This window comes from Dermacentor andersoni, chromosome 3, assembly GCF_023375885.2.
Source record: "Dermacentor andersoni chromosome 3, qqDerAnde1_hic_scaffold, whole genome shotgun sequence".
In the NCBI taxonomy this organism is placed as follows: domain Eukaryota; kingdom Metazoa; phylum Arthropoda; class Arachnida; order Ixodida; family Ixodidae; genus Dermacentor; species Dermacentor andersoni.
The window spans coordinates 71,462,033-71,728,940 of record NC_092816.1 but is presented as its reverse complement, the minus strand read 5'-3'; the positions used below and the strand labels follow the sequence as shown (position 1 = coordinate 71,728,940).

At 47.9% G+C, this 266,908-nt stretch overlaps 2 protein-coding genes across 2 annotated transcripts; one reads left to right on the top strand and one right to left on the bottom strand.

Moving 5' to 3' along the window:
* Positions 1 to 42,781: 42,781 nt before the first annotated feature.
* Positions 42,782 to 235,144, bottom strand: futsch. Its single transcript, XM_055062076.2, has 5 exons — positions 234,818 to 235,144; positions 96,051 to 96,146; positions 83,291 to 83,520; positions 70,643 to 80,669; positions 42,782 to 51,831 (listed from the first exon to the last, which is right to left on the bottom strand). The coding sequence occupies exons 1-5, from the start codon at positions 234,906 to 234,908 to the stop codon at positions 46,283 to 46,285; spliced, it is 15,993 nt and encodes a 5,330-aa protein (XP_054918051.1). The 5' UTR covers positions 234,909 to 235,144; the 3' UTR covers positions 42,782 to 46,282.
* On the top strand, positions 86,999 to 90,735 carry LOC126545547 (beta-1,3-galactosyltransferase 5-like). Its single transcript, XM_055062081.2, has one exon. The coding sequence runs from the start codon at positions 87,554 to 87,556 to the stop codon at positions 88,721 to 88,723; it is 1,170 nt and encodes a 389-aa protein (XP_054918056.1). The 5' UTR covers positions 86,999 to 87,553; the 3' UTR covers positions 88,724 to 90,735.
* Positions 235,145 to 266,908: the final 31,764 nt, after the last annotated feature.

Below are 266,908 nucleotides of genomic sequence, written 5' to 3'. Positions count from 1 at the left end.
TGCACCGGACACTTCAGAGCTTGCTGTTACACACCCAGAGTGACGGCGCCCTGCGCTGTTGAAGGGAAAAAAGTGGAGCAAAACGACGTGGATAAGTACAACAAACTACCTCAAAACAGGGGTATCGTTGCACTGCTGTGTGATCACGGGTAAGGTGCCTCAAGAATAGTGAACCCTCCTTGATTGAAACCACGGTGTAATTGAAACCGGGCGAGCCAGGAGCACAGAAAAGGCCGCCCCGCTGTCATATTAGACGGAAACGCCCCGTGACGAAAAGCACGACGAAGTTTTGAAACAGACACGGCGGATACTGATACCGCACGTTTTGCCTGGCAAGCGTCTGCGGCGACTTGCCGTATCTGTCTTACATAGCAGCGGAGCAGCTCGGTTTGGATATTGCCTTAACGGAGCGCTGAGATTCGGTGGTGGACATCTCAACTAATTTGCGCGCGATTTTCAAGAATATGAAAAGAGGGTGCATTAAAATGTGACCGCCTCAAAATGCGCCATTTCGAGAACTGCCCCCAAGATTCTAATGAAAGCGTAAATTAGCGAATTTTTTCTTATTGAGTTTTCAGAAACTCGCGTTATTAACGGAAGCCATGTCCGCCTCGCCTATGGAGTCATCTGCAAAAACGAAACGTTCGCGACGCCGATTAAAAAAAAAAAAAAAAAAAAAGAGAATGGTGGGACTTGCGTGTTCTCACGTATCTAAATGGATTAGAAAAGGGCATGGCCACTGATCTCTACTATAGGGGGCCAAAACTACAGTAGATATCAGTGGGCATAACTAATAACGGACGGACTAACTCACTCATAACCGGCAAAAAAAAAAAAAAGCCTATTTATTTATTAAAGCATACCTTACATGCCCAACGAGGGACCGTAGGTAGGGGCCTCAAAACATTTTTTGTTTCACTACACAAGGATTATAACGTTATATAGTAGACACGATTCAAAGTATAGGGTGTTCTGTTATACAATTTCTAGCGAAAATGCACATTAGAGGAGCAGGGGGGGGGGGGGGAAATATCAGAATGAATACACATAGACGAATATGACACGGAAAGAGCAAATATCGATAATTACGAAATACGGTTAGTTCGCTGTTCGCGCCGAAAAGGATGGGCGAGGGAAAGGGCGCCGTCGCTTTCAAAGAAGCAGGCACGTGTGCGGCCTCCTCCATACGCCGCGCAGGCCCGAACAGGTTCTCGATCACGGCTGCTGGGGGAAAAAGAAAGAAAGAATGAAATGAAAGGATAAGAAAAAAAGAAACGCTGTACTGGCCGGTCTTGCGGCACAGTGGAAAACACGTAACCATTAGTCGCCCCCCAAAAGACGTGGCATGAGCAAAAACGCGAGAAACGCTTCATAATATTTTTTTATACGAGACCAAACATGCCACAACTGGCGCGCTCGTGGTTACAAAAAATCAGCGCGATTTCCCGAGCAGCTCGCCCAAGTGTCATTGTTCAATACAGATGACCAAAATCAGGAAAAAATAAACAGAAAGCTACACGTATTACATTGTATGACATGCGCTCACCATTTGTTTCGTTTTTTTTTTGAGCAACACTGATGTAAATTTGAAGGTTATCAGAGGATATTGATGACATTGAATGTCACTGAAGAAATTAACTTTCAAGGTATGCCCTTATGCCGACATAAAAAAGAAAATTAAATTATGGGGTTTTACGTGCCAAAACCACTTTCTGATTATGAGACACGCCGTAGTGGAGGACTCCGGAAATTTAGACCACCTGGGGTTCTTTAACGTGCACCTAAATATAAGTACACTGGTGTTTTCGCATTTCGCCCCCATCGAAATGCGGCCACCGTGGCCGGGATTCGATCCCGCGACCTCGTGCTCAGCAGCCCAACACCATAGCCACTGAGCAACCACGGCGGGTATCAAAAAGAAGCAGCTAGAACATCAAGCAACTTGGAAGCACTAAAGAAAAATAAAAGTCTGGAAGCTCTCAAAAGGCCTATAAGTGACAAAAGGGTTATAGTGACATTAGATAGTCCGTGAAGACTGTCCGTGATAAGAAAAAAACATAGTACGAGAGAGGCTTTGGGACAACGGCGCTTATAGACGTCCAAAAAAGCGGAAATAAAAGCAAACGCTGACAGTTTTGTTACACATTCACTTCCTCGACTTATTTTTTCTTGTAGTCCGTTTAATTTCCATTATAACTGAATAAGTGAATATGTCAGTTTTCTGTATGTTGAATCTGATTCACACCACTCTAAAGCATCTGCGGCGGATCAAAGTTAGCTTCATTATGAAAAAAAAAAGAAAAAAGAAGAAGGTGAGGCGTGCAGACAGGACACAAGAGAAGTGGACAACACATGTTGTCCACTTCACTTCTTATGTCCTGTCTGCACGCCTCACCTTCTTTTTTTTTTTGCATAATGAATCCTTACCAACTAGCTCAACTTTCTCTCGTTTTAAAGTTAGCTTACTGCTTTGACGCGGCTTTGGGGAATATTGGGGTGGGGGCTCTTGGGTCGCGTTAATTTTGCCCTTTTGGCCAGGTGAAATTGATTCGCCCGATTGTGCTTGTTTCTGTTGCGCAGATTACAATACGTCCCCTTGTCTACGTGTACGCAAGCGCTAGTCCATAGCACGCACATTGGCGTGCTGTAGACTGCGGACAGTGACAGACGGTCGCTACGAACATATGCAGTTAAAACTCGATCTAACAGAACCCGATTTTACGAAGCGCCCGATTTAACGAAGATGGACTTAATGAGTGCGCGCTTCGATATTTCTCACAGAACGGAGTTTCTGCGAAATGCATAACACGACTTCACCACTAACCTTGGTGTGCGAATCTCGCAAGTGCAACAGTTTGCGCCGTTTTAAGTGTCTCATAGAGATGAAACTGCGGAACGTCGGCATCTTACAGAGGGCTACGCGTAATTCCTTATCCGAATTTTCTTGTCTTTTTTTTTTCAAGTTTTGTGCCAGCTATCATTAATTCTCGCTTCAACCAATGATCTCCCCGAAGCGAAAGGTGCGCCCTGCTGTAGTTTGCCCAGAGCAGCAAAGGAACTTACGCCAGCCACATGTAATGAATTCAAATATACGCGGGTAACATTTTCACCTCACACGAACTGGCATAGAGAGACTTCACTTCGTAGAAGGCATTCCGGATACTGGCATATTTAAAATGCGCGTTACAGTATTCCACGAACAAATGTAAAATACCGGCCTACAAAGCGCTAATCGGCCCAATACCACGCAATGCGTCTCGGTTAACTGGCTGATTTCTGCAATTTCATGCGACGCTTGAAAAGATGATGACGTTGCCACCTGATCAGAGGGACAGAAATCTATATATCCGCCGTCCAATAAAGATATCATGACGGCAAGTTTAAAACTGAAACCCTTTCGACAAAACTTGCCGTACGAAGAGCGCAAGTCGCTGGATTCGCTGAGCCGCGGATCAGATCTGGTGATTACACCTGCAGACAAGGGTTGCGCAACAATAATATTGGATGAGGTCGACTACACCTGAAAGAAGGATATCGGCAATTTGAAAATAAGAACTTCTGTGCGGAATTCGCAGGGGACCCCGCTAAATTGTTTCAATCGTAAACAGGCCGCGAATTAAATTCATTGCATAAGGAGGGGAAAATATCTGGCGAGGTGCTTCAATCAATGCAGCCGATCCAGCCAGCGCGAGGTCGTTTTCATTTGCTTCCTAAAATCCACAAGACTAACCACCCCGGTCGCCCCGTTGTCTCAAAAAACGGCGCAGTAACCGAAATAATTTTAAGTGTCTCGGATTTCATAATTAAGGACATAGTTTCAACTATTCCATCTTGTGTTCAGGACACCAACCAATTTCTCCGCATGATAAACGGACTCGAGATCCCCGGAGAGCTTCGTAGTTACAATGGTTACAAACATACCACAAGCAGATGGCATTGGCGCGTCAGTCGAGGCTTAGATGAGGGCAAATTTAGACGACGACACACTTCAACACCACTGCCGTTAGTACAAGGGTACAATAACTGCGAATTTGGCGAGTAACACCTTCTCCAGATAAGCGGAATGGCAATGGCCACAAAGATGGTTCCTAATTATGCGAATATTTTTATGGCATCGCTTGAAGAACCCTTTCTTGCGGCCTGACCTTTCAAGCCGCTCATCTACAAAAGGTTCTTAGACGATATATCCTTCATTTGGCACCACGACGAAGAAAGTCTCCTTATATTTGTAGCAGATTTTGATTCAGTTCACCCATCAATATCTTTCTCATACAGCTATTCTAAATCAGCTGTAAACTTTCTTGATGTCACTGTACAAATTAAGGACAGTCGCACATTCACAACCTTATATATATATATATATAAAAAAAAAACCGCCACCAATATCTCTATTTCGAAAATAGCCATCAACATCATTGTAAGAAAACCATCCCACATTCACAAGCCCGCCGATACCGCGGCAACTGCTCTGACTAGACACATTTCAAAAGTCACGCTAATGAACTCAAAACGGCCCTCGTGGAGAAGGACTGCACGAAAAGCATTGTTGGTGATGCTTTGAACCCAGCACAAGCCTTAGACAGAAATGATATTGTAAAGGGCTCGAAGCCGCGCTATCCTAAAAAAACAACCTTGTCCTCACTTACTCGTCTACATCACCGCACGTCAACAAAACCCTGGCTAAATACTTTAATAATATTCAGCAGAGGACACAATGGGCCTCAATTTTTAGAGGATCACCCCGAGTTGTCCATCGCCGGGGAAGGAACCTAAGAGATATCCTCGTAAGAGCTAGAACGACCCGCGGTTCACAAGATGAAATCAGACTGAAAACCTTGTGGTGAACAACGCTGAAAGATCTGCAAGCATATGAATTCAGCCAGCCTTGCTAACACAGGTTGAAATCATACGCTTCCTCTGATTTTACGTTCAAATTTAAGGAAGCTTTAGATTGCGACATTAGCAATGTTGTCTACATTCTACATTGTGACGTCTGCGACAAACAGTATACGGACCAGACTGGGACCGCCTTCAGATTTCGTCTAGATAACCATAGAACACACGCCCGCGCGCTACCACATCAACCATTTTCAAAGCATCTCAGTCTGCCAGAGCATTCATTTGACAAAATGCGGGTCACCCTTCTACAGTTAGGCTTCCGCTCTTCTCGTGAACGGGAACAAAGAGAGTCATATTTTATCACAAATTTAGAACAGTCATGCACGGCATAAATGAGAACATGGGAAACTTCTTGTTTGTAAGCCCATAAGTTACAATCACTAACTAATAACTCAGTCACCGCATATGCAACCCGCATACGTGGGTGAGGCTGAAAGGATGCGCCCTACTCCACTGGGGGAGCGGTCAGACACGTACACATTACAGGGCCTTGTTTATCTTTCTTTTTTTTTGTACATGATTTTTATAGCGTATTCCTTGTTTTTCCCTTTTTTATTTTCTGCCAGCACTCCTCGGAACTGACTCTAATTCCTGCATCCTCCTTTCTTTATGGTTTCGTAATATTTTATTATACAATTTTATTATTTTTACTGAGAGAAAATGAAGATTGTATTTCTCATTATTGTTCTTTTACTCATTCTACTCCCTTTGCAACGCCTTTGTTCGATCAGGACACCAGAAAATGGCTTGCGCGTTCGTCTACCATGTAAAAGCACGCGTAACGAATTCACTTTCTGACGACTCTCAACCCCTGACCCCTTGACACCCGTCCTTACGAATGGGTCGAATACCTGAACACTATACACAATGATGAGTGTTGTGACCTCAGGAACTCACTGTGAATAAACCCGTTACCAACGAGTAAGCTCTTTAACCCTCGGATTTTTTCGCTTTCTTTTGGCACATTCTATTCAATTTGATTAGGACAACACAGAATGTGCTAGGACAGCACAGCACAGGCATGTTCGTCGATAATGTAAACGCACGCGTAACGGAGACCGTCTCAATGACCTGTGCACTACCAATGATGAGGGTAGTGATGAATCCGCCGTGCATAACCCTGTTACCAGCGAGTAATCTCTTTGGCCCTCGACGCTCTCCCTCATGCCTTTTACATATTTTTCTGCCTTTTCTTGCCTCTCTCCCGCTTCTTATCTTTATCTTCGCTCCATTTGCGAGCTTTTTTCTTTTTCTACATAAATATATAAGGAGACTGTTGCGAGAATGTACAGTATCCCTTGAAACTGGTCGGTCCACCGACTGAAACTGTTGGGTAAATAAAGCGAAGACAACCGCGAAGTTGTGCTTCTCACCTTTCTTTATACAGGGTGTCACACGCAAGTTAAGCTAAACATTAAAATATGCAAACTACACGTAGCTGGACAGAACAATGGTAATGTTGTCTGCCATCGCTTGGTGATACTTAAATTATCTTTTCATACCGCCTAATTAGCTAACTAGCCTTATTTAATTAATCAACTTCTGAAATATTATAATTAGATGAAAAGTGTAAATGAGAACATTGCGGAGCGACGTGAGAAACTCCCGATACGGCTTTCTGTTGCTTAATACGTGTTGCATAAAAATGTTTTAGCGTGAAAGAAGCCCACAAATGAGAGCAAAATTACCGCGCGACTGGCCTCTCGAGGCGCTTTGCATGTATTCGCTGGTTTCTTTCACGCTCGGAAAAACACCTTTAGGTAGCCCGTATTGAGGAACAGAAAGCTGTATCGGGAGTTTTTCATGTTGCTCTACAATTTTCTTACTGACGCTTTTCATCTAACTATAATAGTTGAGAAGTTGAATAATTGATTAAGACTAATTATCGAATTAGGCTGAATGAAAAAAAAATAGTTCGAGTATCTCCAAGCGACGGCAAACATTAGACAAGATTTTCCAAGGAGGTTGCGCTCAAGCGAACGCATTGCAATCCATTGAGTCTCCGTAGTGATGGTGGTTAGCGACCATTGTTTCTTTTAATCGTCTGCTAGCCAGAAAGCGGCGTCCAAAGCTCTGCCAGGCAAAAATCCACTCGGCCAGACAAAATCGAATGTGCACCGAAGTGCGCCGCGTGGTAGTCGGGGCCACACGAGAAAAACGCACGCGTCCTCTATAGCTGGCTCTGGCAGCCCGCGGGTAGCGAGAACAACAAGATTGAAGAGACTGAATGTGTCCTCGTGCATAAATATCAAAGTAGACAAATAAATAAGAACCTAGTTGCTATTGCTGCCTTTAGTGTCTTGACATGAATGCTTTGGCGCAGGCGAGAAAAAAAATGTTGATATTCTTTTCTGTGACATGATGGGCACAAATGAACCACCATAACGCTTCGTCTCGTCGGGCCTCGCTGCGTGCTTTGTCAGCTTGTCTGATAGCGTGTTCATTTGGCTTGTCTCGTTGTATAGTCCGATGTACGACTTTAGAAAAGTTAATTAAGGCACCTCTGGCGTCAAATGTTTATAAGAACAATAAACCTACAAAGTTCCGGAACTGAAAATCTAAAGCAATACTTCATAAATGCTATTGTACTTTTCGTATCATAAGTTTATGAGAACTTTATAAATATAGAGTTTCGGAATTGAAATCCATGCGCTCTGTAGATTACGCGGCCTCCGCGAGATGTCGCGACGAGCCCGCTCGCCCTCAAGAGATAGAGAGAGAGAGGGAGAGAGAAAAGGATGCATAGAAAGGCAGGGAGGTTAACCAATGGCAGTTCCGGTTGGCTACCCTGCACAGGGGGAAGCGTGAAGTGGGATAAAAAGAGAAAGAGACCGGAAGGGAGAGAGAGAGAAATAGAGACGAGCACGAACAAACCGCGTACACTACAGAGCGGATAGGGGGCGGCGTTCTTACATTCTATCGTGAAGCCACGCAGACCACAGGAATCTTGGTAACGTCAGTAAGGCCTTTAGCGTGGATGTTCTGTGGGAGCACTGAAACTAAAGCTTTGAGTTATGATAGTGGGCGATTGTTCAACTGGTCCAGTACTCTGCACAGCACTTGTCTCTGGGCACTATATCGCGGGTAGACACAGATAATATGTGCGAGCGTCTCATCGATGTTGCATGTGGCGCACGTGGGGCTGTTGGCCATTGCAATAAGGAAAGCATACGAGTTAGTAAATGCAAAGCCTAGCCACAGACCGTACAGCATGGTCTGTTCACGTCGTGGTACCCCAGGCGGTGAGTGCATCCGTATGTCCGGAGACAACGAACGCAAACGACTCATGGTGAAAGTGTTCGAGTCCCACAGAGGCAAGGTACATTCACGGGACATCAGTCGCAGCCCAGTCGCAGCGTCTGTTCGCGAAAGTGGAATCAATACACATTGGACACTTTCATGTGCAGATCGGGCGGCTTCGACGGCGTGGTCATTTCCGCTGATGCTGCAATGTCCTGGAAGCCATTGAAAGATTATGTTTTGTCCCTTGTCTTGGCTGCGATGATACATGGGTCGAATTTCTGAGGCCAGTTGTCCATTGGGTCCGTGGCGCATTGGGCTTTGTATGCACTGAAGGGCTGCCTTGGAGTCACTAAAGACTGTCCATTGTTGCGGCGGTTCCTGATTCATGAAATCAAGTGCAGCATGGAGTGCCGCAAGTTCATCACACGTCGATGTGGTCAAACATGAAGCTTTTAATTTGATTTCTTCAGATTTTGCCGGGATGATGACTGCAGCAGCTCAGCTGTTGAGTTTTACCGAACCATCTGTGTAGACATGTTGCTGGAATCTGTGTACGTTGTGAATGTGTTCCAAAGTTGCTTGTTTCAAATCAAAACACCTTTGAAACTTTGTGCTCTGATGGGGCTCCTTGCGTTATCTGACTCGCGGTGCATGGGTGTTGCCGCGAAATCCAGCCCGCGTTTGCAATGTTCGCGCTGAAAGGTTTTTTCGAGCGTGAAAAAGACATTCTATATATAGACAAAATCCAGAATGATTTCCGGCGCCGGGGGTTGTTTTGGTCGGCGGTGCATATGACAGCACGAAAACATTTCGGGAAGGAACAGAAGCCCCATATGACAGATGTCAGTGACACTACGCTGTTCATACACGGGAGCACGGCATTCGAGGTTTTAACCAGATCTTAATTACCAGCTCTGGGCTAGTGTGTTGAGTCAAAACCGAACAATGTACGTGACTGTGCACAGTGACGGTGCATGAGCGATGCGTGACGGGGATGATGATGTTGTCAAGGGGCGAAAAAGAATAATAAATATATTTGCCAACTATATGTTCAGCGACTTCAGCGGCAAGTGAGATAAATGGCGTGCGGACTTTGTAAAATACGCCAACGTCATCGTACTCGGCAGCCTTCAGAATTTCGTTCGTCATCACTGTGGGTAATTTATTCTCACTCAACGCACTGAAAACAAGCGTTTTTTACATAGGCAACAATAAGGTATGGCGAGAAGGCGAAAATTAAAATTAATAATCTTGGAGTAAAATTTAGGGGCGAGCGAATATCTAATGTTTCTTATGCAAATCGTACTTTACACACTGAGCACAAGTTCATTTTCGTATTTGGAAATGAACTATTCGGTATTTTCGAATCTACCAAGCTAACCAAATATTTAGCAAAAACAGACTGTTAAAGTCTGGTTGCTATGCTCCATCTGCTAAACGAATTACCAAAGTTAGACAAGTCCGAAGACTTAACGCGATAGCGCTAAGGGCCCTGTGTCCAGCCTCCCGCGTCGCCCGTCGTTTCGGGAAACATCATTCCGAACGATGCATACCCAACCACGCAGGCCATTTACGTATCGCAAAGAAGTTACTGATCGAATTGAATTTCTCAAAGTAAAATACGTCAGAAAAATCGTAAAGTACGACTTACACGCAACCTACAGATAGCGTCTGAAGGTAATTTGAATACACGAGAAAACATAATTCTATTACGCGGAAACTCAAACACAAACCCCTTTTCCAGCGTCTGTACCATTCATATACCGCCCACAGCGTCCGAGATATGCACGCGCTGGTGCGCGCAAATCTCAGAGGCCATCAAGCGGTGCGCCCGGTTCCTTGCAATACCTCCAGATGGCGCTCGCCTACGCCACATCGCGGCCCACACACGAGGTTGCGTTGCTACCAGAAAGCTCACCTTGTGCATAGCGTTCGGTGCCATCGTTCCCCGTTAGGCATTACGGTTACATAGGCTGCAATTGCCGGGAAGCGTGATAATCAATCAGGGATGTTTGAATGTTATCGGCGTTCCGCTCTTAAAGGCGATACTTGAGCGTCCTCCACATTTTTTTGGAGAGCATGCGGAAGCGAAATGGATACGTAATGCGTTTTGCTTTCGGTTTCACGGCGGAAACATATGCGTGACAACCTTCGAATTTTGCTTCTAGACTAATCTAACCTTCTGGGCAGTCTAGTAAAGCAGCATTTTTATCTTTGACGCTACGTCTATGCAGTGATGTTTTTCTTGCAAGGGGTCCTGTTACGTGTGTTTACGACACAAAGCAGCACTTATTTTGCTTTTCCCACAGCTTCTGAGTGGCTTTCGGCGCTCGTTTGTTTATGCGGATTGTAAAGATCCATTACATAGAACAGTAATTCATTATCAGAAAGTTCGTTAGCAACGAGGCTCTGAAGACGTTAGGAGCCTACTCGTGCGCTTTGAGTATTTTCTAACGTATTTGACTGTTAAAACTTCAATACGCAACTCGTGCTAGGTGAAAGGCCTGGAAAAAGGAGCAGCCCACTGCACTTCCATGCGTGCCAGTGCATGCGCGAGTGTGCGCGCAAAGTGTGTCTGTGCGTGCTAATTTATTGGCTACTGTCAGCCCAAATTTCGGGTTTTTACAGGTTGAATATATGGTTTTCAACAACACTTATACACAATACATCATGATGCGCAGAAATTCGCTAGTTCACAATGAGCACTCAAAAAGAAAAGGTTCTGAAAAAACAACAACAAATATGTATCTGATCTTGCGATGTGGGCGTGAAGCTCGTAGATACAGCACCCGCGGCGAACTCTATATCGAGTGTCCAGCGACACAGGATATGCGAAATATTGGAAGTAGGCTTTTCCACATTTTCAAGTTGACCTACACAAGATGGCCGTCCTTCTACTCACGGTAGTATTAAGCCAAGGGTAGAGTTGCAAAGAGTGAGGAAATGGTATGAAAGAGTTGATGGCAAGTATATCAGCACCAGCTCACGTGCCCCTGCTTTGTATTTACTTAGACCATCCGCTCACGGTAGCATTAAATTGAGTACCTCGCCGACAAAGACACACAGGTGGGCGTTTTTCGCTAGTTCTATATAGCGCATTCCCATCTGGACAGGTTTTAATGCGAGAACATCACTTGTCTCATTGTGCGACCCCGCCATCATTAGAAAGCCGTGGCAGAAACACGGCGCACAAATTACGTCATCTTCGTCTAACTAAAAAAAAAAAAAGTGGCTACTGTGAGGATTCGATCCTCAGCTCCACCGCCATCGCTCCGTATACATAATAGCCGAACGCATTTACCATTACGCCATCGTTGGTCTTTTTTTTTTCTTCTTGACATGGTATTTAATGCATCATGCATAGGCGACAAACGTACAATACGCGGGAAACGTGCAAGCGCTAGCGGACACATTTCGTATTCATGCCTAGAAAGGACCTATAGATCACGCTGAGTGCGCCGTCCACCACACAAGAGCCCCAAGTAGTTTTGAACTTGAAAACGTGGTAACGACAAGCCACTTATCGAGAGATGGCACCAGTCCAGTTGAAATTCTCTTAAGTCGTACATGTCCTTCGAGTGACCAATCTTTTGAGCCATACGCACAAACTGTGAAACGCCGCGGCGGTGGCACCGGCAGGGATGGATGGATGGAAGGTAGGAGCGTCCCCTTTGAAACGGGTTGATGGCAGTTGCCACCATGCTCACCTTTTTATTTTTGCTTAACTGTGTTGCAAGTTATTAAAATTCCCCATTTTCTTTAAATATGTTTTCCTACACTTTTAACCTTATGTCACCTCTCTGCTTTTGAGCCACCAATCTTCCAATCGCTTTTTGCTAATTTCCACCTCATATTTATTTACATGACTATTGCTATCATGACTATTGTTTACATGACTATTGTTAGGGATGCGTGGAGGTGAGCGCCATCTGGGGGTGTTGCAAGAAACCCCGCGGCGCGTGCGAGCTAGAGCACGGCAGCAGCAGCAGCAGTGCCCGGAAAGTCGGGAGAGGAGGCAAAGAAAGCTTCGCTTTAACGCATGGCCAGGGGGGAGGGTAACTTGCAATCATCCGTAGGAACGCTTCACTCAAATTGTAGCGCGAATCTTTTGCTGTAGCTGTACTCTATACGCGTCCACAAAATTCTTTCGAACCGCTTCAGGGACCCTTTAACTCAAGCCTGAATAAGAAAACAGACAGGATAAACAACATGCGATGGCATGAAGTGACGGTATCCATTCAAAAGCTTTATTTTTTTCGTGCAACCTAGCTACTGAATGACAGGTGTATTTGTCCTTTTGTTTGTAAACGTGCCAAAGCTTTATTTTCATGCATGTTGTCAGGCCATCGTTTCTGGCTACAACAAATTTAATGGAACACAAAAACACAGACACATTTTCCGCAGCGCGTCGCGATGTGTGGATGCAGGAACGTTCCCAGGGAGGAGGGTGGGGGTGGAGAGGGGTATCTCACAGGCGTTCCTGTGAGATACACCTTATTTCATTTCTCTTTTGCAGGTTTACGCGTCGAATGCTGAGCATTACCCACATTTGTACTTGTAAAGGTACCTCCCCCTTCATTTGCATAGAAACGTTACCTTAAGTTGGGCCCCCCTCCCTCCCGAAAGAAAATTTCTGGGTACGTGCCTGTGTGGATGAGGATTGTTGCGCGTAGACAACTGGTTTCCCCCAGTCTCAGATGAATACAATGTCTCTCTGCACGATGTAGGCACGACTATATGGCAATGGTAGATTGCACACGACGCCCGTGGCACAGTGCACCGCCTGAGAATTGTGCCGCACACGACAAGGAGACTTACTTCGTTTTCCTGGCTTCCACCGTTTGAGTCACATCAACATAATTTCCTCCTAACATGTCTAAACAGAAAAAAAAATCTGTTTAGCCCGACGCGACCTGCTATAGTTATTGGCCATGAAAAAGCGCACGAGCATAATAAATAACCGCGACTCCCTTTTTTCTTCTCTATTCTAGTTCGTCATATCCAGTTTTCATGCCTTGTTTAATCGCGCCAATAATTTTTATTACGATATATTGCGAGTTTACTGCCGTTGGCGTCACGACGATGTTCATATAAAGTCCGAAGGCGATAACATCATCGCCGCGCGCCGTATGTGTGTATGTGCGAGTGAAAGCGTGTGAGGGTGAGCCGACGATGGTGGCTCAGTATTGCGCAAGCAAGGGAGGAAAGAGTGGAGGAAGCGCGCCGTCTTCCGTCGTGCGCCAGGCACCCGGGGTGGGGGGGGGGGGGGGGGGGGGGCGTTCTAATCCGGCGGCGGTTGCGTATGACGCAGCCGCGCGGGCTCCATATTGAAAGCGACCTGCGATGGGGACAGAGTTCGCCGAGGGCTGATGGCTTCGCGCACGTGCGCTGTGTTCTCGCCGCTTCGTTCACATTAAAACGAGAGGCAGCACGAAGGTCAGTTCGCTCGTTGCTGCCGCCGCGCTTCCTTACTTCCTCCTCTTTTCCTCTTTTTATTCCCTCCTCCTGAAAGAGTAGGCAGGCGTTATGCCCCTCTCCATGGCAGTTGTCAGCTTGCGCTCTCCGTGTTTCCTTTGTGAGCTTGTATGTTTCCGTATCTAATAATAATAATAATAATAATAATAATAATAATAATAATAATAATAATAATAATAATAATAATAATAATAATAATAATAATAATAATAATAATATAATAATAATAATAATAATGATAATAATAATAATAATAATTGACAGCGTGTGCGCGCGATTATCTTGTGAGACGAGTTCACGTTTGCTTGAGCGCGCGTGGCACCATACTTGTTAATTTAATTAGTAAGTGAATGTTTACAAGTTTATACGGCCGATAAAATTAATATCCTTACTTTGTTATAATTGTCTACTAATTTGCTATCGCAATCAGTGCTTCGCCCTTCGGAAAAACTGCGATTTATATTAAAGGCCATTGTTAAGACGGTTTTCTAGGCAAAAGTGCTTTTCCGAGCGTGAAAGAAGCCCGCGAATAGTGGTCCTGTATATGCTCCCGCGGGGAGCAGAGTTGCGCATAACTTTTCCGGCGCCGCTCGCACCGCTGTTCGCCGAGTGTTATCACGTGGCGCAGAATCACGTCAAATGTGGAACTGTGCCGCTGCGAAGCCAACTTTACGGGCGCAGCGAAGACTCGTTTCCGGACCGTCGAGCGTGCGTTGTACCAATCGGCCCCGGGTTGCAGGTACGGTATTCGACGATATTAAGTTAATGACTTTAGTGACGTGGTACGAAACACATCATTTTGACACTTGCATTTCAATATGACGGGGTGCAGCGCACCAAGCAACACGGAAGGTGGCAAAGCTTTTCGCATGGTGCCGTGCGGACGGACGAGACCGGCCGGCTCCGAAAGGGACCAGGATATGCGAGGTGCGTTCGCCTTGTTTACAGAGGTGAGTTCGGCTTGTTTACACTAAAGCAGCATTTATCTCGAGTAGCCCTCCTGTACACGCTGAGATGCGCATGCCTGGCATGAGAGGCTGAGAGGCTGGCATGATAGGCAATGAGGCCAAGCAGGATTCACTCGAAATCAGAATCAAGAGCAGTCATGCGCAGGAGTGCTTCTACTCGGACTCACAGAAAAAGACAAAAAAAAAAAGACACAGAGAGAGGTTGCAGTTTGGCCGGAAAAGCGAAGCAGTATTAGTGATAGCGAAGTATACGACATTTACGCGAAGGTAGATTACACCACCGAGAGGCGACAGATTCTTGGTGGTGGAAGAGGACTCAGGCTGTGAAACTGAACTGTCTCCTACTATGAGGTCTTGTAAATTACGTCGTCACTTCAGTGAACGATTCTTTGAGGACACACGAAGTTTCTTCAAATGCAAGAAATATGTTTCTTGCATTTGTCGTTTTCTTGCAGTTTTCTTGCAGAAATACTGTTTCAATTGATTGATGCATTGTATTACTGCTGTGTCTTACCACCCTGCTTGATTGATTGATGCATTGTATTGCTGTTGTGTTTTACCACCCTGCTTAGACCTGAACTAGGTCTGCAGTATGAAATAAAGAAAAGAAATATACACGGGGTTCAGAAAGCTGGTCGGGCCTCCCATCCCCCCCCCCCCCCCTCCCCGGAAAAAAGAAAACTTTCCGCCTATGGCACGAACACTTACTGAAACATGGCTGAAGCTGGTTAGGCCATTCCCTTCAATAGGTTTCCATTGCAGTCCCACCAGACGAAACGGCGTAAAGACTAGATACGCGCGGTCTGTAGGCAACACTGCGTACCACAGTGCTCCGCAGTAGAAGCGCGATACTCCAAGCGCATGGTCGCCGGCGCTTTTTGCACCGACTGTAAGCGCTGGGCACACCGAGCTGATGCATCGTGGTATACAGTGAGAGCGAGAACCCTTGTGACGAATTGTGACTACACTTGGTGCCACGGCGATCATGTACAGCTCACATGCGGCGCAAAAAGAAGAAAGAAAGAAAAAGACGGTGGCATCCGCGCACTCCTAGTATTGCGTTTCAATCGCTGAGCACTGTACATTTCCGACGCTGCTTTGTTATGGTCTAGTAGTTCTAACATTATTGAAGGAACCGTTATTACGCAAGAGTTTCGTGTCATGGGAATTGCCTCCGCAGCTGTAACGGCTCCGGACTTTGGGCTACGAAAGCGAACGCTCAGATTTGTAGTCGCGATTTTGCCGTCTTATCAGAGCACCAGTCTTCGTTCTAGGGCATATTTTCCTTCCTCACGCTTCCCAACTCTAGTTGCATGCGGCACATGACTGTTTGCTGTGCATCGACGGTGAACGCAAACGCACCGGCGTGTTCGCACTTGCCGCCACCAGCGGCTCTCGTCGCGCTAAGCTGTGTGAAATGGACCATGACTGAATATTGGGCTATATTCTAATACATTAAGAATGGCGAATCATTGCAAATATAAAAATAATTGCAATCGGCAGAGAACGAGAACATACCGACAGATGTGCGATCAGTGAAGCAGCTCAAGAAGGGAGACGTACGTCTCCTTTTTTGTCCATAATTTTAGAACGCAGCTCTTAGCTAGGCGTCCGTTCCTTCATTGATCATCGGCGTAACCAAGTGAACGAGCACAACGAAGGATGAAAGAACGAACGCGGAGCGCAGCGGGGGATGAAAGAGGGCCATATAAAAGATAGCGCGAAGAGGAAAGCGGAGGAGGAGGTTAGGGTGAAAACGTGAGAAGAAAAGCATAGTGCCCCGTAAGACGGGCTCTGCGGCGACGACGGCCACGAGATGGCGCTAGAGTAGTGCGCTGTCGTCTGTTCACCGATGGCATGTGGAGAGCGCGTCGACGGATACCATATATGGAAATGAAGCGCTGCATGAGCGGAGGTCTGTCTGTGGCGGCTGCTGTGAATCGCGCCCGTCGCCTCACCAGCGCGCTTCCTCTAGCGATCTCTCGATTGGCGAGGCAGTCGTGCCACACTTCGCTGCGTTTGCAATGGACAGCACGAGACACAATGTTTGCGCCAGCTAATAAATCACGAAATGAAAACGGGTATAGATTTCGCACACTAGGGAGCATCGTAATCATCGTCGAATTTTTTACTCCAGGAAGAAACGCTACAACCTGGGCCGAACCCGACGGTGGTACAATGTCTCGCAGCATCTTCGTAGCGTTCAGCTACGGGGAAAGGACTGGGGAATGAGAGCCGACCCCGAAGGCGGGGGTGCAATTTAACACGGTGTCCCAAAGTGTTAGGTGCCACGAGGCGAGACGCTCCCGATCGTGACGCAAGGAAGAAAGTCATTATACTCGCGGACAACTTTCTGTGGATGTATGAAGGGAAAGCTACGGGCGCGTGGCTGCTGCACATATGTTGCCGCGCCAAGTAGACCGACAGCGTTTGACAGTGCTTTTGTTTGCTCGGAACAGACTCTGAATAGACGCAGCTCCCACGTGCGACGGTTTCGCGTTTTCCCAGACGCGGAAGGGAAAAGCAGTAAAAATACGTGAACCTTTACACTCAGTGGTGTGTTCTTTCTTATTTACCTGTTGCTAATAAGGTCTTCATGTTTTGTCTGCCCCAGCCTAGACTAATTTGAATTAAAATGCGGGACTATTTTCAGAAACGCTCTCACTTGCGCGCGCTTTGCCTCCGCAGCTTTCCCTTCATAGCCACAGAAAGTTGTCCGCGAGTATAATTGTAGTGGCCGAATGGACGATAGAGCGCACACAAGCGCTATATGCTCGTGCCATGCGGGACTCGACGTATAGGGCCAGTCGTGTCAAAGTAGCGTAATGCAACCGAACGCCTTTATGACAAAGTGCTTGGGGCGTCCGAAATCATTAGTTTACAGGTCTTTTCATTATAAAGATCGCGTAGCGCACAGCTCACACAGGAACAGGGACGGGATCATTCCATTCGTTAAAGTGGTGCTCAAGTATAGCTGGCGTCGGCATGAGAGATACATGCGTACAGTTTGAACTTCGTACGGTTGTAGTGTGTATTCTGTCGGAGTTCAATCCCATCGCGTAAATTTCGGCACCTTCCTCTACGAACTTCATGTACTCGTGTATGTCATTGGAGCCAAGGAGCGCACGTACGAGCCTACGTGTTATCGCTCATAACCACTGCAGTCACTCTGGCAAACTTTGTAGTCTTTTGACAAATACTTGGTCACTGTATGAATCACGAGAAAATTAGAACAGTCTTCGTATACCGCTTCGGTAGCAGCGTAAACCTTTTGGGTCAATATCTCCCTCGCAAAGCCGTTAAAGAGCACAAACGCGATGTTGAAGGTCATATCTGGCAAAAACGCGCCTTACGAGTGTAGAAAAAGAACAATCCACAATGTTGACGCTGACCCTGATTTGCAAGAAAAATTGCTTTACGTGAACGCCACTACGTAGTAGGTGTGATGTTGTGACACTTGCAGTGACCCAAGTTAACGTCAAAAAAGATTTACTGAAGAACGGCAGATGCCCCTTGCCTCCTGGGGCTCATACCCAGCGTTACAGACCTAGCGGCATCATGGGTACGTACCCAGTGATATGTATTTTATACATTTTTCATACATCGTCAGTGCTTTTTTTTTGCGATATCCATATTTGCATGATGAGGTACGCGACAATGTTAACGTGCGCAGCAAAACAAGATGTAGAATATAAATGCTGGTGCTCCACGTCTTAGCTTACTGGTGCTGAGCTCTGCTGGCAGGGTGCAACTGCATCGCAATTCGCCCTAATTTTCTACGTTATATATGTTACCTGGTGCCATGAATCTTGCCTGCCTCGTACAAGAGGCAACCTTTCTCAAAAGCAGACACACAAGAATTCGTTCTTCGGTATGTCAGGCCTCAAAATCAGCAGTGCGAAATCACAGGAAGCAACGTGAGCGTCTTCGTCCCGTCGTCTGCTTCACATGCCAGTGCTCTGACTTCTGCCGTTCGCGGCGCTGTTCGCCAGCACGAGGCATTAGTAAGATACGATTGGAGGATTGGTGGAAGAATAGTATGGAAGCGACAAAAAACGGAGACGTACAAAAGCACAGTTCGCAATAGGGGATCAGAAAATTTGGGTGTGGTAGTTCATAGTGTTTTTTTCCCTTTTTTATTGGTTAACCTAGGTAGGACATTAGGCAGTAAGCAAGAGCTTGGTGGCGCAACCCACCACCGCGTTCCAAAGGGGACGCTCATAACATCCATCCATCCATCCATCCATCCATCCATCCATCCATCCATCCAACCATCCATCCATCCATCCATCCAACCATCCATCCATCGACATGTCGCTGGCGCGCCGCTGGCGTCTTATACGATGGCCGCCCGGTGCCTATTGAACAATAGAAAGCTTTATCGGGATTTTTTTTATGTTGCCGTACAAATTTCTCATTGACACTTTTCATCCAATTATGATATTTTAGAACTTGATTAATTAAGACGAATTATATTGTCACGTAGTAGTGACGGTGAATAATACTGCGCCAAATCTGTAAATGACGGAACTAACTTTTTTGGGGCGAACTTGTGCCCTTGTGCCCACGAAAGCAAATTACACTCAAAGTACAGCGATAGCGGCGAACACGGTCGGCGATCGTCTAAATCTGATTTGCTGGTCAAGCGCACGGCTTTTATACATGAACCATCGAAGGTTCCAGAGTAATCGCTGGTGCCCGCGTGTCTCCCAGAAAGTTCTACGGAATTCGCATCGCGCATACAATCAGATCACACAAGCTTCGGTGACAACAGACAGCAGAAAGAACCATCAGTAACATTCAAGAAACTTCCAACACATGCGGGCGCGTCCCACGCTGAGCTATAACCTTTGCCAGACGGTGAAAAGCGGTCAACAGAAAAAGATAAACAAGTACACGTCTCAATGTAATTAGTTGAAATTAAATAAAATAATCTGCGTATCTGCAAGCGCCAGGAAACATGACCTTGGTTCTGTCCAGCTACCTGGCGTTTTCATATTTTAAAATTTTGGTGCGTGATAGATGGGACACCCTGTATAGTATTGCCTGTTTCTTGACCTTAATGTTTTAGTTGAGAGCCGGTGCTTGCATAGTGCGTTACATATAATTTCTTCGTTTACTTCCTGTGATGCCATTACAACAGAATTAGTATAACCAAATGGTCGCTCACTGCCTTTGCCACGTTATAATGGTGCTCGCAAAGCCTCTCGAACGTATATAAATAAGCAGCAGGAGCTTGATGTGGGCGAGGTGGTGTAACAACTTTTAGTCCTCGTCTTTTTAGCGCGGTTTTTTCTTCAAGGGTATAAATAAGCTCTTCTACATATGCCCTTCTAGAGAGAGAGAGAGAGAGAGAGAGAGAGAGAGAGAAAAGCAAAGAGTTCGGCATGTATCAAAGTTTTTACTTGCTACGGACAGGGGAAGGGAGACGGTAGTAAAAAAAGAGAGAGGGACAGAGGTGTTGATAATGAGGGCGAAGATGGCGGAAAGTGGACATGAGCAGCAAACGCTCTTGAAAGTCTCAAATCTAGACGGCTCTCGTGCAAGAATTCGATTAAAGCTTTTTCCAACATCACGTCGACAAGAATCCGGCGATGGTCTTAATAGGACATGTTCAGACAAAGGTTGACTGCCATACTTGAGCAAATTTTTTACTCATGATTGTGTTTGCACAGCATATCGCGGGCAAATGCCCAAGACATGTTCAATTGTTTCGGGCTTCTCGCACTTCTCGCAGTCTAGACTATCTGCACGGCCAGTAAGGTGTAGATATCGCCGAATGAATGCCGCACCTAGTCGTAACCTGTGAAGCAAGGTTGCATAACTTTTGATCTTCGGCGGTAATTTCATTGGTATGTTTGGGTCGAGTCCATCAAGGCGTCGATGACGGTGAGTCGGCAGCGCCCAGTATGTTCTATTGTTTTCATACAACAGTGTACACACTGGAGCATCTATGTCCGGTTAAAAAAACGGGATGAACACTTGCGTGGCATTATTGTGGGCCATCTTTGCTTTTTCATCGGCCAGCTCATTTCCATATAAACCACAATGCCCTGGAATCCACTGAAACGCTATAAAATGGCCAGTTCTCAGGACGAACTCGTGTAATTCCAGTACATATTGAGCAAGGCGATAATAAGGTCATTGTTTAAGGACAGAAACAATCCCTTGCTGCCCTGGTTTCGTGTCACAAAAAATAGTCCATACTTGAGGCGGTTGATTCGATATAGAACGGACTGCTTCACGGATGGCTACAATCTCTGCGATCATTGATTTAGTTTGGCGATTGAGACGGAAGCGCTTACAGATCGTCAAATTCGGTATTCCGAATGCCGATGTTGAAGTAGTTGGAGACACTAATCCGTCAGTATATACATGCATAGAGGCGGCATATTCTGTAGAAATATGGAATAGGGCAAATTGCTTAAGACCACATGAGAGCATACGTGACAGTTTAGCAACTCCCGGAATATAGAGGTGCATCACAGGTGTTCATAAAGCCTGTGTTACTTACTTACACTTACTAATTTGACCGGAGCAAAAGCTGCTGAAATAGCGCTCTCATAGTGTAAGAGCACAGAGATTGATAAACATAGCTCTCTGGGGGGGGGGGGGGGGACGTGAAATGTGAATCGTCGAAAGCGGTTGACGTTGTGGTGGGTCAACAATAGAAGATACGCCCTTAGAGGTTCACAAGAGCGGTAAACATCTACTGGGCAGACGCGTGCATCAGCAATTGGGCCTTTGGTTGAGGTGCAGCATGACAGACCTAGACATATTCGCAATGCTTGAGATTGTTAGCTTTCGAATATACGTAGGCAGGAAGGGGAAAATATTTGTCACGATTGGTAAGCTGTATCGTAGGGTAGCCTACGAAAAGTACCTCGTATACAACTGGAGCAATGATTTCTTTGATGGATCCCGCTTCATTCCTGCAATAACGTATGTACGAAGTTATCTAGCTTAGACTTGAGCATTGTTACATGCTTATACCAGGATAGGTTTCAGTCAAAAATGATACCTAAGAAACTGTGATGCATTACATATATGGTATATAGATGTTCCGTCAATCGTAATCTGATATCGGTACTCCGCTTTGCGCGTAAACGCAAGCGCTGCACACTTCGCAGTCGCCATTTACAGACCTCGCAGTCGCAAGAACGTTGCTGTTTTGGACGAGTTGTGGTCGGGAAGCACCTGAAGGCCATATGCAGATATCGTCAGCGTATAGGCTCATTCTGACAGTTTCTGGTACCATATAAGCAAGTCCAATGAGGGTTATATTGAAAAGCGTGGGACTGAGTACGCCTCCTTGAGGAAGGCCGCCGCCGACTTGATGGTGACTGGTCTCCCCATTCATCGTCGTCGTAAAGATGGCACGGCCTGTAAGGTGACCCACTGAAACATTCTACCTCCAATGTCTAGCTCACCAAGTGCATCGAGAATGGCGTCATGTAACACGTTGTCATATGCGCCTTCAACGTCCAAAAAGAGTGCTCCTGACAAGCGCCGACGTTTATTTTCCTGTTCGACGGTGAAAGCCAAATCAATTACGTTGTCAACGGAGGATCTTCCTTTGCAAAATCCTGCCATAATGTCTGGGTAGAAGTCACACTTCTCAAGAAACCATTTCAATCTCGTCAACACCATTCTATGATCTCACCCACACAGCTTGCTCGGGCTGATATGGCATGGGTAGACTTGCCAGGCTTTAGAAGCGTCACGATTCGACTGTTTATCCACTTGTCTGGCACGGTACGTTACTGACACGAGGCGTCAACTAGAGAGAGAAGGACCTTACGCGCTTCTTCAACAAGAAAACGGATCGCGATGCACGTGAAGCCGTATGGTCCGGCTGCCGAAGAATGTCTAGAAGTAGCAAGTGCGGCGTCTAGTTCTTGCATCATGAATATTACATCGAGGTGGTCATCGAAAGCTAGTGGTGCTTATTCAAGGAGTGTCGATGGGCCAAAAGTAGCGGCCACAATAATTTAGCAGTAATCCTGTGCGACCTCTACCTCACTTCTACATTGCACGATTGCCACAGCGCGGAATGGGCATTTTCTTGTGGAGGAAACCGTAAGCAGTGCATTACCAGCCATATTTTGCAAAGTGGCTCGCGAGGATCTAGGGAAGTACGAAATCCCCTTAAGTGCTTAGTTTCGCAGTTTGTTAAGGTGTCCACGCACGTGCCGTTGAGCTCGACCACGATGATCATTTGCACACTGTGGCACATACCCACAAAGGGGGATTCGCCAACAAGCGGGCGGTATGCATCTTGCCAACGACAAGTAGATTTTTGAGATGATCGCCGTGTGTTGATGATTATGATTTACATACAATGACGCCTATCCACAACGGGGAATAGGCCAGGAAACGTGTCTGCCTGTTGATTACGACGATGATGTCTATGCTATGGCACGTACCCCCAACGGGACATTGGTGAAGAAGCGGGTGGGCCCACTCGAAAGCCCGGGACGGGCAAGATAACGCAATTTGCTTTTCAGCCTGAGCCGGGCTTTGGCTTGAAGCGCCGGGCCTGAGCAAGGACCGGGCCTCTTCACGTAGGTCGGGCCTTCGAACACACACGGGCGCTCTGCATTGATCCAAGGCATTCTGTGGGAAGCTCAAGGGTGGTAAGAATGGGCACCTCACCAAAATTATCTGGATGAAATGCACCCACGTAGGTACAACCAATTCGGCGTTGCGGTCCATCATTCGTGCTTTCCACAAACTGTGCATCAACTTTCGGCATGTTTTGCTCCCACTAGTCCACAATCGCACGAATAGCTCTCTCGTTCCAAAGGCAGCCAGCTCTGTGAAACACTCGACGCGTACGCCACGTGCCACATTTTCTTTTTCTTTCTTTGTGACAGCTCGCGCTTTGAGGCGCCGTGTTACACTGCTGTTGTGCTGAGGGAACAGGGTTCGAAACCAACCATTGGACTAGCTTGGGTCACTAAGTAACTGGTTATATCTACATACGGGCCACTCTTCAGCGACCCTCTTTCATGCCAATATGGGTTGCTGTAGATGCGGCACTGGGTAGGTACCGCTGTTCGAAGAAACCTTTTGACGCCACTGGGAGCGCTGGGTCTGGGCTTGTCTTCATTAAGCTCCTTTCATGCTAACTTGGATCACAGGATATGTGCCTATAGTTGTGTGCCGCTCTAAATCTACAAACAGATCCTTTAACTTTCTCCCATGCTGAGCGGAATCGAGCGTACGTCACAAGGGTTTTTCGAGGACAGCAACCCGACGCGTTTGCCGGCTGCACCACAAATGCACTGGGTAGTTGCCGCTTTTCCATTAATGCCTTTCACGCCAACGCTTTAGCGAGCTGCTCCACGAATGCATTGCCTATGTGCTGCTCTTTAGTGAACGCCTCGCCAACATGGGCCACTGAGTATGTGCCGCTGAGTGTTTGGCAAGCGACGAAACAATTCTCAGCACTGCGGGCCATGCTTCTGGTCTCAGAGGCCACGCTCAACCTCGGCAGTGCCGCTAGATGACACAGCGTGCCCAGAAAGAAGCGCGACAGAGGAGCCCGATCGCCGCCTGACGCGTTTCTCAGCGTTCGCACACAGCAGCGCACCATGCATTACGGACGCACTGCGCAGGCCTCACCGCGGCGGCGCTAGATGGCGCCACGTATTAGGAAAGCGCAAAAGAGGAGTCCCGATGCAGTACATGCCTCATACATGACGCGTTTCGACGGTGGCAATACGTTGTGTCGCTGTATTGATTCAATGCTAACGCTTTACCGTCGACAGCCAACGTGAGATGGGTTCTGCCAAATTGCCCATGTAATTACCCATAAATTAAACATGCAAGCGCTCCGGAGCTGTTTGAGTTTGTCTTGCAAGCGGCACAGAATTTAGCACGTTGCCCTGTCAGTGTAACAAATGCAGCCAATATCCCATTTAGCGAAAGCACGGGGGAATCCACGTTCAGTCTTTGTTTGAATTTTAATGCATGTAGATAAATACAGCCATTGCAAAAGTTTTCGTAAAGAGGGTCATAAGGACGCTGCCAGCCATGCTTGGCAATGTCCTTAGATAACTCTAGATTAACCCAGCGTGGTGGCGTACTGGCTTTGGCGTTGCACTGCTAAACCCTATGGCGCCGGATCCAAACGCGGTCACGGCTGCCGCATTTCGATGGGGGCGAAATGCAGAAACGCCCGTGTACCGTTCATTGCGTGCACGTTAAAGAAACACACGTGGTATATATACCGGAGTCTCCCAATAAGGCGTGCCTCATAATCATGTCGTGGTTCTGGCGCGCGTGAAACCTCAGTATTTACGAACTCTACGTTACAGCAAGTTTGTATTTCGGAGAAGTGGGTGTCATGTTGCGTACAATGTGAACGGACACGTCAATGTTGTTGGCTTGATTGGAAGCGTTGTAAGTAATTATTGAAACCTTGTTTTGCTTTTTGTCCCATTTTATGTATTATACGACGTTCGTAGTTGGTTTATGCGGAGTCCTCGGTGAACTACACAAGGTACTTTGTTTAAATTTAGCGAAAATAATAAGTACGCTTGAGTAATGTGTAGGCAAAGTTCGAAGTGTGCGTGTTAATCGCAGTCCTTTCCATGAATTACGTATACACGCAAGAGCTCCCGAGCGTTATGAATATGTTTTACGAGTGGCGCAAGATTAGACTGTGCTGGCATAACTACAACTGTCACCAAAATCAAACTTACCGAACTGGGACTTATCACTATGGCAAATTTGTGCGTGCAGGTAAAGACTTGTGAATCAAATACAGCTTTTGCACAAAAATTTCTTAAGCGAGTGTTCGAAAGTGACACGTGGCCGTTATTAGCTATACGGTGAGAGAGAGAGAGAGAGAGAGAGAGAGAGAGAGAGATAAGGGGAGGAAAGACAGAGAGGTTAGCCAGTGTAAGTACCGGCTGGCTACCCTGTGCTGGGGAAAGGAGTAAAGAGAATACAAGGTGAAAGAAGAATTTTCAAATACCCCGATGGAACTCTGCGTTTAAGCAAAATTTATGTTTAGTAGAAATGAGTGCCATTTTAAGTCTAATGTGTCACGAAATTTTAACGTTTCTGGCTCAATTAAGAGCATTAGAAATACTTCTTGAACCCTCTTTTTTTAGTTTCTTTATGCGTCATGTGAGCTTCTCCCGGTGTTCTCGATGAACTAAACGAGGCAACCTGTTTATGATTGGTGAAAGTAAGGATCGAGTAATGGGTAATGCGTAAGCGAAGTTCAAAATGGTTGCGCTAATTGCGTCCGTTGCAATAAATAACTATGCAAGCGTTCCGGCGCGGCATTACGAGTGTGTCTTACAAGTGGCGCAGTAGTTAGCTGCGCCTAGGGCTAGTTGCCCCATCAGAACTAGCCCTGGCAATGGACAATGTTCTGGCGAAACAAAATGCGTCTGGATGAAGTGTAGCGTTTGTGAAAATTCCTTGACAAATTAAATGCCCCGGCGTGTTATATGGTTTCAAACAGGCCAGTCATACAGAAGCAACGCATTAAAATATGTTACTTAAATACCTGCAACTGAATTTTTATTGCAATTGCTCGAAAGACCCAGCTTCGCTGAAAACTGGGCTCTAATTTTGCGAAGTCACACAAGTCTGCTCTTTCTTTCTTTCCTTCTTTCTTTCTTTCTTTCTTTCTTTCTTTTATTTCTTTTCCTTTCTTTATTTCTTTCTCTCTCTCTTTCTTTCTTTCTTTCTTTCTTTCTTTCTACAGTGTGACCCAGGGCCGCCGTCGCGGCTCTTGCAGCGAACGCTTACTTTCTTCCGCGTACATAACGATCAGTTTTCCGAGCCCCCCCCCCCCCCCCCCCCTTCCTCCGTCCTTTCCGGGGATGAACCTGAGACGCACATTACTCGCGCCTCCGCGCGCGGGACACGCCATGACTACTGCGCCGGTGGCGTCGAGCGCGCGCCATCGCTTACTATTAAGGCTGTCAAGTTGTCAAACAGCTCAGAAAATGCGCGATTAAGTTTAACGGCTGATTATAAGCGTGGATGGACTCTCCGAAGGCTTCGGTGCACGATTTCGACGAAGAATGGTGATCCGTGTGTTTACAGCGACAATATCGGGGAATTTATGGCTCAAGGGATCGCATTGCAGGTTTCGACGTGACATTGTAAAACGCTTACGTGTGCCAGAATGTACCCACAACTCTGAAATTTCTCTAGCATGTTCTTCCCAGCGTATAATTTGTTGCCGTAATGTGCCGTTTTGATATACCTTACAGAAGCAGGCAAGTGGGGGCAAATTCTTTAGTTCCTCAGCAAACATTGAGAATGAGCTGCAATGAGAATACATTTTGTAATTAACAGCTGTAATCCCTTAATTTCTGTGATCCCCTATATAGATTACAACAATTGTTTTCACTACGTTGAGTGAGAATACATTTGCCACAGCGCTAATGAACGAAATGTTGAAGTTGAACAGTGGGCCGAGTACGATGATGTTGAAGAACCTAACAAAGTGCACTCGCCACATTGCCTGCCATTGAAGTCGTTGCATGCACATAGTTTGCAAATATATTTAATTCTTTCATTGTTCGCCCGCTTACGATGCGTATTATTCGTCATCATCATCGTCACCCGTCGCTTATACACCGCCACTGTGAATGATTACGTTGTTCGGTTTTGATTCAGCAGACTAGCATTGAGCTGGTACGCTCTTGTGAAAAGCGCGGGTACCTGACCCTCCAATGCGTGCATGGAAGAAGCATTGAAGCTATTAAACTGGGAAGGCTTAGCAGTAAGGATCGACGGTGAATATCTCAGCATTCTTCGGTTTGCAGGGGACATTGTTCTATTCAGCAACACTGCAGACGATTTACAACAAATGATTGAGGACATTAAAAGAGAGAGTGTAAGAGCGGGGTTGAAGATTAATATGCAGAAGGCAAAGATAACATCAATAGCCGGGCAAGAGAACAAGAGTTTAGGATCCCCAGTCAGCCTCTAGAGTCTGTGAAGGAGCCCGTTTACCTAGGTCAATTACTCACAGGGGACACTGATCATGAGAAGAAAATTTACAGAAGAGTAAAAATGGGTTAGAGACCATTTGGCAGACATTGTCAGCTCCTGACTGGAAGCTTATCATTGTCATTGGAAAGGAAGGTGTACAACCAGTGCATTTTACCGGTGCTGACATGTGGGGCAGAGACTTGGAGACTGACAAAGAAGCTTGAGAACAAGTTAAGGACCACGCAAAGAGCGATGGAACGAAGAATGCTAGGCATAACGTCAAGAGACAGAAAGAGAGTGGTTTGGATCATAGAGCAAATGGGTATAGCCGATATTCTAATTGACATGAAGAGAAAAAAAAAAAAAGAAACGGAGCTGGGCAGGTCATGTAATGCTCAGGGTACATAACCGGTGGACCATTAGGGTTACAGATGGGTGTCAAGAGAAGGGAAGCGTAGTCGAGGACGGCCGAAGACTAGGTGGGGCGATGGAATTAGGAAATTTGCGGGCGCTAGTTGGAATCGGTTGGCGCAGGACAGGCGTAATTTGAGATCGCAGGGAGAGGCCTTCCTCCTGCAGTGGACATAAAATAAGCTGCTGCTGATGTAGGCATCGAAGCCTGTCATCGCGATAGGTATGTAGGAGCATGTAGGTATGTATCGTATGTAGGAATATAGGGCACGCTACGGATACGATGAGCGCATACGTTATTATTCGATTCCGAATCTTGGGGCATTTCATATTTCAGAGTTCGCTCCAATTTGAGACGCTGGAAGCCATGCGAAGTTCTCACAATTTGCTTTATTATTGGCAAGGATCTTCAGTATATTCCGTGTAAGTCACTGCTGGTAGAACCTATGTACAGCACTGTTTGCTGTAGTTTCCTTGAAAGAATGGCATATGCATTGCCTCACGCGCAAAACCACGGTCTGTTAACGAGAACACACGTTGCCTGGTGGCGTCTGCATGCGGGAAGATTATATTCTGTGTTCTTTGTGCGCAGAGTACGTAATGAAGCGAGGCACACAGAGACGCTTAGTCTGGTGTGAAGAAAAACTTGCGCAGCTGGAGCGAGCACAGCGGCAGCTGCTCGCAACATGAGAGTCCGTGAATGGCGTTCACAGCGCGTCAAAGCCTGTTCCTCGCACTGCTGTGCCCAGATCAATCCCTCTCTTTTTACCAGGTTGTCGGACACACTTCAAGCGCTTCTCTTTCTTGCTAAGAGACATCTTCACATGTTTTTTGTGCGTTACTGGGAGGACAATGTGAAGGATAGGCTACGCCACACATAGAGTTTAACGAAGTAGCGAACAAACGGCGTTACTTCTGTGCCCCAGTCACGTCTGCCGCTTACAAGCCCGGACGACAGCAGATTCTCCACGAGCTAGTTTAAAGTCAAAGTTCATTGTATTTCCTCTGCATAATGGACTGTTGGAAGCAGCAGGCGAAGACTGTTCCTTCGGCGACATCATGGTTAGCAAGCACTTATAACGGCGCACGCTTCTGACAACTGATGGTGATCGTTCGGGAGCTTTGCACGTTGCTGTAGGCGAGGACATTCATGATGATGCGAGAATTCTCTGTACCATTTATAACAAATTCCTCGGATTTTAAACACTTATTGTATCCCTGAAGAAGCACTCTGTGCCAATCGAGAAATATTGAAGTAACTGCTAGTAGGCTTTGCTGTCGCATACCTTCTTTAAATTTTTATACAGGACTGGCCTGGCACCTTCACTGATTTGTTATGTGTGTAGGGAAGATGAACATTTGTTTTAATTTCTTGTCAACTATTTATTAGCTTAAGAAGATGAACCATAGAAACACCACTCCGCCGTCTTCAATTAGATTCAACTGTTCAACATGTGCTTTCTTTAGGTGCCGCTACACTTGGGCACAGCGACGGGAAGTTTAGCATTGCCATGCAAGGTTTTTTTTTAGGAGCAATGAGATTTAAACTCTGAATACGAGATTTTGAGCCTCGTTTTCTTTCGCGAGAATTGAACTTCCATTGTTTTTACTTTATGGCCATGGTAGAATCTTCAGTTTCATGAAATCATGCAGGCTCTACAATCTCTATCTTTCGGTTATAGCTTACGTATTATAAATTTTTGACTTATTTTACACTTTGCTATAACCTACCCGGTTCTTGGCCAATCCTCCAGAGTGGGTAAGTGCCAGCAGATCCCAAGGGTTTACATCCATGACTGCACGGTGCCAGGCAGCTGCCTGGTTCTTCAGTAGCACGCGGGACTGCAGAACGCCGCGAATTGGTGCGTCTCCTCGATATAGCCAGCGTTCATCTTGCGCACAGGGACTGGCTGAAATGCCTTTACTGGTACGCTTTGCAGTGGAATACATGTGCAGGCGCACTGTCCGTGCCGACCATGGACAGCACTAGTCACAAAAAGTGCGCTCATGTACACGGTGTCCCAACTATCATGCGCCAAGATTGAAATATATCCCCTTCAGTCATGGCGTACACATTTGTGGGCGTGACTTATTTTTGCCATTTCTGTGCAGTGGTTGCAAGAAATAGACAACGAACATTAACCTTTGAGTAAATTGAAATTCTGCTTTCCTAAAGTACAAGGATTGCACTTCCGAGTGAAATGTACCGCTTCAGACGACCGCTTTGGAGAAGGCACTGCCGCGTTTGACGGGAAGTTTGTAGTGTGGCGTTTTGGTAGTAACTGCGAGAGATTTTTTTTCTTCCTCGTTGTAATGCTTGCACCCAATAATTAATCGGTGTATGTAATTCAAGCGGGTGATTCAATATTCTTAATCAAGAATTGTAGCATGACTGACTGTGCAATAAATGAATATTTAATTACTATGTAATTATCATGGGTCAATATATAAGATGCACAGACTTTTTCTCCCACCTTGACTTACTTTCTATGGAGTCTCCAGCACCTTGGCATAAAATTGTGTAAGTTTCACACATTTATCGACACTCGATCACAATTCATGACTGAAGGGCATATGCAAATGAAAGTGGACAGAACCGAAGTCATACGGTTTGCCGTCGGTTGGAGATACTCAGATTATATTTTGCATCCCGTCTAATTACACTGGTCTTAATTAATTAGTCACCTTCTCAAATATTACAATTACGTGAAAAAGTGTCAACGAGAAAATTGCAGAGCAACATGAAAAACTCCCGATAAAGCTTTCTGTATCCCAATACGTGCTACATAAAAGTGTTTTTCTGAGCGTGAAAGAAGCCAACGAATACACGAAAAATTGCCGCGCGACTGGCCACTCGAGCACTTTGCGTGTATTCGTAGGCTACTTTCACACTCGGAAAAACTTTTATGTAGCACTTTTTTAGCAACAGAAAGGTTTAGCTGGAGTTTTTCATGCTGCGCTACAATTTTGTCATTGACACTTTTCCATCTAATTATAATATGATAGAAGTTAATTAATTAAGACTAATTATGTAATTAGGCGGAATATGCAAAAATAATCTGAGTATCTCTAAGCGAAGGCAAATAATTAACTTAGTTATGTCCAGCTACGTGGCATTTGCATATTTTAAATCTTGGTGCGTGATAGTCTGGACACCCTGTATTCAAGCACGGCTGAAAGCATTGGCAAACTGTTGAGTCACACAGCGAAGCGTTTTGAACCTCTCAAACCGAGCTAGTTACAAAGTATATAGTTAGCCACAACTCGCTGAACGATGAGAGTTGCGGAATTTACAGCTAGAAACTCGACTATACGGTAACAAATTTTATTGTAACATAATCAAGCGGTTTATATACAGTTAACGCGATGCATCCGATGAGGTTCCTGTGATTCTGTAGAAAAATGTGCTACGCAGCGAAGTGTAATTAAGGCGCAGCGAAACAGTAATAAAAGCGATTATTTTGTAGTACTCTGATGATCAGTCTCTAATTAGAGCTAGTAAGGCCTAAAACGTCAGCCGATCAATTGATGACTGGCAATGACTTCGGTGGTTCATTATTTCTTCTCTCACCCCCTGTTCTTCTTCATCCCACTGACTATTTCACATCTCCAACATATCATTAAAGTATTATCTCTCTCTCTCTCTCTCTCACCATGCGAAGCGCGGTATTTTATCTTTTAAAGGGGTGCTTAAGGCAGTCATGAAATCAAGTTAAAGTAATAGGTTGCCCTGAAAATCTCAATGGCCTGAAAATGTCAAAAACATCCCTCCGAAACTGAGTTTGCACAATGCAGATGAAGACGTAAAAGTAGAACAGGCCATTTCCCGATGAGGTTATCTATTTAGATTCTTTAAAACAGGGTCTATGACAGATGCCACCACGTCCGTGTACTATATTAAAATGGTATGGCCAATTCTCTTGCCCGAGCGTCGCTCATTGGCCTTTCAGCCTCTGTTATGCCGGTTACGACTCCATTATGCCGACTTCCGTTATCGCCTTTTCGTACTCTTCCTTCGAACATCTGCAATTCCCTTTGAATTCTCAGTAAGTACTGCACGTCGATAAGGATTTATATATGCAGGATTGCGATTTTTATTTTCGTACGTCTGCTCCTGTTATCATTCTCAGTATTTTCTCAGTCACTCCTCAGCAGTATTCTTTTTTTTTCGTTATTCCACCTGCTACTTGGCCAATCCCCGATACTGGCTACCTAACTGAGTGTGGCGCAAACAGGGATGCAAAGCGCTAAAATGAGGGAACCGACACAAGCGCCAACTTTCAACCTAAATGTTTAGTGCACCGCCGGCCGGACGTTCATTAGATGGACAGCTACTGCGGGTATACGTGGCAATATTTGATGAACCGTACTTTTAGTTGTAGGTTTCGGGGGAATGGATTGCCCGACTCTCACGCGTGGCCTTAAACGCCTTAAAGCGGCCGGCGTGTCATCGCCAAAATACACACTTGTGGGACGGAAGCGTGAGCCTCGGCGCAAGTTTACTGAATGCGTATACTTCGAGCGACCGTTGTGGCATTGGGACTTCGTAAACTTAGCAGCAAAATTGCGAATACAGTTGACTCCCGATCTAACAAAACTGAATTTTACAAATTTCTCAATTTTACGAAGGATTCGAATTCCCCAGACGTTTTCTCTTGGGTATAATGCACCTACCAATGTGATCTCACGAAGACAAATTGACCATCACTCCCGATTTTGCGAAGCCGCCCCGATGAAAAGAGGTGGCAAAAACAACGAAAAATGAGAATTTTCTAGAAATTTCGACAACCTATGCCCCTGAGGACGTGTAGGACGTTGTCGAGAGCGGCCTTCTTTGTAAAATGCGATCGAATAAGACGCTCGCCTGTAAAAGAGAACGCTGTCACGGTGAGAAAGGCAGTGAGCGAAATCTCAAGCTCCTGCTGTGCGTCAATACGGACGCTGTCCACCAGACGTCGACTTCATCGACTACGCAAGCGCTGATGCAAGGGTCGACATGAACGCGACATAAAATTTGTACAACGGAGACCTTGCGAAGCCTGTTGCCGACGCAGACCAAGTGCCAACAGATGACGATGCGGACGCAAACGTAGACCGTGTGCCGACAGCTAGCGAAGTCGTGAACGACGTGGACCTCCTCAGGCCGGGGCTCAAGAAGGCAGCGAACAGGCAGGCTCTCGTCACTTTTCCTAGCTACAAGAGCAGCGTGAAGCCCACACTGAAAAATCGTAGACGAGCCGAAAATAACCGGCTTTCGTCCGAAAAATAAATTGGTCGTTTAACGTTGGCGCTCTCGGATTTTTCGGGTTTACGAAATTCCCGATTTTACCAAGGTTTGACCAATAGCGGTTCAAGTGTATTCATCCGTCGCATAGCCCCTATCGCGAATACAGCCACGCGCATGAAACGCTGGGAAACACATTATTAGGGCTGTCCGAATGTTCGAAATGTTATCGAATGTTATCGAATATTCGAACGGTACTTGTCGAATAGCCTTCGCTATTCGGTTCGTATTCAATTCTAGAATTCACTATTCGAAGTAGCCGTATACTTGCTCCGTTCGAATACTACGAGCGACTTTAATAGTCGTTGCCGTCTATATGGAGAAAGGTCGAGACAACTGGAGACCCTTTCGAATGAGTCGGCCGTAAGAGAGCCGCAGTCTGCGCAGACAAACAAGGGCAAACTCTTGGAGGACATACCTCTACGTAGTAGTTTTGTGTCGTTCAATAAATGTGTCTCGCCTTAGGCAGCCTGCGATATTGTTGTCTTAATTAAAGCAAAACAATTTATTATTAGGTCACTCTCACCATGTTTTGATTCCTTTCAAATTATGTGTGTTTCTGCAGTATTGCACTCAGCGCCTCCAGCATACTCTACATTCTATCACGTGCCGCTGATAGTTCCCTTTCCCTTACTCTCGCGTTAATAGTGCTTCAGATACGATCCCATTTCCCGCGCTTCTTATTTAGAAACTTCTCAGGTGGTACGACATCCAGTTGTTAAAGCCGTTAGGTGCATGAAATAATGCAAGTGAGCCTGATGTTGCCCAAACCGACTCGGCGCCGCCTTTATTTCGCTGCTTGTTTAGAAAGTTAAAATATTCGGTATTCTAGTCGACGTTCTAAGGTCGCCTTTGCCTAATTTTCGCATTAGACTGGAGGGTTTAGCTATTCGAACGCACCTACACATCAGGCGACCGCCCGGCACTTGTGCCGGATAGGAGGACGCTGGACGGGTTCATAACCAGGGTCGGCCGACAACCCCGTTCAGAGGGCCTTGCTCTCGGCCCATGGCCTGACCCTACAGCTACGAGACAGATGACGATTGTTGGTGTTGCTGCGTAACACAAGACTGTACGTGAGTGACCTTAGTAGGGTTGTTGTGTAACTTAGGTATGCATCCAGCCTTTCACTTCCCTTTACCATCATTCATTAGAATACTTTCGCTCCATTTTCCTCTCCCCCAGTGCAGAGAAGAGCGCACCAGCCGAGTCTAACCTCTCTACCTTTCCTGTAAATAAAATATCTCTTTCTCTCTCTTTTTATCTGCTAGCGATGTTAATCGTCCTATTAAAAGTACATTGCCGGTCATTTCCGTGCCCTGAGGCTAAACCAAGCGAAGAGTGGATATTCAATATGCACAGTGATCTGACAACACCGGGTCCGTCCACCATCTTTCTTACCATCTTTAGTTGCGAATCGGCTGTACGTTGGAAGCTCGACGATCGTTGCCGTGCCGCCATTCAGAGCTCTAAAATGCACCAACCGCGTTCTCCGTCCAGCGATTAATGAACGCTGAGCTTCAGTGTGCTGCCACAAATAAACGAAGTCCTTGCACCCTTGGATACCATCCAAGTGGCATTCCTTGGTTTTTGCACGCTCGAACATCCGTACAGACGGCGTTCTCGACAGGCCGTACTTCACTTTGAAACAGGAACCTACGCCAGGACTCTTTTCGTAGCGATGCCTGCTTCGAACTTGAGATACGAGCCCTCTAAGCTAAAATTTGCTATAGAATATTCGCATAAACTTTTCTAAAAGCAAGCGACAGTTTGGTTCCGCCCGTATTCATAATCATCGCCAATTATTAAATTTCTAACTCAATATTTTGTTGAAAATGATCAATTTGCAAACTCAGAAACCAGTGTGAATCCTAAAGAACGAAGTTTAGGCAAATCCATGCCATTATCATCATAATTACCATGCTGGCTGAGCCACCATACTCATAGCTCCGTAGGCACTAGCGGCGGAGTTCCTTCTCGTCATTTTTGTGGTAAGTCGATGCTCAAAGAGGGGCGCATTTTTTTCTTTTGTAGTAAAAGTATAAGTGGTGGTGCTGAGGGCACTGGATGTTGAGAAGTTCTGTCATGTTGCTTTATTCACTAATTTGTTAGCTGTGATAGGCTGAAATTGCGGCTACGCCCTCTCTGGTTGGCTCAAAGCGCTAACATGGTGCAATTGTTCAATATCATGGAATCTGAAGGTTTTCAAATAGTCCTCGTACGTTCTAAACATCCTTATCATTTTCCGTTGAATATAATGTCAATTTTCTTGGATTTACCTCTTCGGTATTCTGCCACTGCGTGTGCGCATATTCTTGGCCAATCCTCCAGAATGTACGTGTGCCAGTGTGACGCAAAAGGTACAGAATACTTAAATGTAGTTATAGATATGCGCCGTTCTTCTCTGTCGGCATACCTGCCACTGCCATTCTTCCCTTGACAACCCACACACATAGCCTTCGTCCTCGTGATATCATTACGTAGGCGTCTCACACTGTGCATCCGCTTGAATTGGTGCTTGCATTTTGGCACAGCTTGCGAGTGCTTTAGTTCATAAACGTTGATCGATTCATTCGTGGAGTTTATTCACCTAAAGCAATGCTGGGTCTATGAGAGACACCGCAGTGGAAGGCTTCAGATTAATTTTGACCACCTGGGGTTCTTTGACCTGCACCTAAATCAATGTGCACGAGTGTTTATGCATTTTGCCTCCATTCAAACCCGGCACTCGATCTCAGCAGCTGAGTGCCTTCGGTATTGCGTAAGAGAAGCGAGGGTTCATTGACAAAAAATGCATGCAGTTCCACTCAACGTGAAAGCTGTCGGAAGTGCGGAGCAGTGATTCGCCAGTGTTTCCCTTGTGTTATTGTTGTGAGTACCTTTTGTTTATCTTCTGTTTATTTGTGTTTTGCTTTTGTTTTTCAATGTTTAGATTTTCCTTTTCTGTGTTTTGCTTTTGTTTATCTTTTCTTTTCTTATGTTCGTCCATTGTTTCTTTTCCTTTGTTACTTGAGGTTGACTTTAGATCTGATTTTTTTTTTATAACGACAGTAGACATTGTTTAACCTTTCTACATAAGTACGCAAACTAACTTCTGGGGGTGTCTTTTGTTGTACTCGTAAACTACAGAGCGGTAGGTGGCTCCTTGGGATTTATGAACGGTGAAAGTACTAGCTTGAACTAAGGGGAACTGTCTTCCGTGAGCAATGCCCGTCTTGCGTTTTAAAGAAATGGTTGCGATGCGAGGCTCAATGGGGAATCCAGTCAGCTGAGTTTCATGGCCATGTTGTCGAGCATCGCTAACCATATGTTTAGAAAGAAGTCGAGTGGGCTTTCCAGTGGTAGCCAATCAAATTCTAACCACAAACGTGTAGGAAAATTATCGACGGGATATTCACACAATTTCAGCACTCTGACAGGTACCGTTCACTGAACCATCGATTACATTAATGCTTGCCGTGATCATGTAGGGCTTTCCAATTACAAGCAGGATTTCATGGGGTAAATTTGCCATTTCGGTGTGCGACACTTGAGCAACCTTTTCATGAACAGAGTCTATGCATGGATGGATGGATGGAAAGTAGGAGCGTCCCCTTTGAAACGGGATAATGGCAGTTGCTACCATGCTCAGCTTTTTATTTTTGTTTAACTGTGTTGTAAGTTATTAAAATTTGTCATTTTCTTTAAATACTTCCTCCTACACTTTTAACCTTATGTCACCTCTGCTTTTGAGCCACCAATCTTCCAATCCACCGCATACTTATTTACATGACTATTGTTATCTCTAAACCCTAGGGCCTCAGCAAGCGTGACTTTGCCCGCATCGGCATCGGGATGGATACCATCACATTTTAGTATGAGGTGTTCTATTGTTTCTACAGATTTACCACACACAGTACATGTGCCTTCTTCTTCGTTAAATTTCTTTTTATAGCTGCGCGTTCTAAGACATCCTGACATAGCTTCAAAGAGTAGGGCACTGCCTCTTGGGTTATCATAAAAAGCTTCCTTCCTGATCTGCTGTTTCCAGTATCGATATAGTTCAACACTATGCTTCTTTTTCACTGAATTTATCCAATTTTCACCTTCCGCGTTTTCAACCTGTCGTTTAATGCTCTGTCTTTCTCCATCCTCGTGGCTGGCATACTTACTGGTCAGCTTCCTAGTTCTTTTCCGCCATTGTGAGTCAATGCTCTTTCTGTATAGGTATTTAAAAACCTTAGCTGCCGATCTGTTATCGTCCAATTTCCTCAGGCGTTTTTCGCGTAGGATTTTACTCTGAGCTTCCCGTGCTTCGAACGTTGCCCCGCCCATATCCCCCTGTACTGCCTCGTTTGTGGTTTTCCCGTGGGCACCTAGAGCTAATCTTCCAGCACTCTAATTTACTTCTAGTCTCGACTGAACTTCTGCCCTTAAGCACAAGACCGCATTCCCGAAAGTAAGCCCCGGCACCATTATTCCTTTCAAAATACCTCTCAGTACTTCATCCTGTTCTACCCCCACAATGCCCTATGTTTCATTATCCCGGCATCTCTTCGCCCTTTTGCTATGAGAGACTGTTTGTGCTTTTCCGTGTACATCTGCCCTTTGTTTATCCATACCTCGAGATATTTGTATTCGGCCACTCGGAGTATTTCATCGCCTTGTATTGTAAGCTCCTGATCAGTTGTATCGTTGAAAAACATCCCACCGGACTTAGCTGCGCTGAAACTGAAACTTATACTCTATTCAGAGAGGCTATGGCGCCCTCTCTTGACTAGTTTCGGTATCAGCCTAAGTGCGTGACACCCAACGACATTGGACGGACGCTATCCCGGGCCCCTAAAGTGTTCCGCACTTAAAATTCCAACAGCCGCTACCCCAGTTGAGTGCGAGGTGATGAGAAGCATTTTTGTTTGGTTCGAAAGATTTTTCAAGAATAATGTTAATCGTCCTGGGCGAAACAGCGCCACAGTTGTAATGTGTATGTGAACTTGTGGCATGTGCAACGCAATGACACAGTGGTTGTTGAAGAGGTCATGTTTTATTACATTGAAGGAACTGCGTTTGGGCGGCGTGGCGTTCACGTTTGGACAACCGTTTTCATTCCAGTCGGGCAGCGTGGGCGTCAGTCGCCTAAGACGCATGACGACAGGTGGCCTCGGCGCGCTTCCGCTTCCGTTCTTCGAACTCGGTCGCGATGAGGAGCTTCTTGGGGTGAGACATTTCGGCAGGAAACGGTCATGCAGAGCGGCGTGGAGACGCCACGCAGTTCCCAAGGAGCACTGGAGCAGGGAGGAGCGAGCCTCTTTTATAGGGAGTTGTGACGTCACTTACACGCGCCTAGCGCCAAGCGTCACTCGAGTCATTAGGCCCGTGAGGCTAACGTCAAAGCCAACAATCGCCACTTGCGGAAAAACTCAGGTTTGCTTTTACGAGAAGCCGAGAGTGGATGTGTCAAATACAACTGATCGCGCACTGCTTCGTCGGCAATCATGCACTATCTAGGCGCTTGATAACTCTAGCTACTTCACGAAAACGGTCAGACAGATGGCAGAAAGAAAAACCGGACTACACTCGAGAAGAACGCTTCGCATTAAAATTGCGTGCGATTAAGGTTGTTGCCTTTGTACTGGATAAGCTTACACACTGCGTGAGATCACACGCTTCGTATGATGCAGGTAAACACGCATCGCCGTCAGTGATATATCAATTAGCAACCCACTTCAATAAAACTTCGCTTCCCGTAGATTCAAACATGTGCTTTGGATCTCTATATTTTCTTCTTTCTTCACTGACATGAACGGCTTACAAATGGTCTTGCAAACTTGTACTTCTTCCAGAGGCGCGATTTGAGGATTTACACTTGCAAACGCTTTAAAGTAAATCAGCGTGCTTCGTTAGTTTTTCCTGTGACGGTTCCTGTCGGCAAAATTTCCTAAGAAGTATACAACTGAATGCCCTCAGTGTATATCAAGGTGCCAGAATGGCTCTATTGGAAGGGAAATGCGGTCGAGAACGGTAGAGAGTCACGCGGTTTGATAAAATTAGGAAATTTGCAGGCATAGGACTGGGGTCAGCTGACGCGGGCAAGTGGTAATTGGAAATCTCTGGGACAGGCCTTCGTACCACAGCGGATAGAAATTAGGTTGACGATGGTGACTATGATAATAATGATGCTTCGTTGGACCCACCATATTGCATTTAGGGAGACATGTATGTGACAAAAGGCTTTGCACTACTATGCGCCGGCAGTGCAACCAGCGATCGGGACTCCGGACAGATGCTCTTGCGATGATTTATCTAATGTACAGTCTTGGTCGAAAGTTTTCAGGCCGCAGTGACTGCTCCCGGAGCAGCCGCGCTCCGCTATCGCTGTCCTGCCATCAACGGCGCTCGCCGGTTGCGTGGATAAAAGCGAGCGAGAAGGAATATCGCTCTCGCATGATCGTTGCGGCCTGGGAACTTTTAATCGAGACTGTACATAGTAAGTACAATTTTGGAGTTTGGATGCGTGTTGCTTTCTTTCTGGATCACCATTCTGCTATAGCCGCCATGGTCGGCATTGCGATCAGCAAGAGCGCTGAGGCTATGTGTTGGGTTTCCCGGCTGTGTAGCCAACGTGTATTGTACTTGGAAGCCTGTACACACCCGATCGTCTTCACGAGAGGAAGGGGGCATGGGCTTTCACAATGACTGAAGTATCAGCTGTTGACACGCCGCGCAGCGGGCTGATACTGTGCAGACGCGAGCGTCACCGTGTGATCTGCCGTGGCACCGCGATTGTCTGTTTGAAACGCCTAAACCTAAAAAGTCCTTTAAAAGCGAACTGATGAGGTACCTGCGCCTTACCTCCCGACAAGTGTTCATCTTCCGGCCCACCTCGGTTTACTTTTGGACTTACAAAGATGACCGTCGCAATTCGTGGTCCGGTGCCGATTCCTGTATACACGTGGTTGTGGTCTTCCTACACATTTCCCGCACATTTCCAGCTGGTTCGCGTATTGACCAATCATCTCAAGCGCGACCACTATAATCACGCAACAAGGCGTTCGCGAGTGCCCAACACGGCGGGAACCGTATAGCAGGACACAGCGCCAGCTTGATGGAGAAAATCTAAACAAAATGGAAAATCATTGAAGGAATTGTGTATGGCCGGCTGCTGACAGTAAAAAGGAATAAACGTACGTGCCAAAGAAACAGCGTGCCGATTCGTTACGACTGTTTTGAACGTTGGAAGCACGGCGCTACTGCACTAAGGAAGAGCCCCGAAGTGTCGTCGCACTTTTGACAATGTTGAAGGTTAGAAGTACGCGAACATAGCTGACTGCCGGCGGCAGCGCTTTCGACGCCAGCCCTGCTTGAGGTGACCGGTATATGCGCTCACCGTTCACGACGCGTGCATTCAGCCTTCGCCAAAAGTTTCGAAGCGACTCGACGATAGAGGTTCCGGCTTTCTGACTCTTCTATGCTGCAAAGCTCTGTAGGCATTTCACGGGAGCCCTGCAGCAGAATTCGGCGATTTATCGAGTCACTCGTGGAGTGGCTTCGAAACTTTTCGCATCGGCTGCAAGGCGCATGCGTGCGCTTGCGCCCCTCTAATTAAGAGGCGTCACACGGACTCACAAACTCACGCAGAGAACAGAGGTAAGTGCTGCACAGCTTTATTAGCCATAAGTAGCGCCGGTTAACCGGTCACAAGCGACCTTGCCGGGCGGCCGCCAGAGGGGAGGGCGATCGGTGGCCGCCACGGCAGTTTTTACATACACACATTTTACACGCACACGCACGGATTGGCAAGTATACATGGTGAACGCAAACAAGCGCCGCCTCAACAACACAGCAGCTGCAACGATAGCGACAATCATAAGGAGCGTGCACTACAAAACACAATGCGCACCGTACAAAAACAAGACGCTGTCCATGCTTTTCACACTCTCTACCTCTACACTCACTCACTCGCGCTTCCCATGGCTTCACCACCCTTTTCTTTGGTTTGGTGTGTGTGCTTTTTCATTAGCCTCCGGTGCATGTTTTACGCACCTTGTACAAAAACAAACAGGAACGACATTGTTGTCGATGGTTTCAACATAAAGCGCGAAGAGGCGGCAAGAGATACAGTTGTGCGAGCCTCGCCCGTGGAAAGAAGAAGCGCAACCGCAATCAGCTGTAATCGATGACCTCCCCTCCCCCATAGTTACAGCATATAAAAACATAACGACAATAATAAGCGTCACTTGCCTAGAAAACAACCTCGCTGTCACACACACGCTCTATTCCACTTGCACACACGCGATGCGATGAGACTGTCGCTCAAAACGCTATACAACTTCGCCACTATAGTTCGTCGCGTAGGTGGACGCCATCGAAGAAAATGTGAAGTGGAACGTTACGAAGAAAGAATGTTGGCTACATATTTCTTTTTGCAAGTTATCGTTTTTATCTTTTGTGCGCCCCAGGGCCCGAAGGCCGACGCGAACATGGAAATTTCTACAGCCGCTAACAGGGAACATTAGAACAGGCAGGAGCGCGGACAATTACACAACAAAAACAAAAGGACATAGTGAAATAAAAGAAGTTAGATAGGAACCAGTAGGTGTGCGAAAAGCAATTCGAACCGAACAACTGCTCATAATCAGCAAAAGTTCCAGTGCAGATGAGCTTAAGTAAGCACAAGCTTGCTTTCAGAAACTTCACTGATTTCACAAACTATACGGTTTGAAATTCTTCCATGGCTGAAGGCAAGGGTATCGAGCAAACGCTCTGTTCGAAGCACTATTCGCATACCACCAAGTGCATTTAGCTCTTGCGTGACTGGACAGTTTCTCAACTCGACGAGCTTGAGACACACTAGACGAGTCGCCACAAGCGTGAGGTCGAGCTTGCATCATCCGCCAATGTCAGAGAAGTTAACGTTGTTATGCACGAGGCGTTTGGCACCCAATTCTATTTCTTCAGATTATCTCCGAGTGTCGACAACGTCAATTGCACGGGCCAAGAGAAGAAATGTTTTTTTTTATTTACTGACGACTGCTGCAATAAATTTTGTTTGAAGGACGTCAGAACTGTTAAGTTTTGTTATTACCGCTATCGTGCATGTAGCTGGCACCTTCTCAAGTTAGTGAACTTGAATATTGCGTCCCAGATTCTGCATTTAGCAAACGTTGTTAATGGTTTTGGTCAAGCCAGCTTATACTTGAAATGACGTTTCGACCATTATGAAGGTTCACTTCGTGGATGGAAAATCAGGGTCACAAATCGCGGTTTCGTCAAATTCCTCTCATCTCTCCCGAGCTCATTTAGGGGATGGAAGCTTAATCGATGAAACTTCCGGCATAGTGCTTTGAATAATAATAATAAAAGAAACAGGCATAAAAGGAAGACCAACTGACTTTCGAGGAATAAATGTCCCTGAGAAGTTTGCGAGCATGCCGGGAAAATGAATTGGCCAGAACGGCTTGAGATAGCTGTCTGCGATGAAGCACGTCATTGCCTCAAATACGCGGAGTGACGACTCATTCTGTGCGGTTTGATAGTGCAACATTCGTAACGAGGTTCACCAATGCTCACTGTCGATCACGTCACAGCGTAGATACACTTGGCGCCTCCACAGGTTCATAAGAGGAACACGCTAGTGGTGCGCATAGAGAGTTCATCAGGGCCGAATCAATGACACACAAATCAGCTAATACGCAGGTCCGCGCGAATTTCGCGGGTACTTTAAACGCTTGCTTTAGATGTTAAGGGGTCGACCCTTTTAGCAGGCTACATAAAGAACACCAAACACGACGCCTTCAAAGCGAAAGACCCTGCTTTTACCGGAAAGAAGAAACAAAACACTTTATACTGGCACAAAATGCGCAAGCAAATGACTAGACGACGTTTATCTGCAAAACAAGAGCAATACGCAATGAAAAAGAAACGCACGAGAAAGAATAAAAGAAAAACAAGAAAACAAACGTGAAGTATTCCGTCACTGGCTCAGATGCTGCTGCATGATTTTTCCAAAGGTCCCCGCCCTACGCGTCATACACGACTTCGCTCATCCCTTTTCAGTGACAACTTTTTTTCCGTTTCTCGCTCCGTCTAAGCTGCACCACTATTTATTTATAATTTAAATAACCACATACACACACAGTACACTACACGACCACTGCTAGGTCACCAAGAACGATGTTACGGTGAAGCGCTGTAAGCGGTGCTCGGAAACTGCCAAGCGGTGAAGCTGATGACACATCAGATTTCAATAGTTGTAGGGCAAATAGAGCTTGCGCGGAGCGGACCTATATCGGTCCACAGCAACATTGAAAAGAAAGGAGCTCCTGCGCCCTACATGTCTCGTAAGTTTGTGTATATCATAAAAAGAAAATTATGAAACAAACAAGAAAGGTTTTGCGCCGGTAAGAGTACCAAAAGTTACCTGCAGGTAAAACTAAATACGCTACTTCTTGAGGCCAGCTGCACCGCGCGCTTCATGGGAAAATTTAGTAGGTAAGATGTCTGCGTGTACGAGCTGAACTTTGTACGCTTGGAGCTACGCAAGAAAAAAAAAAGTGCAAAATATAGTAAGTACCCTGAAAAATTAATAAGCCACTCAAACAACGAGGCACTGAGGAGCGAAGTTACACGTACAAAACGAAACCGAAACTATGCTAGTACAGCTTCACAGATTTAAAAAGAAACGAAACAACAAGCGAGAACTAAATGGCCGTTCCACATGTAAGCCCGTGCCCTCCTATTAACCGCAACCACCCTGCCCACTATCTCGAAGGAACATCGGTGCCGTAATTATCACATTTTCCGCTTCTTCAACGAACAGCGCCAATGCCAACAGCACTACGTGCACCGAGACCACGACCGTGCGCGATAACATCCACCTTCTCTATTTTGATAAGCTCATATCACTGGAATGCTCATGACAAGGAACGTCGTGCCACTGCCTTTCGTGGATCACAAAGGCGCGCTCTTCCTTACTCGTATGCGCTGGTTGTCCACGGCGACTGTGAGTCTGCAAAACTGTGGCGGTTACATACAATTATGTGGACATAACTTCAGCAGCTCTATTTCGATGCGCAATCTCAGGCGCAAAGCGAAAGGCCGCACAGGGCTACGACAGGTCGAGGGATCGAGTCGTCCCACAACATCCACCACTTTGCGTATACAAGGACCCTACCGAAACAGCAGAACTCGAAATAAAAGAGAGGATAATGAGCCTTTTGCGTTACCCTGCCTCAAATTCTCTCACTCTATCTCTCTCTCGCTCTTACTTACAAACCATTTCTTCGCACCTTTACATAAGGACCGTGAAAAAACTCGCGAAAGAATCACGACCACCTCTCATACTTTGCAAGAAGACAAACAGAATAAAGTGTTGGCTCCATCAGTTTATATTCAACTTCGCCTTACACACTCTATTATCTCTTGCAACAATTCGTATAGCTTTTATTTCTTCCTATTTTTATTTTTTGTGACTTTTAGTAGTATACACAGTGGTTCTTTTGTGCAAGCACTCGAGATAATCACAAATGTGCGTGTGTGTGTGTATTGCACGTATCGAACAGACAGACTCTCCCTATATATATATATATATATATATATTATGTGTATAACTGTGTTTGTGTACTTGAATGCAAATAACCTCGTACGCTCATGGAAGCCTCATTGACACGCCACCATGTCCCTGTTGGCTCAACAAAAGGGACGACACACTATTAAGCGCAAGCTTTAATTGTTATGGAAACGCCGCAGCAATGGCGACAATAGCGGGGGTCTTCGCCTACTCCGAGGTGTCCGAGAGAGATCCAAGTTACGCTGTACAGCGTTCGAAGTACTATATAACATCCGTGCGAGGCTAATACGGTAAGTGAAAAACTAAATAAATAAAACGGACAACGAGGCTCTTTCCTAAAATTTCTTCAGTATAGGGTTGAAAAAAGCTACGTTGACTCCTACGGTTGACAATCGCTATGATAGGTACCGTACGCGATCAAACTCGAAACAATACATATACGATTTATTCAAGTGACAATAAATAAAATTAGGGCTGAAGCAAAGGCAAAAAAGATATATATGTGTAAATAAGCCTATCTGGTAGCAGTAGGAATATTTAAAAGGGTTCAAGCGTAGCAGATGTATCACAGAAAACAAGAATATTAATAGGGGATTAGAAAGGGATTACGCAGCACGACTGCCCAAAGGGCGCTCTGAATGCGTGCCGCGCGCGAGCGTCAGGGAAAATTGCTATAGACGGGGTCTAAGTTATTAGAGATGTGTTTAGGCCTATAGGGATTAGATGTTGTAATACACAATGCCGAAGTTGTAGCGCCTTTAACCTCTAAATGGACTCTCCGCATTAGGGAAGAAAAATGAGAAAACGCTACTAGAAATCACTCTTTGCTTTCAGGCAAGGAGAAAAGCATCCAAAAGGCAAAGTAACGTTTCTAACTAAAAAGAAAGAGACGTGAGCGAGAAGATGAATCAGAATCAACAAAATAATCTCGCGAGAGACCGCACGCTGAATTGAGAGCGCATAAATGCACTATGCATAACCTCGCGTATCGTGCGCTCGCGGTCGTGTTGTTCAACTTCAATGTCTAGCATGAAAACGAACATGACGAAAACAAATCATGTGAACAGTTCGAAGCTAAAAGAGAGAGAGGCAACAATGACGATTCCAGTCGTTGGGCAGAAGTAAACCTCTTTTCCTCCTACACGACAAAACAGTCTCAGTCCATGGATCACATCACAAATACGACGCTCATAACATTCAGAGATCTTGTGCTTCGAAAGCTCGTGGCCGAAAGGGGCAGAGGACCTTTAGCGCTCCTGCCCGACGATTGAAAACCGTCACCACGAATACGTCACCACGACCGGACAATAAAATAAAGGAAACAGGCAAAAGAAGGTTCTGACAGGCGTTAGCGTGATTGGACAGAGACTCTCCTACTACCACATAGCAGTAGGGCAGGGGGCCCGGTGCTGCCATCCAGCAGAAAGCCGGACGTAACAGCGAATACTTTGGATGCAAAGTGTGTAAAAAGACGGCTCCTATCGTTCAGAACTCGAGTCGATATGCGGCGCAGGACGACTCGTGGTCCTGGAGGTTGATGGTGCAGCGCGAAGCCGAGGGAGCCACGTCAATGTGGTGCTCTTCGAGGGCCTTCTGATTGTGTGCAATCCAGTAGCAAAGCGCGTCGGTCTCGTAGGTCGGAATGACGGTGACCGGGGCGTCCGGCTCTCCCCAGCCGCGCTTGGCTTCGAGCAGGGCGTCCAGCACCTGCTGGCTGGGGTTGGTGCCGCTCAGCACGTAATAGCGTGCTCGCACTCGGCTGAAGAATTCTGCGTCGCAGTAGCCCGGGTCGCCGTGGTGGGGGACGTAGGTCAGGTCGACGTACACGACATCGGCGGCGTCACGTGGCGTCGCTGCCGCACCTGCCTTCTTGCCGCCGGTTTTGGACGACTTGGACGACGGGTCGGGCGGAACGGGAAGGCCCAGTGGTTTGCCCCAGTCCCGAATGTCGAACGGCGCGGCGGCGTCACCATCTCGCCGGCCGTTCGCTTGCCCCTCGGCAGAGGTGGTCTGAAGCTCTCTGACGGTATCGCGTGGTGCTTCAGTCCCACTTGCACCCTCTGCGTCGGACCACAACTGTTCGTGTTGCACCGCTGCCATTGATGCCTTCAGAGAGCCTCGTTGGACAGCGCCAGCAGCCGCGCCGAGGTCGCGTTCCAGGTGATGGAGCGTCGTGAAGCGGACGGCATCGCCACCAGTAGAGGCAGGAGAAGACGCGGTACCAGCAGACGTCGACTCTTCCCGGGTGAGTACCTCATGCTGGAACATGGACGACTGCGATATGACGTGCGACGCCGCGCCGCGGCCGCTTTCTAGCACCCACTCTTCCCGCACGACAGTAGTGGGTTCCTCGACGTAGCTGACGACCCGACGCGCCTCGCTCCCACCCGCCATTGTGGACGTAGGCTCCGTCTCCTCGACGACCACCATTCGCTGGACGGAAGAGGTGCCGGAGGGCTCCCCGTTGTGCCTGACTCGCGTGTCTTGCGCAGCGGAGTGCGGACTCGGCGGTTCCGACGGCGTGTTTCCGGCCGACAATTCGACGAGTTCAGGGTAGTCCGGTTGCAGGGTCTTTCCAAACACGGGCTCCTCCACCAAGGGGCTGGCGTCGCTCAGCGAACTCTGCTCCTGGGCGGCCTCTTCGTCTTCCTCGTACAGCGGCTGCTCCTCTAGCATCTCCTTAGCCGCCTGCTTCGTCTGAGCTGCCATGAACTCCAAGATTGTCTTTGGGTCGCTACCTTCCGGGGGAAGACATGTTTCCTCTGCAGACGGTCCCAGTGCGAAGCGAAATTCGGCACTGCTGCCAGGATGGTAGACAATCTGCCGAGTCTCTGTCACGTGCGTGGCGTGTCCGTTTCTTCTCTCCACCAGCTCCGCAGGACGGGTCAGCTCCAGCGGACGTTGCGAAGAAGAGTCAGCCGAGCGGTGGACAACCGTCCAGCCGTTTGGTGACTGGGATACTGCAGCGGCGGCCATTTCAGTTATGCGAGCTACTTCGTCCATCGCGATACTGTGGATAGAGGAATCCGGATGATGTAGGGTTTCTGTGTCGTCAGTATGACGGATAAACGTTTCTGGAGCACTGTGGTCAGACGAAACGGTGTAGACGTAGCTCCTGGACGAAGTTCCAGTGACGTGATCACCTTCGTCATGTATATCTTCCTCTCGAGGATGCCTTTCGGCAGTTGAGCGCAGAATGTCAAATGGAAGACCATCTTCTCCTCGACTAGAAGGCAGAGTACCAGAAGAAAGCGTTGGGTCGCCTTTATCATCACCTTCTCCAGAAGTGTAAGTCCTATAGACGTATGTTACGGTTGTACGTCTAGAGTCGTCTTCTGTGTCGTGTTGAGGTGGCTCCGAAAAAGTCGATGTGTCCCAGGTGTCCGGGAGACCATCATGCTGGTAAACAACTCGCCGAGAAGTGACGGTCGTGATTACCTCACGCTGAACCGGTATCTGACCCATGCGATGCGGCACAGCCGAATCAGCCGCACCTTGCCCGACGCTCTCAGTGTCGGTGTCCGAGCATGGTTTCTCACCTGTATGCTCAGTTAGTTCCTCGTAAATAGAAGCTGTCATCTCCGGAGGTATGGGTTCGACGCGGGAACCTCGTGCTGGCGGCCACCTTGATTCTGAAGCATCAATGCAAAGCTCTTCAGCCGATTGTGGCATGCATACTAGCTCCGTGGCAAGTCCAGCTGCAAGGCCAGCAACGAGACCGACGCTTGGTGGCGAGTGCGACGTGCCGTTCAAGTGAAGCTCGTCAAAACCTTTACTAGGTTTTCGCTCAGGAGTCGGCATCCCGTGCTGCGAAGTTGAAACTATTTCGGACGGAGGGCTGGCGCGTTGCTGCTTGTCTGTGAAGTGGCCGCTGTCACTGAGTCGCCGCTCTATGTACGCTTGCATCGCGACACCGTCATCCTCCTCTGCGTAGTCAGCTTTCTTCTCTATAACGTGATGAATAGCTTCCTCTTCTGCGCGCTTTATCTCGGAGCAGAGCTCTCTGGACTCAACCATGCACACCAACTCGACGGGCAGACCCGACGCGAGTCCAGCGGCCACAGCGGCTGGTTCATCCTGCTTTACGGCGTCCAGCGGAGAAGTTGGAGGAGGTGATACGCGTTCTTGCGAGTCGGCACATTTGGTGATAAGGGTAATGTCTTTTGATAAATCGACAGACGACTGTGCCATGCACACGAGTTCAGTTGGAAGTCCGGAGGAAAGACCGGACGCCAGTGTGACACCGTCGTCGGTAACGTCGTCTTTCGGTTCGGCGACCTTACGGCCATTTTCTTGATGCGAGGAACTTGTAATTGATGTAGTAGATGGCTTCACAGATGCACGCGACGACTCCTCCTCTTCATCTGTTGCCATGGTTTCGAGAAATTCGGCCTCAAGAAATTTCTCTAAGCGAACTTTTCTTTCAAAAACTTCTTTTGATAGACCATGATCAGCATCGAACGACGTGCAGGATGCTGAGGTATCCGTGTGGTCGGCAAGTGGTTCTATGAAAGAGTCGTCTCCTAGTTGAAACCTGAGAGCCTTAACAGGAGTAACCTCCCCAGAAACTTTGCGCCCCGGAAGCGCTTCGTCGTCTCCAGAAACAGAACAAGTTTCTTTGGATTCTTTATCTGGTGTTATACCTGAAGTATGAAGTGCAGTTCCTATTTTGCAATCGTCCGAGCGTGCTTGATCTGTCGGTGCTTCTCGTTCAGTTTCAGGAATCTTGATTTCACTTGAGTCAAGCTCACGATGCCCTTGCGAAAACTTCGATGAGGTGTCGAAAACGCCCTGATCAGAAAGACCCTGAGCATCCTTGCCCGTTTGGACTAAGACAGTGTCCATAGAAGGTGAGTCTATAACGCACAGCTCTGTTTTTAGGGCGGCAAACAGACCTGAAGCTATACCATGCCCATGCGCTACAACGGTAACTGGTTGTCGGGCTTCCATCATAGGAATTTTGGCTGCAGACGAGATGTGCCCATCTGGTTCTCTCGTAACAGTTTCTTCACAGAGGGGAACTTCTACATCGCTCTCCATTTCTTCAGAGGTGACAGTTGAAGTTGGAAGCGCGTCAGACTGTTGCTCCATCTTGGCGACTTGGGTGGGACTCTCGTGCTTTACAGGAGGTAATGCGTCGGCACTGGAGCTCAATTCGACTTGTTCTGTGCTGATGTGCGGTGCTATAGACTTTTGGTGATCGAGACTGCTGAAAGGCTCGATGGTAGAGTCACTGTATAAGCTCCCAGACCCAGAAGATTGGTCAGGATGATCTCTTACTGTGCTGGAAAAGCTCTCGCGGCTGTCGTCTTTTTGGTAAGGCTTCTCGAGTTCTGTGTAACTTCGTTCTTCCGACGTCACACTGCACGTGGAGTCAACACTAAACCGGGCGCTAGGTGAGGTTTCCAAGTGTCTGGTGTATTCACGCATCAAATCACTATCTTTAGACCCCGTAAGAGACCTACGACCAGACCCTGCGTCATCACTAGATGAAGTCGTTTCACTCTCAATTGAAGATCTCTTCAATTGGCTGCTATATGTCTCATCAAGGTGGGAGCCCGTCTCACCTGACATTTTTGCTTTCTCTGGCTCAAGTAGTGATGGCGGTACTTGTACATCATGCTCACTGGGTTTTGTAGAGGACGACGAGTCCGCCACATGCTGTGAAGCTAACTCAGGAGCTTCTGAACCTTTGCCATTCTTCTTAGCTTCATCGGAGCTTTCAGCGATGGGCAGATAATCTTCTGACGGTGTTCGCTTATGCGCGAAGTACAAGCCTTCGGTCTTGTCAGAAAAATGAGGAAGGCTGTCAGGCTGCATTTCAAGTGGAGGATGACGAGAACCACTGTAAGCTGCGCCTCGTGGTAACACACAGTATTCGTCACCCTCAAGCGGTTTGTCTTTTAGAGGATGAAGACCCGCTTGCGGGGAACTGTGCGCTGACTGTGGGCTTTCTTTGGGCTGTTCTGCACCATAACTTGGGGCATCCGTGTAAGAAGGAGCAATGACTTTGCGTGCGCTGTCCTCGTCTTCACTGGATATGTCGGCTTCTGAGGACCCCTGTGTAGCAATAGGGTGCTTGGACTCTGACGTGGTGCGAGCTCTTTTAGACGTGCGTGGATGCTCTGCGGCTATCCTTTTAACTGGGGACTTGGGCGGACTTTCTGGACTGGATGGACGAGACGCGTCATTTACGCCCTTGGAGCATTCAGCTGTCTTTGAATCATCGTGCCAAGAGCCTTCGGATGCTACCGATCTGAAGGTCTTGGCATCAATCGCGAACTCAATATCAGAAACGGAAGTTATTGAGCTTTCGTACTCGACAGACATCCTCTGTTGCATGTGCGCAAGCTCTGGCGCATCAAGAGAGGTAGGGCACGTCGCTCTAGGATCCTTCATCGGTTGATCTGAAATTTCCAGCGATGGAACATCCTGAGAGCCGCGGTGGTGTATCCATGGTGCCTCTGGCTCATAAGAGTCTTGCTCTTGATGGATGAGTGGCGGTGAACCACTGGTAGCTGTTTGTTTCTCACCAGTTTCACCGTATGATGCTTCATCACGTACTTTTGTTCCTTCTGGTTCAGAAGAAAGACGTGCATCGCAGACATCGCTCTTTTCCGACATCATTTCGAGGTCAGCGGAAGGAATTTCAGTTGCGCTTTCAGGTTCTTTGTCGCTCATTGTCCGCAAGTCTGGGTGACCTGCACTCTTTTTCAGCGCGACAGGAGAAGAACTCAGGTCCGTTGCGGAGCTTGCGTCCAAGTCCAAGGGGAAGTGGTGCACCTTTTCCTCAGAAAGATTTACTGAGCTTTCGTCGGCAGGGAACGACTGCGAAATATTTGAATCAGGCAGGGCGCTTCCATCGTCACGTGTTTTCGAGAGGTCGCGTGTAATCGAACCGCTGCCTGTAGAGAGCGATGTTTCCGGCGTGACCTCTTCGAAAACTTCAATGTGCGCTGACGGACTCGCTGGTTTCTGCTCTGTAGTCGCCAGCTCCCTGGAGGCGGGAACACTCTTTTCTTGTTCAGGCGGTCCTGAAAATATATCGCAAACAGTAAGTCTGGTTGAAAAGGTAACAACACGTTTCATTCTGCTCATATAGGTACACAATACTTGCAAAGGTCGTAATTTGCTCACAGAAAACTGTCGGCTGATTTTATTTATAGCTGCGTGTCGTAAAGCACCTGGCTATTCCTCATCTCACAAGACTGCTTGTATCATTTTTTTTTTTGCAGCAAGAACTATTTTGTGTCCGCTTGAAACATGGCGTTTGAAAGGCCGGTCAATATGGATGCAGATTCTTCCACACGAAGCCGAACTGTCTTTTTAACAGCGATGCTGTTTAAGCTGGTGGTTAGGCCGGACGAGAATAGTTCAAGCTGTAAAACTTCAAAGGATACACAGGTGCACGGCACACTTCATTAAAAAAAATTAAGCTGATGCAGCACCCACGTTTGAATCTATGTGAAGCGATGCTTTAATAAAGTGGTTGATTAAATAAATGCATTACAACTAATCGCAATGCGCACGCTACTGTTTGCTTTCATTCTGTGCAATAAGTAATCTCATGGAATGCTTTGCTTATCCACCACAAAGGTCACAACCTTATTGCCAAGCAATTTTTATGTTTGCGCACTGCGTCGTTCACAAGCTATGCCGAAACGCAAACTCTAACGGGCGTATTGTACTGTATGAAACGTACACGCGGAGATGTCACAATGACGAATGGGATGTATGAGGCATGTTGAGGGAAGAATGGCAATGACAGCAATCTTCCAGGCACAGAATGGTACGACACGTATCAAGCAACATTTAGAAATTCTGTACCACTTGCGCCACAGCGGGCCATACCCATTCTAGAGGATTGGCCAAGCACGGACACATTGCCAGTGCCACATGCTGAATGGCTAAATAAAAAAAAGCGTAAATAAAGGAATCCACGAAATATAATTGACCATTCTAATAACATTCTATTCGAGTATATCACAAGGCTGACATGAAATTTTCATGCAGCAACTGTCGCACAAGCCCGTTCTGGAAAACTTCCCAAGAACGGGCATACGCACATATTTAATGACACACACACACACACACACACACACACACACACACACACACACACACACACACACACACACACACACACACACACACACACACACACACACACACACACACACACACACACACACACACACACACACACACACACACACACACACACACACACACACACACACACACATATATATATATATATATATATATATATATATATATATATATATATATATATATATATGCATATATATATAACGTTGCATATCTATTAATCAGGCTCCTGTAAACATGTGAGCCAAATATTACAGCACTGAATGCAGCAGGGAATTCACAATCCCGTGTTGAAAGCAGTGAACAGACGCTTGCTCTCGCATGCGCAATGTCGTCATTGCAAGCAGTTGGCCCACAAAAGCTATTGACTGATTTCGTGATTGCGAGAACATTCTCAATAATACGCAATAGCAACTTTTGAGTCAAATAAATGACAAATGTATAAGCCTGCGATCTCAAAAAGTCGGAAAAATAATGCAATCTTCGCATAGCGCGTAGCGGCATCTCTTGCGCCTGGTCCCCGAGATGGCAGCCGCGTGCTGCGTAGCGCAGTGTACACCGTCCATCACGGGGTTACGCGACGAGCCATTTCGCAATCACGCGACGAGCCCTTTCGCCACCGCGACGAGCCCTTTCGCCACCGCGACACTCAAACTTTTGGCCGGGGCTTTGCCTCTTGGCTTGTCCGCTGTGTAGCTTCCAGCGAGCTAGCGGAGACGAAAAAGAGAGAGAAAGCCCAGTATCGGTGGGATAACTCCAATTAAAATCGAAGGATTCCGAAAACTTTGCGCCATGGTATCCGTGGGAAGACGTACTTTCAAAGTGAGGCCATTCTACGATTAGTTAGAAAAGTGTTTAGATGCCTCTTCATATAAAATAGTTTGCCTTGCACTCTATAAATGAGCTATGATCGCACTACGTTTCAATCATTGCCCAAACCTAGCGACATATTTTCATATTTAAGTGAAAACTTTCTTTGCGAACCCTTTCAGACTTTCCTGACCATGGCTTGCCGAATATATTTGAGAATATATATATATATATATATATATATATTGTGACGCTCTTACTTGCATAGTGGGTTCGCGCCTCAACAAACAGTATGCGGGGGAACCGAAGAGGGGTGAACGAAGAAGACGACGTGTGGCTGGCTGGCTGAATCTCGACAGGCGCTCAGCTGATCAAGGCCATCGCATCTAACTCTACCCGGCTGATGAGGAAATTGTATACATCTTCTGCAATTCCTTTGAGGAGATGTCCGACTCGGTCTTCCCCGGACATCTGCGAATTTACGATTTTGCACAGCTTGAGGATTTCTTCTATGTATATAGTGCATGTTTCTCCAGGAGCTTGAGCTCTTTGAGCAAGTGTTCTCTCGGCGCGTTTCTGTTTGGCGTGGGTGTCGCCAAAACACTTCTTAATTTCCTCGACAAAGCGCTCCCACGTTGTTATGGAGTCTTCGTGGTTTTGATACCACATCAGCGCTGTCTCACTCAGGAAGAGTGCGACATATTCAAGCTGAGTGACAGAATCCCAACGGTTGTAGCGGCTCACCCTTGCGTAGTGCGTCAGCCACTCGTCGACGTCTTCGCCCACTTTTCCCGCGATCGAGCGTGGTTTCATGTAGTGCTGCAAAGGTCCAACTGGCGCTGACCTTTGAGAAGGTGAAACTAGAGCTGGCATTTGTCCACCTCCGTCCTGAGCCATGGGGAAGGTCGTTGGTAAGAGACCGGCAAGACGACGGCTCCGGCGAAGTTCTAGATGTTGCGACTCCGTGGTACGTTCTGTCGTACCCCGCACCTCTCGCGCATGCCGCTTCCAACGACGGACTGCAACGCGGACAACTTCGACTGCTATATCGCATCACTGGAGCCGGGATTTCCTGATATATATACCGTCAAGGTCGAGCAACAAAAAGACAGAACTTTAGAACCACTGCTCATTACTGCAAGGCAATCAGCACCATCCACTCGTTTCTGCGTTCGTGATGGGGTTCTTTACAAAAAGAACTATTCTACTACAGGCCCACGATATCTTCTGGTGGTCCCGGAGAGTCTCCGTGTCTCCGTCTTGCGCGCTATGCATGACGATCCAACATCTGGTCATTTGGGTTCTGCGCGAACTCTCTACCGCCTTCAAGAAAGGTTCTACTGGCCTAAAATGCGCCAGACGACCGCCCAGTATGTGTCCAGCTGCAGCGAGTGTCAACGTTACAAGCGTCCGACGAGTGCTCCTCCTGGTCAACTCCATCCAGTGCCACCCCCCCAGCACTCCCTTAGAGCAAGTTGGCATCGACCTCCTCGGTCCTTTCCCGCGTTCATCCGATGGGAATCACTGGATTATCGTGTGTGCCGATCATTTGATACGCTACTGTGAGACAGCTGCAATACCATCGGCTACTGCAACCGAAGTGTGTATTTTTCTGCTGCATTTTGTCATTCTCCGACATGGACCTCCCAGAGCCATCATCAGCGATCGTGGGCGGCAGTTCACTGCAGACGTGGTCGAAGAGATGCTTCGTCTATGTGCTTCAAGGTTTCGACATTCCACCCCGTATCATCCCCAAACAAATGGCCTTACGGAACACACGAACAGAACTCTTACTAACATGCTGTCCATGTATGTCGCGTCAGATCATAAGAACTGGGACAGCGTGCTACCTTTCATTACGTACGCATTTAACACCTCAAAGCATGAAGTTACGGGCTACAGTCCCTTCTTTCTTCTTTACGCTCGTCCGCCTCGTTATACACTAGACACTATCTTCCCGTTTTCGAGCCACGATAATCTTTGTATATCAGAGACAGTCTGTCTTGCTGAAGAAGCCCGACGACTTGCTTCTTTACGCACTCTTGTTTCACAAGACCGCTCGAAGGCACGCTGCGACCGCCGACGCCGACACGTGATATATGACCCTGGTGATTTAGTGTTGCTCTGGAAACCAACCAGGAAACGTGGATTGTGTGAAAAACTGCTGGCGCACTATGTTGGACCCTATGTTATTACGGAGCGTATCAGCGAATTAACCTACCACATAGCACATCTCACATCAAATGGCCGACGGTCAGCAAAGACTGAACTTTCGCATGTCGCCCGTTTAAAGCCCTTTATTTCTCGACAGCCTGTTTGACTTGCCCGGCGGGCTTCGTCTGCGCGCAGGGAAATGTGACGCCCTTACGTGCATAGTGGGTTCACGCCTCAACAAACAGTATGCGGGGGCACCGAAGAGGGGTGAACGGAGAAGACGACGTGTGGCTAGCTGGCTGAATCTCGACAGGCGCTCAGCTGATCAAGGCCATCGCATCTAACTCTACCCGGCTTCAAAGTAACGCCTTTTGTGGGCGTAACAATATATATATATATATATATATATATATATATATATATATATATATATATATATATATATATCAAAGGAATTGCAGAAGATGTATACAATTTCCTCATCAGCCGGGTAGAGTTAGATGCGATGGCCTTGATCAGCCGAGCGCCTGTCGAGATTCAGCCAGCGGCCAGCTGGTTGATGAACTCAGCATCGTTCTCCTCTTCTTTTCCCAACTCGGGACCGTAAGCACGTTCACCGGTCTTCGTTTTCTTCATGCGTAACATTCCTCTCGTCGCAGACGAAGCCCGCCGGGCGAGTCAATCCATTTGTTTTGACGTGAACAATTTCAAGCGGGCGATATGGACCACTTGGGTCTTGGCAGCTCTTCTACCCCTCGCCGTGAGGCGAGCTATGTTATAGCTGACTTCCGTGAGTCTGTTAATAATAACAATCGGTCCATCGTAGGTGGCCAAAAGCTTTTGGCTTAACCCGTGTTTCTGGACTGGAGTCTAGAGCCAGACTAAATCACCAGGGCGATAGGTTACCGGATGGTGGCGAATGTCGTAGCGTGCTTTCGATCTGTCCTGCGACGCCAAAGTGTGAAAACCAGCAATACGACGAACTTCTTCGGCAAGGCAGAGAGTCTCGGCGACAGTGGGATTTTCGTGACTACAGCAAGAGAAAACAGTGTCGATTGTGTACCGGGGTGGCCGTGCGTACAGCAGGAAGTAAGGGCTATAGCGGGTAGTCTCGTGCTTGGCAGTGTTGAACGCGTACGTGATAAAAGGCAGTACGTTATTCTAATTATTGCGGTCGGATGAAACATACATAGATAGCATGTTTACAATTGTTCGGTTGGTGCGTTGCGTAAGCCCATTCATTTGTGGATGGTATGGTGTCGAGTGTCGCAAGTGAGTTTCACACAAACGAAGCAGATGCTCTGCGACATCCGCTGTGAATTGTCGTCCACAGTCGCTGATGATCACGCGAGGCGGACCATGTCGCAGGATGACATATTGCAACAGGAATATTGAAACGTCAGTGGCAGTTGCGGAGGGCACGGCCGCCGTCTCGCTGTAGCGAGTGAGGTAGTCGACGCAAACGAGTATCCAACGATTTACCTTGGCTCATTTTGGAAAAGGGCCCACGAAGTCAATGCCCACTTGTTGGAACGGCGTGCGATCGGCTGCAGGAGACCATGTGGAGCCGTAGATGGCCGTTTGTGGCGCTGACACTGCATGCAGCTGGCCACATACGTCTCAACAGACTGTCGCATTCCAGGACAATAAAAGCGCTCCTGAATCCGGTAGAGCGTCCTCGCCGAACCTAAATGGCCAGAAGTAGGGTCGTCGTGCATAGCACTCAGAATCGCTGTGCGAAGGCTCTCCGGTACTACTAGGAGAAAACGTGCGCCCAGTGCTGGAAAAATTCTTCTTATACAGGAGTCCATCACGTACACAGAAATGGTTTGCTGTCGTCGAGGCGGTCGTAGCGGTGAAGAGCGGTGTTAATTTCGCGTATTTTCGCTTTCGGCTTTGAAACAGTCGAAGTTTGGAAAACGCGGCGACACAGAAGCCACGAGGTGATCGAAGTCGTCGGCGTCACAGCCCGTAGTGCTAAGTGGCATACGCGAGAGGCAGTCTGCATCAGCGTGTCGTCGACCGCTCTTATATAAGATGGCGAAGTTGTATTCTTGCAGTCGAAGCGCCCAGCGCGCAAGGCGGCCTCAAGGGTCACGAAGATACACAAGCCAACACAATGAATGGTGGTCGGTGACCACCGTAAAGGGGCGTCCATACAGGTAAGAAGGAAACCGCTGAACCGCAAATATTACGGCGAGGCATTCTTGTTCCGTGACAGTGTAATTCTGCTCGGGCCTACTTAATGAGCGGCTTGCATATGCAATCACGCGTTCGCGGTCACCGTAGCGTTGAACTAGGACGACACCAATACCTGTGCCACTGGCATCCGTATGGAGTTCCACGGAGCTGAAGGACTGATGTGTTGAAGAACCGGTCGTGACGTAAGCAGAGACTTCAACTGACGAAAAGAAGAGTCGCACTCCGGAGTCCACTCAATTTCGTAGCAGGCATCTCAGCAGATACGCGACGTTGGCGAATTTAGGAATAAAGTGGCGGAAATAGGACCAAAGCTCCAGAAAACTACGGAGCTCCTTGCCAGAGCGCGGTGCACTGAACGCTTCAACGGCTGCTGTTTTCTGGGGATCAGGGCGGATGCCATCCTTATCGGCAAGGTGCCCAAGCACAAAGGTTTGGCGGTCTCCGAAGCGGCATTTCTTGGAGTTTAAAACTAGGCCAGCGTTTTTAATGCAGTTCAGGACAATATCCAGACGCGAGTTGTGTTCGCTGAAGGTGCGGCCAAAGATGACGACGTCGTCGAGGTAGCACATGCAGATGTTCCACTTCAAGCCGCGCAGAACAGTGTCCATAAATCTCTCGAAAGTTGCCATAGCGTTGCACAGTCCAAATTGCATCACAATAAATTTGAAGAGCCCGTCAGGGGTTACAAAGGCAGTCTTCGCCTTGTCGTCAGGATGCATCGGATTTTGCCAAAAGCCGGATCGTAAATCTACTGAGAAAACGTAAGAGGCGGAATGAAGGCAGTCTATTGCGTCATCAATGCTAGGGAGTGGGTACACGTCCTTTTTTGTTACAGCAATCAAACGGCGATAGTCGACGCAAAATCTCCAAGATCTATCTTTTTTTAAACAAGAATCACTGGAGCTGCCCAGGGACTCGATTACTCTTGTGCGACTCCATTTTTCATCATTTCGTGCACTTGTTCGTTGATAATCTGGCGCTCTGATGGTGAAACACGATATGGCTTCTGTCTAATCGGATTTGCTGAACCCATGCTGATGGTATAACGTGTTCGAGACGCGGGGATTGCAAGTATTTTGTCCTGCGCAAAGTCGGATACCGAAACGTGCTTGGAAAGCACACCCACTAACGTTCGGCGTTCACTCGTGCTGAGCGATTTATTTACCACTGACAAAAGGGCCGTTTCCGAACTGTGGCCATCAAGTCCTTCCGGCACATCTGTAAGTTCAGCCATTGATAATGACGCGTGTTCCCTGGCGAAGGCTAATTTCATGCCGTGTGGTAGTATAACGGGCCACTTAGAACAGTTTACGGTCCACAAGCCAGTGCGTCTGCCTTTGATCGACACCACACAATGTGGCACCAACACATTCTTCTTCACACAGTTAATGTGCATCGGTTCTACGGTAGCATCGAAGCTGTCGGAATCGGCACCGCAACAGACAGCGGGAACACAAACGGCAGATGATGCAGGTACGACCGTATCACCACAAACACACAGTGTAGTTTCGTGATCTACAGGGTTCTCCAGGAGTCCTGACGGAATCCTACCACTTATGAATACCTCCCCTGTGCGGAAGTCGACAGTAGCACCACACTTCCGCAAGGAGTCCATGCCGAGAAGAACATCATGGATCGACCGAGGAATAATTACATACTCTGTCGTAATAATATGGCCTCCCAAAAATACGCCAGCACTACACATCCCAATAGGTCGCAACGGCTCGCCACTCACTCCACAGAACTTTGAATCTTCGTCCCACTTAAATAAAGCCTTTCGCCCTAACACGTGTTTAAAAGAGGCACTCATGGCCGAAATTGTTGCGCCTGTGTCCACCAGAGCCATCACAGGTACATTATCTACAAGAACGCGCACTTCGTTTCAAGCATCAGCACAGGAGGTATTTTTGTCAGTAGCACGTCTCCAGCGACCTCACCTCCATCAGCCGCGCTAGCTAGTTTTCCGGTGACGAAGGGGACGTGGTGCGACGCAGCGGTGAGGGAGAACGGGGAGCACGACGTTGCGGTGGGAATGTCAAACTCCTGTCAGATGCCGGGGAGCGATTCCGGGAGCTTCTCGGCCAATACTCGTCGCCAGATGATACGTGTGCTGGCCACGGGGCACCATGTGGCCGTTCAGAGGGCCGAGAAAACTCTTGAGGGCTGGTCATACCACGTGGTCATACGCTGGTTGCAAAACCGCGATATATGACCCTGGACACCGCAGGAATAACACACCGGGAGAGGTCGAAACCTTGGTTGTTCGTCGATGAAGCGGATATTATCATTTTCGCTCGTGTAGTGGGTTGGTTCGTGGCGTATGTCACGACGATACATCGGGCGTCGAGAAGGCGTGCGCTGAGCGCGTTGGTCATAGCGCGGAGTCGGAGGGCATGTTGTCATCCTTGACTGTGGGGCTGCGTTGTACTCTACGGCCGCTGCGGTAACCATCGGTTGCCAAGGGGCCGAATGTGGCGCCATCATAGCCTCACATGACATGTACACGCCATGGTGGTCAGCAGTTGAATGTAACATCTCTTCGCGGTGGGAAAGTACCTCGCGGGCAATCTGTCGGATGGTCGAAGGAAGGTCGAGGCAAGGGCTCGTGTCCACACTGGCAACCGTCGTAACGTTTGCCAACCGACCAAACTTTGGCGCAATCCGACGCATCTTGAGCGTTTCAAAAGTTCTCCAATGCCGAATGACGTCGGACACAGAACTGAGGCTTTCCTTTCCAATTAGAAAATTGTACACATCCTCAGCCACTCCTTTTAGCAAATGTCCAACTTTATCTTCTTCCGACATGCGAGCACTGACCACCTTGCACAGCTTTAACACTTCTTCAATATATGTTGTGCGTGTCTCACCTCGTAGCTGTGCCCGTTGCGACAGCGTCTGCTCCACACGCTTCTTTTTATTTATTTTTTAGTTATTCAATAGTGCCGGCCGCCTTTTGGTAGCCAGGGCAGGAGTGGGTACATGACGTTTTACATATTAATATTTTACATCTTACGTTTTACATATTAATGTTTTTTGGTTTTTGGCGACCGAGTCCCCAAAACACGCCTTTAACTCGTCAACAAAATGTTCCCATGTCGTAAGCGCGTCCTAGTGGTTCTCGTACCACACGAGGGCGGTATCGGTCAGGGAGAACACCACATTGGTGAGCTGAGCGGTTGCATCCCACCCGTTGGACTTGCTCACTCATTTGTAGTGGACGAGGCACTCGTCGGCACCTTCCCCCGCTTTGCCTCCGAAGCTGGGTGGAACTCGGTAGTATGGCAGTGGACTGCTAGGCGCTGTTCTCGGAGTGGCTCCTTCTTCTGGCATGTCGCAGACGCTCAAGGCTGATGGCGGGAGGCCGGCAAGTCGACGACTTCGATGAAGCTGCGGCAGTGACGGTTCCGTTGTTGTGAGCGCTACCCCGCACCTCCACCACTTTGTTACACGCGGAGACCGTTTATCACCCTTACGGATGAATGGGGCTGTTTACTTTAGGTCGCGAAGATGAACCCAAGAGCGGCCAGCTGGTTGATGAACTCAGCGTCGTTCTCCTCTTCTTTTCCCCACTTGCGACCGCATGCACGTTCACCGGTCGTCGTTTTCTTCGTGCGTAACCTCCCATATATATATATACAAGGGTTACACCAAGAAAACCATGACGTGGCTCATATAAACCTTGTATGCTCACCACGTATTTCCTGCTCTGCTCTGCGTAACAACAAAAAATTAGCGGCGCTTTAGCGGTGAATGCGAGAGAAATGCGTTAGCATTACGTCGCACTTCTTTCAGGTACCAGATCTATGCTTTAAAACACATTAACCACATTGCATGCAAAGGGCTGTTCAGGAGCTCACTCGTCACACGTCCTTCCTCCTCGAGGAATGAAATGCACCTGACGGCGGTAGTGGCAGACCACCAACAGTAGCGCTCTCTCTCTCTCTCTCTCTCTCTCTCTCTCTCTCTCTCTCTCTATATATATATATATATATATATATATATATATATATATATATATATATATATATATATGGTTAGTGTCTGCTCACAGGCATATATAAAGGACACCGATCTGTTAATGAAATGTTGACTTAATTTTAACAGATTGTATGATTTAGCCATTCTTTATGTGTCACTGGGGGTGTGCCCGTTCTTCGGCATGTGTTCCACTGTGACACAAGAGGCACAGAATCCCTAACTGTTGCTCGATACGTCTGGTACTTTTCTTTGCATACACCTGGCATCACCAAATTGCAAGCATGTCCGTTAGCTGAAAAGCATTCAATAAATCGCTTTCCTGAAGCCTCGCTTCGCATAGATCACAACATGTGCGTTGGATCGGCATGATTTTTGTTTCCACATTTTATTGCTTCGCTCCTGCTATACACCCTCATGTACGTTTTTTTAAACTACAGTAAGTTATCACGTGTCATATAATGGGATTTTTCATGAATCACTGATTGCCTTTCTTCTCGCTCCAAGCACATCGCCTGAGTGCATTTGGTTTTCTGGTTTGTGTGACTTGCACAAACGGCAGTGCCTGTGCTATGTCGATGATGCATGTTTTAAAAAGTAAATTACATTCTGTAGGAACAAGTAATCAGGAGCATACTTTTTCAAGCAGATTTCTTTTACTTTAATTGTGTATGACCTCCCCATCTGTCGATGTATTCCATGTGTCTTAAGCAAAATATTAAAGTAGGGCTGGGTCCCCAGCACTATTTCTTGCCCTACTAAAGAACTATTCATAGTGTGCACGAAAAAATTATTTACCTTTCATAAGCAAATGCCCAGAACTAGAGGGTTCACGTTGATCCTCGGAGCCCAGAGATACATCTTCCTGGGAATCAAATTTTGTCGTACTGTCCTCTGACAAGCTGGAGGGCACCTCAGCCGCATCCTTTGAAACTTGCATTTTTTCAGGTTCAGTGCGAGTCGCTCCATCCCAATCGTCCTTGGTAATTTGGTCTAGAATGATCGCAAGTGCTTCATCACGTTTCCTAGTTGAGTCTGGAGACTTCTCCAAGCCTGCATCACTGGTTTCTGCGTGTGAAGTGCTGGGCAGGTGTTTTGAGGAATCAGCTGGTGGTATATCTCTTCCCGCCCCTGGCGGGTCCTGTTCTTTTGAGGCAGCCACAAAATCTGCGGACTCGTCCCGGACTAACTGACTTTTTATAATTTCGAGCAGCTGTCTTCCTTCTTCGTCTTGCGACGGCGACTGCAGAACCGTGGTTTTGTCCCACTCCCTGGCAAGTGTATGCGACGTTTCTTCAAGAAAGCCTCTTCTAAGAACCTCTGAAGGCGATCTAAAGTCATAACCAGTCGTAACACCGCTTTGCGAGACAATGTCTTCGTCACACGTTCTATCGGTGCACCGCTCTTCTGTAATAAGGACATCTCTTCCGTCATCCTTTTGTACGACACTGCGAAAGGAATCTTCACTAACGGAGCTTTTCGGGCTGCTCGTTGATATCGCACCTCCAGGACTAGTAGAATCTGTGGCACTCACACACTCTTCCAACAATTCTTTCGCTTTACCGTACACACTTGTGGCTATGCCGAGAGCCGGACTGAGAGACAGGTGTAGTTCCTGCTTCGTTGTATCGATTTCCCCTCCTTTTGTAGAGCAAGGCTGAGGTGAAACACTCTCGTCCAAGGCATGAGCAATCGGCAGTGTATGGTCTGTATCTGTTGGCATCCCCTTGTATACTCGGTCTTCGTCGAGATGTGACGGTGTTGCGTGTATCTTTCGATCGTCCTCCGGTGACTCCGGCAGCATAAATGACTCTGACATGGGATCGCTTTCACCGTGCAATATCGGTTCTTCGAGTGCCATCAAAAGGTCAGCTTGATCTCCACTTATTAGTGGTGAAGTTTGTGCTACCTCATGGCTGCATAGTTCGCTGTCTTGTGAAACTGGAGATGATTGTTTGATGTCTTTTGTTTCAGGCACTTTGTCGCGGACATCTAGCAAATTTCCTTCGCTGATACCAGCGACAGTTTCTCTTTCTTTCTGACTGAGTTCATCGCCTTTCGATAAACGCTGGGGCTCAATCACTTTATCGAATGGCAAATCTACTTTTGCTGCCGACGACGGTGTGCTTTCTGAGATATCTGGTTTACAATCAAGTGGTTGGCCCAGAGATTTATACTCCGGTAACTTCGAATCTCTCGCTTCAGTTTGGAGCGTTTCAGGCACTGGAAGGACCTCTTTCTGCTCAACTATTGATAGCACATCAGCGCCTGTCTTTAGTTCGCGTCCGTCTTCAGGGGCGAGTGAGTAAGATGGGAGAGTAGCCGTCTTGTGAAGTGCTGCTTCATGCACACTGCAAACGTCTTCAGTGCGGCCAACACATTTTCTGCCGTCAGAATCAAGTATCTCGCGATCGACGCCTGTCGGAGTTGAGGGGTCGTAATCCTGTGGTATAAGTGGGTCTGTTTCTTTGCAGTGTTCTTGAACATACCGTTGTGACGTCTCCTTAGAGACCTTACATGTGTCTTCGGACAGCTCAGAAACTACTGGGGCATCATCTTTTTCAAAAAATTCTGTCTGTACATATTCTTGTTCAGGTACACATTCACAACATTCTTCGAAGTCGGGCAGCCTACCCACATGTGGTGGAACGCCATTCTTTTCAATGGTTGATTGAACTTCCTTTGAGCTTGCTCGAGAAAAACTTGATGGCACGCCGTCTTCTTCATCTTCAAGCTGTTTCTGAGCTTGTTCTTTGGCAGCAATAAGGTCTTCAGCAATGGTACCATCTACTTCCGGAATCATAGCAGTGGAGGGAGGCACTTCATATTCTTCCGAAAGGTAGCCTGACTGATGTACATCAGATAGTTCTGGAAATGCGGCGCCGGATGAGCTGGTATCGCTGAACAGGAACGATTGTGGAGGAGCACTTGCCTGTTTTCCAAGGTCTTCTTTATCATCTTGCTGGTGTTCTTCGTGCTCCTCATCCACTTTTTGCACTTGATCTACCGCCTTTGAAGAGGACGGCTCGTGTTTCTCAGCAAGCTCGACTTCTTCTCTCTCATCTGGGACAAGGACCTCAACCTGCAGTTCTTGTAACCCATGCTCACCACTAACCGCATCTTGTGGTTGTATTTGGCCTAAAACACTGCCTGATGGCTCCTCTTCTGACCTGCGCACGTGCTCTTTTTGATAACCATCGTGAAGCTCGGTAATGCTCACACCATCTAATTTCTTGTCTACAGAACCTACAGGAAAGTGCTGTGAATCATCAGTAAGAGAGTGCAATGGTGAGGTTACTACTCCTTCAACTTCCGCCTCATCAACTCTGGATTCAAAATACTCAATTTCATGAACTTCCACCGTGCCTTTATGCATTTCCTCATCACCTCGAACACTCGTATAAACGCCTTCATCAGGGGTTTCCTCACCAGGGGACGTTACAATTCCTTCTTTGTCAAGTGAGCTTTGCTCGGACAACTTTCCCTTTTGGTCCGCATCTGTTCGTTGCAGTATAGTTTCCTCAGCTTTTGTCGGTGAGGTACCAGCATCCACTATGGCTTTTGTGGGGACAGCCTTCTCAGGTTCCTGGTGCTTGAGCGAAGCAACAAGTTCGTCGGTCTCTGGCATAGTGCTGTCAGAAGCCTGCATTCCTGGCTTCCTACGATCGCCAGTCTCGAGGGCCTTCTGTTCTGCGAACTCCGGCCCAACGTTAACAGGACATTCAACCTCTTTATGGAAGGCAAGAACTGTAGGCCCGGCGCGGGTTTCCTGAGTTTCTCCCGGTTTGGCAACAGTCGACGACAGGTCGTGGCCTTGCTCCGCCCCCTTGTAAAGCTTGATATGCATTTTATCCAGGACCTCTGGCATAATGCTTAATTGCGCCTTTTCTGTAGGCTTCTCACACTCCAGTGCACCTTTTTCAATATATTCAGGCTGAGAGGGCTTTTCGTCTGTCAGCTCTGGCACAGCACTTGCCTGAAGCTGTTCCCCTTGCTTGTAAATTTGCGGTTTCTCCTTTACAGGGTCTTCAGGCTTCGTGACGTCATGGCCTGATAACACTCCTAGCGGTGGTTCTTCCTTTTCAATATACTCAGGTTCCGCGGCCTTTTCCTGCACTATCTCCGAAAAAGGACTTATAGGAGATTTGTCTGAGGATTTATCAATGCGCATTTCTTTATCTTCAAGATCTGCGAGCTCTGAAGTCTTTTTGTCCGTGGCGGTACTCACTGGAGGCTCCAGTACCGGCTCCTCGCTACACGGTTTTTTGATATCGATATCTTCAGGCTTGGTGAGCTTTCTCTCGGCGATATCTACGAAGGTACTACCAGGAACCCTTTCTTCTGGCTCCTCAAGGTGGACTTCTCCCTCTTCATGCTCAGGTAGCTTTTCTAGGTTCTCTATGTCTTCAAAACTGGGAGGAGTAATAATTGAGGCTGAACTTGCTGGCGCCCATTCCTCAGGAAACGGCACCTTTTCAAGGTGATGTTTCTTTTCTTCAAGGTCTTCAGGGTGGGCAGCATATATATCAGCAAAACTTGCCACATCATTAAGTTCTTGCTTATAGATTTCAGGCTCTGTGCGAACAGGAGTCTTTTCTGCTACATCCTCCATCTGCGGCTCCACCATGTGGACACCTTCTGAGCAAGCTGGCTTTTTCTCCACAACCTCAGGCACTGCACTCCTAGAAATATCCAGTGCTGGTTCTTCAATGTCTGGTTCCACCTTTTCGATAACCGTCACCTCAGCAGATTTTTTGTCCGCCACCTCAGGCACTGCCGTCAAAGGAGTCTCCTCAACTGCCCTCGCAATCCCGGTTTCCAAATTTTGGATATAGTCAGATTCTGGCCCTGCTCTCACAGGAGGCTCATCTGCTGGCGTCTCAGCCTTCAACTCCTGTTTATCAATCTTATGATCGGAAGCTCTTTCTTTTGCAACCTCAGGCACTGCGCTGACAGGAGACACCTCAGATAGTCTTTCAATATCCGATTCTATCTTCGGGGCACTCTCAGGCTCGGCAGTTTTCTTCTTTGCGCCGTCAGGCATGGCGCTGCCAGGAGTCTGCTCATCTGGTCTGTCAATCGCCGGCTCGGCGTTTTGGAAACCTTCAGGCTTGATGGGTTTCTGCTCTGCGTCTTCAGGCACTGCACTCACAGGAGTCTCCTCAGCTGGTCTCTCAATCTCCGGTTTCCCCTTTTGGACATCATCAGGTCCGGCACGCTTCTTCCCCGCGAACTCAGGTACAGCACTGACAGGAGTCTGCTCAGTTGGTCTCTCGATCAAAGGTTCCACCTTTCGGACGCCCTCAGGCATGGCAGGTTTCTTCTCTGCGACCTCAGTTACTACACTCACAGGAGCCTTCTCAGCTTGTATGCCAAACTCCGGGTCGGATTTTTCGATAACTTCGGGCTCGGTAGGCATTTCGTGCCTGACCTCTGGTACTGCGCTGACAGGAGTCTCCTGAGCTAGTCTCTCAATCCCTGGCTCCACCTCTTGGACGCCGTCAGGCTTGGCACGCTTCTCTGTAATTCCAGGCATTGCACTCACAGAAGTCTCCTCAGATGGTCTCTCAATCTCCCATTCCCCCTTCGCGACACTCTCAGGTACGGTAGCTGTCTTCTCCGCGACCTCTGGTACTGCATCGACAGGCAGCTCCTCAGATGTTATCTCGATGTCGGGTTTCTCCTTTTCGACACTTTCAGGTTCGGTAGGTTTCTTCTCCGCGAACTCGGGTACTGCACTTATAGGAGCCTCTTCAACTGCGCTCCTCATCTCAGGCTCCACATCTCGAACGCTCTCAGGCGCGGCATGTTTCTTCTCTGGAGCCTCCGGCATAATGCTCAAAGGAATCTTCGCAGGTGGTATCTCAATCTCCGGTTCCGTCTTTTCAACAATTTCAGGTTCAGTAGGTTTCTCCTCCACGTCCTCCGGTACTGCGCTGACAGAAGCCGCCTCAGCTGGTTTCTCAATCAGTGGTTTCCCCTTTTCGACTTCCTCAGGTTTGGTAGGTTTCTTCTCCGCGAACTCGGGTACTGCACTTATAGGAGCCTCTTCAACTGCGCTCCTCATCTCAGGCTCCACATCTCGAACGCTCTCAGGCGCGGCATGTTTTTTCTCTGGAGCCTCCGACATAATGCTCAAAGGAGTCTTCGCAGGTGGTATCTCAATCTCGGGTTCCGTCTTTTCAACAATTTCAGGTTCAGTAGGTTTCTCCTCCACGTCCTCTGGTACTGCGCTGACAGAAGCCGCCTCAGCTGGTTTCTCAATCAGTGGTTTCCCCTTTTCGACTTCCTCAGGTTTGGTAGGTTTCTTTTCTGCGAACTCTGGTACTGCGCTGACAGAAGTGGGATCAGCTGGTCTCTCAATCAGGGATTCCACCTTTCGGACGCCTTCAGGCTCGATAGGTCTCTTCTCTGCGATCTCAGGCATTGCTCTCACAGATATCTCATCAATTTGCCTCTCAATCTCCGGTTCAGCCTTTCCAACGCCCTCAGCTTCAGTTAGTTTCTTTTCCGCGACCTCTGGTACTGCGCAGATAGTAGTCTCCTGAGATGGTCCCTCAATCTCCGGTTTTTCTTTGCCGATACTGTCAGGTTCGGTAGGTTTCTTCTCTGCGACCTCAGGTATTGGACTCACAGGAGTCTCTTCAACTGATCTATCAATCTCACGTTCCGCCTTTTTCAGAGCTTCATCCTCGGCAGGTTTCATTCCCGCCACCTCTGGCACTACAACAAAAGTCTCCTCAGTTGGTCGCTCAATCTCCGGTCCTATCGTATCAACGCTATCAGGCTCGCCAGGTTCCTTCTCTGCGACCTCAGGCACTGCAGTCACAAAAGCTGCTCTTTCCAGTTCTATCTTTCCGACACTTTCAGGTACGGTAGGTTTCTCATCCGCTACCTCATGATGTTGGCTGATAGAGGCCTCCTCGGCTGGTCCCTCAAACTTCGGCTCAACCTTGTGGACACCCTCGGGCTCGGCAGGTTTCTTCTCTGTGACCTCAGGCACTGCACTTAAAACGGTCTCTTCAGCCAGTGTCTCAATCTCCAGTTTCCCCTTTTGAACATCATCACGATCGGTAGGCTTCGTCTCCGCGACCTCTGGTGCAGCTCTCATGGGAGTCATCTCAGCTGGTTTCTCAATCTCTGGCTGGACTTCCTGCAAACCTTCAGGCTCGGCAGGTGTTTTTTCTGCGACCGCAGGCTCCAGACTCAAAGGAGTCTCTTCAGCTGGTCTTTCAATTCCCAGTTCCACTTTTCCAGCACTTTCAGGCTCGCTAGGTTCCTTCTCGACGGCTTCTGGTACTGAACTGACAGGAGTCTCCTCAGCTGATCCCTCAATCTCTGCCTCGACCTTCTGTAAACCCTCAGGCTCGGCAGGTTGCTTCTCTGCGACCTCAGGCACCGCACACACAGGACTCTCCTCAGGTGTTCCCTCAATTTCAGGTACCACCTTTATAGCACTTTCGCGTTCCGTAGGTTTCTTATGCGCTTTCTCTGGTACTGTGCTGACTGCAGTCTCCTCAGCTGATCTCTCAATCTTCGGCTCGACCTTTTGAACACCCTCAGGCTCGGCAGGTTTCGTCTCTGTGACCTCAGGCATTACGCTTACAGCAGACTCTTCAGCCAGTCGCTCAATTTCAGCTTTCCCCTTTTGAAAATCATCACGTTCACTAGGCTTCTCCGCGACCTGTGGTGCAGCTCTCATGAGAGTCTTCTCAGCCTCTGGCTCGAATTCCTGCAAACCCTCAGCCACGGCAGGTGCTTTTTCTGCGACCGCAGGCTCCACACTCACAGGAGTCTTCTCAGCTGGTCTTTCAATCTCTGGCTCGTGCTTCTGTAAACCCTCAAGCTCGGCAGGTTGCTTCACTGCGACCTCAGGCACCGCACTTACGGGACTCTCCTCAGCTGGTCCTTCAATTTCAGGTTCCCCCTTTATGGGACTTTCACGCTCCATAAGTTTCTTATCCACCACCTCTGGTACTGGGCTGACAGGAGTCTCCTCAGCTGGTTTGTCAATCTTCGGCTTGACCTTCTGGAGATCCTCGGGCTCGGCAGCTTTCTTCTCTGCGACCTCAGGCAGTGCGCTCGCAGCAGTCTCTTCAGCCAGACTCTCAATCTCCAGTTTCCCCTTTTGAGCATCATCATGTTCAGTAGGTTTCTTCTCCGCAACCTCTGGTACAGCGCTCGTAGGGGTCTTCTCAGCTGACTTTTCGATCTCATGTTCGACTTCCTGTAAGCCCTCAGGTTCGGCAGGTGTTCTTTCTGCGACCACAGGCACCCCACTCACAGAAGTCTCCTGAGCTGGTCTTCCAATCTCCGGTTCCACTTCTTCGGCAGTTTCAGGCTCGGCAAGTTTCTTCTCTAAGGCCTCTGGTACGGAACTGACGGGAGTCTCCTCAGCTGGGCTCTCAATCTCTGGATCGACCTTCTGTAAACCCTCAGGCTCGGCAGGCTGCTTCTCTGCGACTTCAGGCACCGCACTCACGCGACTCTCCTCAGCTGGTCCTTCAATTTCTGAATCCACTTTTACGATACTTTCACGCTCGGCATGTTTTTTATCTGCTGCCTCTGGCACTGGGCTGATAAAAGTCTCACCTGATCCCTCAATCTTCGGTTCGACCTCGTGGACCTCATCAGGCTTGGTAGGTTTCCTCCCCACGACCTCTGGTACTGGGCTGACAGGAGTCTCCTCAGCCGGTTCCTCAATCTTCGTCTCGATCTTCTCGACACCCTCGGGCTCTGCAGGTTTCTCCTCTGCGACCTCAGGTACTGCGCTCGCAGCAGTCTCTTCAGCAAGGCTCTCAATCTCCGGTTTATCCTTTTGAGCATGATCACGTTCGGTAGGTTTCTTCTCCGCGACCTCTGGTACAACGCTCGTAGGAGACTTCTCAGCTGGCTTTTCAATATCCGGTTCAACTTCCTGTAAGCCTTCAGGCTCGGCAGGTGTTTTTTCTGCGACCGCAGGCACCACACCCACAGTAGTCTCCTCAGCTGGTCTTTCAATCTCCGGTTCCACTTTTCCGGCAGTTTCAGGCTCGGTAGGTTTCTTCTCCACGGCCTCCGGTACGGAACTGACTGGAGTCCCCTCAGCTGGTCTCTCAAAATCTGGCTCGACATTCTGTAAACCCTCAGGCTCGGCAGCTTGCTTCTCTGCGACCTCAGGCACTGCACTCACGGGACTCTCCTCAACTGGTCCCTCAATTTCGGGCTCCACCTTTATGGCACTTTCACGCTCCGTAGGTTTCTTATCCACCACCTCTGGTACTGGGCTGACAGGAGTCGCCTCAGCCGGTTTCTCAATCTTCGGCTCGAACTTCGTGACACCCTCGGGCTCTGTAGGTTCCTTCTCAGTGACCTCGGGCATTGCGCTCGCAGCAGTCTCTTCAGCCAGTCTCTCAAAATCCGGTTTCCCCTTTTGATCATAATCATGTTCGGTAGGTTTCTTCTCCGCAACCTCTGGTACAGCGCTCGTAGGAGACTTCTCAGCTGACTTTTCAATCTCCAGTTCGACTTCCTGTAAGCCCTCAGGCTCGGCAAGAGTTATTTCTGCGACCGCGGGTACCCCACTCACAGGAGTCTCCTCAGCTGGTCTTTGAATCTCCGGTTCCACTTTTCCGGCAGTTTGAGGCTCGGTAGGTTTCTTCTCCACGGCCTCTGGTACTGAACTGACAGGAGTCTCATCAGCTGGTTTCTCAATCTCTGGCTTGACCTTCTGCAAAACGCCAGGCTCGGCAGCTTGCTTCTCTGCGACCTCAGGCACTGCACTCACGGGACTCTCCTCAACTGGTCCCTCAATTTCGGGCTCCACCTTTATGGCACTTTCACGCTCCGTAGGTTTCTTATCCACCACCTCTGGTACTGGGCTGACAGGAGTCGCCTCAGCCGGTTTCTCAATCTTCGGCTCGAACTTCGTGACACCCTCGGGCTCTGTAGGTTCCTTCTCAGTGACCTCGGGCATTGCGCTCGCAGCAGTCTCTTCAGCCAGTCTCTCAAAATCCGGTTTCCCCTTTTGATCATAATCATGTTCGGTAGGTTTCTTCTCCGCAACCTCTGGTACAGCGCTCGTAGGAGACTTCTCAGCTGACTTTTCAATCTCCAGTTCGACTTCCTGTAAGCCCTCAGGCTCGGCAAGAGTTATTTCTGCGACCGCGGGTACCCCACTCACAGGAGTCTCCTCAGCTGGTCTTTGAACCTCCGGTTCCACTTTTCCGGCAGTTTGAGGCTCGGTAGGTTTCTTCTCCACGGCCTCTGGTACTGAACTGACAGGAGTCTCATCAGCTGGTTTCTCAATCTCTGGCTTGACCTTCTGCAAAACGCCAGGCTCGGCAGCTTGCTTCTCTGCGACCTCAGGCACTGCACTCACGGGACTCTCCTCAACTGGTCCCTCAATTTCGGGCTCCACCTTTATGGCACTTTCACGCTCCGTAGGTTTCTTATCCACCACCTCTGGTACTGGGCTGACAGGAGTCGCCTCAGCCGGTTTCTCAATCTTCGGCTCGAACTTCGTGACACCCTCGGGCTCTGTAGGTTCCTTCTCAGTGACCTCGGGCATTGCGCTCGCAGCAGTCTCTTCAGCCAGTCTCTCAAAATCCGGTTTCCCCTTTTGATCATAATCATGTTCGGTAGGTTTCTTCTCCGCAACCTCTGGTACAGCGCTCGTAGGAGACTTCTCAGCTGACTTTTCAATCTCCAGTTCGACTTCCTGTAAGCCCTCAGGCTCGGCAAGAGTTATTTCTGCGACCGCGGGTACCCCACTCACAGGAGTCTCCTCAGCTGGTCTTTCAATCTCCGGTTCCACTTTTCCGGCACTTTGAGGCTCGGTAGGTTTCTTCTCCACGGCCTCTGGTACTGAACTGACAGGAGTCTCATCAGCTGGTCTCTCAATCTCTGGCTTGACCTTCTGCAAAACGCCAGGCTCGGCAGCTTGCTTCTCTGCGACCTGAGGCACTGCACTCACGGGACTCTCCTCAACTGGTCCCTCAATTTCGGGCTCCACCTTTATGGCACTTTCACGCTCCGTAGGTTTCTTATCCACCACCTCTGGTACTGGGCTGACAGGAGTCGCCTCAGCCGGTTTCTCAATCTTCGGCTCGATCTTCTGGACACCCTCTGGCTCGGCAGGTTTCTTCTCTGCGACCTCAGGCACTGCACTCGCAGCAGTATCTTCAGCAAGTCTCTCAATCTCCATTTTCCCCTTTTGAGCATCATCATGTTTGGTAGGTTTCTTCTCCGCAACCTCTGGTACAGCGCTCGTAGGAGACTTCTCAGCTGACTTTTCAATCTCCAGTTCGACTTCCTGTAAGCCCTCAGGCTCGGCAAGAGTTATTTCTGCGACCGCGGGTACCCCACTCACAGGAGTCTCCTCAGCTGGTCTTTCAATCTCCGGTTCCACTTTTCCGGCACTTTGAGGCTCGGTAGGTTTCTTCTCCACGGCCTCTGGTACTGAACTGACAGGAGTCTCATCAGCTGGTCTCTCAATCTCTGGCTTGACCTTCTGCAAAACGCCAGGCTCGGCAGCTTGCTTCTCTGCGACCTGAGGCACTGCACTCACGGGACTCTCCTCAACTGGTCCCTCAATTTCGGGCTCCACCTTTATGGCACTTTCACGCTCCGTAGGTTTCTTATCCACCACCTCTGGTACTGGGCTGACAGGAGTCGCCTCAGCCGGTTTCTCAATCTTCGGCTCGATCTTCTGGACACCCTCTGGCTCGGCAGGTTTCTTCTCTGCGACCTCAGGCACTGCACTCGCAGCAGTATCTTCAGCAAGTCTCTCAATCTCCATTTTCCCCTTTTGAGCATCATCATGTTTGGTAGGTTTCTTCTCCGCAACCTCTGGTACAGCGCTCGTAGGAGACTTCTCAGCTGACTTTTCAATCTCCGGTTCGACTTCTTGTAAGCCCTCAGGCACGGTAGGTGTTCTTCCTGCGACCGCGGGCACCCCACTCACAGGAGTCTCCTCAGCTGGCCTTTCAACCCTCGGTTCCACTTTCTCGGTAGTTTCAGACTCGGTAGGTATCTTCTCCACTGCCTCTGGTATGGAACTGACAGGAGTCTCCTCAGCTGGTTTCTCAAAATATGGCTCAAATTTCTGTAAACCCTCAGGCTCGGCAGGTTGCTTCTCTGCGACCTCAGGTACTGCACTCACAGGGCTCTCCTCAGCTGGCCCCTCAATTTCAGGTTCCACTTTTAGGACACTTTCACGCTCGGCAGGTTTCTTATCCGCTGCCTTTGGTACTGGGCTGACAGGAGCCTCGTCATCTGGTTTCTCAATCTTCGGCTCTACCTTCTGGACACCGTCGGGCTCGGCAGGCTTCTTCTCTGCTACCTCAGGCATTGCGCTCGCAGCAGTCTCTTCCGCCAGTCCCTTAATCTCTGGTTTCCCCTTTTGAGCCTCATCATGTTCGGTAGGTTTCTTCTCCCCAACCTCTGGTACAGCGCTCCTAGGAGACTTCTCAGCTGACTTTTCAATCTCCGGTTCGACTTCTTGTAAGCCCTCAGGCACGGCAGGTGTTCTTTCTGCGACCGCGCGCACCCCACTCACAGGAGTCTCCTCAGTCGGTCTTTCAAACTCCGGTTCCATTTTTCCGAAAGTTTCAGGCTCGGTAGGTTTCTTCTCCACAGCCTCTGGTACAAAACTGACAGGAGTCTCCTCAGCTGGTCTCTCAAAATCTGTCTCGACATTCTGTAAACCTTCAGGTTCGGCAGGTTGCTTCTCTGCGACCTCAGGCACTGCACTCACGGGACTCTCCTCAACTGGTCCCTCAATTTCGGGCTCCACCTTTATGGCACTTTCACGCTCCGTAGGTTTCTTATCCACCACCTCTGGTACTGGGCTGACAGGAGTCGCCTCAGCCGGTTTCTCAATCTTCGGCTCGATCTTCTGGACACCCTCTGGCTCGGCAGCTTCCTTCTCTGCGACCTCAGGCACTGCACTCGCAGCAGTTTCTTCAGCAAGTCTCTCAATCTCCGGTTTATCCTTTTGTGCATCACCATGTTCGGTAGGTTTCTTTGCGACCTCTGGTACAACGCTCGTAGGAGACTTCTCAGCTGGCTTTTCAATATCTGGTTCGACTTCCTGGAAGCCCTCAAGCTCGGCAGGCGTTCTTTCTGCGACCGCAAGCTCCACACTCACAGGAGTTTGCTCAGCTGGTCTTTCAATCTCTGGCTCGTCCTTCTGTAAATCCTCAAGCTCGGAAGGCTGCTTCACTTGCACCGCAGGCAGCGCGCTCATGGGAGTCTCCTCGACTGGCCTTTGAATTTCAGGCTCCGCCTTTATGGGACTCTGACGCTCCGTAGGTTTTTTATCCGCTTCCCCTGGCACTGGGCTGACAGGAGTTTCCTCATCGTGCCTCTCAGTCTTCGGCTCGACCTTCCGGGCATCATCCGGTTCCGTAGGTGTCTTCTCAGTTACCTCTTGTAGTACGCTCATAGGAGTCTTCTCAGCTGGTTTTTCAATCTCCGGTTCAACTTCCTGCAAATCTTCACGTATGGGAGGTTTTCTTTCAGCGACCTCAGGCACCGCACCTACAGAAGTCTTATCAGCTGGTCTTTCAATGTCTGCTTCCACCTTTCCGGCACTGTCACGCTCAGGAGGTTTCTTTTCCACGACCTCTGGTACTGCACTGATGGGAGTCTCCTGAGATGGTTTCTCAACCTCCTGCTCCACCTTTATGACGCCGTCAGTCTCGACAGGTTTTTTCTCTATGACTTCGAACACTCCACTGATAGCAGTCTCGTCAGGTAGCCTTTCAATTTCCAATTCCACCTCATGGTCATCCTCAGTCTCGGCAGGTTTGATATCCGCGACCTCAAAATCTGAGCTCACAGGAGCCTCCTCTGCGTGTCTCTCAGGCAGTGGTTCCATTTGCTCGACGCCATCACGCTCGACAGGTTTTTTCTCTGTGGCATCAAGAGCTTTGCTGACAGAAGTCTCCTCAGCGGATATCTCAATCTCCGGTTCTATCTCTTGGACACCGTCAGCTTCGCTAGGTTTCTTCTTGGCTACCTCCATTACAGAGCTCTCTGGAGTTTTCTCTGCTGGTCTCTCAGTTGCCGGTTCCACCTTTTGGACACCATCCGGCTCGAAAGGAGTTTCCACATCAGGTTGCACAAGCTCCGTGTCCACCGTTTGGAAGCCCTCTGGCTGGGCAGGTTTTTTTGGGACCTGTGAAACTGCCCTCACAGGAGTCTCCTCAGCTAATCTCTCAGTCACCGGTTCTATCTTTTCGACACTCTCAGGCTCTGTTGGTTTCTCTTCTGTGACCTCAGGCATTTCACTCATAGAAGGCTCCTCAGCTAGTCTCCCAACTTCCGGCTCCACCTTGAGGTCACCCTCAGACTCGGCAGCTTTCTCTGCGACCTCAGGCTCTCCACTCAAAGGTGTCTCCTGAGGTGGTCTCTCAATCTTCTGTTTTTCTTTATCGATACTCTCAGGCTCGGCAGGTTTCTTCTCTTCAACCGCATGCACTGTAGCCCCAGAAGTATCCTCAGATGGTCTTTCAGTCTCTGGTTCTACCATTATGATGCTCTCAGGCTCGGCAAGTTTCTTCTCCGTGGCCTCCGGTACTGTACTGACAGGAGCCTCTTCAGCTGGGATTTTAATCTCTGGTTTCACCTTTTCGATACTCTCAGGCTCTGTAGGCTTCTGTACGGCCTCTGCTAATGACCTTGCAGGAGTCTCCTCAGTTGGTCTCTGAATCGCCGGCTCCCCCTTCTGGAAGCCCTCAGACTCAACAGCTTTCTTTTCTGTGACGTCAGGTACTGCACTCACAGGGGTGTCCTCGGCTGGCTTCGCAATCTCCGGCTCCACCATTTGGATGGACTCGGGTTCGGTAGGTTGCTTCTCCAGAAACACAGGCACTACACTCACAAAAGTATCCTGGCCTGTAGTCCCAATGTCAGGTTCCCCCTTTTCAACACTCTCAGGCTCAGCAGGTTTCTCGGCGACGTCAGGCACTGCTCTGAGAGGAGACCCCTCGGCTGGTCTTTCAATATCCGGCTCCTCCTTCTGGACACCTTCAGGCTCGGCAGGTTTCTTCGCTGCGACGTCAGGCACGGCACTGATAGTAGTCTCCTCATCTGGTATATCAATTCCCGGCTCAGCCTTTTGGACACCCTCAGGCTTGGCAGGTTTCTTTTCTGCGAATTCAGGGACTGCACTCACCGGAGTTTTCTCAGCTTGTCTCTCAAATTCCGGCTCCGCCTTTTCAATACCATCGGGCTCAGCAGACTTCTCCCTAACCTCAGGCACAGAGCTGACGCGACTCTCGTCAGTTAGCCTCTCAATGTCCTGTTCCACCTTTTGCATAATTTCAGACTCACCAAGTAGCTTCTCTGTGACCTCAAACACTGCTGTTTTTGTGGTCTCCTCCGTTGGTTTCTCAATTGCCGGTTCTAGCTTTTCGATACTCTCAGGTCCGGCAGGTTTTGTTTTCATGACCTCAGGCACTTCGCTCGCCGGAATCTCCTGTTTTGTTCTCTCAAATTCCAGTTTTATTTTATCGGTAGCATCAAGCTTAGCAGGCTTTTCCTCTGCGTCCTCAGACACCTTGCTCTCAGGAGTCTTTTGTGATGGGCTCTCAATCACTTGTTCAACCGTTTCGATAACCGAAGGTTCAGAAGGTTTCTCTGTCATTTCATGTAAATCGGCCTGTTTAGTATCATCTGTTGGCGTCTCAGGTTCGATACCCGAAGGCTCTGATGGTTTCTTGTCTGAGGTCTCAGGAACAGTGCTCAGAACACTTTCCTCTTTAAGTTGCTTGGTCATTGGTTCTGCTTCTGTTGTACCTGTAAGTTCAGGTGGTTCCTTCTGCGCGATATCCTTCGCTGCGCTGACAGAAATCTCCGGCGCTGATGTCTCAATCTGCGGTTCTGCCTTTGCAATAATTTCAGCGTCACAAATCTTCTTGTCTGCAGTATCAAGCATACCAACTGCTGAAGGTTTTTCTTTGGCGGTATCGAGCACAACGCCTTCAGATTTTTCGACCATAGCTGGTTCAGCACATGGCTCTTCAGGGCTTCTCTTGCTTGGTTCGTCTGTAGCGTGCTCAATATCGTGTGATGGAAGGTCTGCAGCATGTTGCGTTGGCTGTTGGAATTTCTGTTTGAGCTCTGCCTGGTCGTCAGGTTCGGGTAATTCTTGCCCAACATGTGCGGAAATGGGGACTCCTGCTGTTTTCTTGTCGGCTTCCTGAGATGGATGTACGATTTCCTCATCTTCCATGGGAATTTCGCCTTCAATGGAGTCGACAGAGTCCCTCCTCTTGATTTCGAGAACCTGCTCTCTGGAAACGAGCTGATGTTTTTCCATGGCTTCGAGTATCTCGTCTCTAGAGGATGGCGCAGTGCCGTCTCCGACTTCGCGGGGCGTGTCAAGAGAATCCGGTGTTCGCTGTCCACTGGAGAGAGCTCGGACCCTACTAAGTTCCGGCTCAGTAATCTGTCTGGCGACGGAGGAATCGGCTTTTAGAGAGACGTCAATCACTTCGTCAATAAGCGATGGTACACCTTCCGATGACGCAGATACAGTAGGCTCCGGAGACAGCGCGTGCTCAGGGGTTTCGGCTACCTCTTTGGCATCGCCTTCTGCAGGCCACGTTTTGGCGTCGGCAATATCTTTCTCGAGGGGCTTCGTTGGCACCGCTTGGAAATCTGTTGTTGGCGCGGCATGCGCAGTGCCTAGAAGCACCGCTTTGATGGGAGCTTCATCGACAGTCACAGGGGACTTCTGTTTCGGAATATCTTTCTTGCTTTCGTCGCTGCTAGAAGGCTCAATAAAAGGTTTGTCTTCCTTCGTAGCTTCAGTTGCTGCTTTTTCCTCGATGGCTTCTTTCGACCCAGAACTTTCATCACCCGACTGTGTCACAACCTCAATTCTTTTATCGGGTTTTACTTGGGCTGTGGGCTTCTCTATCAATACAGGTTTCTCACCTTCAGGGAGTTTCACCGTTTCTGCAGCAGGAGCCTTCGCGTTCCGTACTCCTCCCCTTACTGACCTTACTGGTCGCTCGGTCGTAGGCTTAGGAGGGGTGCGCTTCGGTGAACTGGATGCAGAACTAGACGGCGACTTCGACTTAGAGTCTCGAACCATAGGTCGCGTAAGAGGGGCAACAAGTGGACGCGGCTTCACCTTTGCTGGCTCGGCAGTCTTACGTGCGGTGGTTTTGCTTTCGACTGCCATCTTGTTCGTGACGTCTTTCGCTCCTTTGCTCTTAGCCGGTGGCCTAGTAGGCGTAGCTTTCTTGAGTTCGCGTTTCGCGGCTACCTTTTCTTCGACTTTAGCAACAATTTCTTCTTGTGCTTTCGTGTCTATTTTTTCGATCTCGATTGGAAGCTTCTTCAGCGGCTTGTCGCTAATAATTTTGCTGATATCCTTTTCTTCGACGTTATCTAATTCATTTTCACCAAGTTTCTCCACAATTTTTTCCTTGCCGGGTATTGTTTCAGATACTTTTGCTGGAACTTTGGCGGTGATCTTGGGAGCTTTTTCGTCCTTAGCGTCTGCTTTTTCGACGGCTGATTTCTTCGGCTCCTTCTTGGCACCTGTTTTAGAAGGCTTTTTAACATCATCTTGCTTTTTGGGCAGCGACTCAATGGACTTGTTCGTTTGTTTCACCGGCGCTCTGACCTTTTCAGCAGGTGGAGGTGTTGGCGATGGTGACGGAGACTCGACTTTTGCTGCCGCCCTCTTGGCAACGCTTGGTCTGGGAGGCACTGAGGTTGCTCGAAGCGGTTTGTCTTGAACCTTTGACTTTTTCAATCCTAGCCGCGCTTCTGCAGTCACCGCACGACTCTTGAGAACGGCTAAGTGGCCCAGTTTACTGAGCCCCTCGAATATGACGTTTTGAGAGGCACTGCCGGGCAGAAGTATGCGCGTGACGGGTTCCGACACCTTAGCAGGGCGCCACACGAGAAGCGCGCACACGGAAGCGTCCTCTTCCGTTGAGCGGCCAGGGCTGAGTACGAACATCTCTAGCGTGCCGTGGCCCACCTTATGGTATAGTGTAAGCGGCCGGGCGTCCCTCTGACAGGCCTGCGGCGACAGTCCCATCTCGCGCACTCCCTGGAGAAACTCCAGTCCTTGAGCCACCACACTGACGACGAGCTGGTCGCGGTCCTTTTGCAGTTCCTCGTCGGACGGCGACCGGACGGCGTTGCAGAAGACGTGGCCGACCTGCGGGTATACACGCTCGAGTGCCTTACGTTGCGCCAGCGCCGTGAGTCCGCACGAGTTGAACTGGTTGAAGCGAGTGACGAGAAGCGAGTCCAATCGGTCCAGATGCCGAACAAACTCCCAGAAGCACGGCTTCCGGGCAAAGCCACCGTCCACGAGCAGCGTGAAGCCGGTGACACCGAACAGGGCACAATCGCCCTGGCCGCCCGGAAACACGTACATGGTCGGCCTTCGGAAACGGATGTTGCCTACCACGCTGGATGAGGGCAGCAGGCTCGTTAGGGGAGGGCTCGTCAGTACGGCGTCCAGGCAGCCCAGCAGGTGCACCGAGCCGGCCAGGCTGTCCGCGATGTCCGGAGGGTTGAGGCTGACGCCCACCGGAGGCTGTGCCCAGCTTCCCTCAGCTGAACAGTGAACGTGTAATGTGTGGAACTTCTGGCGCCGTAGTACCTGGAAATGTTGCAAGTCAAATGATTAGCATAATTTTTTGAAAGTGATTATTGATGTTATAATGCGATTAGCGTGCTTCAGAAACTTCAAGCAGTTTTTAGCACGGAGGTATCTGTCAAACGAAAAGTGGAGGCAGGTTTCGAAGTTCGTGCAGTCTAAAAATATGGCCTTATCCTGTTTCACAATGCTGTTCAATAAAAAAAAACAACCCTTAATGTTTATTTGGTGTTAGGCTTAATCGAACGCACCTCACACAGGTTCTTCAAGCCCATCAGCCCGACGATCTAGCAACGATCGCGGAAAGGGAGGGATTATTTTTCAGTTTTCGCACGCACCGGCACGCTGCGTATCTCAGAAGCCATGTGTTAACCTCGCGGGAGTGGTGCTAGATGGCGCAGTGTGTCCAGATAGAACTGCGAGAGAGGAGCCCGGCTGCAGCACATAGGTCATCGCACCGACGCCCCACTGATGCACTCTCGGAGGCCACGCATTGTTGAAGTACACGCAAATAACTTCACGCGGACTTCGCGGTGGCACAGCTAGAAGGCGTAGCATGTCTAGATGGAAGCGCGTGAGAGGAGGCCGGCTGCAGTACCCGCCTCTTACAAGACGTGTTTCGGTTGCCGTAATACGATGTGTCGCTACGTTGTTTCACGGCTAATCGCATTAACGTCAACATTCATCGTCGAATGGATTCTGCCGGATAATTTAGCTTCTGTGCTGTTATACCGGTTGTCTAGTCAAGTAGTTTCAATAAGCTCACTGTGTAGTGTTACTGGTGTTTAGTGCTGATAGGTTAGCATACGCATGCACTATTCAAAGAACAATTCGCAGTTCCACCCGAAAGGTGAAGCACCGATTGTGACAGCAAATTAGTAGAGAGACGATAGTAGCTTTATCGGCCGTATGAACTTGCAAACATTCGCTTACTAACTAAATCAACGATGATAGAATATGTAAGCGTGACTCAACGAGGACGTAAAAAGAAACAGACACACAGAGACGGCGCTGTCTTTGAGTGTCTGCTTCTTTATATGTCCTTGTTCAGTCGCGCTTACACACTCTATCATGGATTCAAAGCAACTAGCCCGTCAACGTGTTGTAACTAAATTAACCAGCACGGTGTCTCGCGCGCACAGGTAAACATGAACACATCTCGCTCGATGAACGCGGAAACTCGCTGTGAAAATTCTGGAGTGAGGAATCGCGACAGCAGCAAGCGAATTGACCTTCATGCATGTCTCGCTTCAGCGCGAACGAAACGTCCAAAGCAAAGCGCATACGAAGCTACCGGCACTATGCGCCCGCTGAAAACATCGCAAATGGCTTTGAAGGCTAGGCCCGCGCATACGTGCACTTATGCTGGGACCTTACATGGCCTCCGCCAAGGGCGTCTACTACGATGCCCGCCATTCGCGTGCCCAACGCCGTAGTAGACGCCGCGGTTGTTTCCACTCTGTATGGAGCGGCGGGCGAGGAGGACAACGAGTCACCGTAGTAGCTGCCCGAGAAGAACGACCCTCGTCACTCCCCTCATCCCCCTGCCTCACGCACCACAGGAGAGGGCACGCATCCGGGCCGCGTTCCTCGCTCGCGCACGCGAGATTGAACCGCGTTCGCCGGCTCCCCTTCACACAATTTCTTACACGGAACCTCACGGCGACGGCAGAAATGCGCCCGGAGTGTCCATGTAATTGCTATCGCAATACAATGTTTTAGTTTGGTTTTGACGCACAGCTTTTGGGCACCCGTTTCAGTGTTTGGCGTCGGTGACCGTGGGTGTAACCGAGCGAACGAGCACATCGAAGGGTGAAAGGCGGCGATAGCGAAGAGAGCACGAGGAGGAAAGCGGAGGAGTAGAGTGCAGCGAGACCATGAGGCGGAAGAGGAGGGTATGGCGAAAGCGTGACAAGTAAAGCGTAGTGCTGCGCAAGACGGTCTCTGCGGCGACGACCACTATAAAGTGGCGCCGGTGTAGCGGGGCCTCATCTGTTCACCGATGGCATGCGGCGAGCGCGTTCACTGATACTATATATATGGTAACAAAGCGCTGCATGAGCGGAAGTACATTTGCGGCGGCTGCAGTGAATTGCGCCACGCATCACCTATGCGCTGTCTCTCGCGATCTCCCGATGAGCTACTCAGTCGCGCCACACTTCACTCCGTTAGCAATGTGCCATACGAGAATGACTGTCCGCGCGAGTCAATATATGGCGAAACGAAAACACGTATAGAGCTGCGCTCGAATTTCGCATTAGGGAGTATCGTAATCGTCGGTGTACTTTTTTTAGACGTAGTTCAGTATTTTCAAGCAGGTGCTAATGCTTGTATTAAATGCATTATTGAAGAATATTTTGTTAGAACAGACTAAACGTACTTATTACTACAGTCGCGTGTCGATGTGTTATGTGTACATCGTTCAGCGATGTATACATGTATGCAGTATGCTATATTTAAGGAGCCTGTTGATATGTTCCAAATGTTCTGCATAGCTACATTTGCTTCAACATATCAGCATGTACAGATCACGCGCGTAAGCTTCTTCGAAACGCCCATCACGGGACCCTTCATCGAAACGCACATGCGTATTAAATATTCAAGAAGACGAAGTTTGAAGGCACCTCCTGAACGTCGGCGTCGTGCAACAGCGCCTCCACATCGCGGGCGCTGAAGACGCCATCCTGGAGTATCCAGTCACCGGAGCCGGCAAATGCGTAGCCGGCGTGAATGACGTGCTTGTGCGTTGTGCCGGAGACCATCATGTTCTTGAAGCACTGGCGCAGCGTGGATACCTCCGGGTTCAGCAGAACCTCCAGGGCCAGGCTCTCCGTCGAGTGCTGGATAAGCAGCTCTGCACGAGAAAACCAGAAATGAGAGAATTTACCTTCAACTTCAAAAAAATTACGAGTGAGTCCACCGCAACTGCGTCCCCTCTCGTCCAACTCAAGGCAAAGGAAATACTTTTCTGGGACACCTCAGCGTCCCTCGTAATGCAGTGGCACCCCTAAGGCGCTTTCTTTTGAACCATTCTACAATAGTATGTAGTAAGAAACGCTACTCACAATGAGCGGTTCGCGTGAGCTAGACGTATTACATAGTGCATGAACTACATGACCGCACGAGGAGGAGGAATTAACCTTATTTGTAAAAATGAGCTGGCGTTGGAGTCATCCGAGGTGGGCGGCGTCCCTGATTCAGGACGCCGTGGGCCTGAGCCGATAGCTTGGCCCTCCTCACCAGACAATGCTGGCCTTCAGGGCTAGGGTTTGTCCGCTGGGCCTCCCACTGCTCGACGGTTGGTCCGGTTACGTGTGGTGTCGATGGGCTGTGCCCGCACTCTCATACCATGTGGCAGAGCGTATTGGGCGCGCAGAGCAGAAGGCGCACTTGTAAGTGTAGCTCGCAGGATGCATGGCGTGCAGCAGGGTGCCGTGCGGGAACGTGCCGATCTGTCGTTTGCGGAATATCACCGCCTCTTCTCTAGCCAGCTTGGGATGCGGTGGTGGACCGCACGAGAAAGCGAATTTCTTATAGAACACTTATTTCTTTGTATGAGTCAATAAATGAGAGCCCTACGGATGCCTGCCTTGGATTCTCAGTTTTGTCCTGCAAGAAACGCCAATAAAAGGAAAGCTGAAGGGAGTGCCACAAGTCGTACACGAAAAATACAGACAATTGATACAGAGAATTGACTTTTTAGCTCAATAGTCTACTTATATACTAAAGTGGGAGAAGGAACTGCCCTTCCTTTGACGATCAAAGGCTTCTTGTCAGCGGCGTCATAGGTTGGTTAGATGGAAGACTGCAGTTAGTAAGCAAAGCAGCCTTGGGACGACGAGCTTACACGTCAGCGATGTAGGGAGCCCACAGAACACGGGCGCGATTCTCAAGCAAACCACCCGGGCAGGCGGTGCCGCTGACTGAGTAGTGATACCTCTATTGCAGGGCCACACAACTCACAGCTATAGCGAGGGCCAAAACCAACTTCTCTAGCAGCCACCCGAGCCACACTTTACTGAGAAACGTTGCATACTTTGTTCGCGGAAAGGCAGTCCGTTTATGGTATCGTCGCATTTGTTGCTGTTGAAATGTCACGTCTGTCACTGTAGACGGAAGCCGGTTCATGTTCAGAAGCATCAAACAGAACGTCTGTTCCCAGATGTAGGTGCTTCCAGAGAAAGAGGCCAGTTTCAGGGCCTCTCTCTTGTTAAAGAAGTGAATGAGGGGCTGCGTCTGATTCATGCCTTTTATGGATTCTGCAAAGACAACAAGTCGATGCACTCGAGCTGCACTGTGGCGTGGCAATATCCCGGCCCTGTCGAAAAAAAGATCGAGAAACATGTGGTCGCCCTTTCTCTCTTACTATATTTACTTGAGATGCTGTGCCTGCTGTGCCAAAAAGTTCTCGATATGTTTTGAAGATAAAACTTTGTTTTCCCTGTGCATGAATGTTTCTCCGTAAATTAAAAAAAAAAACGCTTTCTTACACCCTGTATTATATGACTCACGTGGATTGGGTCAATTTTCCGGGAATAATTTATAATAACTGCCGTAACTGTCACCCGCTTGCTGAGTAAGAGAACAAGTGTGACTTGGTGCGCGCCTTTTACGTACATTTCATTCTCTAGTACGTCTCACTTAAGAATAACTGGGCTGATCTGGGTGTCTGGGCATAAAGGATTAGCTATGAATGAAATAGCAGAAAACCTAGCGAAAGCAGCCTTTAGTGGTCTTTTTGTCTCTGCAATTCCAGCATCAGCTTACATGACTGCTTCTAGCTTCAGAAGGCGTGCAATTTTGTTAGACTCGTTTAAGCTATCTTTAACAAGTTCGTCTAAGGATACTTCTTATTCTACTGGCGAGAAAATTTCTACCATACTCACACATTTCAAGTTTTTTAGACTAAACTGCGCTGTAGAGACCCTGTTTAAAAAACATGTCTTCTAAAACACGCAATCTGCCGCCCTCCCTCGATGCCCAAAATGTGATAATGGAACCGTATACAATATTTAATTATCCAGCGACTTGTTGTGGTTACGAAAAAAAAAAAAAAAGAGCTTTAGCAGTAGCGTTTCGCCGCAATGAATCTTCATTCCTAATATTCTGTCATTGAGAGCCTCCTCTATGGACCATTGTCATAGGGATGTCAGCGCAGCAGTTGAGAAATCTTGGTTCAATTCAACACGATTTCCTTGTTAAATTCTTAAGGCATTATGTTATTTATTTTTTTATTTGACCTAAAAATCATGTTTTTTTAGGCTTGACTGTTAATCGTTTCAATACCGCTCAACCCTTAGCCAATCCTTCGTAGTGGGTATGAACCACACTTAAGGGACATTGATTGATTGATTGAAAACCTTATTATTCCACCGAGCTGGGGTGCCCGCCTCTTAATCTACACGTAGGTAGTGGGGAAGGACGAAGCAGTCCCCGCACGTTGAGGACGGTGAGTCTTCACGGCCTCAACGGCCAGGCGGATTGCTCGACGCTGGTCGTATTCAGCCTCGCTCTGGAGCAAGGCCTCCCAGGCTTCTCTACTGTCAATGTTTTTCTTGGCCCCTGGGGGCTAGCACACTCCCATATTATATGGTTTAGCGTACCTTTTTGCTTACAAATTTTGCAGAGGGGGTCGTTATAGTCCCTCGTCTGTGTTAAGTAGAGCCAATGTGGTGATGTATAATTGTTTCCCTGGAGGCGTCGCCAAATGCGAGCGTCCTCCAGAGAGAGAGACCGATGCGGAGGCGGAAAGATTCTTCTTTCGGCTTTGTAACGATCGACAACTTGAAGAACCCTGGCGGCAAGCGCGAAAGCAACTCTAACATCCACAACAACACGGCAGTGCGTGGATGGCATTTAAGGCACTTCTTCTTCGCACTTCTGCGCCCAGATCAATCACTCCTTTTTTTTTCAGCGGTTTGACGATGATAATGACGTTCATGATGCTCCGCTGTGTTTCGCGCGTGCCCACTAAGAGGTACAGGCCATGAATCGCGTGGCAGAAGGTAGCTTTAAAAAATTATTATTTGAAGAGTAGAATAAAAAAAGAATATACCTGAAAAATTGGAATAGTATGCAAGTTAGCAGTCAGGCGAACTGAAAGAAAATAATGAGAGATGTAATAATGAAGGAGAGAATAAAGACAACGTTCATAAACGATGGTCAGTACATGGAGGAGAATGATCTCTGGCCGCATGAAATGATATCAACCATTTAAGGGACAGCGACAGAAGACCACGTCATCACATCGTTTATGAACGTTGTCTTTATTCTCTCCTTCATTATTACATCTTTTATTATTTTCTTTCAGTTCGCCTGACTGCTAACTTGCATACTATTCCAATTTTTCAGGTATGTTCTTTTTTTATTCTACTCTTCAAATAAGAATTTTTTAAAGCTACCTTCTGCCACGCGATTCATGGCCTGTACCTCTTAGTGGGCACGCGTGAAAAACAGCGGAGCATCATGAACGTCATTATCATCGTCAACCCGCTGAAAAAAAAAAAAAAAGGAGTGATTGATCTGAGCGCAGAAGTGTGAAGAAGAAGTGCCTTAAATGCCATCCACGCACTGCCGTGTTCTTGTGAACGTCAGAGTTGCTTTCGCTCTTGCCGCCTGGGTTCTTCACAACAGACTGACCTTTCTAGTGTGCCTCATGCCATTCCCTACTCCGCGCTGAAAGGACACGAAACAAAACCTCTCCGGATGAAGACGCTACCAGAGAATGTGTGGCCTGTGAAGAGATCGTGATTCTGAAAGTAAGGCAACGGATTTAATTATTTCCATTTATTACAGCAAATGGTGCTGTTAGTGTGACCACCAGCATCGACTCGAACTAAGTGGATTAAAGATCCCTGCCGAAAATCGAGAAAAGCCTGAGAAATCTTATGGCTTCCCGCATGTTTAGTTGGATCGAGTTCAGAAGACCGAAATGCGCCAAGATACTGAACAGAACAATCGCGTGCGCACTCATCGTATCCCTAGCGTGCCTCATGCTCCTACCGACGACGTATCGCGGGGCTTCCCTCGGCTATCTCCGTGAAGCTGTAGCCACTGGGTCTCCTAATAACGTGAAGCCTTCAACAGATGAGCCCGCTTCTGCGGAGCCGATGTCTGAGGAATCCGCGCCAGTCGAGCCAAATGCCTCTAGGTCATTCTCCGTTCAGGTAACTTCGGTTAAGCCAGTACAAGTCGCGAACTCCTCTTATGGCGCGATTGCGGAGAATGCCACAAGCACACCTGGCTGGAAAGTGCTAAACGCCTGCGGTACGGCCCTTCGGGTCCTCTATTACGTACACACCGCTCCGGACCATTTCGACCGGCGTCGCCTGCTGCGAAGTACCATAGGCAACCCCGCAGTCGCCGCGTTCCTCAACTCCTCCGTGGTCTTCTTCGTCGGCCAGACCACCGACGCGGAACTGAGCGCTGAGGTGCGTGCGGAGGCCGCGTGCGAAGGCGACGTGGTGCTGCTGGAACACGTGGACACCTACCGGAACCTGACCTACAAGTTCATCGGCGCTACAAAGTGGCTCACTGCTAACGGCTGCCTCGGTCCGTCGACAGATGTGGTTGTCAAACTAGACGACGACGTCATTGTCAACGTGTTCCTTCTGGCGTCTTACGTAAAGCGCCATTTGGCCGCCGGCACTCGTGATTCCAGGAGAGTTCACTGCGCTACCATGCCGGTCCTGAAGCCTATCCGCGAGAAAAAATTTAAATGGTTCGTCACAAAGGAAGAGTACGCCAACGACACGTATCCTCCTTACTGCTGCGGCGCAGCCTACCTTATGAGGGCGTCTGTACTGGCTTTATTGGTCGAGGCGACTTCGAGCGTGCCGTTCTTTTGGGTGGACGACGTCTACGCCACAGGACTGCTGACGAGGGCAGCCAACGTGAGTCTGGTCGACATACGGAAAAAATACGTGATCTTCACATCGAAGAATACGACGGCGGTGAGCAACAGTACGCTGTTCTTACACTGGGGTATGACACCCACGCTTTTCACCAGAACCTACCGGTTCTGGGCTAATGTGTTGGGACAGAACCGGACAGAGTGATCATGTACAATGGTGTGGCGGTGCATGAGCGACGGGTGACGGTGTTGATGACGTACCAAGTGAAATTGAACATGACTTTCGAAATCAATGTGCGCCGATCTAATAGAACACCTTTATGTGAAGCCAAACTGCGTGAAATTAACTAGCATCTTAGTTGACAGAAATGCCGATATTTCATTAAGTTTAGAAAGAAATACAGAGCCATTTGAATAAGCTTAGAAAGGTGCGACAATCTAAGAGCAGCAGAAAAAGATGACAATGCCAATTTTTTTTTCGCACTGTGAGGCATCAATCATAACGACAATATTTATCGCTAGAGTCTTTATAATCTTTTAAAATCCCATTTAATGTACTATTGTAGCAGCGATGTTTCGCCTTGAGTAGACATTCCGTAGGTGTCGTCCCACATGATAAGTGGTACCTCCCAAACGAGCGCATTTTAGGGACCAATCCAAGTTTGCACTATGACTTTTTGAGGCATATGTAACTAAGGCCTGCGAACTGGCAAAAATACGGCAGGCTGGGAAATAAATAAGGCTTTAGTAATCTTTTCGGGCCTTCATATTTAGGAATGTTTAAGCAGTAAGTAAACAAAAGCTGCACATAATAGAGGGCAAACGGCCTTTCCGATGGAACACATTATTGGCAACCAATTTTACCAAGCCAAAGCGCAGGCGCAGGTACTCCCGCTCTAGTAGAACAAGATGATGGAACTTGAAAGCTCGTGAACCTGAATATGAGACATGCAAATTCTAAAACCTGGTGTGCATGAAGTTTCATAGGTCATGGAAATATGGAGTCTACGCACCCACGGCTGACTGTTGCGTTGCTTACGTAGCCTGTCGTCTGCTCGTTCCGCTCTTTATTATTTACGCGGTTAATTTGCCTAGGCCTGCTAGGGGACTCGCCACAATTTAGACGCGGATGCTTGACTGAGTTCGCATCAGTTATATTCTGGTCACAGTATCAAAACGATGTGTTTACACGTTTACTAAGAGGAAAAATTAAAATTGAGTGCTGTCTAATTTTAAGCGTGAGGCGTATGTTGCCTAACCTGGTTTCAATGACGTACAGCTATGCTAGATTATAGCGAGCTACTTCCGATATAGGGAGCGAATGTCGCAGTCTGGAGCGAAGAACGCGATATTACCTGCGTATGCATATGTGCGTAACTTACGATGACGTTGAATGGAACTCGGTAAGATATTGAATAATTAAGGCGACTTCGGAACACCTCGAGTATCCCCATAAGCTGGCAGTGTATATTTGAAGGGGAGGCTCTTAAATAACGGAAGAATTCCCTCCTTGTTAAAGATTCCCATAACCATGGGACAAGGTAGTTGTAAGTTCAAGGTTTGTAGCCGATCCACTAAACTTTCGTGCTCTGCACTATAGTAGGCTTTGAAAATGTCTAGTCGCAAGAGCAGCGACCTGTTTCTGACCTCGTGTTAATTTTATTGCGCTTTCTAGGTCAATGTGAACATGTCAGATGGAACATTTTGGGCTGAAGTTCATTTCGCTGATCTCAAGAATTTCTTGTTCTGCACACATTTCGTACGACCGTTATACGAAACTATTTCACTTAACCAGCAATTGGTCGAATATGATCAATTGTGTGTACTTCCACATGACTTTTAAGAATCTAAAATATTTTAGTAATTTTTCATGCGCATATAATTTCACGAAAATTTAGCTGACTAGCCTATCGTAGCTAAAAAAGTCATCATCAGACTTGTTAAATATATATTACGAATATAACAGAGATTCCGCCGCCTGAACCTGGAGATGAAGCTAGCAGATGCTTTATAGCCTCAGGCAATTCGATAACCTACAAATTTCACCAAAATAATCAGACAGAATTCCTAACATGGAAGGAATTGACAAGAGAAAAAAAGAATACTATCACCTCGAGCAATCCTTACAGATGGTTAACCAGCGAAGCTGAAACGTGCGGCCCCGGTGTTTATCACTGGATAAATCCCGACGCTTCATTAAAGTCTTTCTCAATTATTGGTTACGTCTTTGTGTTTCTTTGTTAAATGTTTGAGATTACAAGCAATTAAATAACTGACTAATTATATAATTAATAATTATTGAAAGAAGACGACGACGCTGGAGCCATTGCTGATTATGATCGCTTTTTTCTATACGCAGGCACGATAATGGGGCTTTTAACAGCTTCGCTGTAAACAATCGCACTTCTAGTCTCTTCGTACTTATTTTTCTAACAACGTGTTTATTTATTCCAAGGCAAAACCAACGACTCGGTATTAGTTAATCGCGGAAGCGATTTTTATACTGCAACGAAAACTGAGTTACCCATGTTTGTTTTTAGAATTTCACTGGAAATCAATATGCTTACAATATATTCGTATCTTGCATGGAAAATTATGCGTTCAGACAAGCTATTAAAAAATTTGAAATCGCTCCAAGTTTTGGGATAATGGTTATTTAATAAGTTTTTCCGAACGGCTTCTTTCTTTTTCTTTAATCACGAGAGCAGGCGGCATTCTACCAGCCCTATAGCAATTCCTTTTATCTAATCGAACCAAAAAATCTATTGCTTCTTGCGGAAGCTATGCACAGCGGCACAGATAATCGCGGTTTCTTGCTCACTACACGCGTCAGACGAGACGACGTAGGAGGGGTTTGTAACAATTTTAATAAATACATTATTTAACGAATGTTCGCGGCTGACCACTGTGAAGCGTAATCAGTAGTCGACCAAGAAAGTCCAAATAGACTACGGCTCACGGTCGTGTCTATTTTCTTCTTCGAAAGGCAGGCGTGCAAACACGAACACTAGAAGGAAGGCGGATAACTTCACAAACGCCGACTGTTAATTAAAGGTCGCACAACGGCGATAAAGAAGACACAAATTTTATCTGCGCATGGTGGATGAATGAATGCTATGAGCATCCCTTTTGAAACGAGGCGGTGGGTGAGGAGACGCAGGCTATCAAAGACCAGTCAAAAATTGAGATCAAGATTCCTCCTGGTGCCGCAATATGCTCCTAGACTTCTCAACGGCGCTCCATCAAGTTTACCATGCTAAGCTCGTTTATATGGTGTTGAGAAACTTGGAGATGGCCAAATACCCACTATGATTGATGACTCTTTTTCATTCGTTATCAGTTGGCTGAATAGAACGAATACACTTTCAGCACTACTGAGGTCCTGTCGGGCGCTTGGCACGGTTTCCTGTCGGCTCCACACCTGTTTCTGCTATATGTAATTGATATCGGGGAAAATTAAGCTGTGAGTTGGTGACTGCATGGCCTAACGATCGCTTTCAATCCCGTCTTGCTGTCGCTGGGTTAGCGACGCTTTTTGCCATTCCTTGCACAATGAAAGCAGAGGTGATTTCTGTCAACAAATAAACACTAACGTCGTCAAATCAATAATAGGCGGTCCTGCCAGCAGCACCGCAAGTGCTTGTTGGTTCTTATGCAATTTATTTTCATATGCAGCAGCTCAAGTAATAGTAGCAGTATACCATCACTCGAAACACGTGACACTCACGGTTCAAATGACCAAAGTGTCGTATCTGAAGATGTTCTCGGTATTAAGTGCATGCGCAGCAAATGCAGCTTCCGTTTCACCTACCTTATTCTCGTAAAAGCAATGAAAGAAGGCATACTCAGTCGCGTGTCGTAACATTTCTGATTCAATAACGACAAAAAAAGTGAGACATGTGAAAGCGGCCACCGCGAAAGCACAGCAAAAACTAACTCAGCCAGATACTCGACTTCTTTAAAGGGACTGAAAACCATGGTTCATGGTGCATGTCTCTTTTTTTTTATCTTTCTCTTTCTTTTTATTTTGCTGCAGAAAGCCCGTCCAATCATACAGTGGTAACGCGGAAAGCACCATGGGACGCCTTTTATCAGCATTTATCGATCTGCAGCAAGGAGTATTCGTAGTGTGGAAACATGCTGGAAACAGTGATAGGTGAGCGCGGTGGCAGTTATACGCCGGCATTGGTGGAAAGCAAACGACAAGTGCGGTTCTAGCTGTAAGAAATTAATGTTTTATATATCAGGCCCGTGTTCTTGCGGCTCATGTTTTCTGAAGTGTTGAATTATGTCCACAATAATAGCCACGTGCTTTCGTGGTTTCCTGTGCAACTTCTTTATTCTTATACAAGCCAAATCTTTCTTTTTTTCCTCAGGCAAGCCAATTGAGCGAGTGAGTAAAAAGTTTATTGAAAAAAAAAAGAAATATGGCACGATCGTTGGGGCCTCAATTCCAGGGCCCCCACTTGTATGAGCGGCTCGCTGCAGGCTTGGTCCAGCCAAGCCAAGCTAAGTGGTAGTATATGCCAATAGTGCTATTATTAATTTCTATTTGATTCAACCGCGTCTTTATACTATTATTATTTGCACCTTCCGCATCAATGCTGCATCTAGGCCTTCGATTGTGCGACGTACAGTGGCGCACTCCTGCACCCACGCATTCGACTGCACGGGGTGCAAGGCAAGGTGTAGTGCAGTGCACGAGTGGGTGCACTCCGCGGCGCACACACAACCTGAGCCACCGGTAGCTTTTCGTTTGCGGTGTCCCACACTTGTCTTTTCTGAATCTAACAAATTTATTGTAGTGTTGCTGGCGCCCATCTACGGCTCAATTAGTTCAATGACATGTTGTATCACGTAGGAAGACCGCGTAACTCGGGGAACTCACTCGCAAACAACTCACGCGCGTACAAAAAGCATTCCTTTGCGCCGCCATGCAATAACTGCCGCGACAGCTCAGCTGCTCCACCCGTTGCCGCGAAGACAGCATCGCTCGTTCTTTTTTTTTGCTTCGTAATACGTATAGACTAAAAGCGGAAACGCCAAATATAAGAACAGATTTTTTTTTTAAATCGAGAAGTATGCGGTGCTTAATAACAGCTGACTTACATAGAGTAATCTCATTTGCTACTACTGAAGTATCAAGGTGTCACCGACAGTTCGCGCCTCATACTGTTATTGGCGACTTTCTGTGCCAATTAAATATTATTATCTCTACTTAAATTGCCAACCGTATGGTCGAATCTATCATTACAAGTTATGCTCTTTTCGTTTCCACCAACATCTCACAACACGTTCTAGGCGGTTGTCCGTCCCTTGAAACTCTGGAGTTTAACATCCTGAAATGAGTTATGAGAGACACCGTGTAGCGAAAAGCTCCGGAATAATTTTAACCGCCTCTGGATTTTAACGTGCACCTAAAATCGAAGTACACGAGTGTTTGTTCCTCTTTCTTCTTCTTTTCTTTTTCTTTTTTTGCATTCGAAGTACTTTTGCATTCGAAGCAAATCGAAGTACTTGCCGCTTTATAAATAAAGAAAGAAGAAAAAGCAGATAAAGATAGAAAAGAAAACGATAAAAAAGGCGAGCGGCGGTGGCACTACGCAGTTTGCTACATTTGCAGTTGCCGACACCTAATCGGGAACTCGCGAGTTGACGGTGCGTGCACCTGCTGGGGGTGCGATCTTGTACGCGTTCCAAAATAGAACGGAGGCGGTTCGCTCCACCGAGCCAAATACGATTCGTCAATTTGAGCCGTGGCGAACGCCATGACGTCAATTGTGACGTGATATCTGCTGTCAATCATTCCGTGTCGTCTGCTATCGGACGAACGGAACGGAACATACCGCCTATTTCGTGACGTAAAGAACGAACCGCCTCCGTTCTATTTTGGAACGCGTACAAGATGGCAGAGGTCCGTATACTTGCAGGTGCTTTGCAGTTGCGCCCGAGCTATGTGTCACCCGCGGCTTTGCGCTCTGTCGACACGCTTATGCGCGCTTCGTGCCTGCTCAGTTTGGTTGAGATAAGCTGCTATAGGCTGAACCGGCAGCAGCACACGAGGTGGAGAAGTTTAGGTTCACGAGCGTAGAAGCCGAGCGTTCTGTGCGCCGCCCGCGTGCGTAACACTTGTAGTTTCGCGTATATGCTAATGGTTGAGCGTGGAAGTCAAGCAAACATAGAGCGTTACTTTCGGCCTTTCTATGTAAACCCTCTGCCACACACGTGAATGCTAATGCAGTGACGTTTGCCCAAAACGAGGCCTCGTGCTAATGCTGCCTGTTCATCTCGCGCAACCAAGGCACTTAAAGGGACAATAAAGAGAAAAGCTACGTTGAGCCGCATTACTAAATTACATTTGTGCAATACCGGAAAAGCCACTCTTACAGCGAGCCGACTTTTGGTAAGCCAGAAAAAAATCAAGTTCCCGCGCCATTACGGCGTGACTAAATGAATGGCGACGGCGTCTGCTGAGGCCTAGCTAGCTTGTTATCGTTAAACACGTCCTACATTGTATTCTGAAACGGCCAAACGCGTACTGAACTCAGCAAATTTGAAGACCCTTTACTTAGGCGGCAACGGGGGGCCCACATATGAGAAGGTCGTTTAATATCCGCGTCGTCACACTGGCGTACCGACGCGGGGGTTTCTGCGGGAAATAAAACAAATGGAACTATAATCTTCATTTTATCTTGTAGTAATCAATTCCTTAGCGAGAAATCAAGGAGGCTAGAGTTTTGAAATGTAGTGGGTTCGTCTCCGTTCATCTCCTTCTTAGGAATACAACAATTAACCATATATTTCGTATTTATTTACACATTACAATTTCCAAAGGAAACAGTTAATTTTCCTTACGCTTTCGCGCTCCTAAAGAAGACAAGCGCAGTATGCTTTCTATGTGTGCAAGCATAAGATGTCTACAAATGGCGTGAGATGGCGCTGATTCTTTAACGCCTTACAACACCCGAACTAACCTGTTTAAGTTTTCCTTCTTCCCTCGCACTGTAACAGATTGGAACAGCCTGCCATTATCACAATTGATAAACACCGATTCTATTGACCGCTTGTGTCTTTGATACTGGGGGTATTGCCATATCGGCAAGCCTTGTTACTGTTTCCTTTTTCTTTTTTTACACGTGAATATTGTATAATACTTTCCACATCATCCTTATTCTGTTATTTTCAGTATTTTGCAATGAGCGCTCGTTCAACTTTTGGTACTTGTTTTTTCCCCTCTCTCGATAGTGGTCGCCAGTGCTCATATATGCGTGTGATACTGTTTTAATGTTTGTCAAGTTGCCTTCCTTCAGTGTACCTTCTCTTAATCTTATTAGTCGTCGCTTTCATTTCTTGTTTTCTTAAGATATTTACATATGTTGCATTGCTTTTGTGTTTTCTTTTCATGTATGTATGTATATATACGTGCATACGTAAATACTTATGTATTCTGCCCCTCCTGCTTGGGCACTCATTTGGGCCTGCAGTATTGTATAAATAAATAAATAAATAAATAAATAAATAAATAGACTCACCGTTGTGTGGGCCCGCGCTGACCTTGACGGACAGGCAGGCCTTTTCGGCTGAGGCCAGGTCTGTGCCGGTGGCCTTGACGTCCCATGATAGCAGTCCTGCAGAGAGAAATGAACGAAATTAAAAGCGTGAATCGCAGGCACTGTACAAGCATATTGGAGGAGGAGGAAAGAATAGAGAAGGCAGGGATGTTAATCAGAAATGGATCTGGTTGGTTAGCCTACACTGGGGAACGGGAAAGGGAGAATAGAGAAGAGAGTGTAGACCCATCAGAGTACTACTACATGCCCTCAACCAAAACAAACGAGGCTTGCGTCTAGCGCGACGGCTGCGTCTTTCCGTAATTGATGCGGCTATCAAAGCGACCGTACGGACTCCTTTTCTTATCTTGTTTTTAAGTGATACGATTGCGAACGGGTTAAATTAGTAAAGGCGAAGATTGGGCTAGTTGAATTACTCAGTTCACGAGTGATCGAACGTGCGGCAAGTCGCATTGTTTTTTCATTGACGCAGCAGCAGCCGCCCCGACGCAACACAAACACAAGCGTACGCAGTATAGAGGAAAGGCGGGTCGAGACATACAGGGATTAACCACGGCAAGATGTAAACGAAAGGGAACGATAAAATGGCACGACTGGCCAGGACAATCACAGGGGAGCATCTAAAGAGACTTATTTCATTTTACTACGCTTATTTCGCTTGACCAAGTCAAGGAGGATGTCCTTGCGCAGGAAGCGTCTGCGCCCGGCCCATATAAACGCGGCGCGGTCAACGAAAGGCCAGCCTATGGGCAGCGACATTAATCGAGAGCACCCTGATTAAGCCAAGCCGAGACTTCGCAGTGGTGCGCAAGAGAGTGTATGGCTTATAGCTGTAAGCAGTGGGCGCAACGGGCAGGAAGAAGTGTGTGGTGCAATATTTCGGGCTCTCGCACTACATAGTGGGAGCAGGGTTGCCGGCCATTCGCGCGACGCCAGATCACCGCGCACAAAGGGGGTAGACGCTGTATCGCAAGATGGCGCGCGACCGCAGCATTTGCACTTAAGTGCGAGTAGCGCGCCAGCGCCGCTGGACAGCTGGCTGCCTGTGCCCCGTCTCGACAATTGAGTGCAGTACGTGCTTTCTGACGATTCGTCCCCGACACGTACGTGAAGTTGCGCTGCAAGACAGGACGCACGCGAAAAAGAATCACGATCACAAGCTCACGTATTCTTCGTGTTTGTCCTGTCAAGCCGCGGAACTTCGCATCCCTGATCAAGAACTAACTAGCCCACGCACGCTACCGTTCGTTCGCGACACTCACAAAACAGAACTCCAAAGGTAGGCGCACCCGTTAGCGAGTGTATGCCGATTCACGCTCATTCCAGACCCGTACGTGTGGATGGGAGTGAGTGGCGGTCGTGTTCACCTAATGCGGGTGAGTGTGATCGAGTGCTGGCGAGTGCGAGACGCGTGCGCGCACGTAGATGCGACCGAATGCTCGCAGTGTCGGAAGGGTCGCTGCAATGCGTGTTCCGAGGTTGTAGGTGCCGTGCACTTGCGTCACAGGCGCGTCACACGCTTACTGCACACGCCTCGTGCTGACGACTAGAGAGACATCGGTGCGGAGGCGCGCGTAGGAACCAAGCCTGGCCTCAGCTAAGGCGTTCATTTTGTGCACCAGTAGGTGCAGCAATGCACCGAACTTGTCAGCTTCGTAGTACGCACAGTCGACAGAGCTGGCTGCTGCTGCTGCTGCTGTCGTAGCGGCACCCGCGAAGGCGATTACTGGGCAACGCAATGACAAGTCGATATGGTGGGCAGCGGCTGCAAGCGCGATATCGCAGTTGCGCCCCGTCCGATGCAGTTACAGGAGTCAGTCTGAAGGGCACCGGAGCGAAACAGGAAACACATGCTACGCTGCGACTGCTAATTGTCAGAGAGTCAAGGACATGGATATGGTATGAATTGAAAACTCGCAAATGATTTAGCAAATGATTTAGCGCGTAAAAACTTCTACTAATACTGTTCAGGTGCGTTTGCCGGAATGTCGGCAGGGCACCCAGCCATCATCATCATCATCATCATCATCATCATCATCATCATCATCATCAGCCTGGTTATGCCCACCGCAGGGCAAAGGCCTCTCCCATACTTCTCCAACTACCCCGGTCATGTACTAATTGTGGCCATGTTGTTCCTGCAAACTTCTTAATCTCATCCGCCCACCTAACTTTCTGCCGCCCTCTGCTACGCTTTCCTTCCCTTGGAATCCATTCCGTAACTCTTAATGACCATACCCAGCCATATGTATATTTTACGATAAAAACCAAACGCCCCTAGAGGTCTACAGCAGCTGACGAAAACACCAAGGCAAAGTGAAGACACCAAATTCGAGGATTGCGCGAGGCGTGACGTAAAAGATGTGGCGGCGATATATGCAGCAAATGTAAAGAAAATATATTAAAAATACTAACGCTAAGCTAAATATTGCGAATGGTACAATAAAGTCCGGTCGTTCTCACTTCACCAACGAGAGGTGAAACCCAATTTTCGTTGACTATGCTCGCTTCTTCTTTATATGCTCCTTGCTGAGTAAGATACGTGCCACCTACTCACCCAAGTTCGGGCCGCAATACCACAAAGCAGTCTCTCGGTTGAAACAAAGAAGTAAAAGTACATAGGTGTGCTTTAACGCTTGCCCCAGCCTTCAACCGTGCTCTCCCCCGACGCCCCACAGGCGCGCAACGCTTTCCCGACCCAGTGACAAATTATTCAAATGATTTAACGGCCTGGCGTTCCCCGCTTACCTTCGACCGTCCCCACACGACTTGCTCGCTCTGTAATGTTATTCCCAGGCATTTCGGCTCGTGAGCTTCCCTGACAGAATAGGGAGAAGGAGGCGGAGGGAACGACGCGGGTAGAAGTTGGCTCCCCTCTCAGGAATCATCTACAGCAGCAACAACAATAAAACAAGCAACAGTACTTCCACCGTCACGTCCTTCTTCTCTACCATTCAACTACAATGACCGTTCTATATAGGCTGCTTCTGCGAAGCTTCTTATTGCTGCTGGACATCAATTCAATTTTACTTCCTCCCCTGCCCGACTAGGCGCCTTTAATAATAAAGAGTTTTTCGGCTCCCTTCTCCTTAATGACATGCCTTCTTGCTGTCTCTCTTTTTGGTTGTGAACGAGCAGCGAAAGCAACGGCACATACCGCACTCTTCCAAAGCGAACAACCAAGAACACGTTAACGAGTGCTACAGACAAGCTCCCTTTCTCCCCTTTTTGCCGTTTGGAGTCGTAAGAGCAACACCACTTCCCACCCCATGCCACTTCGCCTTCTCTATGGCTTCCCCGTATACCTTAGCTCCTGTGCTTCTCCTTCATCTCTCTTTTTTTATCTGCTTTGGGTTGCTTTCGATCGCGTGTCGGTACCATCTGACGAGAAGACGCGTGCACCGTGATCCCGCCTAGGAAAGCTCCTCTTCCCTCCCTCTTTACCCCTTGGCGTCGTCGTCGTCTGGCAGATGCGTGCGCCCATACGTGGATCGATGGCGGCGAGACGGCGCTGCCGACGCCAGACAACTCCGCGGCTGAAGTTAGGCCTATTCTGAAGAGAGGGGCGGAAAGAAGGAGAGAACAAGGACGCGCTCATCCCTCTCTTTCTAGCCTCTACTGCTGCTGCTGCCGCTGTTTGCCTGTCCGACTACTGTTTGCCTGTCCGCCTACTGTCGGTCACACCGTGCAGAACTGTGTAGCGTATTCAGACGTTTACATAGGTCAGGACTAGCTTACCGGGCGGCTCTCTCTTGCACTCTTATCAAGGTAGCTTTTTCAAAGCTGCCCGCTTTCATATACTGCTCGAGTAACATTAAAACAAAAGTTACAGCGCTGTAGCTCCCGTTGGATCTAAGTATTTCTAAAAAAGTACAAGAACAATCCGAGATTTGCCATTGCCTGGGCATTGTAGAGCACAGCGTTTCTCAAATCGCAATACCGCGGAACCAATAGAGTTTCACGGCAAGGTTTTAAAGCCGACTAGCCCGCTTGACGCACCCACCAGCCGCTTCTTTACACAGTCTCGGTGCTAGACGAGAAATGCGAGATTTACCCACTGGACTGAGTTATGCCACGTAGTGAGAAGAGACGAACTGTGTGTGGGCATGAAAGCAATGACAATTGGCCTTTGCGTCTGACACTGAAAATACAGCTTATTCCGTCAGTGGCGGCTCTTTATTCCAAGTTCTACGGAGAGCTTTCCCTGGCTACAGCATTCGACAATCTTCCGTCATGGTGCTACACTATGCTATAACCACCAATAAAGCCGCAAAACATCAGCAACGTAATAAACTTCCCATAGCACCGTCCCTCGTGGACACTGTGCAGTGAGCACAGACGCGGCTACTTACTCCCAGAGACCGAGTCGCTTTCGTCAGTCTATCGTGCACCCTGATCTTCAAGTTACTTGATGCTAAACAACGCAGACGCCTCACTATTTGATGTACAGGCCGTGCATGACGCAATCAAAACCACCAAAACACCGAAGAGCATTCGTTTGGTCGAAATGTAAACTGCCTCTATCAGCGTTTTACCGCACCCAATCCGAGCTTTTCAAGTCGCCATCAAATCCGAGAAGAGATACGACATCTTCGAGGTCATCCTCATCTATCGTCAATGTACACTGGGTACGGGGACATTCACTTGATACCCTTCCTTCAGACCGCAGGCCTGTCTTTTTAGCCCAGAAATTCCTTCTTCACCGGGACACGCACGCCTTAAACCCTCCGTTATTTAGGGCGGCCCGCAGCGTCGCCCTAAGGGGCGGCGCTTCTCAGGATGCTTTTAATGAAGTTCTTCGTATCCGTATCTACCTTTTCCCCCTAATATTTCTCGAGTGGAGAACCTCTCTTCGAAGAGTACGGGCTGGGGCTGCCTTTACACCTTACGTCACCTGGGCCTGGGGCCCACCACCTGTAGGCCCAATGAACTGGCCAAAGTGGGCTGCAGCGTCTACGACAGAGGACATTCACAACCTGTGGTGGCTCTGCCCTGGAACGAGAGCTACTCGACTCGTGAAACAAGACTTGCCACGCTATAAACTTTTCAGACAGGCAGTTATAGGCATTGGTGGCGCATCGACGATAAGTTCGCTAGGCCACTACTGCAATTATTACGTGAATAATGTGTCCCTGGATTTTATTTCAGTATACCTATATACGCCGCAGGGCAAGCTTCGCACGAAAAAGAATTAGGCTCGGACTGCATTAAAAAGAAGTACCGAATTCTGTGCGCGAAAGAAAATGGAGGCTAACAGATAACAAACTGATCGCAAAACAGCGGCCCCATATTGATATGCAACACAGCTCGACAAAGTGCAAGAAAAAAAAAATGTTACTGCTGCCTTTCCCTTTCGGGTTAAAGATAAGGTCTACTACCACCGGAATGTCCGCAACGCGACGGTGCTGTGCTGGATGCGATTCCTGGCCTCGCACTAGTAAGGGCGGAATGCAAGACACCGGTCTCGTATCACGCTTTGTTCGCACTTTAAAACAACGCAGGCGAAGCAAATATTTTCCTCGGTTTTCCATTATCTATATGCTATTTCTGTAAAATGTAAAGAACGAACGAAGGAGAACCCCCCCTCGTGTTCACTGCAGAGTGCAACGATAACATTGTATAACCATAAGGAGTTACGAAAAAAAAAAAAGGCTTAAGAAAGAGAGACAGAGAAGCAAACTGAATGGCTCGATTTTCCTGGAGCGCAAGCGTTCTTTGCTTTCTTGCTGTCGTCACTCGCTAGAAGGCGCTCATCTCGGGTCACAGCATCCGCTAAACGCTTTTTCTTTTTCCCCATACTTTTGTTCCCTTCTCGTAGGAACTTATATACTATCAGAATTGTCCCGAAGGTTTCGGGCTAGTTCCAAGTACAGAAGAGAGAGAGAAAGAGAGAGAGGGAGAGAGAGACTTCGAAATGCTTCGCGTATCGACTTTAGCCGCAGGTGTTGTCGTGCGGCGCCGTAAGCCGTTTCCAGGCCGCTGGCTGAGAGACCAGACGGACGCGCGAAGTTTTAGTAGCCGGCCAGCTTTCGCACGATTCGCTCGTCGGAATCGGGCGCACCGGTACCGACAGGATTTTATTTCGTGGTTCCAGAGAAACTTAACACAGAGCTCGATCTAAAAGAGCATCGTGTTTCCAAATGCCGCGGGCAAGACTCAACGACGAAGAGTTAAAAAAGAAAAGAAAGGAATGATACGGTTTTGATATGATGGCAGTCGTGCTTTTCGAGTAATATTTTTTTCTTTCCCGCGTCAAGATAGGCCCCTGGGGAATACATAAGGCTGTGACGATCATGCGAGAGCATAAAGATACCTATATGAACAGGAGCACCAGATAAAGGTTAGCACCATGAGGAAGCAGCACTGGTTCGGACAGCGTTGTCAATATTTGCTTCTGTTTGTGTGTTTCTAGGGTCTTAAAGTGATCATCCGCCATTTTGATCGTCGAACATTTCTTGATTCTAAGCACATCGTTTCACGAACGTCGTCTGCAACAAACGGCCGGTATCTTTTTTGGGTGCTAACGAAGCGAGCATATATTTAGAACGCGCTGTAAATTATCGATTACAAAGCTTAAAGCAACTAGAATCAATAGACTCGTTTTTAAGTCATAAGCGGTTACTGTCTCTATAATTGATCGCAGGCGAGCTTGCGTAAAAATCGCAATTGTTTACTTATATTATTAAAAATTTATTTATATAGAGATTTCCAACGAGAGCTCAATGGACGCCACGAAAGTTACCTCTGGACTGTTGTAAACACGCGCGAGCACCACTTGAGGACACTGCAGAAGCTACAGCACGTGCCTTTGTGCTCACACGCGACATTCCAGTGGAAAGGTGCTCTCTCCCTCGATGGAAAGGTTTATAAAAAAAATCTGCGAACGTTTTCATGCAAAGTTTGTACATCGCCTGCAGAGAGCCTGCGAACTTATGGCCTCACACTTTCTGCAAACTAAAGTCTATTGAAACCGTGCAAAGAAATAACTGTTATCTTTCCGAAAGTCTGCGGACTACGCTAGGACTACGAAGGAATGAGACTCGTTAACGCTCGTATATGGAGTGTATGCAGATTTTACATATTAGGGACCAAGTCTCTAAATAGGTGAAATATTCAACAGGAAGTGTACAGAGTCTATATAGACTGTCGAAATTTAGCGGAAAAAATATCTATATGGAGAAGGAAATGAGGTGAGAAATAGGCGACTGGCGCGAAAACGTCCGCATATTGAGAGCCACTATGCAACGTCTCGAGTGGGTACCTGCGTCAGCGCTTTATGAATGTGCAGGGCATTTGCATTACCTTGTGCGCTTCAAATAAAGCTTCTGCACGTAGGTAGTATGAAGCTCACAAGTATTAATTCTGAAGTAACCGGTTTTATGTCCCTGATGAAGTCAGGGCACTCATAAAGATCCCATACTTTGAGGAAGCCGATGACATGGGAACGAGTGCTTTAAGAGACAATTTTTTTTTTCGCGAAGGAATAGCCTACGTAACATTCGCGAGAATTAGGCACCGCGAACAATGTGTGCTTAATTCACACACAGACAGTCCCTTTCAGGTCAGACAATCAACTATTTCTCAGAGCGAAAGGTTAAGAAAACGCACATATCGATCTGCGTGTGCGAAAAGAAGCTACGAAGGAAGTGCTGAAGTTCCTAAATTGGACTGTGCGGCGCACTTCATACATTTATAACGCAATATGTCGTCGGATAAAATCTATTCGCAAATTCGCGAAGCCGTTTGAAGCCAAAAGCATGAAGTTTAGGCACATCCATGTACTGCGCATCGTGCCCATGCTGGCTGAACGACTATACTTGCCGCTCCCATAGACGCCAGCGCCAGAGCTCCCGCTAGAGTGATTTCTGCAGAAAACTCTGCTCTTCCACCCAGCGTCCGAGACTTCGCCATTAAGTTGGACTTGCACAACGGCTCACAAGTGCAGCGCAGAGTGCGTATCCTTCCTATCCCCCCCCCCCCCCCCCCTCCTCGCGTCTCCTCGATCGTTGCGTTTTCCGCTCTACAAAGGCGGGCATGCAGGGCGCATACATTCTCCTTTGTTCACGAACACCGCCACGCTCGGTAATCTGGCCGCTTATTTCGCCGCCCGGGTTCCTTCAAATCAGGCGTAAGACCATCGCGCGGCCGGTCTTGTACGCTGGAGGAAAGCGCGAGAGCAAGCAGAGTGTGTCTCTCTCGTGTTCCGGCAAGGGAGCTCGCCAAAGCGGGAGGATGCGTCGATGGGGCCAGAGGTGCTGACACCACGGCGGGAACGCCGGCGGAAAACGGCGTTTTAATCCTGCACCCCTGGCCTGAACTTGGGCTGTAGGGGAGCGCCACGCTGGAGTGCGCTGACCCCCCCCCCCCCCCCCCCGCCCCCTGCTGCAGCCGACAGCAGATGCGCCTCCGTGCGCAGACGGCGCATCAGACGCCCTTCCACGTTTTCCTGCCGCCACTATCGCTCTTCTGCATTTTGCATTGTTTCCATCGCTCAGTCGTTGATGCACGCATGCCCTAACGGGCATTTTCGCTCCTCTGGTGCGAACAAAGTGTGATGCCGGGGCTTTATATAATATGCACCCCCGTGGCACCAGCTGCTAGACCATCGACAAAAAAGAAGAAGTCTGGCTGGAATGTTACGCATTTGCGTCGCTTTTAAAGCAGGCAGAGAGAAAGAGAAGAAATGAAGAAAGGAAAAGGGAAGACACACAGCGGGAGCTACTCTCCATTCATAAACGTCGTTTCGTATCCCACAAACGATGGAAGACGCTGTGTGTTCAACTTAGTACCTAACGCTAAGTGAGGTACAGACTGAAAATGTGAAGCATGCACAAGAGGCAGAAGAAGAAGAAGAAGAAGAAGAAGAAGAAGAAGAAGAAAAGAAAAAAAAAAAACTCGCACCTAAATTATAATACGCAGGGATACGAAGGTTTTGAAGGCCGCATACTTAACCGAAAGTAATTAGTTTGCTCTATAGGCTACGCCTAAACTAATTAGTTCGAGCTTTGCAACCATGCGTCGGCGCAATGCGCTAGAAGTAGGTGTAGGCGTGAGAATGCCCCGAGACTTCCTTATCAGCTGCCTTTCTTTGGCTGGGGTACGTGCGAGGTAATTCGCTTTGTGGCGGTCTCATTGTTAGGGCGCCTACCCGTGCGAGTCAGTGGTGAAGAAACGGACGATTCATTGTCTGCTGCCCCGCTTGTGCCATTAGTTTAAGTGAAAACTCAAGGAAAGTTTCAAAAAAAGAAAAGTATTGATGTTCTAAGCCTAACCACAGTACCCCGTGCATTAGTACGTAGCCAATGGACAACCAGGCACACGGTCAACAAACTTAAATTTAGGAAGGGTATACATTTTGCGTCACCGTCGCTGTCTCCGCTGAGGCCATTACCGTTTGGGAGGCGATTTATCAGCGTTAAAAGGACGACCGTCGGGTTCGCTGAGCTCGGTGTCCTCGCCTTGGTGGCCTCGAAAAAAATATTTCTAATACCATTAGAGGCTTTGTCTATTGGCCTCAAGGCACTGGACGGCGGTATCTCAACGAAGCAGCCATTGACAAGGTTGTGCTGCTGCAATGTTTGTGCTGTTGGTACTGGAGAGACAGATATATGGAAGTCATTGCAACTTTTGCGGGCCTTAAAGAAAATTGAGTCTTTTTCTTTATAATCGTGCGGGGGGGGGGGGGGGGGGGATGTTGCGCTTCATTTTCATCCACGGTTACGCCAGCGCCTTTTATGGTGAAATCCAACGATCATAACGCAGCGACTTTCTTACTAAAGGACACGTTTTTGCCGCAAGTTAAAACACACACAAAAGGAAGACACATAAACACGACATACACATACACGCATGCACAGGCTGTTCACAAATCTACGTTATCCAGCGGTTAAACAATCTTGTTCAAGCACCAACTAGGCCAACAAGCAGTTCTGTTGCGACTTTCGTACTACTGACAATTTGCTACATGCGAGGTCACCGATGTACGCCTTACCCAGTGCTCTGTAGGATTACTCGGGCGCTTTACATACGCGGTTAGTGGCTGGAGTGAGACGTGACATTGGACTTTACGATTACTCGTGAGTGCAGATGTCTTTGTTCCAAGATTTCATACATCGCTCGAAAAGTGTTTGTACAGCTGCTAGGCAACCGGAAGTAAAGCCTGCCACGTGCGTTTCAGAAGTTGGCTTAACAGACCGGGTTGTTAAGAATCGGTAGGCGTGTTTTTAATGCGTGAGCATTAAGAGCGCAGTAATGCGTCGGCTGTCGCTCGGTGACGCAACGAATGGCGCTGAAGCACACAACTATTGAAAACGCAAATTTTTCCTTAAAGAAATGATGATCCGCACGGGAAGCCGTAGAACGTGCCTCTCTACATTCGTGCTAAATGTCAGCTTGAATTTTCGGGCGTGTCTCCAGACAACGCCGCTTGTGAAGAGCTCGCCGCTCTCACGTCGCACGCTCGAGCGACAATTGGAAAGATCCGCCTTACTCGTGTTCCTCCTTGCCCACGGAAAGATCTGTATACCTTCTCCGAGCTAATAAATCCAGCTTTTGAGTGAGTGAGTGAGTGAGTGAGTGAGTGAGTGAGTGAGTGAGTGAGTGAGTGAGTGAGTGAGTGAGTGAGTGAGTGAGTGAGTGAGTGAGTGAGTGAGTGAATAAACTTTATTGTAGGTCAGGCGAGGACGCGAACTCGTCGCGCACCCGGCTAGTCCCACGTGGGACCGGCAGGTCTAGCCCACCGGGCCGGTCGCGGGCACGCCGGACGGCCAGCTTTTAGGCCAGCGAGGACTTGTTTTCTGAAGAGCACTGGGGACTCGAAGTTTTCATTAAACCAGCTCGTCAAGTGATTAGCCTATTTCATGTGTCCTGATTGCCACATATCACGTTCATTTAGTCCCCACTTTTCTATCTTCCTGTTGCTTCCCTTTCCCTCAGCGCGGAGAGGCTATATCCTACAGGAACGCACCTAAGGCCGACCCCTCCACTCTTTCTCATCAATACCTTCTCTTTCAGAGCAGAGGTTGCAACGGTTAAAAAAAAAGAAATATATATATATATATATATATATATATATATATATATATATATATATATATATAGTGCGCAAACATTGGTGAATAAAGGTCGAGCGTACAACTGTCAATCGCCTTTCCCGGTTCATCTCCTTCGCAAGAGCACGTCAGTGTTCAGGTCCAACGAGACAGATAGACCTACTTATTCAGTGCCCAATGCTCACAACATATACACACAGGCGCAAAAGTGAAGTGTCACGGCAGTGGAAGGAAGGTTCGACGTATACACGAGAAAGTGTCCGTATTGACGCAAGTATACAAGCACTGCGCAAGCACGCAGCTATATGGTCACTGACAAATGAGCAAGAAGCAAGTGGAAACGTCCGCGCTTGACTTCCGAGCAACTCGGAGAAAGAAGCCGCCGCACTTTCTCCGAGATCGGGCAGTGAATGGACAGTCGCCTGTTTTTTCGTAGTACTTTTCTTCTCACATTCTTGCAGCCGTCACTATAGTAACTCGTGGTCTGGACCCGCTTTATCCAGCAGTCTACAAAGTCAACTCTGGACGTTCCCACCCTTTCACTTCTCATGTCCGTCCGGAATGCTTTTCTTTTGGTCTGTGCTTCGCTTGCGCATTTGTTTATCTTGGCCGAGAAGAGTGTCCTCTTTGCCACTCCATGGCGCCACCTTCCTCCGCAGTGTTTTTCCCGCTTCTCTCTATAGATGGGCCGCGTTCGTTCATCCGTCTCTCGGACACGTTTCTCTACTCACGCTGTGTGCTCTCCCGCAAATATCTTCATTCCGTGCGCGATAGAAACAAGATCGTTCCGATCTCAGAATGTCCTCCCCAATTTGGTTGCGTCATTCTTGCAGCCATTCGAGGGACGAAAGGTGAAGAAAAAGGGCTTGCCAGTTTTTCACGCTACTGGCTGCGATCTTGGAGGTCGCTGGTTAAAAGAACGTCGGTTCGCCCGTAGTCCTTTTTCGACCGGAAGGCGTAGATCGGGCTCCGCAATTAAGACATCTCAAGATTGATAGCGGCGGTGTCTGTGAAAAGGAACCATCGATCGCTTTGCAACTGCTTGCTCAAGAAGAGTGACGTCTGAAAGGCAGAAGGAGAAAGAAATGTGCCTCGGTTCTCCCGGCCCTTTGCACACCGTGAGCTGCCATGTCCGAAGGAAAGATACTTCTGGGAACTATACAGACGGTTTCACGAACGCAGTGGCAATGCAGCGAGCTTGTGCCCTCCCCCTTCCCCGCCCCCCCAAAAAAAGACGTTCCAGTCATAAGTCCTGTTAGTCCGCTAGGCTCAAAAGAAAACCCTTTTCAAATTGATTCAACGTATACGGGTGACGTGTTCTTAATTTACAAATGAAAGTAATGTGCCACATGTTTCCTAAGGTGCCACAAAGTGACTTAAGGTAGATTGATGTTGGTACAAATTAGGGCAAAGTTGATTAAGGTGGAGATTTAATTTAAGGTGATAACTTAGACATGTCCTAATCTTTCGCGTTCCAATCATGTAAGGATACTTTTAGTGAATGTCAATTTTTTAGGTATATGTACGCTGTATGCCATGCCATGCCATGCTGTATGATTATGTCATGGTGTACCTATAGGGGTGATGTTGCTACATTACCCAGCCACTAAAGTTGTTCGCACCAGGTCTTACGTTCTTGACTAAATTATTCCTGATAATTTTGACAGTGGCAGTCTGCAAACAAATGTTATGAGACATAACATTCACAGCACATTCCTTTTATCTTAAATTTTCTCAGCCTGTTAAAAATAACAAGTGCAAAACAATATCAGTGCTCAAACCGAAAACTTCGCCATCGCAGTCGGCGCTTTTCCCTTTGGGCGAAACTGCCTTTTTTAAGCATGAAATGCCTTTAGGTCCTGTTGTCGGCGACCTTCAAGCGACCTTGAGCCAAAAGCCAGAGCCGTTATCCGGGGACTGAAACTAGAACATCCAGGCAAGCAGTAAAGGCTTTAAAGGAACACTAAAGGCAAATATTAAGTCAAGCTAAACTGATAGATTAGTGGTTGAGAACGTCTAAGGCCTCAATATTGTCGCGAACAGAATCCTAATAATCGAGAAATTTAGTTAAATGCAGCACATGATTAGAGATTCTCCCGGGACATTCAAGCACTTGCCCGATGACGAAAGCACTCCTCAGATAAATTCTGTCACTGGTACTAAACCACTCGTTGCACAAATCATCCTTGTATTGCATTATAAGACGAAATAAAATGCTGCTTGTCCAGTTACCTTTCCCTTTAAAAAAAAAGAACTCATTGAAATAACCCTGAAAACGACGCGAGCAGTCGAAAGCTTTCGTTTTCGCTCGACTCCGCGCCCCCCAACACTTTCGCGTTTCAGTAGCTACCGCGTAGTGCCGCGCTGGTTTTGCTGGCTCGCGAAACTCGCCCAAACTGCAAGTAGCAGAGAATTCAACCTTCGTGTGATGTCACAGGATGCCCGAACGGTCTGCGCCACTTGACCAAAAAGGGGCTGCAGCGGCGAATCCGCCGCTCTGTCTTGGCTAGGTACCGCCGTCTGTCGGGCGCCGTTTTACTCACCGAAGGCTGCAAAGGTAAGTGTTGGCGTATGGAATGTCACCACTCCCCCGGTTGGGTGGCAGGAGATTTGAAGCCTAACAGCGAGTCGGCCTAGTTGGAACAGATTCATCTCAAAACTTTTTGTGCGCAAACAAACAGGGACAAAGAATAGGGGCAACACAAGGACGAGCGCTCGTCCTTGTGTTGCCCCTATTCTTTGTCCCTGTTTGTTTGCGCACAAAAAGTTTTAAGGAGATTTGAGTTTTGATAAAGGTATTCGGGCCCTACAGATGCAATTTTCTCGTAAACTAAGCATTTACTTGGCACGAAACAAGCGTTGCGAGGTTTCTGGAATGGTATTTAAACAGTCCACATCGACTTAGTAATTGCCTTCAGTGTCCCTTTAAAAATGCGGTCTCTGGCCCCCAACCCTTTGTACAGGACCACATTACATACGCTAGTTACTGCCCAAGCAAATTACAAAAAAAAATATTGTATCCGAGTTCTTCGTAATGTTTGTTCACAATACCACTCAAGCTGTAACTTCCGGCACGCTGAACATTTATTTGTGGTTTCCAATAGCGACGTTCAAAATGCAGATGCAGAGCACCACACACTTCATTGCACTTGCGGCGTTTTGACAGGGTTGCCTTTGTGAACGCCAGCGGTCCGTGAGTTCCGCGGCGACGGTTTTGCGTCACGTCGAGAGATGGCGCCCACTGCGTGGAACCTCCTTGAGACAATTTTCTTCTAGCTTGACAGTGCGCTCTGTATCCCTGGCGTCTTTGGCTGCTTGTCGTGCCGACGTCAGCCAGCTTTCTTCTAGCTGGGCAAAGTCGGTGTGGGCCAGTGCACAGCACGGCGTGTTGCGGTGTGGTGTGGTGGCGTGTGCCGTTGCGAACATGCACTACACCCATTTCAGCAAAATTATGGCTCGTATCATCTCCAACCAGTATGCTTTGCCGGTTGCCATTTCATGCTTACATCTACTCTCGGTTACGAGAGAGCCAGAATTTTTTCTTCTGTAAGCGTTCCGTCATCCAGTTGGCTTAAAGCGGCACGCAATGTCCGTCTTCCACTGTCAAAAGAGAGACAGTATAATCGACTATGTCGTACCGTTTCGTCGCAGTCACAAATGCTGCACGAGACACTGTCTGTCAAGCCGATATGGAAACAGTATGGGTTAGTAAAGGCGAGACGCCCAATCACAAGTGACACAGTAAAGTTGCGTCGCATCGAGATAGACCAGGTGGTATTCGAAGCAGCAATAGAGGGTCAAGAAAGTGCAGTCGTGAGTTAGCCCATCCCGGTGAATTCCAATGTTCTAAACTACTTCGAAGAGCAAGTAGGCGAAGTTTAAAGGCTGCACCATGCCTTGACAATGGCGCAGAGACAAGTTTGATTTGCTCACAGGCGGAACGTGCTGCTTCGTCTTTTGTTGCCAATGATGTCACAACGACTCGGCAGCCACTGAAACTTGATTGTATGTCCATGTTCAACAGCGTGGTGATAAGATTTTCTTATCTTGGATACCAGTTGCTCATGAGGACCGTGAAGTATCCATTATCCATCGACTCAAAACTAAACACGAGTACAGTTGTTTAGCTTAAACTAAATACATATAATAAATAAGAAACGAGGATACCAGCGACGGTTCGCCAATCTAATAGCCGTACGTGCCTTCGTATGCACCATGCTTTGCTTTCAGCAAAATTTTTTGTTGGAGTGGGTCTCTGGACAGGTGCGCGCTGCCACCGCCGTGCATTCTCTTTCCATTTATGCGTGTTATTATTGCGAGCAACCGAAAACATTATGACAATTGCATTCGAAATTATCGCAGCGCCCACTTGTTTCAAAGGGTGAGGGGTGAACTGAGCCACAAAAAGGAAGCCAGAAGATGAGATAGATAGATAGATAGATAGATAGATAGATAGATAGATAGACAGACAGACAGACAGACAGACAGACAGACAGACAGACAGACATACATACATACATACATACATACATACAGACAGACAGACAAACAGACAGATAGACAGATAGATAGACAGATAGATAGATAGATAGATAGATAGATAGATAGATAGATAGATAGATAGATAGATAGATAGATAGATAGATAGATAGATAGATAGATAGATAGATAGATAGATAGATAGATAGATAGATAGATAGATCAGTCAAACTCCCTTGTGGGGTATCGTGCACTCACGATATCGCACATCAAGACGCTTCAGACCGTTCAAGCGCAACACCGAAATCAAAGCATCAGCTTACATGTGAAATTTCGTTCGCTTCTTTGCACTGCACATCTTCATTTTCTACCCATAACGCTACCTAAGTGCATAGGTTTCGCAAACGCACTGACAGGAGACAGCTTTAGTCATGGCGTTGAGTGTGTACAAACGCCCAGCAGGCCGCACAATAAATCTTTTCGCAAGGCAGAGAGAGAAACGGCGGCAGGCCGAGTATTACTGCGTTATTCGTGCAGCTAATACAGAAAATACGACACTGCTCGAACGGCTACTGCTTCGTGAAAACAGCTTTTCTTGGCCCTGCTTTTGTTTTGGCTTCCCCAGTAAGGCCAGATGTGCGCTCACCCCAGATACCTCTGGTATTATGCAGCAAAAGCGTGCAGACGTGTGCTATGTTCGCATCATTGCCCGTGTCTGGATTGAGCCTATTGTTTCCTCTTTGTCATTCATAGATACGGTTTGCCGAGACAGACCTGACATTTAATTAAGTCGCGATACCCGAAGACGGCTATCGTCCGGATTCGAAGTCTTACGTTGTTTTTCTTTCATTCAACCTTTCCTTGTCAGGGCCGTCTTCACAGGTCCTTGTATAGTGATCCTCAAATCGAGCGGTAACTCTGCAGACGGCTTGCGAATATCTAATTATCAGCGATTGAATTACCGTAACGACGTTAGTGGGAGGAGCTACGTTAGTGCGTATACGCTGCGTGTACGTGCGAGTTTGTGTGCCAGTATCCGTGAGCCAGAACGGGTGTATAGTACGCAGGAATTCTGGCGTATTTGGGGCTCTCGGTTCTAATTCATTGCTCTCGTGATTCACTCCAAACGACGTAGCTAGTTCGCCTGGTCTTCCACTCACTCCCCCCTCCCCTCTTTTTTTTTGTGCGTGTGGCTCACGTGCTCAGCAACGATCTAAGGATTTTGGTTCACGCATGTTGTGGTGCTGTCTCTCTGTAGCGCACCGTATGACATTGGGTGATCAATGAAAATGGGGTAAAGCAGCAGAGTAACTAGACGCGAAAGACCCCAAACCCATGTTCGCATGGTTATTGCGTTGCAGCATCCTTCCTGGTTTACAGCTAGTAGCAGAATAGTTTAGCCTCGTATCTTAAATCCAGAGTGTTCCGTTTCAATGCCCATAACTTCATTTGACGAACACATTTTAGTGAAAACTATCTTTGGAAAACAACGTAACTACATTTTCTACAGAAATTTTATTGGGAACTGTCTTTACAAAACGTAACACGAATTTCTAAAGAATTATTTAGAAAGCATTTTTGTAAAATTACGTAGACTTTCTTCTGAAATTTTATGAATAAGTGTTACTAGATTGTAAACAGGGTAGCGGTAACATTATAGGAAGCCGGTAAAAATTCGAAAGAAAGTTAATCGGCGTGTTTGCAAGGAATGGACGCTCCAGTTGCTTATTGTATTTTGCATATGCGCGAATCCGCACAGACTCGCAGGTCTAATGGAATGCATGATTACCTAACGTGCAAGTCGGACGGATAACACATTCTCCGGTCAAGACGATGGGACATCTCACTTGCGTACAACGGGATCGGGCGAAAGACGTACAGCGGGCGGCACTTGGTGGAAAGAAAGGTATTAGTCGTTAGTCATTGGTCTTGGGCTGCAGACCACGAGGTCGCGGGATCGAATCCCGGCCATGGCGGCCGCATTTAGATGGAGGCGAAACGCCAAAACACCCGTGTACTTAGGTTTAGGTGCACGTTAAAGAATCCAAGGTGGTCAAAATTTCCGCAGTCCTCCACTACGGCGTGCCTCATAATCAGAAAGTGGTTTTGGCACGTAAAACCCCATAATTTTTTTTAGTCGTTTGTCACGAGATTAGTAATGCTATAGTGATGCGCTGTGCCCGATCTTGTTTTCGCTGGCACCTTTGAGTTTGGACGGTCTTGGAAGTTGGGACGGAGTCGGACGGACTCGCGCCGCTCGACTGCTGCACAAACGTACCGAGATCATCATGTAGCAGCGCAAAGAACTGACACTGAGAAGGAACTACACTAGTGGTGCCTTTCATCAGCCGGTTTAAATTAAACGCGTGACAAACATGCACAAAGTGGAATGGATTACGTAATTAGTAATTAAGTAATGGATTACCAACTTGCCCGGAATGCTGCTCTCATTAACTTGCCCGGAATGCTGCTCTTATTATTATTATTATTTTTATTGTTGTTGTTGTTGTTGTGGTAAACAAATAACACTGCACAGAGAGAAAGAAAGAAAAAATGGGCTAGCAGTTGTCTCCTGAAAGGGACAGGACGCCCTACCCTTGAAGAAGAGAGAAGAGGGGGGGGGGGGGGGGAACGAGAAAAGAGTAGAGGAAGGCCTGCCATATCAGACACACGTAGAGTATGAGCATTAAGACGAGTGTCTATTCCCGTGGTTGAAAAGAATTCCAGTACAGCCTTGCGAGGCTCACGATAAGTTGAAGCCCTATCTTTCTTAAACAAGAATTTAGAAATCATCGAGCGCAGTTCGAGCAAGATTAATTTGCCGAGGCGTGCTCAGCATCACACAGCGACAACTGCGGAAAGCGGGGCACTCTATGAGCAAATGCTCAATTGTTTCGCTGCAGTGTCCGCAAGCCCAGCACGAAGGACTCGGCGCGCGTCCTGGTCGGTGAAAGCGACGTGTGACATTAACCGGCCCGATGCGTAACTAGAGCAGGAGCCCTATTGCGGCGAGCTAAAGCACAGCCAGGTATTGGTGTGGAGTACCGATCCGCAGGCTACCCGTTCACGGAAGGAAAACACCTATCTTTTTGGCGCGTTCCTGGTTGAACACATTTGTCGTGGCATGTGCCTTAAAGCAACAGTCACTGAAAGACAGGATTTGTGTCGTCCCTTGTCCGTGTCCGTTCTTCGTGCTGTTTACGTAATAAACGTAATCTAACTCGCCCAGTTCTCTACTCTCGTGCAGAAACGTACTGAGAGTTATAATTGTAGTACCAAAATATAGGCATACAAAAAAAAGATCGAAAAAGAAAGCACGGTTGGAAGGGAAGGAAAACAGATGCGTGCTTGCACGTCCCTCCGTGTGTGAATGCGTTTTATTGCAGTCATTTTTCCCACCAAATATGTCGCATACTATAGCCTAAGAAAAATTGGTGCCGAGAGAATCGTTCTCTCAAGAAGCGTTGAGTTGCGGGCAACTTACTGGAGAAAACTGGGACGCCTTGAATGACAACACGGACAGAACAATGCGGTGTACACACGCAACGAGCGCTTCCTGATTCTTATGATTCTGTTCTCGGTCGGCGCAGATTTTATACGACGTGCAACGCACGTAATGAAATAACAGGCTCACGAAAGTCCCAAAATTTCGGGAGAGTGCATAACTCATCACCGCTCATACACTGAATACAGCAGGATGGCAAGGTGGGCGAGTTGCTTAGGATTCATCGTACTTTTGGTAACAGCACAAAAAGCAACACGGACAAAAAGGAAGAAAAACAAACGTGTTCCCCCGTTGTCGTGTTTTTATTCCTTTTTGTCCGTGTTCCCTTTGCGCTGTCTCCAAAAGTTCGATTCACTGTATAGTACTGTATACTGTATATACTGCATACTGTATATACTGTATACTGTATATACTGTATACTGTATATACTGTATACTGTATATACTGTATATATATACTGTATACTGTATACTGTAGTACTGTATTCACTGTATAGTATTCGAGCTAAAGTTTACACAGTGTCGTGCTCGTGCAGGCTTTCTAGAAGGTTCCCAGACAAAACTATAACATGCTGTTTCATAGTGCGGGAGGCTTCGTATGCCAGTTTTACTAATCGGCCTTCGGACAAGTCACCGCAACAACGAAGGCACGTGACCCTCCCAAAGCCTGCTGTTCTTGTGCAGCGGTCTCTGGCAACCTTCTCGAGGAACAACTTTGTTCCAAATATTTTGTGCGTCTAGAAAGTATAAATCGCAGTGTAGGAGAAATTAAAAGCCGCCAGCTATAGCCCCACTTCGCCTGTTTAGTTCGTCCACAATCTTAGATGGACACTATAAGCGCAAATATCAAGTCGAGCTAGATCGAAAGATACTGGAAGTGGTAAGGGAATACATATATTTAGGACAGGTAGTGACCGCGGATCCGGATCATGAGGCTGAAATAATCAGAAGAATAAGAATGGACTGGGGTGCATTTGGCAGACATTCTCAGATCATGAACAGCAGGTTGCCATTATACCTCAAGAGAAAAGTGTATAACAGCTGTGTCTTACCAGTACTCACGTACGGGGCAGAAACCTGGAGGCTTACGAAAAGGGTTCTACTTAAATTGAGGACGACGCAACGAGTTACGCAAAGAAGAATGATGGGTGTAACGTTAAGGGATAAGAAGAGAGCACATTGGGTTAGGGAGCAAACGCGAGGTAATGACATCTTAGTTGAAATGGGCATGGGCAGGACATGTAATGAGTAGGGAAGATAACCGATGGTCATTAAGGGTTACGGACTTGATTCCAAGGGAAAAGAAGCGTAGCAGGGGGCGGCAGAAAGTTAAGTGGGCGAATGAAATTAAGAAGTTGGCAGGGACAACATGGCCACAATTAGTACAGGACCGGGGTAGTTGGAGAAGTATGGGAGAGACCTTTGCCCTGCAGTGGGCGTAACCAGGCTGATGATGATTATGATGATGAGATGGAAAGATTATGCTTCTGTTATAACTAATTCTGCATTCGTAATGAAAACAGAGCTTTCGTAAGCGAGAAAATGACAAAAATAGAAAATCAGAGTGGCGACATCTGTTGTCGACTATGGTACCTCATGTGTGACGTCAGCACCTCTGATTTACAGAGAGCGGCCGCGACCCGCCACTGCGAACGGCATCGCTTTTCTCTGTTTACAACGACCGAGGCGACAACGTGTGGCAAAGGACCGCCCTGCCGGCTCCGGCAGCGGAGGGTCACGTGACGGTAACTGGTAACCTGAACCCAAGCAGAGCCACAGAGTGACTCACGCAAGCTGCACACCTACACCCACCACGCAGTACGCTTCGTACATGGAGCTAAATAAAGAATCTACCAAAGCCATAACAACGACATAGAGGGCCGTCGCGTGGAGATGACGTCAAGTCCTCCGCTTTGGCCCGGGCGGTTCAAATTGAGATGCAGCAACGGGACATTCCACGGCGATTTCCTAGGCATGAAATTGATATACTGACATGCGGAAAAAGATTAGAGCAGCTCTGTCGATCTAGCTCGACTTAACAGTTTTCTTTAGTGTCCCTTCAAGATTCGCTGGCGGCAGTTTTCACGTAAATTGGCGACGGCCCATCCAACAGCAGGAAGCGTTGCAGCGTTAGAAGCTTCGACCGGAGTCCATCCAGCCGTAGAGCGCTGGCACTGGCGTTTTACACACAGGAAAGTGTGTTCAAAGGAAAGGTGAAACGACGCTTAGCCCTAATACCCGACGGACCCGGGTTGCATTTACGAGACCTGGGCGCAAGTTGCAGGCGTTAAAATGAGGACGCCACAGCGAGCGAGCAGTGGACCATAAGGAGCTGGTTTCACAAGCGCAGCGCACCCGCACTGAACTGACCTTTAGAATGTGCCTGCATTTAACGACCCAGTCTAGTTTAACTCTACATACTTTGTTCTTCTCAGTAAATTTCAAGTGAACTTCCTTCCACCGTGCCTGTGCAAGAGAGAACGTTCATCGTGTGCTTTATACTTGGCGGCTGAGGTATAGCAGTTATCTACTTCTGTTCCTTTCTCCTGTTCTAAGGTTTACACGGTGCCGGCAATTTTGTTGTCTACCGACGAGTGCAGTCATATTGAAGAAAAAAGAAAAATGCTCAAGGTCAGCACGTTGTCGACGTCGTCGAGTAAATGCATTTAAGCATGCCTATCTGTGTTCCTTCATATTTATTTATTTTCACCGAGTTTATAGAGCCACCGCGTACCGCTGGATTGACATTCACGATTCTCGTGTGATCTATTCTTCCGGTGCAACGCGGCACCATTCCGCATAGCAAGCTCTCGATGTTCGCAAACTGACCATGAAAACCGTGCGTACTACATACTTTAGGCTATAGCTTTGCTAAGCTTCTGCGTTATCAGTCCGCCGTGGCGCCACCCAAGAGATGCATTAAAAAAAAAAAGTGAGCCGTGCCTTTACGGCCTTGCATATTTCATTTACCGTCTTCCCTTTTGCCCTCGTTTCGGGGACCAAGGCAAAAGACGAGTGAGCGTGTTTCGCCATGCACTGCCCCTCGCCGCCAACTCCACGTTTCCAACGCGTAGAAAACCGCCTCCGCCAGGGGGCGCTCTCAATGACTCCTCTACAGCGCTGTTCTCTAGCTCTACTCGCCAAGCGCAAGCATCTGTCTGCATTAACCTTCGCCGCACGACAACGTCGGTCCACGCCCCGCCACTTTCTTGCACCGAAGTACCCGCTATGCTCTTCGCATAGTCTCCTCCTTTCTCTGCTTTTACTTCCTGTGCTTCTCCGCTAAGAGGCGTCGCGACGATCATTTGTCTTTGCTTCAGCCCCTCCGGCACTGTTCTTCTCTTTCCAATCCCGCCCTGCGGGGCGAAGGACAGAGCTAAACTTCCGAAAGATCCGGAAGCAAGAGGGTCAAAAAAGAAAATAATAATAAAAAGGAAGTTCGCTGAAGACGAACCTTGTCTCTGTTTTTGGGGCTACCGCACGCGACACGAAGGAAACTAAAGAACACGCGCTTATCACTTTCTCCGACCATGGCTTTGTCTCTCTGTGCTTTGCCGCCCATGGCCCTCGCTCTTTCTCGTTAAAGCGGGAAGAAGCGACGGTGGCCCACGCTGCGTGCAGCCTCCAACTCAATCCCGAAGTTGTAAACTGGGCGCTCTATATATTTAAGGGCGTGTCGACAAAGGAGTGTGTGTTAAAAAAAAAAAAAAATATGTCTAGAGTTTGGATGAAGCACAGGGCTTTGTGAATTGAAAACGAAGCTCAAGGGAAGTGTTCCCCGACGGAGGCGCTCTTCCGGTTTGTAATGCCTTGTCCATATATCCTGATCCTGTAAGTCTGTGCTCCTTAGTAGAACACTAGCTAGGCCTGTCTAGAAAAAAAGAAAAAAAGACCGTTCGCCTGCCTCTTTGAGCAATCTGATACAATGGACTTATTTGTACTCTTCTGGGATGACAACGAAGTCGCAGAGCGATATGACGGTAGACTTAGAGAACAAGGAAGCGTTAACCACTGGTTTTGCAAAAGAGACCGCTTGTAACGTTTATAATATTATTTTAGAAAGAGAGAGAGAGATCAGCTATATTTACGAATGGCTCTTTGTCCAAGCCGTTGGCGCTCCATTCTCGAGAGTTGTCCTGCACGCAATTCAACAACGTCTGCTCAGCTTTTGCCACAACTTGAGTGAACCTGCTCCATTGGGCACTAAGAGAACTCCCGCAAACGGGAGTGCTACCAACATTACTCGCGCATAAGACTGTCATCACCACTGCGCTGTATATTTTTTTTTTAGAGTGGAGGTCGTAAATCACTAGTTAGCCTTGTTTACGCAAGTGCATCACTTGCAACGCCTCAACCGGTGCGTATAGCGTTTCTCTCTCTCTCTCTCTTTTGTGGCAGCCAGTTCAGGCACGGTATGTTGGAGCCTGGTGCAAAATGTTTGTAGGATAATAATAATATTTGGGGTTTTACGTGCCAAAACCACTTTCTGATTATGAGGCACGCCGTAGTGGAGGACTCCGGAAATTTTGACCACCTGGGGTTCTTTAACGTGCACCTAAATCTAAGCACACGGGTGTTTTCGCATTTCGCCCCCATCGAAATGTGGCCGCCGTGGGTTTGTAGGATAGGCGAAGCTCGACGTATATTGCTTTGAATACAACGTGAGTTTCCTGCAACAGCGTAAATGAGTGCATCGGGTGGTCATTTTGGCGATCATTTTAATAAAAAGAGAGAACCGCTGCAAGGGCTCGTCTGTTGCCTTACGCCCTCCCTGACTACGCCAGAACTACAGTGTACCGGAACTATCACGTTCATCTCTGCTTCTAGAACGCACGGGGCCAGCACGCACACACAAGCACACGCAGCAGAGGCAGGCAGACAAGCGTAGACACGAATGTTTGTTCTCTGTTCCTGACCGACGAGTGCGTTACTAGAGCGAATTCGGGAATGAAAACGAAAAGACCGCGAGCACTCACTATCGACAGTAACTATCAGCGGCGTGTCCGCGTCTATTTCTGGCCCAATAGAGGTACTCGGCAGAGGTCGCAATGTCAACACCACAAAAATACGCGAATATACTGATGTGATCTGGCGCTTGTTCGACACGTGCTCGGGTATATAGAGAGGTGTGTCTGTTCCGCTTTCGGCGGTGTCTCAGGTGCGGCAAACAGCCAACGCGATTACACGCGACTACACGAACAATCCTACCATGAACCACTAGCGGATAAGCAAAAAAAAAAAAAAAAGGAGCTGTGCGGCAGGGTGTAACGTACAGAAAGGGACTGGCGCCCACACACGCACAACTATAGAACAAATGTGAAAGCGTTGCGAGCCGTACTGCGCAGTTTCCCAGCTTCTCGTGGAAATCAATTTAGACGACACAGGGGAGCAGTAGGGGGAGGAGAAGGGGGAGGGTGACCGGCAGTATAGGGGAAGTTGGGAGAGGTCGAAAAGGACGAGTGGGCGTGCCGGCAAAAAGCGCGACGTCGATGGAGTCAAACGGAAGACAGAACAAGCGAAGACGAAAAGAGGCAGAGAGCCTCCCAAGTTCTGACGGCGCGCGCAAGTATATAGGAAATTAGAAGACAAAGAAAGAGAGAGATTGAAGTCGGGAGATAAGAAAGACGTGGTTCAACGGCGATTAATAGTGTCTCGGGAGAGTAACAGGTGAAAAATAGAGCGCGATCGAGTGACGAAGTGCCCCGCAGGGCACCGCTTCGCTGCTGTCGCTATCCGCGCAGTTCCGCGACGTAGTGGGCCATTGTTCTTTCCAAACCAACTGGCTTCGGCACTTCGCCGATCCTCTATCTCGGTGCCGACTGGAACCTTTTCTGACATGCATCGGAAAAAGGAAGGAACGATGATGAAGCCGTCGGCTCGCAGTAAACGCGACGGAACTATGCGACAGAGCACCCACGAGTATGCACACCCGCAGCAGGAGCGAGCGTAGAACAGTGGCTGACGTGCTCAAGAGACGGCCTATAGATGAGCACGAAAGTTCCTCCTCTGCTTCCATCCCCCCTATCATGCATACACACACACACGCGCGCGCGCGAGCGTACAAACACAAATGCGCGCTGGTATATATACGCAGATGATCCTATGTATCTTCTTTCTAGGCCGGATGATCACGACGGATAAACATCGATATACATGTCAGAGCAGCAGCATCGAAGGCTCCCTTGCGATATTTCGAACGGATCACAAATATTTAATCTTGATCCAATGGCGCAAAAAAGAAGACGAGGACACGAAGACACGAAATGTACACCGCAAGCACCTTGTGTCTTCGTGGCAGCGTCTTTGTTGCGCCATTGAAGCAATAATAACTATGTACCGACTAGCCCAATCATCAGTAATACCACAAAAGTTTGTACGCAGCTAGATTTTATGTAATAGATGTGCCAATGTTCACTACTCTGTCCGTTTGCTCTGCACTGAACAGGCAGAATGAATCAATGAATCGATCGATCAATCGGATGATCAATAAACTTTCTAGTCAGCCAGTTCCGCAAAATTTTTCGAATGTGCACACATGCACACTTTACACTCGCGACCTTGAACGTCTTTAGACTACACTCGGCCATGGCGTCACTGGTTGGTCGTTGCAGATAACTCCAACGACGACCCGAGAATCCAGCGGATCAGAGTAATGAGGAACGGAATCGAGCGGCGGGAAATCTGCACTAAATTCCGAGCGCTATTAAGACCGAGCAGGCATCAAATTTGCGAAGGCGCTCTTGTCCCTGTACAGAAGCAGCGGCGAACGCGCTTCGAAAAAAAAAAAAAGAAAAAAAACATGGCGCGAAGAGCGCAGGTACAGCTTGGCGAGGAAATAATTAAGGACCGCTCGCACGAGGAATCGGAAGTTTCACAGTTTCGAATTCGGCCGGCATAGCGCGCACCACAACGAGGGTGCGCGGCCGGCCCCAATCCGCGTGCGGATTAGCGCAGGCCGCGTCGCTGGTTGCGTATACAGTGAAAGCCAGCGCGCGCTTTCGAGAGATCTCGCTGAATAAATTAGACCCGACTGCTGCAATCTAGGAAGCTGTACTCTGCGCAGTAAAGCGCCAGTGCGCAATAAACGCGCAGACTTATCGCGCAGGTGCACCAGAATGAGAAAGAGAAAAGAAAAAGATGGGAGAGAGAGAGAGTGAAAAGGATGCATAGAAAGGCAGGGAGGTTAACCAGACGCAGTTCCGGTTGACTACCCTGCAAGGAGAAAGAAAATGTTTCATGATCATCATATACTGCTGTCTTCACGCTTTCCGCCCTGTGTCTATTCTGTGAGAACAGTAAGACGAATGATCGTTTTCTTCTTTTCTGATTCTATAGCCCTTTCTCGTCGTTCGGAAATATAATTTAAACTGTCATTTGAACAATATATGTTGATTTCTTTTACCATTCCTGAGATTCTTTCTCTTGGATCGACACTGTTACGGGGATGCTTGTTCAGCTGTCGAACAAGTGCAACTTCTTTCCAAGGCGATTTTTCTAGCCGAAGTCTAAAACCATCAAGTTAGTTGTCATTTCTTCGCTTATTACTTGAACGTTCTCATTGTTTTTAAATCAGATCTAAACTTGTTTATTCTAGTTCCACCCATTGTTGACCAATCTGCCATAGTGGGTAAATTTAAGCTAACGCAATCGAGACCAAACCAAAAGCAGAGTAATGGCGTAGCACCGCAAGTGGCACGGCTGCATGCATCTGAAAGACAATTAAGCAACTACGGACCTCGGAAATCACGAAAGAATAGTGCTACAGAGTTGACACATCGTGATTCACGATTCTAAGCGTGCTTGTTTTACAAGCGCCTTGGGTTTGCAGGTTTGGGACTACGTTATTTGATGATCGATATTACCAGAAATCGCAGAGGAAACCGTTCTAATGAGAAACCGAAGAAACCAGGACTAGCGCTGAATGAAGCTCATTAGTGTAATTAACTGTGCAGAAAACGTCGGTGCACAGGGACTCAGGTTGACTGTGCGCCTGTGTCCGCCATCCGGAAGTCAGGATTTTGTCAATCATCTTTTTGTGGCTGATGGACGGCTTGAACCCACGGAATAATTAAAGCTTAGGCATCCGTAGGCAACTATTTCGTTGCAATGATACTTTCATTTCTTCAGAGAGTAAAAAAGAACTGTTCACTTCGTCAGCGATAAAAGGTGATGTCACGCAGCTCCTTCTTATTTTTATTGGAATATGTATAACACTAATTTTATAAATCGACATGGGCGAAATGCAAAAAAATAAAATAAAGAAAAGGTCGTGTATATGGATTTAGGTGCACGTTAAAGAAACTCAAGCGGCCAAAATTAATCCGGAGCTCCCTCACCTATACGGCGTTCCTCACAATAAGATTCTGCTTTTGGCAAGTAAAACTGCGAACTTAATTTGATTCTGCGAACAAAGCTTGCGTTGATCTGGTGGAATTGCTGGCGAGCATGGCGTCCTTTCCGTTAATTTCCTAGTTCTCTGTTGCATGATTTCTTTAAAATAAAGAAAATGGTCTCCTTTCATTACTGAAAGATAAGGTTAGTAATGGAAAAGCGAGAATAAGTGATCACACGACTGTCGTTCTTGAAAGCGTTATTTTCTTCATCGCAATCCCGAAGCGAAACGTCACAACAGAATAATACCTCGAAAGGCCGCGAACAAACTTTACTTTTCCGGACTGCATCTTACATACGCCGCCAGAGCGACGTGTGTCTGCATGTATTTCCATACTTGAGAAATGTACTACGCAAGAAAAGAAAAAAAGAAAGAAAGAAAAACAGAAAGAAAAAAAATGTTCCAGCTTCTAAGAACGTAAAACTGTACAAGAGAAATGTTATGCATCCCGTAAAGGACAACAACAAAGTCGAGACAACAATAAGACTTCAAGCGTTTGCGAATACATTTTCACGCTCCAAATATACTTGGGATGCGATTGGGATGCAGTTCTACAGAGTATGCACTTAGGAATTAGGCGAGCTCAAAGGCAATCAGTTGGCAAAACGTGGTCCTCCCGGGCACCACTTAAGCTACATTGTAGGAGGAGATAATAATTTCGACAGAGAAATAAAAAGAAGGGGAAAGAGAGAGAAGTGTTCATCTAAAGAACGGGAGCGAAAATTCGTGAAGAGAATAGAACTGTTCAAGAGCGAGGGTATTCTTCGAAGCACTACAATTAAGAGTTAATGAAGGCAAGGAAAGAAACGGACGAAAATAAAGAAAGAAAAGCAAGAGACAACGAATTTAAGCGCAGTATACGAATAAATTCGGTGAATCATTCAGCGGTGATTTTTGCTTTTCCCGCTTAAAGAATACGGCCCTTTGAGAGCACTGTTCTCGACGCGGGTGTCGGTTAATATTCAGAGCAGCTTTTAGAGAAACGATGAGGAGCTCGGCCTTCTGCGCGCTCTGTACGCGGAGGCGCGTGTAGATGTATGTATACGCACGCGTAAGTTTGCGAGCGCCAACTTGCTACCAATGCGCGCGCGTGTTTATGCATGCGTGTGTTAACCAGCCTCCTCCCTTCTAAGTTGACCCTGTCACCCGCTCTTCTCCTTACTGCCTCACCCCCTCTCTCTCTCTCATAGCTTTAATTCTGCGGTGTGCCACTGCGTGTGCCATGAAGGGAGATGAAGAAGTGGATGTGTGCGGCTACACACGACGTGCCGGTTGTATAAGTGCCGCTTAATTAATACAGCGACGCAGCCGCACGGGTTCCGTTTGGGGAAACAAATTACGCCGTACATGTTTACTCAGGTTGCCCAAGGTGTAAAAGGAGCATCGGCGAAGCTGGGGAGGGAGAGAGAGAGAGAGAGGGGACCGTGCGTCGGAGCCTGTATCTCGTTTCTGTGAGAACAAAATTGCTTCCGCCTCAGTCGTATAACGCTGCTTCCTGCGAGGCAACGCGTCGTTTTTGCGGTTCCCATTGTGTGCTTCTTGGGAAACTGCGGTTCAAGCATTTAATGTCAACAGGCCGAATATGATTTGACTACAGCGTGCTTGTGGCAGCTCACTTGGGATTTTCGCGAAGCAGCGCGAAAGGTCCAGCTTAACTTGGAATTTTAGCGCGTTTTGTGCGCGCGATCGCGAAATGTGAGCAGATATATAACCGAGAAAATGTGGACATTGCAAAAGAGAGAGAGAGAAAGACAGACGCCATAAGGGAAAAAGCAGGGAGGTTAATCAGGCTGAGCCCGGTAGGCTCAGCCTGGTTAACCGGGGAAGGAGAAAAGGGAATTGAAAGAGGAGAAGGAAGGAAGACGTTCACTGTTTGCACTTTTACACAAACAAGCATTCATCGCTGAGTCAGCCAGAGGCGGTAATACAGGCTGGTGCATTTCAAGAAACGCACCAGCGCATTTGTGGCCTTGCACATAGCAGACGCACGAGGCCAGGGGCCCAAGATCGTCTTCTCTGTCAAAGGTCTGTCGTCTAAATGCCCTAAAGCTCTCCGAAGGGCACTCCTCTCATCTTCGTATGTTGGGCAGTCACACAGCAGATGTTTGGTGATTTCTTCGACACCACATGTGCTGCAATTGGGACTGCCGGCTATTCCAAGTAGGAATGAGTAGGTGTTTGTGAAAGAAACTCCTACTCGCAAGCGGCACAGTAGCGCTTCTTCCCGTCGGTTAAAACGAGGTAAAAGTTGCAATGTCATATGCGGGTTCATGGCATGTAGGCGCCGGTTGGTGAACTCTGGTGTGTTTCATTTCGTTAGAGTAAGAATATGGGCAATAACCGCTGAGGTACCGCGCTGGATCCGCTCTCGACAATGGTGTCGAGGTGCTTTCACATTCACCATGTGCCTTACGGGCAGCTTTGTCGGAACTTTCATTGCCGGTGATGTTGCAGTGCCCAGGTAGTCACTGAAATACATTGTCGTGACCTCTGTCCACCGCTTGATGGTAGCGTAATCGTATCTCTGCTACCAACTGTTCATGTGGATTGCGACGCAGAGCTGATAAGAGTGATTGCAGGGCAGCCTTTGGGTCACAGAATATAGCCCAGTGACTTGGTGACTGTTGCTGCACATATAGCACTGCGCTACGGAGGGTGGAAAGTGCGCAGTGCAAGCTTCCAGATTCAATCATATAGAAGAACAGACTATACAAGTAGTCGTCAAAATGTAGGCAGTATTCAGCCATATATATCATATCTGCGGCTCTGAGGTCACTTACTGCGAAAAAAGCAGGCTAGCACGACGCATACTGCCATTTTCCCAAGAACAACTCTTTTATTTTTTAGTGTGTGTGATGCACACAGCGTCACCTTTCTCCGCTGCAGCACTGTCTTTGTAACCTCAGTAATACATGCACAGGCGCCACCAACGTCTGTGGAACGCGAAACCAACCAGAAGCTATAAAGTACCATAGCAGTACGATAGCACAATGGATTTTTAGTGCGTCGAGATCGTAACTGCAGGTTATCGCCGGGTACGACAGTTCGAAACCCAGTGTCAGTGGTGTGCAAAAGGTTTGTTTTTCTTCGTCTCGTGGGGAGGGTGATATTGAGAGTGAGTAGGCGTCCTGCTGAAGGCGACGGCCGCGTCGTCGGCGTATCGGAAAGGGCAGACACAGCAAAGAGCCTCTAACTGTTGTCGCACAACAATAAAAACGTAAATAAAAAAAAACCTAACGAACGCATTTTCAAAGGAAAAATCAAGGATGGCGTTAAGCGCTTGCATAACACTGGGTGGTTTGGCCTACCATAAGTTAAGAGTCGTCCGCACGCAGAAACGGCTAGAAAGCACTGACGGTTAAGACGTGAGGTTGATCCGAGAGAGCTCGTTGGAAAGCCGTGGGAATAAATGACCATGGAGTGCGGAGCGAAGCGGGTGGCCACGATGACCATCGTTACATTCTATACCGGCCATTGCAGTTAGCAGGCTTGTCATGCGCAAAAACTCTCTAACTGCTGATTACCGACAGCGGATACGTGGGGTGTGTGCTAAAGCAGCCAAGGGAAAACATTAGATGCACGCATAACTCGAGTAATGCCTGCCGAGTAACAGTATCTGTGCAGCGGAAGGCTATGGCGTCCTCGCGTGAGTTTCCTCACACCGGACACGGGTTAGGATAGGTCGCTCGGAAGCGTTGCCACTGTACACTTTCGGGGACGTTTCAATGTGTGTCCTGCGATTACTTACGCTCCCTGCGTGTTTGCTGTGTGTATGCGTTTCCTATGTGTCTGTTAGCACTCGCCTGACGATGGTCCCTTGGCGGAGGTGTACTGCACGCCACTTGTGCGGAGGTTATGCGCCTTTACTGTACTGCGTGTCGTCGCACTCCTTTTTATTTCCGTTTACAGCTTCTTTCTCTTTGCAACTAGTTGCGCAGTGTTGCAACAACGCTCTAATCGAAGGTTATGAAAGACACGTCGTGCGCCCGCAAAATAATTCTCGATAAAGGCCATCGCCCGGACGAAACGTCGAAACAAAGCGATGTTTTCCAACGCGCGGACTTGTTCACATACCGATACGGTTGCCAGCAACGTACGCTTGGGATGGGAACGGTATTTTGGTAGGGTAGAAGTACAAAACAGAAGAGCTGGTGCTGCGAACAAAAACTGGAACACATAAACACGAGCATGGGGCTGTTCGTCCTTTTCAAATGTGCATCGCGAGCACAAGACAAGGCAAACGAATGCGAACGAGAGTTTCATTATTTGGCTTCGCGTCAAGGCCTGCTTTGCGCATCGGCGAATGCGGGCTACTTTGAGAAGGCGGCAGTTCTTTTCCTTTCGCAGAAATAAGGCAGAGGAACTGTTACCTCGGTCACTTATTCATGAGAGAACACGGACATGCAGTTCGACATTAGGAGATAAGCTTTTTCTTATTGTATCATTGGTGCTGTTCCTTACGGCGTTCGCCCACGTGCGTAGTTCGCGAGGCAAGAGTGAAATCCTCTGCGTGACTTCGAGACATTTATCATTCCCCAGAGTGCCACGAATAAAGAAAGAAAGAAAGAAAGAAAGAAATAAAGAAAGAAAGGAAGGAGCGCTCTTGATTTATTTATTACTCCCTTAGTTTTCGCTGCTCACCGCGTAAGCTGGCCCCAAATGGCAGCCTCTTTTCCAATGATCGCTCGTGGCTCTTCCCGCGGATATGGCGCCGCCTTCTCAGCACGCGAGCCCCTTTTCATGGCATCGTTTGACTCGACCCATAACGAAAATGCGTTTTTGACACACGAAACGCGCGCCCGCTCGGATGGCTCGAAACCCAAGATCCCGGACTGAAATGTTTATGCGACGACGGCGCGCATATCCGGCGAGATTCCGGGCAGAACGAATAGGAAAGACAGTAGGCGGAATAAAATGCACGGGGTCGCGCTTCCTTGCTGCCCTTCTTTCTCGGTACTTTGGTTATTTCTTATTTATTTGTAACCTCGTGGTATGTGTGCAAAACTGCGTTACGATCGCTTACGTGGGGAAAAAAAAGTAAAGGCTCGGCGCGCACGAAACAACTGTGCGCGCGAGCAACCCGTGAATTTTGAAAAAGCGAGGTCGCCTTGATCGATGGCAACCGGAATGCGCGATGCCGAAATTGGCTTGTTGCCCTTCGTTGTTGTCTCTTCCTATAAAACTTTGCTGAAGCTTTTTTTTTCTCTAGAGAATGCTTATTTGTCTCCCGTAACTCCCATCCCCCCCCCCCCCCCACCTCAACATAAAAAAAAGCACCACAAACCTTACGCTCAAACTATTTCTTACGCCTCCGTCTCTCCCCCTCCGCACTCTCTCTCTATTTTTCTATTTATAGTTTTATGCACAAGGATTTATGCTTCAGCAGTTGAGCTCGTCACGTCGGACGTGGTAACGATCGATAACGGGATACATCCCTGGCAGATGTATTGTGCAACATCCGGAAATTCGGTCCTTTGCGAAAAACAGGAAGAAATAAAGGGGCATTGCCGGAAGGCTCGCAAAAAGATCTAGTATACATATGTGGCCACATTCGCGACGCTCCTTAGTGATTCAAGCTGCCTTTTGCCTGCTTCTACGTACGTGCCATAGCCGGTCCTCCTCTCTCGATCACCCTTAATACACACATGCTTGCCGGCAAATTCAAGTGCTTACTCAAAAGAGCTTTCGTATTTATGTAATTATATATATAGAGATAGAAGGAACCTCTGGCCAGAAAGCAAATTCACACGAAGACATAGCGAAGCGCCGTGGGCGCGGTAAGAACTACACATAAATAAATAAACATTTATTTGAAACATTCAGCGCGTTATCAAGAAACGTTAGGCATATTACGTGGCTTACAAACAAGAAGACAGATCGAGATGGGAGAACCCCTCTCTCGAGTTTTTCTACACCGCCTTGCTGTCAGCGCAGTGGTGTTGGGCTGCTAAGCACGAGGTCGCGGGATCGAATCCCGCCCACGGCGGCCGCATTTCGATGGGGGCGTAATGAGAAAACACCCTTGTACTTAGACTTAGGTGCACGTAAAAAAATCCAGGTGGCCCTAATTTCTGGAGTTCCCTTCTACGACGTGTCTCATAACGAAATCGTGGTTTGGGCACAAAAAACCCCGTATCTTTTATTTCTTTAATTTTGTCAGCGCAGTGTCTTTACGCTTCCTTAATGGTACCGCTCTACTGGATCAATAACGCACGTCAACTGTACAAAAACCGCCGGCAGCTCCGTTTCGAGGGCTCCCGCCAGCTATGTCCAGGCCTTATACATACACTGCTACACTTGAGAACACTTGTGTGCGCTCTGTACGCAGGAATACGCGTCAAACGCCAATAGCGTCCCACTCTGTGTCGCTTTCTCGATATCCGTGGCGCGTGCTATATACACGAGTGACACGGTTTATTCGTTGACGCTCCGCAGCCATTGAAGTTGCACACGCAGCAGGGTTACACTGAACTCTAGCGGGGTCGAAGGTCATTAAATACGGTCTCCGTCTATACGGGGCGAGTGCGTGCGTTATGCATAATCTCAATCTGAGTCTGAATGAGCCCCGCCGGCAGTTTTGCTGAAGACTTGCAAACGAGTGCACCTTTAAAGTACGAAACGATTTATTTTTACAGTGCTTATTAGTGTTTTACGCGTGCAGCCTAGAAGATGAGGTCAGAATGCGTATTTCCTTGTAAACAGCGCTTACCGAACGGCGTGGACCACCTACACAACTGCAAACATGTTTCTTCGAGGAGTGCGGCAGCAAACATGCCTATTAGCGAAAACTGTAGTGGACACGTGACAGCCAAAAAAAAAAAGAAGTTATCAAAGCACTCAACTTCCGCTTCCCTTCCCCTCCCCCCTTCACAGACACATGCATAAAAAATTAACGCAAAAGAAACAATCAAATCATATATGGCGCTCCGTCATCAGTCCTCCAGTGCATTACAAGCCAGAGTAAAACGCGAAAACAATGTAGTAAGAAAAACAAATGGACAACTCAGTGGTATCAGATTTCATATGCCGTGTATCAGGAGAGTGCTCGTAGAGAGCAGCATTCCGGGCAAGTTGGTAATCCATTGCTTAAATGATATTGCGCGACATAAAAACGACACGGACGTGAGAGAAGACGACACACCAAGCGAAAACTGAGTTGAAATTTTGCGCTTGGTGTGTCGTCTTCTCTCACGTCCGTGTCGTTTTTATGTCGCGCAATATCATTTATGCTCGTAGAGATACGTGAGATACGTGAGATCGCAGATACTTGAGATACGGAAAGCGTGGATAGAGTATCTCGCGCCAAGCTCGCCATATGAAATAAATAAAGGCCGACACAATAGCAACGACGCACTCGGTCCTGCCGTATCATATGCCCGAAAACTATATACCATCACCCGGACCTGGCGAAAGAAAAGAAAGAGCCGGGCTGCCGGTATCTCAAGGCAACGGCGATAGAATATAAAGTAACGACATGAATTATGACTGACAGTAAACTAAAGAGCTGATAGTAACCCCCCCCCCCCCCTCGTCACATAAATTAATAAGTCGGGGGTGGTAGGGGGTCGGCCTTTCCCTCCCTGGTGATCCGCAATACATGCACACGTACGCACCCTTCTCTCCCCGACACACACATACAAGTACAAGTAGTACTCTGCATGTACAAGTAGCCCATGCAGAGTCCCCGCTCGAGCAATGGGAGACTTTAGGCACTGGTACTGGGCGAAGTAGTACTGCATATAAAGATACATTCGAACAAGTGCATTCAAACCACAGTACTAAGTGACTCAAACAACTCATTTGCGATGTAACAGTTCTTTTCTCATTAATCAACAAGTGACCGGCGTCGACGAGGCATTGATACAACCCATGACGACACGGCGATACTGCTGCTGGAATTTCAATATGGCGTCCCCAAACGCACTTCGCTTTGACACGTCGTCTTCTGGCATACGAGGACGCCGCGTTCGGTAAAAGTACCTCATTTTGCATTCTAGGGTTGTCACTCACTGATCAAGCTTATAGCTTGACGTTTTTCGCATTGGCCCTTTAACACCGACACTTCTGCGGAGCGCCGTCGACGTACGTCGCTACGCTGTGTGCGAAGCCGGAGCCCCCTGTAATCAATCGTTCCCAGGGATACCGGGGACAGGGGGTTCGCGGACAAACCTGGGGGACGCTCTAGATTCGCTCCCTCCCTTCCGCCAACATCTGGGCGATGCTGCCGGTTCCGCACCAAAATCCTCTTCTCTCCTCCTTCTCCTTCTCTACCCTTCTCCTCTCCACCTTTCCGACGTCGGCTACAAGCGCGCCTCGACAGTGAGCGATGGGACGCAGCGGCGTGCTTCGGCAGTCGCCACCACCGCTAACACCTCTGTTAGCTTGCACCGAGGCCCCCGCGCAGTTTGCATTTGTGTCCGCCTCTTTCCCCCTTATATGCGGGCAGCACTGCGAGCACAGCGGTGTAAAGGAGAAGAACAACGTTCAGGCGCGTTTTTATATATAGATTCATTCTTGCAGGACGCGGGACATGTAAACAACCATGCCCAAGCCCGGCTTATGTTATTCGCAGAGTTTTTCCCTGCACATTTATTATTATGTTCTTCCTTTTCCCACTTCGGTCTACACTGCGTTCTTAAAGGAGCCACGATTCGCGAAGGCCGCGACCTAGGTCAATTGGCAAACTACTACTACTATCGCAAGGTTATCTATTAGAGCAGTTATGACAGAGTAAGTCATCGATTCCTGAAAATGTAACAGTTGCTAATTCTTAAGCTCCCCACCACCTCAGCAAGTATTTCTGGCTCTCTGCTTTGCGCAGCGAATTCAAGTTTCGAAGCGGGATTTGTGCACCTCCTCTTGTAAATTCGCGATGCACAGGGTCTTCCACACTCTCATTGTGACGCGTTCGCCCTCAAACGGCCTTGCATCGCACTTGCGAGTGCGAGTTTCAAGTATATAGCTAGATCTTACTTCGCGATCTCGCGCACTAATTGGATGTAGACATCACTCCACGGTAAGCACATGAAAGTGTGATTTGATGGACACATGGCTGGATCCATAAAGGACGGGTGTACAGCTCAACGACCCCTAGATGGCGAAGACAAATACGTCAGATAGATGGGGAAGACAAAAAAAAGATGCACGCAGAAACTACTCTGGGAATTGTCTAAGTATGCGTAATTAGCATTGTGCCACTTACTCATCTCCACGTAGCCCGGTGTCATTATCAATGTTATGAAACTTGATCAGGCCAGTACCAACGATGGCGCTGCGGCGACACGAACTGGTGCAGGCGGCGGCGCAAAGTGTACTGATAACGCAAACATAGTACTGCAGGTGGCGGCGCCAGGTGCGCTGACGACGTCCCTATCATTATAAGCAGTTATCGCTCTTTAGTACCTTATCCATCGGCGTCGAACCATTATGATCGTGATCAAACGTACTCCGGCGCAGGCAGCGTATGGCACGGCCGCGCGGACCGTATCTTCAAAGCGATCTGTGATGCGGGCAGAGTGGCGACTGCTGATAGCTTCGCGCGCTGTGCTTTCGCCGCTTCGCGTTGAAGAGAGACGCGCGGGCCCATATCTTGAAAGCAATCTGTGAAAAAGCCGGGTTCAGCGTGTGTTGAGAGCTTTGTGAGCACTGTGTTCTCGCTGTTCTCGCTGCTTCGCTCGCGATGAAGCGACAGGCAGCACGAAGGTAAAGTCGCTTGCTGCTGCGGCGGGCTCCATATTGAAAGCGATTGTCATGCGTGACGGCCGGTCGGAGGGACGGCCGGACGGTTTTTCTCGTTGGGTAAGCAAATAAATGCTTACGCACTTAAAAAGCAAAGTTGAATATGACAAGTTACCTTCTTTCTTTATTTGCATCGTGGGAATGACACTGTACGCGATGTCATTTCCATTTTTTTCTGTAGCCAAGAGAAGCCTAAATATTGGAGCATATCGGTATAACCAGAGGAAAGAGCCTTGGCGGACGAGATTCACGTTAAAGCAATCCATAAAGTATGCTGATAAACGCAGGCGACCACGTTTGATAAATGACCTGTAATTGCAGACTCACGTTTACAAAGGCGCACGCTTGGCCGATTTTCGAGATTAATTGCGCGGCAGTATAATAGCGATTTCATTTATTTACCTAGATAACCGCAAGGCTCCATTGCCCGTCTGAGGAGCCGAGAAGCTCATCAAAGAGAAAAAAGAAGTCCTTGGCGTGTCGCGTACGTTTTAATTAGTGAAGAATCCGGCCTTAACGACTATACGTGAAAAATCGGCGCAACGGTGAAGTACGGGAACACGAAAGCTGGGCTTTGTTTCCATCGCTTCGACCGCGAAGAAAGGCTGAGCAGCGCTAAAGTATACGTGCGCACCGAAATAATTAAGCAACGAAGTGATCCGCCATGATGAATATAAAGCAAAGAAACCAACATATGTGTTACCGCGCTATACATTACGGAGTAATTCAGGTTATTCACCCGCCGTGGTTGCTCAGCGGCTATGGTGTTGGGCTGCTGAGCACGAGGTCGCGCGATTGAATCCCAGCCACGTCGGCCGCATTTTGATATTGGCGAAATGCGAAAACACCCGTGTGCTTAGATTTAGGCGCACGTTAAAGAACCCCAGGTGGCCGAATTTTCCGGAGCCCTCCACTACGGCCTGCCTCATAATGAGATAGTGGTTTTGGCACGCAAAACCCTATAATTTTTTAGGTTATTCGGTGAGTTGTCAGTTCAATCAATCAATCAATCAATCAATCAATCAATCAATCAATCAATCAATCAATCAATCAATCTCAGCTGACACTATTTCTAAAAGGCATTATTCAGCAGAATTTCCAGCAGGGCACTCAGGGTGGGAGCTAACTAAAGAAAGACTGAAAGATACGAACCCCGACATCTGTCACAGTTGCCTAGGGGTGGCGGAGCGACCTAACTGCATACGTCCCTAACACACACGCATATTACACACACACATATGGCATCTACAAGACGACATTACGCTGTCTCGATCCCTGCGGCCGTGCAAGTTCAGTGAGAGGTTACGACTCTGCATTTACTGATGAACGTGGGCCGTGGGCAACCCACACGAACGGCCGGAGTTCACGCATTCTGCGAAATGCTCACAACTCAACATTCAGCTTGCCAACGCAGTGCAGACCTCTGATGTTTTTCGCCGCGTTTTGTTAATGCGCGCTTATGCCTATTCTGTGACGGCATCCACCATGTTTTGTGTTACTGTAGGAACGGGACACTGAAGGCACTATTTCAATTTTTTCCCCTTCTAGTCTCCCGTCGCTTTCTATCCTTTTGCCTTCCTTCCTCTTTCCCACTAAGCACGGGAATAAAAAAAAATGTAACCTCAAAGTTCTGACTTAAGCCCAACTTTATGTATTAACTATACTGGCCACTAAAGGATTGCAAAGTCGCACGAAAGTACCTAGCGGTGTGAACGGCTGCCTCTTCGGAACGCGAAGGGCTCTAGCATGCGTACACGAGCACGCATGTCTGTCCTGAACGTCACGCATGCACTGCAGGGACTACAGTGCGGCGTGTCCTCAGTCGAGACGTATAAAACGAGCGAGAGCGCAGAGAATATGCGACACGTCATGCGGAAAAGCCGACGGCATGAAATGTGGAATGGCTAACGCTCAGAGTTCTCAGCGGGCACCGCGTCAGGACAATCAATTGAGGCTGACGACTATGTGAGCCTACGACTTTATGACTTCAACAGTGTTAGCATGTTTCCCGCATGGAGGAGCTGAGAATCACGCTGAAGGAAGTGCTGGACACTTGCAACACCCTTCAAGTATTCACTCTTTTTGAAGCCGTCATTCGCCCTAGGACAGCGTTGAAGTGTGAGCCCCTTATCTTCCACGAAATAACATGGATTGTTCCAGGATAACAAAGTAGATGAAAAAAAAGCAAAGTTAAATAAAGCAGAGAGAGAGAGAGAGAGATGAAAAAGAAAACGATCGCATCATTTAGATAGAGAATATGAATGAATTGTAAGACTAATACAATTTGACAAAAAAGCCGGAGTTCCTTCACAGATTTGATAAAAGAAATAAAGAAACAGAGATGAAAAAAAGAAGGGAAAGAATAAAAGAACGCATAGCCTAGGAAAGTCATTCGGAAGATGGACATTATTCACTCGGGTTGCGGAAAGGTTTCTGACGCATTCGGCAGTTGCGTTTATTGAGACAGAGAGAAAGAAGGTTGCTTTCTTCTTTTGTGTATACTCTACAACAGGCAATAGGTTTCTTGATGTGCATATTCCAATACGAAAGTTGCTCCACATATCACTACCTCGTGCGCCTGCGTCTATTACATAACTTGCGAGCAGAAGTTACGTCAAACGGGGATCACCATCAGCGCGCTATTGTGGACTGACGTTGCTCTCCTCGCCCGCCAAATTTAGCGGACAATTCCACAACGTCGAACCGGATGTCTTCCGAAGCCCTTCTTTTGCAACGTTGCAAGCAGCGAAAACAGACGTAACCGTTGCAGACATGTGGAGCACGCATATGGTTATTTCCGGTGCGACCACGAAAGCTTCCTCGCACACGCCTAACACCCGATTGAAAACAGATCGTTTCGCGGAAGGAATGTCCCGGATACACGGAGACTGTCCAATCGTCTCTAATCAGGCCAGCCGCAAGCAGCTGCATTGCGCTACCGACCGGACGCCATCGCGTCGCGACTGTAATGAGCTCGCGCATTAAGCTCGGCCGGTCCACGCGACCGCATCGGCGAAGCATCTAATGCTCGTGGGAACGCTGTTTTTAATAGCTGCCAAACTGCGCGACGCCCCCCCTTCCCCCCTTCCCCACACACACACTGCGTTGGTCCTCTGTACCGCAGTCACAAGCATTCTGCACATGCCATGTTATATATGCCACGTTGAAATACGGGAACGGTCGATACGAACCAGACCGATGAATGCTACACACACACACACACACATATATATATATATATATATATATATATATATATATATATATATATATATATATATATATATATATATATATATATATATATATGCTTGCCTATCCGGGAGTTGGCGCCGCAGTTTTATGAGATGACGCATGATGCTGCTCATGATTGCGCGTATTAAAAAAACATGCTTGCGCTAGCAGTGTTCATGTAAGAGCAAATATCAACCGATTGTGATGCTGGACGCGCTATTAGCGAAGTCGGCCGGCCAAGGACAAACGGAGCATAGACAAACGAAAAGCTTTGTGAATTCGACTCCAGGCTCGTCCCTCGAGTTCTCGCGTGGGAGGAATCGAACAACTTTAGCACAACGCGCATTAAGAGCGAACACAGCGACAGGGCCACGTACGTTTTCCTCCCGCTGACGCACATTTACGAGTGAAATGATTGGGACGCACGAATTCTCGCGGCCGCATGATAAAAGAACTTGCGCACCTCCCGAATATTTCTGTGAAACTTGGAAGTGCGTGGAGTAAATTTTCAGTTGATTTTCAGCATTTTCCCCTGTGCCTCTGCACTGAAAGTACAACGCACTTTGAAACAGCGCAACTAGCAAGCCAGTCTCGTCTCTTTTAATCCGGTTGAGAGCTTACGCGCCGTTTTTGAAACGACGCTCGTAAAAAAAAATAATGTAGAATGGGGTGTACAGCAAAACCTGCAGGTGACGTAACCTTGTCCGAAATACAGCGGCGCGCCTCTGGGCCAGGTTCAGGCATACGAGAGGGCCAGACGAAGGCCAAATCAAGGGCGACGTCGTCGCGACCGCTCACGCTTCTCCACCGTCGCGCACAAAGCGCTCGACGCATGCCCTACAGGGGCAGTGAGACGCCGGGGCGCACGCAGACGCATAACAGGCCGTTACCGGTCAGAGCACGCGCGCAGTTCTCTCCACAAAAAAACGCGTACCCGCGTGTCACTCTGGTCAGCGTCAAACTCGCCGCAGCAACCAGCTCGCCAGAAAGATGTATAGGCACGGTAAAGATAGGGCGGTCTACACTATATAGTCCGGTACCCGGCTGCGTACAAATGACGCCATCGCTCCAAATGAGCTCCGACGCGTGGGCCGTGGAAATCGCGCGGGCATTTGATGGCGGGAAGTGGAGTCGGTAGTGGAACGGTGCCGGCGAGACCGTGCACAGTCGACCTCGGGCAGTAATATTGCTCAGTGCTTCTGCGCGAGCCAGACCTCCGCGGGATTATCCAATCAGGCCGAACAACATCTCCGAGCAATGCGCAATTTCGCTGTGCCTGGAGCCTTTTGTGATATAATCCCCCCCTTCTAGACGACGGCGGAGGTGGCGTATAGACGAGCGACCTTTGCATCCGCCGCAGCGCCTAACATGCGTTGCTCGAGAGAACCGGAAAACAACTGCGGCCTTATTTTGTAACAATTCGTTTCTTTCGTCTTTGCGCTTACGTCATCTGCTGCGCCGAGTAGCCGGTGCAAACGACAATGGCGGCGCGTGGGAGGGCACGACGAAGGGTGAAGGGAGAGCGTAGGGAGAAAATGTTTTCACTATCCGAGCACGTAAAGCGCTTTAGCGCGACGTCGATGTACGAGAGCGAGGGAACTCTTGCAGTCACGTTTTAGATTACGGGGAGTTCGATTTAGTCGCGAGAAATGCTGTGCGTGCCAGATCAATTAGACGATAGGTAAGAAACTGATTGATTGGTGCATAAATGTAATCGGACGCGATGAGCAGTCATTCTTTCAGAACGCTTCATTCCTTTTTCATTTCTTTTTCCTTCCAGACTACCGCGACTTTCTGCCATTTATCTCGCTTCGTGCGTCTCCTTCGCGGCTGCGCGAGAAGCTTATCATCACCGAGAAAAAGAGAGAAGCGCGCGAATTTCACAAGTACACAGCGCGCATGTATTAATGAGGAAACACTGCATTCCGTTCAGGATTAGCACCTATATAATCTCTATCACGCACACTTTCGATCACACCGTACAACTCAGCGAAACAATTGTTTTTTTCGTTCCTCCGACCGTTATCGACTACACTGCGTTTCCGCAGAACTCGTCTACGTGGCTCGCGTGCGCTCCGAGTCGACGCCTACCTCATCAGCCATGGGGGCGCTGGACGTTTGTAATCCCTCTCGGGGGAACGGAACGAAATTTTGATCGCCCTTCTTTCTTCTTCTTGTAAATCTGCTATGGAGAAGTGAAGCTTTTATTTTTCATTTCCCTCTAATTTCCTCTCGTGTATTTTTTTCTACCCCACCCTCCCCCACCGAAGCGATAACTCGTTTCGACGTCTTGTAGCACGACGAAGTCGAGTGATGTGTGATGGATCACCTCTGATGAAACGCGGTCGAAGTTGCCAGGGAACATGTACAGAGGGGAGTTCAGACTAAATGAAAAGTGAGATGAAAGAAAAAAAAAGTAATGTAGAGCAAGGAATACAGAGCATATAAAAGAGCGAAATTCCAAAACAGAAAGAAGAAGAAACAAGAATATTAAAGTGGGGGAGAATGTAGATGGAGCAGCAATACTGAAGCCAGAAGTCAGTATAGAGGGGCATGCTCCGTCGGATGATCTTTCATATTTCTCCGTTTCCGGAATTCGCGTAGTTGGCGGAAGATTCGTGTAAGGCGAGGCAGCCAATAGCGAGAAAAAGAAAAGAGAGAAAAAGAAACGAAAGAAAAAAATGAAAAAGAAATACAACGCACTGGTAAAAAAGCCTCGCGCGTGAGCGACGACAAGGTCTCCCCCCGCCATACTTTCTTTTCTTTAATTCGCACCTCGCTAGCAAGATGAAAAAAGTATGCCCGCTATAAGTTTTCCTTTACATATACCGGTCTCGAATCTGGGGCTTTGGGTTAGGCGCGGAGCACGGAGTGCTGACTATAACACCTAGAAACGAGTCCCTAGAAGCTCACTATAAAAAGAAAAGAGAAGGAAGAAAATTTAAAAAAGAAAGGAAGACAACACGCGGAGTCCATAAATATCGCAGCTATTTCTCGCGTTTCTTTCCTAAACCGATTGCCAGCCTTCGTTTTATATTGGTGCACCTCTTTATCCTTTAACCATCGCGGTGAAGTGGTCACGCCGAGACGGCTGAAGTGCGTGGATGCAGCAGCCGCATCGCCTGCAAATGGTCAAGCGAGGTTTTTTTTTTCTTTTTTTCTCCCCGTATTGCGCTCTATTTAAAGAAAAATGCGTCAATAGAGCGGGTAGAGAAATACATATATAAAGTGAGAAGGCGCGGAAAATAAAGGTTAGATATAAAGAGGAAAGGCGTTAAAGAAATGATAACATGAAATACATCTGAGAAATCGCTGCTGCCGGACGGATGTGACAAACAACCTCGTTTTAAGCGCTTGCGGGTTTCCCTATACGCAGCTGCGCCTCCTTTCTTTCCTTTTTTTTCTTCACTTCCTTTGACTATACTGTGTTTTTATTCTCACTTAAGGATATATCTGCGCCGTCCTTTACCTGAAACGCTCAGAAGAGGGACATATGAAAAAGCAAGAGAAGGGAAAGTAGTAAGCGAAGAAAAAGAAAAAGCGGCGTGAAGCGGCAGAGTATAAATTTTTATGCAGCTCAATTTCTCACTCGTAAATGCCTTCTTTTTTCTCCTTGCTGTCTCTGGCGTCTCTGCCTCCTTTCGAAGGCACTTTTCTTAGACGAGCGCTCGAGCGCAGAATTGAGAACAAAGAACCGCAGATCGCGCAAAGCGCAAAAGGAAATGAGCGCAAGAAAAGAAAGACGAATGAAGAGAATTCGTGAGGCTTTGTGTGCTGCGCTTGTTTAATGGCAGGATAGTGGCTTCGATATGGAGGTAACGTAAAGCGTATGCACTTGACTAAACGAAAAAGTGACGTTGACGAGGAATAAAGCGCGGGAAGGGAATAAGCATTATAGCTGGGAAAGACCTTATTTGCAGCGCATTCGAAAAGAAATTTGTAACAGCTGAAAAGAAATTCGTAACGTAGAAAATGTTTCCCATATGTTTCCCAGGGAGAAAATGTTTCCCAGGGAGAACATAATGATCATGTGATTAGGGGTGCAGGCAAAATGTAGCGGTGACCTACTTGAGACTGTTCCACTCTGTGAACTAACTGACTAACTCACTAACTAGCTAACTACTTATATTATATAAATAATTAAATGATTAATTGACTAGATGGTCTACTAACTAGCTGACTAATTAACTAACCGACTAACTTAGTAACCAACTGATCCACTAACTAACTAGCCGACCGGTCGACCAACCTAATAAAAGAATGAGAAATGAAATAATACCAGAAAATAAAAACGTGTGCAAGAAGGATTGAAGAATGACGCTGCTATATATCGCTCGAGTGCTCACTGAAATGTTAGCTGAAATTCTGCGCATATCGGTGAGAAGCGCATCTTGCCAGGAGACAGCAGGCGCCACGGTGATTTGTCCGATTATAATAAATTATGTTGCTCTCATATTTTTTTCTTGCTTTTCGTCTTTTCGGGCATGACTTGAACGGTTTTCTTATCAATAGTTCGCTTTATCGAGTTTGTCGTGTCATTATACGTGACTATCAAAACAAGGCATAAGAATCAATTGAATCGTGGTTTCAATAATAATAATAATAATAATAATAATAATAATAATAATAATAATAATAATAATAATAATAATAATAATAATAATAATAATAATAATAATAATAATAATAATAATAATAAACATATTAATAATAATAATAATAATAATAATAATAATAATAATAATAATAATAAATCCAGTTGCAAGTTGGCGCTCTTTCTGTCCCTTCTTCTTTTCACTTAGTTTGCGCCAGAACCATAAAAAAAATTTAATTATGGGGTTTTACGTGCCAAAACCACTTTCTGATTACGAGGCACGCCGTAGTGGAGGACTCCGGAAATTTCGACCACCTGGGGTTCTTTAACGTGCACCTAAATCTAAGCACCACGGGTGTTTTGGCATTTCGCCCCCATCGCGCCAGAACCCTTGATTTCTCTAGAGGGCTCTATTGTAATATTGTAATGATGTCCCCTCGAGATGCAGTGACCTCGAGAAAGAGAGAGAGAAAAAAAAACACACAAAGGGAAATCGCTGCACAACAACTGTGTCAGATCCTTCGATGTGTCTCAGCGTGCACACCACGTGACAACCGCAGTGGAGAGAAGTGTCCAAGCCACCCCGACGCCTCCGAATGGCGTCATTCAGTGGTTACGCAATTACGCTTTCCTTGCGTCGTACAGACAGCATGAACTGAAGGGCGAAGTATTGATAACGGCTGTTTGCGCAAAGAATACAAAGGAAACGAAGGAAAAATGAATATTCGGGCAGTTTCACCCAAAGTTCGAAGCAGTGACAGCGATAGATTAACTCGGTCAAATCTGTGCTTCGCAAGGTTCCTCTATTTTTTCTTTCCACTCTTCTTTCATTCCTTGCATCAAAAGCGTCCTGTTTTCTTATTTCCGTACATATGTATAGCGCACTGTCTTCCTCCGGGATGCCACAAATGTGTGCCAGAGCGTTTTTAACCGCCCTCCGTGCACGCGATTTCCACTCCAAAAATACCCATCCTCCGAAATCGGCGTACTCGTGCTTTCATGTGCATTGCCTCTTGAAGCTACACACTCACAGTGCTACCGAGGGAATGGGCGAATCATGCTGCTGCCGCGTTACTTTCGCCATAGCCTCCGAGATCGCGCGGGCACGCGCTGCCCGATCTTGTCGGCTGTATTAGTGCTCGAGAACCATGTGCTGATTAGAGCACACACATCCTTGAGAGAGGAGGGAGGAGGAAATAACAAAGAGAGAAGGCAGGTATGTTAACCAGAAATGCGCCTGGTTGGCTACCCTACTCTGGGGGACGGGAAAGAGGGAATAGAAAGATAAGATAGAGAGAGGGAGGGAGGAGAGGGTAGAAAAGCCGCGGTGAGCTCGCTCACGCACGCGGAGGGCCCGAGCGAGTTAAAGACGTTCACATAGGCCAGTCGTACTCAAGAAAGACAAAAGTGCCTTCACAGGTTTGTCCTTGAATCCTTGGATAACCAAGGTGAGGGGAGGGAGGCAGCGGAGAGGGGAGGCGCGCGTACATTGTAAAGATACGCGCGGGGAAGCCACTGTAGCGCACATAAGACATGCACAAAGAACAGAAGACAGCCTGTATCTGTCGTGACCAGTGGCGTAGCTAGGTCGTCTGGCACCCGGGGCCCATAGGTCTTTTGTCACCCCCCCCCCGGGTGTAGCCGGCGGAAAGAGGGGTGTCTTCAGACGTATATGACACCCCCCCCCCCCCACTGGCCCCTTGCACCCGGGGCCCACGGCCCCCCGGCCCCCCCTGTTGCTACGCTACTGGTCGTGACGCCTGTTCTTTGTGTCTCTCTTATCTGCGCTGCAATGACTCCTCCCAGTATTAAACAACCTGCCCGACGACAAATTCCTTAAGGTAACCCTGTTCATTCTTCAGCTGTTGTATAGTCAGCGCTTGGTGGTGCGTGTTCTATCCTCCGCCGGTCTTCGTTTCCTGCTCTGTTTTGCCGTTCAAAGTCCTCCAACGTGCCGATTCTCCAGCAGAGCACATTGGTACGAGTGTAAGGCGGCGCGAGCGCGTATATAAGTATCGAACGGATTACGACAGGCGCCGATGGCCGACGGCACGGGACAAATGCAAGCGAGTCAAGAGCACATAACAGCTGTCGATGTAGAGAAAGGCGACAATGATAAAAAAAAATCAAACCGACACGATCAAAAGAGGCACAGCTATACGCAAGTCGCAACGTCGCACACAAAAGGGAAGGAGCGTTTCGAAAGCGGCTCGCGCGCTGTCGGCGCGGCACGATGCATGCGCCCTGCATCGAGTCGAGCACAAATAAAGGTTGAAAAAAAAAAGAGAAGGGTTGCTGCAATTGGCGCTGCTGTCCGTGCCGTCCTGCTCCGAGGCAGCCCGAGGTATTTCCGCGGGCGACAGATGTCGCTGTCAGCGACGCTGGAATGAAGGCCCCCTTTGGAATATATTATCAGCAACCGCGGAAACGGGCAGCGTGGGCACGCAGATACGATTGTCGATGCCGCTCTGCGGAGCCGACGCTCAATGACTCGTCGTTTGAACGCCAGCCACATTTCTCTCTCTCTCTAAGGAATAAAAGTAAAGAACGTCTGGGGGTCGGGCAAGCAAAGCGGCCGAGAGATTCGGGTTATGGTGATGGGCCTCGTCAAGGGAAAACTGCTCGCCCCTTACAGAACTCTGCACCCTATTTCGTGTGCCCAATGACTGCTGAAGCATTGCAGGGTGTTGTATACGGGTTGTGTGACTGGCGCGCGCGCACGCGTGTGTGTGTGCAGTGCGTGTTTCTTGGCATTCGATGTCGGTTGTGAATAGACAACCAATTTGTGTTTAAGAAGTGTGCTCATGCTTGCGGTGCGTTAAATTTGTCCAGTCTCTTTTCTTTTTCTTGTTCCTGAAAGTGTTGGGGGCTCTTTAGGCTATTGACCCATGCGTCAACACGCCGTGCCAAAGCACAACCGTCATCATTAGCATAGCTGCCTGACAACGATGAAACCATTAAATTTCCAAAGTGGATAAAAAGAGGGTTCGTGAAGATTTAGGGAAACCTCCAACGGATGTGAACGTCGTAGCCCTTTACGGTTAAAATAAAGCCGTTTTGTGGGGCGGGGGGTGGCACATCGGTATTTCCGGGAGCGAGCGTCCCCAATCTTTCTTACTCTCACTTTTTCAGTGCCTTTAAGGAGCAATGCGTATCAGAATTCCTCGAGCTTACCTCCTTTGCACTTTGCTTCCCCCCGTCTGTGCATTTTCTTACTCTCCTCTTTCGTTTCCCTGTCCGTGAACGAAATGCTCGAACATCCGTCGAATCTTCTTCCCCGTGCTTTACTTAGCGTTACACTTGATGCATTCTTTATGATCGGTGCGTCAAGTCAGGTCCTATTACCGTTTCTGAGACCAGCGCCATATTTCCACAAACTAGAGTAGCTTCTGCGCCGCCAGTTCAGTTTATAGCAGTGACTCCACACGCCTTCTTCTGTCGGCTACGCTTGTGCCGCTGTTCGTCTGGCCAAGGAAAAGAAAGAAAACTAGGCGCCGCAAACCGACGCCAGCGAGCAGTGGAGGGAAAGAAGCGAAGGCCGGAGAAAGGCTTTGCCGGAAGGCAGTCTTTCTCGGCGACTCGGCGAAAGCAAGCCGAGTCGTTCTCCGAAAAAGGATCGTTCGCCCAATCTGGCGCAATGCGGGCTTCTCTGTTTCCTTGAAACACTTCCGGAGCAGAAGAGTGCCTCTGACTGGCACTGGTTGCTTGAAAAAAATTGGCGCACACATTCTAAGTACACCGAAAAACTGCAAGCACCATAAGGGCGGGCCATGCTATAGACGCACGAGTTGATGCAATCAAGACTATTCGCTTGCTACCCTGCAAGATAAACACGAAAGAGGCACAGTGGTTTTATCCATGGGCCAAGCGCCGCTGGTTCTCACGTGTTTCGAATAGCTGATATTCGAATGGGTTATTCGAAGTGATATTCGAATTCCTGGGGGCCGAACGTTTCGTTTGGATAACTTTCGTTGTCTTCCACAGATCCCAACCGTTTACCTGTTCGCTGCGAACGCCGCCTCGTTGTCTCGACGCTTGCGTCAATCTAGCTGTACACGCGCCACTGTCGGCTATCGAGCCTGTAAGTCGGCGGTTGAACCAGTGCGCTGGAAGCATGGGCAACGCGCGGATTCTTCCCGTCGAGCGAAAGCGTTCGCTTAATTCTAGCGCCACTACGGCCTCTCTGTGCTAATATCACTGAGGCTAGCAATCATCGTAAATGTATTAAATGACAATGGTTAGCTTAGCTTTCTATCACTATACCATTAGGTGTACCATTGTCGGCAGCTCTGTTTAACGGAGGCAAGGAATACACGTTCTGACAGCTTGAGGACGGAGAGTCGACTGGCTTTATTGAAAAATAAAAGCAGGTTTGCCAAGTGACAGTGGTGGCGCCCTAATGGGACAACCGCTTCGGTTCGAGCAGGGGGCAATGACCCCCACGGCGAGGCAAACTGGATTTCCGGAGCAAGGTGTAATTACCCCCACGGCGGGAACAACCAGGTGACGGACGGTCGCTGCATCATCATACTGAATCAAAGGAACTCGCGCAAGAAAAATGTACCTGCTGGAGTCAACAAGACGAAAGCTTACCTATACTACTGAGAAGCCTAACTGATGAATATCACTTCAGTTAAATCCGATTGATAAATGCGTTAGACGAAAGTTACGCTGTGCCGACGAATCAACGAAAATGAGGCCCAAAGTGTTATAGGCAGCCACCAAGGACGTCGTCAACAAGCCCGCGATGAACTTAGCAAAAGTTCATCTACACTGCTGGTCACCTCCGTGGTGGATGAGTGATCGCAGCGCGGTACAGGCAGCTCTCTAAACATCCTCGCAAGCAAAACCTTACCGCACACGCCGGTCATTTATCAAGACGCCAAAGTTATGATTGCTGGCCTTCCAAAGCTCGTCCGGGAACCCAATTCGTGGTTTTCTTCTTCCGTTTGTCTTTTTTCCCCCTCTCTCTCCCCACTGTCACCTCCTACGCGCCCAGCAGGCTTCACATTTCCACCGGATTCTCGTTTCTCTCCGACATGTCGCAATGAGTTCTCGCGAAACACAAACACACCGCCTTGTCAACGCGACGTCCATACATAATCCTTTCTCCACAGTATGACAATGATAACTTCGATCGTATATCTAAACTCCCTTAGCCGCTCACTGGACCGCTCGTGGTAAACACTAGCGTTTCTCGTTTTCGGCCTGCGTGAACCACCGTTGCAGACGGCACACACAGACGCACAGACACACACAGACAGATAGTACATTTCCTGCAACGCCACCAACGTCCGACCCAGATTCGCCACGACAGAGACACTACATTCTGTTTTGTAAGCACGAAACAACATGTGCCGTCACCAGGTCGTATATATCCAGTGAATGAGACTGTGCGAACACAGCTGGGAAGTGGAAGTGTTGATACGGAGCGGGGAGTTCTTTCTTTCTTTGTTTTTCTTTCTCATTCCTCCCCATTTCTTCAGCCAAGCACGAACTCCTGGCACCGACAGCTTTCCGCTCCTGCGCCTTCGGCTCCGCCGCAGATTCCGTACCGCACCCGCCGTCTCTTTCCACCACCTTCACGCCACGACGGCAACGAGAAGCTGCCGCCGCCGCCGCTTCAAGCGCGTTAACTTACGTTTCTCCGAGAGTGCGCGTTGAGCCAGATTCATCGCTGGCTGGGACCGGAGCCAGAAAACGAAACCAACGAACTAAAAAAAAATAATAAAGAAAGAAAAGAAAGAAAAATGACGCAACTTCCTGGTATATAAACGTTAACGTCCTATCTCCCCGCGTCTACCTCCGAGGCCTGCGTTCCATTTGCACCCCCCCCCCCCCCGCGCTTTTTTTTTCTCGCCATATTCTTCATTCCGAACCACACGCTACACCGTTCCTCCGACGCGACTCTGAATCATTTCAAAACTCTCTGAGGCTTCTATTACATACTTTTCTTCTTCAGACTTCAGGAATCGGAGAAGCAAGAGAGGCTGGGGATGCTATACGGGGTGACGTGCGCCTGCGGCGGCGAGTGTGTGTATATATATATATATATATATATATATATATATATATATATATATATATATATATATATATATATATATATATATCGTGTACACGCGGAACGCAGTGTGGTTTGGGTGAGCGAGACTCTCTGCAGCCGCATGCAGTCGTCTCTCCGACGCCACATGGACAGCACGCGCTTTCTTGATTTGGCCGAAGTCTTACTTTGCTCCTTCATCGTTACACTCTGTCGTTCAATCTGCGCTTTCCTCGTCTGTCTTGACTCTTTGTCGTCGTCGTCGTTGTTGTTTTGTGCTTGTTGTTCTTTGCTGCTGTCGTTGTTCGTGCTTGCCGCCGTCGCTGTTGTTGTGTCGATCACTCTTTGTTCATTCCGGAGCGAAGGTTCGCGCGCGTGTATTGTTTGTTGTTCGGCCGCCTTTCCTTTTCACTGCGCTCATTTCTTTCCGGCGACGCGCCCTCGGCGAGTCACTTCGACCGCGAGAGAGCACGCAGTGCCTCTGTTGACGCTCAATAATAAAAAAAAAAAGAGAACAAAACATGCCAGAGAAGAAAATAACGAGAGATACACAAACGGAGAAGACGAAAGCAAAAGAGAAACCGATGGACGGTGTTTCTGGTGTCTGAAGGTAAATAAATAGCAGAAATACGCAGAGTGAGTCCGGAGAGAGGACTCTCGGGGCCCTACATATATTCGATCTCTTTACTATTATTTACTTTCTTATTTTTTTGTTTGCCCGAAAGAAGAGACGCCGTCGCTCGGCCGAGAGATAAGAACTCCTCCGGGAACAACCGAAGTCTCGGAAAAGACTCGCAAACTATTTTTTTTTTCGCGCGCACTGTATGCGCGTTCGGCACGGGAACGTATAGTAGACCGGAAAAGGCGTAAGCAGTATTTTATTGCTCGGTGCATGTGATTTCTCTTTCGCTGTGGCGAGTGCGACGTCGCTTTTTCTTTTTTTGTAGCTGTCGTTTCCTTCCGTTATCGTTTGAAAAAAAAATTTAGCTTTGGCATTCTGCTTTCCTAAAAGAGCGGAGACGAATCAAAAAGAAGAAAGAAATAAAGAAAGAAAGGAAGAAAGAAAGAAAGAAAGAAAGAAAGGAAGGAAGAAGCCTAAGGGTTTTGCCCAGGTGTGTGCAAAGCGGATGGGAAACCACAAGCACCGAGCTCCTTCCGCTGTGAGTCACGGCAGTGCTTTTCCGGAGCGTCTGAGCTTGGCACGAGTACGGTGTTTTTTCGAGACCGGTAGCATTGCGCGCGAGGGCCACCGCCGAAAGCGCCGGCGCTGCAATCGTTCTTGCCGTGAAAGCAGGCAGGGTCACGTGAGATCGCGTTGCCGCGACGAGACAGCGCGGGACGATTTTATTGCGCAATTTAGCAGGTTTATTTTACTTTGAATGTTGATAAACGTCGCCCCTTGTCGTTGAACAGTAAGCGTTTCTGTATTATAAACGAAAAGTTTGTCGTGGCCTCCTAAATGATTTTTAATACGGTCATTCAGCCTACATGTTCAGGCAATGCCGGAAGTTTGTTCTCGTTTTGGTAAGATTTTTCGTTTACAATGCATCGATATGACCGATAAGATAGTTCTATGCAAAAGTAAACTGTTCAGAGATTTTTTTTTTCGACAACCTTAATGCGTTAGGTATCATCCCTCGTAATTTTGTTATAAATGTAACTTGGTATCAAAGGTTGTCACCACTCCAGACGCAGCTGAGTTGCAGTTGGTGATAACGTTTCCAATAGCGCAAAAAATTCTTTCTGAGTATTTTTTTTCTTCAGCAGCTCAAATAACGATGACCTTGGCTACAAAATAATACTAATACGACATAACAAACGATAATATCACGTCAATTTTACTGTACAAAAACAATATGACGGTTCCGCACCTGTACTTCGTAGTATCGCGCCCATTTTTTGTTCTTTTGTTCTCTTCGCACATCTGCTACGCTACAAACACAAAAACAGCGAGCTATCACCTTTGTTAATTATCGTGGAGTTGGGGAGGTGCATGCGAACTCGACTTGACTACGCAACACGATAGTCTTCTCACGCACGCTAATATAGGTGGACACTGATTCCGAAGGTTCTACATTGTACGGGCGAAGGAAACTTGAGAAATGCGCTACTGAGATTTATCAACGTGCGATATTGCTGGTAAGTTGTCATGCGAGGAAATTATCTGCAGAATCAAATTATGCAGATAAAGAATCGTCGACGTAAACGGCCAAAGTTCACGACCTGACTGATCCGAACGATGCGACACAGGCACGTGCTCACGCGTTGTCTGCGAGAAAGTGAGAAACTCAAGATATAAGACGTACCAATAAATTTCGAGCATTCATGACAAGATGCCTTAGCACGTTCAAGCCAATTATGGGCCGTACACGTATACCGGATATATGTCGCTGTGCCACGAGAATATGACTGGCTGCATTAGTCGCGTATATCGTAGTCGCGTAGTCGCGTGTACGACAACTGCACACTTGCGTATGGAGCTTGTTATTTCATACACGCATAAGCGGCTCTAAGGTTTTCCAGCGGGATTTAACGCTCATTGAGCTTCTGCAAAAGGTACCGCGCTTTCTCTTTCTGCGATGGTACGTAGAGCAAAACATGGCCCAAACTGGCACGGAGAAACACCGTATATTGACGAGCAGACGCCCCGGCACGTGATCAAGCTTCACATGCCAATTAGGCGCTGGTGGCAGACGGCGCCGTGGCACGTCGTTGCGGCCAACGCTCGTAGCTTTAGAGCGCCCGGTATTCCGATATACTTAAGGCCGATTACCGGAAACTTGTAGCGACATCTTGTGACGCTTCTTCTAACAACAACGTCTTATAGATGTCTTTTTGTATTCTATGAGTACCCTTGTCGAAAAAAAAAAGACATTTAAAGAAGCAACTTGTTCACGATGACGCCGCTGCCGAACATTTAGGCCAACAGCGGAGAAGAATGCATTTGCTTATTGCCCTAACAGCTCTGCATTTGTCTGGTTGCGCTGTGCGTCACCAATCTGGCCGTTCACGTTTACGGCTTCACTGACTCGGTAATCCGCTTGAGTTTACCGGAATACCGGACACTCTAAAAAGCTCTCTTGGTCAGGCCGCCTGGGACACATCGTTCTGCGTGGAGCCGACATTTCCCAGGAGTGAAAGGAAGGGCAAGTCCACGTCATGAAGCCTCGGAAGAAGTGTGGCACAACAGCGTCCGTACTTGCCTTCGGAAGACAAAATCCAACGTATTGAGTCACGACTGGGTCAGGCGACCAGCACGCCCCGGCTATACCTTGTCGCGCCAGAGTTTTCACAGGCAACACTTACCTGCAACGAAAGAAAAAAAGAAAGAGATAGGTTAAACAATGCACGAACTTACACTACGCAGTTTTAGACATAGCAGAACCGAAGTCAGTGCATGCTGTTCGGCGAACATCACTTTGAAATGAACCAGAAATTCGCAGGAAGACGGGGGCTTGAAGTGTTCAACGGCAGTCGAATAAGGGACGTCGCCCGAGCCAGCGACAACGGCTGACAAGACCATGCTTCTCGAAAGCAGAATGACAGCGACGAAACGAGAGCTTCGGTACGAGAGCTCTCGAAAACGGCGGTAAACAAGAAGCACGAAGAGGGCGGAACTCCGAACTGTCTATTACGGACGATATAAAAAGTATAGGTATCCGAATATTTCGAAATTTCGAACTTCGAATATGACAGTTCTTGTTACTCGATTCGTGTTCGATCAACGCCACCTAGACTAGGAGAGGGCCCCCCTGCACTTTTCTGTGACGTCACCACGCTCGGCCCGTCCTGGACGGCTAGCAAGCTGTGTCTTGGCTGTGTGGTTGCGTATACCGGCGTGCGGCTGAGCGGCAACATATTGCACGCCAACAGTTAGAAAGCAGGCTTTGAAATAAATAGAAAATACACCTTCGCCATCGCCTTAGACCTGCATACAATATCTTCTCGCGTTTTCGAGGCATCCCTGCGTTGATTTGCTCTTTCTGTAGAATGTACTTGAACGTGTTAATAACGCATCCTTCACAAATCACGTTATTTCTTTAAAATTATATAAATGCCTTCCACGTGATAAAGCATATGTGGCGCCGGATCAAGACGGCCGTCGGTCGACATACATTAACGCAAACATTTTTTTTTCTTTTGCAGACCCAGTTCAAATAAATTTTTTTTTCTTGTCTCACACAGCTGCATAGCCTCATTTGCAGGGTCTGACGTTATGCTTGGCGGTTCCTTGCGCCGTGAGCAGTTGTTACAAAACTTATCGAAATCCAGGGTAATCAACTGTAGTCAACCTGAAGCGCAATTAATCATCTTTAGAACGTACATATTACCCGTATTTCTCTGTGAGCAGAGTGGCATCAACAGAGAAGTTTGTTTGAGAACGTGGAACTGTTTTATTTGCAGACTATGTAGTCTGGGTGGCGTCGATTCGATTAGAGACTTCCCAATTCGCAGTTGTCGGATATTTGTTACTTTCGATTATATGAAGTATAGCAACACTTATTGGAGTTTCGAGGAGGAGCGTACGATGGGTGTGAAGCAGCAGGAAGGAGCTGCTGCCGCGTAAGCGGCCGATTTCAAGATGCCGTTTCGACTGCTAAGCAGCTCCTTCCTGCTGCTGTCGGCAGGCGGCGACACAAGTCTGTGCCAGGGCCGGCTTTTCAGACGCCATTTTTCCCATAGGCGAAAACAGTTTCTCATTTTTGTCTTAAGAAACAGGTGATTAATCGTGCCAAGTGTTATACTAATTAAAGTAGACGGCAAAATGCGATCGTTCTGCAAAATTTGAACAAGAACAGTGCAGCAGTGAGTGCAACATCCTTTTTTGAACACGCGCAGCCAAATATTCAGGACCCTGTATACATATATATATCGCCAAGTGAAATGCGCACAACCAATATATCGATGCCTGGTATGTTGGTTTGAAAATAACAAAACAAATCGATATTCGATTCCATATTCAGTCGTTTTTCCCTGATATTCGTATTCGATTCGGGATTTAGCTATTCGAACAACCATACTTAAAAGCGATCACGATTTAAGAAGAAGCTTCAGCAAAAATCCTTCTCACTTGGACGCGGCACGAAAAAAGCTCTGCACAGGCTTTTCAAATTTCAAGTTTTTCATTTATTTCATATATCTTTATTTTGATATATCTTCTATATATTTTATATAGCCGAATGTTGGCCGCTTAACCTGCTCCCAGCGAGTTTCCTGCGTGTCCCCTAGCATCTCCACCTAGCGCTGTCAAGTGAAGGCGCAGTGCCCTACTGTGTGCCCTAAAAGCCCGCGTGTAACGGCACCATTCTCCACCGTTCTTAAGGTTAGATAAGGTTAGGTAAGGAGAACTGCGTATTCCGCAGTATACGAAAATCATGCCGCTCACGTACACCCTGTGGCGTTTTCGCTTAAACTAATACGAGGATGGAGACGAGTTACAGAAGAACGCAGCATTTACTACGACACGGCCTTTTCCTTTTTTCTTTCTTTCTTGTTGCTTCGACATGGTCCACGTCGTCGCCCAGTAAACACGCACGTCCACACAGCCAGAGAAGCGGTCAGCAGCGAACGAAACAACGATCGGCTCGCTTTAGGCTAGGTCACGCTTTCCCACAGCGACAAATGCCCCCATGGGGACGAGACTGGGTGGCAAAAAAGGGACGAGGCAGTGGCGTGTATACGCGTTACTGTCGAGAGAGGGGTCATATATGGCATGTATGTCGCGAACGTTCCCCTCCACTCGCTTCAATTAGGACACGACCGAGGCTCGTACACACAGAAACGGCACGGAGCGCCCGTACATGCTAGTATATACGGGGATGGGTCATCCTAACCAATCATCAGGCACCATCCATCGTGATTCGTTCCTGGCCGCGTTGAAAGGACCGACGCTGCTGCTGCTCCCAATAAAAGAGAGAGGAAGTTAGTTCGAGAGCCACGTCGTGTCGAGGGACAAGAAATTCCGGCCGCCGTCGCCAAGTGGCGATGCGAGTCAAAAGAGACACGAAGAATGAAAGAGAGAATGAAAGAAAGAAAGAATGATGGGAAGAGAAAGGCCGAGCAGAAGGCAAGAAGAATAGAAAAGGAAGAATGCGAGAAGAAGACGCTCTTATTGATGACCTTGCCGTCGAAACGTTTGTTGTGCATTTATCAGTTCGGTACGTATCAGAGAAAAAGGGTCATTCGAGCAGTACGCCCAGGATGAAAAAAAGAAAAGAAAGTTAGACGACGAGAAACCACCATTAGTATAACTATCGGGACGTTCTGTGACGTTACAAGAGAAAAAAGAAAGAAAAAGAAAGAGAAAATAAAAAAAGAAAACGTATAGACACCGTGCCCAAGGGGCCAGGAACTCGAATGCTGCAGTCTCGTCTGCTCTCCCATAGATGGATCACCGCGAGAACGTCGATAACCTCGCGGCGGCATCCGAGAGCGAAGTGATTCATACGTTCCGCCGTTCCTTATATAGGAGCAAAAATATTGACAACCCTCTTTTATTCACTTACTGGAGCGATTTTCATCAGCCGCGAAATAAATTGATCGGACTGCACAGCGTCGTTGGCGAAAGGTGGTTGGACTTCTTAATCGAATCAGTTCAAGTGAGAGTGATGCGTGGCAGTTTGCTACGGAATTAATGATTCTGCCATACGTTACGAGAAGCGCCGTCCCAAGCGGACCGTAAGTAAATAACACTTCGTCGCTCTAACGGAGGAAATGGAGGACTTTCTTTGAAAAGCTAAGGAAAAGGTCTGAAGGGGGTGGGGTGCAAAAACTTGATCCGATGCAGGTATGATCAAACGAAGTTCTGTATATCCTGTTTCCCGAAAAGGCCGATACGCGAACGATCTTGGCGACAGTGTGTTTGAAGCATACCAGAAATGGAAACGAAGCCGTTTTTGACGGGTTGTCTTCGAGGGCTCGAACAACCAAACAAAAAGAAACATCGATTGAAAATGAGAAGGAAGAAAGCAATAAGGAGCCATTTGTCTTCACCGGCACACGCACGCAAGCACGGACGCGCAAGTTACGCAAAAAGACGCGAAAAAAGGAAAGAACTACAAGAGAAATGCAAGAAGAGAGACATATATCTGATAAGCAGGAGGAAATCACAAGGAGTAAAACAACTGAGAGCCAAGGCAAACTACACTACTATAAATGTCCAAGGCAGGGTGCAATCTCAGAGAACGTTGAACAGAACAAATAGAGCGAAAAAGAAAAAAGAAATACGTTATATAGACGGTATAGGATGTTGGGTACGTTACAAAAAATACGGCTAACGCTTGGATAGACAGCGTATGCATCGTCGAAATGGCGTGCAAAGGAGCAAGAGACTCACAGCTAACAAATGATGATATGAAGACGAAAGAAGACGAAAGAAACAAAAAAGAAAGGCGTCCGAAAGGTATAAACCTCCTCCTCACCACTCCCATTACAGCAACTACCCGGATTAGGCGTATACGAGAACCCCCGTCTGACGCGGTCGCTGCGGTAAAATCCGGCGAAATAGCCTCATGTATACGTATAATGTACGGGAACAACCTCCTTCCTCTGGTGAGTGCAGCACGGGCGCGGCCGTAATAAACACACCGATGCCTGCTCGTTGCAGCCCCAGACGAGCCAACACTGAACGTAGAACAAAGAAGAACGTGTTTGCCTGTAACCAAAAAACGAAAAAAAGAAAGAGATGATTCAAAAGAAAAAAAAAAAGAAGCGAAAAGAAACGAAAGACACTTCGAGCGAGGCGTGGCCAAACATTTAAGAGTTGCGCATGTGGCAGCTGCATTGCACTCATTGACGACCATTGCAGCTACCACGAGTAAATGAAACAGAGAGTGGTATGTTGTGCGTGTATATATATACAAAATAGTATATAAAGAGTATATGAAGTGTGGGGCTGGAGGGAAGATAAGACTGGGAGTCGGTCGCGTCGTACATCCTCTCGCAGGAGTGATGAGAAGTTGAAGAAGAAAGAAGATAGACCTACAGAATGTGGGGCTTCTGGCATACCAGAGCTACGTGAGGCATGTGCTCTGAGGAAATAAATGATCTCCCTGGGATATCTTCAACGTGCTCTTATAGCGCAGCAGACAAAACGGGCGCATCTACGAGACCGGTCTCGCAACCTGCACGACACTTATCTTTTTACGCGCCGCCCTTGCATCTTCTTTCTTGGTTGCTTATATGCTCAGTTCTTTACATTCTTTAAACTAGAGTGCCCAATGAGACGAAAAGAAAGGAAGATAATAAAAAAGAAAGAAAGATACTACAGCAAACAGATACCATGATCTTTACTTTTCCTATTTCCTATACTCAACAAAGTCGAGCAAATATGTCGCTTGCGCAAGCTGTCGTTCTGAAGGATTGTTACCCTGCCCTTTACGCGCGTTATTGACACAAATGAGAAACATTACGTTGAGCTCGAGTGATGTAATAGGCTTGTGGCATTGCGAAAGCGTCCCTCTTGCAAACGGGTCAGGGAGGCCTGCGTAGGCAAAAATGAACGCAAGGGCAAAAGATGGTGGCGACGCCAGCTTTAAATTCTCGCACCCGCTCAGAGCGACGTCAAAGATTTTGGCAGCCCGCGCTTGGCCGGCGCCATAGGTAAATGTTTACCGAAAGTCAGGGCTTACACCGGCTGTGAAAGCGAGGAATGACTCAAATGTCAGAACCTCCACGAACTTTCGATGCATATAACGTAGCATCATTTTGCTTTTTTTGCTCAACTCGTGGCGCCCTGCACAGAAGAACGTAACGGATGTGCGAAAATACGGCAGAAACCCATGACGTCAGAATGACGTTATTGGCACCCAAGTTTACGCGCCAACGGAAATCTCGGTAAACGCATTGAATATTTTCTCCTGAAATGATTCAGGCTCTCCTGCCAGTGATACACTGACGGCGTAGTGAAAAAAAAAAAAAAAAAAACATTGCATGCAGCAACCACGCGAAGCCGACAGACATTAAAGCCAAAGAAAGCAAGCATAGGGGAGTATATATAGTGCACTTAGTGCCTTAACCTTTCCAGTATGTTGACATTCGATTTAAGCACGTCGATTCTAAAGTGCTCGTCATTGTGGGCGCGCTTTACTTAATAGTTAAATACTTACAATCAAATATTCTGGAAAATGCAGCAGCAGAACTTGCCATCGTACCTAATATCAAATAAGTAAAAAGTAAATAGCGAATTAGAACACAGAAGGAATGGGAAACACGTACAGAGGGCCACTGAAGGAATTCAAATGACCAACAAATTGGTAAAAGCGGTCGAAATTTTATTGGCGCAGAGGCCACATACCAGATACAGAAATAACACAGCTACAAGCAGAGATGCATGGTCATAGCTCTCAGGCTTAATACGGAAGGCGCTGACATCACGAATTGTTTCCTGCCTCAAGCTTTGACACAAGCTAAAGAGAAACAGAACTTGCAATACGCTATTTACAATAAGAGAATGAAACCTATGAAAGAACGATTGAATGAATGCATGATATAACTAGCCAAGGCGATGATAAAGAAGCCACTGTATTTACTGCGCGAAACAAAGTGTCTATGCGTACGTGCACAGGCAAATGAAGTCGCATAAACGGCCCAACGAGAGTGCGAAGGACGACCGACGGCAGCCTAACAGAGCGTATTCAGGGAAGCGAGCGGGAAACACTGGACGACGCTAATTTGCGCCGGCAGTCATGCGCTTCATTCCAAGAGAGAAGAGCAAACAGCCGCGAGGACATGGCATTAGCACTACGGGCAAACGGAGCGTTCGCCGTAGGAGCCGGAACAGGCTTCGGTGCTGTTACAGTCGGCGTTTCGTGCCAATTGTTTGCGCACTCATTTGTTCTGGACATTGCGCTGTTTGCTTTAACAGAAACGGCTCCGAGGGCCGCAAGAAAAGAGTGAACGGCAGACACCCGAAGAGTAATGGCGCGACTGGACGCCGGCAACGAAGGAAAGTTATAAATGGGCTAGGAATTAAGGGCGCTTCACAACAGCGAACGAAGAAAAAGAAGGAGGGGGGGCTCGTTCGCCCTGACGAGCATTGAGATGAAAAATTGGTAAACACCACTGCACGCAAGAAGACACGTACGGCGAAAAACCATAGAAATTCTTGGAAAGCAAATGATAAAGCATGAACTGAATGCGGCAGTGCAGTAAAGATGAACGTCAGCAAAAAGGAAGGCAAGTAAACGTGACGATTCAGTGCGATATACTCGGAGAAACAAGTTCGTATATACGCAATAATGAGATTTTCGCAATAGCGAGAACGGAACCGGCAAACAGAAATATTCGGAAAGGGCGATAGAAAAACAAGGTCGAATAAAGGAGACCCGGGAAGCTGTGAGAGTAAGCAATAAAAGGAGGTGAGAGAGAAACCCTTCCACGAAAAGCTTCTGACAAAAGTGGTCAAGGGATAGAAAGAAAAGAAGCTAAGTTTCGGGAATCTTGGAGACATTCCGGCGGATTACGAGCGAGTACGAAGGGTGAGCACGATGGCGATGCGAGCGGCGAGCGATGCTGTAGTCATGATATATATATATATATATATATATATATATATATATATATATATATATATATATATATATATATATATATATATATATATATATATATATCCCCTCGTGCCGCGCATGGCTTCTGCGGTGCCGGGGCTTGCATTACGCACTCACTCACGCACGCACGCACGCACGCGTCAGACTTCGCCGTCCACCGGGGGAGAAATCCCATAGTCTCGCGAAGAAGGGATTGCGGCCGCAATAGAAGCAGTTGCGCTCTAGAAATAAGCAAACGGTGGCGGCCGTTTACTGCCACGCAGGGGAAGGAATGCCGCTTGGCAATCCTGCAGCACTTCCTCCTGTGGCCCAGTCCAGATAGGCTCCTGTCTCCTTCCCGTTTTCCTCTGGACGCCTTGCTCCCTTTTTCCCGACCACAGCCACTCTCTCTCACCACAGCCCTCCCCCCAACTTTGCAACTTTCCCCCTCCACTCCGAACCTCCGTCCGCTTTCCTTATAGGGGTGTCTGGGGTGACCATCTTGCTATCCTTACTACGTCCTGCTTTCCCTCCGCTTCGTTTCCTACAGGGCCCTTTCCACTCCTCTTCTTTTCTTTTTTCATTCTGCGCGCGTACAGTGCCTCTCGCTTCCTCCCTCCCTGTCCGGCGGAGTGTCCTGTGTGCACCGCTCTCCATCGGGCCGTCGAGCGCCGCCGCCCTGGTAAATAATTCAGACGGCGTACGGTGCTGCACCGCCGAGGAGGCGCGGCGAGCAATGCGGTCAGCGCTTCGTGCCTGCAGTTGCCGAAGAAGAGGAGACGCGCGCTGCTCCTCTCCGTGGGGAGCACTCAGATTTTCTCCCCTCTTCCCTTTATTGAGGAGTGGCAGCGGAGACAAATTCCCGCCCAGGGGCATAAATGCGGCGCGGCCGCAAGGAACTGCTGGTGGCAGCCCGACTATAACGGCCTGATGAAGACCAGGCGACCGACGGCCCTGTCGTGATTACGTATGCGTTGGAGTTCTTGAAGCCATTCGCATGTGTCCGTTACGAGGGGCGTTGAGCTTTCACATGCCATGGTGTGTCGGTTTGTGCCTCCCAAATCACCTGTTTGCATGAAGAAGTAAAAACAATCGGGAGGTACATATAACACAGAATCAATTACAGGCAATAGTGCTGTAACGTTCACACAAACACAGAAACAAGCTCATAGGGTTGACGCCATATCATTGCGAACTTAACCCCTCCTTATTTGTTTCTTCCGCTACCACAGCCAACTTCTTTGCCTTGGTAACTATAAATTCAAACAGCGCTAAACGACAGGTCCTGTCGTTTAGCGCTGTTTGAATTTATAGTTACCATGCAACACCAACTCGCCCAATCCGCTGCCCTTCTGCAGTTCATTCTTTGCCTTCATTCAGTTTCTTATACTTAACACATTGAGTAGCATGAAACAAAAAATGAGAACGACGCTGTAGTTGACACGACTGTCTAAGGGTCTGTTGATTTTACCATAATCGGCTGTCGTAAGCGGATTGTGCTTGGACCTTTGTCAGGCTTGATTGCCTTTAGCCCCTGCCCCTGCAGTGAGCTTTGTATACTGCTTACTGTAAATAATAAAAAAAAAACACTTACTACTACTACTACTACCTATATGCAAAAAAAAAGAAAAAAAAAAACTTCGTGAGCGTCGCCTCGCAGCACGGTGTAGACACCTCGTTACCTTGCGCCACGTCTCCACAGCGCGAAGTAACGGGAAATCTTGAACTGGAAATTCCATAGGATTTGCTTTTCCTTTTATTGTGCAATAAACGTCGTCGTATGTCTCCTTCCGCCCTGTGCAATCGTTTGCCAAGTAAAGGAAAAGTTAAGTCTATACTGAAATCCATTCGCGTGATCGTCTGCAGCTGTTCGCATGCACGTTTGTATTTCTCGGCACGAGACGCGACGCGCTAAGCACTGCCAGCCATGCAGTATGAACAGATCTATAAAGTATGTTTGCATTAGTGTATTCAATACAAAGAAGATTTACAGAGATTGGCTCATATACCTTCACCCGTCTGGATAGCGAAACACTGTCAGACGACCTAATAGAGAGTTTTAGTTGGGCGTCCGCAACCGCCCACGTACGCAAAGCGCGAAGTCGTGCGTACTTAGCGATGCACGCGTGCATGAAACGGCTATAGTTGGCTGGACGCAAAAGTTAAGAAGGGGATTGATGACTTGCACGCGCAGGAGCCGGTAGTCTGTTACTCAGCGCCGCCTTATGCCAGATTCTGAAACTGTGTAGCCAATAGCAGCCGCCACTAAGTGGAACCACAAGCCGGAGTCATATCTTCGGCAAGAGCCGTATAAAAAAGAAATGCGCTCTCGCAAACACGCGAGAACAAGCGAGAACGTCCCGCAAAGCCCACACAGCCCGCAGCGAACGCTACGTAGCTTTAGAAAAGCTACGGGCGCAGGCAAGAGCCCGTGCGCGCTGCTGCGTACTGCGCATGCGCAGGGTCCCCTCCGCGTGTTTCTTGCGTACGCAGGGCTGTTGCGGACGCCCAATTAAAACTGCCTAATATTGGGGCCTTGACGTGCACTGCAAATCCAATTTTGAGTCCATGTAGTTTTTACTTGCACTTTTAGAAGGAAAGGTCTCGAATCGAGGCTATATAAGAGTAGACTGGCCCGATATGTGCTTTGCCTCTTTCCTCTGTCGTCATGGTTACCCAACTCATTCGTCTTTCTATCCCTGTTCCCTTTCTCCAAGTGCGGAGTATAGCTTGCTATAGAGCGAATGCATCTCATGCCGATCTCTCTGCTTGTCGTATCATTTTCATTCACCTCCATGGCATGGTGGGCTGTTGGAAGTACGCTTAGACTCGTTGTACTATAGAACACTACCAGCTAATTAATTTCTTCGCATTATAGACTAAGAACTCAATTTGACAGTGCTGTAATTAGGCGGACTCGTAAAGAGGCGTACGAACCGCGATCCGCCGTTGAGTGCAGAGCAGTCGGACAGGGTGTGTTTGCTGAGCAGTCGTGTCGAAATATATATGCTTGGGAAACCAACTAGAAGCGCGACCTACTTTCATTACTTCGGCTTGGCAAGTTACAAGCTCGCGCGGGAGTTGGAATTCGCAGGTGTCGTCAGCATGCAGCTCCTGCCTGCTTCACGGAGGCACCGGGTATAATACGCTCGGGAACCGGTGAGCCGATGGTGAAACGGCTCCAGACGTGGGTTCCCGCCTGCCCATTCTGGGATCCAGAGATGAATGCTGACGCTGAGAGCCGTCAGCACTCGTGTGAGTGGATACTGTACTCCTACACGCGAATTGCTAGCTGTGAGTAGATTTTCCTCTGCACAAAAGCAGGCTTTCAGGGTTGCGTGGAGCTGGATGACGTAGGAATGCAACTAAAAGAGATTATCGCAAGCGCGAAAGAGCCTTCAGCCGCTTCGTGAATTATGCAGGGATAAGAGAGCGCCGAAAACGGGGACGGGATGCGTATCGCTTTCCCTTGCGTTGCTATATACATAACGAGATGAAACCTTCTCAATCTCGCCTGTAGGTGCTTAGCGTGAGACCCACGGTGACGGCAGAATAAACGCGTTGCGCTTTTCTGAGAATGATCGCGGAATATTTATTATGTGCAGGCTAAGTAAAGAAATATAGAACAAACAGGCCGCATGGCTATCTTTCCGAGTCAGGAAGGGCTGCAAGAACAAAAAAAAAAAAAAAAAAACACGCCCTATTGTGTTCTACTAACATGGGAGCGACTGAACAAGGTCGTCGTATATTTCGTCAGCCACTCGCATAGGGTTTTAGAAATGGCGTCAAAAGCATTCCTCGTGACTTATCCGAGCAAGCTGTGCCGCAAATCTCTGACGGAACAGGTTGCATGGCGTAGACGATGCTTGGTCAATTATAGACGGCGTACGCGCGCCACCTGCGACGCTCGGTTTTCGAATGCTAAGTCCGCCAATGCGAGGCGTCGTCCGAAATTCACGGATCATGCAGCGATGCTCGCTTTTGTAAGTAGGTAAGTTCTAGCGGTTACAAGTAGTGAGCATCATAATGGAGTCCGTGTCAGCTTGACATCTTGCCCTCTGTGATCGTTTGCAACGCCTCGGTAAGACGGTGAAACCAACTGGAAGCCGAAAACCAACCGAAAGCGTGCCTTAAATCCCGAATGGCTTTCGGGAATCGCTTTCGGGTGCAGCTCAAAACACGTAAAGTCGTACAATTTGTGCAATGGTGAAACAAAGCTCTGGTATGCATTCAGTAGGTATAACTCAAAGAATAGTCTACTTAGACCGTAGACCATCGTGTGTGTGTATATATATATATCACTAGCTTTGTTTTCCGTCGGAGATCTGGAGTCGGTCATCTCGGTTTATGAGATTGCAGGGAAGCTCCGCGAGCTTTCGTGCGAATGGTGTCTCCCAGGCCTGCAGGATGCAACGGCGATGCATCCCACCGTCGCATATGCGAGTAGGCCACACTATAGCTGCACTCGTCAGTGCTGGAAGACAGAGCTCTATAGATTATGGTCTCCAAGCCTGTGCGGCCTGCCCTCTTCAAGGATGGCGCATTAATAGGCCCTGTCCCTCGGCCCATCCAATATTTTGTACCGCATAACGAAACCGGAGGCCAGCGTCCTTCCGCGTTCCACTTCACGAGCAAGGACAGCCCTCAAAATGCCTCGCACAGACGGGCACCTCTAGCGCCAACCGAAAAGCGGCAAGCGGGGCAGCAGCAGCTCAAGCATGACCGATGGAAAACGGCGTTGCCTTCATGCTCACGAAAGCGAAACCAGTGAAGAGGAAAACCGGGTACTGCCGCTTCTTTTACGCGCGCTGTATTTTCGCGTGTGTTACACGCACGAATCGTTCCAAAGAAAGAGAGAGTGAGGGAGAGGGAGGAAGGAAGGGAATGAACATCAAGGATTGTACCCGGTATGCGCTCTTCTACATTGCAGGAAGGAGAAAGAGGGGGCATGAAGAGGAGGAAAGGGGCAAAGGGCAAAGTAGAAATGCGCGCATACGCTGGTTAGTGTTGATGCACCCTGAGGTGGTTGTACAATCCATTTGTTTTTAGAAACCGCAGCAGCTTTTTCGTAACTTTTTGCAAAGACGAAGCCTGAGATCAGGTTCAGGGTACATATTCAAGGGGACTGAAGGGAAAGAGGACAGATAAAAAGAAGATAAATGAAAGGAAGAGGGGGGGGGGGGAGCAATCAGGACTGAGCCCGTTTGGCTATCCCTCACTGAGGAAAGCGAGAAAAAAAAAAGACAAGAAGAGAAAGTCGAGAGCTAACGTGCAGTGGAATCGCCGACGTATTGGAATTCTCAGCATTCTCGTATTGGACTTGACATTACCGCATGCGGTTGCCATAGTACATACAGAAAGCCTGCGTTAGACGTTTCGTAAGAAGTACATACTGAGAACTTTTGTGTAGGGGGCCTCATCATGTGTGCACGCCAGTTCTTTATTTCTAATCTTCGGTTCCTTTCTCGTCATCTTTTCCTGATCCTTCAGTTTACCACATTACAGGGTTGCAAGTCGGAGATGCGCTCCAGTTGACATCGCACCGCAGTGTACATTGAAGAACGCAAACTCAGACGGAGGAGAAGGAAGAGATTCGTCTCGAGCAGCTCTATACTTATTGCATATAATGAAAGAGAGTAACAACAGGGCACTTGCTGATTTTCTTTTCTTCTCGTTCTGTCCTTGCATTAAGCAGCACCGCTCGTAACCCTTCGTTACCAACTAGCCCATCTTGACATCCTAATGGGACAATGGATTCACGCTCACAGCACAACCATTCCTTCATGTAAACGTGATGAGCTGTCCTGGTCTGAAGAGTGTGTTACCAACAATAACAAACCTTCGTATACGCGCGCATACAGGGTACAGCTTTTCTATGGAACCGAAAGGCCGGCTGTAGTCGAAGGCCAAGGCGACATAGAAAGATAGAGAAAGAAGAAGAGAGCGAGCGCGTGTTGGCGAGCGATATAGGATCGTTCGCATGCGCACCGAGATGCGGTGCTGTCGCACCGCGTCGGTGTCAGCTCTCCTGTGTACCGCGCACCCACTCGGGACGAGGCCACACTGCAGGAGCCGCACAAAGCGAAGCAAAAGGCAGCAGCATGCAGCAGCAGCAGTAGCGACTGGTACATAGTAGCGGCACTGCTGCGGTAGTGGTAATATGGCTCGGCGAACTCGTGGTGTGCGCGCCCGTGGCGAGATCGTTACGCGAAGTGGGTCAGGTATGACGGCGGTATACGCTCGCTGGCTGGTGAGGTAGACGCAGCGGGGGCGCAGTGGGGACGGGGTAGGCGATGCGCGGTCGTCTGCGGTCGCAGAGATTAGCTAGGCATAAGCGGTAGATACAAAAAACAAGAAAAAAAAACCAGGTGGCCGGCTCTAGCACGCTTTATATAAGTACAGCGCAATAGCAGACCATACCACTCTGGGCTCAGTGTTCGAAAAAAAGGAAAAAAAGAAATATCATGATTACATCTTTGCCAGGTCAATCCAGAGCACTCTGGGAACGACATACTATACAGAGGTTATGTAAGGCACGAACTAAGTTCTATAATGCGATGAGGTAACCTCTGAGACGCATAACCCTTTAAGGAGCTGTGTATACATGTACACAAGTATTGTGCATCAACAGCGAAAGCATCGATGGTAGTAACGATATTTAAAATGTATCGTATACATCTTGAAAGACTCCTGGTTGGAATTGTGCTGCAAGCTGGAATAAAATGCGCAAAATGCTTTAGTAAAACGAGTGTGAAGGTAGACGGTTGGGTATTCTTGCTCGGCGTGAGTATGTCATTGTATGCAGCGGGTTCCCTTCCTTTATTTATTTTTTTCACTATGGTTTGCACCAGGCATAATTTTCAAGCAACTGTATAGGTGCTTTTTAAGCCTTCCATATGCACGAAATAGTTCGTGTTCCCATATCTTATGTTCCAGTAGTGAGTTTTCGAACGCGGTCAGCATTCTCCAAACTTGACAAAACCGACTATAAAATTGAAAATTCTTGATGCATTGTGCAGCTCTGCGCTTTTTATCATTCTCATAACGTAAGCGGTGAAGGCGCTTTTGTGTTTCTTAAGAACGACGGGTTTGTGCGACCATCTGTGACTATTAACGCGATTTCTGTAAGACCACACGCGTTAGCGAACTCGCCGCAATTTCCTTCTTTTCTTCCCTCCTCTCTCTCCCTGTGATCTTTGTTTTCCCATTCCCCCGGTGTAGGGTAGCCGACCGGACGTTATTCTGGTTAAACTCCCTGCCTTCTACTTTTCTCTTTCCTCCCTCATAACGTAAGGAATGCGGTAAAATTAAGTTTCAGATTAAAAGTATATTATTTGGCGCCTGAAAGGGATAAGGAAACCCGCGTTTATCGCTGTTATAGAGTCTGCGTTCCTTTTTTTCTTTTCGGAATGCAAGATTAATCGCACATATGTCACAAACTCGTAGTGCTGCCGGAGCGCTACAGAATCACAGTCGAATATGCTGCCAGAATCAAGTAAGGAGCGGTCAAAATGCAATGCTGTGAACAAAGAGTTACGACGACTTTCAAAGCACGCAATGCATAGCATGTACTTCAGCGAACGATCATTCATAATTGTGTTTTCATTTCATTGACAAAGCTTTCAGTGACCACATAAAGCATAGGCCCTCTCACTCGCTCTCTCATTTCTGTTTCTTTTTTTGCTCGCGCAGAAAGCGACAAGGAAAGTTTATTTTCAGTTAAAACGGGCTTGTCACTGCACGTTTTCCTGTCGATTTACTGCTGCATGCTTCATTCGTGCATGTTTGAATTTTTGAGAATTGGTTAGGTACGGTAATAGTGTAAAGCAACCTGTTTGTTCATAACGACGAGCCGTTTTTGTAGTTATGGCTTCTTTATTCCATACCGCGCTGTATAAACAAATAAATAGACGAGTGAGAGAGAGAGACAGAGAGAGAGAGAGAAATAGGGAGATAGAAAGAGAGAAAGAAAGAGAGAAAGAGAGAAATAAAGGAAACGAACGCAAAAGCCGTCGGAACCACTTATTATCGCCGCATAAGGAACGCCTGAAATTGACAGATTCTGACAAATTGCAAACGCCCATCGTCGACCGATTTCCCTTTTGTGGCGATTCAGGACAAAAGCAGGAGCTGCGAATATATTGCATATTCTCCGGTACAAAACGCGGTCGAACGCTGGAAAACATCGAAATTTGAGTTTGAGCTCTAGATGTATCCACAAGAAAAGAAATGTGTCCACCTTTTGACAACACGCGCCCTGCTGACGGCAGTACTGGCAACATGGTGCGCACAATGCACTCAGCACTCTTTTGATGTCGCCGACTTCCGCAGCTGCTGTCGTCTGGCAGCAAATGTATGTACCGTAGAGTTTTCGTTGACCAGAAACGAGCAACTGCCGGCCGGCAAAGCGTGTCTAAGCTAGGTCGTTACTCCGCACCACATAAAAAAAGGAGAGACAGAAGGGAGAAGTCGGGGAGCAATATTATGTCAAGAAAAAAAGAAAGAAAGATGGAAAGAATTAAAGATAGATAGATAGATAGATAGATAGATAGATAGATAGATAGATAGATAGATAGATAGATAGATAGATAGATAGATAGATAGATAGATAGATAGATAGATAGATAGATAGATAGATAGATAGATAGATAGATAGATAGATAGATAGATAGATAGATAGATAGATAGATAGATAGATAGATAGATAGATAGATAGATAGATAGATAGATAGATAGATAGATAGATAGATAGATAGATAGATAGATAGATAGATAGATAGATAGATAGATAGATAGATAGATAGATAGATAGATAGATAGATAGATAGATAGATAGATAGATAGATAGATAGATAGATAGATAGATAGATAGATAGATAGATAGATAGATAGATAGATAGATAGATAGATAGATAGATAGATAGATAGATAGATAGATAGATAGATAGATAGATAGATAGATAGATAGATAGATAGATAGATAGATAGATAGATAGATAGATAGATAGATAGATAGATAGATAGATAGATAGATAGATAGATAGATAGATAGATAGATAGATAGATAGATAGATAGATAGATAGATAGATAGATAGATAGATAGATAGATAGATAGATAGATAGATAGATAGATAGATAGATAGATAGATAGATAGATAGATAGATAGATAGATAGATAGATAGATAGATAGATAGATAGATAGATAGATAGATAGATAGATAGATAGATAGATAGATAGATAGATAGATAGATAGATAGATAGATAGATAGATAGATAGATAGATCAATGTCGCTAGGGGATCATTTGGATAGGTTGAAAGTATGCTCTTCCTACTGCGCTCTATTTGACTCCATTTGACTGCTGCTCCATAGACTTGGCAGAAAAATTACTAAAAAATGCCTATTACCATGAAAAAATATAAGTACATGAGAAAGTGGATGTTGAAAAAAGAAGAAAAAAAGGAACTTACCAAATTAAAGTTCGGATGCGCACTCGGGACAAAGGAAAACGAAAATGAAACTAAGGTTCAGAGGCATTAGACTGCCGGTACATTGAAGCAAGGCTGCACGAAACTGAAGAATGTTCCGCGAAGCACATAAAGCATTGTGCCAGACGTGTATCAAAAACGACTACATCACGGCTGCTCGATCAAGACACAGATGTGCGTCGTGACAAGGCAACAGTGGAAAAGTACACTCAGTGGTTACAACATTGCATTCACATGCTGAGTCTTCTCATTGAGTCTTCTCAGTTTAGGCGCACGTGTTAATCTCAATTATTTTGTTGTTGTTGTAGTAGTTGTTGTTTCACTGGCTGACACTTCAGTGAATTCACTCTTGCGCTTCTTTTGAAGGTTCAGCACTGTTCGCTGGAATCATATAATCATTTTCTGTATGTTACTCTGTCTTCAATCTTAGTTGCACTTTTTCTTCCTCGCATTTAGAAGCAGATGATTAGCCAATTCTTCTGACAGGCGTTGTTAGCATATTAAAGACATGCACCAGAAAAAAAGAAACTCTGTTTGAGAACACCTAAGCACTTCTTATGAGTTGTGAATGCGAAAGTATTGATCCCCTATTGCACGCCGCTGAGCGGTCCTTAGAGTTATGAACTCCTGACGGGCTAGCAAGCGCGTTGAGACTATACATAGGGCGCTTCGATATACTCCTGGCAAGCCGGTCCGTAGGGAACGGCGGGCGATGAGAACATCACCCACGCGAGGCTCCTCGCGACGGGTTGCAAATAAAAAACCCGAAAAGAACAACAAAAACGAAAATGACCTAAAAAAACGCATTAGCAGCCGTGTACCGCATTGTGTTTGTTTCTAAAGAATAAAACAAGTTTCATTGAATAGTGAGCCTATATAAATAACAGTTACGCACAATTGCGGCAAAAAAAAAAAAAAAACATCGAACTATATCCAAGTGCGAACGAAGTCATTGCAAGAAGTCTCTCCAGCCTCCACAGCGTTGACTACTATGTATGGAATGGAGTACAGATAGCACAAGGCTGGTGCACTTCGATCCGTGACGTCATGCTACCTTTAACCTAATGGTGACACTCCCGAGTAAGCCGCGGTGATTATGACGGCACCGCCTTCGTCACGCCGACTTTTGCGACGGAAATTTAGATCCAAGTAGCCTGACGTCATAAAGCAGAGCACGCATGTCTGCTTTCTAAGAGGTCCTGGGCAAGAAACTCGGCTTCTGGACGTCAGGTCGTAGGTTCGAAACCCGCAGGTTCGCGCCAGCTCGGCAGCAAGTGTCTCCTTTCACCCGCTCTGCTCCGTCGAGGCGCGCACGTGATGTGGCCTCGCAGCCAGTGGGAATTTAGGTACCGTTTTTTCGCCTGTCCAGACGACTGACGCCGGCTTCTTAGGTCAACGGGCTATTTGATGCCTTCGCATTAAGAGACGAATGAAAGCATCGGTGTAGGGTTGCCAGAAGAAGCGGAACCCTCTAGACACTGTGCCATAGTTTGAAGATGGGCAGAAAAGGCATTGCTCTCAAGTAGTACCAGAAATAAACTGGGATAATTTTGCGCGAACGTTAAGACACGCCTCATTCAATAAGTTGCCCAATCGGTGAATACAACTGTTTTTCTGAGCACGAGAGCTGATGCGCGATGCATGAGAGGAGGAAACAAAGCTGTGTTTTGTTTTCTCTCACCAGGGCGCTAATTAGAGGGACGAACCTCCAAACAACTGCCCACAATCTAGCTCCGGGGGCACAATTCACAGCACGTTCGTTCGTTAGTGCTCTTTGCCACTGGTTCGCTGCTTATGCAAATATGTACGACAACACGACTGCCTGGCACAAGCCCAAGACTCGCCTACTGCTCTGTTACAGCGTACTGGTCTAGCTACCCTTGAAAGTCGCGCAAAGCTTTTTCGGCTCAAATTTGTATACCAACTATTGCATAGATCATTCCGTATAAACCCCGACTCTTACATGAAATTTCGTGATACCAGACCGACCAGAAGACGGCATGCATGGGAACTTGTAGAATATCCGTTTATTAATAATACGTTTCGTTATTATTTCTTCCCACGCTCAATTCGTGAATGGAATGCACTGGATGTAGCCGCAAAACAGCAGCCAACACTAGCAAAGTTTATGGATTTAATTGAGCATGCTGCATGAGCCTAAAACTTGTCAATATAAGTAACCAAATTGATTTCGTCATGCAATCCATCCCGATTCAGTTTGTGATAGGAAAACACTTGCCTACACTTTTTGTTCTGTGCATATTGTATTTGAATGATGCCTTCTACCTTGCATTTTCTTTCTAGTTTTCCTGCTGGTTTATGTACATTGGTTTCGTTGGTGTATTATTATGTATGAATGTACTTACTACTGCTATTCTTGAATAGTCTACAATCATTATGTGCTCTTCTTCTATATAATGTTTTAGTAGTGTTCATTGATGTGACTTGTTGCTCACCCCTGTGAAAATCCCCATGGGGGATTGACAGTATTCTGTAAATAAATAAATAAATTAGGGACATAGCGTCACTTAGCGCGCCTGTGAGTGGAAAAAGACGTATCTCCCATGTGAAAGGGCCGTTTCTCTTAAGGGCTTCATCGAAGAGACCTTCATTTCAGAATGTCTGAATGAAATAGACTCTTCACGCCTAGACCCACATCTTAAATGGATGGCACTGTTTTCCATTGCAAATTGCGCGTGGGGTCTGAAGTATGGTAACCTGTGAAAAAGTGTCGAAATATTTACTATATATATGTATTTACTACTAAACTATTTCGCGCAGTGAAAAGTGATTCGTGAAGAAACAATACTGCGTTGGTTGGAATACTCCAGGCATTTTCCAAACTTCAAGAAAAAAGCTTTCAGCTGATCCTGACCGCGCGCCTGGAAACGACAAAAAAAAATTACTGAGAGATTGCTGTCTTCGAAAAAAAAAATAAAGTCACGTAGTCAATGGAGGAGGGAGGAAAGAGAAAAGTAGAAGGCAGGGAGGTTAACCAGAATAACGTCCGGTTGGCTACCCTACACCGGGAGAATGGGAAAGGGGAAAACAAAGATCATAGGGAGAGAGAGTAGTCAATGCAAAACATGGTAAATGGTAAATGGCAAAACATGGCAAAACATGGTAAATATAGTAGGCTGGTGATGTAGAGCGTTTGGTTGATCCGTGAAGGAGCGCTTTAGTCGAGCCCAGATTGAATTCACTGCTTCGATACCCGAAGGCGGTAAATTCACCCCCTTCCCCATTGACGTGAGTTCAACGTCGTGACTATCAGTGGTTGTGCCAGCGTAGGAGTTTCGAACATTAGAGTTCACAGAGCGCCGCCTGACAGTGGACCATTCAAATGTCCCCAATCCCTGTACATATTTTCTCTTACCAACCGTTCTAGTGTCAGAGCTTCTCTTTGCCTTTTCTTTTTTGTTGTTGTTAACACAAGTTCATATACTCCCCAGCCAATTATATACTCTACAAACTCGGCGCAGCCTTCTCTGTGCGGTGCGGTGTACATAATGCCGAAGTCTTATACACGAACCAATGCTCCAGCAATTTCAAGAAATGGCAATTCGTGCCAAAAAGCCTCATCGCCTCATCAGAATTGTTCCGTTCGCAAGTTAGAGACCGGCACTATAAGCCTCACCGTTCTTAAACTCTTTTTCTTTTTCTTCGTAGGAAGTAAGAGCTACGAGTTCTTATGAAACATTTTGACGGAGATGACACCGTCAGGCACTTGAAACAGCGAGTTCTTCGGACATCGAAAAAAGAAAAAAAAAGGTTCTTTAAGCTTTTACTGTCGAAGCAAAGGACATTTCATCGAAATCGGGAAAATTCTTTTCTGGGCGCCGGTCACACTAATTTTGAACCTAACAAAAAATAAAAAAAAAGGAAAAGAAGAAAGCACTAATAGAGAGAGAGGAGGAGGAGGATGAGGGAAAGAGGGAGTCGACGTCATACGGTATCCCCAATCGGGGTTACTGTGCCGCTAATGTGTCACTGGCCACCTCAAATCCGACTCGATTCTGGCCGACGCGATTTCGGTGACGGCTAGCTTATAGTGGAAAACATGATTGGCCTCTCTCACTCTCCGTGATAGATTGGGATGGCACGTTGTGAAACAAAAAGGGGCGAAAAAAAAAAAACGCACGTAAGCGTTGGTAGGACAATTCATGGTCGAATGTGGACACTGCTAGTGACACAATGCGGCGTGAAAAATAATAACACAGCGAAAGAAAGAAAGAAAGAAAGAAAGAAGGAAAGAAAGAAAGAGATATGTAAGTAAAACATAACAAAACCTCGTGTTTATGACGGGGTAACAAAGAAAGAATGGCCAAGATAGAAAAGTCGACCATGTGCAAAGAAAAAAGAAAGGTACCACCGAAGTGTCCATGTGAACAGCGTTGCTATCTATATGTCGGTGGCGAGTCGAATCAATACTTTCCAAACAGAACCGCGCCGTGGAACTCCGACCGAACACAAGAATATCAACATAATACGAAAGAGAAAGGTTAAGCAAGCACGACGAGAAGCGACAGCTATAAAGGGAAACCAGAACCAGCAGAGACGACACCAGGGTGCGCGCCTTGGATGTAGACGCGCGTCGATTGAATCGGTCGAGTTGTTTCACTTCGTTTCTTTTTACTCTATCGCGCTGCTTGCGGGGCGTAATGCGGGAGCCAGGCGACTTAATTCGGGAGCCGTGAAAAATGGAAATGAAGCAGGTTGCACAATAAATAAATAAATAAATAAATAAATAAATAAATAAATAAATAAATAAATAAGGCCGTAACCAGTGTACCGACACTGCCCTTCTCGCATACAGGTCTACACAGGACTAGAGAGAGAAGGAAAACGTAAACGAAGCTGTCGTTGCGATTCAGGGAAAGGGAAACGTGTATCTTGGTGGTTTTCTTTCTATAAGCGTCTATTCGTCCTGTTCCCCTCTTAACAGCGCGTGCCGGTTCCTAAAACGGTGTCTGTGCTCACGTGGGGGAGAGCGCCCCCTCCCCCCCACACACACAGAGAAAGAGAGAGAGAATCTCTGACAGCTCGTTAGAAAATATTTACGTTCTCTTTATCATTCAACAACCTTTCACGATTTCTCGCGAAAGTACTCGCCACGGCCTCAAAAGAAAAAAAAATTATATATAAATAACCTGAATCATTAACGCGCCACGTGCCTCGTCATATGCCTAACGTAGTGACTATGCAGGGTGCTAGTTATGGAAGGGGCCGCTCGAACGACATCGTAAGAAGGCAGTTTCACTGCATCTTTTATCGCAAGTTATTCAGCATGCATGTTTTCTGGGCTCTCCACAAGGTTCGCTACCTGCTCGCGCATTCACAACTTTATGACGCGCATGCGGCTAATTGCCCAACTGAAAGTTTCACAAAACGGGGCCTGGCGCGCCGGGTGCTGTACGGCGGTAATCATAGCGTGCAACAGTGCATTAAGAATGCCGGCGCCGCGCACTTACTAAATGCAAAAGAAAAAAGCAATTCTTAATGAGGTCACGTTGCTGATTTACAGAACCGTTGGAAAGAGATTTAGTTATGAAGTTAGTGTGGTCACGGACCAAATAACGCCTCCTTGGCTTCATTTCTACGCAGTTATCCGCTATATGTGTATATCCCTTGCGTGTGACCTCTTGGGTGATTCGTCGTTGGTACGTACCACCTCTGACTCAAAAGACATTAGACGGCTATAATATTGGCAGAATTTGTGGCTTCGCATTCGTCTACCTGAATTTAGAGTTTCTAAGCTGTTTGTAAAATCTGCAGGTTATGCTGTCGTGCCTTGTGGTACAAAGGGACCAAGCGGACCAGTAACCGCTTGCTTGGTTGCGACACTTCGAACCAGGCGCTCGACATTCCACGACCAGCTCGGACGTCAAGATGGGCTAGCCCGCTGCTGCGGCCTTATCAAGAGAAAAGACGCAGGTTCCACAAGCTCAGCAAAGCACTCACCCGTGAACGGGGTCTACGAATTCGTCAGGCCCAGCCTGAAACATTCCCTACGCCGGCGCGAATGCGCCTCCTCTGCGGGTTCTTACTTGCAAGGATCCCTCACCGTGACGAGACTGCGGCGAGCACCAGAACACATCCCATATCCTCTGGTACTGTGCACCATGTACACCTCCCCTGCGTGCTCCCACAAGCCCTTCCCCTAAACCCTATGCCGGATGGCTGACAAAAGCCACCGGCACCGACGGCCAACGGTACCTTGTGTCATTCATCTGTGCTGCATTGAAGAATGCTGCAAGCGAGGCTCTGGAATTAGGTCCTTTCACCACATCAACCCAATATGAAAATTAAGTCCTCTCTCTCCCTCCCTCCCCTGCATCGCATTTGGATAGAGTGGGCACGTAACGCCCATACTGGTCCGTAAGATCGAAGTCGACCTGCGTTCCTGTCACGCATGATGACCTGTCAAACTCACGGGGATGTTGAACATTATTTATCGGAGTGTTCTCGACACATTGCATCCCAAAGAACTCTAAAAAATATGCACTTCAACGTCGGCGTGGTCCAAATGCTAGTGTAGACGGCTCACTTGGTGTTTCCTAGAGGTCGCAGGGCATTCGAGATGGAGGTGTCCCGGTTCCTCCTGAAGCTGTTAATGCGATGGGCAACTCCCTCGTGAGTGGTGACGTCCAGAAAGTTCATGTCAGGACGTTGCGTCGATGCCGTGGACGGAAAGACGCGGCAGCGCGCGCGGGACGACCCGCAAGCTGCCTACCCGTGTACTGCTCGTGTCCGTGTTGCGTGAATTGTCTGTTTCACACTGGGCTCGTAAATGATGAGGCCCTGAACGACACATCAATAGAAGTTTAGGTTTATAAAAACAACTCGGACCAAAGGTGGCGCTCGAGTGGAGCAATAGCTGGGATGTCTCTCAAGTCTATAGCCATACTGGGAAGGAAAATACTGTTTTACTATAGCCTATACATTCACCAGCAATCACGAACGTTCTCTTCCTCTCATTGAACTTAGAAAGAAAGAAAGAAAGAAAGAAAGAGAGAGAGAGAGAGAAGGAAACAAAGAAAGAGAGAAAGAAAGAAGCAAATAAAGAAAGAGAGAGAGAAAGAGAAGGAGGGAGAGAAAGAAAGAAAGAAAGAAAGAAAGAAAGAAAGAAAGAAAGAAAGAAAGAAAGGACAGACGGACAGACAGACGGACAGACAGACAGACAGACGGACGGACGGACGGACGGACGGACAGACAGACAGACAGACAGACAGACAGACAGACAGACAGACAGACAGACAGACAGACAGACAGACCAGACCAGACCAGACCAGACCAGACCAGACCAGACCAGACTAGACTAGACTAGACTAGACTAGACTAGACCAGACTAGACCAGACCAGAACTCTGCAACTGCACGACCACATTACAAATAAAAAAATGATAAAAATAACAACAAAGAACTTGTGTTGTGTCCTATCTTAGGTCCTCGTCTTTTGCGCTATGCAGACATGCCGCTATTAAAAAAATGCTTGCAGGAATTTATAGAGACAGAGAGAGCGAAGAAAGGAAACTCGAATCACGTTCTCTAATCAATGTTCCGTCAACGCTCCGCTTCGAGCGCCATACTCTCTGCATTAATCATAATATACGCCAAGTACAATCTCACCCATTTCTCACCACGTAACGTCCCAACGCCACGAGTCCTTAGATGGGAGCAAATAAAAGTAAATCACGAAGCCGTTCCCATCAGCGTCCTTTCATCACGAACGTCCGCGCACTATCTCGCGGAGTGCTTATGCGGTATAACGGCCGGCAGCGCAAATCTGGAGCAGATTCGTATACAGCGGAATGAGACGCAATTTTCTGCAGCCGGGGGAAAATGATTGTCGAACGACGCCGCGGCGTCTCCTTTGCTGGGGCCGCGAGCTAGTCGTTACACGAATGGCGAGTCTGGCGTGTACTTTTCTCTCCTTTTTGCTCCGATTACACTGATAAAAAAAAGGGTACTTTAAATCCTACCCACTGCCCACGCACACGCGCGCACGGGCGTTTAAGAAAGACCGGCGGTACAGTTTTTCTTTAAAAGTTATTGCTTCGTTATATGAGGGAAGGGGCGTTCTCACGCGCGGCACACGAACAAGAAGTAAGAAATTCGAAAGACGGAGAGAGAGAGAGAGAGAGAGAGAGAGAGAGAGCGGAGGGAATACTCGGAGCAAGGCAGTCTTGACGCACCAAGCAAAGCGTGCCGAAGAAGGAACGTATCGTTGCCGTCGCCAAGCGACATGTTGCAAAACCGGAGCTCCCTTTCCCATTTGAAGAATAAATAAATTAAACAAAATAAAAAAAAACGGAGAAATCGTGCTGCACGCGCCATATAATCGTTGGGGGAGCGCTGTATTGCCGCAGCGCGTCCCTTTTTCGCGATGGAGAACATATTCTTTCGCCTCGTGGAATGGGAGGCGGCGAAAGGGTGGGAAGTGCGCTTACGCCTGCCGTCGCACAATTGGGGTGAAAAAAAAAAAAGAAGAAGCAGAAGAAGAAGAAGCAAGAGAGACCCACAAGAACGCAGTAATTGCGTCCGAGTTAGGTTGTTGGCTAGCACGAGAAAAAAAAAACACGAAAAAACAAAAACAAAGGGCGCAGCCCCCGGGATCTTTTTTTGAACAATAACGAACAGGTGGCTGTCTCTCAACTGCTCTAAATTCTCGCTTATAAAGGAGTTACTGGCGGAGACTATGGCTGACTCTCAACTGCTCGAAGTTCTTCCTTCTAACAGAGTTACTGGCCGAGGCTAAGAGAGATAAAGAGCGAATAAATCTTGAAGGAGGCAGACTGGAGTACGAAAAATACAGCGGAGTTAAGTGAGCGGTTGCATGCAGACGCGCAGTGCGAGAACAGAAACGAAAAGTTGCTTGCCAGGAAGACGAGGGATTGTTTTTCTTTTTTGATATTCCTTCTTGCGTTTGTGCCCACGAAACATGCGTTCCCCATTGGAAGAGGGAAAAGAAGAGAAACGGTGATGAGGGAGAGAGAACAAGATCGCGTTATACATGCGGCGATGCCTATAGATTGAGAGAGAGAGAGAGAGGGAGAGAGAGGGAGAAAGAGTAAGAGAGATAAATGGAAGAGAGGAAAGGCAGGGGAGGTTAACCAGACGCACGTGTGTAATAGAAAGAGGAGCCTGGTGGACCAAGACTAAATGGCCTTCGTTGAAATCCAACAGAAACTGCGTGGAAGATAGAAAACGCGGGTTAGGGAAGGCCGTTAAGGTTATTCGTGATGTTTCTAAACTCGCCGTCTTAAAATAATTACGGAACGTTCTTTCGGTGCAATTACGTATATGGCGCCTGCCAACTTAGTTGTTTGCGGCGCTTCGCGGCGCATTTGTTTGCGGCTTACGTGGATAATGACAATAATGAGATTGATTTTCCATCAGTACAGAGTGATCGGTGGGGGTGGGAACAAAAGCGACAATCCGCTTGGAAATGTTCGCACTCCTTTAGCGTCAGGCAGCAGCAGGGGAAGGACACGTTAGACAGGTATTCACGTGTTACGAAAATTAATAACATCCAAAACATATTACAGAGAATTAAATTCCGCATACGTTCTAAACTGCGGTACAAATGAACCCAACATACAGCTGGTAATGTTATAGAACTAAGATGAAATTTATGCAAGAAGAATAGTATCTACAGGTTTAACGTCGAAAATCAGATGCGTATGACGCGGCCGTTCATGAGAGCTGAAATGTTGATACCGTTATGTTACGATGTGCGATCGATGAAGCACAACGTGTAACAAGATATGGCACAAAAAATATCAGTGAAAGTCAAGCAGGCGCACTGGAAATCGTGCTGTGATTTTGCAAGGTCGCACCAGCCTGTTATGCTTCTCTCTCTCTCTCTCTCTCTCTCTCTCTCTCTCTCTTAAATTTGGCGTCATTATACATAGGACAGACAAGAGACGTCAGATAACGCGCCCTAAATGAATAGAAACACAGTCTAACTCTCTATCGCAAGGGGAAAATCTCGCGTGATTAGGCAATCTCGAGCGCAACTAGAACGGCAGTGATGGGAGAACCCTGCAAGTGCGGCTCGCCGTACCGCTTCTGCGTCACAGGGCAAAGGCAAACGCAGAAAAATAAGCTCGTCTGATTTTTGAGAAGCCGTCGAAAGGTCAGAAAGAGGATTTCCCAGCGGCCTTTCGTCACATCCACCCACTGACGACGTTTATGGAAACCATACAAACTGGAAGCGTGTTTTGCTGTTTCTCTGAGCGGCTGGTTAACTTTACAACATATAATAACGGTTTCAAAACGTCAATCGGCACTGGTTCAGCGACAATGCAGAAACGTTCACGCATGTTGCCCGTAAAAAAGTAATTACTAAAAGAAGCACGGCAATTCGATTCTACCCGCCGTGGTTGCTCAGTGCCTATGGTGTTGGACTGCTGAGCACGAGGTCGCGGGATCATATCCCGGCCACGGCGGCTGCATTTCGTTGGGGGCGAAATGCGAAAACACCCGTGTACTTAGATTTACGTTGCACGTTGAAGAACCCTAGGTGGACGAAATTTCCGGAGTCCGCCACTACGGCGTGCCTCATAACCAGAAACTGGTTTTGGCACGTAAAACCCCATAATTTAATTTAATTAATTCGATTCTGCGAGCACAGCTTTCGCGTAAAGCACGTTAATCTTGGATTCCCAATTCACGTACACACCTTTCTTGTCAGTAATGCCTCGGACATCGCCGCGTGTCGCACGCTGACATTAATTTTCCTCAAGGTTAAGCTGAGTACTGCAACTAAAAGGGAATCCATAAGGACTTGTTCTTAGGCAAGTTGGCATCTAGGTTTGCTATACGGTGCTATACGAGGGTGTCCAGCAAGGGAGTGGGCGTTCCGTCTACCGAACGCTCGTAACTTGCGGGAGGCTCGTTGACTGGACGGCACTGACACGCATGGCCGGTAGAGTTCGCGGACGACCAACCTAGCCTAGAAAACACTTTCAGAGGGAACAGCGCCGTAAACACGTGAATGGACGGCAGGTGGCTAAGGGTGGATGACCCCGTCGCGATGGTGCATGCGCCGTATGTCCGGAAACAGGTGTGTTACGGAGGGCTCGGCTCAAACGGAGCTCATCTGTTCGTCGGGCTGTAGACACGCTGCACAGTTGAAAATACGACGGCGGTGTGGACGCCATGCGACGCTGATAATCGTCCCGACTCGAAATTCGATGGCGCGGTGACTGCTACGCCAAGACAAATGTTAATTGCACAGTTGGTTTCATGAGCTTCAATTAGCCCTGCTCGTTGCGTTCCTATGCAGTCGAGTTGAAAGGAAAATGTGCTTTCATAAGGCTTCGCACGTTTTCTCAGATTTACGCGCCCTGTTTTAGGCTGCTACCTCAGTGGTACGGCAGCGAAGGTCTAAGGCAGGCGAGCATTGCGCATCTCCAGGTGTAGTATATATAAGGTTCACACTAATGCGATTCACACGAATGCGACAGTGTTTAGACGCATTTGTGTGAATCGCATTTAAGATAACCGATTATCTTAAAGCATGATTAAGCTACACATATTTCCGTAACGCACTAAGTGCCAGTATTTTCGCTTTTGTTTCTTTTTCTCGACGGCGTCGATTACTTTTCGTTTACGCTGCCAGCTGTAATGCCTTTTTTCGTCGACCAATGCGTTTCTGTGTGCGTATGTTCGTGTCGCAAAAACCTTCACAGGAATAAAAATACCACAGAAAACAGCAGAAACTAGCTGGCGGCTAGTGTATCCGAACGTTATGTTGGAGAACTTCTCAGAGCAGTATGCGATATAGACGACTTACTTGACCCCGAGTAATGAGCAGGTGTTGCCACGGCGTGCCAGCGTAGTGTTTCGTTTTGCGTTTCGCGGGTGCGGCCAAGGAGACCGCTCGGCGGTAGCAACTAGTTCATAAGCGAAAAACTGAGAGACTGATCACTTTTGAAAGCGAACGGGGAAGTAATGGCGACCGTCGAGGTGAACCCCCATTTCGTCAGAAAAATGCGTTTGCACTAATGACACTTCACAGTGCGTTTGTGTAATTTACATTGTGCTCATATACCATATTACGGTGTGTAGAGACTGGTTACTCAATGAAAGTTGATCCAACAAGTCTTTCAAATCTATTATTCGTCACGAAAAGGAAGCTGCCGCAGACACAACTAAAACTGCCTTTTCACTGTCGCGCCGCAATAGCGTTCCTGCGCTTGCATCACCAGACTCTGTAGTAGTGTTGCAAGTGGCAAGTCTAATTGCCCTATCGCAAGTGCGTCAAGCCGCATAGCATGCTCCCACTATTCTGTAACTTCAATGAAACTGCGTGATGCAAGTGGTTATCGTATACACTCGGTTAGCAGTAAAACGACCAAGAGTCCGAGCCCTGCTCAGCGACAAGGCTTCTTTATCTCCCAAACGGCATATTGCAATGGCAAAAAAGGAAGAAGGGCCCTACGCGAAGGCCCGTAGAATGGCCATCATCATTTAAAAGAAGTATCAGTTTCGACCGAAACGGGAAGCATCGAATGCCATAGCAAATTATTAGACAGTTATGCGAAGTAATGATAGTAGTTTTATCGGCCGTATAAACTTGCAGACGATCGCTTACTGACTAAATTAACAAGCATGGTGCGTCGCACGCACAGGCAAAAATAAACACATCTCACTCGATGACCGTGGACATTCGCTGTCAAAACGCTTGCGTGAGTAAGAGCGGCGAGAGCAGCGGGCGAATAGACCTTCGTGCTGCATTTCGCTTCAACGCGAACTAAGTGGCGAGAACACAGTGCACACGACGCTATCAGCCGTCCGCGCATCTAGACTATGTATCCGTCGCAGATCGCTTTCAACATAGGGCCTGCGCGGCCGCGCTCAGCCGCGCCATAAGCAGTCACCGCCGAAATAAAGCTCCCCCCCCCTCCTGCCCCGGTGCCTTCCGCGCGATGGAAGACGGCGCGCTTCCTCCTAGGCTTCCTCCCTTGTGCGCATCCTGTGCTCACCCTCGCACACTTTCACTCGTACCGACAGCACACGGCGCGCGGCCATGATCTTACCGCACTTAAATGTATACGGAACAATATGGAGACGGCGGAAATGCGCCTGGAGCGTCCATATAACTGCTATCGGAATAGAATGTTAACTGGGCAATATAAAGCGAGCGCGACGAATCAGTCAAAGTGAGAATATATATGTTGGGGCTAGCTATAGCTGTTTTAAGTAGAACTGCGGCATTCCGTTGAGTGGATGTCTGCATTCTCGCTGTCTTCATGTTTGCCGAAGAACAATTACATTCCCAAGAGGATAACATTCGTTCCCGCGATGAAATAGGCTACAAATAGGAAAAACGACGCTGGTTCAATACTTGTTACAACGTCGGTGGCATGATTAGACAGTCAGCACCCGTTTCTTTATTTATAGAGGTCGCAACATTACATCCGGAGGCACCGAAAAGACAGATGACGAAAAAGGCAATGACACAAAAGACGATAAGCTTATGCATGGCAGATGCGGATGCCCGAAAACATACAAATTGTAGAAGGTCAGTCAAAGGAAAGTCTTACTAAGCGACACCTAAAACAGCGGTATCTGACCCGAAGACGACGATGGAGTGGCAACGGCAGCGGCACATTGATGAACTACTCAGACAGGGTAAATGGCGCGATTTCGACGACGTCGACACTATAAGAATCACGGCACAAACCCAATGACAACAACGACGACCACGAGGACAAAACGACAACACCGACGTCGGCACTTCAACGGCACAACGACCACACGATGGCCAACGCACAGCAGTCACGGTGTCGAAACCGAAGTGCGGAGGAACAGTTTCTTTTTCCTCTCTGGCGTCTTCCTATTCGCAGTTAATATGATGGCTATAAGCGCGATGTTAAATGCAACAGACGCCGCGAAAACCGGATGACGTACAGTCAACGTGCATCTCCATAACGCAAGCGAACAAACGTTAAATTATGGAAAGAGGGACGGAGAAGAAGCGGGAGAGTAAAAACAGGGCGGAGTTAACGCAGCCTGCGCCTCCGTTACGTCGAATAATCAATACGTCTCTGCCACGGACTCCCTGTTGTTTCCACGGTGAAAAAAAAAAAAAAGTGAAGGAAAATAAAGAAGCGAGAGAGTACCATTATTCCAAGTACCAAGCGACGACTGTGACGAAAAAGAAAAAAGAAGTAAGGGATCAGGAGGAGAGCGACGAAGAAAGCTTAGACTCGTGTAAAACTAGTAAATTGGACGCGAACAAAGGTACGAGAAAAACAGCGCCGGTGGGGCAGTATGCTAATGCGTGGAAATTGAAGGAATAAAGCACGCGGATTAAGGCGCGAAGCGCGGGTTTTCGGGTGAGCGCAGTGCCGCCGGAGACCAGCAGATTGCAAGGAGAAAAAGAAAGAAGAATGAAAAGAAAAGAAATAGAGAAAGAAAACGAAAGCAGGAACAATATTCGACGATAATATGATACGATTTGGAGTAAAGAAGTATAAAGGAAAATCAGAAAGGAGGACACGCTTAACAAGCCAAAAGTTACACCTTCGAATGATCCCCCCCTTTTTTTGGCGCCCGTCAGAAGCCAAGAGCTCATTTTCTCTTTTTTATTTGTCGCTGCAGCGCGCGCGATCGTTAGCGAAGGGCCGCAGCCGCACTCGAAGCAGGCGCTCGAACCGTACGCGGCACGGGATCGGAAATTGGAAACCTCTCCCTGCAGCTCGTTTCTGGCTCGCTCTGCATCCAGATTATTTTTTTCTCCATCATCCTATTTTACGCCGTGGTGCGTTGTCTTCCCTCCGAGCGACTCGGCGAAACTCGCTGTAGGGACGGGTAGCACCAGTGATGGCGTAACAGCGTTGTACGCGCGAATGCGGTATCGTGCTTCTTAGAGCGCGGGAGGCAAGAAGATAGAGAGAGAGAAACCTGGGAACAAGCTCGGGATCCTACATTACGGAACACGATCTCACATTGCGACGACGATGAACCATCAGTCAGTGGTGCAGTGCCGCGCATGTCGGTACACGTATGCGTTCGGGAGAGGCAGCATTCCCGCTGCCATGTACAAGCTCTGCCAACACCACCTAGACAGTAATTTATAGGTGGTGTTGGCTCTGCAAGCGTCATCAGATGAGGCCCCAGCTTCGGGGGGGAATGGGAGACGATTATTGGCTCACAACGTCTTCGTTGCCTTGACGTGCTAGACTAGTCGACGGTGGTGCATTGTCGGTGATTACGAGAGAATGTTTCTAAAGCGAAGCTTGCTTTGCCTCTGTGATTAACTATGACGCACGCCTCTCACCGCCATTCGTACCTCGACAAGCATCATGCATCGCCCGCGTCCGCGCGACGTGGTAGCGTCGCCGGCTGGCACACTGCATCGGCCTGATTTGGTGTTCTCGTTTCGCCTACAGCTTTTCATAACATCGGGAAGAAACTTGCATGAGATCGAAATTCTGACATAAGCGGTGCGCAAACATAAACATTGCACGAGGTTGCGCATTGGATGGGATAAAAATAAACGAAACTGTACGCATCCCATTTGGTTGTCTAGCATTTAATTAACGACTTCACTAAAGCTTCGCCTCGCATGCATAGATTCCAGTATGTGTGTTGAAACTGCATGGCTTTTTCTTTCGTCTGCTTAGACTTCGTGAACCAGTGTGCAGAAATGAGTTTCTATATAAGCAAGGGGGTGATTCGCACCCACTAATCGAACATAACTAAGACATACTAACGAAAAAACAAGGAAGAAGGCAAGAAAATAATAAGAATGGCGCGAAAGCATGAAACAAACAATAAAACGTAAGAAAGGAGAAAACAGACATCAACGTGATGAATTCATATATAAATGTCTAAGTACTGGTGGTTGCTTTGAATTGGAAATACATATTTTTGTAAGGATAATAACGGTTCACATTTAGGGAATAATGGGTTGACCTTACGTCCGCAAGGGCTCCCGTAATTAGTGAGTTATCTACACGCAACTCGCGATTCGCTAACGTGTAAGATTCACTGCGTGTTGGTATAGTCGATGTGCGTGTACAGGAAGCGAGGGACGAGATCTAACTTGCTGTGTTCAGCGCCTTAGCCATTGTTTTATTTTGCGGGACATCACATGTCGGCGAGGTCGGTGGAAAATGCAGTGACTGCAGCGTCGCATTTATCACGTGTTTGCCATCCTTTGTCAACTGTACTGACAATTCTATTGAGTCCCGTTCTCTGAAAGCCCTATTGGCTGTCGTCTCTGACGCTTGCTAAACAAGCGCTCATTGTGACAGCAAAATAAGTGACGGAGATTAATCAGTGTCACTCAAGGCTGCCAGTAATGCGTATCGAGGGTGACCTATCACAAGATATGTACGGAAACTGGCGCCAGGAAAACATGCGGAGTTCGTCGACGGCATTGAAAGGATGTTAAGTGTTCACGCGAGCAAGCATCGTTCGGTTGGGTACCAGATCGGTTACCTTGTGGCATCGTCTCTGCCAGCTTCAATTCCATCGATCTCGCCTGCGGGATGACACTGCTTGAGGACTTAATTGTACTTACCGTTTAATTTACTGTGCGGGATAAAACGACGAGTCGCAATCACCTCTCCATAACTTCTTGAACTTTATTATTGCATTACCGGCATTCCCTCACGTGTTATTTTCCTTTAGTCATTATGCAGTTTCTCGCGGTGGAAACGTTTACGGTACCTGTTATCGATGTCCGAAATTACGGATGAATGAATTAATAGATCTCATTTATGAAATATTATATTTTTTCCAGCACAGCAGTTAAAACGACAGTTTAACCTTTAGGTATAACTGGAACCCTTAACGAGGAGCTTTATGACGGTTTCAATCCTGCTCACAGAACGTTCACACAAAGACGGTAAAACCATCGTAATTTGCACGCGGCCAATGGCGACGCGTCTAACGCGAGACGCACGTGCGCGGGCTGAAGGTTATCGCGCACACACGAGCTCGCAGACGTTGTCCTGTCTTTCATTTCGCTTCCGCGTCCCCACGTTGCAAGTTTCCCAGGAATTATTCCGACAGTCCGACTTACTGTCGATTCTCGGGAACGATAAATCTGATTGAGTGAATGTCTAATCAAGGCAATCTTCGTTAACGGTGTGTTGAAACCGTGCACAGTAGCGTCCAAAGCACGGCTCGGCATTCAATCTGCCCCTGCAGTTAAACGTGCAGACGCGTACGTAGAGCCGAATCAGCTTGGCGCCACAGCGAGTGCATAAAGAGGACACATTCACCTATCGACGACGTGGCCTTTAAAAAAAAAATAAACTGCGGCATTCATCCAGCGAAACTGAAGTGGTCTATAATGTAAGAGCGCCAGTTCTAACAACAAAACGAGGGCGAACGACGCCGCATCACACTCGGTTAACGTCAGTCACAGCTCGGCGCTTGAAGCAGAAAAAAAAAAGAAAGCACGCTGAGCAAGGAACCACTTTATTAATTGGAATTCAGCTCACGCCACTTGCCCCTACATAACAACGAGACGACGCTTCGCTGCGCACAAATGCCCCATTCTCTATACCGCGATGCTATCCGGTATGCGGCAGACGCGACATCATATAGATTGGAGGAAGAGGGGCTGGCTGGTTAACGGCAGAAACGCTTCCTGTATTTCGACATCTCGAAATCACCGCCACAACCCTGAGCCTATTATTGCGCAGCCACGTATGTGGTTCAGTCACGCACGCCGGTGTGAAAGCGATCGCGTTCGCGTCGACCGAGCCAGACGAGTGCTAGAGGTCCATTCCGGCGTGACGTTCACTTGGTCCCTCTTTCCTTTCTTTTTAAAGCCATATTGTATAGATTGGTGAAAAGAAAGGACAAACGAAATTTAAGTAGCTTTTGCACTTAATCAAGTAATTTGCACGCGGACACTTTAATCGAATTGGGTTTACACTAAACAGAGGAGTTTTCACCAGAATCATCGAGAGAAAATTTTGGCGCTATTGTTTCCGGTACATCTGCCACATGTATTACGGTTCAGCAAGCATAGGAATGATGGTTAGTATATACCTTTGCGTGGACTTTGCATTTGTGGCTTCAAACGATCACGTGATTTTGCGAGTTGGTCATTTTTAACAAGGTACTGCATTGCAAGTGCAACAATTCGCAATGATTATACATGCAAGGAGAAATTTATTACCTTCATGTGTTTAGAAAAAAAAAAGAATATGAATATTTTGAAATTGTGAAGGACATGTAGTTTTGATAAATAACGCCGCAAGAAGCTCTCAGCTTACAAGCACGAGGATATACATCACGTGCTATGCACATCATTCCCATGGCAACGGAAAGATCGCACCGTCGTTCCTTATGGCATTTTAGTAGGAAATTCATTCATTCATTCATTCATTCATTCATTCATTCATTCATTCATTCATTCATTCATCTTATTCGTTCTTCAGAATAGCTACATATTGTGAAAAAGGCCAAGGAGAAAAGCTGTCACTTGACAGCTTCAGGCAATCCTTGATCCCGTTTTTGGCACCCACAGCACAAAGCAACAACGTCGCCAACAAACGCAAGCAACATAACACGTAGACGCTCTTCGCGAATGTGTTATACACTGAGACAATGCAAAACGTACCCAGAACGTATGGCGCAAATTCAGCAAGAACGTAATATTAAAGGCGACAAATGACGACGTCTCGGTTTCGGTATAAACGTTAAAAAAACCCAAAAAACTCTACGGTTTAAGCGTCAGCAGATCACGTCCAAATCGGGCACGGCGACGTCCCGCTGAAAGATCGACGCTCAACGCTGGCGCACTCCCTGAATGCGACCTTGGGGCTTTCGTTACGGGCGAGCAGCGTTCTCCGACTGCAGTGCACACGCATCCAGGCACAGCGTGTGCAGTCGTAAAGAGGTGTGCGCTCTCGTCGAGGCCGTAGCGGCGTCAGGCGCGGTGCGCCGCCGTGCCTGTCAACACGTCCCGCTCGAATACAACTGCCCAGCGAACTGAGGCTACGAGACAAGGGGAGGGTCGCAATGATTCACAAACGCGTCGCAGGGTCGCCCGATGCATAATGCACGGAAGCTTTCCTGCCTTCCATTTCCGACGCGCGGTGTTTAGAGGCGCGTGGTGACCTTTTGATATACTTACTGGTGCGAAGCGTGTATTACAGGCTCTGACAAAGGTGCCTACAACGCACTAATACGTCTGAACGTTCTCTGATCGCTGACAAACGGTATGGATGGATCGAGTGATGCGTGATGTCGCAGAACTGTGTGCCACTCACGATCTTTACGGTGGCAGTGACGATTACGGGTACTTTCGTTAAGAAAATTTTGGTTATAACCGACGGGAAGAAACGCTACAGTGCCGCTTGCTTATTCCGCCTACTTATTCGCCTACTTATTCCTAATTGGAATGGCGGACAGTCTCAACTGCAGCATATATAGTGCCGAAGAAACGACCAAACATATACCCTGTATGACTACCCTACATACGAAGACGCGAGGAGTGCCCTTCTTACATCTCTGGAGCACTTAGACGACCGTACTTTCACAGAGGAGAAGATCGGCCCGTGGCCTCGCGTGTCTGCTATGTGCAAGGCCACAAAGGCGCTGGTGCGTTTCTTGAAATGCATCAGTCTGTATGACCGCCTGTGACTGACTCAGTGGTGCACGCTTGTGTGCGTAACAATAGAGACTGTGACCTTCTTTCTTCCTTCTCCTCTTTCAATCCTCTTTCCCGCTTCCCCAGTGCAGGGAGTGCAGGGTAGCCTACCCTGCACTGGGGAACCTCAGCCTGTTCAACCTTCCTACTTTTACGTTATGACTCTCTCTCGCTCTGGTTTACTGCATTCGTTCTGCAACACCAAACTGCACCGCGCGGTAATGGTTGTAATGGAGAATGATGGAAGAAGAAAAAACCCGCCGCGATGGCTTAGCGGCTACGATGTTGCGCTGTTAAGCACGAAGTCACGGTACCGAATCCCGGCCGCGGCGGCCGCATTTCGATTGGGGCGAAATCCAAAAACGCTCAGGTCCTGTGGAATGGGGGCACGTTAAAGGTGGTCAAAATTAATCCGGAGTCCCCCGCTACGGTATGCCTGATGACGAAATCGTGGTTTTGGCCCGTAAAACCCCAGAATTCATTCAAGAAGGAAAAAATAAGAATAAACGAAAGGGTCTATAAAAGAAGGTTAACTTCTACGTGGCCAGGGCAGGCTCACCGAGAAAGGTTGGAGAGCCTGAGTTGTCGGGAGTCATCTATACCAAATGTTTGTCCATACGGAGTAAGCAGAGCGCAACAGTACTAAATGCTCGCACATGCGCGAACTGTGCTACGCATAAAATGTTTCTCCTTTGAGATCGGTTTGACGCTTCGGGAACGTACTTGATGACGCCTGATCCTCACCGAATAAGCCTACTTAGTTCGTTAATTCAATCAAGCAACGGATATATGTGGAGTGTTGCTGACACAAGCCACAAAACAGAACGGGGACCGTTGGGAGAGGCCTTCGCGTTACAGAGTGCATAAATCAACTCAGGATTAATTTTTCCCTGGCTTCTCGTTGAGGAAGAGGAGGAAACAGGAATAGACGGAGAGAGCTAGAATAGACGGAGAGGGAGGTTAGCTAGTTCTGAGACCAGCTGGCTACCCTGTGCTCGGGAAGGCGTGTGGGTAAAGGAAACGAAAGATCGTAGAAAAGAGATGTTGCAAAAAAGGAAAGAAGAGCAAAAAAGAAAGTAGAAAAAGGAAAGCAGAATACAGCACTGCTTAAAGTGTCTCTAAGACCAGGGATGCTATAACGTAATGCTATTCCACACTTTTCTATTCCAATTCTGCAAGCAGCCCTCCACGATTGTTCAAAAATTTTGAAGCCACCCCTCGTGCGCCTGTCTGTCACTCGACGTTACGAAAACCGCGAACACGCCCCATATGATATTATATGCGCACGCTGATTACGCATGAATAGACTGAACGAAAGAAAAATATTAATTTCTGATTCGACGCCTTTCTCGCCATTAGCGAAAAAGGTGTTTTTTGACCAATTGCTATTGGTCAAACTTTTTCTGGCCGCATCCACATTGCCCGTCTGTCACACGACGTCACAAAACCGCAAAAACTCACAGCGTCAAACTGACATGTACGCATTAAAGACGCATCAATATGCAGAACAAAATTGAAAGTTTTTCTCAATAGCTGGGCACTGCCCCGTTCCGAAAGGAATAGAAGATAGCTGCCCGCCGATCGCTGTGGCACTGGCTACTCGAAGCTGCCGGGGAGTATGGTTTTATTTGCGTATAATAAAAGATTTTGCGTGGCCTATAACGTTATCGAGACCTTTCAGCATGTATACGAGATTGCTCTGCCAACTCTATTTTGCTGAGTATCCCTTTTAGCGGCATGTTTAACATTCTGTTGCACGCCGTCGCGATTTTTTACCAGCCGGCGCAAGTTAAGTAAGGGGAAGCGGACTGATCGCAGACGCCGGCACCACCCTCCTGATCTGGTTATCTACTTCCACTGGAATGACTCGGCCCCGTCAAAACTCTCTCCATTTGAGCGTGCTCCTCACCTCTTCTCAGCCAGTTAGATAAGAGAAAACTGCTCAATGGAGGCAATGCTATTCGCATTGAAAGCAAAAGAAAGTGACGTCCTGTAAACGAAAAGAGCATTTGATTGGACTTTTCAAACAACGCTGCTGGTTACCACCCGATGCTTGCGTCGGTGGTTACGTAAATTTGACGTCAGGACATTGGAATAGTTTTACGTTATAGGGCCCCAGTTCACCGCAAGAGGCGCAATAACGCCTTCAAAGCCTTCTGTGCTGGGGATGGTCTCGGCCAGTGTCCCTGGACCCTTTCCTCCGACAATGGGCGTTTGTCAAGGCTATCTTGCACTCTCAAAAGTTCTTTCGTGTTCTTTCTTGAAAGTTCTAACACTCTTGAAAGTTCTTGCTTCCTCGCACCCACATTTAACGCATGTAGGGCTGTTGGTCATTACGATTCGAAATGAGTAAGCATTCGTGAAGGCCACGCCAAGCCACAAGCGGCACATGGGTGTCTCCTCAGCTCTACATAGTCCCGACAGAAGACCTAGCCGTAGGTTCGGATCCAGGTTGTGCAGATGAGCGTTGGTCAATTCCGTCGAGTTCCACTGTGCAAGTGCAAGTTCACCTGCGAGCGTATGAAGCCCTGTAGCTGCGTCTGTTCTGGATAACGGTATAGCTACACAGTGTAGGCCTACATGAGCAGATTGGGTGGCCACATCTGCACGGTCGTTTCCGTAGATACCGCAATGGCCCGCTGTTCACTGATAAACTATGTTGTGTTTTTTCTCTATTCTATGGTGATTAGGAAGTCTTATGTCAACGACTAATTGTTCATTCGGTCCACGACGAAATGGGGACATAATGCACTGGAGAGCGGCCTTGGAGTCGGAGAAGATTGACCATGTCTGTGACGATTCTTCAATTACAAATTCTAGAGCAGCACGGAGGGCTGCTAGTTCTGCACCCGTCGATGATGTAAACTGCGACGCCTTGAATTTTATGGTGACAGAATTCGCTGGCATAACCACTGCTCTTGCTGAGCTTGCAGAAGAAACTGAACCACCCGTGTAAATGTGAAGGCGTCCGCTGTGTTTCTCATACAAGAGTAGTAGTGTGGCTTGTTATAGGGTTAAAAATGACAATTGCGTTTTCTTTTGGACTCCAGGAGTACTTAGGAGGGCTTCGAGGGGATGTAGGCGCCACAACGGTAATGGTGGTCTTGCTGCAAGCGTTAAGTTCGAGGGAAGCTGTGAATGATGCGAAGCAATAATATCGCTGAACGCAGAGTGTGGCCTAAAAACAGGAAGTGAGGCGAGGTGGCGGGATGGAATCCGGGCAAAATGCCTGATGTCCATTCTTAAGGCATCGACGCGAACATATGTTGTGATTGGGCGACCACGCGCGATGGCGACAGTCGCTGCTGAAGATTCACATCTCGGAAGGCCAAGGCATATTCTTAGTGCTTGAGCTTGAACCGACTAGAGGACCTGTACGTTTGTTTTTCGCATCCTGCCTAGCACAGGTACGCTGTAGCGCATGAACGCCAGTAAAATTACAATATAAATAAATTTGAAGCATCGCTCGTAAGGATGCACCCTACGATTTTCCCGCAAGAAATCTTAGCACGTGGGTGACCATGGTGAGCTTCTTTTTTTGTGTAGGCAATATGAGGGCTCCAGGACAGGTCGCGATCTATTATGACTCCCAGAAAGCGGTAGGTCTTCTCATCATTAATAGCCTGTCCACTTAGCCTGTCCAGTCTCATTTTAATGACGTATGGTCCCCTCGCCTTGCGCGCGAAGGCAACCAGCGAGCACTTTTCAGATGGCAGCTCTAGTCCCCGTCCTCGAGGGTAGTTTGACGTGAGTGTAGCCGCTCTCTAATGCTTGGCACCTACGTGTAGACGCGTCACCCCTGACGCCCAGATATAGATGTCGTCTGCGTATATTGGCAAGATACACGGACAGCGGAAGTACATCAACAAGGTCGACGAGCGCAAGGTTAAAGAGAGTGGGGTTCAGGACTCCACCTTGAGGCACACCACGACAAGTACTATGGTGCGTTGTTGTACCATCTTCTGTTTGAACAAAAAAGGTTCTGCCTCAATCGCAAATTTATTGGTAGACACGGCCCCCCAATCCGATGTTTCTCAAGGCACCCAGAATAGCTTCATGCGATACATTGTCGCATGCACCTTTCACGTCCAAGAACATCGCCGTAGATAATCTGTTTAGGCTTCTTTGTTGCTGTACAGACGAGACAAGGTCAATCACATTATCTATAGAGGACCGTCTACGCCGACCGAAAGACGGTCATAGCATCAGGGTATATCTCGTTATGCTCCAGGTACCACTCTAGGCGAGTCAGTACCATCCTCCCCAACACCTTTCCAAAACAGCTGACAAATAGGATGGGGCGATAGGAGGCCAGGTCAAGGGGAGATTTACCTGATTTGAGCAGAGGAACGAGGCAGCTGGACTTCCACGAAAGAGGAACCTATCTGTTGCACCATGAGTTGTATGCGTTTAGAAGGACACGCCACGCTGTTTGACTGAGGTTACACAGGGCCATGTAGGTGACACCATCAGGCCCAGGTGATGAGGAACGCATGCGTGCTACCTAAGCTGCTTGAAGCTCCTCTACAGAGAACAGATTATGCATCCGAGAATCTCTTGACATCGGCGTTTTTCCTAGATCCCTCGCGGTAAACCCGGATCCCTTTCCCGCAACCCTCACGCAGAAGTCTTCTGCTACTTCAATTTCGCGACGACTTTGGCGGAGAGCAAGGTACTTGAGGGGGCGATGCTGCCGTGGCAATGTTTGTAGGGCGTAGACGGTTCTCCATATTTTAGGTAGAGGGTTGTGCATATCAAGCGACTCGTATAAAGATTTGCATCTTAGAGACTAGAGTGCATCGAGTCGACGCTGAATATTCTTCTGCAGACGTCTCGCCTCCCTCAAGTCGTAGATGGATTTATTTCGCCTATGCCGTCGTACAGCACGACGACGGATTGCTCGGAGCAACTCCAATTCCGCTTTATATTCGCAAAACTGTGATGAAGGTGTAAAATTGCAGGCAGCGTATCGAGTGGCAGCTTTGATTATGCCTTCTAGGTTTTAAAGAGAACCTTCTTCATTTTCTTGACACCGCTTCTCTGTGAGTGACCTGTACTTTGACCAGTAAAGTGTTAGGGAATAGCAAGCACGGCAGCCCAGACAGACAACAAAAAAAGAGAATCGGTAAGACATTACACTTTAATGCCAATTCACGCGCGGACACAGAAAGTCGGGTCCACGTACGTTAAGCAATGCTGCTTGGTGGGGAAAAAAAAAAAGAAAAAGGACGAAACCTTTGCTTCATGACTCTTTGCTGAATTTTCGAAATGGCTCGTACACAAAGTTTTGGTTTGACGCTTCCAAGAATAAACCACGCGAAATATAAGCTTCTATATAGTATACTACACCACATGCATTCGCCTTTTCCAGTGTCTGATAGTGCTGAATCATTTCGTTTTTGAAAAAAAAAAAAGAAAGCCTTCACGCCCCGTTTAACAGACTTTCTAAAGGCCTGTAAGCAACCCAGAGTGATCTTATCGCGGAGCTCACAGACAATGCTTCACTGACGCCAGCTGCTAACAGTGAACCTTGTACGTTCCAGGGATTTCCGTTCACTAGTGCGACATTTTATCAGGTTTCGGTCTGTTCGGAAGGGTTGCGCACGAGGCGCGTATTGCCGCAACAGGATGCGAGTGACCTACATGCACGACGGCATGCACGTGGCTGAACCGAGCCGGCGCCGATCGGTTGCCGGCAGACGCGTGATCACGCTGGAAAGAATTCATTACGGGCAGCGAGACTAACGGACCGTGACCACCTCCGTCTACGCGAAGACGCGCCCTACTGCGCACGCGCAGTGTGCCTCCCCCCCCCCCTCCCCCCCCCCCCCCCCCCGTGCTCTCTATACAGTGCTAATGACGCGGCGCTATCTGCTTTCCCCTCGACAAAGGTGGCTTCGCGAGATGTGCCGAACTAATCGGAGATTGTCGTCGTGCCCATACGAGGGTGTGAGCTGCGACGGCGAGAGGCAGGACTCGGGTGCTGAAAGCGGCGAATGGATTGGAAGGACGTTCGAGGTGGCCTTCGTATACGTAAGAAGCTCGTGCGAAGCGTTTTATACGCGGCCAACGCACATCTACTTAAGAGTCAGAACATATAAATCGGCTGTTTCTGCGAGCACTTTGAAAAAAGAACTCATTTTTAAAATTGACCGTGGCCGATAGTGCAATTCTAGTCAATGAGCCGGTCTACTGAAAGAGGCGGACATGCACAAGAAATTCAAATGCCCTTTTTAAAAAAAGACTTCACTAATGAAGTTTTTAACTAGTGACCTTATGGCACATATTGCAATATACAAATTTTAGCCGGGGAGTTCGCAATTAAGGCGGACCTACTTGGAACGAATTTTCAGAATGACACGAGTTTCGAGATATTAATTCCCGAACTTTGCGGAGAAATGCATCGGCGTTCCAGCTTCTTTTCGTTTCAATGCTAAAAGGAGGTTTTGTTAAGAATGTAAGTGGAACGACAGTGTATATTTAGCGCCAGTTTGATGGTGCATATATCTTGTAAACGGTGTCATCCACACAATTATATTCGGGTGAATATGCCTCGCAGTCTCACCCGCTAGAATTTGTAAATCGCAATATGTTCCATAGCTAATCAGTTAAAAACATAACTAGTGAATTTTCGTTAATCCGACGATTATGCATTTCAATTTATTTGTGCAAGTAATAATGCCCGCCTCTTAGAGTAGACCGGCTCATGGACTAGAATTGTGCTACCTGCCACAGGTGGTTTAAGAAAACAAATTTTTGAAAGTGTTCACTGAAAACCCTGTATATATGATGGACGGAGAATGGAAGACAAAGATCGAGAGGCCGCTTCAGTGCTAATGACACCTAAGGTCGGTCGTTTCAGAGCACTCCGCGGTAGCGCTGTACTATACGAATGCGGTGTAAGGCAGTAACTAAGCTTCGTTACGAGACTCACTCCTTATCATTAACGGCCCTCCACCATGACTTACTTCTTCGCTTCAACTTTTTAGGACGTAGAAGGCAGCGCCGCAATTTACTGAAGGGGTAGCCGTATATGACACGGCACGACCGACCGGCTGAAATTTCTTTACTGCAGGCGTAGTCTCGGCCTTTATTCGAAGGAAGTGGAGATATCTTTTTTTAAACACCTTCACAACACGAGAATTGCTGAGGAGAGCTATTGAAACGTAATGCCTACTTTACTCGAGGCTGCCTGCCGTAAACTGGGGTGAAGTCTATGGGATGACCTTACAATTCAGAACCATTTGGCGAATACGCTAGTAGTCGTGTTCCAATATGTCGTATTATAGTGGAGCCCGGTTACCAACTTCGGAGGCCGCTCACCCTGGATCATGGTGTGCCCTGGATATACAGCTTCAAGGCTGCTTTACGCTTCTTGGTTGCGCTGCCAAAAGCATTCTGAAACGACCAGCAGGTGGCGCTGTAAGAAAGGTTAAGCTTTCACATATCTAACAGGCTCGGTGGGGCCATCAGTCGCACTGCGCGCGTCGTTCCCGCTATAGCAATAGCGTCATGCTCGCCGGGCCGGAGCCAATGGCGCGTTACACTCAGATGCGCGCGGCTGTGTTAGTCGAGGCGCACTAAACGCACGCGCCGGCTCCCTCTGCTGCATCACGCGTCCCTCCAGACAAGCGGGCGGTGACGTAACGGCGATAGCGCGCCGGCGCGCAGCGAGCGGCAGCAGGGGCAGCAGATGAACCGAAGATGCGGCGCCAGACTGTCGCATGCTGTCGCCGTGTGCTGGCGCGTGGGGGAGAAAGACCAGCGTACGCGAAAGCAAAGGCGCAGACGGACAGTCACTCAGCCGTGCCCCCACATGCAATGCAGAAACGAGTGGATCTTCTGCTTCCATCAATACTAACATATATATATATATATATATATATATATATATATATATATATATATATATATATATATATATATATATATATATATATATATATATATATACAAGTATGCTCTTCCAACGATGTCGAGCACTGCACGACACAGAGGCCGCGGCTGTGTTGAGCTGCAGCCGGCGAGATCGCGAGCGCATCGCTGAACTCTCAGTGTACAAAGTGATATCAACACTTGCGCGACGTGAGAACGGGAAACGAGGGATGCGATCTGTTGTTAGATATGGGGCGCTACTTTGGATCCTGCCAAGTTCTGCCAAGTTTTCCAATTCCGCCACAATGATGGTTCTAGCCAATCAATTAAGAAGATGTAGCCTTCCTGTAAGCCCGTCAGAGGTGAAAGAAAAAGAAAGGGGGGGGGGGGGGGTGAGTACGACAACACGGCCGAACTTCACAGAAGGCGATGGTTTCGAGTTTTTTTCGGCAGCGTGCATAACAGCATCCGTTATTCAATGCGCAGATAAATGTGTACGAGGCGTCAGCATTTACAGAAAACGCTTTTTTTCAGGCGTCGCCAACCAAGCGTTCGCATATGAATTATAAGGGCTGTGAGGTCCTGCATGGTATACCGAATACCTAGGCTGCGGCATTTTGACGCGTCATAGTTTAAAGCGACGCATCTTCTGAATTTGAGTGAAGGAGAAGCGAAGTTATAGATAAAGAGTGATTGCTAGGTTTAGTGCTGAAACGGCGTAAAATGAGTGCGTACGCTAAACTGTGGTAAAATGTGTTAGCGTCGTTACTCAGCAATGAAGAGTAGTTCATCCTGCTGTCAGCCAGGACACAAGAGTAGAGAAGTGGACAACACGAACGCCGACTATCAACTGAAGGGAGCACTGAGGCGAAAAAAGAAAAAAAGACACAAAACTCATCTGCGCAAGCTCAGGAATGGTATCACCATGTGTCAGTCGGGTACATGTGCCGGTCTACGTGAGAGAGAACTGTTAAGGCACTTCATCTCTTCCTTATGTAAAGTAATCGAAGGCTGGCTCACGCATGCACTTCCACCATTATAGATATGCCATGCCTCTACCATAAGACGCGCATCTTCATTCTTATGCCTATACAATATGGCGCATTCATCTAACTCTGGCGTGCAGTTACAATCTTGGCAATGTAGGGAAAGATTAGAAGGCGATCCGCCGGTTAACGACCTTTTATGTTCCATTAGCCTCTTATTGATAGAACGTCCCGTTTGCCCTACGTAGAACTGGCCACAGCTAAGGGGAATTCTATAAGCCACACCCATACGACAGTCAGTAAAACTGTTGTTCTTATTGTGCTTCACTAGACAAATATCTGTTCTTTTTTTGCCTTTTACCTACTCCTTTTTCCTCTGTACGGCAGCGCATATCTTACCTAGCTTATTGGGAGCAGTGAAAGCAACATTAACATCATATCTACTTGCAACTTTTTTAAGCCTGTGCGACACTGAATGAATGTACGGAATAGCCACTACTCTTTTTTTGCTATTACTGCTTTCTGTAATCACGTCCGTCCCCCTTGAAACCGACTTCTTTAGGCGCTCAGCCACAGTGGCCACTGCTACACTAGGGTAACCTGCTTCTAATAGGCGCCGGAACTGCGCATTAAAACTGGCGCTCATTTTGCGCATGCAGGATCTGGTGAGAGAAGACTTAAGGCATGACATGGCAATTCCCTTTTTTACTATTTTGGAATGCTTGGATTGAAAGTTTAGCATCGGCTTCGCAGATCTTGGGGAGTATTGCCAACAAACGTGATTTTGTTCGAAGACCAAGGAAGTGTCAAGAAACTGAATTACGCTTCGCTGAGGAAATTCCTTGGTAAACTTTAATCCTCCTCCATAAAGTTTAATTTGCTCACTTAGTGAGGTAGCAGCGGAATCGAATTCTTCCCTATTGCAGAAAATCAGGTAATCATCAACGTAACGAAATATCTTGATAACGCTATCACCTAAGCCTTTCTCTAAGCAGCTGTCAACCTTACTCAGGTAAATATTGCTCAGAATAGGGGTAACCTTTGAGCCAATACAAATGCCTGATTTCTGCAGAGAAACGCCATCTCTCCACCCAATCAGCGTCGACTTCAAGTACATTGAAAGAATTTCTAGAAAAACTCCCGTGGAAACACCGGATCTGTCAATAAAAGCCGAGTCTGCACGCCTCACCTCTTTTTTGCATAATGAATCCTTACCAACTAGCTCAGCTTTCTGTCGTTCTATGCTGTCAGCCATTGGAGGAAACTTCGCAAAAACGAACGTCGAACAAAGCGCGCAAACGTACCACGTAAGATCGCGAGCGCACTGGGCGGTGCAATGAACCTTGTGCACGTAGCTCAGTTGAAATACACACGGCGTCTCCCCTGGAAACGGCTCCGAACGCAAGTCCCGGAAGTTGAACAATGCGAACGCACCCTATTGATCAAGCATGCACGTCTTCGACTGTTTCTCGAAGCTACTATGCTCGAACAGAAATGTACTGAGAGCATTAGGTAATATTGCCTCCTTCGTGTTCGAAAAGTCAGTATCTATGTGAACATCTTCTTTCACAATTTCGTTTATTGCGAATCTATACGCTTGGTTGTGTGCTGCTTGCAGGTTTAGTTGGCACGTAAGGAAATAAATCACTGCGTTGGTGCGAAAGTAAGAAAATAAATAAAGGAAGAAAGGAAATAATCGAAGGCATACAATGGGTATACAGACATTCCTCCTCTCGGTATATATGTGCTTGCGCCTGTCCCCTTTGCGAATTTGCGGGCTCTTATTCTGTCTTTGTTTTCCCCTGACTCTGCGCAACGTCTAGACCCGAATCACACAGCATCCTATCAGCATCTTTTGACAAAGGACAGGCTTTAACTGCGTATACCTAACGCATAAGTTAAGCGTAGCCCATTCATTGATACAGCGTAGTCGAAGGAGGCGACAAAGCCGACGGGTTTCTCGCACGTTCCGAACGAGAAATGAGCGCTTCCACCAGCACACCAGCCTGTGTAAATGACCGCTGTATTGGCTGCGCGTTATTGAACGTGCGGCGGCGCCCACGTATATTTCTCGTCAGCGGGTGTTCCTCGAGGACAATGGCTCCAGCAAGACGACTGTGAGCTTCCCCGTAGCGATATTAAAGCGAGCGAGGACAAAGAACGAGGTGACTCGTGAGGGAGTACCGTATTCTCAGGCGCCTGACCCGCCTTGCATACACTGGCTAGAGTGAAAAGACCAAAAGGCCGGGAATTATAATACGGGCTGAACAAGCTGTTCAGTTTGCTACCTTACAGGGCTAAGGGGAAAATAAAGACCGAAGGACTGGAATAAAAACAGACAGAGGGATAAAGATAACCAGACAGCAATACGTACGGAAGATGGCGAGATAACATGGTTTAGAATGCCAACGAGTGTTCGTAGTAGACACAGCACCGCATTAGTAAGTACAGCAGTGACAATACAAAGCCAAAAAAAAAAAAGAAAGGCGTGATAGTCTTGCCCTTCATGGGGAACATTTTGCCAAGGTGTAGGAAATTAACTAGCGTTTTTCTTATAAAGTAGGTTGGACGTTTGTGCCAGTGTAAACAGCCTATAACTTCCTTGCTCGCTTAAACTGCGTCCGTATGCGCCGCAAGCTAAGAAAGCGACGCGTGCTGTGACCCAGTTCCTCAAGTGGACGGATCCCAGTGACAGCCGGTAGACGACAGTTCGCGAAGCTCGTGTTCTCTCTCTCTCTCTCTCTCTCCCAGCTCTTTCTCTCTTTTCGTTCCTTAGCCCTCTGCAACCTACGTAAAGGGCATAACAAACCGGGTGCGCGTTTAGGTGCTGAATATTTCGCGCCGAACTTCGCGTCCGCAAGATTAGTTCGCCGTGGGGTAAAGCGCGCGGAAATATGGTACTGTCACCGAATGGACTTCAAAACGCGCGTGTGGCTCGAAGGCGCGCTACATCAAAATACCGAATCCGTGATCCCCGTACAGTTTGCTCTCGCGGAGAAAGGATGGGCTTTGTATCCGTTCATCAAAAGAGGCGACGTGTAACTGGCTTTCTGCGAGCGCCGCGACGGCCACAAGCTCGCTCGCCCTCTCAAGAGAGGACGAGAAATAAGTCGGTTCGAACTGAGAGAATGAGGACGGGAGCGCGCGGGGCGGTGCCGCGTGTGTGGACAGCGGTCGATTGGAGAGCCTTTTGTCCCGTTACATAAGGAGTGGAGCGCTTCTCGATTGACCGACACTGCAAACACTCGACGCTGCAGACACTCAAACACTGCAGGCGCGAGTGAGTGGCATTCTCTGTCCGTGTAAACGCTGTTTCGTAAAAGCATAGAAAATAACAATAAGGATTAAAAGGATGACGCTGAGATGTTTACCTGAGAACTTCCTGTCATGCTCAAGCACAGTTTGTCTCGGCGCTTCTTTGTGAAGTAAGCGAGATGCACATAACTGTTCATTCGCAAGCGCAATTCCCTACTCGACGGTATACTTGCTGTCCGCTGTGCGAATCCCAGTGCCGCCTAAGGTTCACTGAGGTTCAGTTATGGTCCCTCTGCAAACCCTTAGTTGAGAAACTCCTCTGCCCATGATAAAGTACGAAGAGGAATGTGCTGCGTGGTGCATTATATAGATACTGAGCAGACAGCCGCAGTTATAGAACAAACGTTTTAGGACCGAACCTATGCTAAAGGCGGCTAGAGCGCCGTTCTCTTCCTGCAGTCCTGCAAGATAGACTGTGACAACGACGCCTGCCGCCTTAGCATTTCTTGCATCGATTTCCCTTTCCCTACTAACATCTTTTTCGCTTCCTATTTCTTTAAATCCGCTTTCCCTTGTTCCCCCCCTCTCCCCGTGGGGGGTAGCAAAAGGCAATTTGTTTCTGGATAACCCCGTAGCCTAACCTCTCTCTCTTTCTTCCTCTCTCTCTCTCCTGATCTATAGAATCACCGCTCGTAACACAGTTGTTTCGTAAGTACCACGACGTCGGGCAATTTTTTTTTTAATTTACCAGCGGTCTTCTAAACAACGCGCAAAGAACGTGCATTGTCTGCATGTCGTGAAACTTAGTTCACGAAGTCGACCTCAGCACAGCAAAACTTTCGAAGTTGCTTCGCCTCCCCAACTCCCGCCGAGACCGCATTCCCCGTTTCCTCTGCGTGTACAAAGAAAGAACTCCCGCGCCACTTCGCGAGACTTGCCGAGGGAGTGTGGGCGGTTCCGTCGCCCTCAGTCCAGGAACGTTTCCCGAGTCAATTAAGTCTGGCGGCACACCCGCGGTGTGTCTGGACGTCTGTTTGCGTTACAATGGACTAAGCGCGTTTCCCTTCCTCACGTGGTGTCGACGCGCTTGCGGTCGTTTCGCAACGTTGTCCTAACCCGTCCTTTGTATATACAGAAAACCGCGGTGCACAGCCCCCCCCTCCCCCCCCCAAAAAAAAATAAAAATAAAAGGAGCCCACAGTTGGAAAGGTGGGCTAATTTAGTGCGGTATTCGGGAAAGCAAACTTACAAGCTGTAAATTCTTATGAACTTTAGGCATATTCAGTATTTGATGTTACCACACCTGGAACAACGATATTCGCATTTAAGTGCATATTGCTCTTTTATTGCAAAGCAGACACACCTTTAGATATACTAAACGCGGGTAGCTTCTCCTGGCTAGTTTCTTTTTAGTTTGTTTACAATCACGCCTTGTCTTTTTTTTTTTTTTTTGTAGGGTTAGTATGTTTCTGGGTTCGTGGTACGCGTGAGCTTACTTATGGGGAAATGCACATAAATTTCTTGACTGTCTTGGGATAGCCGACTCTAACGTAGCCTTCATTTCTCATTTGTCTACAGTTAATAAAGAGCAATCAGGAAGCCGCTGCACAAATACACACGAGAGTTGAGGCAAGCTGAACTATAACAGGAGAGTTTCCGCTGTACCCGACACTAATTGCAGCAGGGTTGCCTAGCTGTAGTTAAGCGGATTAGTGTCCCTGAACTGCACAGAGGAGGGAGTGGAGGGGGGAGGGGGTGTGACCAATCTAGACCCCGTGGGGTTCTTTAACGTATGCCTATATGTAAACACGCGATTCTTTTTGCATTGTGCCTCCATTGGGATGCGATAGCCGCGGCTGAGGATCACACCCGCGACCGATCGTTCTCTGCAGCGAAGCGCATAGTCACTATGCCACCGCGAGTGGTCGAGTTGCCATACTCGGCCTGTCTATGCGTGTCCCTTAGCTGTATTTGTAAATTACGTGGCGTTAAGCTAGTTGGTCATCTTGAGAAGTGAACGTGTTTGGTGCGGAACAGACCCAAAAAGACGGACAACAAAGCAGCACTACTACCAGGTGGTTTTATTGCCGCTTGAGCGGCGCCAGTATATAGAATAATTCACAGGAATGGTTGATATACGCTAATCATATACAAGAATGTATTTAAATACATACAAGGCTATATACAAGAATGCTTCCCTTCGTGCACGAATCCTTGTGTATGCTGGTGCCGGTCAAGCGACAATAAAAGAAACCAGCTGGCAATAGCACTCCGTTGCTGTCCATGTTCGTTGTGGCGTCTCTTCCACGGCCAACCTATTAAAACCCCATGAGTGTGTGTGCACACTGTGCTTCGTTGTTTTGAAAGCAGACAGCGCAGCTTCTGCGTAGAGCAGCGAGAGCGGGCGTACTTAGGCAGAGGAGGAGTAGGAAGACAGACAAAGAGATGAAGCAGAGGCAGGAAAGGCAGGAAGGTCGGCCAAACGAGCATCCCGTTCGCTACCCTATGCAGGGAGGAGACGGAGGTAGAAAGGGTAGCATTAGCAGTGCGAACACGCGGCGCTCCCTCATCTCGCGCTATAGAAGCACTCAGGATAGACACGTCGCGCAAGGGGTGGGCGGCTCCGACCGGGACTGCACGCTCTCCCGCAATCCTTCTAAAAAGTCCGTGCAGCCTTCTTTCTTTTTGCTTTGCTCTCTCTCTCTCTCGCTCGTTCCCTCTCCGCCCGTGCTCGGCCGTCCTAATAAACTGACGGCGGCCTGCCTCCGAGCCGGCGCCCTGCACCGATCGATGCGTCTGGCCGCACACGCGCAAGCGTACGAGGGTACATAGCTGCACGCTCGGCGAGGCCTCTGGCATTATGCGAACCGCAAGACCGGCGGCGAGACTTTGGAGGGTTTCACAGTGTTTCACATTGTTTCACTCACGGCGGAAAGGAAGATCGCGTCCTCTGAAGTCGCTAATCGAGCCACTCGCTTCTCATACCCACAACGGTATACATACTGTTAGGATTGGGGGCTCAATCCCATCGCTCGTAACCCGTTGTCAAGATTGGAGTCCGGCATGAATTAGAAGGTAGCTGGCCTATGCCGTCGTCCAACTTTTCCACGCTGAGGACGTTGATGAAGGGAAGGACTGCTTCTCATCGAGAACGAGGAATATGGGTTTATTTACAGCATCTACATGCAGTTCATCAGTCTAGCATGACTGCGAGAGAAAAGTACATATTTCTAACATGAATGCTTGAGAGAGAGCGCCCTGAGCAGCCACACAACAGCGGTTTATAAACACTCGGTCCTTCCCCGATACCCAGGTGACGGAAACAGCCGTGCAGGCATCGTAAACAAGTCGCCTCTCTGCGGGACTGTTTACACACACACACACAAACTTCCTTGCGCGAGGTTCACGGTCCCCAACCGACGTCAGCCGGACTTCGTCGAACTCGGGGCCCACGTCAGGAAAGGTGCCCTTTATTCCCCGAGCTGACCCCCGCAGCGCTCGGTTACCCATTGTCTTGCGTCTCGAACGGCACGTGGGAAGGGGTCTCCGTCGACGTTCCCGCGGCAACTCCCCTGCTCATAGCAGATCAGGTGGACAGTGGCGGGTTCAGGCACAAAGCCTGCTTCGTCGCACTCATCTTGGCTCCAGCGACGGAGAGTCGAGGACGCGCTTTGTTCTCCACACACAGTCGACGTAGTCACGCCGTGGCTAGAGGTTTGCGGCGGTGCTCCGGGAAAGGTTACCGCCGCTGTCGCAACTGGCTGGCAAAACTTGCACCTCAGCTGGGCCGTTCTTAACAATACGTACAGCTTCGGTAGCGTACGAAAGGTGACACGTGTCTCCTCTTCAATTCGCGGCATCGCGAAATTCTGCTCGCACTGTGCTTTCGAACAGTTTTTCGCAAACAGCGTCGCCTCCACTGATGAATGAATTAATCAATTGACGAGAATAAAGACTGAAAAGCAGCAACGGGCCGTGATAGACTGGTTCCGGGTAAATTTCGGTCGGTTAAGGTTCTTAAACATCACGAGCTTCAAGTACTCTCGGACACGATCGAGCGTTCTTGCATTTCCACTTCCGTTGGAACACAGCCGCCGTGGCTGGGCATCAAACCGGCGACCTCGGTCTTATCAGCGGAATGTATCGCGCACGTAACAAAAGTGACAGGAAATGCGGAAAAAGCCAAAAACGCAAAAAAGGAAAACAAGGAAGATAGAGAGAGAGAGAGAAAAAAAAATGAAACCAACGTTTTGCTATAAATGTCCAATAAAAGGTTGCCTAGAATTACTACAAGCTGACCAGGTAGGTTTCTTGGGCCGGTTTTGGGCCGGTAAGGCGCGAAGTGGGACATGAAAATACGTTAGGACGCTATAAGTTCGAACTATCAGATAGATTAGTATGACAGCTCGGCAAGCTATAGCAAACGGCAACACAAGAGGTGGCTGGCGACAACAGCCTCAAAATTGATGCGGCATTACTCCACGAAGTCCGTCTATTGATGCGCAATCGTCAAATGTCTCATTGAGCGAAAAAAACCGGCGTCTGTGGCAGCGAAACGGCACCTAAATTCCCCATTGGCTTTGACGCCACGTCACGTGCGCGCCTCGACGGAGCCCAGCGAGTTGAAGCCCAGACCACACGTACGCTTGCCGACGCTTGCGGACGCGTGCAAGGTCGCGTCCACGCGCCTTGCGCCTGCCGTGCCCCGAGAGGAATAGTTTGCATCCACAAAGACGCGCGACAGCACGCGCTCACTTGGCTCACTCATAGATGCCTTGGAAGGCGCCACTTCGTACTTTGTTATTGACAGTGTTTCGAAATGCTTGGACATGTATAAACGTAATCGTTATATTTTTAGAGCGGTTACATCAGCACAAAAAATGAAATATTAAGCCCTTTACACGATATAAATCTGTTTCACTGTGAGTTGAATGTACCGCGCCATAGCTGCGTAGCCAGGCGCGCCGACGCGAGGCAGCCCAAGCGCGCGATAACAGAGAGGAGCTGTTCACCGCGATCGCGCCACGCGCCGCACTGTCTGCGCATGCGTGGGCGCGCTGACGCGACCTCTTGATCGCGTCCGCAAGCGTACGTACGGTCTGGGCTTAAGGGGAACACCTGCTGGCGCGCCAGGTGCTGCGCGAGCGGAGCGGGCGTAGCCGTGACTCGACGTCACCCTCCCTCTCGGGGCACTGCGTTCTAACTTCACCGCGGTAGTCGCTGTAAAGAAATTAATGCATGAAAAACAGGATACATTCCAAAAGAAAAACGTTGGCGGTAGTGAGTTTTGAACCCACGACGACACGCTCATAAGCAGAGCGCATTCCCTCTTTCCCATCCTCCAGAGTAGGGATAGCCAACCAGACGCATTTCTGGTTAACATCGCTGCCTTCTCTCTTTATTTCCTCCTCCTCCTCTCACTCCTTACCCAGTAGGCTAAACAATAGCAGGGATATGCACTCTGCTTTACGGCATCATGCTACTTGGATCGAAATTTCTGTTGGCAAGCCCGGCGCGACGATAGCGGTCACGTCACAATCATCGCGGCTTACTCGGGAGCGTCCCCATCAAATTCTATGGCAGTCGGGCAAGGTAGCATGACGTCGCGGATCGAAGCAAAATCATTTTCGCAGCCCTGTACCATAGGTAAGCAGAATGCACGGCTGGGCTAGGTGGAAATAATTCATGCTAGAAAATCGAGCGCGAGTACGTACATGACTAGGACGAAATGATAGAGACCCGGACGATGGTGCCTATCAGCTCAAAATTTTATTACGTGGAATCTGCTATGTATACACCAAGGACCAGCAGGTTCTGGAAACACACAATGAACCATGTCACAGACACACACTATATAGCGGCATTCATCTAACCAAAAACAGATTTGATCAGGATACAGAAAAACAACGACGTAACAACGTGTTATTTTAAATCATATTTCTAATCTTACACCCCCAGTGTGGGGTAGCAAACTGGACGCTCGTCTGGTTGACCTTACTGCCTTTCCTCTCCTTGATTTCTCTCTCTTGTCTAACAGTCGGGCTCTCTTTTCTGTTACCGCTAAATAAACGTAAACACTGTCTGCCTTTATAAGTATATTTGATGTTTATCTTGAGTATCCCGTTAAAAGAACAGCCATAATGGTATCAGCGCTGCATAGCCCGCAGGCGTCCTTTCGCTTCAAGGTCGCGTATTGAAAACGGTTGCAGTCGTTTTCCCACATTCGACAACCGAAAAGAACTGACAAAGAAATTCCGCGGTAGCGTGTTCCAATTCACTTATATCGCAATACATGCATCTATAGCAGGAAGGCCCGCCTCTGCCGAAACCAATCTCGTTCAGCTGTTGTATTCACAGGCGCGTTTGTAAAACCGAAACAGGTTTTCACGTCATGTACACTCACAAAACCACGTGAAAAAAAAACAACAAGAAAGAAGAAACATTCTTTTTCATAATCTATTGTTTCCCGCCCAAACGGAATCTCGCAAATTGCTCGCCCCAGCACGCCGCCGTGTCTTGTACACTGTATACTGCAGCCGCGATTCAAAGCGCGGTTCCCCGCAGTGGGCCATTTCTTCAGTCACGCGCTCGGCATTCGCGGTCGGTAACAATAGAGAGCAGCGCGTGCGCACTGGACCTATAGCACTGCGCAACTGCACCGTCCAATTCGCATTACCGCTCGCCGGGATTCCACAAAGAGCCGCGCTAAGAGAAAGCGAGAACACCGCAGCGCCGAGTGCGAAAACAGAACATGGCGCCACCACATCTCTCTTCGTTCTATAAAGTTGTTCCCTTCGACTCACTCACACACTCCTTCTTTGCCTTTATTCTTTAATGGGACGAAATTGCGCAGTGCAATGAACGTGTCTCAAGGAAGGGGAAAAAAAGATGGAACGAAAGGAGAATGGGAAGCAAGATAGAAAAGAAAGGAAAAAAAGAATGTATGAAGGAAAGAAAGGAAGGAAACAACCTTCTCCCCCTCGTACGCTGAAAAACACGACACGATGGGTGTCAGTTTGCAAACAAAACGCTCTGCTCTGATGGGAGGCAGGGAGGGCACGCGCTGCCGTCGATATAGCGAGCCCTTGCGAAACGCGCGCTGCCGCAGCGCCGCATCCTCCTGTTTGACGTCAGAGCCCGGCGATCCCGTCTACGCGCATTATTTAGGCGTGTGTGACTCCACGAGTTTGTGATTCGGTCACAGCTGTCGAAAACAACAACAGCAGCAACAAACAAACGAGCGAACGAACAAAAAAAGAAGAAGAAACTAGCTACCTAGCTAAACAATTTGAAGAAAATAATGCAGGTACGCGTATATGCGGTAAATAACCAAAGAGCTGCACAGGCATGCGAGGAGGAGAAAGCAGCACGCGCGGGAAAGATTGCGGGAGAACACAACAGTCTTCAGTGATTCATTCGGCTCTTCGCGAGCAGTAAAGGGAAAAGAGAGGGAGATCAGGAGTGGCTAAGAAGACAAAAGTAATGCGCGTTTATACACGCAACCGTGGCTGAACCCCAGCCGTGGGTAGGAGAGCGGGAAGGAGACGGAAAGAATGAGATAACACAATGAGCCAATAATGGGCATGATCACGATGCTCGAAGAGTCGGCAGCATGAAACGCCGGAATAGGTACTTCTATAGTAAAGATGCATTGCTGAATATGCCGCAGGGCCAACTTCCAAATTAAAAAAAAGAGCATAATTTATACTCCTTCCTAAAGCAGCGTGTTATCTGGACTGATTGAAGCAAAGTGTTGCCCCAATTATATATTCAAAATTAAATTCTGTATTTATTATAGTACTGAAAGCAAGCTACTGGACACATCACCGTTCAATTCCTTGACGTACATTGTGTTACAAAATATTATTAAGTCGGCATTATTTGAAGTCGCTTATGCGTTTGAAGTGACGAGACATTTCGCATAATGGGACGCAAGCTTTCTGAGCACTACGTCCCCGCTATGATTCATCAGGACATCTGTTACTCCACCTTTTGCTACCACTTCGTTTCTCAACATATCTTGCAAATCCCTTTGCACTGTGTCTTTATGTCAACACACGAGGCCTACACTTGGATAATACGCGCGAAAATACGGCGTACGCGTGCGCTTTATAGAAAGTCCGAGCGAGGCCGCTTGGGAGAAGAAAAAAAGAAGCGCAGGAATTGCAGAAGAGCATTTCGAAAGGAAGCGGGCGCAGCTGGGAAGACGGACGTCGAGGGGTCTGAGAGCTTGGCGCCGCTCCAAAAAATGGGAGCTTTTCCCCGTGTGCAGGGATACACTCTTCCCTTCCCCTTTGCTCACGTTCCCTATACTGCGCCACAACAAACGGGAGAGGATTCCAATGTAGTTCCCTCCTGTTTCGCAGAAAAGTGAAATACTTTGTTTTTACGATATCTTATGATATAAGGGGAGTTAAAGTCGGGCGGGGCCAACGTTATCGCGTCGTGGGCTACAATCGACGACCGGGAGTAAAGGAAATGAATGTCGGCTCCCGGGGAAAAGGAGGGAAAGAGAGAATAATGTCACGGATCGTGCCCCCAGCGGATGAAGTGTGGGAAGATAACGCCTCCACTGATGGTCTCGCGCCTTGGCAGGTAACAGCCTTCATCCCAACCCCGTCCTCTCCCTTCCGCCCTCTTCTCCCCATTTCCGGACGCGCAGTGGAATTATCGGGTTTCTGCGTGGCGCGAATGATCGAGGAAGGAAGGAGCTACTGTCCGAAGAGGGAAGATTGGGAAGGAGGGCGCGTTACAACAAGGAAAGGTCACTTCTCGGATAGCCAACGAGAGAGCGGCGGAATTCTCACGCGCAACGACGACTCGCATACGTTTTAGATACTATGCTACGTAGAACACAAGCACCACCGGTGCGAATGCTTCTTTCACGATTTTTCAAGTAACGAGCAAAAGAGAAAAAAGAACGAAAGTAATCTTTCAGACAATAGAGCTCCCGTCGTAACGGCGGCAGCGGGGGTGCAGGGGGGGGGGAGGGGGGGTCTGAGCGGACGGATGACTGCGTACGATATTTATTCTCGTCCCCGGCCGCGCGCGCGAATGGGGCAGAAAGCGAGCGCGCGGTAATCAAACAAACAAAAGGCCAAGAAAGCGAAGTGTGCCGTCAAAAGACAGAAATCAACAAAAAAAAAAAAAGAAAAGCGAGGGAGGGGGTATGTAGAGGAAAAGAAGGTATACGGCGGCGCCTATAGAGGCACCAGGGCCGCGATTTGCATAGAAGCACGTGCTCCGTGAAACAGCCGCACCGGGATATTGATGGCGGACGTCAAACGGAGTGAAGGGAAAATGTGCGAGAGTGTGCGCGGTGAGGGGGATGGGAGGTGGTGCTCTAGACCATGCTGCAGCGGCGTGCGGGTACAGGGGCGCGAGTCCAAGGTCGGATCGGAAAATCGGGTAGTCGTCGCGCCACGCCACGCCACGCCGCTCCCGGGACACCCTCGATTTCCATGTTCGCACCGCGTTTTGCGTCATGGCGGCCCGTGCTTTTCGATAAGCGAAAGCAAAATTTATGCGCAGCGACTAGGCGCAGCTTAGAAGGAAAATAAAAAGCATAGCGCGGAACGCGGTTACGGGGACCAATTACACAAATGGACGGCGCGGTCACAACCGGAGTAAAATCGTCGTAAACGATATGCAGAAGTGAACTTCACGCAGAAATACTGATATCCATGTAGGCTCGATTATGCTTATGCTACTTATTACGACCGTAAAAGAAAAGTATTGGGAGAATACTGCCTCCTATAAAAATACGAGAATACAATCGAAGCAGTGAAAGGCATTAAAATATAATAATGTACGTCGGCAAAAAAAAAAAAAAAAGAAAGAGGGAGAGAAAATGAGCCAGACATCGAAGTGTTCGTGAGAGTGCAACTACATCAACCGAATTGCAACCTTTTCATTTCCACAAAAATATGTGGGCCCTGACACGGCAAGACGCATCAATAGAAAGCAAACTGACTACATGAAAAATAAATAATGAGAAGAAATCAGGGCTCGGACAAGAGAACATCCATACACACAACCAGTCGGAAGTTATCGCTGAAACACAAGAACTCGGCTCGATCCCACGTTGCAAAGATCAGAAACGAATGCGAATACGGCGTACAGTGTAGTGGTATATCATCGCGCAGCGTGTTTACGACGTCCGCTTGCGGAAGTACTCAACGTAATATATATGCGACTGGCAGCGACAGCGGCGTACAGGCGGAGTCAAACGTAAAGTGTCGACCGTAAACGGGGAAACACAGCGTCGAAAACGAAAACAGCGCCCATTGAAGACGACGGCAACGATGGGGGGGGGAGGCGACATTGTACGGCGTCGGCCACTTCTCGCTCGATCCCAAGTCGCAGACGCGCGCCGAAGCGAATTCGCCCATCGTCGGCGCGGAGTCACGAAATGACCCCCTTTCCGCGACCGGACGGCACCGGCGGTGCGAACTGGGCGAAATCGCGCTCCCCGTGCGTGGTGGTATACGCTGGCGTTCGGCGAGACGAGCAAGCTAAGAAAAACAAACAAGTCAACAAAGAAGCTAGCACACAACGCGCAAACACAACACGAGTCACGTGTGACGGACGCGGCTATACAAAGGCGATCGAATCGAAGACGGGCGAAAAGGTCGGACGACGTTTGGCGATCGATAAAGGGAAAAAAAGAAATAACCAGGGCGCCTCCCGATAGCAGCGTGCGCATGCATGCACGGTTCGAACGGAACGCATTGACAGTGAGTGGGAAAGAAAAAAAAAATGATTACGAATAAAGCTGAATAAAGTCCTCGTAATCTCAATACGGATGCGCGTGGAAAGTGAAAAAGAAACGGGATAGGGAAGCTTGTGCCAGTGGGTTCGGGGTTTTTTTCTCAGTCCGTAATAATATAGATGTACACGGAGCACGTGAGGTCTGAACAGGAAACGTGTGTCGCGCCAGGAGACGTCCTCGCCAGCAGATGCGAGTGAGTTTGCTGTCGACAACGGGTATCGCGGTGATTAACCACACAATGAAAGTAATCCTAACTTTCAAAACAGAGTATATTAGCTCAAAATGCTGGAACAGAGAAACACAGACGAGGAAAAAAAGGAAGAAAAAGGATGAGCGCTTAGTTGTCTGGTTGTGTTGTCGCCTGTCCCAGCACTTTGCCCTAATATACTATAGTTTGCATGCAAAACCAACTTGCCAAACGATCAGTGCTCCTAAAGTGTATTGCACCCTGCATACGCGTGCGAAGCATGACTAACTCGTAACTAATTTCCTGCGGAGCAGAGAACGCATGGTCTCGTAAAAAAAAAAGAAATATCAGCAGCACTTCCGTTTGTTTCTTTTATAGTCTGTCTCGTCCGACGTTTCGTCTGCCTTCTAAAAGATCGGTCTCGTCCCTAAGGCTGTCGCGTCCTTATAAGGTAGACGTACCAATTCCTTTACCCGACTGCGCGTCCAAGGCAAGGACAGCGACAGTTTCCACGGTCATAAAAATGAGGCGCACTGCTTAGTATTTGGCGTGGTCCCCATGCGTTTGCTGCCCCGTCATAATAGTCTTATCTCTCTCTCTCTCTCTCTCTCTCTCTCTCTCTCTCCCCCTTGCTACATTCATTCGTCCAGCCGCGGTCTGCCTCATCGCAGCCCTTTACATCCCGCCGCCCATAGGCCCCTGCTCCAACCTAACTCAACGTCCAGGCTCGTAACGACTGTGCGAAACGCTTCCGGGGGCTCGAAGGACGGGACTCCGGCGTTCCTGCTACGTGAGCTGGCTTGTTTCACTCGCCCCGAGGGCAACCTGTGTCCTTGCTCCGTGCCGACGACGGGAAAGGAGGGGGAGAGGGTGAGGGGACAAGCTCCATCACGATCGAGAGCGAGGTAATTTCAGGAACGGTATACAGGGACTGGCAAAAAAAAAAGGAAGGACAAAGAAAACCCAGACACGACGGAGCAAAACGGTCTCACGTCTGACTGCTTCGCGAAAACGACCTTGTGCTCTACTGGTTTGTCTGACCGCTTTTTGTTTGCATTTTCTTCTCGGCTTCGGACTTAGCGTCGCTGCGCTCTTTGTCATTGTCTGTCGCGCGCGCCCCCGACCCCCTTTTGTTCGGTTGCCTCACTTCCGTAACGCCCTTCAGAGGAGCGCGCTAAATGCTGTTTAAAGCAGCCGAGAGTCCGCCAGTTGTGGAAAGAAGAAACCTCGGGGAGGTAATGGCAGGACGACGCCGGAAAAGTTATGGGAAAGCTGTGGCTGGGAAAAGCCAGAAAGAAAGAAATAGCGCCGGGAAGAACGCGGATGGAACAATAGAAGCGTCGCCTACACAGCGGTGACCGTGAATGAGAACCTGAGTTGAGAGGGGGGAAAACGGTTTCGCGCGAAGCGACATAACGTGCGCGGAATAGGCCCCTCGGAACTAATGGGCGACGCAACAGCGGAAGGCAGAAATGTACCCGAGAGAGCCGTCCGAGGACTGGAAACGGCGGAGCCGTCACAACTCGAAACGAGCAGCAAGAGTGCGCGAAGCAGGGATGATGTACATAAAAAAAAAAAAAAAAAAAACACATTGTGTAACAATTCAGCGGCCTTCAGTTATGTGAACCAGATTGTTTTATTGAAGTCAGTGATGTAACGTGACGCAATTTGGCACTTGTTCCAAGCGTCCTATATTCGACGTTGCTAGCACAAAAGGAGGTCAGATGAGCACAGAAAAGCCATATTGCTGACAACGCGCCAACGCGCGCACACTCACTCGCTCACTCACTCACTCACTCACTCACTCACTCACTCACTCACTCACTCACTCACTCACTCACTCACTCACTCACTCACTCACTCACTCACTCACTCACTCACTCACTCACTCACTCACTCACTCACTCACTCACTCACTCACTCACTCACTCACTCACTCTCACTCAATGACCGCGGTGGCGTATTAGCTATGGCGTTGTGTTGCTAAGCCCGAGGGCACGGGATCAAAACCCAGGTGGTCACTGCGTTATTCCGGAGTCCCCCGCTACGGCGTGCCTCATAATCACATCGTAACGTTGGCACGTAAAACCTCAAAATTTAATTTTAATTTCGCACACACATACGCACCGAGACAGAGATTTATTATTACGTATAACTGAAAGCAGAAGGTTTCAGAACGCCACTTCTAAATGAGGAATTATCGCAGCCAAGATTGTATGTATATCTACGACCAGCTTAGAACCGTGTGCTCAATAGTGGCTTTTCTTGAAGCGTACTTATTTGAGCCATTGATTAGAGTACGGTACTTATACGATTCCATAGCTATCCCAGATTCGATAGCTACCTTGGTTCTCCATAAGAAAAACAGAAATTTACCTATCAAGAAAGGGGTCAGGCAAGCAGACAAATGTCTCTAGCGCTATTCACTGCATGCTTAGAAGAAAGTAGTTAAGCTATTAGACTGGGAAAGGTTAGGAGCAACCGAACAACCTCCGGCTTGCAGGCGATATTGTTCAGCAACAATGGAGATGAATTGCAACAAATGATTGAGGACCTTAACAAAGAGAGTGCAAGAGTAGGGTTGAAGATTAATATGCAGAAGACAAAAGTAATGTTCAATGGCCTGACAAGGAAAACATTATGTATGATCGCCGGTCAGCTTCTAGAGACTGTGCAGGAGTATGTTTATCTAAGCCAATTGCTCACAGGAGACACTGACAATGAGAAGCAAATTTACATGTAGAAGAATAAAAATGGGTTAGTGTGCATACGGCAGGCATTACCAAATCCTGACTGGGATCTTACCACTGCCATACAAAAGAAAAGCGTACAATCATTGCATTCTATCGGTGCTAAAGTACGGAGCAGAGACTTGGAGGTTAACTAAGAAGCTCGAGAACCAGTTATCATCATCATCATCATCAGCCTGGTTACGCCCACTGCAGGGCAAAGGCCTCTCCCATACTTTTCCAACAACGCCGGTCATGTACTAATTGTGGCCATGTCGTCCCTATTGTCGAGAACCAGTTAAGTATCACGCAAAGAGCGATGAAACGAAAGATGTTAGGCGTAGCGCTAAGAGACAGGAAGAGAACGGTGTGGATTAGAGAGCTAACGGTGATAGCCGATATTCCAGTTGAAATAAAGAGAAACAAATGGAGCTGGACAGGCCCTTTAATACGTAGGGTAGATAACCGGTGGACCATTGGAGGTACAGAATGGGTCCCAAGAGAAGGGAAGCGCTGTCCAACACGGCAGCGGTGGGGTGATGAATTTAGGAAATTCGCAAGCGCAGGCTGGAAACAACTATAGAGCACGACAGGGTTAATTGAAGGCCATTGAGAGAGGCCTTCGTCTTGCAGAGGAGGTAAACATAGTCTGCTGCTGATGATGATGATGACTTATACGACAGTAATAGCGAGCCACGTATGGTAGAATATTCAGTGTTCATCGATGTCGCTAAACGCCGGAGACGCATCTTCGTGACCCCAACGTGCATTCCGACACAAAGCACGTAACGTGGAGGTTAACGTTAAACTGCGTATAGATGGAGCAGCGGCGAACAAACCTCGCAAACGAAGAAGCTGATATTCGTACCTGATTGTGTGTTTTCCTGTTTTATATATACACGCGTCAGTTGTGTGTAGATGGCTGGAAGCGCGGGTGGCTGCATAGACATGCTGCCCCAAGCCGTGTCTGATAATAGAAGGCGCAGCCTGAATTGAATGCCTTTCGACAGCCGGCCTTTTTTTTTTTTTGTGTTGAAACCGTTGAGGAGCGCAGGTTGAAAGCATTTCGATCAAAAGAGACTTATAATGTTGCAATACTAACAAGGCAGTTGCAAGAACGCCTCTTCGGTGTATGTTTGCAAGCCATGGCAACAATACTGGTTCACCGTTGCTTTAAAAAAAAAAAAAAAATAACGCAGCCGCAATGCGTTTCGCAAACACACTGTCTGCGACCTCTCTGACATACTCAACTGCACTGCTACAGATTCCTAAGAAAACTTACAAGGAAAATAGGGTTAAAATTGTCTCGAAGTCAAGCGGCGTGTTTTTCTGTGCTTAGTACAGGAAGCCGGGAAAGAAGCCATACAAAGAGGACAAAAGAAAAAAAAAAGAAACGTAAGGAAGCGCGGTACAGCCCTGAAAGGAAACTACTGATCTTCTGGTCAGTGTACTCGATACAATTTTTCGATACGCGTGAAGTGTGTGCAGTGCCGCTACAAAGTAAGCTTCGGCAAAGCAGCCGCACCACAGAGGCTTAGGGGGCTCAAGAGTTCGATCTCACCGTTTCTTGCGCTGTGGTGACGAAACTCGAAAACTCGATTCAGAGGCTTCAATATAGAAAGAAAACTTAGGCTACGGGCGCTTTTTTGTCTGTCTGTCTGTCTGTCTGCCTCTCTCTCTCTCTCTCTCTCTCTCACACACACACACACACACACACACACACACACACACACACACACACACACACACACACACACACACACACACACACACACACACACACACACACACACACACACACACACACACACACGCACGCACGCACGCACGCACGCACGCACGCACGCACGCACACAAGAAAGAAAAAGAAAAGACAGCTCAAGTGCACAGCTCGTGATACTCACAGCCTTATGGCTTGCCAAATAAACTGATAATTGGTATAACAGGCTGCAGTAGAGGGAGCAAGAAGGCCGACGTTGAACGTCGGCAAAACTAAATTCGAGCGAAGGAAAGGCACCCAGTACATGCTGAAAAGATGACGATGGCTAGCGAAAAGAGTACTTTGCTGATTTTCTACAATTATCCATAGTTTTTATTACTTCATTTCTTTACGTTAAATTATTTTATCAAAATTCTTACCAATATTTTCATTGCAAGTCCAAATTACAGTTCTATCGTCCCACGCTCCACTATTAAAATCTAGTTTCTCTATACTTCTAACCTTACGGAAAACCGCCTGCTTCTTGGCCAATCCCCCATAGTGGGTACGCGCCACTGTCTGGGACACAAGACAAGACAAGACATCTACTGGAGGTGCAGTCAAATAGTCACATAGCCTGCGTGAGCTAGTTGCGTATTATCATATCCTAATATATAGGTATAGGACTCTGTCGATCGCCGCCTTATCTCGTAATGTTACCTATGGCTGCGACGATCCAGTTTCCGTCTCTCTTCAGCAGCGTTCACACATATCACGCGTTCAGTAGACAACTGCCGCTTAGCTTTGGAATAATCGGAGTGTTCCCGAAGGTTACGGATTATACTCCACAGTACATGACGAGCACTTACTGACTATCCGCTTGAAATCACTCAGTTTGTGTATCAGTAACGCACTTAACGTGAGAACCTAATTATTTCGTTCGTGACACAGTGCCCGCTGGTGTAGCTTAGAACCCGGCGGACGGTAACCTCGACTGACCACTGCAGGGGATCACTTCCTCATGACGTGGCGTCCGACGCGATGCCTCACTGGTAGCAGCGTCGGGAGTTCTGCACGCCTTCTGCCAATTAGCCAATCAGAATTTGTTGAAGATGATATCCCCAAAATTCATCGATCCAGAATGCGGTCCAAGCATCCCGCCCCTCAGAGGTCTCCGGTACCCTCCATTGGATGTGCGCTACATGCTTTGTCAGGAACAGAGAGAGAGAGAGAGAGAGAGAGAGAGAGAGAGAGAGAAGGAAGGCAGGGATGTTAACCCGTCGAGAGTCTGGTTGGTTACCCGACGCTGGGGGAAGGGAGGAGGGGAAGAGAGAGAAGAGACAGAGGGTATAGAGATGTGCACAGGCAGTCGTCGAGTCAAAGCCGCTCGTCCAAACCAGACGTTCGGAGAAAGCACAACAGTGCCTTCACTGCCTTCTGAGCCGATGATCGGTGGGAACGGTGCTCTAGCGCTGTCTGTTCACTCATAGGACGATCATCAAATTTCATGATTGTGTTGGACAAAGATTATCTTTGTGCTTGAACTTGAGGACAGTGGCACAATAAGTGGTCACTGCTCTCCTCGCATCCGCAAACATCACATGCAGGACTATCAGCCACTCCAATTAGTGCTGAGTAAGCTTTCGTGAAGGCAACTCCAAGCCAGAACCGACGCAGAAGAGACGCTTCGCGTCGGTGCAGTCCGGACGGAGGTCTGAGTTGCAGTGAAGGATTTAGTCTGTGCAGTCTTGTGCGACTTGTGTGTGCGGTGTTCCACCCTACTAAGGAGAGCGTGCGTGCTAGAATGCGAAGTTGTCTCGCAGCGTCGGCCCTTGAGAGAGGAATGGGGACGCAGCGGTCTTCTTTGTTTGACGTCCGAGCTGCCTTGTCTGCGTCATCATTTACAATGTTACCGCAATGAACTGGTATCCATTGGAAGGAGATATCATGGCCTTTTTTTCTCAAGTGATGGACAAGTTCCAGGATTTCGCACGTGAGCTGATCGTGAGTTACATGTCGGAGAAACGACTGCACACATTGCAAGGCCGGCGTTGAATCGCAGAAGACTGCCCATTTTCGAGGGCTTTCAGCATTTATAACTTGAAGCGCGTCGCGGAGAGGCGCGAGCTCTGCGGCTGTAGACGTGTAATACGGGAAGTCTTGAACCGCTGGGTAATTCCCATTGTTGGTATAACTGGAACAAGCTTACATTGTGCATTGCACGGTAATTCCAAAGTCGTAGCCACTTTTACTCCCATATCTAGCTGGTCGCGCAACATTTGCCAGGGCTTCCAATAGTAGTGAAATAAATAAATAAATAAATAAATAAATAAATAAATAAATAAATAAATAAATAAATAAATAAATAAATAAATAAATAAATAAATAAATTTGCGGTCTACATTCGCTAAATATAGGTGATAATAATTAGTACGAAATGAACTGGACGCGGATATCAGCGTAATAAGAAACCACGGTGAATCTCAAAAACTATGCGACAAATCTTGTGACCACAATTATAGAGTGCTAACGGCACTTGACAACCTCTATGTTATCAACTATTGATCACATGCCATTGGAAAACAGGCAATAAGCTTTAGCGCTTGTTTTATATAAATTTGCTCGTATTCTAAAATTGGTCAGCTGCGGGACAAATACGCCGTCTGGTATATACCGCCTGCAACAACAGCGTTTCTGAAGAGTATATTTTAAGAAATAAAGCAAAACGAACAATAAGTTCAGGTAATAGGCTTAATGCGCTATAGTCGCAGGGGTCATTCACGAATATTCACAACGTATTCCACAATCTAAACAAATGAATATTATATATTCAAAGGCAACCTACAAAAACCCGCAATGCATGCCACAGGGGACGCCTTTTTTTTTGTCCCTAATGTGCTTATTCACGCAAAAAATGACAAAAGCAAGTAAAGACAGGACCGTTTTGTTTTGTCGCTCTCCGAAATGGGCTCCTCGTATTTCGTTGAATATTTAATAGGAAGCGTACGTGAGGACACCGGGAGTTTGGCGTGAAGTATTGCCCGCTAGAGCAGAGATCGCGTTTTTTAAAACTTGGTTACAGTTAAACAAACGCACTGTCCGAGCGCTGCGTCCCCCCCCCCCCCCCCCCCCCCCCCCCAGGGATTGCTAAAACTCAACTTTCGTGCTGCAGTATTAGTCCAGCGAATATATATATATATATATATATATATATATATATATATATATATATATAGAAAGAGAGAGAGAGAGAGAGAGAGTCCGAGGAAGCCGGGCCGCTTTCGCGAGCATACTGAGTGGCGCTTTGTGCACGCAGCTTCGGAAGAGAAGAAATCATCCCTGCGGGGAAATCTAGCCTTTTGTCGGAAAACGGGAGCAAACATGAGACGACAGAACACTAGATAAGTAAACTCCAGGTCTCCCGGAGGCTGTAGTGTCCGTGTGTTTCTCGGAGTCTGTGAAAACAAATAAAAGTTGTTGAACAAGGGCGGTGCGAAACGCGCCCTCCTCCTCCTCCTCCTCGTTCTCTTCCCGGATGAACAGCGCTTGTCGCAAGGCGTTCACCGACTAGACGTGAGCAGCGCAGTTCACGCGATTGCCACCGTTATTGCCATGCGAACGAGCGCGCCCTTATACGTCGCTCTTCCGCAGAACGAGTCCAGGGAACTTGGCCAGCTCCGGCTTAATACAGGAATGCCAGGATTGCCTGTGCTCCGCGGCACGCTTCGTAGCGCATTGCTTGCGTGTACTGCCACGCGGATGCGTAGGTAAAACAGCGTAGCAAAAAAAAAGAAACATTAAAACAAAGTTTCGCCCCATTTCTAGGGCCCGCAATGGTCGCACGTAAAAAAATATCATAATTCGCCTTGCGACTGCAAGTGTCCTCCGATAAAAAATTGTTTTGTGGTGCAGGCAAGGAGATGAGCTTGGACACTGTTGCTTGCTTCTTCGTTCTTTTTTTTTTTAAATTCTTGCCGCCCCCTATGCGGACAGATGAAGCGAATATTGGTACGCATTGTGTTGCGGCACCGATTCGACTGGAAGCACGACCACAATTCCTCTCGGCAAGCAATGCGAAGCCAGTCCGGGGGGTAAGACGCTGGTCTGCGCGGCTATGACGACGTTTGCCGTTGCCTTTGTCCTTTGCTTTGCGGAATGCAGCGCACGATGAAATAGTCAACGATGCGTGTGCCACGCAAAAGGGCATATAGCCAGTACTCTAACTGCGGCAGGAAACTAGCCCACTGGTGGATTAAGACCGAAAATCCTCAAGCACGCGCACACACACGGGCGCGCGCGCGCGCTCTCGCTTTTTCTCCCTCCCTCATTCACTCACACACGCAAGAAAATCTGAAACGACCCAGACATAGTAGGCCACAGGCTGAGGCCGGGCTTCGAGCATTTACGAGCTAGGTGCACGGTCGCAAAGTTTCATTTAAGGACCATCTTCCTCTGTCCGCTAAAAGGGAAACACGGCGACGGGATAATAATGTGAGACGCCGCGAGTGCCGTCTCAGACTCGACGAAAGCTCACGGCCTACAGTCGAGTAACATCCGTGCGGTGGTCCCACCCTTCGCGTCGTAGTACTGGTTGCCGAACGTTCGCAGCGCGAGAATGTCCTCTATTGTAACTTCAGCGCGAGAACCGTGTCAGGGTGGATCGTTCTCTCCTTAACGGTGCGCCTGTTCACGCCCCGCCTGTCGCCCTTGGAAGACGAAAGATGAATGCCCGCCGTGCGTCAGCGGCACGCCAGCGCGAGCATTAACACCTCGCAAACAACAGCAACGGGAGGCCGCCGCCGTAGTCGTGTGCGACGTCACGAAATCGTCACGCGTGGAGAGAGAGAGAGACAGATGGAGGGAGAGCAACACAAACGTGCGCGGAGCTGACGGCGCCCTAACGACAGCAGCAACAACGACGGCGGGAGGTCACAAAGGCCAGGTCCGTTATGCAGCACTGGCGTCCCTCACCGCCCTTCCCCCTTACCCTTCCCGCAATTTAGGTGGCCCCTTCTCTCGGCCTTTCTGGTACCGACAGAGCAGCCGCGAGGTGACAGCGCGGACGTAGTCGCGACTAAAGTCGTGAACGCGAATTTGCGCCACTCGTGAGCGTCGGAGGCTTCTTCGGTTATGCCGTATTTTCCTAAATTTAAGCCAGTACGAATCTAAGCTGAGCTCCCCTTCTGATGATAATGCGCACATCCACCTCACCCCTTCTGGATGTAAAACGAAAAATGTCGTCAAATTAAAGCTATTTCCTTGCATGCAAGCCTCAGCTGCCACAATCTGATTGCTTGGACAAGTTATGTAAAATATCCGCAAATAAGAAGACAAGGTGGGCCAGCTGCCTATCATTTGGGTGATGTCGAGAAGGTTTTTGTCTTAGTGAACTTTAGCGGCACAACCTCTCTGATATTGAAGTAACTTGTGAGACGTCAAACGCAGGAGTTCGCAGTGGCGGTGCGGAAGGCGCGATGTGTCGAGTAATGGCGCGAGTGAGCGTCTTGTAAGATTGCGGTAACGGCCAGCAGTCATTTAGAAGCGTAGACTGTTGGGCCGGTTGGTGTATCACGTGTTGTCGTTGAGCGAAAGTACGGGCGGGGAAAAATGGAGTGGACAGGACAGACGCTCACTAACAACTGAAGCTTAATGAAAGGTTTCCCAGGGAGCGGAGGGCCTGACATGCGCAGTCAGAAGGTTGATTCAAAGCCCATGCATAATCACATGCAAAAATTGCAAAGAATGCTAACGCCCAAGAAGATAACTAATTTCTAGACACACGTGGCAGATATACGCACAATCTGCCGCACGTGTGTTAGCTTCCCGTCAGTTGCCCTGACGGATAAAGAAATTAGTTATCTCCTTGGACGTTAGCATTTCTTACAATTTCTGCGTGTGATTATGTACGAACTTTACATCAACCTTCTGACTGCGCATGTGCGACCCTCCACCTACATGGAAAACCTTTAATTAAGCTTCAGTTGTAAATGAGCGACTGTCCCGCGTCCACTCCGTTTCTTCCCGCCCGTATTTTCGCTCAACGACGCTACAGCATCAGTCATTTAGCTCGAAGACCACAATAATCTTTACGTCTGAGAAGAACTCGAGCGGTTTATTTCAAATATACTTGCAATACAATAACGTTTCATTATTCCGGGCTTTCTTCTTTTGGTACTGCCTCCTTTACGTCGAGCCTAAGCCCCCCGCGCACTTCGCTCATGCGTCAAATAAGCGAATAAGAAACAAACAGATAGGGCCGGAAGGAGGACGTTACATTCGAGAAAGAACGGCAGTCCCTTGGACTACGACTGGGGGGGGGGGGGGGGGGGGGCAACAAGGCCACAACGGAAAGAGGAAGACCGGTGCCCAGATGACGAGCACAAAGGGTGTTTTTCTCGCCGCTTCGGTTCGTTGGCCAGACCGAGCAACAAGAACAAGCAAGGCTGCAGTCCAGTTGCACGGAATTCCGGAGACGATCTGAAAGGGCGCGTGGGCATGACAGACACGCTTGATGGCCTGCTTCAGCGATCGCTACTACTTGGTGCGGCCACCGAGCCGAGGTGTCCCGAAGGAGCCAAGGTGTCTCGTTCGCACGAAGCAACCTTCCTTAACTCGTTAACACCGCAGACAGGAAACTCACCACTCTTTGTTGGTTGTACGTGTCGGCGCTAAATAAAGCGGGCCGATTTGGGAGGCAGTGTTATCAAAGCAGTAGGCGGGATAATCCTGATACAAATCGCGATACGCGTCTTCCCAAGGCAAATCACGGGTAAATCCCGGTGGTAGTATGACTAGAGGTGTGGGTGGTTCGATCCTGATAATGATATCAAATTTATTCGCTAACGTGCGCCGCAGTGATAAGTTTTTTTTTTCATTGGTATGAAATATATGTCGAAACTAGTAAACAGTGATGGCTACTTCTTATGACACAGGAGAAAGGAAGATCAATCTCATAAAAATTAACGAAGACGTAGCAGATGAATACGGTTTAGCGCACAAAATACATTATTGATGTTCAAAAAGAGGAAGTTACTATAGTTCAATCAAGTAGATCGAAGATTTTCGCGTAGAAATGAAGGAAATCAAATGCCAGACATTTACAATCTGTGACCCCATAGAATGGTATAACTTGAGAAGAGCTGGTCGACATAGAGTAGTCCAAATGTCTAACTGGGTGTTTGTCTTCCGGTTAACCTCCCCGTTATGTTAACCTCCCCGTCTTCTTAACCTCCTCGTCTATCGGTTAACCTCCTCTTCCTTCGGTTAACCTCCTCTGCTTTCAGTTAACCTTCCTGTCCAATGAAGGCCGCAAGCCTGTGGGCACCTCAGAGCAATTTTGAAGACCGGTGAGATGGAGAAAGGGCATTGGTGTATGGACTGCCTAGAAAACATCATGGTGTCTCTAACGCAATGTCTCCTCTGCTGGCTGTACTGCCTATATTTTTGGAAATAGCTTTGACACGAAGGCTGGAGAATCATTACTTAAGCATCAATGTTCAGGTTTGTTTTACTTGGCGGTACCGAAATAATCGCATTAAAAAAATAATAAGTGGAGATATTGTGGCGCATAACTCCTGGACCAAAAAAGAAAGAGAGGTAGAAATACTTTGAGGACTCAGTGAAAGATAAAAAAAAAAAAAGAAAGACGGGGGAGGAGAGTTAAATGAACTGTCAGGATAAAATAAAGGAATTGGAGAAAAAAAAACGAAAGAAAAAAGTTAAAGAAAGGAAAGGAAAGAACACAAAAGAATGGCACCTCGTCGTATAAATGACGAGGCCCATCTCGATTGACCGACATAGCAATTCCTTCATCGACACTTATATGTAGGTGACGTCACCAATTAAGGCTGCAACAAAAATCAAGGTCATCCATCAAAATATACATAAACAAGAAATGACGACTATCTACAACGCCACATTTAAGAACATAAAATAAAAATAAAAGAAGAATTTATAAACGAACTCGTATAACAGGCACTAAAATGAGGGACGTCAACTGGTCAAAGAATCAATGGTGAAGCAATACACGGGTAATTGGAGATTGTTGAGAAAGGTCTTCGTGCTGCACGCGCTCCTAGGTAGTGCGATGTTGTTGTTGTTGTTGTTGATGATGATGATGATCATGATGATGATCACGCTTGAATCGTCAACGATCAAAGTTACGGCCACGGTGGTTAGGGCTCAGCTCCATATATCTTGGCCCAGTTCCAGCCTTGCCACTCGTGAAAATTTCAGTCGCCGAACCGCGGCTTAGCAATTGCGGGACGCGGGGCCACTATTGCCCAACCAGGCTGGTAATGACAGCTCTCCAGGCACACTGCCTTTGCTACTGATCATCCCATCGTATAAGAAAGAGAAATACGTTAAAGGAAGCGTTCGCAAAACAGAAACGACAGGGAGAGATTTGCCAAATGATACAAAGATATTCACTGAAATTCACGACTTGTATGTAAAGAAGGTTGGATGTCGCAAGCCGGCGAACACGTGTCGCGGACAGCGAAAGAATAGTGCGCAAATACGCGTGTCGGGCGTCTGACGCGAATCTTGAATTGAAAGGAGAAACGGACGAATAGCCGCGCTCCTTTTCATCGGAAATTCTAATGGTCGAAAATACTTTGGAAATTCTAAGGGAGATCCCGCAACGCCTTTCTTGGGACTTGCGCTCGGTATTTGAATGCCTCCTTTCTGTCGTCAGCGCCAAGATCTTGCATGCACAAAGGCGAATCCCGATGTTCAGTGACGCAGCAGAATCGACGGAAGAATGCAAACTATTGAGGCGAAGGGAAATGACCGGCGCGGGTTATTTCCATACTTCTCAAAGGCGGAACGGCAAGTTAGTATACGCACACTAGCGGTTCGCAAAGGGAACGACGAGAATATAGGTGGCGCTGAAAGCCTTTACTTAACGTTACAGTGACTCGGATAGTAGGCAGCAGTAGACTCAAGTAAATGAGCAGACTCTTTGCGGTACATTGTGTTCGTCAGCTTTAGCGACGCGCAACCACAGCTAGCGTATATACATGCGAAGTGGCGGTGCACGGTCATTGCAATTGCCGGAAGCCTGTATAAATCTACTTTCGTCCGCAGCCAACGAAAACCCCAACCTTGGTACAGGTCCTCTACGAAACACTGTCAAGGCCTCTTGCAGGTATTGCGCAGACAATGGCCGCTTGCACTGATCGGGTTATTGGTAACGTTATACGTACCTTTAAGATACGACAGCCAGAAGAGTATAGAAAAGAAAGGGCTCGCCAATCGGTTCGTCTATCAGTGAAGTTGCGAGCAGCTTTCAGCGTGCATTCGAAATAATATCTGGAAAACGGTGCAAGCTGCCATGCCGGTACGCATCCGGCGTAAACCAAGTCGGGAGGCTCAGTGCATTTTATAGTCACCGCGTCTAGCTAAATATGCCCACTGTGTGCCACTTCAGGTTCCTGTGGGACTGTTCCGCTCCAGCCCCATTGTTTAGTTCTGCCCAGGCAGCCACGTTAAGCAGATGTTCTTATCCGTGGCAGCTCGGCCGTGCGGCCCGAGCAGCATCCCCGTCAACGTAACCAAAGCTATCCGCAGAGCAAAGGCCCTTGTTTTGGACATCCTGCTAGTACTATTACGCGGCAACTTCACCTGCATATTTCCTCATCTCGACAGTATACATGTAAATGTACATGTACGACAGTACAGATGAGAATACATATGGGCCGGCCCCGGCTGCGCCCAGCTGGAACGCCACAACACCGCAGATGTTCCGCACCTGTCCCGCTCCAGGTACCTCAGGAATGCAAAAGTAATCTGACATTTGTGCTAGAGGGCCCATCACGAGCTGTTATTATTCTTCCAACGTTCTAAAGCTATAGGAAATTGCACACTACATTAATGGTGTCCTGCCATCGTCGTCATTATCATCATCATTACCACTGTCGTCGTTGTCAGGGTCACCATAAAAGACAAGAAGTTCGCGGCTGACGAGAAATAAGAAAAGCATGAAATGTCGTTCATTTTCTATATATATCATCATTGATGAGCTTTCAGTAGAATCGACTGCCAATTGAGACGGCTTTGTCGCGCCTTTTAAGCAACAAATGACAAGAGACAGCAAACGGAAGTCGCTCCGTCTGCCTAGTTGCCCCACAAGTGTTGCTCCTGCGTTAGAGAGCAGCACGACGCGCTTGTCGATGAAACGGCAGTGAAGAAAAAGAGAAGTATGGCCACGGGAACAAAAACGCGATCATTATCTGCATCCTGAAAAAAAAGAAATAACCAACCGAAACTAAAGAAGGAAAGCAATGCGGGGAAAAACAGGGAAACGACCGGAACAGTGGAAAGAAGAGGGCGCCGCATTCAAAGCCGAATGATAAGCAGTGGCAAGCGCGAACGAGTATCGACAATGCCGAGCGTAACCTATCTAGCTCACTGCATGCCGACGCTTGCCCGCAAGGTTGTCGGCGGTATACCGGCGCCTGAGTGCACGCACAGATCCACACTTCCGCACGCACTCACGTTAAATACGTGCGCGCACACACGGGCAGGCATCCCGCGTACCCCGCTGCGCTGAGCCAGCAGGGCTGCCGTTAACCCGCGCAATAACGGCGTTCCCCGCGGGAGAGGGCACAGTGCGTTGCAGCTTCTCAAGAGGGGAGAGCTGACGCGACGCACCGCTGCTCGCGCTCCATTGAACCGGCGCCGTCTCTGCCGTTGTTGCGATGCCGGGGCACGGCACGACTCGTCGTCCAAGTAGAGTGACCCGTATTCCGTTGGGGCGCCTACGCCATCCGTTTTTTTTCTTTCTCTGTTCTATACGTTCCGCGACTGTAAGGGCAAGCTATACCGGCGATGAAAGGCACCCACGTAGCTAGCCAGGCTACCGCAATACCTGTGCGCGCGTTACGCGGAGGGGCACTTTTATTGTTCGCTCCAGGGGTGTAGGAACGCACGCACACCTGCGATGGAGAAACTGCGCGTCTGCTCAGGATTAACGTGTCAGCGGGTCCTGACGACGACGGCGACGACGCGACGAAGCTGAAGAAAGTGTGCGCACGCCTTTAAAATGGAGGTTGCGCAAGAGCGCTAACGCTGAGTGGTCGGCGACGTGCGTCGCAGACTTTGTGCTCTTAGAACCGCCTTCTGAGAGTCCGTCCCGTCGACCGAAAGTAACGGACTAAGAAGAAGTGAATAATTTAGCCGGCTCCGGGTCGGAAAACTGAAGGCGTACGGAACCCGCGTAGAGTCGTGAAGGAACAATGGCGAAAAGAGACATGCAAGTGCTACTCTTAGTCCTGACGGTTGCATTATAAGTGAAGTAGCAAGGCAGGTTGTGAATAAAGCACTTTATCTTGCGCAATGAGTGCCTAGTTATAAAAGGGTTCTTAAATTACCTCGGTAAGAATGATGCACTAGAATGATTCACGAACTTTCAAGATCACAGCGCTAACGTTTTTCGTTTGAAGTTATTCACGGAATCTAGCAGCAATGTGCGTCAAAGAAAAGACCGAGATTATTTTGGGAACTGCAGCACTGAAATTGTTTTTTATTAACTTTAATATGCATCAAACAACACTTGCCGCTACTGTATATATAGGTAAGTGTTTCCTTTTATTTTTAGTTAATGACTCCTGCAATTTCGCATTCAGCTGCTTCGAACCGTTTGTTCAGTCGCATCAAGGGGATGTACACAACAGTTCTGTCCTTCCTTGTTACTGTAATGTAGAAAGGCGGGGCGTGAAATACGACTCGGCTACTGCTTGTCTGACGAAAATAGGGTTTACAAGCTGCTTTAATGCGGTGCACTCTCACACGTACTTCTTTCTGTAGAAGAACGACCTTGTTGCAGTGAGCTAACACACAAAAGCGTTACAAATGAACAATCCAAAATGTAGATCTCAAAGCTCTAAATTACATCCTTTCAGTTACACTGCGATCACTGCGATCAGAGAATCGTACAGCAGTTGCCTCTTTCTAGTATACCGCCACCTCCAGCCCCCCCCCCCCCCTCCCCCTTCACCTGCCGTCCTGCTGCTTAGCGATCAGCGTCTCCAACAGTTACAAATACTACATCTTCGTCGTCTAAACTATCTAATTCTTTGTAGTGGCGAACACTTCCGCTCTCCATGCGCTACAATACAACGCCGGCGTTACAGCATAGTCAGTAAAATAGGCGGTCGGCGATGGCGAGAAAAATCGCCGCTCCTTACGCGCGTATTCGCCGCGGCATCTGCGGTCTCACGCTATAGTGGCACAGTGGCCGGTGCGTCAGACAAAGCGCGACACCTCAATAAAAGGATGAGATCACGAAGCAGCCGTCGGGCCGCTAATATATGCGTCGGAGAAAGTCACTCGAACTCGGCGTACAATGCTGCCGGAAGGCTTCCGATATCGGCGAAGAAACTCTACGAAAAAGGGGACGTCTCCTTTCTTCCGTCGCCCTTTTCTGCCGTGTCGGTCTGGAAAGAAACCACGCGCGGAATAGAGCATTGCCTCCGGACACCAGAATCAAAAAGCGCCCGCGCACAGGCTGCTTCGAAGCTATAATACCCGTGCTTTGTCACAGGCCGTCATCGATACTCGTGAGAGTTCCGGCAGCAACGCATGTTCGCCGAACCGCCCAGAGCAAGCAGAACGTCCAGAAAGCAAAACGAACGAAGAGAAACGGGGTGAGGAACGATAAATGGATAACCACCTCAAAATCCGACGACACCGACCCCGCTCCGCCCCGTCATCACTCCTAATCGGCGACGGTCTCGCGTACAGTGAACCGGGCGGCATAACTGACATTAATTACTAGTAGTAATACGCAAACCACTGCCAAACCCCCATTTCCCTTCACCTCCTCGCCTGTCTCAACGCGGAATCAGTGATAAAGAGTGAGTGAGAGAGAGAGAGAGAGAGAGAGAGAGAGAGAGAGAGAGGGGGGGGGCGACTGACTCGGGAACAGCGTCAGGTCGACCGACGTGAGTCTTCGCCGGTGCCCGTGTGTTTGTGTGCGTGCGTGGGCGGGTGTGCGCGTGCGTATTTTTATGCGTAGCGCTGTACGAGGACGAAGCTTTTGGCAGATGGCAGACGTATCGATTGCCCGCTGCGCCGGGGCAGGGCCACAGCTACGGGAGAGACTGCCACTACTACGGCGGCGCGCCGGACGCCAAGAGACCCAGACAGGCGCGGTGGCGCCGGACAGAATGACGGCCCGAGTAGTGCCACGCTAAGAACGCCCTGCCGAAAAAAGATAGGAAAAAAAAAGAAAACAAGGACTGGCGAAAAGAAACAGCGGATATGGAAAACACAGACGGGCGTGGACGGAGAGGATGAACGAAGAGAAAAATAAGGAGAGAGCGAAAGACGAGAAAAAAAAAGGAATAAGTGAAACCATGCCTGGGTCACTAACCGCTGCGACGCACCGGGCCGTTATGGTCAGGAAGGAAGCGGGCGAGTTGCCAGAAGTACTCGCCCGAAATGCGCGGTACAGTAGTTTGGTTTAGTTAGCGAGAGTGGTGGGCGCAGCCACTTACGCGTCGCAATTATGGACAAAGTGCTCTCAGACTTGCGATCATAACGTTTTGACAGCGCATCAGGGCTGTTAATGTCAGTCAGCATGGTTACGTACTCCGCGCAGCTATGTAGCGTACGACGAGATTAAATGCCTTTAGAAGATTTGCAACCTTTTCTTTTTTTTTTGTAGACGGCACGCTTTCTACAATGAACGTTTTGCGGACGCATTGCTCATCGGAATGGAGTGCGAATAGCGCGTTGTGGTAGCTGTCGTGCCGCGGACGAACAACACATTGTTTGGAATAAGGCTTCCAGAGCGCCGTTCACTGGAACAGGTTGTAGCAAGCCCTGAGATCTTGGAGTCTCGCACATTTCCGTGTTTTCTGTATGAAAACAAAAAGAACTCGTTTTCCCTTTTCGGCGCTGGCGCTACGAACGATCAGAGGGATAACATAAGAAGAGCTGCGATTCACAAAGTACGTTTCTTTTCTTTTTCAAACAAACTGGCATTTGGAAAAGCACCGATTCTTAAGCAAGAAAAGCAGACTTCGTAATCGACAGGGATTGTCAAATGTACACATTTCGGTTATTTTTCAATTCAGAACTAAAACATACTAACATCGTTCTAAGAAGACGTACGCAGGCCATGCCCATTGCGGTGCGAATGAGCCGTCGCTGCGGCTCGTGGTGCCATGCGTTACAAGGGGCGCGGCCAAGCGCGCTAAGCCCCACGGTGTTGCCGAGACCAGACGAGAAGACACGCAAGTTCCGCCGCAGACGGAGAAACAGGCGGCGAGGGTTAGCGAGGCCAGACGTAAGCTGGAGAGACAGACGGAAAGAAAGCAACGGCAGACGCGACGTCACGCCCCGCGGAATGTTGGCGGCGGAAGCTGAAGACCCATCCACGAGCCTCGTTACTCAACACGAGGTCTGGGCTCCCCTTCCCTGAGCGAGCTTCTGTTTTTTTTTTTATGTCAAGTAGCAGCAGACCGAGGAATTTCGACAGAAGTTGAGGGGAGAGGGGGTGCGAGGAGGGTAAGGGTCCAGGTCCTAGTTCAGCATAGTTTGGGCGTGTCCTCTGGGATGTCGTCAGCACTGTTCTTCCGCATTGCGGTTAGCGGGGAAATGTCGAACGAGAGAGTGTGAAAAAAAAAATAAAACAAATCACGAACAAGATGGAGAAAAAAAAATGCGAGCAGGCTTGTAAGCCACTGAACTCGAGTGTTCAGAGGTTACAGAGCAGGGACAACGTAATTGATTGCTGTTTCTGACTGACTCAGGCCTTCATCAACTAAGTGCATTCGCGTTGCTTGTGCTTTTTTGATCTAAAGCCAAACACTTGCACGATTGATTGCGACATGGGGGCTCGACGACACAGAACAACTCCTGAGCTGTGAGAAGCGTCGAAAATGTTTTGACTTTCTGGAGATATTTACCGTGCGTATAAATCTAAGCATACGCCTGTTCCTGCCATCCGCTTTCATCGGAATACGGTGGCCCGCTGCCGTGAATCGTGTCCGCCATCTTGCGCGCAGCAGCGCAATGGGATTCTTTGAGTTTCACTTGTCATTTTGGAGTTGCTACACTCATAACGCTAAACGATAAATGAAGCTGAATGCAACAGACGGCTAACGAGACACGTCGACATCGACGAACAATCCTTTGAGAGCAGGAAATGGGAACGGTAGGAACTACATACTTTTCGCGGAAGCTTGGGAGGTCGTTCTTGCAAATTGTGCTTTCGAAGCGGCGGCTTCGTGCTGACTTGACGCAGCTGTGCATTTGAAAAGATGGGCTCAATGTCCTTCTACGCGTTCAGAAGAGGAATTCGCGAGAGTAACGACTTCTCAAGTGCGGTGAACCGATTCTACAAACGCGCTGTTTTAAAAATCTTAGCGCCGTCTGGCGTCGGCCCTTTTTGAAGTTTCACCGCTCGTTTTGAAGAATCCTCCTCACAGAACTCTAATTCAAAATATCACTCGCTTTATCGTAGGATCGACCGCAGTTTTTCATTTCCATTTAAAGAAAAATAAAAGAGATCGATTTAGTCGCCCTGTAATGGTGACGGCTAATCCTTTTCACGTAATATTAATAATAGCGAGACAAATAATTTGAAATAAGGACACTATCACCGATTCGGAAAGTACACAGCGGAGTTAGATAAGAGAGTACATTAAGTCTAGATGTAGGTCCCAGACACACCGGGACATAATATAGAACCAAAGGCGAGGACAGACTGCACTACAGACTATACGGAGTCCCGATGCATGCGTGTAAAAGCAGTTACAGCGCAATGTCGTACTAGGGCTGCGCGATATATAATAAATATTCGAGGTCACATAAAATCCTTCTGTCGACAGTTCTCGCGCGCTCATACATCGTTGATACGGAGTGGATTTATCTGAGGTACGTAAACTTGTACATACCGAGATGTGCTGCGATTCGGAGCAGATCGGGCAGCCTCAATTCTAGGAGCCGTCAAATTGCCTCGCCGCACGCTTAAACATCTATTGTTCTTCTGCGCAGTACACGCATGTTCTGGGCTCTTGTTTTCGATATTATCGCTATCGTCTATAGAGGGTCGCACAATGCAGATAGCGTTACATCTTGAGCTTGGAGTAACAAACATCTGGCGTGTCTCGAACACGTCGGCGCTGCTGTTTCCCGGGCGACGAGCATAAAACTTGCGTAAATTGCATAAAATTTGAAGATCGTAATTTGTTTTCAGACCGAGCCCGTTCTTCGTCGATGAAAATACATCGGCGTAATTTGTTTCACTATCTACAAACTCAGGCGTGCGGCTTAGTGTTGGGGTCGTGCGCAAACGATATGAAATGAGCTGTTTACTGACGCAAAAATAATAAATAAATGAAACACGGCAGGCAATTTAACCTATCGCACGACAGGAACGAATAGCTATTATTAAAAGCAGTTCGTTCTTGAAGATGCAAACGGCCTGCGTATTTCAGGCGCAAAAAAAAAAAAAGAAATAATTTAAGGAATGTGACGCACACTGGGGTGAATGATCGGCGCGCCGCATCGCTTTATGTTCCGGCCGCAGAAGCGCTTTTATGTCCGCCGCCTTCAAAGCGCCTCCCGTGCTCTGCGTATATGACAACTACAATCGATAGCAGTGAGAATTGCTCGCGCATATTGTTGTATACAACCGAATTCCGCGCCCATCCAGGACCTCGTGTCGCCTTGGAGCAATGCCCTGGATTTTACTATCGCAAATCATCGTAATCTTGTGCAAACTGCCGCGGAGTTCACTGACCTTGATATCCAGAGCGCGGAATAACTAAATTTCGGCGGTCGCAAATTAGAGACAGGTCGCCTAAAAGCACTGCTACTACTACTACGCCTGCTACTACTACTAATAATTATAGTAATGTTATTAATGATAAAAAATATTACAAAGAGTACCTGTCCTACGAAATATTTCAACTCTGGTACGCTAAAACATTAGTTCATATTACACATAAGATTCCATATTTTATAGAGTTACAGAAACGAAAACGACAGCCACGTTGCAGGTGAGTTTCATTTAGCTCTTACGGGAGATGGAACTTCGCGTAACCGCACGGTCCATACATCATTGGTGTACGCTATCAGACATACAAAGCAAACTGACAGACTGACAAAAACACTGACAGCCGCCCGCCGCACCTAGTCGAAACGTAGCGGTACGTTGTAGCACTAACGTGGTGGAAAAAAAAAAATGAACTGCCGCTGTCGCATTTGGCTCTAATTCGTCCTCATGCGGTGCTTTGCGAGCCGATGAAATGAGAACAAATGAGGGTCAAAGGAGACAGCGTCAGTAACGACAGCTCGGGCAGATCTGTTTGTCTCTCTCCAATTTGTCCCGTTCAAGGCCGCTTACACTTTCGAACCAACTAGACCTCACGAGCAGGCCTAAAATAACGGCGAGAGACCGGAAACAGACTCGCACGAGCCACACTTTCGCCGTCGACACGTTGACCTTAACGGTGCTCTTTAGCGAGTTACGATAACGGAACTCCCTTCCCCCCCACACCTCCCCCCTTCCCCATCCCCTGCCTTTTCGTGGCCGAGGCGGACGCATCATTCAAGCGACAAGCGACGTACGTCGCCCACTCCGACAGCGCCACAACACGCCATTCGCGCGTAGAACGTCGTAGCGTGTGTTTCAGTGCCGCTTTAACGCTCCAGTCGACACAAGGGTATGAAAAGAAGAAAAAAAAAAAAGACCAGTAGAGCAGCGAAAAGAAAGGGAGAAACAACGGGACGCACGCACGAACATTAGGTGTAGAGGAAGCAATAGAGCGTGCACGCATCAGGGAGCAAGCCGCGTATAACGGATAGGCCGAGAGAGGGAAAAAATAAATAACAGTAAAGGCGAAGTGACACGCGATGAACGGGCAGAGAGCAAGCTGGAAGAAAGAGAAAAATAAAGAGAGAAAGAGATGCTGAAGGAGAGGATGAATGAAGAGAAGGAAGTAAAAGAGAGAGCGAGAAGGCGTCGCGCCGTTGGAAGAGTTTCGGGAAAGAGAACGAACGAGTGGCGGTTCCGAGTCACGCACGGCTATCCCGGAGTGAGCGCTTCGCCGCACGACGCGCTTGCATTGCAGAGAAGAGAGCTTTGGGTCTCCGGTGGAGACGAGTGAATGGGATGTGGGAGGGGAAAGGAAACCATAAAAAAAAAGGGTAAAAGAATCGAAGGGAGTGGCCGCGCCAGCATCCAGCGTCGCCAGTGGCGCTCTGCGACGGCACGGCGAGTATTACGGTGCGCATGCCGAACGAAGCGGTCCGGTTTGGGTGTGTGCGCGCCGAGCTCCTCGCCGTCGTGTCGATGGGACGAATCAGGCGCATACGCGAACGTGCCGTGTGTTCCTTATCTTTGATTGAATCCTTGATTGATCTCTTTATGTCAAGGTAATCAGTTTGCTTCAGCGCACAGGATGCCATCGTCTTCGTGTTAAGGCGGTGGCATGTTAAGGTGTGAAGGCCGATAGGAAAACAAACAACTGGAACGATGCACTCAGTGTACAACGAGCGTGTTAGATTATCTCCATCGCGCGCCGTTGTATGAAGACATTTAAAGTTCTTAGTCTTCAAGATGGCGACAGTCATCGAGTTAAACCGCAATGGTCAATGCACGTGACTACTTGACGAGGTCGCTTATTTCATTCCATTCATAAATAAGACTTGTTTCTGTCTATGGACGCTACCGTATTGAAATTATAGGGCTTTTCATTTTAGCGCTGGTCACTGTTACGCATCCTACGGATTAAACTGACGCTCTAGCGCATTATGAAGTCAGCACGCGAGCATGCAACTTGGCCCTGAGAATTTTCGTCAGCCAATTGTAGCAGGAAACCACGGCATCAGTAGAACAAGACATAGGCACTTAGCGGCTTTAACTACAACCAGGGATGCCCGGGAATAGCAAGAGGAAAATACAGATATATCGAGCAGTGCTGCTGGCAACTCTTTTGGCCACTACAGCGATATCAGAGCGGATTTAGAGAGTGATTTTCGGGATTTCTTGAATATAGGTTAAAATAAGAGGAATTACAAGCGGCGTACATAGCTAAAACCACACACCAGGGATTTTGGCTTGATCATATCACTGTGTACTTCCAGATGGAGACGTCTGGTCGTTCACGTTAAAAAATAAACATAAAAAAAACAGGACATAATGTGACTTTTATGCATCGAGGATTAGTCGAAACTAGCAACAACACAAAAAAAAAAGCGCGGGTAGATTGGAGGCGAAAGTCGATGTATGTACGAAACATTGCGTAAGAAATCTCATTTCGAATCCCGCTAAGTCCAACGCTATCTAGTCTGTAAGCCTCTCGCAACAAAGCAAGGAGAGGTCTAGGCATGAAACACTCTAAGCTAAAGAATAAAAGAAGAAAGAAAGAAAAGGACAACGGACATTGCATCATCGGTTCCAGTCTCACTGCAAACCACGTAAGTTGCGAAAACGTAGAATCAAAATCTTACAAGCAGGAATCCGTGGTGGTTTCAGAAGTCCACACCCCTTCGCCGGCTCTGATGCGGCACAGATAAAAATAAAAATAAAGAAGGAAAAGAAATGCACGACCATGACACACACAGAGGTTGGTTAGGCCTGGTTAACGTCAATAACGGAAGCCGCGGTAAGAACGCTGGCGTCAGTTCGCCACGGCGGAACCCGAAAAAACGCCCCGTATCGACGAAATTCCGGAGACCCAAAAATTGGCCGTTCATTACGCGAGCTCTCAGGTCAATACTTCAGAGGGCACCTTGTTTGCATCGGCGGTAAAAAAGTGAAAAGAAGAATAACGATCGCTTTGAAGCACTACATACCAGCTGTCAATGATGAACAGTCTTGTACGAACAAACACGTACAAAAAATGAAGAAAAAAAGAAGAGAAATAATGAATAAAGGCGTAGGCCAGCAGTTTCGTAACTATAGATTCGAAACACGTCGACGCACTGGCTTTTCCGACGGCTTGTCGACCTGCTTGTTACTTCCCGGCGCCGTGAGAAAGAACGCGTGTTTTCGACTCGCACAAAATCGACTAGAACCCGTTTGTCGGCCGGCATTCCGCTCATTCAGTCCGTCCCCCGAGGAGAAACAAGTTCACAAACACAAAATCAAGCAAGAAGGGACCGTTTCCTTTGAAACGTTATATAGGTGAGAAGCTGAAGTTATACGAGATAATTTTGACGTGGTTTTACTCAAACCTTTCCTTCCGATTCCTTCGGTTTTAAGGCAACGGGAAGAAGAATGATTGCGTACGTCGGATGCACCATCTCACTCGTGCAATGAGCGTCACTTCAGCAGCAAACGGAGCATGCACAAATTTAGTTTAGCGCTTGGTTAATCGCTAAGCAGACGACATGATTCGATTGGCGTCTGCTACCACTGTACGGCGGAGCTCTCGCGCGTCGCGCGGAGAGGAAATGAGAGAAGATGCTGCGACTTCGGCCGACGGGAGAGCCGGCATCGGCGGAGAGCGGGGGGGATAAATATCGACATCCCCGGCTGCGGTAAGGGAGAAAACAAACACACGGCTTGTGTGCACGCGTCATACCTTTGGCGACGCGCTGCAGGATAGCCTCCTTGTGCTCGGGCGTCCAGGGCGGGTTCAGGACGAGCAGGAGGTAACCGCCGCCGCCGCCCATGTTGGCCGCGCGCAGTCGTCGCCGGCGGGGAGCGACGGTGTCAACTCGGCGGCCGAACGGCTAATGGCGGCCGCCTCGGCTCTGCAGTGGCGGGGCTGAAGCCACGTGACCCATCACGTGAGGCTCCGCGGCGCCTCGCGAACTCGTTGCCGTGGAGACGGACCGGTGCCGCCATGACGCCGTCGCGCAACGCCGCCCGGCGCTGACGCCGGCGGCGACGCCGGCTTCGCCTGACACGCGTGCGCGTCTCCCCGGCATCCGGTAAATTTAGCAGCGGCGGCAACGCTGTTGCTCTTGGCTTGCAACGTGGCGTGGTAGGAAGATTTTTCTCGCAGTTCGGGGGAAAAAAAGAAAGTCGGGCAGACGAAAGAAGGAAGACTAGAGAATAATCGGGCGCAATCGATGGAGTGAGGGAAGAAACTCAACAACGTGGGCGTGCGTGAGAGCACGAGGAAAAGCGGAAGACAAGCACGCGCCGAGAAAAGAGAAGTTAATTAACGCGCCATGAGGACGGGATGCCCACGAGAATTTGCTCTAACAAAGACAAAGCACGCCTTATAAATGGATTAATGCGGGCTGACCGGGTAAGGATCATGGGCAAGAGTGTAGGAGTTGTAAGACCGCGCTCCACAATCTTGGCATTAAAGGGTTGCGTCTTCCTTGCCCGCATCCTTTGCGCTTCTTCTAGGAGCCGCGCATAGTTGGTGCTGGCAGGCTTTGCCTAATTACGGTGCCCCTTCAACGTAGAGCTTTCTCGTTTGCTTTCGCCTGTCTCACACTCACTTGCCAAGGTTCGTTCCGTTTTTCGCGCTGGAGAGAGATATGCGACTGTGCGTGAATAAACGATGTTTCGGGGGAACCACGAGTGTTCTGTCACGTTTTATAATCGAGTACGTTGACTTGCGGACCCGAGCCAGTTTCCTTAGGCGTGAAAACAGGTGGAGTCGTCTTTCACTCAGCAGTGTAATATCTTAACTTGAGCCGGCTGCTACATGGCGCTAAGTAATGTGTGAGCAACGCTGCAAGGACTGTATATTTCAAGGAAGTGACATGCATGACGCAAGCTGGCTCTGGCTAGAGGCGACGAGTTTCAAGGAAATGCAAGTAAACAAAAACATGACTCAGAACTGCGGCGCTCTGTGGGCGTGTGCATCGAATGTTTGTTTCGTGGAGTGCCCTGCTATTGTACTTCTTTTCAACACTTTGTCAACAGAATACAGAGACAAATATGGTGGAAAGGCGGTTTTGCAATCTCTCGCACCCCAGGGTACTCCTATATGTTGAAGGAATAGGAGGATTTCGTATGGTAAAACTGGATTAATGATTATAATGCTTTCGGACAGGAGCACGAGCTTTAAGACGCAGATGATTTTAATGATCTCATACACTCTGTTCATCAATTCTAAGTGCCTTAACTCTAGTAAAATTTATTCAGAAGAAGTAGTAATAAATTTAAACAATTTAGTCACGTTAAACGCTCTTTATGTGAATCAAAACCTAACGGAAATTTATAGGGTGTGCCTTGAAGAATCCGGCTTAAGAAAAAGAAAACGTAATAAAAGTACATAATTAGACCAAACAATTCGAGAGATTTCTGCTGGGCTACTTGGTACATGATGCTTTACGACAAAAACAGCGCGAGAAACAAGCAAGGCAACCAACTCGACACAATGGGTGCAAACATCGATTATCCAAATTCTTCTTGCCATTCAAAAGGAATGCATGAGGTACCTGGCGACAGATATGTTGGTCTTTTCCCCTGTATAATATCTTAGAATATTATATGATAATTTTGCAGTGTTCGTGACCTGACCAATGCTTCTCGCATAACAACTTGTGTACTGCTAAATTAACTAGAGCAAATTATTCATCTTTTTGTACTTTATCCTGAACTGTGACTTTTTTATTGACCATTGTTAGTATATTTTCTTCTTCATTTGTATCCCTATTTCGCAATCATGTTTTTTACTCATTTCTTGTGGTTGTCGTATCTAGGTGTATTTCTGTATTTTTTTTGCACTCAGTCTCGATTGTCTTTAAGTTGTGTTTCTCTTCTTCAGCCGCGTTCTTTCAGTTATGTTTTTTTTCAGTGCGCTGTGCTATGACTTTCTGTGCTTAGCGGAAACTTGCGGTACCGTGTGAAACGCATTTATGATTACTGGACGGAGAAGTGACCATTCATGATGCGAAAGTGCAACCCACCGTCATAGTTTACGTATGCAGTGCGGTAAATGGAGGTTCCTTCGTTACCAGATGACGTGTCCTTGATATAAAGCGCGAAACATTTAGAAGAGAGAGAAAGCAAGGATAGGAAAGGCAGGGAGGTCGACCAGAAGAGCACCCGGTTTGCTACCCTACACTGGGGGTGGGGGAAAGGGGAACAGAAAAAGGAAAAGATGAGAGAGTGAGCACTGAGTGCGCGTGGGAGGTACACTATACACAGGGACACTATAAACGGTCTCCTAAGCCGGTGCACTTCAAGTATTGCACTAGTGCATGAATCGCTTTTCGTGCCAGTGACGGGTGTGCCCACGGTCCGAGTATCTCTGACTCGGTGAACGGTCTTGAGTCCAGACGGTGCAATGTTGCCCGCAGAGAGAGGCGTTGTATATCGTAGCGAGGGCAGGTACACAATAGGTGTTCGATGGTTTCCTCGCACCCACAGGAGTCGCACATCGGGCTCACGGCTATTCCCAAATGATAGGAGGTATGCGTTCGACGAAGCATTTAGAAACATTATATTAAACGTATGGGCACTTACACTCAAACTTAAGGAAGTCTTTTTGTACGAACGCCATAGCATATCTCCACTATCCTGGCTACGCAGATGAACGGCTCGGAGTCATTCTTTTCTTTGCGAGCACTCTACTGGATTTTCCTGACCGTGGCCGCTGCTGCTGTCTTGCCGAATGGCTCGTGCTTAAGAAAAAGAAAAGGTCAATTACGTGCCCGATGGTTTGATTGTAACTCGGAACTCCAGTACCATATAGCTCGCTGCTCTAACCGTTAGGCCACAATCGCACGAACACTCCTTCCTTGCCAACACCAACTAGTTCTTTGAGATGATGGTCACGTGTGTCACATTGCGTACCACGGGTGCCCGAGAGCCCATGCCCGCGGGCCAGTTTCATCCACGCCCAAGACGCCAAAATGAAATGAGCGAATTTATAGCATTTGATTACCCGCTTCACGAAGGTTTCGCTTCACATAGATTCCAAGATGTGCGTTGGATCTGCATGATTTTTTTTTCATCTTTGTTGATTATATGTTTCCGAAAACTTCAATCTTCATTGGGTCCACATGGATGATTTATAAATGTAAGTGGCACGAAATGAGCTTGTGTATGGAATTTGCTTTTGTGCGTTGTTAAGAGTTGGTGTCAGGAATGTAAAAAGGGGTAGCTTGCCCATGCCGTCGTCCGACTCACGCCCGCTAAGGACGTTGTTGAAGGGAGGATCATGTTCTCCTCGAGAACGAGGACTACTGGGTTTGTTTACAATCTCTGCATGAAGAGTGGAGAACGTTACATGTCATCAGTCTAGCATGACTGAAGTGAAGCACACCGAGGAGCCGAAAAAAGTTCGCCTAAACCACCTACGTCCCCCCTAGATCCCTAGGCCAGGGAAAACTGCCCCCCTCCCCCTCCTTCGTCCAATAGGAGCGTTCAAAGTCGTCGAAGGACCCGCGTTGGAAGGCGATGGTTCACACAATCACACCCGCACCTTTTTTCACTGAACACACAGAAAGGAGGGGATATTCGTAGCCGGGGATTGTCACGTTTGACTCAAGCTGGCGCGTCTTGGTTCCTGGGATGACCTCGAAGTTAGATGGAGCGTCTGTCAAACAACCGTGGCGGTCACCGGAGTCCGTGAGGGAACGCATTAGAACACCCTTTTCCAGAAATTTTTCTTGCTTCCAATGGTCCGTGAAGGCGACAGTGAACCAAAAAACAATACTCGGTCTGCCAAACATCTCTCGCCTTGCGGGCGCCGCAGTCTGTCCGTGGGTGACGCATTGTTAGCTTCACGAAGTGGTTCCTCGCAGTGGGGCAAAGAGGCTAGAAGGTCACTACCCCTACTGGCCGACCGCAACAGCGTGAGCATACGAGGCTGTTGTGCTCGTTAACAAGTTTGTCATTTTTTAAAAGCAGTTTTATCAACGACAAACAACCACCAACATTGTTTTGAGTACTTCCTTTCTATAGATGGCGGGGTGCTTTTGGGTCAATATCTACAAACATGTTATCTCACTAGAATTGTTACATGTTATCTCACTAGAAAATCGTGATGTGGGACGTATCATTAACAATAACTAACGCAATCTAATCGGTGCGTGTCGAAGTGTTTTGTAATGTGCCACAGGAAGGCTCCGAGCACGCGGTGGTGAACAATGAAAATATTTGCAATAATCATTATATTGATCGTTAAAATAAAAACATATCGAAAAGATTGTACAATTTCTTAAACTTATGTTGTTTGTAGATGGCTAATCTCATGCGTTATTCACCAGAAACAAATTCGCCAACTTTTAAGATTGCCTTGTCCACACCGCTTAACACTTGCAATGCAATGAAGAACGAACTCTCTGTATCGTTCGTTTAAACGCAGAGTTGTTGGCAGCACTGCCAACAATTCAGCCGACATATTATTCTTCTGTTATGTTAATAAACAGAAATGTTCAAGTCCCCTACATTTAATTTGAACGTTGAGTGTAACCATTGCATGTTTCAATCCCGAACCGGACTTGCGGCTTCGAGTGTCATAGAAACTGACCTCCGGAGCATCGTTGTTTAAACTCCAATGCCAGTGATGAAAACAATTCCTGCGACATACATAATATTTTCCCCTTATTTCGAAGTGCGAATGAAATTTTAAACACTAGAACATGATCGTGGCAGTCGCAAGAGCAATTTACTTCAGTTGTTATCGCCCTAGCACGACATTAGATTTTTGGTGTTTTGAGTGATCGTATTGTTAAAGATAAATCTTGCTCATGGGAGAGAGCGAGAAAAAAAAAGGAAGGAAGGATCTCTTGTGAATATTTTTGTTTAAGAAAAACACAAGCGTATTCATTCAAGAAACGTAGACAACCACAGAGGGAAAATGAGAGGGATAGAGAAGTCGACAGGGCACGAAACCGGCCTGTTATACTCTCTCTATAGAGGAAGTTCTGTATCCACTGATAGATGCATTAAAAGAGATGAAGAAGGAAGAGGGAGAAAATACTATTGCAGCGCACGTGCTCATATAGAGAGAGCTGTAGAGACAGAGAGAGAGAGCGCGGATTATTATATATATTAAGATTATTTGCGTCGTCGGTAAGGGAAAGGCAAGTCGGGCCAAGCGTGACTCATTATGCAGGCTTCACGACCGAAGCTCCATGGTGAATTAAGAGTCCCTCTAACGTTATGCGGTATGGTAGGACTCCATCCTCGAAGGACGGCACCGCCTTGGGCCAGTACTCGTCCCGGAATGTACTTAGTCCTTTGAATCCCCGCTCGAGGCGATGCACACTTAGAGCTGCCTCCCCCGCGCATGAGCAGTATATGACTTGAGGAGGTCGATTGCCGGCGGCATACTCATGTGAGTGGTTTGCATGTAAACGGGTCTGTGATGGCCACGAAATTAAAGGTGGGTGCTCTAACAATCTAATTTACCCGGAGGCTTACTCTGAGTCTTACTCTGAGTAAGGAGAAGCGTATAAGTGGCGATACTAATTGGAAAAAGTGTACTATATCAACGAACGATAGCAATACTGTGAGGGAGGCAAAATTGGCAAGCGTAGTGCAAAGAGCGAGTCGAATGGTAGAAAGAAATCAACGTGAATGCCGAACGAGGAGAGAGAGAGAGAGAATCACCTTTTATTGAGCCCTTAGTAAAGGTTGGTGCGCGCTGGCAGCAGACGGGGTGGAACCTTCTTCTCAGGTCCCATTTGCGTCCAGCAGTTCCTGGCCCCTAGCCGCCAGCGCGAGCTGGGTCGGTAGGTCGGGGCTGGACAACAATTTCTCCCATCACTCGGGGGGGGGGGGGGGGGGGGGGAGGAGGGGTTGGGGCTGGGGAGTGGGGGTAGGGATGGTGGGTGGTTCTTGAGCTTAGTGCACTCTGCAAGGATGTGCGCTGAGTGCCTTCTGATCGTCTGCAAAACGGGCGTGAAGTGTCATGCTCTGTTGAGAATATCTTGTGCAAGAGCACGGGATGCGCTAGCGACCCCGCACGCGTGCGTCACACGATCGTTTGCTCCCTTCGGCTGAGTTGCGGGTGCGGACGGGGAAGCCTACATCTGCTGCTTCTGTACGTTTTGGTGATGTCTTAGTAATTTGTCACGGGGTGCGGTAGCTCTGGCTCGTCCTCGGTCCGGATTGACAGTTCTCGGGCATAGTGATCGGGGAGTGCGTTGCCTTCCACTTGCGAGTGAGCCGGGACCCACACGAGCTCAACTGCCCGTCCCGGTGATTTGCGTTTGGTGAGGATCGCTAGTGCTGCGAGAGAGATGTTCCCCTTGCGGTAGCTTGCGTAGGCGGTCTTGGAGTCTGTGACCACGGTCCTCACTCCCGGTTGTGCGAGTGCGAGGGCCACGGCCACTTCTTCTGCTTCGGATGTATTCGTCGTCCGTACCGACGCGCCTGTGACCAGTTTATCGATGGTGGTGACGACCACCGTTGCTCTGGTGCCGTGCTTGGGAAGCGAGGCGTCCGCGTAGAGAACCTCGGGGTCCTCTTCCAGATGTCGAGCCAGTGCCTTGGCCAGCGCAGAGCGTCTCTCGTCGTTCCTCCCCGGCTGCATGTTCCGGAGGAGGAGCTTTGTTTTAAAAAATGTCTCTCCACGTTGTGGGTAGCGGCTCCGTTGTCGGTTGCTGTTCAATTTGCCATCCTATATTGCGTAGGACGGCCAGGCCATCCTCTGCCCGGCTCAGCCTTACTCTCTGGTGGGATAGGTGTGCTTCCACCAGCTCTTCCACCGTGTTGTGGGCACCCATGTCCAGCAGCTTCTGCGTTGACGAGTAGACTGGGATGCCCATGGCGAGCTTGACTGCTTTCCTTATCGTAGTGTTCAGCGTCTCGCGGTTCACCTTTGTAAGCTGGAGGTACGGGGCGGAGTACGTTACGCGTGACGCGACGAATGCCTGCACCAGGTGCAGTGCGTCTTCTTCTTTTATCCCTCTGTTCCGGTTGGTGACTCTCCGGATCGTGGTCATACCTGCTCTGATGTGGTCTTGTTTTTGTTGACGGCTGCGTGCGCCTTGCCGTCGCTGCGCAACAGCGGGCCCAGCATCCGGATCTGCTGCGTTGGCTTGATCTCTGTACCGTCGATGGTGATAATCATGTTCGGCCGCGGCTCTTTGGTCTTCCGGGCTGTACCATGAGCAGCTCCGATTTCTGTGGAGCGCAGCTCAGGCCGCAGGTCGTGGCATACTCGTGGACGGGAGTTGCCGCTCTCTGCAGGGCTTCCTCAGCCCAGGCATCGGATCCCGCGTGGTTCGCCCATACCGTTATATCGTCGGAATAGAACGCGTGGTCCACGCCTTCGATCTGATTGAGCAGTTCGGGCAGGGGCAGGAGGGTCAGGTTGAAAAGCAGAGGCGACAGGACCGAACCCTGACTCCGAGCTCCACAGGCTCGGACCGTTCCTTTTTATTTGGATAGTCGCCATTCTATTGGTTAGGAAATCTTTAATATAGCCGTAGGTCTTGCGGCCACACCCCGTCTTGCGCAGGTTCTCGAGCACGCTGGCGTGGGATACGTTGTCGAAGGCCCCGTGGAGGTCCAAAGCCAGTATACCCCGGGGCGCATGCCTCGTAGCTCTCTTAATCACTAGTTCGTGTAATTGGATCAGAACGTCTTGGGTGCTCAGGTGCTGGCGGAATCCATACATGGTCGCCGGCATCTGACTCGTCTCGTCCAGGTGTGCTTGAAGTCTTCTGAGAGCCATGCGTTCCATGACCTTGCCCACACAGGACGTAAGCGAGATCGGGCGCATGTTCTCGATCGTCAGAGGTTTGCCGGGTTTCGGTATGAACCGTACATTAGCCTCTTTCCATTCTGCGGGCAACTTCGAGCTTTCCCAGGTTCTGTTGATCTGACCCAGGAGCCCGCGTGCCGCCGCATCGCTCATGTTGTTGAGCAGCTTGTATGTAATGGCGTCCATTCCGGGTGCGCTCGTCTTATTACTTTCGTCTATGGCTGTTAATAACTCCGTGATGGTGAACGGCTCATCCAATGCCGGATTTTCCGGTCCCCGCACTCCTCCGGTTTCGGAAATCGCCCTCACTCCGTCTTGAGGTAAATCGCCTTGAGGTCTTCAATGAGCCTTTGGCCGTTGCCATCGTGAGCGTTCAGAACTTTGGTGAGGTTGCGGTTGATTGCGGTCTTGCTGCTCGACGGGTCGATCAAGTGTCTGAGCAGGCACCAGGACTTGCGCGCCGACAGCTTTCCCTGCAGCCCGTCGCACGTGCTCATCCAGTGCTCTCGGCACAGCTTGGTTGCGTATTCAGCAATCTGTTTGTTGAGTAGCATGATGCGTTTGACCAGCTTCTTGTTTCGGCGTTGACGCTTGCATCTTCGCGTGAGCGAGTGCCGCGCCGCCCACATGTGTGCTAGCTTGGCGTCGACGAAGGGCGTCTGCATCGCTGTCACTACTTCTTGAGTAAATCTGTCGAGCGCGATCTTTTGTTCTCGCGCCCATTCTGCATACGTTTGATGTCTGCCATCCTCCACGTTTTCTTCGTCCGTGCGATTGCGCATTCGGTCCCAGTCGGTGATCCGGACTTTGCCGAGGGCCGCCCGGAACCTTGGTCCCTTGATCGTTATACTTATGATGCTGTGGTCGGAGCCCAGGTCTACGTCTTCGTTCCGCCAGGCCACTTCTAGGGAGCCCACCATCCACGACAGGTCCGGTGTGGTGTCCCTGTTGACGCTGTTTCCCTTTCGGGTGACGACGCCTGGTTCATTAAGGAGCGCCATTTCATGGTCCTCCAGTTCCTTTGCTAGAGCCTTGCTTCGTTTAGATTGGTATTTGTAACCCCATGTAGTGTGAGGGGCGTTGAAGTCGCCTAGGACCAGGAGCGGCCTGTTACCCGCCAACCTCTTCACCTGGCTCATTGTTGCTTCAAAGTCGTACTGCCTTTGTGACGGCCTGCAGTATGCGCTCATCAAAAACAGGTTTCCGGCACTTCCAATCGTCCTTGTGTGAACCTCGACCAGCGTGTGTTCGCAGCTCTTTTGCGCCGTGAGGTGCTGGGTGGCTGCTATGTTGGTGCGCACCAGTAACGCCAGGTGGGGTAGGGTTGAGGGGTGGGAACTCTCTGTCGTTCCCTAGAGCGACGGAAGACCTGTCGGTCCAGTCCACCTTTTTCTTGGCGAGTATCCCCCGTTGGTTGGACTCGGCCCGGGTTCTTGTTCTGGTCCGAGACCTCGAACGGGATCCCCGGCGTCTTCCGCTCGAGCTTCGACTGCCTCCTTTCCCCATCGTCTCCCAGCGGCGGCCGTCCTTGGAGCCAGCCGATGGCGTCTGGTCGGTCCCGTTCGGGCCGCCCCGGGAACGGGATCTCGATCGTCGGCGGCTTTGGTGACCGCTCTTGCGGGCGGGCGTTCTCGAATGGCTCCGCGAAGAGGTGCTGCGTTGGGGTCGCCCTGCAGGACCTCTTTCCTCTTGGTTGCTGTCGTCGTTGGCCCGGCGCCGCTCCCAGCGCCGGCGCCGCACCACGTACGGCGTCTTAAAATTTGCCTTATAGGCCCGGTTGGCGGTGGGATGCTTGCCGCCGCACAGGCCGCACTTGGGCACGCACGCATGCTCATTGTCCGGGTTGGCAATGCCGCACCCCCAGCAGATGCGATTTTGGGGATTGGGGCACACGTCCATTCGGTGTCCGACGCGACCGCACTGGTAGCAGGCGTCGATCTGCTTGCGGTGCAGGCAGCAGGTTCCCGTAACGCACGTAGTTGGGAACCTTGGGTCCCTTGAAGGCGATCACCATGGACCTGGTATTGCCAATCCGTTTCGCCTACAACGCCGTTGGGTTGTGCTTGTGCACCAATAGGTCTTGAACTTCTTGGGCGGGGTCCTCTAGCGGGATACCCCGTATCGCTCCTTTAACTGTTCTGTGAGACGCCGATTCGTAAGCACTCACCTCGTGGGACGTCCCTCGAATGTCGATGCGTTTCACCATGGCGTACTTGTTGGCATGCTCCCTCTTCGAGGTACTCACGACGATTATGTTCTGCTGATGGTTTGAACCAATAATATCTTCTCTTGCTGCAATTGCATCGACTTGGGCCGCCCCAGTAATGGCTCGGCTGATTTCGACCTGGGCAACATCGCTCATTTGAAGCCCGCCGCGTGGCAGCATTACAATCTTCCCGTCTTCGCGCTGGAGGTCTGGCATTCTCGCGCCCTTGAGCAGCTTGCCCTTGTTTACTCGCTTCATCCTGTGACGGAGGCTCTTGCCGGTGGTGCCATCGTGGTCATCGCCACGTCTGTTGCTGACGTCAGCTGTAGCTTCGGTGCCATCTTGGCTTGCGTGGATCCTTTGCTTCAACTTCTCGCTGGTGGTTTTCCACCCCTGGGCTCTCGTAAGTTGATTCAGCGAAATTTCTCGACTTCAATTCTCATAGCGGTCGACATATTGGGTCAGTGTCCGCTTGCCAAATTAGCGATTCGTCGGTAATTGGCTGCGGCTCGATGCGGCCTGAGGGTAGGCCTACCGCTTCCCTCGGCCCAAGCCGAGGCCGGTGGGCGCTCGTCGTGGGTGATAAAATCGGATCTAATTACCGAAGAAATGGACCCCTACCTCGGAATGGGGTATCCCAGTGGTCCACATATATAGGTTCATATATCCGATCGATGCACTTTCATGAAGATCCGAGTTGAATAATCGGCGAAATTAGTGAAAATTCAGAGAGCTGACGTGGAACACGTTGATTCAGCAATGCAATGGCTCATGCCACTGCCGAACGAGGAAGCACAAATCGGGCATAAAAGTTGTCATCGATGGCACCAATTACTGGAGGAAAAATGAAGCTGATATTCTTTTCTACATTCCTTGGTCGCATCGAGAATTCACCAGCAAGGTATTCAATGTCGTCGAGGTTCACGGAACAAGTGCAGTTCAAGCTCGGCGGTAAGTGCTTGTCAGTGCAACGGATTTACAGCACTAGTGAAAAAGCGGTTGAAATGAAAATAGTTTACCGCTGGATGTGAGATGTAGCAGTGGAGGGTCACACGGCCGCAATCAAGGACAACGTGCCGTGATGCCTCAGTGGCTCCTCAGCATGAGCTCGCGGGCTGGATTCCCGGCCGCCGCAGTGGCATTTAAATAGCGGTTAAATAGAAAGCAACTCGTGCGCTCAGTGTTAGATGCACTTTAAGTAAATGCCGTTGGTCAAAATAATCGGGAGCCAGTCACTATGGTGTCCCTCATAGCCCCGCTGTGGCTTTTGGGAAGTTAAAATCAATCAATCAATCAATCAATCAATCAATCAATCAATCAATCAATCAATCAATCAATCAATCAATCAATCAATCAATCAATCAATCAATCAATCAATCAATCAATCAATCAATCAATCAATCAATCTCATTTGTTTTATATTTTATCTGTCGCTTTACGAGAAAGTCGCAAAGTTGTCCTGAACCGAGCGCGCGAGGTATTTGAGGAAAGGGCTTCGAATCACCATAGACATTAACTCTCATTCTGTCTGTCTATCCCTCTGACACCTATTTAGCACGTTTATTCCTGGGTATCAATCCTTGGATGGACTTTCGGTCTGACGCAGGGGATGGAGCCGTACCTTGGCGTAGTCACCTTACAGGCCGACCACATAGACTTGGAGATCGCCACCTTCTTGTATGTCGCGAAATGACTCGTTTGCTGGGTGAGCCGATAGTTCGCGGCCAATTATCATCTGCGACAAAGACGATTAGGTGCTGCCAGTGGTCAGGTGCCATTCAGACGGTTAAATTTCTCCAGCAGGTGGAAATCACGATGAGTGGGAACCTAGTAAAACCTATTATAGTCACTGTGGTGCAGCTTCAAGTGGCAGAGTCAACAGCCAAGCTTCCTGGACGTGATTTCAATAGACTCCACTCGCAAGCTATGGATGTACTTGCGTCTATAGCGCCTGTGCCACGCAAGAACGTCTAGTTCTGCTATACTTCTGAGGACACGGCATTCTCAATATTACGTCCTCGTTCCGAATATCTAAATTCGTGCGCCGTTACGTACGGTGGGCAACACTGAGAGAAAGAAAGAAAGAATGAGAGAGAGAGAGAGAGAGAGAGAGACTAACAGCTTCACAATGATGAAAACTCGCTAAAGCCTGCTATTCTGCAAGCACTTCTCGACTGTCTGATCGACTGTCTGGACGTACTGTCTGATCTAAGTAGCAGATATTATCGACGCCGAATTCAGTCATTTATTGAGGCTGAAGATAGTTTTGTTTAATAATCTTATAAAAAGCTGCAAAAGAGAGAGTGCAAGATATATCGAACGAGTATACTGAAACTTCTTTGAAATATCGATGCTGTTAGTGAAGTCGCCAGTACGTTTCCAACGCTTCGCGCTCCTTCTACATACATAACCACTCCTCTCGATAGCCACTAAGGATTTCCGAGAATATTAAAAAAAAGAACAATAGAAAATAAAGAAATCAACAAAAACAAAAAGACAAAAGAGGAACAGCAACAAATGGTGCGGAATTCATGTAGACATTGAGACAATACCTTCGTTTTTTGTGCCGTTAATCCTAGGATAAAATACAGACACAAACATTTAAAGTGCTCATTTGCACATATTATCCTCCTATGAGAACGTAAACGAACGCACCCAATTACAGGTGAAATCTCGGACTCGTCGTGCGTCTAAAACCCTAATATATTTTCGCGTTACATTGGATATTGACATGGAGGTGGGCATTCATTAACGGTCACGCCTTTTTTTTTTTATTGGTATGATATAAGGAGATGTTGACGCACAATTTAAGGCGCCGGCTACTCCTTATTTCTTGAATGGTTCCATCATACAACATACGGGGTACAAGATTACATATGAAATAATCTTTTCACGGATGCACCAGGACTTATCACACAACGTTTTCACAGAGAGACTATGACATAATAAACACATGGTACATACAATATACAAGGTAAATGTCTCCACAGTTATGTAGATAAAAGTCTCAAAATACAAACGATATTGTCGCCTAATGACACAGTCTCATAAGTTTAGTAGAAAACAAGCGTTACACTAACGCGGACATCATGTCAGAGGTTAACATTTGAATAAAATAAACCAGTAAACAAGAAACAACACTTGTTAATCTAAAAGTTGACTCGGGGTTCAAACACGCGCATAGAATAGCGCTGCTGGAGATATGGCGCTGGAATAGAATGCGTATGAGTAAAGAAGAAACAAGAAAATAACTGAAGAAAAAAAGCAAAAGTAAGTGAAAAAAAGCAGATTGCGTAAAACCGCTCCCCATGCGTCCGTGTGCACGGCAACGGCGTGATTCATTCCAGAAAAGTACAGGAAATGAGCCTTGGTTGAGGTGTGCAGCTGTTGTACTACATTCAGTGGCATCCAACGAGCGACGCGATGTTGGACCTCGAAATATTAAGCAGCTGCGTGCGAAATGAAATCTCAGTCCTTTTTATGTTTTTATGCTTCATTCAATTGTGTTCTGAAAATACAAAGAAAACAATGCTGCGCTTAACACGGTGACGATGGTACCACAACTTACTTATTGTGCCGCTAAAGAATGAAGGTCCCAACTCGTTACGTTACAGCTTCACTCACTCCCAAACGTATCTCCTGAAGGCAGAACAATGCCGCGTGGTGCACGACAGCTCTATATTGTGCATCTGAGGCCAAATGGAGTAAGCATCCGGCTCGGGCTGTGCTTCAGTACTCGCCGTAGGCGGCTATATAGATAGCTAAATAGCGAAGTGGACAGCACTCATCTTAAAGGGGTACTGAACAAGACTTTTGCTGCCCAGATTTTTAGCCCAAATGAAAGCTGGGGTGCTGAAATTGGTTAACACAACGTTGTTTTCAGGCAGAAGCTAACGGAAGATAATTCAGCTCAAGCATTTCTTTTTGCAATATACCGCTTCTAGCGGCCGCATCGTGAACTAGAGGAAGTGACGTTTCTGTGACGTCAGTGCCGGATACCGACGTTCCAGACATCGCACCCCGCGTCTATCCACCCACATGACGGCGCCGAACAGCAGCGAACGACGTCTCAAATGCGCAGTTGCTCGCGATCGCATACTTGTTTCCGCGAGCGGAGATTGTGCCCAAGTCTTCGAAATCGCCGTTTGTGTTGTGCGCTGCTTTGTAATATGATCAGTGAAGCACCTGGGACAACGCAGGGGAATGCCTCTACGCTGCTGCGCGCAAGGGTGCGAGAAAAGTATTGTCTGGCCAGGCAAGCCGTGTTATACCTCTCCGACGGAGCCGAAGTTTCGAAGTATATGGATTAGCGCTGCGCGCCCATCGCAGCCAACATGGGTACCGTCAAAGTATCACTTCCTGTGCTCTGAACACTTCGAGGAGAGTGACTATCGGACGAGCCCGGCTTTGCTGCAGTGCTGTGGCATGTCAGCGAAAGGCGCTGTGGCATCGTAGTAGCAGAGTCCTTCAATACTTTTCGTCTGGTCACGTAGTGATCTAAAGAAGGAAAAGACGCTTGATTCTGCAACCCCCGAGGGAAACTTCCGCGTAACGCTACGGGAGAGCTTCGTATAGCGTCCGCAGTGGACGCACCACAGCCCTGACGCAGGTAGGAGACAGACTGGAGCCCACGCCGAACGGACGCCGCAGGTGTTCTATGCGTGTGCTCGTTATTGCGCAAGGGTCGACTGCCTGTGTCGGCGTGTGAATATTGTCGATACAACCTGCAAATCGCGGCCCTGTTTCTGTACAGTGTTCAGAAACTACGGCGAGAATAATTTCGAAACAACTGCAGCACTTTGGTTCATTTCCAGCTGCAACTGCGTTCGAAACAGCGGCTTAATTCATTATTCGAATTGTACACTTGGACTACTCCATCGTTAGAAACCGGCTACAGAGCAAGTTGACGTCGCACTTTTATGTAGCTGCGCCACTCGTGCAGTCGCTTTCACTCGCACCTTTCATGGTTGCACGCTCACGAAACACTGAGAGGTGGACGTCAGGCAAGCGCCGGCTGCCCACCACTATTGCAGCTGCTGTTGCAAGTCGGCACACATGACGTCATGGTGGTTGGCGTGCAGTCGCCGCGCGCTCACAATCATTTAAAATTACAGCCATCTGTTCACAAATAAGTGAAACAAACACTTGTGTATCGGAACAGTAACATCTTCCGAGTCGAATTTCGATGCTTCAACCGCTGTGGTGCCTCCATCCACTCCAGGCTCTTCTTGCTATTCCCGGTATCAAAAGGAAAACGGAGATGTCAACTTTCGCCCTCAAACAAACCGTGCTTTCAGTGCTACATGAACAGCACAGAGGACGCATCCACGTTTACACAGACGGTTCTGTATCCTTTAATAGTTCAGCTGGAGCAGTGGTGATTCCCGCAGAGTGCGTCACCCTCAAGTTCAAGACATCTCACATTACGTCATCGACGGCTGCAGAACTCGCAGCTATCCGTGCTGCTCTGGAGTTTATTGTTCACAAATCATCACATTCATGGTCCATCTTATGTGACTCAAAGGCAGCTCTTCAGTGTCTGATGTCCCCTTTCAACCATGGACCAAATGAGCAACTAGTCGCAGACATCCGACTGCTCCACCATCACGCAATCAACAAGGGACACAACATCATCTACCAGTGGATACCGGGTCACTGTGGAATTTCAGGAAATGACAGTGCGGATGACGCTGCCCGGTCGGGTCATGATGGTGCCCAAATTATACCCATACCGCTGTCAAGAACAGATGCAGCCACAAGTCTTCGCTCCCTCGCCCGCGAGCTTACGCAGAATCTGTGGAACACCAGTGATTTCACGAACGCACGTCTCCACAAATTGGATCCACGTCTGCAACTCCGCCTACCACCAGGGTTGCCACGAGCGGAAGCAACACTTCTGTGCCGCCTGTGGCTCGGCGTGGCATTCACGAACTCCTATTCATTCCGCATTGGAATGACCGACAGCCCTACTTGTGACACCTGCGGCTGCGAGGAGACGATTCAACACCTCCTATGTGACTGTCCCCTTTACGCAATGCGAAGAAAAGTGCTCGTGACCGCTCTCGCAAAACTGGACAATCGCCCCTTTACAGAGGAAAAAGCTCTAGGACATTGGTCCAGACGGGCTTCGGCACTCAAGGCCTTAAGGGCTTTGTTGAAGTTTTTAAGGACATGCGAATTGTGCGACCGCTTTTGAACGTTGTAGCGCGTAGTTTCGCGTTACTGTGTGAATTTTCTCTAATTTTCTTTCCATTTTTTCCCTCTTCTTCTTTCTCCTTTTATTCCCTTTACCCCTTTCCCCAGCACAGGGTAGCCAGCCGGTACTTACACTGGCTAACCTCCCTGTCTTTCCTCCCCTTTGTCTCCTCTCCTTGACGAAGCCGGCAGTATAAGAGAGAGCTCTTCGTGAGGACAGCATCGAGATCAGAGGCGGTAAGGGACATTGAGAGTTCCATACAATAATTACTAAAGGGAACTCTGGCGTTAGTGTCTACAGGAGCTGCAATCGGGGCGGTTGAGCCAGCATGGGTATTATGGGAAGTGCGTGGATTTGCCTAAACTTTGTCCTTCTGGCCTCAAGCGGCTTCGTGGCTTCGTAAATTTCGCCATTTTCGACAACGTACTGCGTAATAAACAATTAAATAAACATTAATAAAATTGAACGATGGCAGGATTCGAGCTCAGGACATCTAGCAGCGATGCCGGATATTGAAACCGTAACGCCACAAACGCATGCATCGACAAGCGATAGATAACGCCCTTATGAATTTATTGCGGGTTAGCCAGTGCGTTGAGGCACCTGGCGCGTTTCGATTTGGCCACCTCGACAAGCTGAACACTTGCAATCAGTACCGATTGTGCGTGTTCGCAACGTCTTCTGCATTTAGAAAACTATAGATTGCTTTGAAATTTACGACAATGAAGGCATGCAAAGCGTAATAAACGAATCCACCAGAACGTCTGAATCCACAAGCACGAAGATCAGACAAATACATGTGCTTCACATCATTCTCATGGTGGCTGAACGATTGAAATATTCCAGAGTTCCGTCTGGAATATTGTAGGAAACGCTATCGCACAGGCTACTTCTATGTCAAAACAAGATCGCAGCTGAGGAGGAAGCCTGGAAAGTGGACGGGAAGGTCGTCTGCTCACAGGAAAACTTATGCACTCTTTTGTACACTGCTAACATAAGCTACATCGTGTTTCAGAGTGTAGCTCTTAGGCACCCTTGCTGCGGCGAGTCACGGCGTCGGCGTCGTCCCTCGGCGTTCTCATAACCGAGCGAACGCGGAGCGCGGATGGAAGACGGCGATAGCCAAGAGATCGCGAGAAGGAATGCGGAGGAGAAGGGTATCACGACAGCGTGAGAAGAAATAGGTAGCGCCGCGTTAGACGGGCTTTGCGGCGACAATGGCTACGAGATCACGTCAGAGTAGGGTGTGTCGTTCACCGATGGCACAATCGATACCGTATATGGAAACGAAGCGCTGCGTGAGCGGAGGTCTGTCTGCTGTGAATCGCAACCACGCGTCACCCACGCGCTGCCTCTCGCGATCTCCCGATTAGCGAAGCAGTCGCAGTGCACTTCGCTCTGTTTGTAACTTGTCGCATGAGACAGATTCTCCGCGACAGCCAATATAGCGCAAAATGATAATGCGTACAGAGCTGCGCTCAAATTTCACATTAGAGAGTATCGTAATCGTCGGCGAATTTATTTCATAGGTTGGAACATAAAAGAACTTAAAAGATAGCGATAATATGTCGTTTCCTAAGCTGTTGCTTGCCGACACGTCGGGGCATCACGTCACACAGACCTCTTCCAGGTGATTCCAGATATGGTGGTTCCAGTGCTGGCCAGCACTGGAACGCACTCTATAGTTCTGGTTACGTTGGTCCTTATTTCACCATAGGACCCACTTTTCTTTATTTAACGAGTCGAGAGGGGAACCTACCTCGATGTGTCACGCGCATACTGTGCCGCAATGCAATGCCATTAATACTGTTTTGTCATGAACGTCGACTCTGTTCTTTGCTCCAGCGTCAGCATTTTTTTAAACGAGTGTTGATTGAGAAGCCCCGTACACGTGCTACGGCATATTGACCAAATGTCTCCATAATTTTCAAACCGGAGTGAACAAGTAGATTTTCAGCTCCACTGATCATCATTTCTTGATCCATAGCAATGTATAGAAAAAAAATAGAGCATGTTCAGTGTGTGCATTCAGTTAATGCATTTTCTTGTAGAAACGCATCAAATCCTTATGGAAGCGAAACCATGAAATGGCCCATTGAGCGAAAAAGCCGGCGTCGAAACAGCACCTAATTCCCATTGGCTGCGACGCCACGTCCCGAGTGCCCCTCGACGTTGCAGCGCGGGCGAAAGGGCATAGATGGTGCTTCCTTATGCCCCAACCACTGGCACGCGCTGGAAAGCTTCGGCGCGCGCCGAAGGGTCAAATGCGTCAAAGCGTCGGTCGGGAACTCGCTGAAGCGGAACGTCGCGCAGCGATTATGTCTACTGCCGATGCTAGAAGTTTGCCGGCGCGCGGCGAAGCTGCGCCGGCGTGCACCAATGGGAGGCTGCGACGCCTCGCAGGCGTCAACCAATCGGAGGCTGCGGAGCCTCTGGCTGCTAGGCCTGTAATGGCCGACCGTGCGGAGACGCCGGCACCAGCGATCGTCCGAGTTTTTTGGACGCACGACGCGCGCGACAGTGTTCCTGAAAGACAGTGTTGTAATAGTAGGCCGACAACGACACGATCAACCGACCGACGACCGTGGGTTGTGGCAGTGCGACGTGGATCCGAAGCGACTTCGAACGACGCCGACTAATCCAACCTGCCCACTGGGTTCCGCCGGGCTCGGTACGATCGTCTGCTAAAACAGCCAACCGAATCACGATTGCCGCAACGTCTGTGCTTGTTGTATGTGCATATTGTCGTGCTCAAAACGAATGGAAACACGTTTACGAGCTCCGAAGTCTGGATAATCAACACTCGCCTATCGCCGATGTTGTTTACGTTACGCGTAGGCCTAGCGCGTCCATCGAGTTCGTAACTGGCGAGTGAACGAACTCACCTGAGAAACTCTGTCGAAGGAAATGAATTTTCAGGTCCGTTTGGTGCTGCAGTGATTTAAAATATGGCACTCTTGACTTCGTGTGACCTGTGATGTGGTGAATGAACCGTGTGGAAGTTGGGTTGGTCAACCGCGGCGTGTTTCGTGTGGTGTCGGTTGACTCAAGTTTAACGGGCAAGCTCTGCGCTGTTTCCAGTGGTAAAGATAACTTCCGAAAGCGAAATACACTAGTAGCCGAACTATTGGAAGTACTTACATAATCAGCCGTGCCGCCTGTTTCAGCTGACACTGCGCTTTTCTATTCGGCATGTGAATCCAGTTCAGTACAAGTTCACTGTACTCATTCACTCACTTCTTTCTAGTGCGTCCGTCTTTTGGGCTAGTTGGGCATAAATCGCTCGTGATGCAATCAAGAACACTGACGCACTGAAGCATACGTGACAACGCAGTCATGTTTGAGTCAGTGTGTCGTTATAGTTGAGCACTGCAAAAAGAAATTATCTGTTTGCAACGTGTGCCCTGTGTGCAGTGCATAGCAGGACCTGCATCATGCAAGACCTATGCATGTAGCAGCGTATACCACGATTCGATGCCCGCTTCAGAAGCAGCAAGTACTGAGTCAATGAAACTGTAATTGATTTTTTATCTCACTTTTTGCTTATGGAAAGTGTAGATGGTGTGAGTGCATTGTGGGGAAGGTGAAAAGGTGTCATCAGTGTTTTGTGCAGTCAGTATGCTTAAACTGCTGGAATCTCTTCAGCCTCTACTAAAATGTTTCTTGCTGCGATACTATAAATTGTAGTCAGGACAAAGATCTACTCAAAACCAAGTTACTAATGCATCTGCGGAGAATGTGTTTGATTAACAAGTTAACGCTTCCACAACAACAATATGCCGATGCACAGCATATGTGCTTACAATAAATACATTCCGTAAAGGCGAACGACTGGGCCTACAATATCAAACTTTGTAGTAGCACCATAAAAAGTGCTGCCATGCGTATCAGCTACAACGAAACTGCTGCACGTCCAACCTTCTTCCTTGGAGGCACTTCTATAGAGACTGTTCGGGCCCTTCCCATTCTGGGTGTAGCATTTAGCTGGTCTCTCAACTTTTCCGCATATGTCACCAGCACTGTATGTAAGCACCGGCCCTTTCTTGGTTTTGTGTCCCGTGTCTCCCTTCCCTGATGACCTAAGGTTTTCCGAGCACTCTACACTTCTATCATTCTGTCATGACTTGAGTACTGCTCATCAGTATAGTTCCCGTACCAAACTCGCGACGCTAACAAGCTTAAGCTTGTTCAGCGCCGGACAATACGCACCCTTTACTCCCGTCTTTTCGGTTGTCACAAGCTCATGCCAGCCTTCGACGATTGCCTCAAACCCCTCAAGTAGCACACCCTGCAATACCGACACAACTTTGCACTAGTCTATACTGCAGGGTGTTTGACGTCTCTCTGGACAGCACTAATCTTTCTTCAGTTCGTCTGAACAAGTGGCCAGCACAGCCTGAGCCCTCATCACGCCTCTATGGCCCGACACCACAACTCCATGATTATATCTGGCATGCAGAGCTTTCTCTCCACCCCCCTGGCGATTTGGATTCTCCTTCCTTGGAACCAGACTTCATTGGCACTCCTGTGTGTTGTGCACCTGTTGAATGTGTGCGTGTGTGCCGTGCTGTGTTATTGAGCAAGTGTGTGTGCACGTGGAGGGGAAGGAAGTGTCTTCTGCATCCTGCAAATTCCTGCTTTGGATGTCTGGTTATCAGATGCTCTAACATACAGGCATCAGCCTTCTTTTTAGTCTAGTGTGCCAAGTTAGCACTAAGATTATTATTATTATTATTATTATTATTATTATTATTAGAATCATCACTTTGACCACATTGATTGTGTTGAAGCCAGTGTGACATAATTCAAAATATTTCTGGAGCTTTGTGGGCTCTCTCTTCTAAAAGGAGTGCCAAAGATGTACGTCTTCTTCATGAACATAGTGGTGTTGTCTCGAACACTGCTGATGCCTTTGCAGAACATTTCTGTTTGCTATATGGTGTGAAATATGCTTCAAGTAACCTTCCATCTCAGTCTGGCGCAGTGTATGCTAACAGTCAATGACAAGCTCGTTTCCAAGTATATGAAGTGCCTTAAACTTTCCCTTTCTTGTGGTGTTGATGGTATTTCCTCCACAGAGCTTAAGAGGAAGCTTTAGCTCGGGCCCAACTCCGACGCGGCCTATTCAAATACATGTAAAAACGCAAAAACGTTTTTCTGAGATAACCCCTGGACCGATTTTAATGAAATTTGTTGCATTTGAGAGAGAAAGTTAAATTCTAGTGACTGTTGGAAGCCGAATTTCGATTTAGGGCTTGAATTTTCTTAAAGAGATTTACAAAAAATCAGAAGTTTGACAAAAATAGAAGCACAAAGTTTACAAGCTAATAGCTCTGCATCAAGAACACATATTGCGATTCTGTAAACGGCATCCATTAGACCATTCAAAGCGGACAAATTTGATATGTCAGTTTACATCTTACGTGAATTTGTTACGTTGTTTACGAGGGTTCTGCAAAAGTTGTAATTACATATTTATAAATTTTTTGAGATTCATGTATAAGATGTCAAATTTGTCCGCTTTAGATGTGCTATTAGGTACAATTCACAGAATTGCGATATCATCTATTCTTGCTAAGTTACAGAGTTGTAAACTTGATAGTTTCGTTTTCTGAAAATTTGCGATTTTTGACAATTTTTAATAAAAAATTGACAACCTAAATCGAAAATTCGAAACCAACAGTCACTAGATTTTAAGTTCTTCTTTTAAATGCAACAAACCCCGTCAAATTTGGCGCTGTGGTTGCCAAGAAAAACGAATTTTCCTTTTACATGTATTTAGATAGGAGCACCCGAGCTAAAGCTTCCTCTTAACCCTTTGAGACGCTGTCTACACAATTGGGCACAGCAGGAGCGTGCATCAATAGCAAAAGCACTGATGAAAGTAATGGTATTTAAAATGTGTTTCATACATCTTGAAACACTTATTATTGGAACTGTGCTGCAATTTTGAATAATGTGCAGAATGTTTTAACAAAATGAGTGGGAAGGTAGACGGCTGGGTGTTGTTACTCTGTGTCAGTATGTTGTATGTAGCGGGTTCACTTCTTTCATTGTTTTTTACAATGTCGTGCACCAGGCATAATTGTCAAGTGGCTGGATAAGTGCTTTTCAAGCTTTTCAAAACACGAGATAGTACATGTTTTCATATTTTGTGTTCCTGTAGTGAGTTTTCGCATGGAGTCGAAATTTTGTAAACTTGACAAAACTCGCTAAACAATTGAAAATTCTTAATATTTGCTGCAGCTGTACACTTTCTACGATTCTGAGGATGCAAGAGATGTGGTGAAAGCAACTTTCAATCAACGGGATAAAGTGGTGTCTGAAAGGGTTAAGACGTATGGAAGCATACTTGTTCCTCGTTCTCACAAGCATCTTCAATAGTTCCCTAAAGTCTAGTACCTTTTCTAGCACTCGGAAGGTAGCATGGACATTGCCCATGCACAAATCATGTGCTAGATGTGCAGTTACTAACTGCCGACCTATATCTATCCTCTTCAGTGCGTCAGGTGTTCGAATCGATATGGGATTCCTCGCTTTCTGTTAGTGCTAAGAGCATTTTAATAAATGAACAGCATGACTTTGTGTGCCGACATTTCAGACTTTCAGACTATTTCAGACTGTCAACAGTGTTCACCACTGCATCGACTTCCAAAAAGAAATTCTTTCACTCTCAAACTGGTGCAGAAGCAATAAGTACTCTTAAATGCTTCCAACACTATGGCATTAAGTTATATGCACAAAACGCACCATGTGAAATTTTGATACACCCTACATGATGCTCCACTCCTTAGGGTCGATGAAATGAAAGATCTTGGTGTGTACTTCGACAAAACGCTATGCTAAGCTTCTCTTCACATAGATAATTACACAAGATGCCCTTCATGCTCTTGGAATTGCATGCCGTATATTGCATGATTTCCACTCACCTGTTGTGTTTCTGAAATTCTGCTGTGTGCCTCCAACTACTAGAGTATGCCTCTGTAGGAGGGGGGTGCAATGAGCAAATCTAATTCTGACCTCATTGAACGCATCCAGAATAAATTGATGTCTATCTTCAAGCACCACTTTTGCCATTCTGGCGACCACAGTTGAGCCTTCTCAAATATACTTCAACTCGCACCTCTAGATTAAAGTCTTAATTAATCGCACCTTTTGTTCCTGTATAAGGTGGTCCATGATATTATACATTCCTTAAAGCTTCTTGATCATATGCATTTCTTTGTGCCGCAACAGTATACCAGGTAGCATTCCACATTCGTTGCCTGGGCTTGTTACAAGATTGTGCTAATAAGACTCGACTCCAAAACATACTTCAGAGTTCATTTCCTGTGTATTGTGTATCTGTAGATAATCACGTAGGATTAACTTCCTTTTACTTTTCCGCATTTCCGTTTTTCCCCATTTGTTTCTCTATCTCCCATTTTTTTGTCTACTACATTCATGTTTTCTCTACATTTTGTCTCACGTAGTGCTCGTTAAGTGCACCAGTACAAAGGCTCTCTAGCTGTTCCTGGGCACTACAATAAAAATTTGAATGATTGATTATTATCGTAGTATAAAATTGTGCTTTTTAAGTATGTACTAGTATACTATTTTAGTGCAGTAGCTTTCGTGCAATTAAAGAAAGGGCATGAATTAAGAAGAGAGTGAGAAAATGATAGATGAAAGGTAGGGAGGTTAACCAGGACTGAGCCCAGTTGGCTGCCCTACACTGGGGAAAGGGAAAGGGGGACGGAAAGATTAAAAGAAGAGAAAGTCCACGATGGATGCTGACCTTGTTGGAGAAGGACGCCTGTGGTCGTCGTTCTGGCATGAATTAAGAAAGTGCAATAATATGCTATGCGCCTGATCATATGCATTGTGCTATTGATTTAATAATTTATTGATTATTGAGTTTTAATAATGGCTGGCTACTGTATGCAGTGTTGTGCAATAAAATAATATGCCACAGCAATTATTCCGTGCCTCGCAGAAAAAATTGAATATATCTTTCTCAGTCAAAACATCATAGCAGGCTGAAAACAATAAACTGCAATTTTTCTTTTTGTGGTGACGAAGTGTGTAAATTGTGAAAATAACCTGTTTATATATTTCTTATACTATGCAAATGAGCTGCTCCCATACATTCGAATAAGTGCTTCAATAGTACGACTTGGCAAAGGGCAACGAAAGACTCCTATTAAAACCCTCTAATTCTCAAGCTTGTATTATCTGACGGTATGTCATTTCATTAATGTAAAGAAAGGCAAACTTGATATGTGGAAACCAGTTACAATAGAACATGGCCCTTTCACTGTGAAAATGTTTTGTAGCAATACACTCAATGTGAAGGCCTCCGGATGCGGTGTTGATGCATCAAAACAACCTAGAATAAGAGAGGTGCTCCATGGGCTAGATTTGACAGAATCAAGAATTGGGGGGAGACAAGATACGAATTACATACATTTTAGCTATTCTAGTTTTTTTTTCTGTGAGTGCTGCAGGTGTTTCAATTCGTTTGTGCTGATTTTCTCAGAACCCACTTTTTCACGTTTCTTTCATGTACCAACAAGCATAATTATATTGACACGGATGCTTTATCTGTGTCCGGTTACCGTATTTCACCGGCTAAAAAATGTTAAACGTTATCGCTCGGTGCAGGATGCGCCTGAACGTATCGGAAGTTTCGCGAATGTTATCGATGGTTCTGTCTGTTGTCGACGAACCTTGCTAATCTGATTGCATACGCGACGCGAATTGTGTTGTAGTTTCTGGAAGGCGCGCGGGCACCAGCGAATAGGCTGTAAATTTCGACGACTGCCGTATGCAAACCGACGCGCTTGACCCGCAGATGAGATTTTCTACGATTGCCGACAATGCTCGCCGCTATCGTTGCGATTGAGCCGGCACTATTTATTTACCGTCACTACTACGTGGCAATATTTCCAACACAGATTTTTTTCAGTTATACATTACACGCCTAATTCTTACATAATTGGCTGAGCAATAAGCTACCAAAAAATGAAATGGTGCAACAGTTTTTGATATATGGCATCGTCGTGCAGGTGTTTGGAAAGCGATCTTGCAGACAGACGACGCGCGAGCGCTGATGTCGATATTTTGTACACTATTGTTACTTCAGAAATAAAAAACTGTTGCGGCAGGTGTATATTCATTATTCAAACGTGTTTTTTATATCTAAAAGCACATACAGATCACTAACTTATTGTTTCAAGCTTAGTTTACAGCAAGCTGTTTTAGGCCGGACTTTGACGGATGAAGACGGAATAGTCCAGCAACAGTGCGCCGCAGCCGAGGAGCGTGCTTCGGCGCGCGTCGGAGCTTGTCTCCAGTGGTTGCGCGCCCTTTCCCTCCAGCTGAAGCGAAGCGACGCATTCGCTTGCCAGCGCGCGCCGAAGCTTTCGGCGCGTGCCAGTGGTTGGGGCATTATCGCGCGAGGTGTTGCGTGAGGGGAGAGGGCATCGGCCCGACGCGACGTCACCCTCGCACTCGCTCTGGGAAGCCGGCGAGCGGTCCATCTCTCTCTCTCTCTCTCTCACCCCCTCTGGGCTTAGCTTCTGTGCGTGTCTGCCAGCCTTGGTGGCCGCTGCTGCTTCCTCGGTCTCCCGCCGCGCAGGACGTCGGTGGCATGCGGTGTTGGCACCGCCGGCTGCTGCTGCTTGCTGGCTCCGGCAGCACGTACGACTACGGTACATTACTCGCAGCGCAAAACTCAAAGTACCACTCAGCGGCGTTCGATTGGACAATGATGCTTTAGCATTCAGAACTCATAAGAACTGCTTAGGTGTCCTCTGATTTTTTATGAGTGTACTTCTTAAAGAATACAAAAACAGTGTTGCAAGGGGGTTGCTGCTTGAAATAAAGTAAATGTATGGTGATGTATAGTATGTATAGAAAGTAAATGTAAATTTAAAGGGCACTGTCTATTTTGTCCTCCTTTGGGTACGCACCTGTATTAATACACTTGGAAAAAATAAACTTCAAAAATTAATTCTGCATATCCAAAGCACATGTTGTAGTCTATGTAAAGCGAGGCTTTCACGAAGAGGTGATTGAAAAGCTATTAAATTTGGCCATTTCGTTCCTCCGTCTTTGTCGTAAAGGCAACTGGTGTGCTCATGTGCTCATTGCCTCATATATCCCCATGTCTTCTTATTTGTTTTATATGTACCGACCACTTCTTGGCCGATTGCCCGTCATAATCATAATCAACACGTGGCAGTCATCTGAAAGAGCTATAGTTGGTCTAGGCACGAGAGAAGTACAGTTTAGAAGGGCTGATGAACATGCCAGTGGTATGATTGTTTCTCTCCTCAGCCCGTGCTGGGCTGGTAGTAATGTATAATGTATCTCTGCTTGAACGTAGTAAAGGTAGTAAAGGCAGTAAAGAAGAAAGTATGTGGCGTAATGATCAGGGCAACGCGCTGCTGCGCTGGCGTGTGAAGGCTCGAATCTTGGTGCCGGACGCGCGCATATATATATATATATATATATATATATATATATATATATATATATATATACTAAATAAGGGTGAATCTGTTCGGCAACAACCCCAACAGCGACCAACCGACCGCCGACCGACCCAGGCAGAACCATAGGATGGTAGGCAGCGAAAGCTTCCCTTTAAAGATTCCGAGAACACAAGCACGTTTGTGCGTTAAGGGCGAGGTCCTTCTTGTAGCAACTCGATGAGTGCCAGTTGGTTTGACGTCCTTTAGATGTTGAATTGAGGCAACGAAACAAACCAGATCGGACCGTAGATGCAAACGAGCACGAGAAAAGTGTTTTTGTATGCGCGTACCTGCGTTATTTCGTTGTCATTGTTTTCCCACCTCAGCTTCTAAAAGCGTTCGCCCGTAGTAGGTGCATTCGTAAAATCGATACTGTATTCAGTGCTGCGCTGCACTAGTTGACAGCATCATACCCATTTAGGGTGACCCTGTTGTCGCTTCCATTGTGGGTGTACGGGCGTCGCCCGTGCCTGATCAATTCCCGAATTTTATGATGCTCGACCTTAGCGGCTGATTGGTGGCTCGCAACCAATACACCTTTAAGGATGAGTTATAAACAGTAAAACACCCTTACGTGGCAAAAAGAGTGAAAATTGGTTTACAGTGTCCGGGCTCGGTGAGGCTCCGTAAGTGAGGGGGGGGGGGCGCTCTTGGTTAATTTCGACAGCCTGGAGTTATTCTAAGGACACCTAAAGTTAAGCACAAAAGTGTTTTAGCATTTCGTCCCCATTGGAATGCGGCTGCCGAAGCTGGCAGTCGAACCTGCGCCCTCGCGCTTAGCAGCAGAACGCCATAGTCCATATAGCCACCGCGGCCGGTCAAACATGTGCCATAAATGCAAAAAATAAAAGAAAGTTATAGTAAAAATAATTACGAAATGAAGCTCAGGCTAGGATGCGATCAAAGAACGCGATGAGTGAAGTGGCAAATCATGTCCTGAAATTTGCAGTAGTGAGGAAAGTCCTGCGTCACATATAAAATGTGCAATAGTTCCCAAAGAAACTCACCGAGTCACGCTGAGAGAGATCCACTTTATCGCTTCACAACTGATTGGCACAGTAAAGCAACCCCGGCAAGTTTATTTGCAGCCGCTGAGAAAATCACGTAACATGCATTTTGCTGCCTCGTGTTGGGCCTAAACATTAAAGCTTCGCTAGGTGTGGCGGGGTCGGAAGCCGCGAGAAGGCTCTAGCTTGTAATAAATTGACACTAACTTATTAATGGTTCACTGATCTGCAGAAGTCTGCACAATACTTCACGTTATTGGGCCCAATGCCAGCACGAGGGGTAGACGCATTTCTTTTCTGCAGCTACAGTTTATTAAGGCGAACGCCTTAGGTGTCAATGTTGGTGGTGTCCTTGGCGGTGACCTTGGCGAAACTGCGCCGTGGAGAAAAATGGCCGACGCTGCGAAGAGTAAAAACACGTCTGGGTTAATGCTGCTCAATAACTGTTGCTGTTGAGGTTTCTGTTGCTCAATACGTGCTACATAAAAGCGTTTTTTTCCGAGCGCGAAAGAAGCCCACGAATGCACGCTAAGTGCCTCGAGCGGCCAGTCGCGCGGCAGTTTTGAGTGTATTCACGGGCTTCTTTCACCCTAGGAAAAACGCTTTTGTAGCACGTATTGAGCAACAAAAATCTGTATCGGGTGTTTGTGATGTTGCTCTACGATTTTCTCTTTGACATTTTTAATCTAATTATAATATTTGAGAAGAAACTAATTAATTAATCAATTATTTAATTAGGACTAATTACGTAATTAGGTGGAATGCAAGAAAAAAAAAAGAATCGGGATATCTCCAACTCCGCGGTGCGCAGCCCTCGCCTCGGCGACCAACTCTGGGCCGTCCAGCAGGCCCGCGAGGCGGCGGCGAGGCAACACCTCGACGACCCCATGTGGGAGAGCTAAGGCCCCGTCGGCGAAAGCTCTGCAGGACTATAAATAACGTTGTTACCAACCAAAGTATCTCCAAGCGACGGCAAATAACATTACCTTGGTTCTGTCCAGCTATACGTGGCATTTACATATATTCATATCTTGGTGCATGATCGTTGAGACACCCCCTGTGATATAAATATAATATAAAACGATGTTAAAACGTACACGCACCACCATCACCATCGCCTTCATCGTGGGCAGCAGAACCACATCGCAGACGACAGAAAAAGAAGAAAACATCGATATGCAGTGCCAATGAAGTTTCAAAAGCTAAGTACAGCCAAACGTCGCGACACCAAGCGTGGAATAGCGCGTTCAGGCAAGAAATCGTTACGACCGAGTGTCAGCTAGCTATGCACGCCTCGGTTTCTTGGCTCGCGTTCCAGCCACAGCTCGCTTCGAGGAATCCGTACCGAAAACGTCGCTGTCGCGCGTTGCGACTCCGGGGGAGCAAACCGATACACTGGCCTGCCCTGACCCGCCACATGTCAAGGCCCCGACACACGTCATCGACTCGGATGGCGGGCGAGCATAAGTAGTGGCGCAGAGCCGTTGAGGGCACCGCACCCCGTCTCGCCTCACGACGCTATCAAGCAGAAGCCGGTTTCAACGAGTACGCGCTGCATGACGCGTTCATTTCCGCGACTAATAACGGCTGCGGGAGACTGAGCACCACAGGCTCAACGACGAAGGTACACACTCAGTATCGTTCCACGTAGGTACCGCTTAGTAAGTTGAACAATTATGCAAACACCTGCCACTTATTTGGTAAATCTTTAGGGAACGAAATTATTACGTTACACTTAGCGACTCACGTAGGACAATATCAAGAGTGATATACTGTCGCAGTGGCAAGATGCACGAACGAAGTAAGGGCCGGTGCTCAAGGACATTTCTCACACGTGGGTTACACTTGATAAGAGTAAGTGTTGGCGAATATCTTCCAGTTACTTAATGGAATCTATATGCAGCGAAATTAAGAGTGGGTTTAAACGCGCAATACCTAGTTTGGTCCAGAAACGTGGTTAAAGGTGTCGTTAGAGAGACTGTAAAAGTTGCAAGGATCTGAAGCATAGTGCAGTATGCGGCGCACTACAAGTCAACTAATTCAACATGTCCATGCTGTTTCCACTCGAGACGATCGAATTGACATGCAAAATAGTTGCGCGCGATATTTGTGTACTCGAGACTACTGAGCAGACCGTCTGCCTGTTGAGATCGTTCGCATGATGCATTTGAGTGGAATACGTCAGCACGAATGATGGTCACTAATTGTTGACTGGAGTGCTCTATGAAAAAACGCGATACGGAGGATATGTATCGTGGTTGCAGAAAGATCAGCAGAATATCCTTGTCCTTTGCGCCTCTGCAAATAAAACGCGTAACCGACCAACAGTGATAACGACAGTTATGCGGGCGCCGTAGGAAGTGAAGAAAAGAAATATAGAAACTGAGCTGAAGGCAGAGAGGTTTAATTGACATCACCTTCTGTTAGCGATGCGAAACAAACGATGCGGTACCAATGTGGCACAGTGGAGAAAATGAGGGACAATGGTACAGCTGCAAAGTGGCTCAGCACGTTAAAGCAGGTGCGATTCCATTGTACAAGTAAGCCATTCTATAGTGACGGGGAGATGAAGCGGTCCGCGGCTGGCCCAATCTTAATTCCATTCACCAAATCTGTTTCGCAAGCATAGTTGTAGGCGAATGCATAGTCGTTAACACCGAGGCTGCTGGCTATCCGTTGTTTTCTGCCAGCGAACTGACGACCCCCGTCTTTCAACGGCGGTCGCAATCCACCACAGCCCCCGTCTACTCGTGCAGCACGGCACAAAACAGGGAGAGGGACAAACTTACTTCGCCTTTTTGTTCTGCCTTGAAGTAACAGAAGGTTCGGATTCGAAGAAGAAGAAAGAGAAAAAGAAGGATCTCGGGAACCGGCGTCCAATTAGAACGAACATGACGCACGCAAATAGCTACCGAGCCGGCTCTCACGCGCACCCGTTGCAGACAGGCCAGACAGCGAGGGCAAATGGAGCGGAAATAAAGCTAAGGGAGCGACGATGCACCAAAAGCGGGAAAGCGAGCTCCGAGCGCTAGCTCTCTCTCTCTCTCTGCTGTAGGCACGACGCTTGCACGGCCAAACGTTCTCCGGACGAACGGGGTCAGACACGAGAAGTCTCGATTCACAAATAACGCACGCTCGAATCGCTCCGTCGAGTTTCGGTTCGCCGCTGTGGTTTGACTCGACCGCTCTCTAAGTGGCTCGCGCTGTTCAGAGGGAAAAAAAAAATGGAATGGAGAATGGATGTCGGTCTCTAAACCAGTCGCGTAAAGTTAAAAAAAAGAACAGAAAAAGAAAGAATATACCCCGCCCCCACCCCCTTCACCACCCACTCCCCCTCCCCCCCCGCAAAAGAAAAAAAAAAAAAGAAGAGCGGTTCTGGATGCATGCCGCAAGTTGTATTCAAGAAGCTGTCATTGCGTTTCGCCGGGATATGCTGCTCCGAATTGACAGTGCAGCGTTCTTTGCCTTCTTAATTTTTCTTTTTTTTAAATTCCTTTCTCTTTTGTTTTATTCTTTGGTCGTTGATTTTCACTGACAAGCGCCAGAAATATAGTCCGTCTAGAGAAGAGTATCAAGAATGACATGATTTCAAGCAGCGTGGAGCCGCCAGAAGCTGCTTGTCCTCGTTGAAAGAGAGCGAGACGCAGAGAAAGCGAGTCAGTTAATGGAGCAAGCTTAAATATGTAACATAATACAATCGAGTAGGAAACAAAGAAAATTGTAGGAGTCGTGCCCATGCTGCGCTTAGGAAAAAAAAAAGGCGACCTACACCGTGTCCAAGCACTGGTAAAGAAATTGGGGCAGAAACCCTACAGTCCACACAAGCCAAGACTGCTGCAGTGTTTTAAGAGATAAACAAGTTCAAGGAACACTACGAACACTGAGACGATCTCCAAAGTAAACTTGTGTTTACCTCGAATCTTGTGTTTGGTAAGTGAAAGAAATGTTGTTGTAGGGCTATTTGCAGCTCGGCCTCCTCCTCACAGAATTCGTCGAGGGATCGAATACATTAATAATAACTGCATTGCCATTGCCAAAGATGCTGCAAACGAATTCTTGAACGCTACGCACTGTCAAGACAAGTAAAATATGTATTTTTTCATACAAGAATATACT

Coding starts and splice junctions, on each gene's coding strand:
- LOC126545547 (XM_055062081.2), top strand. CDS start 87,554: ATGGCTTCCCGCATGTTTAGTTGGATCGAGTTCAGAAGACCGAAATGC.
- futsch (XM_055062076.2), bottom strand. CDS start 234,908: ATGGGCGGCGGCGGCGGTTACCTCCTGCTCGTCCTGAACCCGCCCTGG. Junction 83,521..96,050: donor CAGCGCGGGCCCACACAACG/GTGAGTCTATTT, acceptor TTTCTCGTGCAG/AGCTGCTTATCCAGCACTCG. Junction 51,832..70,642: donor ACCGAAGATTGAGGGATCAG/GTGAGACTTTTA, acceptor ATATATTTTCAG/GACCGCCTGAACAAGAAAAG.